At 44.3% G+C, this 288,358-nt stretch overlaps 3 protein-coding genes, 1 long non-coding RNA gene and 1 other non-coding gene across 9 annotated transcripts in view; 3 read left to right on the top strand and 2 right to left on the bottom strand.

Moving 5' to 3' along the window:
- Positions 1-38,582: 38,582 nt before the first annotated feature.
- On the top strand, positions 38,583-110,249 carry ACTN2 (actinin alpha 2). Of its 3 annotated transcripts, none has more exons than XM_042961193.1 (21): positions 38,583-38,757; positions 67,281-67,395; positions 68,321-68,440; positions 69,233-69,319; positions 73,097-73,184; positions 74,941-75,019; positions 78,855-78,936; positions 81,994-82,079; positions 84,959-85,051; positions 86,814-87,044; positions 89,779-89,926; positions 91,664-91,814; positions 95,242-95,350; positions 97,023-97,163; positions 99,362-99,544; positions 101,352-101,486; positions 102,621-102,800; positions 103,442-103,588; positions 107,023-107,088; positions 108,198-108,356; positions 110,020-110,249. In XM_042961193.1, the coding sequence occupies exons 1-21, from the start codon at positions 38,632-38,634 to the stop codon at positions 110,176-110,178; spliced, it is 2,685 nt and encodes an 894-aa protein (XP_042817127.1). In that variant the 5' UTR covers positions 38,583-38,631; the 3' UTR covers positions 110,179-110,249. The 3 variants fall into 3 exon arrangements, with proteins under 3 accessions (XP_042817127.1, XP_042817125.1, XP_042817126.1); XM_042961191.1 differs by lacking the exon at positions 81,994-82,079 and adding an exon at positions 83,219-83,304 and having other exon boundaries at positions 38,584-38,757; XM_042961192.1 differs by lacking the exons at positions 38,583-38,757; positions 67,281-67,395; positions 68,321-68,440; ... (1 more) ...; positions 74,941-75,019; positions 81,994-82,079 and adding an exon at positions 83,219-83,304 and having other exon boundaries at positions 73,126-73,184.
- An 18,668-nt stretch (positions 110,250-128,917) lies between these two features.
- LOC122231746 (translation initiation factor IF-2-like) lies at positions 128,918-131,576 on the bottom strand. Its single transcript, XM_042960055.1, has 2 exons — positions 131,133-131,576; positions 128,918-129,040 (listed from the first exon to the last, which is right to left on the bottom strand). Exons 1-2 carry the CDS (start codon positions 131,574-131,576, stop codon positions 128,999-129,001), a joined length of 486 nt encoding a protein of 161 aa, XP_042815989.1. The 3' UTR covers positions 128,918-128,998.
- Positions 131,147-262,289, top strand: MTR (5-methyltetrahydrofolate-homocysteine methyltransferase). Of its 3 annotated transcripts, none has more exons than XM_042961189.1 (34): positions 131,147-131,608; positions 134,723-134,934; positions 138,697-138,786; positions 141,253-141,322; positions 143,074-143,166; positions 144,598-144,704; positions 146,930-146,989; positions 147,738-147,832; positions 159,292-159,392; positions 160,468-160,529; positions 162,453-162,520; positions 165,384-165,463; positions 168,169-168,281; positions 171,681-171,821; positions 174,330-174,515; positions 186,454-186,633; positions 189,000-189,116; positions 189,395-189,535; positions 195,093-195,182; positions 196,259-196,411; positions 198,415-198,522; positions 199,603-199,703; positions 208,174-208,241; positions 208,823-208,943; positions 216,107-216,188; positions 221,310-221,408; positions 222,469-222,544; positions 225,535-225,690; positions 226,952-227,148; positions 229,516-229,716; positions 230,332-230,524; positions 231,805-231,917; positions 232,364-232,446; positions 261,742-262,289. In XM_042961189.1, the coding sequence occupies exons 1-34, from the start codon at positions 131,575-131,577 to the stop codon at positions 261,818-261,820; spliced, it is 3,870 nt and encodes a 1,289-aa protein (XP_042817123.1). In that variant the 5' UTR covers positions 131,147-131,574; the 3' UTR covers positions 261,821-262,289. The 3 variants fall into 3 exon arrangements, with proteins under 3 accessions (XP_042817123.1, XP_042817122.1, XP_042817124.1); XM_042961188.1 differs by having other exon boundaries at positions 134,720-134,934; XM_042961190.1 differs by lacking the exon at positions 261,742-262,289 and having other exon boundaries at positions 134,720-134,934; positions 232,364-235,927.
- LOC122232219 lies at positions 152,410-152,516 on the bottom strand. The gene has a single exon (XR_006209563.1). It is a non-coding gene; the product is annotated as a U6 spliceosomal RNA (small nuclear RNA).
- A 20,785-nt stretch (positions 262,290-283,074) lies between the features above and the next one.
- The window catches only part of LOC122231913, a 16,141-nt gene continuing 10,857 nt past the window's right edge, over positions 283,075-288,358 (top strand). The window contains exons 1-2 of the long non-coding RNA XR_006209207.1: positions 283,075-283,227; positions 283,777-283,889. This is a non-coding gene — a long non-coding RNA (uncharacterized LOC122231913). The remainder of the gene's footprint in view (positions 283,228-283,776; positions 283,890-288,358) is intronic.

Below are 288,358 nucleotides of genomic sequence, written 5' to 3'. Positions count from 1 at the left end.
GAATTTTAGCTAAGAGGGAGCGCCTGGGTGGCTCAGTCAGTTCAGCATCTGACTCTTGGTTTTGGCCCAGGTCATGATCTCACGGCCTCATGGGTTTGAACCCCACATCAGGCTCTGTGCCAGCAGCACGGAGCCTGCTTGGGATTGTTTCTCTCTTTGCTCCTCCCCCACTCGTGCTGTCTCTTATAATAAGAATAATATAATATATATAATATAATATATAATAATATATATAGTATAAATATAATAATAATATAATAAACTTTAAAAAAAGAACCATTTATATAAAAAAAAATCTGGCCACCCTATGAACAAATGACTGTGGATGGTGATGATGGTAAAGAACATTCTTCATGCTGCACTTTATACGGCTCCTTTTTTCACTCTCCCTTCCTTTTGCAATGTTGCAGCCAGATTTTTTTACGTTTGTTTATGAAAACAACAAAACCATTCATTAGTGGTTTCTTTCACACAAAAACACAGAATTGCAATTTTCATTTCAACTCCAGCAGTCTGTTAGGATGAGATAATCATCTCCTGAAAAGCTGTATGCAAAATATTGTTTTTCTCCTTTTGGCTCGGCTCACAGAGACAAGGGCAGAGTCTGGTTGGCACAGGGATGACACGGAAAACAGACTCAACATTCTTCCGGCAGCCTCTGCTAACCCTCTGGGTCTGAATGTAAGAGCAGGTTAAAATCAGCAGGTGACACCACGAGACAGCAATCTGGTTACCTGATACTTTAAACATCATTATAATGAGTTGCATAAGGAAGGCGTGTTTTCAGATATGAATTCTCGTTGCTATCAAAGAGAGTAAGAAGTTAAAACTTTTTTCTAGTTCCTAAGAACCAGTGAAGATGGGATCCACCACCTTCATGTGATTTGAGGGTTTAGATTATTCTTGTCTCAATTCTTTTGAAAACAGGAGACATTGCCTTAATTTGATGTGAACACAGCTAACTTTCCTCTGCCTCCCAAATGACAACACAAATTCAGCTTGCAACTTTCCTAACATATTCAACCTTTCCTCGGGGAGAACCGGAAGACAGCATTTGCTTTTATTCTCTCAGGAGCTATACACAAGCCAGGTCCTCTGTTTTTTCTCACCCTGTCCTCATTCTCAAATACACTGTCCACCTGTGGGAACAGGCATTAGGCACAATTTGTGAGAAGTCTCCCTTTGGGCCGTCTTCTGTATACAGAGGCTTATCTTTGAGTTTCAAAGCTGTTGCAGCATAAGAACCTTTTTTTTTTTTTTAAACGTTTATTCACGTTTTGAGAGACAGAGAGAGACAGAGCACAAGCAGAGAGGGGGAGAGAGAGGGAGACACAGAATCTGACGCAGGCTGCAGGCTCCAAGCTGTCAGCACAGAGCCCGACACAGAGCTCAATCCCACAAACCATGAGATCAGGACCTGGGCCCGCTGGAGTCGGACGCTCAACCGACTGAGCCACCCAGGTGCCCCTGCTGCAGCATAAGAACCTTTAATGGAAGAAATGCATTGGGTTCTGACTCAGAGGAGACAAAACTGTTACAGGACAGGAGGAGTCAAAATTGTAACTCGTGGCCAGATTTCCCTTTCTGGAGTCTGTATATCTTTGGTACAAGTGATGCTGTTAATGCCCCGTATGCTTAGACATCTTTTGAAAAGCACAAAACTTCAGAGGTGACTGGTGTATTCAACTATCCCTGTGCTGTAGAATAAAAGCCAACTCTTGGATGGAACCAAAGTAATATCTTGTTGGCTTGGATGATACATCTTACCCAAGTGCAGACGTACTGATATAAATTTTTAATCCTCTTATGACTTGGTTTGATTGAATTTTGATTCTGGCTTCTATTTTTGGTCACCTTCTTTTGGAAAGTGTCTTACATTCTCCACAAATATCGTGTAGAGCCCACCTCCTGAAGTGGCTCTCAGTCTATGCTCCTGCCAAAGCCCTGTTGCTCCCCATGCTGAATTTAGGTGTTCTGCAGGAACACTCAAAGAGTAGTGACTATTTTTTAACTTTAAGAAAATGATAATTTAATGGACAGAATTGTCTAACTTTTTAGGTTTTTTAAAATAATTTTCTTTAAATTTGAGAACTTGGTGGGGGTCCCAACTGGCTCGGTTGGTGGAGCATACAACTCTTGATCTTGGGGTTGTGGGTTTGAGCCCCAGGCTGGGTGTGGAGATTGGTTAAAAATAAAATCTTAAAAAAAACAACAACTGAAGAACTTGGGTTGACCAGGGGCGCCTGGGTGGCTCAGTCAGTTAAGCGTCTGACTCTTGATTTCAGCTCAGGTCATGAGTTCGAGCCCTGCATTGGACTCTGTGCTGATAGCTTGGAGCCTGCTTGGGATTCTCTTCCTCCTCTCTCTCTGCCCCTCCCCTGTGTGTACATGGGCTCACACTCGTGTGCTCTCTCTGAAAATAAATAAACATTTTAAAAAACTTGGGTTGACCAAAACGAAAATGAATAAAAATTTATCAAATAAAAATAAGAAACTATATGCTAAGATAGGTTTCTGTTTGCCTTTGTTGTATATATATTGTTATAATTTTATATTGCACTTGTTAAATAAAATTATCTTTCCTTTTTGTTCAATTGCCTTGGTTTTGATAAGGGGATTAAATGTAACAGTAGGTACTAAGGCCTACACGGTACAGTTCCCAAAAATTGTGTGTTGTGGGGCACCTGAGGGGCTCAGTTGGTTGAGCATCCGACTTCGGCTCATTATTGCAGTTCATGAGTTCGAGCCCTGCATCATGCCAGTGCTATAGGGCTGGGTAAAAGGTTGCGGTTAATTAGGCAAACAATGGAAACCACAGAAAAGTTTTTTTTTTAATTTTTTTTTTCAACGTTTTTTTATTTATTTTTGGGACAGAGAGAGACATAGCATGAACGGGGATGGGGCAGAGAGAGAGGGAGACACAGAATCGGAAACAGGCTCCAGTCTCCAAGCCATCAGCCCAGAGCCTGACGCGGGGCTCGAACTCACGGACCGCGAGATCGTGACCTGGCTGAAGTCGGACGCTTAACCGACTGTGCCACCCAGGCGCCCCAGAAAAGTTTTGAAGGGAGGAAGTGATATCTTTGGTGCTGCTCTTTGGGAAAGTCAGTTGGGTGGGGTTGTTCGTTCTCCACAGGAAGTGGGTAGGATCCCACAATCATCCCGGGAGGAAGTAATGATTAACAATGATTCTATGTTCCTTTGAGTCCTTATTCCACAACCATACAAAGGTCAATATGCGGTAATATTAATTCTCGGCAATGATCTGTAGATGTCACCCCCAAAGAGAGAGTAGCTAAAAGACTTATCTGTCAAAATCTCCGAGAGCCCAGATCCTTAGAGGGGGCCTGTATCTAAAGGCTGGCTAAGTTGTGCAAACACAGAACCGAGGAGGGTCATTTACTTCAGGGCACCACGAGTTGGTGTGCTCGTGGGGGACATTTCCTGGTCTATGGCTGCAAAGTGTCCTAAGAAGATCTCTTTTCTAAATCAAAAGTCTCCCTGTATACAAACACTGGGGCCCTGGGTACACGTCCCTCAGAGGAAAACAAGGTTGAATTGCTCAGTATTGTTTTGAGTGCCTTAGATGAGAGTCCCATGTTTGAGCCCATGTTAGATGAGAGCTAACTAGTTCCTTCCTTTCTAGTCTGCCAACATCTCACGCTTCCACTAACCCCTCACTAAAACCGGTGTCTCCACATTGGCCGGCCGTATCACTCCATTCTCAGTGCGTGTCCACAAGTCCCCTGGCTACCGCTTTGAAACCGAGAATCTTCCTCAGACGGTCTGATACAATCTTAATTCAGGCCATGGCTCTTTCAGCCTCCCATTCTTTTTGTCTTCTTGGCCAAACTTGGCCAGGTTGTGTGTTTCTAATTAGGGAAATGCCAGGCGTCCCGGGGAAGCAAAATAAATGGATTTTGGGCTTTATACTGCCCTCCACTGCCGACGTGCACAAGGATGGGACCACATAAAACCCGTGTACTATTATCAGCTCTGACCGAAGGAAAACAAGTCAAGAGGTATGTCAGTGTAGGAAATCCCATCCTAAAAAAAGAAGTGGGTGTCTTCATTTTGCTTCCCTAGCTCTGACTCTGCTCTGCTAACGGTTGGCTTAGTTGTGTTGTTGGTCTCACTTGGGTGAACTTTTTTAAGTTAGGCTCCTAAAGGATCTCTCCTCTTATGGGTACGATCGTGTGGCCGTCCGGTCTCAGAGACAGGCTGGGAAGGCAGCGCTCTGCGTGCTACGATTCAAAGGGCAAAGTCTTCTCTTCTCAAAAAATATGTATACTTAGTAATATTGCTTTCTCCCTGGAGGTATTATTTTGACATGCAGACATTCCTGCTTGAGCCTATTAAAGTATTCCTGCCTGGGGCAGTGAGGAGAGCCCACTGGGTGTGCAGAGGAGAGGGAGCAGAAGAATGGGGAGAAGTCCTAACAGAAGGTGAATGACACAGGACCTCTCACCCTGCCCGGTTCTGGACAAGCCTGACGGCTTACCTGCTGGACTCTCCTGGTGGATTAGCAGACCGGCAAAATGCCTGTAACTAAAAGAATAATTTCTAAATAAGCCCGTTTCACTGGGTGTAGAACCAGCTTAAAGGTTCTTAGTAGTTTTTAAGGTGGCTTTCCAAAATGAGCCTTGCTCATCCATCCACAGTTTATTTGTAAAACCCAAACTATGAACAGGACCGGCTACATAATTTAGGGGACCTAATGTAAAATGGAAATGCAGGGTCTCTTGTTCAAAAACGAAGAAATTCAAGTGGTTGGTGACAGCAGGGCGCTAACCAAGCACGAGACCCTTCGGAGGGAAGGGTGGCCTGTGGGTCTGCACAGATGCCCTGGAAACGGCCAGATTACCGGTAAGCTTTATCCACCAACTCTCCTTCCTCCAGGGTTTTCTCAGCTACCACCAGCTAGTGGTTCTCAGCTGTGTGAGGTCCCTTGGGGACCAGCATCAGCAACACCTGGGAACGTGTTAGAAATGCCCAATCTTGGACCCCAATCTGTGTTTGAGCAGCCCCTGCAGCCGATTCTGTCTCTCGCACAAGTTTGAAAACCACCGCCACGTTTTGGGTGGCAGTGGCCGAAATGGCCAATTTTGGAACGGAACCTGTCTTAGGGGTCATGTGGCCTAACTATCTCACAGTTTGAGGGCAGTAAGGGCAGGGTGAAGCAGAGTGAGGCCTAGAGTTCACGTGTTCCTCCGTGGAATAATTTACAGAGCACCAAGTGGTCTATTTCACTAATTACTCATAGTCACCTTCCCAGTAAAGACAGCTCATATCCCAATTTTAACGATGAGGAAATCAAAATGCCAAAAGTGTTCAATGAGTCGACAAGTGGAGCTGGGATTAAAACCCAGAGCTCTTAAATCCCCCATCCGTGGCCTTTTACTTGGCCTTCAGGTAATGTGATCCAGCTGACAGGTGAGTTAAGCTGCTTTCCACCCTCTCATAGCATCAAAACCCAGCAAGAACCAGCACAGTGTGTGATCGGCCCAGGAAATGTTCAGTTCAAAGTGGTTCAGTCTGGTATAACGACAAAGACTGATGTTTTTAAGAAGCTGGTATTCCTGAGACACAGCGTATGGACTCACGGATCTCAGCACCGTCACAGAACTGAGGCTCGTAGGTTACTACCCTTGTCTAAGCAGCCAGCCTGAGGGTGGATTGTGGCCAAAGTCCTCCGCAATCGAAGGTTCTTTGGGAGACCTATAACACACTCTTCTGTATAGTCAGGCCTGCCCCTTGCATTCCTGTCATTAAGTCACTTTCAAAGCCTTGGCCCCAGCTTATCATTTTTTCCATTCTTAGGCCAAGGCTATTTGTAGTTTCCCCACCTGTCACCATGTGTGTTAGGCTGCAAAGGGCAAGGGCAGCTTCATTAATAGCATGGTACCAGCTGAAGCTCCCTTAGAGCACCATGCTTTCTCTGAATGTTCCATCCGAGGGACCTTTCTGAATCTTCACAGCTTTTTAGCTGTGCACCTTCACTGGGGTTGGGTACTACGTATTGAACTGGACACATACTAAGTTAGTTTCTTTTAGGGCCTGACTTATTCCGCAGTTGTAAGTGTGGAATCTTACAAATTGCATAATGTGCTCATGGTAAAGAAGTCACTGCACGGGTCCAAACACTACGGATGTTTTAAAAGGATTCCTGTAGGAAAAATACCCATGGAAGGAAATCAGGAGAACCTGCGGAATAGAAAGAGGAAAATCTAATTCTCAGAGTGCCATTTATAATGTAAAATAGAGAACAGTCAACAGTGCAGTAATTAAAACAGGCATTTGCAGAGAGTAATGCTAATAATAATACCCAGATTGTGTCATAGACCTACATGTAAAACGCAAAAGTGTGAAACTGCTTCAAGATAACAAGAGAAAGTCTAGGTGACCTTGGGTTTGGTGATAAGTTTTTATTATTTTTTTTATTATTATTTTTTTAACGTTTATTTATTTTTGAGACAGAGAGAGAGCATGAACGGGGAGGGTCAGAGAGAGGGAGACACAGAATCCGAAACAGGCTCCAGGCTCTGAGCCGTCAGCACAGAGCCCGACGCGGGGCTTGAACTCACGAACCGCGAGACCATGACCTGAGCCGAAGTCGGCCGCCTAACGGACTGAGCCACCCAGGCGCCCCAAGTGATAAGTTTTTAGGTATGACACCAAAAAGTACAATCTGTGAAAAGAAAAAAAAATAATAAACAGGACTTCATTCAAATCAAAAGAATTTCTACCCTGTGAAAGATACTATATAAAGATAATGAAAAGACAAGCCACAGACTGGGAGAAAATATTTACAAAAGACACGTCTGACCAAAGACTGTTATCCAAAATATACAAAGAACTCTTACAACTCGATGATAAGAAACAACCCAATTAAAAATGAGCAAAATATCTGAATAGACGCTTGAAGAAAGAAGAGACGCATGTAGCAAATAAGCATGCAGAAAGATGTTTTACATCACAGGACGTTAGGGAATTGCAAATTAAAATACCAATGAGATACCACTGCGTATCCTTCAGCGTATCCCTTAGCATGGCTAAAACCCAAAGCACTGACAACACCAAGTGCTAATGAGGATATGGAACAACACGAACTCTCCTTACAATTGAGGAATGTCTTACAAAACTAAAAGCGTTCTTACTATATGATCCCACAACAGTGTTTGGTATTTACTCAAATGATTTGAAAGTTTATGTATACACGAAAACTTGCGTATGAATGTCTATAGCAGTTTTATTTGTATTTGCCAAAACTTGGAGGTAAACCAGATGTCCTTTGGTTGGTGAATGGAGAAACAAATGGCCGACATCCAGGCAACGGAAGGAATATTATTTGGTGCTAAAAAGAAAGGAGCTCTCTGGGGAGCTTGGGTGGCTCAGTCAGTTAAGCGTCTGACTCTTGATTTCAGTTCAGGTCATGATTTTGCAGTTCATGGGATTGAGCCTGTGTTGAGCTCTGCTCTGAGCCTGCTTGGGATTTTCTCTCTCTCTCTCTCCCTTTGCCCCTTCCCCACTCATGTTCCCTCTCTCACAATAAATAAATAAACATTACAAAAAAAGAAATGCACTGGGGCTCCCGGGTGTCTCAGTCGGTTAAGCGTCCAACTTCAGCTCAGGTCATGATCTCACGGTTCATGAGTTCGAGCCCTGCATCAGGCTCTGTGCTGACAGCTCAAAGCCTGGAGCCTGCTTCGGATTCTGTGTGTGTGTGTGTGTCTCTCTCTGCCCCTCCCTGGCTCATGCTCTGCCTCTCTCTCTCTCTCTCTCTCTAAGATAGATCAACATTAAAAAAATAATAAAAAAATGCACTATCAAGTTATGAAAAGACGTAGAGAAACCTTTTTTGTTGTTGTTTAAGTAGGCTCGACGCCCAGTGTGGAGCCCAACATGGAAATTCAACTCACGACCCTGAGATCAAGACCTAAGTGGAGATCAAGAGTCAGACGCTTAAACTGAGCCACCCAGATGCTGTGATGTGGAGAGAAATCTTAAATGCATATTGCTTAGTGAAAGGAGCCAATCTGAAAAGTCTGTATACCGTATGACTCTGGCTATATGACATTCTGGAAAAGGCAAAACTATTAGGACAATAAAAAGGTCAGTGTTCGACAGGGGATTGTGGAGAGAGAGGGATGAATTGGTGGAGCACAGGGCATTTTTAGGACAGTGAAACTATTCGGTATGACACTGTAATGATGACTACATATCATTATACATCTGTCAAAACTGATAGAATATACACCGCCAAGTGTGAACCCTAATGTAAATTATGGATTTTAGTCAATAATAATGTCTTAACATTGGTGCACCAATTATAGCAAATGAACCACACCAATACAAGATGTTAATAAAAGGGGTGATTGGGAGAAGATATTTGCAAATGACATATCTGATAAAGGGTTAGTACCCAAAATATATAAAGAATGATGCAACTCAATATCCAGAACACAAATAATCCAATTACAAAATCCAATTACAAAATTACAGAGGACATGGATGGACATTTCTCCAAAGAAGACATCCAGATGGCCAACAGACACATGAAAAGATGCTCAACGTCACCGATCGTCAGGGAAATACAAATCAAAACCACAATGAGATATCACCTCACATCTGTCAGAATGGCTAAAATCAACAACACAAGAAACAAGTATTGGCAAGGATGTGGAGAAAAAGGAGCCCTCACACACTGTCGGTAGGAATGCAAACTGGTGCAGCCACTGTGGAAAACGGTCTGGAGTTTCCTCAAAAACTTAAAAATAGAACTACCCTATGATCCAGTAATCGCATTACTGGATATTTACCCCCAAAATACAAAGACACTAATTCAAAAGGATACACGCACTCCTATGTTTATTGCAGAATTATTTATGAAAGCCAACTTATGGAATCAGCCCAAGTGTCCACTGATTGAATGGATAAAGAAGATATGATATATATATATATAATGGAATATTACTCAGTCATAAAAAAGAATGAAATCCATGCAGCAACATGGATGGAGCTAGAGCGTATAATTCTAAGTGAAATAAGTCAGAGAAAGACAAGTACCATATGATTTCACTTACATGTGGATTTTAAGAAACAAAACATGGGAGCAAAGGGAAAAAAAAAGAGAAAAAGAGACAAGTTCTCTCAACTACAGAGAACAGACTGATGGTTACCGGAGGGGTTAGGGTGGGGCGGTGGGGGAAACAGGGATGGGGATTAAAGAGTACACTTACCATGCTGAAAAAATAAAATAAAGTGATCAAAACAAATAACCAGGGTAACTGTTAGGGGCTTAGGTGAGGGAGTTGATGGGAACTCTCTGTGCTTTCATCTCAATGTTTCTGTAAACCTAGAACTGCTCAAAAATAAGTCTGTTAATTAAAGAGTGCGTAGGGGTGCCTGGGTGGCTCTGTCGGTTAAGCGTCCAACTCTTCCTTTTGGCTCAGGTCATGATCTCACAGTTCATGAGTCTGACCTCAGGGTCGGGCTCTGTGCTGACAGCGTGGAGCCTGCTCGGTCGGGATTCTCTCTCTCCCTCTCTCTCTCTCTGCCCCTCCCCCGTTCACTCTCTCTGTCTCTCTCAAAATAAATAAACTTAAAAAATTTTTTAAAGTATGTAAGCTTACAGTAGAATAAAGGATTAACTAAGCTTGAAACTCCTACCTGCACGTTTCTTGTTATGTGGAATATACATTTTCCTTATTGTTTAAGCAACTTCTAGTCGAATTTTCTATTATTTGCAGCTGAAAGTGTCCTGACATAAAATAGCTCTTTGTTTGTTTTTTGGTGGTAGTGTTTCTCAGAATCACACCATTGCCTCACTCTGTATCACTTTAACACATGCATTTTCAGTGAAGAGGTGGAAAGAAGTGTACTCTTTTTATGTAGAAAGCAGAGACACACATATAATAAACAGATACACAGATTATCTCTGGCATTTCAATGTCATTGGGGGACAAAAAAGGCTAAAAAAGATTCTAGGTGAGGGGAATGAAAATATGGTTGAGAATCACTGCTTTCGCATAAAAGATCTGAAATTTAGGCAACAGAGTGAGGTACTGAAAAGAACATTTAATTTGTATCAGAAGACCAGCTACATGATCTTAGTTTCAAAGTCACCTAAAACCCGGTTACCAGAGGGGAGGTGGGTGGGTGAAATTGGTGAAGGCAATTAAAACTACACGGTTCAGGTCAGGCATCCGACTCTTGGTTTCGGCTCATGTCAGGATCTCTTGGTTGGTGGGATGGAGCCCAACGTCAGGCTCTGAGCTGGTGTCGAGGAGCCTGGGCAGGATTCTCTCTCTCCCTCTCTCCCCCCCTCCCCTGCTCATGCTCTCTCTCTGGTCTTAAAAATAAAAGACTACACTTATCGTGATGAGCGCTAATGTGTAGAATTGTGGAATCACGATAGTGTATGCCTGGATCTAGAATAACACTGTGCATTAATTATACTGAAATTGAAAAATTAAAACAATTTACGTAAATAAATAAAGTCACCTAAACCCTTTGGCCACAAAAATTTGGGGATTGTATTGTTGATTGTTGATCTCTAAAGGTGTATTCAAGTCCTACTAGTCTGAGATTTTATTTTATTAAAAAAATTTTTTTTACATTTATTTACCTTTGAGAGAGACAGAGCACACGTGGCAGAGGGGCAGAGAGAGAAGGAGACACAGAATCCGAAGCAGGCTCCAGGCTTCTAGCTGTCAGCACAGAGCCCCACGCGGGGCCCAAACTCACAAACTGTGAGATCATGACCTGAGCCCAAGTCGGATGCCCAACCGACTGAGCCACCCAGGTGCCCCTGAAATTTTTTTTTTTTTAATCTTACAAACATCAACTTTTCTAGCATCCAAATACAGTGCCTTTGAAAGTGATCACAGGGGCAACAACACCATTTACCTTTATAGTGAAAGAAACAATATAAAAATTAAACAATGTTGCCCACAATGGAAGTGCTAGCTGCCATCAGCTTTCTGTGCATAGGGGCCCTTCAAGACCATGCACTGGAAAACTCAATTCATCTCGCTGACAACGATAAAGTTTTGAGAGCCTAATTCAACTGGTCCCAAGTGTGATAAATGCGTGACAGGGCATTTGGGGTACTTTTGGTTGGCTGTTGCCAGGGAATGTGACAACTTGTCTCTCTCTCTCCATCTCCAACCCCCCTCTCCCACCGGAAATACACACATAGAGACATAGTCATGCACACAGCAGTTTTCGTCAACTAATACATACCTGGACATTGTAATTGTAACGGAGGTGGACAGAAGAGGCTGTGGTTGGGGAGGGAGCATGGAAAAAAATAAAAGGAAAGGATGAATTGGCTGTTTAAAAACTGGGGCAGGTGAAGGGGTCTTGAGCAAAAGTGTGAAGTCTTGAAGTTGAAAGATCTCGCTAAGAAAGGTCTCCAAATGCAAGCAGAGCTAAGTGGTGTTCCAGATGTGACAGCTGGTGAGAAAGCCCATCTCCTGTCTTCTGCACAGACTCGAATAGTACCCAGACATCCCAGGTCCTGGAGGTGTTGGGGCTCCTAAGTTGGTGCCCTACTGTCGGGCAATCACTGAAGGTGTATCCAGGGTCCTTCCATAAGACAAGAGGCAGAGGAAGGCGAGGTCTGGCACTGCGGGGAAGTGAAGAGAACAAATTGCTTTGTGACTACCTGAGGATCACCTCCTCCCCAAAGTTTTCTAAAAATAAGTGTGGGAGTCTTCCAGTGGGCCCAAGATGCTGTTGTTATGCACATGGTGCTGTTGAACTAGTCAGTGTCTGGGTTAAGAATGACATCCTGTTTGGGGCGCCTGGGTGGCGCAGTCGGTTAAGCGTCCGACTTCAGCCAGGTCACGATCTCGCGGTCCGTGAGTTCGAGCCCCGCGTCAGGCTCTGGGCTGACAGCTTGGAGCCTGGAGCCTCTTTCCGATTCTGTGTCTCCCTCTCTCTCTGCCCCTCCCCCGTTCATGCTCTGTCTCTCTCTGTCCCAAAAATAAATAAAAAAAACGTTGAAAAAAAAAATTAAAAAAAAAAAAAAAAAAAAAAAAAAGAATGACATCCTGTTTGGGGCACCTGGGAGGCTCAGTCAATAAAGCATCCACCTCTTAATTTGGGCTCAGGTCATGATCTCTTGTTTCAGCTCACGTCACGATCTCACGGTTTCTTGAGTTCGAGCCCTGATTCCAGCTTGGCACACTGACTACCTGGAACCTGCTTGGGATTCTCCCTCTGTCTCTGCCCCTGCCCAGCTCATGCTCTCTCTGTCTCTCTCAAAATAAATAAAAAAGAGAGAGAGAGAGAGCATGAGCAGGAGAAGAGCAAAAAGAGAGGGAGAGAGAGAATCTCAAGCAGACCTGTGATCGCAGTGGGGCTGGATCCCATGACCCCGGGTCATAACCCAAGCGGAAATCAAGAGTTGGGTGCTTAACCAACTAAGACACCCAAGTGCCCCTTTTTAAGTTTTAATGCAATGAAAATATATCCTGCAGAAATGCTAACTGCTCATTATCTTGTATTACCACAGTCTCCTTTGTAAATAAAATTAATAAAGCAGAGGTCTGGGGAAGAAAATTGGATTAATATTTCTGGGACCTTCTCATCTGTAACAATGATCTCCAATTTCCTCTAAGCTCTAACCATACCAAGCTTCCATAATTCTATGACTTAATTCGACAGGGCTATTTGCAAAACAGGAAGGTTGGATGGCTCATGAAGCAAAAATGAAATGGAAATTTTCATTTCCTATTTTATCACTTTGAGTCAGGCTCAGCTGTAGTTGTAAGTGTCTCAACGATCTGGAAGCAGAATCTTCTAGAAATGAGGTCCCATTATGAAGGGGCGAGTTTGTCTCCTGTTCCATTCGTAGTACTTTTGCCCTACCTGGGCAGAACTTCTGAGCCCTCTCACACCTCCCCACCCATCCTCCCTGGGCTGATGCCCTTGCCCCCTATACTGGTGACTCCAAGAGTCATCGTCCAAGGACCACGCCCACGAGCCAACGTGCATCTGTGCACTTCAACTCCCTGGTTCCTCCTCCTTAGTGGAGACCCCTCCCAACCCACCCCTTGCCTGTGTGCTCTGATTCCACCCCAGCAACCCCTGCCAGAGACCCTTCCCCGTTTCCCATTCCTCCCTGGAATCATCACTCTTGCTCCTGGATTCTTTCCCTCAACATTCAGATTTGCCTTCATATGTTCTATTTTTCTGCTTCCTTCCCTTTTTTCTCATCTCTTTATGGATAAAGTTTTTTTTTCCCTCAATCCAATTTTTCCCCTTTACTACTTGAAAGTTATTTCAAGTATTGTATTTCTACTTTTTATGGTAACTACAGGCGAATTACCACATGATATATAAGGTAACAGCTTCTAAAGTTATACGACATCCCTATCTTCCCACTGGACCGCACAAGGAACATGTCACCTTTTCCTAACGTACACATTATTGTTGCCACGTCTTTACCTTCCAACTTGACTTTTTTTTTTAATGGTGGTAAAATATACATGACATAAAATGTACCATTTTAACCATTTTTAAATGTATGGTTCAGAGGCATTAAGTCCATTCACATCGCTGTACAGCTGTCACCACCACCCATCTCCAGGACCTTTCCATCTTGCAAAATTAAACTCTATACCCCTTAAACACTAACTCCTCATTGCTTCCTCCCCCCAGACCCTGGCAACCACCATTCTATTTTCTGTCTCTGTGAATTTGAACCTGCTAGGTACTTCATATAAGTGGAATTATACAGTATTTGTTCTTTTTTTTTTTTTTAACGTTTATTCATTTTTGAGAGATGGAGAGACACAGAGGGTGAGTGGGGGAGGGGCAGTGAGTGAGGGAGACACAGAATCCAAAGCAGGCTCAGCTGTGCTGAGCTGTCAGCACAGAGCCTGACGCAGGGTTCAAACTTGTGAACCACAAGATCATGACCTGAGCTGAAGTCAAACGATTCACCAGCTGAGCCACCCAGGCGCCCCCTACGGTCTTTGTTCTTTGTGTCTGGTTTATTAGCATAATGTCCTCAAGGTAACCTATGTTGTAGTATGTGTCACAAGTTCTTTCCATCTTAAGGATGAATAATATCCCTTCCTTTTTAAAGGATTAATAATATTATAACTAATTAATTATATAATCGATTAATAATACAATGAATATGTGTCACATTTTGCCTCTTCATTCATCCATGAATGGACACCTTGGGTTGCTTCCGTCTTTTGGCTATTGTGAATCACATTGCTATAACATAGGTATAATGAATCCCTTTGAGTCCCTGCTTTCAATTATTTGGGGTAGATGCTAAATCATATGGCAATTCTATGTTGCTGGCTGATACGGTCATTCTATAGTTAACTTTTTGAAGAACACCATACTGTTTGCCACAGCAGCTGAGCCCTTTTATATTTCCATCAGCAGTACTCAAGGGTTCCAGTTTCCCCAACGTTCGCCAACATTTGTTATCGTCTGTGTGTGTTTTGTTCGGTTTTTGGTTTTGGGTTTTTTTCGTTCGTTTCTTTTTGCTTTGTGTTTGGTTTTTGTTTTTGTTTTTGTTTTGTGTAGGAACCATCCTAATGGGTAAAGGGTGGCAGATTTGGTTTCCTTTTAATCAACATGACGTTTCCACGTTCAAAGTGTGTAAATTGTTAATGATAGGAAAATGTGGTCAATACCAAAGTCCCCATTTGAGTCTGAAACTTTTCCAGATACGTGGCTGTGTGTTCGTGTGGGCAGTTCAAGTACTCTGGCACTGAGTTCTCTTGTGACATTGTGGCTTTGTAAGATCAGGTGGCTTTTGGGTTATAAAGGGAAAATGAAATAGCGTTCCAGTTTTGTGCTTTTTTTAGGGCAGAGGCTGGCAAACGTTTTCTGGGAAGGTCTGGATAGTAAACACTGTTTGGTTTTGTTGGCTACGTATATGGTATCTGTTGCAACTACTTAACTTACTGTACTTACAATAATATATTTGTTAGTAGACTTTGTACAAACAGTGTTCCATTGTCCGCACATTTTATTTTGACTTTTTAACCATCAAGACATTGCTATTTTTGTTGGTAGTTTGTTTTTAAGATTACCTATGTATTTGCCGCTTTTGGGGGTGTGTTTTCTTGCTTCTCGGACCTTCTGGCTGAATTTCCTTTCTTTTCCATTTTTTAGAATATCCTTCAGAAAGGGTCTATTGATGACAGAACCTCTTAGATTTTTGCTTTCCCTTAAATGTCTTCAATTGACTTTAGTTGTTCAAAACCAGTTTTGTTGAAGATGATTCATGTTGAGGATGATGTTCTTATAACAATTTAAAGTGTCACGGGTTCAATGCTTTACCGCACTTTTCTACTGTCTTCTGGCTTCTGTTGTTGCTGTTGAGAAGTACATGTGAACCTAACTGTTGCTTCTTTGTGGTAATCTGTCTGGGTTTTCTAACTGCCTTCTCTTAAGATCTTTCTTTCTTTTTGGTGATCTAGAGTTTAACCATGTGTCTACATTATTTCTTTTCTTTATTATACTCTCTTGCTTGAGAGTCAATAAATTTCCAGAATCTGAAGAACGGAATCTTTCATCAGTCAGGACAATCTTAAGTCATTATTTCTTTGAATATTGCCTTCTTCCCATTCTGTGCTTTGTCCTCCTACAAGTCCCAAGGGTAATACTTGGATTGTCTCGGGGCACCTGGGTGGTTCAGTGGGTTAAGCATCTGATTTCAGCTCAGGTCATGATCCCACAGCCTTTGAGTTCGAACCCTGTGTCGTGTCGGGCTCTGTGTTGACAGCTCAGAGCCTGGAGCCTGTTTCTGACTCTGTGTCTCCCTCGCTCTCTGCCCCTCCCCTGCTCACACGCTGTCTCTGTCTCTCTCTCAAAAATCAATAAACATCAAAAAAAATACTTAGACTGCCTCATGTTATCCTCCATATTTTAAAACTTTCTTTCATATTTTCTAGCTCTTTCTCTCTGTGTTGCATTCTGGATCTTTTTCCTTTCCCCCCCACCCCCCCACATCAGTCTCTGGTTATTCACTTTCATTTCAAAATATCTGTATTAGTTTTCTCTTTCTGCCATAGCAAAATACCACAAATTTAGTGGCTTCAAACAAGTACAAATGTATGATTTCACTCATCAGTAGTCAGAAAGCCATTGACTATGGCTGTTTTCCCCTTGCCCATCTCCCACAAGACTGAAATCTGTGTCGTCAGGAGTGTGTTCCTTTCTGGAGACTCCAGAGGAGAATCTCTTTCCAGCTTATTCACATTATTGGTAGAACCGAGCTCCATGTGGCTGTAGGACTGAGATTCCCACTTCCTTTCTGGCTGGTAATCAGGGATTGTTCTCACCTTCTAGAAACTTCCTCAGTCTTTGGCTCGTAGCTCCCCTGTTCTGTCTTCAAAGCTAAGAGGGTCGAGTGTCTCTGACACTAATGCCTCCCATGTCTCTCTCCTGCTGCATCTGTCTCTGACCGCAGCTGGGGAAAGTCCTGCGCTGTTCAAGGCTCAGTATGACACTGGGCCCACCCAGATAATCCTTAATAATCTCGTCTCAAGATCCATATCCTTAATTCCACCTGCAAAGTCCCTTTTGCCGTGTAACATAACATATCCATAGGTTCTAAGGATTAAGAAATAGACATTTGGGGGAGGATATTATTTGGCTTATCACAGTATATTCCTAGCTGTGTCTAACCTGCTATTTAACTCTTTTGGGTTTTAATTTCTAATTATTATATGGCTTTTTTTAAAAGTTTTACTTTGGTTAATTATTTTAAAAAATTTAAAAATATTTATTCATTTTTGAGAGACAGAAAGAGACAGAGTGTGAGTGGGGGAGGGGCAGAGAGAGAAGGAGACACAGAATCCGAAGCAGGCTCCAGGCTCTGAGCTGTCAGCACAGAGCCTGACGCGGGGCTGGAGCCCATGAATTGTGAGATCATGACCTGAGCCGAGGTCAGACGCTCAATCGACTGAGCCACCCAGGCGTCCCTATTTAATTATTTTAGAATAGTCTTGTTTTTATAGTCCCTTGCATCTTCCTTATGTTTTTAATTCTCTTTTATTTCTTTCAACATATTAAGCACATTTTATTTTATATCCTGACTTTGACAATTCCAGTACCTTAAATGTTAGTGAGTCTGATTTTGATACCTTATAAAATATTTTTGTGAGTCCTTTCTTCTGTCTTACTTCCTTACGTGTTTTGTGAATTTTGAACAGGAGCTTACATTCTTGTGGGTTTAATTGGTGGGGAGTTTTTGACACCATTTTTTCAGGTGTGTGATCTCCCAGACAGTGTTTGGGTTTACCGCTACCAGGAACGCTAGCCATTGATGACCATTTTTTGGTTTCGTTTCATTTAAAAACTTTATTGAAGCACAATTAACATATCATAATGTACACAACTTTAAAATGTATCACTTGAGGGGGCTCCTGGGTGACTCAGTCAGTTAAGTGTCCAACTCTTGGTTTCGGCTCAGGTCACGGGCTCATAGTTCATGAGTTTGAGCCCCACATCCGGCTCTGTGCTGACATTGCAGAGCCTGCTTGGGATTCTCTCTCTTTCCCTCTCTCTGCCCCTCCTGTACTCTCTCTCTATATGTTTCAAAATAAATAGATAAACTTAAAGAAAAACTCATAAAATGTATAATTTGATAAAATTGCATATGCATATACCTGTAAAGCCATCACCACAATTAACAAAATCAGGGGCGTCTGGGTGGCTCAATCGGTTAAGCGTTTGACTTCGGCTCCCATCACGATCTCACGGCTTGTGAATTCGAGCCCCGTGTTGGACTCTGTGCTGACAGCTGGGAGCCTGGAGCCTGTATCTCCCTCTCTCTGCTCCTTCCCTGCTCATGGTCTATCTCTCTCTGTCTCTCAAAAATGAATAAATGTTAAAGAAAGAAAGAGAAGAAAAGAAAATAAAATGAACATACCTGTCACCCCCCAAAGTTTTCGGGTGCTGCTTTGTAATGTCTCATTTCCACCCTTTTCCATCCCCCAGGCAAACACAGATCTGCTTTCTGTAACCACAGTTTGCATTTCCTAGAATTTGCTATAGATGGAAATCATGCAGTATGTACTCTTTAGTGCCTGGCTTCTTCCTCTTGGCATAATTATTTTGAGATTTAGCCATATCATTTTGTGTGGATCATGTGTTCATCCCTTTATTTACTGAAAAATATCTTTTTTGTTGTATTAGTTTCCTGGGACTTCTGTAACAAACTGCCACTAAATGGCTCTGAACAACAGAAGTGTATTCCCTTGTGGTTCTGGGGACCAAACGTCTGAAGTCTGGCAAGACAACGCCTGCAGGGCTCTGGGGGAGAAATTGTCCCCTGCCTTTGCGAGCTTCTGGTGGCTGTCTACATTCCTTCCCTTGTGACTGCCTCCCTACCATTGCTGCCTCTGGGTCACATGACCTCTGCCCCTCGGCTGCTTCCTTTCTCCTCTGCAGGTGGCTCTTATTAGGTCACTTCTCATGGTATTTAAGGCTCATCTGAATAAACCAAGATTGTCTCTTAGCTTCAAACATCCTTAACTTAATCCTACATACAAAGACCCTTTTTCCAAATCAGGTAAACATCATTCCAGGCATCAGGAATGTCTTTGGGGGGCAATTTTTTCAGCCTATCACAGCCTACATGGATCATGATGATTTTATCCATTCACCTGTTGATGGATGCTTGGTGTATTTTCAGTTGGGGCTGTAACAAATATGGAAATTCGTGCATACATCTTTGTATGGACATATGCTTTCTTGTCTCTTGGGTGGGTATCTAAGAGTGGATTGATTGGAACATATGGTAGGCATACGTTTCACTTCTTAAGAAACTGTCAAACCATTTTTCATCAGCTGTGTATAAGTTCCAGTTTTTCTGCTTCCTGTCCAACACTTGGTATATTAAGTCTTTTTTAATTTTAGCCACTCAAGTAGGTAGGTAATGTTATCTCATGGTGGTTTTAATGTGCATCTCTCTAATAACTGTTGATGTTTGTGCATCTTTTCTGTGATTATTTTCAACCCCTAGGCTTTCATTGATGAAGGGTCTTTCCAATATATTGTCCACTTTTTTTTTTAACGTTTATTTATTTTTGAGACAGAGAGAGACAGAGCATGAACGGGGGAGGGTCAGAGAGAGGGAGACACAGAATCCGAAACAGGCTCCAGGCTCTGAGCTGTCAGCACAGGGCCCGACGCGGGGCTCGAACCCACGGACCGCGAGATCATGACCTGAGCCGAAGTCGGCCGCCCAACCGACTGAGCCACCCAGGCGCCCCTATTGTCCACTTTTTAATTGTATTGGCTCTTCTCTTATTATTGAGTTTTGGAACATTTTTATATATTCTAAATTTTTTAATGTTTGTTTTTGAGAGAGACAGAGAGAGAAGGAGAGCAGGGGAGGGGCAGAGAGAGAGGGAGACACAGAATCCGAAGCAGGCTCCAGGCTCCTGTCAGCACAGAGCCTGACGCGGGGCTCAAACTCACAAACCACGAGATCATGACCTGAGCCAAAGTTGGACGCTTAACTGACTGAGCCACCCAGGCACCTGTTATATATTCTAGATATAGTTATTTCACTAAATACTATTTGCAAATATTTTCCCTCAGAGTGCTGCTTGTCTTTTTATTCCCTTCACAGTGTCTTTTCACAGGCAGAATTTCCTAATTTTGATGAAACCCAATTTATCCATTTTTTTCTCTTTTGTGGGTAATGTGTTTGGTATTATATCTGAGAAACCTTTGTCTAACCAAAGGGCAGATTGTCTCCTAGGTTTTCTTCCAGAACCTCTACCCTTCTGTGTTTTACATTTAGGTCTATAATCCATTTTGAGTTAATTTCTGTGTAATGACATAAGGGATGGGTCAAAGTTTATTGTTTCATGTTGTTTAGTTTTAAACTTTCCTTTGCTTATTTTTCATATGATTATTTGTTCCATCACCATGTTTTGAGAAGACTATGTTTTCTCCATTGCATACCTTTGCAACGGTCAAAAATTAGCTGCTCATCGGGGCACCTGAGGGGCTCAGTCGGTTGAGTGTCCTACTTCGGCTCAGGTCGTGATCTCACGGTTCGTGGGTTCGAGCCCTGTGTCGGGTTCTGTGCTGACAGCTCAGCGCCTGGAGCCTGCCTCGGATTCTATGTCTCCCTCTCTCCCTGCCCTCCCCCACTTGCACTCTGTCTCTCTCTGTCTCTCAAAAAATGAATAAACGTTAAAAAAAAATTAGTTGCTCATATATATAGGGGTCTATTTTGGGGGACTTTCTACCTTGTCCCATTGAACTATTTGTCTCTTATTATGTCAATATTACATTGTTTCGTTGTTTGGTTGTATAAAAATTCTGGAAACTAGGTAGTGCTTGCTCTCTGACTTTGTTCTTCAATTTTGTTTTGGCCACTGCAGATTCTTTACATTTTTACATAACTTTTGAAATCAGTTTTCCCATTTTTACAAAAAGCCTGCTATGATTTTTGACTGGGATTGCACTGAATCTATAAACCAGTCTGGGGAGAAAGTACAGCTTAACAACATTGAGTTTTCTGAGCTATAAGCACAGGTCAGTATATCACTCCTTTTATTTATGTGTTTTAAAATAAACTTTTATAATTTTCAGTGTATAGGCCTTCTATATCTTTTGTCATATGTATCCCTAAGTAGTGCATGCTTTTTGATGCTATTATTAATGCCATTATTTTTAAATTACGCTTTCTGATTGTACACAGATGGTATATAGAAATATAATAGATTTTCGTACATCAGTCTTACATCCTACAACTTTATAAAACGCATTGGTAGAATTTACCAGTTAAGCCATCTGGGTCTGGGGTTTTCTTTGTGGAAAAGTTTTCAACTACAATCTCGATTTCTTCAATCAGGCTATTTAGGACACTTATTTTTTGTTGAGTGAGATTTAGTGAATTATGTCTTTCAAGGAAGCCATCCATTTTACCTAAGTTGATGACATTTAGGCGGGGGCATACAGTTGTTCATGATATTCCTTTATTATTGTGAGATAATATAAAATACATGTATTGGTCTCTCCCTCTAGCTCCTGGCACAGAGCTCCTGAATCCCTTGCAATTTCCTACGTGATTAGAACATTAGAAGTATAGCTAGTTCTAATATTTGCCTTTGAACCCATCCCTGACACACGCCTTTTAAAAGCCCTGTAAATTCCTGGGGCGCCTGGGTGGCTCAGTCAGTTGAGCGTCTGACTTCGGCTTGGGTCCTGATCTTGTGGTTTGTGAGTTTCAGCCCCACATCAGGCTCTATCTCCCTCTCTCTGACCCTCCCCGGCTCATGCTGTCCCTCTCTCTCTCTCTCACACACACACACACACACACACACACTATCTCTCTGTCTCTCTCTCTCTCTCTCTCTCTCTCTCTCTCGTACAGGTATGTGCACGCTCTCAAAAATAAATAAACATTAAAAAAACACAGGATTTTCAGGAGGATGTGATTTACCTGTGGGGGAAGCGAAGGGGAAAAAAATAATTACCAACAGAGAGGGAAGGAGGCAAACTATAAGAGACTCTTAAATACACAGAACAAACTGAGGGTTGATGGAGGGGGAGAGAGGAAAATGGGTGATGGGCATTGAGGAGGGCACTTGTTGGGATGAGCAACTGGGTGCTGTAAGGAAGCAATGAATCATGGAATCTACCCCCAAAACCAAGAGCACAGTGTATATACTATATATTAGCCAACTTGACAATAAATTATACCAAAAGAAAGAAAAAAAGAAAGAAAGAAAGAAAGAAAGAAAGAAAGAAAAAGAAAGAAAAGGAAAGGGGCTCCTGGGTGGCTCAGTCGGTTGAGTGTTCAACTTAGGCTCAGGTCATGATCTCGTGGTTCGTGAGTTTGAGTCCTGCATCAGACTCTGTGCTGACAGTTCAGAGCCTGGAGCCTGCTTCAGATTCTGTGTCTCCCTCGCTCTCTACCCCTTCCCCACTCTCTCTCTCAAAAATAAAATAAAACAGAAAAATTTTTAAAAAAGCTTAGAATTTCAGCCTCACCCTCCATCCTCCAGAGAGAGAAGGGGCATTAGAAATGGAGTTAATAATTAATCATGCTTATGTCAGGAGGCCTCCAAAAAATCCCAGTAGTTCAGGATTCAGAGAGCTTCTAGGTTAGCAAGCACATCCACGCCAGAGGGTGATGCACCCCAACTCCATGGAGGGTCCTCTGCTTGGGACCCTCCCAGACCTCCCCCATGTATCTCTTCATTTGGCTGTTCATCTGTATCCTCTATTATATCCTTTAACATATTTTATAATATCCTAAGTGTTTCCCCGAGTTCTGTGAGTCACTCTAGCAAATTAATCAAACCCATAGAGGGGGTCATTGAAACCTCCAATCAATAACTGGTTGGTCAGAAACACAGGTGACAACCCAGGTTTGCAACTAGCATCTGAAGTTAAGTCTATGGGATGGGGGCAGTCTTGTGGTGCTGAGACCTTAACTGTGTGATCTGATACTGTCTCCAGATAGATAGTGTCAGAATTGAGCTCAGTCAGAGGACACCCAGCTGGTGTTGAAGACTTGCTTATTGTTGAGAAAGCCCCGCACACAACTGGTGACCCGAAGTGTCAAAAGTGAAGTGTTGTGTGTGAGAGGAACACACAGGAAAGAAAGACACAGTCTGGAAGACCTGGCTTTTTCCCTTAGGAAATCTTTTTTTAAATTTTCTGTTTCAATTTCTGTTTAATGTCTGTTTTTAATTTCTATTTAATATTTTCAGAATCTGGTATTTGAGACTTGGAAAATGGATGTGAAAATGTTGATACTCTGGTTACTTTATTGTTGTGAGCAATAAAGTCCTTTATCTCTGATCCAGTGGTCTCATGTCTTCTGCCAGCATCCATGAAACTGAAGCAAGGCCAGATCATTGACTTGCAAATAGGGTAAAAATCTGCCATTTTTTACTTCCTGACATCCGTCCTTTACTTTTAACCTTTTTGTGACTTTGCATTCAAGGTGAATTTCTTCCATCTTTAACAAAATGCAAGGGGAATCTATGGAATGAGAGACAATATTTTCAAATCATGTAACTGATAAGGGATTAATATCTTAAATATATAAAGAGCTCATACAACTCTACAGCCAAGAAAAAAATTTTTTTGATTAAAAAATGAGCAGAAGAGAGACATTTTCCCAAAGATATATAGATAGCCAATGGGTCCATGGAAAGGTGCTCAACATCATCATCAGGGAAATGCAAATCAAAACCACAGCAAGATGTCACCTCACGCCTGTCAGAATGGCTCGTATCAGAAAGACAAGAAATAGCAAGTTTTGGCAAGAATGTGGAGAAAAGGCAATGCTTGTGCACTCTTGGTGGGAATGTAAATTGGTGCAGCCACTATGGAAAAACAGTATGAGGCTTCTCAAAGAATTAGAAATAGAATTACCACGTGAGCCAGTAATTCATTTGCTGATTGTATGGCCCTTTGGAACGTCAACTTTTCAAGGAAGACTCTTGCATTTGACTTTCTCTACCAGTGTCTCCTAGCCTTTGTCTTCTGTGCTTTGCGCCCTGCGCGTATGTCCATGAGATCCCGCTCTTTTCTTCTGTTTTTAGCAAATGTCCTCAGGGCGAAATTTGGCTTTGGATGTTAGTATTACTTCTCATAGCTCCTACTTTGAATTAGTTTGGCCTTCTGGGCATGTTTTACTTTATTGCCAGTTCATCCCTGTGTGTGCAGAGATGTTTTTAAATATTTCATCCAGTCTACTAATTGAGTTACGTGATTGAATTTCTTTCAATACCCTGCCCTATTAGAAAAACTTCACCATTTCACAGAAGGGAGAGTGAGGTGGATGGAAGAGGGCTTCCATCGTCTCATAAACTTCACTAGACAGGTAATTACCTCTCTCTATAAACAAAACCCATCCTGTCAACTTCTCAAAAGTACCTGTTCTATTACCAATGGAGTCAGGATGATCCCCTTTCTTAAAAGTTGCCTCTCTATGGTACTAAACATTTATAAACATTTTTTTTTTTGCATATAGTATGTCATTTGCTTTTTATAATACTCCAGTACTCCTGGTAAAATATGTGAGGCGGAGATTATTCATATCTTACAGCTAGGGAGGCGGAGGCTTGGAGAATAGTTTGTCCAGCATCACACAAGGAATAAGCGATAATGCCGAATTCTGAATTCTCAAATGCTGGTAATGTGAGATGTGACTTCGATCCTTACAGGAAGTAATTTGTGCAAATATGTCTCCAACTTATTTACTTATTTTTAGTTTAAACGCATTACCTGGTTGCTATAGTTGAAAGGTTTATGATCAATACTATAGCACAGAATGTGCAAACACAGTGTTTCTCCAACTTTATTGCGCACACATGCCTGTTAATCCTGTTAAAATGCAGATTCTGATTTGTGAGTTCTAGTCTGCCTATGGTTCAGCCTGAGGCTCTGCTGTGTAAGAAGTCCCCAGGTGAGGTGCGGCTACAGGTCCAGGAAGAACCGGCCATTCTTGGAGTAGCAGGGGTTCGGCAATGTTTGCAAAAGAACAGAAGTTACAGCATGAGGGGCAGGAAAGAGTGGTTACAATGTCCTGGGCTAGCAACCGGGTAACGTTGCCTCTGAGCTTGAAAGAAAAGCTTGGCTGCTCTATGCGTGTCCCTCCCACCCTTGTGTCCACCCATCATTGGCCCATGAGTGAGGCGGCAGCTCCCTCCTGGCCTGATGATAGGGCACATTGCATATGCAAGTGCAATGAAAACACCTACATCAACACAACCAACCAAACAACCAACAAGAAAGCACTTGCAGGATGCTAGAATTTGAAGTGACCATCGAGATTTTATAACCCAGGTTTTTTGTTTTCTGTATGTATTGAAATCTAGCTCAGAGAGGTAACGAAAGCTGCCTGCAGCACCATAGCACAGCCGGGACCCGGGTCAGCTTGCTCTAATTCCAGTTTGTCTCTGCCATAGCACACCGCTTCTCCAGGCGGCAGCGATGGTTAGAGTGGGAGCAGGCCCCTTAATTTCTCGGCCTCAGTATCCTCATCTGTGAAGTGCGAGAGCTAGACCTGATCTCTAGAGTCCACTATCTCTAATTCTCTGAAAGTCGTGTCTCCTTTATTTCCCATATTAGAAGAGAAGAAGAAATGGGTCCCCCTCCTTTAGACCAAAGGCAATTAACCCAAGCACATAGTGGTGTTTAAAATAAAATTTCAAGTGGGAATGTACTCTTTCTGCTCTTAGAAGCGAGTTTCTGATTCTAAGACTCTATCAAGTGAGAAAATTGCATTGCCTTTTGCCTCATGGCACTGTCTTATTTTCAGCTGAGCTGCCTTAAGGACTAAATTACAGGAGGGACTTGGAACCTAGCTTATCTCTGTGACTGAGAAAACAACAAAAACTCATCATCCTGTCCCTTTATTATCATCCAATCCCCCAGGAGGGAACTTTAATAGCTCCTCAGTTGTGGTCTTTCTAGATCTTCTCCACTGCCTGGCTTTTTATTTTGTTCAGACTCTCAGGGTCCATTATGAGGGATTGGGAAAGAGATACAGTGTAATGGGTCCTTAAAAAGATGCATTTGAAGATTTCTTTCTGATAAAGGAAATAAAAATTCCTAGGGACTTTATGATTTTTTGAGAAAGCAAGCATATTTTGTATGAACATTCAGAAAAAACAAATTGCATTACTCAACACCCCATACAAAATAAAGAAAATGACAATAGAACAAGAAAATTTCAGGCTTTCTGCCAAAGAAAAGCAACCAGCCTTTTAGTATATTCAGTAGATCCATAGAACCTGATTAAATGCAGACTAACAATAACTATTTTTTGAATCTCTGCTGGTAAAGGTTGGTCCCACCACTAGGCTGTGTCCCGAGCATGGGACCTCACCTCTGCAAACACGCTTGAGCAGGACATTAGCAACGAAGCCTCCCAAGTCTTTCCTGACCAGACCTCTCTCCGGTGTTCCAGATCACAAGCTTGAGTCTGACTATTGGACATGTCTTAAGATGAATTCACCATCTTCCCCGCTCCTTCCCCATACCCGCCCCTGTCCTTCCTCTGTTGTCTCAAGGAATAGTACATATACCCACTGACCAAATCAGGAACTAGGAAGGAATCTACATTCCTTTCTCTCTCTTCCTCTGTCTCCACTTAATCCATTAAAATATCTTCTTCTACTTTCCAAATGTCTCCCAGAGCCATCCCGATTGTCACTGTCCCGGCTGCCCCTTGGCTGCTGGAATGATTTTTCTAACAGGATGATCCAGTTATGATCCCCTGGGCAAAATCTCCAGGGGGTCCTCCTGACTTACAGAACAAATCTGCACTGTCCAGTGTGGTACAGAAGACGCCACCTCAGGTTTGGACCAGCCCATGTGCCCACGTGTCCAGTTGTATTTCCTGCTCTGCCCCACACTGTCACCGCACATCAGATTCTCATGCTCAGGGCTGTCTACCGGGGCTCCATACCTTTGCCGGCGTTGTTCTCTCTTCCTAACCACCGACCTCAGCTTCTATACCTGGGAAACTCCTGCTCATCTTTCACACCTTAGCTCAAACCCAGCCTCCTTTGAAAAGTCTGCCTCGTCTCACCTGAATCCTGTCTTCCCGTACACCTGCATGTTTGCATATATTTCCACTACAACTATTGAATTATTGTACTGCAGCCCTTCTGTTGTGTGATTCTCTCCCCTGCAGTCTGTGAGCCCCTTGGAAGATAGCAATTTGTGTTGTTCTTGGTATCACCAGCACGTACCATGGTCCTTGGTACTTAGAACAGACTCAAAAAATAGTTGCTGAATAAAGAAGTGAACTTTTTGACCTGCCTTGTCCAAATTGTTTGGCTAAGCCAGAGGTGATTCATAGACAATTTCTGTCTTGTTATACTGGAGTATTCTTAAATTGGAGTGGCCCAGGGAGGTGGGTCATCCAAGAACAAGAGTTGAACCTCCTTTCCCCAAGCACATGTTTGGCAAATTCTTTTGCCTTGGGTTTCCTTATGCTCTCTTGACGAGAATCACTAGACTAAATTCAAGAATCGCATCAGAGGATATTTGACCAACCTGGATCAGAATCAACCAGCTAAAATGAGATAGACTCAAAGGGCTAAGAAGTTTGAAATCGGGCAGATATATATTTGAATCTTAACTGCAGTATTTACTACCTGTGCACTGATTTACTCATTGATTTGACAATCATTCCTTTTAATGGTCTACTACGTGCCAGAGGTTGTCCTAGATCCTGGGAATAATGAAGTCTGATATTAGTGACGCACTTTGCATGTGCCTAGCATGCCCTTGACATGTGGTCAATATTATCAGTACATTCCTTTACTAGTTTTGACATCTAAAATTCAGACACTGGCACCCTAAGAAAAATGAAAAATATGTCAACATGGCATTTAAATGTGGTATTTAGTATGGTGCTAAATACATACAGTTTTTGAGGAATTATTCCGTCACCCAAGTTCCATCAAAATTATAAAACATGCAAAAGTCTTGGCTCACCTCTTTCACTTCCTCCTTGTTCCCTTCTAGCACAGTGCTCTGCCCTTTATCTCACATCCTACATTCCCACCCGCCATAGCATTCTCATTTTCCAGATGTTTAAATTAAATCAGACTACCTAGAGCTTAATCTCAAATTCACCAAATCCATCTTGAACGTTGCCTGAATAAAATAAATGGGTGTTTGCGAACAGTCCATCAACCCTGTATATCATCCAGCGTCCCAGCCCCCACGGGAGAATGCCCTCCTGGGGCTAACCTGGATTGAGTGATTCTGAGGGGCAAGTCTGGCCAGGAGAGGGTCTCTTCCTTAGAGATTCAGATTTGCCAAAATGGAGAGTAGGGGAAGTGGAGTCAGATGGAAGGCAGGGAGTCCAAAGGCATTGCCCAAACAAGGGCAAGGAACTGAGGCAGATACCAAGGGCTGGAGAAATAATCCAGGGTGTGAAGGAGCCGTGGACTTGAGTCTAGTGCCTGGTGGACTGAGCAAATGGGATGTGACCTCCAGGAATGCATGAGACAGGGCTGCTGCTGCCCCGGTGCTTTCTGAGCTGTGATGTGAAGGTAATCTGCAGAAACAACATCTACATCCTAAATGGTCCTCCAGTTAGTGGACTATTTGGGACATACATTTTTGAGCAGATGGAATTCTGATGTTCCTTGCCTTCTGAAATTTCAGGAGGACACATATCCTTCCCCTCTCTACCCTTCCTACATACACACCAAGACTGATGGTCAAGAGGTTAAATAAACATTATTGAGACAGTGCTGCCTCTAGGAAGAATGATCTGCCTGAAAGATACACAGAGGTATACGAGATATAGTCTATGGCCGTACCACCCTCAATGCACCAATCTTGTCTGACATGCAAGATACAGTGTTACAGTATTAAAAAAAAGTTGCATACAGTTCATGTAGCTTAATCCTATCTTAAGTTTTTAAAAAATAATACTCATGTTGTGTGAATACACATACAAAACTCTGAAAAGGTTCCACACGAATCTGTCAACGCTAATTGTTCGTAGGGTTAGGGAAAAGCATTCCATTTATAAATGTACATTTATAAAAAACAAACAAAGTGAAATACCCCAAAGCACTGTTGAATAGCTGGGTCTGCACCCCACCCCCCTGTCCTTTTTCACTTCCGTGGGGGACTCCGAACCTTGGGCAACTCAAGAAAGCTGTAAACATCATCATCAACAGAAAAGAGGATGTGGGCTGATGCACTAACAAATGTGGAAAATGCCAAGGTTTCCTGTCGTTCTACGTCTGTTCTTAACAATAAGTAACAATAATTGTATTGGATTTTATCTTGTGTAATTTTACCCACACGGCTTTCTGGTTCTGTGAGAAAAAGACCTAGGTGTCTTAACTGACGGTAAGTTCAATAGAAACCAGCTGTAGGCGGACAAAAAAAATCAAATGCAAAATTAAGCTGGATTAATGGATGTGATGTTTGGTTCTCGATGGTGTATTGTTCTCTGAGCTGGTGAGAGCACAGCTCGAGCAATACAAGCTATCATTTATTATAAATGTAACATGTGCCCATGGTAAAAAACAAATAGTTCAAAATTCTATGAAACAAATAGTTGAAGTTCCCGCATCTTTCCACCCCCTACCTATTCCCCACGGTTCTCTGATAGGAACAGTTTGGAGTGTTTTCTTCTAAATGCAAAACATTTTATAGACATATATAATTTTCCTCCACAAAAGCCATCACTTTTGAAAATTGCCTTTCGTTTCTAAATCACAGACATCAAAATTGAGAGATTCAGCCTCCTACACACGGACATGTGTCCATGTCTAAAGGGTAGATTCACAAAAATACAATTTCTGGGTCAAAGGGTATATTTATAATTTTTGATAAGTGCTAATAAATCCTTTCCAAAACGGTTGCATGGAATTCACATTTTAGAAACCTGTACACACACACACACACACACACACACACACGAGTGTGTTCAGAAAAACAATTAAGAGGGTAATATGACATCGCTGTTGAATGTATGGGTTTTGTAATAATCCACTTCATGTTTGAGCTGTGTGACCTTGAACGAGTTCTACAACCTACAATCATAGCCCCTTTCCTCCTGGGTGGATGAGCAGATTTAATGGACACTTTCTATAACAAGATTACCACAGTGTCTATCGCATCAGGAGCCCTTAATAGATACTATTAATGTGGGAAAATCTGGAAAACAAGTGTCACTAGATAATGGAAACAAACTTTCTGTGTATTGCTTATTGTCTTAAAATATTTGAAATGTGATCATGTAGAATCAGATTAGACATCTCTACAGCTCCAGAAGACAGGGCTACTAATGGGTAGAGGCGACCTCACTTTTCCCAAAAATAAGATGAGTTCAGGGGCCCATAGATTATTCCATTTGGTGGGCCTATGTAAGAAAAAAGAACACAAAATTATGAACGCAAAATTTGGTACAAAGTCTTTGAAAGGCCATACAAGCAAAGATCTCTGAAATTTAAGATTCAGTGAATCTACTTTTCGATAAGTCACTTTTGAGGTGGTGAGTCTTCCGCGACTAGAAAATTATTTTCCAGTCATACCAGCCATCCCATAGGTCTAGAAATAAGGCAGGTAAGCAAGTCAAAATTTTTTTCTTTATGGTATTCTCCAGTTGATTCCTATAGTGGGCGGGAGCTGGAGTAGCTAACATCGAATAGATCTGAAATTCCTCAGTTTCTATGAATCTAGAAGTTATTACCCTATATAAAAATGGCCTAAATATATGTATTCAGAAAAAGAAAGAACAAGTAATTCACAATGTTAGTTACTATCGTATACAATCAGTATGAAATCAGAGTTAAGTTTTTTTGGGGAAGCAAGGATTGTGTGATTGCAGTGAAACAGGAGATTGGAAAGGGGACTGGGCAGGCCCAAGAAAAGATGACAGGAGGAGACAATGGAAGGAGGAAACCAGGAAGGGAGGAAATGAGTAAGGTTGGAATATCATTGGCAGGCTATTTGGATTCTTAAAGAGAACGTGATTCTTGAGCCATGGGATTTTTCGTTAGCTTGAGGCAAGAGAATGGCTGGTGAGAGTTAAGGCAGTTGACCTCAGAGAAGCCTTGATGAGGAGCCTGTGAGAATGGAGACATGCCTTCTCACTGTGGTTCTGTCGCTGGTTAGTTGATCTCAACCAGATCCCAAGAGTGCCTGGTAGTGTTTAACAGCAGTCCTGGGTTCAACTTCTGTTTCTGACAACTGTTAGTGATACCATTTTGGCCAAGTCACTTAATTTCTCTAAGCCACAGGTTTTCCCTCTGTGAAAGGGGATAGTTATACTTACTTTGGACATAGGTTTTTGTGAGATTTAAATTAGGTAGCATCTGAAACATTCTCCATAGTTCCTGACACAAAGCAATTAATATATGTTGACTGTATTTATCGATTTTTTAAAAATTATGGACATCTACCATATACTGTTTTTTTTTTAATCAGGTGTAATTGGTATTCCAAATAGTATAAGATAAGTCCTCTAGGAGTGTATAATCCAGTGAGTAAAATTATATATTATTATTTGCCATTCAAAGCAGTATTTGTTAGTTACATATCTAAAGGTTATTTAGAATGCAGAGGTGACTCACTTCAGGCTTCAACTAGCAGGCGTTGTGTTAGAGGAGAAGGCATTTTAGATGAGTCTCCCAAAAGGGGCAGAATTTTAAAATTGAAACTTGTAAGATATATTGAAAGAACTACCATTGATAGATACCAAACCAGTACAAATTATTGAGGCAACAGGGAAATACACAGTTAATTTTAATTGTAATTTTTTAAAGTTTATTTATTTTGAGAGAGAGTGAGAGACTGCAAACAGGGAGGGGCAGAGAGAGAGCGAGAGAGAATCCCAAGCAGGCTCTGCGCTGACATCTCAGAACCAATGTGGGGCTCAGTATCACGAACTGTGAGATCATGACCTGAGCCGAAATCAAGCGTTGGGTGCCTAACTGACTGAGGCACCCAGGCGCCCCCAGAAAGTTTTCTTATGCCCTTTGTAAGCCTCCCTCCTCACCCTAGCTTGCATTTTCTGGAATTTTATATCAGTTGAATGGCTGATCTATATGTAGGCATATGTTTAATTTTTTAAGAAACTATCAAACTGTTTTCCAAACTGGTTGTATCATTTGATATTCCCACTGACAACATAGGAGAACTCTAATTCTTCCATGTTCTTGCCAGCACTTGACATGTTCAGACTTCTTAATTTTAGATATTTTTATGGGTGAAGTGGTATCTCATCATGCTGTGTGTGTGTGTGTGTGTGTGTGTGTGTGTGTGTTTTAAGTAGGCTTCACACACAGTGTGGAGCCCAATGTGGGGCTTGAACTCATGACCCTGAGATGAAGACCTGAGCTGAGATCAAGAGTTGGATGCTTAACCAACTGAGCCACCAGGTGCCCCATCACGGTTTTAATTTGCATCTTTCTAGTGACCACTGATGTCGAGCATTCTTTCATGTGCTTGGTTGCCTTTAGTATTTGATGAATTATCTGTTCAAGTCTTTTGTCCATCTTTTCACCGAGTTGATCATTTTCTTACTGTCGCACTGAGTTGTTAATATACTTTTGGATATAAGTTTTGATTCAATATATGATTTGCAAATGCTTTTACTATTTTTCCATACTACTGAGTTCAATTTCCTAATATTTTGTTGAGGATTTTTGCATCTGTGTTAATTAGGGAAATTGGACTGTAGTTTTCTTTCTTTTTTTCTTGTTTTGTTTTTGTTTGTTTGTTTTGAATTGGTTTGTTTTGCCTGGATTTGGTACCAAGATAATTCTGGCTTCATAAATGAATTCATAAAATGAAATGTTCCTCTCTCTTCCATTTTCTGGAAGAGATTGTGTAGGATTGGAGTTATTTCATTTTTAAATTTTGTTAGTATTGTCCAATAAAGCCAGCGAGGCCTGGAGATTTCTGAAGATGATTTATTTTTTGCACATTGATCTTATATCCTGCAGCACTGATAAATTCATTTATTAGTCTAGTGGCTTTTTTGAAGAACCCACTGAATTTTCTACATATTTATTCTGTAATAATTATTATTATAGAACTTATTCTACACTGATATAATAATCCTATAATAATAATGATTTATTATAGAAATAAAATAAAGAGTTTTATTTCTTCTTTCCTAATTTGGATGACTGTTTTTCTTCTTGACTGATCACCCTGGCTAGAATTGGTAGTACAATATTAAAAAAAAATTTTTTTTAACGTTTATTTATTATTGAGAGACAGAGCATGAGCATGGAAGGGGCAGAGAGAGGGGGAGACCCAGAATCTGAAGCAGGCTCCAGGCTCTGAGCCTGTCAGCACAGAGCCTGATGTGGGGCTTGAACCCACAGACTGTGAGATTGTGACCTGAGCTGAAGTCAGACGCTTAACCGACTGAGCCACCCAGGAGCCCTGCTAGTACAATATTGAATAGAAGTTGTGATATCAGATACACCTGTTACGGTCCTGACTCGTTTTTGTTTTTAAGGAGAAAGCATTCAAGTTTTTAATAGTAAATTTGATGTTAGCTATAGTTTTTCTGTTCTTTTTTTTTATATGCCCTTAATTAGCTTCAGGAAGTTTCTTTATAATCTATTTTGCTAGAGCTTTATCAGTAATGGATGTTGGATTTTGTCAAATGCTTTTTCGTATCTATTGAGATAATCATGTGGTTCCCCTTTTTGAGTCTGTTAAGATGGCAATAAATCTGTTTTTATAATCCAGCAATTCCACTTCTGGGTATTTATCTAAAGAAAATGAAAGCACCGACTTGAAAAGATATGTGCACCCTTGTGTTCATTGCAGCATTATTTCCAACAGCCAAGATACAGAAGCTACCTAAGTGTTTACTATAGATAAATGGACAAAGAAGATGTGATACATATATTTTTAACAATGGAATATTATTCAGCCATGAGAAAGAATGGAATCTTTCCATTTATGAGAACATGGATGGACCTAGTGGTATTATGCTAAGTGAAATAAATCAGACAGAGAAAGATACATACCATATGATTTCACTTACATGTGGAATCTAAAATCCAAGCAAATGAACAAACAAAACAGAAACAGAGTCATAAATATAGAGAACAAATGGGTGGTTGCCAGAATGGAAGGGGGTAGCATATACGTCAAATAGGTGTAGAGGATTAAGAGGTATAAACTTCAGTTTTCAAATAAACAAGTCACAGGATATAAAGTATATAGTCAATAATATTGTAATAATTTGGTATGTTGACAGATGATCAACTAGACTTAGCATGATGATCATTTCACAATGTATATAAACGTTGAATCACAATGTGGTACCCCTGAAACTAATATAATATAGTCTGTCAACTACACTTCAATGAAAACAATAAAAATTGATTGATTTTTGAATATTCAAACCAATCCTGAATTCCTGGAATAAATCCCACTTGATCATAATGGATCCAATTTGCTAAAATTTTGTTGAGAGTTTTTGCATTTATTTTCATGACAGATACTGATCCATTGCTTCCTTATACTATTTTTATCTACCTTTGGTAGCAGACTAATACTGGTCTCATAGCATGAGTCGGAAAGCAGTCCTTTCTCTTTAGTTTCCTGGTTGTATATAACTGGAATTCTTTCTTAAATGTTTGATAAAATTTACCACAGAAGGCATGTTGCCCTTAAGAGATTTTATGTGTGTTTGGGGTGGAGTGGGTGGGAGAAGTTTTAAACTACCAATTGAGTTTCTTTAATAGATGCACGGCTATTCAGAATTTTTATTTCTTCTTGAGTGAGCTTTGATAGTTTGTGTCATTAAAGGAATTTTTTGATTTCATCTAAGCTATTGAATTTATTGGCATATAGTTGTTAGTAATATTCACATATTATTCTTTTAATATCTACAGAATCTGTAATGATGTCACCTCTTTCATTCCTGATATAGATAATTTGCATTCTTTTTTTTTCTTTTACAATCAGTGTGGCTTTAAGTGTATCAATTTTATTGATGTCTTTTGGTTTCGGTGTAGGCTTACTGATTTTATTAATTTTCCTATACTGGGTTTCTGTTTTACATGTTTTCTCAATTTCTGCTTTGATCTTTATTATTTCCTTCTTTTGTTTACTTTGGGTTTACTCTGCTTTTTTTTTTTTTTTCCTAGTTTTTTAAGGTGGAAGCTTGAGGTCATTAACGTAAGATAGTTCTTTTCTTTCTTTTAAATTTTTAAAATGTTTTATTTATTTTTGAGACAGAGAGAGACAGAGCATGAGCAGGAGAGGGGCAGAGAGAGAGGGAGACACAGAATCTGAAGCAGGCTCCAGGCTCTGAGCTCTCAGCACAGAGCCCGATGCAGGGCTCGAACTCACGGACCGTGAGATCATGACCTGAGCCAAAGTTGGACGGTTAACCAACTGAGCCACCCAGGCACCCCAGATAATTCTTTTCTAATATAAGCACTTAGGACTACTAATTTTCCCTTAAGGACTGTTTCAGTGGCACCCCCAAACTTCTGATCTATTGTGTTTTCATTTTCATTTAGTTAAAAAAATACTTTCTAATATCTCTTTTCATTTCTCTTTTGATTTTTTGGGTTACCTAGATGTTACTTAATTTCCAAATATCTGGGGATTTTCTAGAGATCTTTTGGTTACCCACGTCTAATTTAATTCTATTGTGGTCTGAAAGCATACTTTGTAAAACTTGTATCCTTTTAAATTCATTGAGAGTTGTTTTATGGCCATGAATATGATCAATCTCACTGCTCATGCTGGTTTTCCATAATCCCCAAGTTTCACAGGTGTAGCCGGTTCACACAGTGGGTTTCATTAGAAGAGAGGAACACTGAACTTGGGGATTCATGACTTTTATGGCAAGAAGCAGCAAGACTGCTCTTTGTTTATGGGTAGACATTACCTCATCTGTCAAGGTTGCCCATTGCAAATACAACCTCGAGAAATGGCCTCGATAAACTGCTGCCAGGGTCCTGCAATTTTGGCATACCTGCAAGAATATGTAGGCATCCTCAGGACCACGGTGGATCACCCCTCCAACGATGTCACTGAAGCTCTTTTCGTTCTTTTGGATTATTTTTTTTCTCTCTGTATTTTGGATAGTTTCTATTTCCATGCTTTCAAATTCACTAATCTTTTCTTTTGCAGTGTCTAATCTGCACTAAATCCCGCAGTGTATTCTCCATCTCAGATATTGTAGTCTTCATGTCTAAAAGTTTCACTTAGGTCTTTTAAAAATGTCTTCCATGTTTCTATTTAACTTTAAATTTTTTAAAAATGTTTGTTTCTTTTTGAAGGAAAGAGAGAGACAGAGCATGAGCAGGGGAGGGGCAGAGAGAGAGAGGAAGACACGGAATCGCAAGCAGGCTCCAGGCTCTGAGCTGTCAGCACAGAGCCCAACATGGGGCTCGAACTCACAAGCCACCCAGGTGCCCCTATTTAACTTCTTGAATATACAGAACATAGTAGTAATAACTGTTTTAATGTCCTTGTCTGGTACCTAATTTGTGTGTCAGCCCTGGGTCAGTTTTGATTGATTGTTATTCTCATTATCATGGATGATGTTTTTCTCTCTCTTTCACCTGAGGGAATCTTTGATTGCTTGCCAGATTGTGGTTTTTACATTGTTGGGTGCTGGATATTTTTGTATTCCTATAAATCTTCCTGAGCTTTTGTTCTGCGATGTAGTTCAGTTACTTGGAAACAGTTCAGTCACTTGGTAACAGTTTATCCTTTTGGGTCTTGCTTTTGTGACTTTTATGACTGTTTGATGATTTGCTAGTCTGGGTTAGAGTCATGCTCATTCTAGGAGTAGCCAAGGAATAATTAGTTCCACAGTACTGAGACAAGTCATTCCCAAGTACTCTACTCCGCTCCACTGCTCTGTGAATTATGAGTCTCTGCCGTCCGGTGGTTGGAGCAGACACCCGCCTGGCCCTGTGTGAATGCTGCGCAGTCTTCCCCTTACTCCTCTGAGATGGCTGTCTCAGTATATCATTTAGTGTAGGGGTAATTTCCCCCCACTTCTGAATACTCCATCTGATGCCCCGTGAATTGTGAGGTTTTCCACTCTGGCTAAGGAAAACAGGAACCACTCAGGCCCTTTATGAATTCCAAGGACCATTGCTTCCGGGTCTTTTGGCTGCTTCCTTCCTTGGCCTCGGGTATTTTTCTCCCATGTATTTATTGATTAGACTAGAGGGACAGTCTCTGGAAATCTCCAGGGTTCTCTCTCTTTGCAGCTCTCTCCTCTTCTGTAATTGGGTCTTGCAAAATCTAGCCACCTTGGTCTCTCTGAACTCCCAGCCTAGGGAGACCATTGAACTACGCGTGGGTCCCCTTTTATTGTATTGCACCTTAGAATCTACCTCTAGGCAATAAACTGGGGAAATCATAGTTTTCATGTTTTTTTTTTTTTTATTTCCTTCCATCATCCTCCTTCTTTGCCTGATGACCAACGTCTTGAAAATCTTTGTTTCATAGATATTTTTTCCCTTGATTTTGGTTGTTTCAGGACGGATGGAAAATCTGGCTTTTATTCCATCTCATCTGGAATCTGAGGTCCCCCAGTTAATTTTTTTAAGACTAAGATGACAGTTTTTATCATTGTCGATACAGTTTCTAATTGTTAAAGTTTAGTGACAAACTTGTTCAGAGAGTATGACTTTAATGCAAAATATAAGCTTAAAATCTTAAGTTTAAATCCAGGCAAATTAGTGCAGTCACTGTTTCCAAGAGTGCTTATTCCTTCAACAAATATTTGAGCACCTACTAAGTAGTAGACATCCTTCTAGTTGCTGGTAATTCCGGCTGTGAACAAGGCAAAATTTCTGCTCTCATGGAGTTCATGTTCTTTCTAGTGAGTATGTTTCACAAAATGTTAATGCAGCATATATGCTAATTTGTCAAAGTCGTTTTGCAAAAAGCTCAAAATAATAAAAGTAAGTGATGTAAAAATTCTGAGGAACAATGATAAATCTGAGCATAGTTTCAGCTTGAAACATGTGAAGAAATTAAAAGCTTTTGAATCACGAACAGCCATGGAGCATCTGTGGGCAACTTTTATTCAATTTGGACATGAACTTCAGAAGGCACGTTTCCTGCCTATCAGCTCACATCTAGTATCCCAGTGTCTGGATTACAGGAAGCGCTTAATAAATATTCGATGAAAAAAATTTCAACCTGCTTGTCCCAAAGGACCTCACCTCGGTTCCTCCAGGGCATAACCGATAGGGAACAGCTAACCAGAACCACAGGAATGGAAAGGCTTATGTGCAACATATCAAGGCGAGTTTTAAGTGCAACATGAAGCTGGCTGCTTGTCCTCCATTGTCAGTTCTTTTAAATTTATGACTGGCAGGTGAGAGCTGATCCTTCCCGCCTTTGGTTCGGTTCCTGACATTTTAACACGGTTGATCCAAGTCCCCTGCCTTGATTTCCCCCAGGTGAGGGCGGGTAGAAGAAAACGAGGGGATTCTGTAGCTTTTAAACTTTACTTTTCAGGCGTGTATGTGCGTGTTATCTATGGAAATAGGTGGAAAACGTGAATATGCAAATGATATCTGGAAAACTTGGAGGCGTTGGAGGTGGTCAGGGATCCCGACCATGGGTGCCCCCTGCCCGGGCCCGCGTACACCCACCCCTCCTCCCCTCCGCCCCGTAACCGGCTCGGGCGCCCGCAACCGAGCCCGCCGCGAGGCAGAAGGGTAAGTGGGAGGCGTGGGCTGGTGCATGCAGGCTCCGCTCGCGGCCAAGGAGGTTTGCTGCAGCCGGGCGATCGGGGACCCCCAGCCGCCCCGCGTCCCAGCCCGCCAGCACGTGCTCGGCGCAGCGGGGGCGGGGGCAGAGGCGGGGGCGGGCGGAGGGCGGGGCGGGGGGCGCGGCCCGGCGGCCACGTGACGGGCGGCGCGGGTATTAAGCGGCGCGGCAGCTGCTCGCGGCTCGAGCTGGTGCTTCGCCCGCGACCCAGCGTCTAGGCGTGCCGCCCCGAGAGGAGCCGCGCGAAGGTCACCCCGCGCCCGCCAGTCCGCCGCCCGCGCCTCTGCCGAGCTCCGCGCGCCCGCCGGCCCCGCCGCGTCTCCGCCCGCCCGCCCGTCCGTCAGTCCGTCCGTCAGTCCGTGCGCGCCCCGCCGCAGCCCCGGCCCCCCGAGCGCCATGAACCAGATAGAGCCCGGCGTGCAGTACAACTACGTCTACGAAGATGACGAGTACATGATCCAGGAGGAGGAGTGGGACCGCGACCTGCTCCTCGACCCGGCCTGGGAGAAGCAGCAGAGGAAGGTCAGCAAGGGCCCCGTGCCCGCCGTCTGCGGGCTCGGCCCGCGCGTCTGTGTGTCCCGGTCCCCCCGCGGGCTCGCCCACTGCGTGCACCTGCGAGTGGGCGCGCGGTGGAGGTGTTGTGTTGTCCCGTGTCATCGTAGCCCGCGTGCCCCGTGAGGAAGGAGAACACGTCCAGGGACGGGCACGAACCCGGGCGCCCTGCGTGTGTGCGCGCGCGCGCGTGTGCGTGTGTGTCTGTGCGCGCGCGTGTGTAAGTAACTGAAGAGTCACAAAACGAAAAACGTTAAAGGGGGAACAGTGTGTGTGTTTCTGGTTTAACCAGTGTCAGACCAGAACCTGAAAGTCTCAGGTCGGTCTGCTCCTGACCCCTGGCGTCTGTGACCTTCGCCGCAAGAGTTATACTAACCTGCACCACTGTGTTCACTTGCCCCCAGCCCATCTCTCCTCAAATAAAAATGTCAAGTGAACATCAGCGTCAATGGGATAGTCACAGGGCTGCCCGAAGAGTAGATTTGCAAATCATTTCTTAAGTGTTTGGGGCTCCTAAGAGAGGGATGCTGTATGGACACTAGACATTCACCAATGAAGTAATAATTATTTCACGCTCTATTTGTGGTTCATTGAGGTAAGCACACAGGGACGAGGGAGTCAGCCAACTCTGAAAGCTCCCTGCCCAACTTGGTTGGCGCTCTGGGGGCCCAGTGGAATATTCCACTATTTCAGGGTTTCTTCTTGATCCCCTTGGCTGGAACACGTAGAGAATGTTCACCAGGAGGCTAAACCCACCTCCTGTTTGACTGGGCACAGAGCCTGGTGGGGTCAGGCATGCCATCGCAGACCTGCGAACCCAACTTTATGATGACAGTGTCATGACAAAAGCAAAGTGCCCTACACTCCCGCCTCCCCTATTTTTCTGGGGGTGGAGCAAAGTGGATTTCCCTTCTAAGGACCTGCTTTGACGTGAAGAACCTCTGTTGACCATATGCGTGCAGAGGAAATGTAGCTGCCACTGTGAGTGAGTGTGCCATATTACTTGGTGAATTAGTGTACGACCGTGGGAAACACGTACATCTGTACTTTCTCTCCCAGTGAGCAGTGTTAGCGAAGGATCTCTCCTGGAAGGATCTCTCCCTATTTGGATACTTGTCAAATAGCCAAGCATTGTTTTTATATCAAGATTCCTCTTTGGTTGTCTACCCTCTCTGGTAAAATACATTTACTGTTACTACTTTAAACCTCAAATTTGGCTACATTTCACCCTCCACGTTAGTTTCCTAACTATCTTCCACTATCCCCACTTTCTTGGAAACCAGAGAATTGGAAGTGATAAATATAAAGGAAAATAAAATTTCAAATCTTCTACAATTTTTAAATGACATTGTGAGGGAAAACACATGGATTATGAACGTGTCATCTGGACTAGGTGATGCGTGGTCAAACAGAAGTTCAAAAGTGACTTTAATTTTTAGCATGAGTGTTTCTCTTTAAAAAATTTCCAAAAAGTTTTGATTGGTACATTTTCATGGTCATGTTTTTTTTTTTTTTTTGTATGGGAAACAGTAAATAGCTAAGGAATTGGGCAGATAGTCTGCCCATCATTTTTAGGAATAATAGTCTGATCACAGTGGTTTCTGCTTTTGTTTTTTAGCTTTGGATAGAGCTGATGTCAGTTTCCAAAAGCCACGTTGACATATATCTCCTGTCATATTTTTTTTAATGCATTCACAATATTTTTTGATATAATGGCATTGTTGTAATTTTTGTTTTAAGTTTGGGATACCTGCATGAATATAATATGATAATTGGATAGCCCTTGACATACATTATTATACTTCCTGATCCCGATTCAAAAGAATGCTAAGTTTAAAGTGAGAATTTATTTTTATTTTTATTTTTAAGCTAAATCTGAGCTCACACACAGATCTTGCGGGTGTGAGTGGGGAATCCACTGCATTAGGACACAGGTCTGAACAGATCCAGAAGAGAACTCTGTTTCTACTTTTGGTATAGAACCTACTCAGGTCAATAAAATAATATCGAGCTGTGAGCTCAGTGTAGCCAGAGCAGTGGCCTCTATTTATGTCGTATGAGACAAACTGTTGGAACAGGACAAGGGTAAAATGCCATTGTTTCTATTGTGGGCTACCTTCTCCACACTTGCCATTTCAGTGATATGCTGGGTATGAGATCTGTCAACAGATGCTGGTAACACACGATGACGTCTGTGGCGTTATAATGGATGCGGTGCCTAATTATATCCACGGTTCAGAGAGTCTCATGGGCTGTGGTAATCCTTGCTCCCTGGTGTGGAATTCTTTGGTACAGAAGGACTTAACAAAAGTAGAGTGCTTGTTTCTTTCTTTCTTTCTTTTTTTTTTTTTTTTGATGATTTTTACAAATTTTGGTAAGAAACATAAAATTGACCATCTTAAGCATGTTTCAGTGTGCAGTTCATCGGAGTTAAGAATATCCACATTGTTGTGTTATGCAACCAATCTTCTGAACTCTTTTCATCTTCCAAGACTAAACTCTGGATACCCATTAAAGAATAAGTTTGCATTCTCCCCTCTCCCCAGCCCCTGGCAACCACTGGTCTACTTTCTGTCTCTAAGAATTTAACTCCGCTAGGGACCTCATATAGGTAGAATCATAACGGTATTTGTCCTTTTGAGTCTGGCTCATTTCACTTAGCATAATGTTCACAAGGTTCACCCGTGTTACGGGCTGTGTCAGAATTTCCTTCCTTTTTAAGGCTGACTGATATTCCGCTATATGTATCTTCCACGTTTTGTTTATTTATCCGCAGGTGGACACTTGGACTGCTTTTGTCTATTGTGAATAATGCTGGTATAAACATGGGTGTACAAATACCTTTTCATGACCCTGCTTTCAATTTTGCTGGTTTTATACCCAGAAATGAAATTTCTGGACCATGTGGTAGTTCCATTTTCAATTTTTTTGAGGAAGTGTAGTGTTTTTTCCAAAAAGAGGCAATTCAGAAGACACTGAATTTAGCATAAGTATGTGCAGGCATTTCGAAGGGCTCCCTTTCTCTTTCAGGGGTGTTTAGTAACAGGGGTAGGGATATACATATTCATGTAAGTTAGGCTGTCTTCAGTGGACTTTTGAAACTCCTAGAGCTTTGGTATTTAGAAGCAAGCTTCTCTTGGAACCAAGGAACACATTCAACCTTCAGTTCAACGGAAGCCTAATCAGGAGGTGACTTGTGAGAACAGCAATGCTGAATATGTGTGCTATCTCTGTGAGCTTGGGGCACTGTCCTTCACTCTGGGAGCCTCGCACAGGCCTTTTAAGGAAATGACTATGTGTTTTGAAGTATAAAGGGTCCCTACATCCTTAATTTGTTTATGGCTAGAGGACGGATAAACTTTTGTACCAGTCGTTGGGAGAATAAGAGAGTGGTTCATTTATTCTGTATTCGGAACTCTCACTGGTTTTAATCATTCTGGAGAGAAAGTCAAGTTGTTTTGCATGTCTGTCATTTAGAGGGTCCGATTCACCGTTCACCCTGGAGCAAGTCTGCCATCCAGGCCAAAGTGTCGCCGTGTCAGCTCAGGCAGCATGGATGGACACGTGTGGGAGCAGCTGCCCACAGGGTCCAGGTTAAACAGAGAGCCCAGGGGCCTGAGAGTTCTGTGTTCTGAGGAGAGCAGCTGCTGGTTAAGGGCACAAGGTGAAGCTGTTCCCTGCTGCATGTTGCAGTCTGCCTCTGCCTGAATATTTCCCTGGAGAAAAGGCACTGTGTGTTCCAACAAGGTGAACGGTTGATGAAACGCTTGTGAACTTTCTCAGATTGATGAGACCTAGAGGAATCCCGGCGCTCCCTGGTACTCTCTGACTGCGATCAAGTCCCTAAACCTTCAAGTTTCTGTTTCTTTATCTAGAAAATAAAGATTATGTGGGACCTTTCTCACCTCGTCATGCTTTTCAAGATCCAGTGGTTAAATCAGTTTACGTTGAAGGGGCTTTAGACACTATACATGTTCAAATGTTATTACCTTCATGTGGCAAATATTTGTTTTAGCAACTGGTGTAATGGTGGTTAGCTGTGCAGTAGGTCTGCACTTGGACTGCTGGGGGACAACAGAGCACAGATTTGTTCCTTAGTGACTTTGCTGTACTTTTGTTTTTTTTATTGCGGAGAAATAGATATAAAATTTACCATTTTAACCATTAAAATTTTTTTTAGTGTTTATTTTTGAGAAAGGGAGACAGAAAGAGACAGAGCACACACGGGGGAGGAGCAGAGAGAGAGAGAGAGATAGAGAGAGAGAGACAGAATCCAAAGCAGGCTCCAGGCTCTGAGCTGTCAGCACAGAGCCTGACATGGGGCTCGAACTCACGAACCATGAGGTCACGACCTGAGCTAAAGTTGGTCACTTAACTGACTAAGCGACTCAGGCGCCCCTTAACCATTTTTAGGGGTACGATTCAGTGACATTAATACATTCACATGGCCATGCAGCCATCATCCCCATCCATCTGAACTTTTCCATCATCCCAAACTGAAACTCTGTGCCCACTAAACACTAACTTCCCATCATCCCCCTCCCCTGATATACATTTTTTTTAAGTTTATTCGTTTATTTTGAGAGAGAATGAGGGTGTAAGGGAGGGGCAAAGAGAGAGGGAGCCAAAGAATCCGAAGCAGGCTCCAGGCTCTGAGCTGTCAGCACAGAGCCTGACTCGGGGCTCGAACTCACAGACCACGAGATCATGACCTGAGCCAAAGTCGGACGCTTAACCAACTGAGCCACCCAGGCGCCCCTTGGTGTACTTTTAAAAAGAGTGGATTTACACACTTGAACTTAGAAAATAAGATGTTGTTTAACATTAAGTGCCAGCGCTCGTTGTGTAAAGAACAAAAATTATGGGTGGTCAAATCAGGAAAGTCATCGTGGGTGAGAATAATGAGGAAGTAGCTTTGTAAAGGAGTAGGACTTGGGCCAGGCCATAATTTAAGTAGTAACTAAATATCAGCTGAGTGGCCAGTCACCCTTTCGTGCTATGAAAGCACCCTCATCCTTTTATTTCCTGGACCCCCCTCACCACCCTCTGACAAAGGGCTAAGGGAACAAGCTTAGAGAGTGAGAGCCTGAAAGGAGAAAGTGGCCAATGTGGCCAGCCTAGGACACCCAGCTCCATATTCTTGGATGCGTCTGCTGCTTCTGATGTGCTTGAGGGAGCAGGAAGAGACAGGCTTAGCTAAAGCTCAGGATGCAGGTTGAACTTCAGAGAGAAGAGAGAGAGGGCCAGCTTACAGGGGACCCAGGCTGCAGGTGATGGAGTCCAAGGGGCCGTGCTTGAAGAAGCCGACTGTTTGCAGAATGAATCGGATGCAGGAGGACCTGAGGCCAGGAGACCCAGGCAGAAGCCTGAGATGGGACCCGCAGGGTAGAGTGGCCAGGTTTAGATCTAGGGGCTGGTAGGAGAAATGGTGAGGAAGGCATCAATTTGAGAGTGGTCAGGAGGGATTATAAAAGTATTAAATGGCCCTGTGCTGTTCCACGGGAGGCTGCTGTATAAATCCAGTTAAGCAGACATGATCCCGCCGTCAGAGCTCCTGGACTGGAAAGTCAAGACCATGGTATTGACAAGGAACAAGCAAACTGATGAGGAGAATCGGTTTACCTGCCAGGAGATAGAAAGTGGCATATTTACAGGACATGTCATCCAGGGCAGGGGGGTGAGCTCCGGGGCTGTGGGACAAGTCATGTGTTCCCGAGGCCATCCATCACTTGAAGGGAGGGCTGGAGTTCTAAGGGGCCCCTGATGTCCAGAGAAGGATGCCGATGGGTAGGTGTGGAAAGGCAGAATCTAGTATGAGCACCAACACACCTCTGACCCCGGAGGGACGGTTGTTCTAAATACACACTTGGTTCGAGTGGTAAGGCAGAAAAGTCACTTTTTGTCTTCAGACCCTCCCCGAGACGCTGGGGCCCCACGCCTTCAGCCAAGTTCACCAGGGAAGAAACTTGAACTCAAAAGAAGATTCTACAAGGGTGTGGGAGGACGGATATAATTCTTAGCTGGGAAACTTAATGAACGTGGCTTCAGAAAGCTGTCAGAAAGCTGCAGTCAGTGGCTGCAGCTGGGAGACACCTACAGAAAAGGCACAGTCCCCGAGTGGGCGGGGGAGCCACCATGATGAGCAGAGGAGTCGGTACGGAATACGTTGGAGGACAGTCAGAATTGTACCGCTGTTTCCCTGGGAACGGTACTAATTCTTCCAGAAAGAACAGAGAGCAAAGATTAGGGGGAGCGTTTGCTAACTGCTGTGCTAGACAAATTCCAAAGGAAGGAAAATCTTGAGCGCAAGGGATTGGTCTTTCCAAAGAAGTCTGGGGGGAACATTTTCTACACAAACGCACATCTGGGGGCACGCACCTGTCCCCCTCCCTGCAATTTTCCAGATCGGAAACGTTCTTTGCTTTTTTGGTTTTTTTTTACCTGCAGCCCTACCGAAGAGCAAAATCTAAACGGACCACGGGCACGGTCTTTCTTTCTTTCATTCGTTGGACATTTTTCGTGTCCAGGGATAGAGAATTGAGTTGACACCACCTTAGGCCTTAAGGAACTTACAGCCCAGTTCAAGAGACAGAAAGGTCAGTGCGAAGCGCACAGGAAGGACACCCCATTCCACTAGGCTGGTGAAAGAAAGGAGAGAATATTTCCCGAATGTCCCACCTGGGTGGTTTCCTGTCGCGGTGAATGGAAACATCTTCCTCCGTGTCACCCAAGCGGGATTCTGGGAGTTATCCTTGGTGCCTCCCTCCCTGTCAACTCTGGTGGAGCCCATCTGCTGAAGTCCTCTGGACCCTGCCCCTTCCTCCTGTTATATACGTTAAGGTCTTCAGAGCTTCTGTGTTTCCTGCCTGGATTAGGGTGGTGGCCTCCTGTGCTGTCACCCTCCCATAGCTCATGCTTCTCTGCAGGCTTTTCTCCATGATCCTGGCAGGAATGATCTTTATAGAACACAAGCCTGGTCATGGTATTTCCTGCTTAAAGTTCCTCTGTGTTTTTTTTTAATTGCCATCAGGAGAGAATTTGGACCCCATGCAGTGGTTTGTGAGGCCAGGTCTCACCTAGCCTCTGTCTACTATTCCATTTCTTCCCCACAGGTTCAAGGTCCAACCCCACAGAGTGGTATTCACCCCTTTGCCTTATGCCCAGCCCCTACGTCCTCTGCTCATTCTGGAGTTCCTCCTCCATCAGGCCCCTCCTCCAGGAGGCTAGCCTTCCAGAACATGGGTCACCTGGTAGTGTTTTGGTCTCCCTCTGAGGGCTGTGGGCAGACACTCTCTGGTTCCCGGAGCCTTGCACTGAGCCTGCTCAGACTCTGAACTCATTTGTGGAATGAAAAAAGTTATGAGTTCTATTTCCAAAAGGCATTTAGTACAATTAAAAATTTTAAGTGTAATAATTAACAACCTAGTTTTGCAGTCTTTATAACTCCTTGAGCTATATATGTATTAACTCCAAATCATGCTTACTGTCTAGTGCTTTTAAAAAATATTTTCTTGGAGCACCTGGGTGACTTAGTTAAGCATCCGACTTCGGCTCAGGTCATGATCTCACAGTTCATGAGTTCAAGCCCTGCATGGGGCTCTGTGCTGACAGCTCAGAGCCTGGAGCCTCCTTCAGATTCTGTGTCTCCCTCTCTCCTTCTGCCCCTCCCCCGTTCGTGCTCTGTCTCTCAAAAATAAATGTTAAAAAAAAATTTTTCTTAAAGTGTTTTTCTCAAGTCCTCAACATGATGGAGTTGTCTGACTTAATCCTTAGTCTAAGATTGAGCCTTCAAAGACAAGCTGCTTAATTTAAAAATAATTGGAATTTAGAGATTTTTGGAATTAAACTTTCATACATGCAGATTTATTTAAATTATAATGTGTCACCATCTTAATGAACAAAGTTTCTGGTAACCTAAATTTGATTTGAAATGACCAGTTTTATTTTCCAGATTGAAAATCTTTACCCACTTAATAAAGAAAATTACAAATTCACTTATGATTCAGATAAGTATAATTTAAATGTGTGTTTTTGTGGTAAAACCAATTTTTTTGGAAAATGTGCTGTACTTCCCAGTAGAACTGGATAAGAGAGAATAGACATGGGTGATTCTGAAGAATATATGTGTCCTGGAAAGGGCAGGCCAAGTTCAAGACTAAGACGTTAGCATGACTTTGGTTTGTCTTGCTTTGTTTGTTTCTTTTTGCTAGCAGGTAAATTTGTTAGTTATAACCCCCAGGAATCGTTATACATTATAAATAGATTCTTAATAGTATCTGTGACAACCTTTTCATTAAAAGGCATGCTGTCTTGGAAAAATCTCCTTTTTTAGTGATCGTGAGGACCAAATGGACAAAGAAGTGAATATACACTTATTTGGGGCAAATGAGACCTATACTGAATATGAACCTGTGATTGAGTCTTACATAGACAATTATAATTGAGACTGGCCAACCAAGAAACCCTACCTTTTACAGTCATAAGGAATCTTTAAGTTATTTCATGATAGTCAAATAAGATGTGAAAGTAATATTTATTTATTAAAGTTTATTTATTTATTTTGAGAGAGTGAGAGAGAGCATGAGAGAGGGAGAGAGAGAATCCCAAGCAGCCTCCAGGCTGTCAGCACAGAGCTTGACACGGGGCTCGATCTCATGAACCATGAGATCATGACCTGAGCCAAGAGTTGGACGTTTAACCTACTGAGCCACTGCTCCATGAAAATAATTATTTAGAAGTTATGTAATGTCATTGCTCTTTATTAGAATTTTGAGGTATTTTACACGTATTAGGATGAACGTATGAAATTCTCAATATTGACCACTTCGACTTCCAAAAATTGCAATTTCTTCTGTTCAACCCAGTAAAACTATGTTACCACTATGTCCTGTTGTATTTGAGATCCTTGACCAATACCATGCAATAACCAAACCATAAAACTGAATTCTAATCATTTCTAGCCTTATCTCTAATGCCTTTGGTGTTCATTTAGGGAAGTAAAGGGATCGTTGGGTTTCATCGAAGGTAAAAATGGGAGCTTTGGATCAAGAGCTTGATATTCAATGGAAATATCAAGGAGAAAGGTCAAGCCTGGAGGTTTAGGTGTAGCAGTTATCTGCTCATAGGCAATGGTTGAAACTATAGGGAGGGGAACATGAGAGAAATCCAGAGAAGACAAGAGGACTCTAGATGGGGGATACCTGGGTGGCTCAATCGGTTAAGTATCCGACTTTAGCTCAGGTCACGATCTCATGGTTTGTGGGTTTCAGCCCCGCTTTGGGCTCTGTGCTGATAGCTCAGAGCCTGGAGCCTGCTTTGGATTCTGTGTCTCCCTCTCTCTCTGCCCCTCCCCACCCGACTCACACTCTGTCTTTCTCTCTCTCAAAAAATAAATAAACATTAAAAAAAAAAAAAGGGCTCTAGAGGAAGCAGTGTCATTGCCTGCACCTGGGAGCATTGCTCCTCTGCATGAAGATGGGGACACATCAGAGGACTTGGAACAACTCGAACTGTCACAACGTCTTTGATTTTCTTCCTGGAGAAATCTCACCTTGGTATTCCAATGGAGCTTCGCCAGTCTGAATGTGGCATTTGAATTGATTTAGTTGCTGGAAGAGAAACGCAGGGATTTGGCACCGTGGGATGGGATATCTTTTAGCCGATGAGCTGAGTTATGCTTTCAAAGGAGGTGAAAAGCTGTAAGAAATTATTTATGGTGATGTGCTCAGGTCTGTGGCATGAAACGCTTACTGCAGTTGAAATGGCCAGTGGTAGGCTTTCCTGAGGAAGACTATACTAAAATGTCACGAGGATTGCTGAAGACAGTAGAATTTGTTTCATCTTCTACTAAATGTAGAATTTAACCCCCAGATAGGTTTCCTTTTTTTCTATGTTATCATTTATATAATTAAGGGAGTAGAATGAATTGTTGCCCTCATTTAGATATTTGGTCTTGAGGATTTTAGAAAATATTATTAGTATTTGGGGTTGGGAGAGTATTGGTCAAGAAAATGATGACAGATGTATTCAGAATTGTAATCAGTTTAGAGGTCACCCACAGAGGATAATATTTTTCTATTTTGAAACAAACACACTTTTGAGAGGAGGCAGGGGTGAGAGGGTGAGCGTCAGATTGGGCTGGGATGTGGGGAGAGATTTGTTGGAAAAAGGCAAGGCATGCATTTTACATTTTGCAAACTGTGTAATTTCTATCCTATTATTGGAAATTTATGAAATAGGAAGTGGCTGATTATTTTATTGCATACTTTGATCTATTCTGTTAAATTTTGAAACAAGAATATTTACAAGAAAAATTTGTTTTCAGTATAACACCAAAACAAAAAGAATTCCAAGACAGTAAAAGTGATACTTTAGTATGTGAAAGATTAAGAAAAAGGGTGGGGAAGGGATTTGGTCTGTTATCCTTAGTATCCCAAACTATGCACTGTGCAGGGCAGAGCAGTTATTTATTGAGAATTACTAGGCACTGTTTTAACCATAGATATTATTTTATTAAATCTTCACAACAACCTTGAGAATGGAGTATTATTATTCTCCTTTTTTTCAGCCAGGTTAAGTGACTTGTCCAAGGGTTGTTGAGGGTGGGGAAGTGTAGCCAGAAAACACACACAGAATTCTAGATTACAAAGATACAGTTCTGTCTCACAATGAGAGCTTTATCAAATGCAGAGATGCTGCTATTTTATGGCATATTCTGGTCCACCAGGGATGGAGCTGAGTTTTAGAGCCATGCTGCTTAACTCTGAAGGCTGTGCTTTGAACTACTAATCGTTTTCTGGGGTTTTTCAATTGCTTTGTACTCAGACTTATCACCTACAACTCTGAGTAGAATTCTGGGATTCTGTATTCCTAATTTCTCACTTACCAATAACCTGTTGCCTTTGTGGAAGGCTGTGTGTGCCTGTGAATTTTTCGTTCCACAATGTGTTCAACTGGGAGTGTCTGATGAAATGAGAGAACTGAGTTTTAGGGCATGGTAAATACTGTCATTCAAGGGTCTTTCTCCAGGTCAGGCTGTGTAGCAGTTGCTTCGTCCAACAGAGGTACCTACAGGAGGAGAAAAGGCACCACAGGGAAAGCTAACAAAACCCTCTCAGATGGAGTTTAGTAGGACACGCCATTAAGGGCATCCCTTTGGAGTTAACTGCTGGTCTGACTCAGTTCCAAAAGAAGCCAGAGTTCATGATGCCTAAGAACTCGAGTCAGCTCTCTTTTGGAACCAGCCAACGAGACTCCAGGAGGCAAGAGCACAGATCAGTTCTCCCCGTGCAGGCGTGCTGTCTTAGTGCAGGAACGCTCCCTAAGATTTGGGTCCCACAAAGATTCAGCATAAACACTGTGACGTCGCAGTGCCAAGGACTCTCTTTATATTAAAAAAAAATTGCTGGGGCTCCTGGGTGGCTCAGTTGGTTAAGCATCTGACTCTTGGTTTAGGCTCAGGTCATTATCTCAGTTTGAGTTTGAGCCCTGTATTGGGCTCTATGCTGACAGTGGGGAGCCTGCTTGGGATTCTCTCCTCTCTTTGCCCCTTCCTGGCTTGTTCTCTCTCTCTCTCAAAAAAAAAAAAAAAAAAAAAAAAAAAGATTAATTTAAAAAAAATTAAAAGAATTCTTTTCTTTAACTTCACATTATGGAAAGTTTCAAACATACACAAAAGCAGGGAGAATGCAGAACATAGTGAATCCTTCTGAACCCAACTGCCAACTGGCCAAGGAAAACCTGTTTCGTGGATAGGGGATGTCTGATTCTTCCCCCCCCCCCCCCCAGCTTTATGGAGGTGTAATTGGTTGACAGATAAAAATTATAGATATTTAAAGTGTACAGGATGTTTTGATATATGCATACATTGTGAAATGGTTACCAGGGATGTCCACCTCTAAAAGGGAAACAGTTTTTATGCTCAACAAGTGTTTTATTCCGTAAAAAATTTTTGAAAGATTCAGCACAAAGCAGAACTTTGAAGGAGGCCATTTGTCACCTGCCCCCTTTAATCTTTTTTTTTTTTAAGTTTATTTATTTTGAGGGACAGAGAGAGTGAGGGGGAGCGGGGCAGAGAGAGAGGAAGACAGAGAATCCCAAGCAGGCTTCGCACTTTTCAGCATGGAGACTGATGTGGGGTTTGAACCCATGAACCGTGAGATCATGGCCTGAACCGAAACCAAGTTGGACACTTAACCGACTGCGCCACCCAGACGCCCCTCACCTTCTTCCTTTAAATGAAAGATTCCCAAGACCTGCCTTTCCAGACATCACCCGCATTTTAAAGGTAACCTTTCTAGGATGATAATCCCGTTGTCTAATTCCAGGAAGAACCCTCAGCATAGATTTCAGGCTGACAAGAGGAGAGGCTGGCATGGTGTGAGGCGTTTTGGGCAGAGGCAAAGCCTCTTAGCATCCTGTAAATGTGAATGGTTCACTGCTACGAGTTTGTGCCCGTGTGTCTGTGCTGATAGGGTGTGTGCTGTGTGTAAGGAGTCTCTCTCGCCTCCTGCTGCAAACTGATCTGATAAAGTGACCCTATAACCTCTTGCAGGGTTATTGGTCTAGTTCCCTCTTAGTTCGTATGACCTCTGCTTTCAGCGCGTTGGACGGTGAGCTTGGATCAGAGACAGGAGGTGGGGAAGGTGTCTGAGGATGCTGAATTTGATACATCTGTGTCTTTATTTCCTCCACCACCCCCAGAGTACAGCCGGAGGAAGGAGAGAAGAGACATTTAAAGGGTTCTTGGGGAAAGGTTATTTTTAGGGGCAGTCTTGCCAAGACTGCTTCCGGGGATTTTATTTAGACCTAGATCAGGCCCTTGCCTGCTTACATGTGTGCATATCTAGGGGAGTCCTGGAAGTGGGGGGGGGGGGGAGGGTGGCCGCATGCATGCCAAGTCCCAGGCTACCTCACTCTGTGCAAAAACTCACTTTTATTTATTTTATATCCCCCCCAGCTTTACTGAGATATAATTAACATAACATGGGAATGCAAGCTGGTGCAGCCACTCTGGAAAACAGTATGGAGGTTCCTCAAAAAATTAAAAATAGAACTACCCTATGACCCAACAATTGCACTACTAGGTATTTATCCAAGGGATACAGGTGTGCTGTTTCGAAGGGACACATGCACCCCCATGTTTATAGCAGCACTATCGACAATAGCCAAAGTATGGAAGGAGCCCAAATGTCCATCAATGGATGAATGGATAAAGAAGATGTGGTATATATATACAATGGAGTATTACTCAGCAATCAAAAAGAACGAAATCTTGCCATTTGCAACTATGTGGATGGAACTGGAGGGTATTATGCTAAGTGAAATTAGTCAGAGAAAGACAAAAATCATATGACTTCACTCATATGAGGACTTTAAGAGAAAACAGATGAACATAAGGGAAGGGAGGCAAAAATAATATAAAAACAGGCAGGGGGACAAAACAGAAGAGACTCCTATAAATATGGAGAACAAACTGAGGGTTACTGGAGGGGGATGGGCTAAATGGGTAAGGGGCACTAAGGAATCTACTCCTGAAATTGTTGCACTGTATGCTAACTAATTTGGATGTAAATTTAAAAAAATAACAAATAAAATTAAAATAAATACAGTACAACTTTAAAAAACATAACACTGTATAAATTTAAGGTGTATGACGTGGTGTTCATTTCTCAGGGCCTCTGTTCTTCAGGAAGGGATATGACGAAAAGGCGGAGTGAGAGGTAGGAAGCCCACATCCAAGTCTGCCCAGAAAGGACCCACTGGGGGCTGTAGCAATAACCGCGTTTCCTCGGACTCTCAGAAGCGGTCCAGGCTAGATGCAGACTCTGTGGTCCCTGTGTTCCGAGGACATACACATAGCAACCTCAGAACATTAAAATAATGTTGAGACCCAAGTAATGTATATATAGGATAGCAATGCCTTTTCTCAAAATACGGGCCTATTTCTGAACTTTAAAAAATGCAGATATTGGCGAAGTGAGATTTCTTACGTTTTGAACAGATTTAAATACCAGAGTCTAGTAATTTCCAAATCTTTTAATTCATGTATCTTTTAGAAGGCCAAGCCTTGCAGAGAGCCATGGGGGTGGAGCCCTGTGTGTGGAGGGACACGGGGCCACCGACCCCCCACGGTGGGTCAGGCTCCCCTCTGAAATGCATGCCACCATGTGCTTTTGGTATTTGATATGTTATCTTTATGGTTTCATCAATACTGTGTAGATTCACACTTCAGACAGTTTGATATTAATATGTGCTGTGCTTTAAGAATGCTTATTTTGCGAGTCTGAAAAACGAAGGGTCACACGTTATTTAAATAGGTAGCACGGTCACCAAAGTCAAATTCTATCTAGCTTTGTTCTTCAGACAATTTAAGTTTTATGTATTTATATTTATATTTGAAAACATATATATATATATATATATGTATATATATATATATATATATATGTAAACTCTGGGAGTGCAGCAATGATAATAAGTACATTTACTGTGTGATAAAATCATGCTTACTGTAAAAATTCCCCGTGTTTCTATAATCAGACACAGGTGGGGCTGTCACTGGTGGAGTCCTTTAAGGACTTGGTAAGGAGGCCGGAAAAATCCTGTCAGAAATACCTGGTGTGTGACAGTGGGTTGTATTGCTGTAACTGGCATCTGGGTAACTGGATATTATGGACTCCAAAGGATTTCTGTTCTGCGATCCTAGAACTTGGACAGTGTGTACCTTCTCCATTAGGGTTTTGAAATGTGATGTCGAAATAGGGATTTTAATGTGAAACTTGAAAAAAAAATCCTGGAGGAGCCCTCCATTGGCTAACTTCAGAAATCTGGGGTTGCTTAATTATATCCAATTTAGGTCGTTTTTCTTTTTCAGGGAGAAATATGGAGGATTAATGAAGTAAAGCTAGCTTAACGTAATTACAGATAACCAGGATGAAGACCAAAGAATCTAGGCTAACACGTTGTGTATACTTCCCCGAGTTACTTTTTTAAGATACATTTCTGCATAAGTCATACACGTTCCCTACAGAAAATATGGATAAGAAAATTTTAAAAGTCACAATCTAGAGAAAACTGGTGTTAACATTTTGCCATATCGTCTACTAGAACACTTTATGCTATAGTATGGAAGCATATGTTTATGAATTTTGTATCATAGTATGTGATTGTCTGAAATGGCTCACGATACGAAGGCTTCATCGTATATTTTTGTGAACACTGTCCACTCAGCATGAGCCCTAGGCAAGAACTTTTTGAAGGAGGAAATCGGAGCCTGGTTCCCTCAGGACGGAGTGAGCAGGAACTTTGGAAATGGCCGGCTCCCCTGTTTTTACCCCTTCTGCTAACCAGAGGTTTCCCCGTGTGGAGAGAAATCCTGTAGACGTACCTGATGGGGACTATTTCTGGTTTAGGATTGCGCTCTGGCCCAAAACACCAATGCAGAGCATGTGGTGTCTTACGGAGAGCTGTTTCGTTCTAAATGAGCGCTGTAATCCCTTATGAGGCAGCCATTTATTTGGGTCCCTGAAAGTAGTAACATTATGGTGAACTGTTTCTTCAGTTCCCCGGATGGGCTGAGGACGGAAACATCAGTTTGCTTTTCTAAAGAAAAGCCTTGCATTCATCCTCAGGAACAGAATAATAAAAGTATAATAAATGTTGCTGTTGCCTAAAACCAAGCAACAGTTGGGTTTTGCCCTGTCACTGAGCCACATCTTGCACATAATTACCCAGGCTGCAAGGGAACAAGTTATTTTGGGAAGCATAGCTCAGGATCAATCATATGTAAGGCTGTTTGTTGGGAGCTGTAGATGCTTGCTTACCAGAAAGTCCTCAAAGGAATTCTCCACATAGCTCATGCCAGCTTGGGGGAGGCAGGTGTGACCCCAGAGAACTCCCAGCCAGTGGCTAAGTCAGGCTCCTGGCCCGGGAATTGCTCTGTCTTGGCTGACCAGGCACCTGAGAGCTTTCCTGTGGTTCTTTGAGCTTACCCCCACCTCCTTTATTTAAAAAACAAAAAACCTTTTAGAGCAAGAATGACTGAGACTTTGATATTGAAGATACTTGATCTGATTAGTTTAACATATGCTTCCAGCCCTCGAATAGTTTGGGTAGAATCTGCGTATTTCTAACCTCTGCCTTTTTCCATTCAACAGTTACAACGGGGGAGTTTCACCAAGATCATTTACTAACGGTCCTTTAGAAGAGCTAGGGGTTTTTTTAAGTAAAAGGTTTTAAAAATAAGTTTTATAAATTTTTATATAAAAATTTTGTTTCCAAAAAATTCAAAACAATTTTTTTTTGGTTTCAAAACACGGGGAATCGGTGGAGCAGAGACGTGTCTGATGTTCTTGCTTGTTACTTTACGTACTTTGCCGATAATAGGAATTTAGAGATGAGTAAGTGGAGCTGAGAAATGAAAATCAAGAGCATGAGTAATAAAGACTCCTGTAAGTGGTGATAAAATGTTTGTGGGAAATTTTCTTGAGCAGGGAGGAAATTAACAGATGGAAATACTTTAGCTTCTAGATAAATGTAAGATCTTTATGAAACAGGGAAACGTGCTAAATAATTCAACCCAAATTTAGTATTATTTATGGTGATTCGTATGAGAGGGAACATGGGGACACGTATTAGACTTTAAATGGAGGCTTTGACACAGAAGAGGAATCCAGTAAGCTGAGACTTAGGACAGTTGTCATTTTCACAGGGCAAGGGAAGCATACCGTCACTTAAGATCAGCAAATGATAGACTTCGATTCCGCAGATCATTCTTGTCTCCACTGAAATCAATAACATTTTGATCGGAATAACGAATATTTTAGCGTGTTTGAGGGTTGACCTGTCTTTAGAAAAGGGACCCTAAAGCCTGAAGTATGAAAAGACAATTCTTAAGTAAAGGTAAAAAGCGTGAGTCTCACACAAACATAGAAGTGAATGCATGTTAAAGATGTTATTTAACTCATTAAAGAAAAATGAACAGGAGTTAACGAGCAGTTCAAGAGAAAATCCAAAGAAGAGGCACATTTATAGGTTAGGAATAGCGAGATGAACGTCCACAGGGCAGGAGACGTTTTTCTATGGGAGGAAGGAGGATGGTCCCTGTACAGAACAGAATGCCTTTCTTGTCTATAGGCAAGAATGATTTGATTGCTCTCCTTTATCTATGATTTAGGAGTTGGACAATAGCATAGGAGGGGTGCTGTAGACAAGGCACAGGTTTCCTATTGAAGCCTAGACTTTTCCCGATACAAAGTAGCCTGATTAGCTGTCCTTACCCCTTTCCAAATTCGTAACTTTAATCTGTCCCGTCCTTTTCTGGAAGTTGTGGAGGAGAGTCCACATACTGGAGAGGCCATTCCTCAAGCCGGAATCAGTCTGGGCTAGATTTGGTTTTGTGAAAAAACCTAAAAACCATTTTTTTGTTCCTGTTAGCAGCCTTAGGGCTTTACAGAACCTTTCTTTCTGTATTCTGAACAGCCCAGGACCTAAATGGAAGTCAGTCTTAGGAGCCTGGTGACTGAAGCCCAAAATGCACGGTTCAGAATTTCTGATGAAAACCAGACATGGGTGGAACTATCTTTCCAAGTGCTGGGAGAGCCATCTTTAACCTACCCACTTAAAGGATCATCCATTAGCCTGATTCTATTTTCGGATACCCTCAGCCATGAGGTTGTCTTTTATTTTTTTACAAGGGTTTTTTTTTTTTTTCCCTTCTTTTTTTGGCAAGGTTACAGAGTCTCTTTTAACATTTAAGGATTCCGTAATGAAGTTTGACACGATAATTTTTTAAAAACCTGGAACTTGAACAGATAACAGATTTTAAACTCCTCAGTCTTTTTTATTTTCTCAGCAAAAAAAAAAAAAAAAAAAAAAAAAAAAAAAAATCTGACTGCTTTCGTCTTTACTAATTGTCCCAGAAAGTCTGGCAAATGAGATCCTATTGAGCAAATACTGAGTGTTAGCATGCTCCAGGCACCTGTCAGGAGCACAGAGCAAAGACCCCCCACTTATAAGTGTATCACTTACACCAGCATTTTATTTTATTTTAATTTTTTTAATATAATTTATTGTCCAGATGGCTAGTATACAGTGTATACAGTTGCTCTTGGTTTTGGGGGTAGATTCCCTTGATTCATCACTTACATACGACACCCAGTGCTCCTCCCAACAAGTGCCCTCCTCAATGCCCATCCCCCATTTTCCCCTCTCCCCCGACCCCCCATCAACCCTCAGTCTGATCTCTGTATTTAAGAGTCCCTTACCGTTTGCCTCCCTCCCTCTCTGTTTGTAACTATTTTTTTTACGTGGTGTCCCACGTCAGGTATTTCTGACAGTATTTTTTCTGCTTTCCCACCAGGTCCTTTAAGGACTCTGATAGTGACAGCCCCCCTTGAGTTGTTCGTAGGCTACCCTACCCCCCAATTTGAGATTGCCAGACATCCTAACTTTGGGTAGAAGAGACCCCCGAACGCTGCTTGCTGACAGAATTTGGGGGGGAGGCAGTGAATCATCAGTGGAAAAAGACTTCTTCTTTTTTCCCCACTTACTGTGTCTTTGAGTAATTAAATTTGTATTTCTGAGTATCCCTGGGATTCAAGTTAAAAACAGTATTTTGGGGACACCTGGGTGGCTCAGTCGGTTAAGCGCCTGACTCTTGATATCAGCTCAGGTCATGATCTTATGGTTGGTGAGTTCCAGCCCTGAGTCAGGCACAGAACCTTCTTGGGATTCTCTCTCCCTTTCTCTCTCTGCCCCTCCCCTGCTTGCTCTTTCTCTCTCTCAAAATAAATAAACATTAAAAAAAAAAGCAGTGTTTGGTACTGTTGAGCTTCCAGCTTATTTATGACTGGAATTGTCACCATTTCAAGTGTTGAAAATTCAAATAAGTGCTAGTCCTCTCTGTGTGAATCCAGGTATGCCTGCTGGGTGTTGGGTTCTGTGGGTGATACAGAGGTGAGTAAGACAGGATTACTGTGGTCGTTTTGGTGTCGGCTTGCAGGCATATGAAAGTCTGAGAAATCAGTGTGTGTCTGCCATTTGCAATGGGATGAAATGGGATTTGCCTTTTTTTTTTTTTTTTAGAGGGAAAGTGACTCATCTTTATTTCAAGGATTTGCCTTTTTATAAGAGTTAATTTTTAAAAACTTTTTAAATGTTTATTTACTTTTGAGAGAGGAGCAGGCAGAGGCAGGGAGAGAGGGAGACACAGAATCCGAAACAGCCTCCAGGTCCGAGCTGTCAGCACAGAGCCCGACGTGGGGCTTGAACTCGTGAACAGTGAGATTGTGACCTGAGCCAAAGTCGGACACTCCACCGACTGAGCCACCCAGGTGCCCCTTACAAGACTTAAATTTTAAGGCTCTTTATACTTAGTGTATTTGGAACCAAGTCCTGATGCAAATGTATCCCTTTATATTAATTGTCTCTTGGGAATACATTAAAAAAAAATTACACAGGCATAATATTTTTTCCTGCTATCAGCCAGAATTAATGTTCTGAACACCTTGTGCCTTGAGGAAGTGAAGAGATGCTAACGATGTTCTTTGTTCTCTGACCAGTGGTGTGAGTACTTGTGGAAAATCCGGAAAAGATGAAGAAGACCTGGCATCTTTCCGGCTTCTTGGATCCCAGACCTTCTTGCCTCCCTTTTCTGTCTGTATTACTGCAACAGTTTATGAACTGTGCTAAGCAACAGCTTGTTTATGCTTAGTTATTGGAGGTGGAATATCTCTTATGCTCAAGTAGACTGAGATCGTGACTGTAGGCTGTCTGTTTTTCTATGCGATGGTTTAATTCCCTTTTAAATTAAACCCCAAAGCACCTCAGCTCTCTCTGAATTATTGCCATCACTGAGTGCTGTTCTTTTGTGTTTCTACATTTGTGACATATTTTGCGTTCTCTTTAATTCATCACGCATCACAGTCAACTCGTTGAATTAGGTCAACGGTGCATTCCTTAGGGGAAGAAACACGCCACAGGAGAGAGGAGCCGGCTTGCCCACACCAGATGCTGAGCCGGTCACAGAGCTAGGCTTCAGATTTTAGGGCTGCTGTTCTTCAGCGACTGCTGACCTGAGCTGTTGCACGCTGTGTTACCTAGCAGGATCTTGGAGCTGTAAGCCGAGGGCTGCCCACTGTGTGCTTAGGTCCCTGGTTAACATTAGGGCTCCGTCTTGCAATTGGTTGTCGCACAGGCAGGATCCTTACAAGTAAGCCTTTAATGCTTACATACTTCTTTCTCTGGTTACATTTTTTTGTAATGTTGTGTGAGTATGATGTTGTGTGGCAACCTTGAAGGTTTGGTATTTTTTTCAAGATCAGATGATTATGCTGACCAGTCAATATTGTGAGTGACTTCTGGGTCCACAGCACTTCCTTAAATGTTTTCCAAGATGGTTATGTGTCTGAATATTTAAATGTAAGGCTATGTTGCTGATTTCTGATGTGATTCTGGAGTGGCCCATCGTATGGATCGCCCAGCGCGTGTCCTCACGTGGTGTGTGGACTGGAATCTCTCTCTCGGCTGAGGGGACGGTGAAGCTTTGTGGTGAACCAGAACGTTCTGCCTCTGCAAGCCACAAGGGGCAGGAATTTCTGCCCTCTCTGTCAGTGGGCTCCCTGCTCTTTGTGAGGGCACTGTCTCCTTTTTAAACACTAAAGCTGAAATCACGTTTACTCCAGAGGAACAGCTCTGACCTCCTCTCCTGCATTAACCGGAGATTTTATAAATCTGTGCAGCTTTCTAGATGCTCCCCACCCCTTACTTTTCAAATATTAACACACACACACACACACACACACACACACACACACACACAGGAAAGTGATTAGAAGAAATCTTGGCAAATTGGGAGTCTATGGAGTGGAAAAGAACACACCATTAAAGTGATTATTGTAAATAGAAAAATAAATGGAGCATTTTTAGAAAAATCAACTTAAACCACAGAGTGGTTTCTGGTAGGCGTACATGAGAGTGTGTTCAGAACCAGTGCAGTAGGTAACGTTGGCTGACCGGCTTTCACAGTTCTTCTCCTCCTGATAATTTTTTCAGCAATTTCATAGAGTTGATCGTGACAATTATCCCGTGTTTTTGTAGCTGGGAAAGTGTCAGGGCATGAAGGACAAACAGTTACATGGAGTCAGAGTCAGAAATAGAATCTGAGTTCTGAGCCATGACTGCAGGCTGGGCCGGGCTTGACCTCCGCCTCTCCTGGGGCCCGCTGCCCCCGCTTACCTGGGGCCGGTTCGTCCCACCCCACAGGATGCGGGCCAGGGTGGACACGGCGAGCCTCCCGGTGTCTCCACTCGCTGGGGAAAGCAAGCTATCGGCAATCTCAAAGTCACAGAGCGCTTTGACAATGCCCCAAACTGATTTGGATCTGACAACAGTACTGTTTCATAATTGGTGGGCTTGAAAGCTAAGACCTTTCTACCCCCTGAGCCTCATGCTGTGGGCCTCTGCCCAAATGTCCCAGCCCTCAGCGGGCCCTGTTCTGTTTCATTCAGAAAAATCCCGTAAGCTTTTCTGAGTACCCATTTCAGGAAATGTGACCTGAAATGAGTATTTTATGGCATTATCATCAGTTAAAGCTAGTTTAACAAGCATGAAAGAAATGTATAGGTGTTGTCTTGCCACATTTTTGTTTAGTAAATTGAACAGTTAGTCTTACAAGAGGCAGGCCACACCTAGAACCAAATTGCTGAAAGAATTAATAACTAACTGATAGCATGAAATAGATTGCTATGCAGACAACCGTGTCAGACTCAAGGTGGATTTTTTTTTTTTTTTTGGTCCTTATCTGGGTAATAATCTCTTCCAGGTAGAGATATGAACTTGTGTTATGTCAATGACCATAGTTATTACACATCTCGATTAAAAGACCTTCTTCCCTTTTTCTCTGTGGAAAAGTCTAAAATATAGGTGTTTATGTCTATAGGCTTAATTCATTGAAAAAGAAACCAAATGCAAATGTATAGCCTTTAGTAACACAGGCTTATCTCAGCATTTCATGTAGTACTTTTTTTTGTCATTTAGCACAGTGTGCTGATTGGCATAGAATTCATCTTTGAGAAAGACAGTGGTCAGTATTATAGTTCTTGTGGACTTAAACTAGGGGCTTTGCCGGTACATTCTTCATGAAGAAGGAGTGGCCTCGCCCACCGCTGAATGAGACCGACAGTTCTTGGTAACAGCTACTCCTGGGAAACTCCTTCAACAGATATTGTTCTCAGCCACCATGTTTCAGGGGTTAAAGAACATTTTCTGTGCCTCTTGATTACGTTTAGGAATATAACAGAGGAGGGACTGCTGATAGTTTGAATATCCTTCAGGCTTTCTGTGTGAAAACCTCCTCCTACAAGCCATGGGAACACAGCCTTCACCTCTGGGCCCTTCTCCTTTGCACCGTGTTTCTGAAGAGTTTTTATGCCATGGCCAGGGCAGGCCTGTATTCAGGAAGATCAGTCTGTGCCCCCAGGACTGCCCATCCTGGCCGGTGCCTCACAGGTGGTGATTCCTTCTCTTTTGGGAAGAGATGCTGATATTTGCTTCTGTTGTCTCAGGAATATACATGTCGAGACAGTGCTTTCCACTGCCTTCCCGCCTTTTCCTTTTGTTTTCATGTGAGCTTCTTTGGAAGGTGGTAAGGACTTCAAATACTATCAGCCTTTCCTTTCTGGAGATACGGATCTTCCTTGACTTCTGATGGGGTCACATTTGGATAAACCCATTGTAAGTTGAAAATACCGTAAGTCAAAAATGCATTCTCTACAGCTAACTTCCTGAACATCATAGCTCAGCCCAGCTGACTTTCAGCGTGCTCGGAACACTTCTCCTAGCCTGCGGTTGAGCAAGAGCTTCTAACACCACGCCTGTTTTATAACAGAGTGTTGACTGTCATGTAGTTGGATACCGTACCAAAAGTGAGCGACAGAAGGGCCATGTATACGGGTGCAGAATGTTAGTAAGTGTATCAGTTGTTTACCCTCGTGGTCCTGTGGCTGGCAAGGAGCTGCTGTCCCTGACCAGCGTCACAAGAGAGGACCCTACCACATAGCACAAGCCTGGGAAAAGCTACAGATCCAAAATTCCAAGTATGGTTTCTACGGAATGCGAATGGCTTTTATGCCGATAGGAAGTCAAAAATTAGAAGTTGGACCATCGTAAGTCAGGAACATCTGTAGATGGTTCTGTGGTTTCCTGTCTGGTTATCTTTGGATGGCCCTGAAAGTTTTTTTTCACATGCTTGTCTTTGAGCTGCAGAAAGCATTGGTACTTACCGCTAGGTGTAGAGGCGTGGGGAATGAACTGTTCTCCAGGAGGGAGGTAGAGGAAGCAGGAGAGGAGGTTGGAGAACCTCACCTGTGACTGAGCAGTTTCTGGGTTGAGCTGTGACCTGTGGAGACTGTGGCCTGTTTCCTTGTTGGACTCTGTCTAGTTCATAGAGCATCGTTTTTCCTAAGAAAGGACATCTGGCTTGGTAGTCTGGTTTGACCCAAGGAGCCTGCCTCAAAAACCGTGTGGACCTACCCTCATTCCACACTAGTCCTCCAAGATTTAGTTCCCACAGACTTTAAAGATGTGCGTTGCTATCAACCAGCAAGACAAGCCACAAAGAAGCCTTCAGGGAAAATGTATGGGGGTTTGCTCTGGCTGTTGTTGCTCTGTCTCCTCCATAATTAGCAGGCTTTTCCGAGAAACCGAGGACGATTGGAAATGCATTAAGAACGGTCTCTATAGACCGTGGTAATTAAAACTGTAAATAGAATGAAAATGAAACGTTCTAACAAAGCTTAAAATTCCTTTTCAGAGTGCACTGGCCTCTTTGCCAGCTATTATCTCAGAGCTGTTGGGGTCCTTTCTTCACATTCCAATTGGTTAGTTACCTTTATTGGCTCCTTGGAATGCTCATTAAAGATAGGGACCCTTCATTAGACTTAACTAAATAAATTGACCTTTTAGATTAGATTCATTCTCTGGATTTGCACAAAGGAATAATTACCTCTGGGAAATTACCTTCCCTGTTATGTATACCTATAAAAAGGTAGGATCAAACAGACCTCCACGGCGTTGCATAGCGGGGTCAGGAAGCTTGCACGGATTTCATGAGCAGCTTTGGGGTTCTATCCGGGAGTGTTTCTGATACTCTTATTATGAAAGGACTTAAATCATGTGGTAACAGGATAAGGTAATTTTCATCAGCAGTAGTTGCTCATTTTAAGTTGAATCTGAACAAAAAGAACTCGATAAATATTTTAGGTCATGATATTTTTTGCCTGTCAATTCAGTTTTTAAAAAGCATGACCTACAACAGACACATGAAAAGATGCTCAATGTCACGCCTCATCAGGGAAATACAAATCAAAGCCACACTGAGATACCACCTCACATTGGTCAGAGTGGCTAAAATGAACAAATCAGGAGACTGTAGATGCTGGCGAGGATGTGGAGAAACGGGAACCCTCTTGTACTCTTGGTGGGAATGCAAACTGGTGCAGCCGCTGTGGAAAACAGTGTGGAGGTTCCTCAAAAAATTAAAACCAGATCTACCCTACAACCCAGCAATAGCACTACTAGGAATTTATCCAAAGGATAGAGGAGTGCGGACGCATAGGGGCACATGTACCCCACTGTTTATAGCAGCACTTTCAACAATAGCCAAATCATGGAAAGAGCCCAAATGTCCATCGATGGATGAATGGATAAAGATGTGGTTTATATGTACAATGGACTACTATTTGGCAATGAGAAAGAATGAATTCCTGCCATTTGCAACAACATAGATATGGAACTGGAGGGTATTATGCTAAGTGAAGTAAGTCAGTCAGAGAAAGACAGATGTCCTATGTTTTCACTCATATGTGGAATTTGAGAAACTTAACTGAAGACCATAGGAGAAGGAAAGGGGAAAAATAGTGTCAAACAGAGAGGGAGGGAAACCATAAGAGACTTTTAAATACAGAGATCAGACTGAGGGTTGATGGGGGTGTGGGGAAAGGGGAAAATGGGTGATGAGGATTGAGGAGGGCACTTGCTGGGAGGAGCACTAGGTGCTGTATTAAGCAATGAATCACGAGAATGTACCCCCAAAACCAAGAGCACACTGTATACACTGTATGTTAGCCAATTTGACAAAATATCATATTAAAAAAAATCATGGCCTGTTTTCTTGTGCCTGTCCCAACAGGTTAGATATATGATTAATCTCAGTATTGTGAGTTAAAAAAAAAACAAAAACAAAACCAAAACCCAAACCATGTTTAAAGTAGTTTTTCTTGCTGAAAATGGGGCCTGGGATGTGTTCTACTGAAGGATAACTGTCTGGAAAGAGCTTAACTGTCCATCCACAGGGAGCTAGTTACATAAAGTATCGTATATGCACTACAGGGAAATACTATGTAGTCATGAAAAGGAATGATCTGTACTGATGCAGAATGACCCCTAGGTTATATTTTTTAAGTGGGTAAAAAAAAAAAAATCCAGGTAGAGAACAATGCGTATACTCTGATTTGTATTAAAGGGACAAAAAACGATGTGTGTATCTGTCTCTCTATCTGTCAAAGATCATTGAGGAGATACACAAACGAATGTGTGTGTTCCCTCTGGGGAAGAAAGCTGGGTGGTTGGGAGTAGGAAGAAAGGGATGCTTTTCACTTCATACCCTTTTGTACCACTTGAATTTTTTTTTTAAGTTTTTGTATTTATTTTGAAAGAGAGAGAGCAGGTGCACATGCGCAAGTGAGGGAGGGGCAGAGAAGGAGAGGGAGAGGGAAAATCCCAAGCAGGCTCTGCACAGACAGCACAGAGCCCGATGCAGGGCTTGAACCCACGAACCGTGAGATCATGACCTGAGCCAAAGTTGGATGCTTGACCGACTGAGCCACCCAGGTGCCCCTACGTGAAGTTTGAACCAAGGAAATTCATTACTTATTCAAAAAGTAAATAGATAGGGGTGCCAGGGTGGCTCAGTTGGTTAAGTGTCCGACTTGGGCTCAAGTCATGATCTCATGGTTTGTGAGTTTGCATCCTGCATCAGGCTCTGAGCCTGCTTCGGATTCTGTCTCCCTCTCTCTCTGCCCCTCCCCCAACTCATGCTCTGTATCTCTCTCTCTCTCTCTCAAAAATAAATAAACTTAAAATAAAAAATAAATCGCTTCTCGGCCTTTTGGCTAAGATCAAGTGTAAAAAAAGAAGTAAATAGATAAACTAATATTGAAATAAATAAATGATGGACTCTTTGTAACAATCTTAGTTTCAAACACCAAAGTTGGGTTATCTAGAGTAACTCTGTCCCATAGAGCTTTCCATGATGCTGGAAATGTTCCGTATGGGCACCATCCAGCTCAGTAGCCACCAGCCACATGTGGCTTTTGAGCACTTGAAAAGGGGCTGTGCCCAGCAAGAAGTTGCTGTGGCTGAGGTCAGAGAGATTGTTGCCTGTTTTCCCCTCTAGGGTTTTGATGGCTTCCTGTCTCACATTTAGGTCTTTCATCCATCTTGGGTTTATTTTTGTCTGTGATGTAAGAAAGTGGTCTAGTTTCATTCTTCTGCTGCCTGTTGCTGTCCAGTTCTCCCAGCACCATTTGCTAAAGAGATGGTCTTTTTTTCTATTGGATACTCTTTCCTGCTTTGTCAAAGATTAGTAACCAAGAGCACACTGTATACACTGTATGTTAGCTAACTTGACAATAAATTCTGTTTTAAAAAATAAGAGAGAAGTGGCTTGTGCAACTGAGGAACTAAAATTTTAATTTCCTTTGATTTTTATTAATTCACACTTAAATAGCTACACATGGCTAGTGGCTGCCCCATCGACTGGGGATAGATCTAGAGTATATGTTTTCAAGTTGTTCTTCTGTTTAAAGCTGACTAAAGTTTAGATGTGTTTTGGGAGACCTCATTATTACTGTAGGCTCTCCGAGTAAAATGAATTCTTCTAAGTCCAAGAAAACGCCTACATTTTTGCCCTTGAACTTAATGCCATCACATATTTGTTGAAAAAAGTGACAATCAGATTTTTAAATCTTCTTTATTACTCAGGAAAATCATTTTTATGGAAACTATGTCTTTTTGTGGCGTTGCATGAAAGCTGTTTATTTTTTAGGTATTCATTTTTTCATCTAGAACACAGACCCTATCTGCGTGTCTCCCCACAGAGTAACGTGCCGGGCATTTTGTTCTTGAGCCCCACAGCTGTTGTGAGACAAGGGGACAGTTTGCATTCTTAGCCAGCAGCTGCCAGAAGCACTTCTAAAATGGTTTTGGCAGGAAATCGTGCACAAGTGGAAGCCAAGTTAAATGCGGCTTGAAAAATAAACAGAATGACTTTGGATGTCACTTCATATATAGTCCATCTTTCCACTGAAGATTGTCTTTGTAATTTGTTAACCTGACTAGGCTGTATCTAATGGTCTTTGAAATGCAGGGTCTAGCTCAGGGCCTGAAATATGCCAGCCAGTAGGAAGTTATTCTTACTATTACTGTTATCATTATTTTTAATGACTGACTCTACTGCAAATCTGTTTAATTAATTTAGTTACTGGCTTAACATTGTTGTGCATTCAGGATAAACTAGATGTAGGTAATTAGTGGTTATGGGTCCCCTCCTCTCTTCTCCTTTCTGCGACACAATACCGCCCACCCTCTGCTCTAAAGTAAGACATTATGAACATTCCTGAAACATTATTTATTCATCCGTTCTGCAAGCAAGCTTATTTTTGTTGTATGCAGGGAATAAGCACACTCTAATGTAGTCTGTATTTCCTACAAAGTAAGAGGTTTTCGGAAGGCATAGGTGTGAACATGGTACCTTTTTTTAAAGTCCATTTATTTTGAGAGAAAGAGCACAAGTGGGAGAGGGGCAGAGAGAGAGAGAGAAAATCCCAGGCAGGTTCCATGCTGTCAGTGTAGAGCCAGACACAGGGTTCGATCCCATAAAATGTGAGATCATGATCTGAGCTGAGATTAAGAGTCGGATGCTCATCCTCCTGAGCCACCCCAATGCCCCTGATCATGGTACCTGTTTTGTTTTTTTTTTCTATGTTTATTTTTGAGAAAGAGACAGAGTGAGCAGGGAAGAGGCAGAGAGAGAGAGGGAGACACAGAATCTGAAGCAGGCTCCAGGCTCTGAGCTGTCAGCACAGAGCCCGACACAGGGCTCGAACTGACCAACCGTGAGATCATGACCTGAGCTGAAGTCGGATGCTTAACCAGCTGAGCCACGCTGGCAGCCCTGAATGTGGTACCGTTTTAAACAGAAGGCACAAATTCCTCAGGCTGGCATATCAAATAAATGATTTTCTTTTGTCCCTAAAGGGGAAACTAACAAAATCTTACTTTAGTCTTTCAAGTCATTCTTTCCACCAAATTCTCCCCAGAGGAGTTCCAGCTTCTTAGACTCCCAGAGTGCATACGATGTCAAGTGTTGTCTGCATGGAGGGGGGCTGACCGCTGATGGGTCTGTGCCCAGCAGTGTCTGGTTCTCGTTGCAGACCTTCACGGCCTGGTGTAATTCCCACCTAAGGAAAGCTGGCACCCAGATTGAGAACATCGAGGAGGACTTCAGGAATGGCCTTAAACTCATGCTGCTTTTGGAAGTCATCTCAGGTTGGTCCTGGATATTGCATAGCCGTCCTACCCGAATCCCGTGCATCCGCGTGTGAGCGCTAGATATGCGTCTAGTTAGAGATGACTGTATCAGAAATTCCCTTTGAACCTGGCTGGGCAAGAACATGGTATTATTAGCAAAGAAAACCTTTCCAAAGAGCAGTCTGCCTGGACTTCTTTTTCTGCCCTGAAAAAGGAGTAAATTCTGCTTAAAACTGACTAATTAGAATCATGTTTGTACCACCCACCTCGAAACAAAATAAAAGAAAAAAAGTGACGTTTATGTGACTACCCGCCAAGCTGCCCTCTCTACTCTTAGCCCAGCTAGCGCATCTCCCAAATGTTGTCGTTCATGCAGCCAGCCGCTGTATGTGTTGGCGTAACTCGGAAAACATGAGCTCAAATCCCAGAGGGGTTGTGTTTTGCCCTGAATTTCAGTTGGCTGGATTAGAGTTTGGATGAGAGGAGGGATCACCCTTGAAGAAGTGTGACTGGGAGGGCGATGGCAAGTCTGCCCCGATCCATATATCTTCATAATCAGGTGTCTCAGCCCTGGCAGCCACCGCGGTGATTTGGACTAGGCTCTCCTGACTTCCTCTAATAGCTAGTCGGCGGCTCCAGACGCTCCCAGGATACCAACCAGCTTTTCTCCGTTCTCCTTTGTAAGTTGGCTCGTATGGGGACCAAACTGGAGTCTCCCGGCAGATCTGAAAAGCATATGGCTCCACATCAGTCCATTGGTCTTGAAAGTTTTTTTGGTCTGTGTTCCTCTACACTGTGATTTACAGAAGCCAGAGACCCATCAGAAATAGTCCGATACCGTGCTTTCCATTTAAGGAAGCACCGACTCTGAATGTTGGCATCTTTGTTCCACGTCAAGGAATTAGCTTCTCTGTGCCTACGCTATTCTTTTTTCATCTGACAGGGGAAAGGCTGCCGAAACCTGACCGAGGAAAAATGCGATTCCACAAAATTGCTAATGTCAACAAAGCCTTGGATTACATAGCCAGCAAAGGCGTGAAACTGGTGTCCATCGGGGCTGAAGGTAAATGAGGTGTGAGAAGAATAACCTTGGCTGCCACACTGATCTCACAGTGGGGGGCAGGTGTGCCTGCTGCCAGGTGAATTCTTCCCTCCCTCCCTTCTGTTGCTTGTGTCTGCTTCACGTCAGGCTCTCTGGTAGGCTCTGGTGTCTAGAGATGAGAATGAAAGGTAGCATGAATGGGAGACCAGGCTCCGAGATTATGCATAAAGACGAGAGTCAAATATAATGCTGTCTTCTTCAGACCGATTATCGGCATGAGAAAGACCTTAACCTTCCCAGTCACTCTTAAAAAGAACTAATTAATAGGAGGAAAGTGACCTCTTCATTCTCTGGGATATTGGGAACCCTGGAGAGTTTGGTAGGAGCTGAGACGCCCCTGCTTCTTAGTTTACACAACTGAATCCTGTGAACCTGCCACCTGGGGACCACTGGAAGGATCGGGGTCTGAAGAACAGCCTGTGTTCTGTGTATCTGATGACTTAGAACCCTAGCCCATCTAGTCTTTACACTTTGGAAACTCTTGGGTTGTTTTTGGTGATTATGCATTCGCAAGATTTGTGCTTATGATTAACTCAGAATTCATTTAATCTAGAGACATTTGGTTATGAATACTGTATTTATAACTAGACACGCTGCCACACTTACAAAAACATCAACTGGTCTTTCTGCGTATGGATGTAGTTTCCGATAGCTCGGAAGTCAAAGCTTAGGGGGAGCGTACAAGTTATAGAAGTTTATGCACCGGTTATGTTATCATGACGCTAATTTGTTGTTGTGTTTTCTCACCTAAAGAAATTGTGGATGGCAACGTGAAAATGACGCTGGGTATGATCTGGACCATCATCCTTCGCTTTGCTATTCAGGATATTTCAGTTGAAGGTAAGAGACGTGGTTGAAGATCTGATGGTAATAAGATACTTGGAGTGATTGTGTAAATTGAGTTCGTAAAGTCAAATTTGAATAGGGCTTTTAAACTGGAAGTGCCATTTACATGATTTAAGGAAAGATATGGGAGTTGGGTTTTCACAGGTTTTATATTTGTATGGGAAAAGACCCCAGCAATACTGTTTCATTCATGGGGGTGGAGTCATTTGGGGAAAAGATGAGCACGTGTTCAGAACAGAAGTTGCTTTTTAAAATGAGCATTTTTTTGAGCTTCTAATTGCTTATTATACTAGTAGGTTCACAACTAGAACAGTGCTGTTAAGACTTAAAGCTGAAACACTTTTTTTCAGGTGCAAAAAAACAGTTGAAATCTGAGTTCATTCATTCACCCTCTCTCCTTCCCTCCCTTCCTCCCTTCCTCCCTTCCTCCTTTCACTGTCTGTTTCTGTCTTTCTGTCCCTCTTTCTGTCTTTCTGTTAACAAAATCTCTATTGTTATTGTATCTTTCGGCCCAACAACTGTTCTGTCACTATAATAGAATCGTAATCCTTGGCGTTCCACCGAAGATGAAAATCTTTAGTCTTTTACGCCCACTGTACTCCTAAATATTTTGATGAATTCAGCACTGTTGAAAAGTGTCAAATTGACATTCTCAAAATTAGAAGTTGGCCTGTTTAGGCTTCACATCACAAAATGTATAGCCGCAGAACATATTTAAATAAGGCGGTGTGAATTGTCCAGCCAGTCAGCATCCTGTCATTTGTCACCTGACAGGTAACCAGGTACCTGCATGGTGAGGGGGGCGTTGTTTATAATTCTGCCCAGGATGGAGTCCCTGTTGACGCTGGTTTTTCAGATGACGTCAGTTGCTAATCAACCAATAAACACTAAAAAACCACTAATTTATCTACTGCTGGACCAGATGGCATGAAGCCTATGGTATTTACCCTTAAGGAGTTTCTTACCCACTTAGATTATTCTCGTCTGGCACTGAAGTCCCACTTGTGTCATCTAAAAATCCAAGTAAGATATGATGTATTAAAATCTCAATAATTCAGGCTCAGAAATGACAGCCAGCTTGAATTAATAAACAGCCTGAATTTGAAAACTTCTATAAATGTACTTTTATTCAAGCACATTTCTTTCATTCCGGCGAAAATAACAAAATGCTTCTTAAAAGTTCTCACTGTATTAAGAGGCGGTAACTCGTAATAACTTTACCAATTTTATGTACTTCCAGATATAGATATTTAAACGGTTAAACCCACCTTAAAGAACAAATATGAATTTTTTGGTTTTACTATTTTAAAAATGTTTACTTATTTTGAGAGAGAGAGTGTGTGAGCAGGGGAAGAATAGAGAGAGAGTGAGAGAGAGAGAGAGAGAGAGAGAGAGAGAGTGAGTGAGTCAGTCCCAAGCAGGCTGCATGCTCAGTGCAGAGCCCAGTGTGGGACTTCATCTAACTAGGAGATTGTGACCTGAGCTGAAATCAAGAGTCAGACACTTAACTGACTGAGCCACCCAGGTGCCCCTATTTTTATTTATTTTTATTTTCTTTTACTTTTTTAATGCTTGTTTGTTTTTAAGAGAGAGACGGCACATGAGCAGGGGAGGGGCAACGAGAGACAGAGACACAGAATCCGAAGCAGGCTCCAGTCTCTGAGCTGTGAGATCATAACCTGAGCTGAAGTCGGATACTTAACCGACTAAGCCACCCAGGTGCCCCAGTGACTGGCAAATTTAAATTTCCATAGCAGTTGTGAGATTTTATTCATCTACTTTACCTCTGTTTGCCTTGCTAGCCTGTTTCATTTAAACTTTGTAATGTACAGTACGTTATTTCCTCCTGACGTACTTTTTCTTTTTAGTTCTATTGGCCAGGACCACTAGATAGGGAGTTTCATCCTTCAGCATCTGTACCAATTAATATTTGAATGAGGTCTTAGAACTTTCAGTTGCTTTTCCAAACAAGAATTTTCTAGAGAAGAGATGTGAACAGGAATCATTCAAGTTATTCCATAGCACATGAAATTTTGGGAGTGTGTTTATTTAAACTGGGTTATAGGTCAAAAGGAAGTCAGAACTAGAATGGATAATTTAAATAAATAATTACGGAATACTTATTTTGATATTAAAAAAAAATAAACTTCAAGCTCTAACTGAAATGGGAGGCCAAGTTCCAGAGTTAGTCAAGAGTCCATGTGTTTACAGGGGTTTTCTAAACTGTTAACACTTAAATACAGACAGAATCCTAGATTTTAGGAGCGGGTTTGAGGAACTGTTTGGATATATGTAACTTTGGGTTCTCCAAGAAGCAAGTGCCAGGTGGGTATTAGATGCTGTCTTAGTCTGCCCAAAAACACCATAGACTGAGTGGCTTGAACAGCAGAACTTTATTTTCTCATGGTTGTGGAAGCTAGAAGTCCAAGATGAGGGTGCCACTGTGGTCAGTTTTTGATAAGGACCTTCATTTTGGCTTGTAGGTGACCACCGTCTTGCTATGTCCTGTATCTCTTCTTATAAGGGTGCTAATCCCATCATGGGAGCCTCACCCTCATGACCTTATCTAACCCTAATTGCCTCCCAAAGGCTCCCTATCTAAATAAGGTCAGGGCTTTAACATCAGAATTTTAGGGGGATAGAAACATTCAGTCCAGAACAGACATGCAGGAGATTTGGGGGAGGGGGGGTGGAGGGGAATGCCTGTGAAGAACAGGAAATGGCCAGTGCGCTTGGCCAACACCCATGCTGGAGAAGGGAAGGGAAGGCTTGGGGGAGAAAAGTCTTACCTGCAATGTGGTCCTTAGGTCTGTTCACAGGCTGGCGGGGAGCCCTTATGCCTCAGTTGCTCTTAGAGGAGCCCCACATGCACAGGATGGCCCAGTTCTAGGGCCCCTCCCTCGCTCAGTCTTTGGCTGGAGCAGCTGAGGAAGTACGGCCTCTGGGGAGTGAAGGGTGGATTCAGAGTGCCACCTGGGACCTCTGTGAGCTGCCCTGTGCTCCCAGCAGCAGGACATCGGAGCCGCACACCTTCATGGCTACCACACGGGGGTGGTGTCGTTTCCACTTGGTCAGAACTCAGGTGGCCAAACCTGAAATGCACTAATGAAAGCCTTTCAGTATTATAACAATCACTGGGTAAGGGAGTAAATCTGAGACACTGTGGCCTCTAGTGAATTCCATTTACCCAGGATTCCAAATGGTAAGTGAATTGAATGACAGGTTAGTGAAGTCATAAACTACACACAGATTTTAAAGTTTCCTTTAAAAATGGTAAATTGCCCAAATCCCTGAAGTCTGGTTGTTTGATACTTATGGTATCATAACTGGCAGTTGCTCCTGCATTGTCCTTTTCAGGTCTCTCTTTTTATTGTTTGAAGTTTATTGTATTTATTTTGAGAGAGGGAATGAGGGAGGGGCAGAGAGGGAGAGAGAATCCCAAGCAGGCCCCACGCTGTCAGCATGGAGTCCAACGCAGGGCTCGAACTCATGAACCGTGAGATCATGACTTGAGCCAAAAATCAAGAGCCAGATGCTTGACTGACTGAGCCACCCAGGTGCCCCTCCTCCGCAAGTCTCTTAAGTGTCATCACAAGGCAGTCCCTGGGCACAGGGTTCTGGCTCCCGCCCTTCTACAGAGACCACGGGAAGAGAGGATGTGTTTGATGGTTGGCCCCCCCAGGACGTCTCCTTTTAGAAAGTGACTGGGAGTTGGGTGCATTAAGTAGTGAGTATTTCCACGCGGACACTTTTTCCTGGCTGTCATTACAGAAACCTCTGCCAAAGAAGGTCTCCTGCTTTGGTGTCAAAGGAAAACCGCTCCTTATAGAAATGTGAACATTCAGAACTTCCACACCAGGTAAGCAGCCAGGGCCCTGGGTTCTTACATTCTTACTGGGATCCTTAGATGGCAGGGAAGACAGTGGTTCCTTATACTGGTGTCTTCCTGCTCCTGTCTGAGCCATGTTTTATGTATATAGAGGAACCGAGGCCGTAGAATCTCTAATGCTTAAGATCTCTCTGGGGGTGGGTGGGGGTGTCTGATTAAGGCTTGAGGCGCTGGTAGAACAGCTTGGTATTGATAAGTGAATACCTTGCAGCACCTGAATGGGGCTTCACAGTTTGGGGGTGTAGGACTGCACCTCACCGTTGCCTTCACCTGGTGTTGGGAGGAGGTAGAAGGCGGGGCTTCTCGGTGAGAAGGCCTCGGAGGCAAAATGCGTGTTCCCACAATGGATCGTCTGCACACCGATGCCTCCCTGTGTACGACGGGGAAAGACGCTTCATCGGCCAACTTCGTATGCTGGGATTCGAGAGAAGTAGAACACTCACATTTGCAGAATGACAGGAACCTGGATAAATGAAAGCTAAATGCCATTCGAGAGCACGGTTTTTCACGTGCTTCAGTATTCTACCTCATGCAGGTCTTCTGTCATTGCTATCTGTGGGTAGACGAGCTGTCTGTATTGTCGCCCTTTATACCGTGGGTTACCTATGAATATAAACGAGTCCCCAGCCACTGTGGGTAATCAGAGAAATGAAGGGTGAGGATGAGCCACAGGGGAAAATCGGGGAGGTTCTGCTGGGGAGACAAGTATCAGTAGAGTGTCTACCAAGTGTCAGGCACCGAGCCTTGAGGGGCAGAGGTGGGAAAGAGGACTTCCTGTCCCTGTAACACGCAGTCTGGAGGGCATGAGGAGCCACCAAGGGCTGAGACCTTCTGCCAGCATAGAAGTCAACCAGTTCCAGACTTGCTTCTCATTGACCTTCTTGCTTTCCTCCTTGGGCCCAAGATTGGCCCAGGCAACTTCAGCTGTGTTGCCCCTGGGGCTTTCCTCCTGCCCTGCCTCCCCTTCCTTCCCTGGAGGAACAGAACTCCAGCTCCCAGCCCTCAGTGAACCCCTGGTCATCGCTGGGAGGCTCACAGCCCTAGGTCGTCTGAAGAACGGTTAGCGCAGGTGTCTCTGGGGAATCAGACCGGAAGCCCAGGCCCTCCTTGCTAAGTCCCTCAGGTGCTCGCTTGTCTTTGCCTTTTTAAAAACATGTAAAGAACCTTATGAGGAAAGACATGGGAGTACCTGGGAGCTCATGGTGACTTTTCAAGTATACTAAGAATCTTGGAGAGAAGTATGTCGTGGACGTTTCGGGGTAGATGTCCTCGTGTGTGTTTATTGGGTAGAGCCTGGCACTTGGATCCACACGGGAGACTTGGAGGAGAGAGGGAGGAGGGGTTTAGGATGGAGGGCACTGAACCGGGAGGAGAGCAAGACACAGTAGAGGGGCGTCTTCCTTCTCGTCACTGCCGGGTCTCCCAGCCCAGAACCAGAGTGGGCTGGCGGGACGGGGAAGAGTCCTGGGCCCGAAGCTGTAAATGAAGAAGAACCGAGGACGCTAGAAACACCCCAGAAAGAAGACTGGTGTTCAAGGAAGGGACCACAGTATACTGGGTTGGGTAGGGAGGGAGGTACATGGGGCCTTTGGTGCATTAAGTCAGACAGAAGGGCGTTAGGGGCCATGCGTCCCAAATTTCGGGGCTCCATCTGACCCAGGGCAGACCCTTGCTGCTGCTTTTTCTCCATTAACACGTGTTCCTGTTCTTCCTGACCATCGTGCAGCTGGAAAGACGGCCTTGGACTCTGTGCGCTCATCCACAGACACCGGCCCGACCTCATTGACTACTCAAAGCTTAACAAGGTCATTCTGGGGACCTGGCATGCAGCGTCCCCCCGCCCTGCCCCTCAGCATGTTGTCCTGAAATGAGCACATCAGCACTGAACTCACACGAACACCCAGGCTGCCACCGGCATCGTGTCCCCAGCTAGCCTTGCACGTAGTGCAAGTGGGAAGGGGAGCCAGGAAAATCCTTTTATTAGCGATTAACTAATTATCAATATTAAATAATGAAGATGGGACAAGACCCAGAGCCACATCAGCCTTTTGGCCCAAATTAAGATATGTTCGTCCATTTGGCTTGATTTACTCTGAAGGTTTCTAGAGATGTGTCTCAGAGATTGTACGCTCCCAGATTGTAAATATGAGAAGAGAAACATCTATGGTTTGGGGTAAAGAAAGGGTCAAATTCCCTACGCCTTCCTTTCAAATTCCCTTTACCTTTCCTGCAGGGTTGAGCTGCAGGCATTCTCACTCAGAATTGATTAATTTCTCACACAAGGGACCTTCCATAATCATCTTGCCATTGACAGAAGGTATCAGCCGTAGCCTCGGAAAAGGGTTTCTGTCGTTCAGTTTTGCTCTCTTTAGAAACTTCAGCTGAGGAAATTTTAATTCTCTGTTTAAGCTTAAGCTTCAGTTCGCTTAAGTTTCCATTAGCGTCAGAATCCTTTCTTTAACAGTGGTTTAAAAGCGTGAATCTGTGACGGAGAAAAGAATGCCAGGCCCCTTCTAAACCTTGCAGTTAGGTAGTCCTGCTGCCCTAGACTTAACGACATGTGAAGATCGAGGGCTAGAGGCGTTGCCTGCCCTGAAGATGTTCCCCCAAGCGATGGTAACGGCCCAGTTCCTCCCGGTTGCTGGTGTGCTTCGTGGCCTTCCTGTTGAGTCACGTGTTTTGCTGTGGAACTGTTGCTGCTGCATGCTGCCCTCACCTGTGTGGTGCGCACGGTCATGGGAAGAGTGTCCTGGCTTTTGCCACCTTCTTATTACTTTTTTGCAATTATTATTATTTTAATGGTTGTTTTTGTTGTTGTTTGTTTAAAAAAAATTTTTTTTTAACATTTATTTATTTTTGAGACACAGAGAGACAGAGCATGAACGGGGGAGGGGCAGAGAGAGGGAGACACAGAATCCAAAACAGGCTCCAGGCTCTGAGCGGTCAGCACAGAGCCCGATGCGGGGCTTGAACTCACAGACCGCGAGATCATGACCTGAGCTGAAGTCGGACGCTTAACCGACTGAGCCACCTAGGTGTCCCTAATGGTTGTTTATTTTTGAGAGAAAGAGGGCGCCTGCAGGGGAGGGGCAGAGAGAGAGGGAGACACAGAGTCCGAAGTAGGGTCTAGGCTCCGAGCTGCCAGCACAGAGCCCGATGTGGGGCTTAAAGTCACGGACCGTGAGATCATGACCTGAGCCGGAGTCCGACACTTAACTGACTGAGCCGCTCAGGTGCCCCTGGCACCTTTTTAGCTGTCACCTGCTCACTGCCTCCCTCCCGGCCTGTCTCCGATGACAGTGAGCTACTCCTGAGAAATTTACTTGTACCGTAACGGAAGGTTGCCTGAGCGCCTCAGCTTTTCAAACACATTCTCTTATTCTGGAGTTATTTTGAAAAGTTTCAGACTTGGAGATAGTGTGTATTTTTTTCAGTGAATCTCTATCTTGTTTGCAAAATGAAGAGATTGTTCTAGATCGAACGAGTTTCATTAGCAGTTTACGGTGGTCGATTTTTATTACCAATGGTCCACAGACCTGTGGTAATTTGCCATGTCTGATGAGTGAAAAATGATAGCAATTAACAGTAGCAGTTACTACTTACACAGCTCTAGATTAGAGTCGGTTATAAATAAATACGTATATTTATTATACACATACGTATGTATTAATATGTAGGTTGCACATGCATAGATATCACACGTACATATATTCATACATGTACTAATACGTATATTGTGTATATGTATTATTTTGTGTATGTTACATATACATGCATAATCATTCAGTACAATGCACAGTAAAATATAATGCACTGATGAAGTAGGTACTGTTATTATCCCAGTTTTATAGATGAAGGAAGTAATGGAATTCAGAAATCTGCCCAAGGTCACACGGCCAGTAGCTGAGCCAAGAAAATACTTAACTGCCACATTTTCTCTCTCTCAATCACAGTATAAATGAGGTAGTTTTCACAGAGTCGCAGAATCATTGTTGTAATTTTTTTGAGAGCGAAAGAGAGAGAGTGTGCAAGTGAGTGAGGGGCAGAGAGAGAAGTGGGGCTTACAGGATGTATGACTTGATCTCACGAACTGTGAGATCAGGACCTGAGCTGATGTCAGGTGGTTAATGGCTGAGCCACCAAGGCGCCCCATTATTCTATTTTTAATACTGAAATTTTTCTTACGTGTTTAAAACAAAAAGAAAGATACTTTTACTCAGCGATTTGGCTTTATAAATAGATGCATAAAATACACAGGTAAGACTCACTTGATGATAAGGCTGCTTTTAATGAAATGATGATATGCTTTGTTAAAACATTTACTGGAAAAAATGTTTTGCCTGAAATGTATACTCTGTGGGGCCAGGAAGCTTACTTGGGTTTCTTTGCTGAGCCTTGTGAATGTGGTTTTGAAGGCTGCCCTTCTAAAACCACTTCAGCATATGAAACTCATTCTGCTCCTGTAAACCATCGCAGTTTCTAAAATATTTAAATGGCTTTGATGTTAAAATTCATTCAAGCGATCCCAGGACTAACACTACTTTTCAGTTTGATTTTCTATCTTACCTACCCCCATCCCATTTAAGGTTCCTAATAATCTCTTAAGTGGATCAAAACAAGAAGGGTTAAATAAGTCTTTAAATTTTTCTATGTTTTGGATATACACCTCTGGTTAAATTTATTTTGTTATGTTATAAATTAACACACACACACACACGCACACACACACACACACATAATTTAACCAATCTTACTGTGAAGGTAAATGTAATCTTAAGAACAAAAATTTCTTCACAATTTTCATAATTTTAGTCTTTAGCTTCCCAGAAGCATACTTTTTTTTTCAAATGTTTTAATGTCTGTTTATTTTGGTTATTTATTTCGAGGCACAAAGAGCATGAGTGGGGGAGGGGGGCAGAGAGAGAGGGAGACAAAGAATCCAAAGCAGGCTCCAGGCTCTGAGCTGTCAGCACAGAGCCCAACACGGAGCTCCAACCCACGGACCATGAGCTCATGACCTGAGCCGAAGTAGGACACTTAAGCGACTAGGCCACCCAGGTGCCCCTAGAAGCATAATTTTTGCTCTTGGTAGCCATCTTGGTAGCCGTCTTGCTCAAGGGTAGCCACCCTTGATTCTTTAGGGATCCAGATATTTCACCGGCTACCATGTTTTGTCCTCTTTACCCCTCAGCTTTCTTACATCTAAAACAAAGGTGTTAGACATTCTCCATTGATGCCCCTCCAGATCTGGAAAATGTACGTTTCGTGATTTCTTCTGGAATCATTTAAATGTTGTTATCAGTAGAGTTGAAAATAAGCTTGGAGGTCTTCAGGCTTTTTCCGGTCCAGGAGAGAATATCTGTCAACTTTTCTGTCTACAAAGCAGTTGGCCTCTTCATTTGGCTCACATCTTATGATTTGCAGTGTGCATGGCTCGTGTGGCTTTCGCATCACTTTTGGTTTTTCTCTAAATGTTTTGAGGGATTGGGAAAAGATAAGAAGGAATATTACTTACACTCTCATGGTTATGTGGTGGGCATGAGAGAGTCTCCTCTGAAAAGTAAGGTATGTAAAAAACATTACTCGTAACCCCTGTCCAAAAGATACTTTCAAAAACTGGCTATGCTGTGTTTCACACAGGATGACCCAATAGGAAATATTAACCTGGCCATGGAAATTGCAGAGAAACACCTGGATATTCCCAAAATGCTGGATGCTGAAGGTAAGAGGAAAATTGTGTTTACCGACTCGTATAAAATCCATGGACTGTGCATGCTATGGCCACGTGTGGGGGTTTGTAAAACTTTATAGCCAAGTTACATCCGGAGTACTTAAGAATCCGAGGAAGTTTCTGTCCTTGGCCACAGGAGGGTTAAGGGAATTTTCCTTGTACCTGGCTCTTGAATTCTTTTTAAAAATCCTGCTCAAAACCACGTAGCAAAACTATAGTGAAAATAATTTGATAAAAGGTTCAGCTTTGGCAAAGAAAAGGCGGAATGCTTTGCTTTGTGATTTGCTTTGTGATTTTTATTTTTGTAACAACACATCGTTATTTCTCTTAACAACGGAGACAAGTTTAGCAAAGAAATCTTGTGAAGTGTCAGGACTTCACAAGGGAAAAAAAATCCTTCCAGCCAGAAGAAGTTACAGAATCGAAATACACAATACTGAATGTTCAGCCATCAGTGTGCCTCTCAAGCTTCCACGTTTCATTTTGGGTCTAGATTACATTTAGTTAGATCTGAAAGAAGCTAACTTTCTCAGCATTTTTCAGCTGAGCACCATTCATTCTGGGGACTGGTTTCCAGTAACTTCTGTGCTCTCTGCATGTGATGAATTTGTGTGCGTTGTACCTACGGCACACCATTGAAAGGACAGATATGTGGAGACCATCCATTCAATTCACTTGTTTGCGATTCTCTTCTCACTCAACAGACGTGTATCGAGTGCCCACTGTGTGCAGGACCCTGCTAGGTCCTACAGGAGATCACGAGGTGTGGAAGGCAGGGTCCTACCCTCAAGGAACTTCTATTACTATGTTTGTTGTTGATACTATTCTTCCCTGATGGTCCATTTCTTCCCCTAACTGACATGGTTGGGGGAAAGCAAAGAACTTGATTAGAGGCAATTGTCAATCTTCTGATCCTCCTTATTTTTGGCGATTGCATTTTGAATTATAAACTAGGTGGCTTGAAACAACGCAAATGTATTCTTTCATGGTTCTGTAGGCTATGAGTCTGGAATCGAGCTGTCGGCAGCCTCGTGCTTCTTGCAAAATCTGGAGAAGAGGTTTCTTCCTTCCTCTTCCAGCTTCAAGAAGCCCCAGGCATTCCTTGGCTTATGGTATCATCCATCACTCCAACCTCTGACTTTGTCCTTACATGACCACCTTCTGTCCCTGTCTGTCTCTCCATCTCTTTCCCTCTTCTTATAAGGACACCAGTCATATTGGGTTAAGGATCTTCCCTACCCCAGCATGACCTCATCTTAACTTGAGTATATTAGTGAAGGTCTACTTACAAACAAGGTCACATTCTCAGGTACTGGGGGCGGGAGTTAGGACTTCAGCATATCTTTTTGAGGGACACAGTGCAACTCAAAACACTGATCTTTGAAGTAGGGTTCTAATTTTACCCACTTATTTGAGCATTTAAAGAAATGTTTATTCATTTAGAGAGAAAGAGTGTGTGTGTGCGTGAATGGGAAGGAGAGAGAGAGAGAGAGAGAAAGAGAGAGAGAGAATCTCAAGCAGGTTCCATGCTCAGTGCAGAGCCTGACACAGGGCTCAATCTCACGAACCTCAAGATCATGACCTGAGCCAAAATCAAGAGTCAGATGCTCAGCCGACTGAGCTACCCAGGCGCCCTTTAATTTAATCATTTTATCAAACACCCACATTATTGGGTGTTAACACTTGAATATACTCCTCCGAATCTGTGTACGGTTTTCAAAAGCTCTTTAGAGAGAGAAAGTAATAAAATAATGAAGTAGCAATGGAGAACAGTTGCTTTTCCTTTTTGTCTGTCTGTCCTCTCTAAGCCAAGTTTACATTTGTGCGATATCTCCTTGGACCTTTCCATAGAGTAAATAACTACCCAGAGTTTACCCACTTGAGTTAATAGCTAGAATACTAAAGGGAGGAAAAAACAGGAGACACTTAGCTAATTAATGCCTCCTTAATACACTGCAGTTGAGGGTGAGTTCAGGGTCACCATCATTATTCCTCTGGCATGCTGACATGCTTCTTAGTCAGTAGGTTTTCCCCCTTAGTTTCTGAGCCCTGGTCTGAGCGTGTATCCCTCCTATGTATCCTTCCAGGCCAGTGAGATGTCCTGGTACGCCTTCATTTCCTCTTCCCTTGTGACACATCTTAGTCTATGCCTTTTCTTTTCTTTTCCTTTCAAATGGTTCAGAAAAAGGCTTACATACTATATTATTTTGTTTGTAATTTCTCACAGGAATCTTCTGGCAGTGTCGTGAACTTGACTGCCTTGAGTGTGGGGCATGTTGTGATATGACTGCCCAACAGGTCCCGGGCTATGTGACCGACCCTTTGTCCTTGCTACCTGCACTCAGACTTCTCATCACCACAGCACTGTATTAGCATGTCCCTGTTTTGGCCACAGCACGTGCTGGCCACCTCCTCTCAGAACGTCCACCCCTCTGGTGAAGGCTTGCCTTCCCGCCTGCTGCTGCTGACCTCACTTCCTGTCATTTGTGTTGGTCTCCGGACCGTATGTGGGGATTTTCCAGTGGCTACTTGGGTCTCTCTCCCATGAACAGGTTACCTGTAATAAACACTGGGGAAACTTTTCTGATCTTACCCGTCTTCCCTGCTTTTAAAACATTCTGGAAGTTGTTTCCCTATTTTCCTCAACAAACCTTTCCTTAAGGTGAGCACCAGGCTTCGATTCGTGGGTGCGTATGTTCTGTGTGGATCTTGGTTGACCATGGGGCCCTCCTTGCGTACCGCGGTAGAGAGTCTCTGGGAATGTGCCGTTGTGTGCATTCTGTGGAATCCTGGCGTTCTGATTCCGGCTGTGGATGTGACTTCCTTGCCAGTCTAGGGGTCTTCTGCACTAGCCGTGTTCTTCTCTTTGGCAATTCTCAGAAGTATACAGAGAGTAACGACTTCTTTGATTAGAGCCAAAGTTTTGACAACATAAGTGTGTGGGGGTGAGGGGGGAAGATTCATTGCTTTGGCTTCTCTGAGGCCGCACTTGGCAAAGCCTGTGGGTACTAGAACATCCGAGTAGTTAACCTTCTTTTCTCCACACAGATTTAGTATACACTGCCAGACCCGATGAGAGAGCCATAATGACTTATGTTTCCTGTTACTATCATGCTTTTGCTGGTGCACAGAAGGTGAGGATGTAAAACATGAGTCGCCACTCACCCTTCACCTTCTGTGTCTTAATTTTTGTTTTTTTTCCCAATCATTTTTCTCTTTCCCCCTCTCCTCTGAGTAAGGAGACCTGTCTGGTTCTGAGAAGGCAGTCATTTGTCTTTTTCAGTCTAGTTTTCTTTGCAACTTCCTTTCTGTCCATGCAGTAGTATGCTGTTCGTGTTTGTTTTCCAGAAGATTCCATACTGTTACACAACCCCCCGCATCCTTTCTATTAATACCCTCTGAAAACCCAATGACTAGGTTTTCACTCTTAGGGAATTACAAGGTATCTTTTTTTTTTTTTTCTTCAACTTCGTTTTGTCCAGTGACGGAACGGAGTTTACAGGTAAAAAGCAATTCAGGAAAAAAAAAAAAAAATGGTGTTGCCAAGGTGAAGGAAGAAAGGATGTGTGTTCACACGGTTCTGTTTTCTCTCTTCCTGTTGGTTATTTCGGCAGCTAATGCAAACGGTAGCACGAGTCACAATAAGTACAAGCCGTGTATATCCTTCTCTTTAGATGTTTTGTTACCCATGGTGATTTCTGTAAATGGCAAGGTAAGTACGCGCAGAAGGCATTAAAAGCCATGCCCTCTCCGGTGAACATCCTCCTTACAGGATCCAGAAAGCCAGCAGTTACAAAGGTGGGGTGGGAAGGTGGCAGGAGAGATGGGGCCTCGGAGCGCTGCCCGGATTCACAGCATCTTGCGAGGTCACGTGCGTCGCTCAGAGCAAAAGCGGCAGATGACCCGATGTGGTCAAAAGATGAGCGGACGTGGGCCTCCCACGTCATTAGGAAGTGATAGCAAGCCCTGAGGTGCAGCACCCAGTCCCCCCCCCAGTTAATGCCTCAGCTGTACTTTTACAAGCTCATCACGGGGCAGGGGAGGAAGAAAGGCCCTCCGTTGGATTGTTTTAAAGCTATGCCGGTCCAAGTCGTTCTGTTCACAAACCACGTCAGGGCTGGAGAGCCTTCCTGAGCGCCGGCACTGTGGGCCCGAGAAACACACAGAAAATGGATCAGTGTAAACCAATTTGTTCTTCCCTTTGTTCACCCTGGTTTCTACTCTTCATCTGTGTGTGTGTTTGTTCTCTGTGTTATTTTTTCCCTCCCTTCAGACATTGTGAACACTCCCAAGCCCGATGAAAGAGCTATCATGACATACGTTTCCTGCTTCTACCATGCGTTTGCGGGCGCGGAGCAGGTATTCAACACGTGTCGATCTGGGCTGCTGTTCTGCATCGGTTTTAGTTGTGTGTGTGTGTGTGCGTGTGTGTGTGTATGCGCGTGCGCCTACCTGGGCGTGCATTTGTACGCTTTACATCTTACCCTGGAATCCTTCTAAGTGTTCTGTAATGACCTAATATGGCAAGTTCCAAACTGGGAATTGTTTTTGGTAATAGCTTTAACTTTAGACAGTTCCTGAAGGTTTTTTTTTAATTTTTTTTATCTTTCCTCCTTTTTTAAAAAAAATTTTTTTTTTATCGTTTATTCAATTTTGAGAGACAGAGACAGAGTGCAAGCTGAGGGAGGGGCAGACAGAGAGGGAGACACAGAATCTGAAGCAGGCTCCAGGCTCCCAGCTGTCAGCACAGAGCCTGATGCACGGCTCGAACCCACGGACCGTGAGATCACAACCTGAGCCGAAGTCAGACGCTTAACCGACTGACCTACCCAGGCGCTCCTATCTTTCCTTCCTTCTAAGCTCCTGCTTTTATTTCATTAGTAAATTGTGGGAAACATTTGTGCTTTAGGAAAAAACAGGTGCCTTGAAAATGGCGCCACGTTCATTGAACAGTGAAGGGGACATTTGTTGAGGAGAGACGAGCACCTTGCTGGTGTCCCTTATTCTCCTCTGCCTAGAGACTGCCTTCACTGCTCAGTGATTGGTTCTGACATCCTTCAAGACTAATCTTAATTGAAATAGCAAAAGGATAGTAAGGTTAAAACCTCAGAAAAATCCACATTTCTTAAGACACACGTTGTGGGTGATGGTCCCTCAGCTACCTCCATATGCACCTGTCTCTTGCCCCTTCACCTGTCTCTGCTTGGAGAAAAACCGATGGATTGGGGTGACAACATAGTATTGTTTTCTGTGATTTCTTTATGACTGTCACCAGCACATGATGCTAACTGCAGATGGGCCCTATGGCGGGCTTTAGAGGCAAGGCTTCGGGACAGGTTGGGGGGCCGGGGGGGCAACTTGGCTCTTCTTGATTCATCACATGGTCGTGGTTCGGGGCACTTTGCCACTCCTGGCCCAAGTGCCCCTCCACAAAGTGATGGCCGAGAATTATGTACACCTCAACCACTTCTCCTGTACGTTAAACAAATCTCGCTCTGTGGAAGGATCCCACCTAGCAAGATCCACATATTTATTTTAGGACAAGAGGTCTTCTGTTAATTCGGTGCAATGCCAATATATATTCAGGAGCCAGTTATTTTTTGCTTTGATTTCCAAAGGCTGATGGTATTTAGAGAGTTCTCACCCCACTGTCAGGAGGTCAGTAGAGTACTCGGGTGGACATTCAGGGATGGGAGAATTTGGCTTCCTTGACCCATTTATTTCCGTCACTAACTTGCTTGCTGTTTTACGAAGCTTCTGTTTTAGACTAATGGTATCTCCCCGTTACTCCCCACAGTACATTCAGCCTGCCGTGTAAGTCTGTGTAACAAAAGGTGTGAAACGATCCATAGTGTTGAACAGCCATACCCTCAGCCTTACTCCACCCTAACTTTGAATCTGCACTGTTTACAGCACGCCATCTCCTCATCCCCTCTCCTGCCCTCTCACGCTCTGTTCTGTGCATGCGCCTCCCTGTCACAGAGCTGTCCTGTTTACCTATTGTGTTTTACAGGCCGAGACAGCAGCTAACAGGATATGTAAGGTTCTTGCTGTGAATCAAGAGAATGAGAGGCTGATGGAAGAATATGAGAGGCTAGCAAGTGAGGTAAAGGAAGCGGGTGACCGGCAGTCCTGTCCATTCCCACCCAGAGGGTGAGGCACGGAGGGTGAACCCCGACCGTCAGTGTTGCCTTTCTTTGCATTTTTCATCTCAGATGGAATCAAAAGTAGGGAGCTACACTCGATCTCAGAGGTGGTTCGTCTCGTAACAACCTACTTACTGGCCCAAAAGCAATCCTGATGGGCTTCCCAGCCACCCCGAGGCATAGAGGTCGTTTGTGTGTTTTAAGAAGGGGGGGTGTGTGATGCCATTCTCAGCTCTGCGCCCCCAGGGTCGGACGCCCCCAGACGACTCACTTGCATTACTTGTTTTTTCTCCCTGCTTCATTGGTTACTGACCTCACATAGGGTACCCTGTGTTATTCAGAAGCCCTGCTCTGCACAGTGACCGAGCATCATAGGAACTGTTGTGAGACGAGGCTCAGCCTTGTGTTGTCTATGAAAACCTAGAGGGAAATGTGGGGGAGACAGGGCCCTCCATCCAACGTGCTTGCACATGAGTTTCCATGATGCCTCCTGCAGCTCTTCAGCCAGATTCTCGGTTACAAAAGCACTTTCCACATCGTTCTTCTTTCTGTTCTGATTTTGGCCGAAGTAGCAACTTGCACAGCCTCGTCCTGCCGCGACATGGCTTCTCCCATACAAGGGATGGGCTGAGTGCCGTGCACGGCCTCGTACCCCTCTGGCTTGATCTCCGTGACAGTGACGCATTATCGCAGACCAAATAATTTTCGCTCTGACTGAATTTAGCTGATACGTGGTCCGTCCTGGCAAAAGTGTCGGGATCCTGGGAAGCAGTCTTCCAAAGGAGTGTTCATGGTAATCCCGCCGGATGGTGCCGAGTTTCTATTTCCATCCTGCCGCGATGGGAAAATTCAGTTTGTCAGCAGTGTTTAACCCCAGCAGCCCACTTCAGGCACCACCAGGATCAAAGGACAGATACTCCTCAGCAATTACATCCTTCCTTTTCTCCCCTGGTCCTTTGTTTATCCTCCTCAGACCCTTAGACTGCCGGTGTATCACCGTTTTAACTAGCTTTCATTCTCACCTGCTGTCATTTTCTGAGTAATAAATGCAAATTATTAGTGGCCTTTCAGCTTGTCAGCAATTTAAGAGAAGGGGGTATATAATTTCATCCTTAGAAATTCACTACCATTTTCACTTCGACTATGTGGATTTCCTTGAAAGCTAGATAACAAATCAAAATATACATTGGTGGGGAGTCGGTCCCAGATTGACAGTACATTTCTCTGGTGAATAGCTTCATTAGATTTGAGCTTGTTTAAAAGAGAGTTACATTTTTAAGCCAAACCCAAGTCTTTGCTGATTTTCCATTTCACCCTGTCAGGTTTTTGTTTTTCATTTGAAAGCTCCATCCAGCATTTGTCTGCTAATGTCCGGTCCCCGAATTTCCTGTTAATGTCCCATTTTTGTGAAAACATGACTCGTGCTGACTCTAAGTTTCCGACCTGTGTGTGGCATCGTTGGGGTGATTGCCAGTGGCCATGGTGGGAGGGACATCGAAGTTTTCATTCATGCCACTGTGCATTGGGGTGCCGTTTTATTTTCTCCTCTCGGTCAGGAGTCACTGTATTCATACTCTGTAATTTTAGGAACGTTAGGTGAATCCGTGCCAATTGTTAGGTGCTTCTGTTTTTTTGGTTTTGTTGTTTTTGGTTTTGGTTTTGTTTTTTAACGGGGGGCAGTTTGCTGGTGTTTTCAGCAGCGTTTCTGTGTTTTGGGAGCAGCTGTTGGAATGGATTCGTCGCACGATCCCCTGGCTGGAGAACCGGACCCCTGAGAAGGCCATGCATGCCATGCAGCAGAAGCTGGAGGACTTCCGGGACTATCGGCGCAAGCACAAGCCGCCCAAGGTGCAGGAGAAGTGCCAGCTGGAGATCAACTTCAACACGCTGCAGACCAAGCTTCGGATCAGCAACCGGCCCGCCTTCATGCCCTCCGAGGGCAAGATGGTGTCGGTGAGTGCCGGGCCGGGTTCCCCCTTTTGTTCAGGGAGCCTGTTCTCTGATGGGCCGCCCACAAGGCCGCCTTGACTTCTCCAGTCCTTGCAGCTACCAGATACAACTTTGGCCCCGTAACCCCTTCCTTCCAGATGTCTCCTCCTCACCAGCATGCAGGTCTCTACCCCTCACTGCTCCGGGTGCGGGGCCTTGCCAAGAGCAGCCTCTACCGCCCTCCTCCCCTCCCTGCCCTCCTGCGACCTGGTCTTGTCTTCCCAGGCCTCCTAGCATCTACATCTCGTTCCCTCTCTTCCCTGTTCTTACGACCCGGGCACCTTCCCGGGGCTGGTGCTACATGCGTATCCCTCCCTGCACCTTGGCTTCCCGGCTCCGCTGACTCACTCACACCAGCACACGGGGGACTGGAAAATCCCAGACGCCACCGCCTTCGCTGCCTCCCTGTGGCCCAGGCCTACCCTCGGCTCCCCTCGCAGCAGGCAATCCAGAGGGAGCTGTCAGTGGCAGCCCTTCTCACCTCCTCGCTGCTTCTTTACTCCTTCTGCCCTTCACCACGCGGCCACCTGGCGTGTCCCCTCCTGAGACCGTTCCTGTGCAGCTCAGCGGCATCCGTGGTGACATTCTGGTTGTCACTTTTATTTTCATACTCTCTGCTGCTTTGACCCCATTAACCACACCTCCTCCTCGACACTCTTTCCGCCCTGTTTCCTTCCCACTCCATCCAGGGCTCGGCTCAGAGCTTGGCCGCCTCCTGCCCCCTGCCCCGGAGTCCATGGGAGGACATCTCTCGGGGGTGGGGCTGACGCTCTTCTCCACCTCCGTACTCCCACGCGATCTCCCCCTCAGCACCTGAACGCCGTTGCCTCCCAAGCTGTCCATCTCGAGCTTTGATTCCTCCCCGACATCCAGGTTCACGTACCCACGTGGACGTCTCAGAGCATTTTCAAAGCTGACCTGTCCCCGAGCCCCTCTGTGGCATGCTGTCTTAGCAGATGGCATCACGACCCCCCGAGTTACTGATGCCCCAAACCCTGGCCTCATCCTGGACTCTTCCTGTCTGTCACCTTCTCGCAGGCAGTTGTTCAGCAGTCCCACCGGCTCTGATCCAGATTCCAGATTGTATCTTGTCTGTGCCCTGGCCTGCACAGCCATGCTGTCTGCTAAGCCACCTCTCTCCCTTCTAGGGCCCCCCGTGGTCCTCCTCTCCCTGGCCCCTAACATTCACTTTCGGCACAGCAGCTGCTGGGCTCTTTTCAGAATGTAAACCAGGATGTGTCTCTACTTAAAACCCTCCAGTGACTTCCTAGAATATTTCAACTAAGGTCCAGATTATGTTATATATATTATATTATTATCTGGACTAAGGTCCAGATTATATTATATAATATATAAGCCTAGATTATAGGATCCCATGTGATCTGACTCCCTTCCCACCCAGCTGATCCCCACTCCATGTTGTGTCACGTGCCCTTGGTGCTGTTCCCTGCACACAGGGCCATCCCCGCTTCAGGCATCAGTGCTGACTCCCACCTCTTCATGTGACTGGCTTTTTCTGTCATTGAGGTCTTGGCTAAAATGCCACCTCCTTGGATGTGTCTTCTCCAAGTGACCTACCTGAAGGAACACCGCCCCCCCCCACTAGTCTCTCAGCATCACTCGACCCCATTTTGTTTTTTACCTCACAGCCGATCACTTGTTTAATTATAGTTGTCCCTTGAACAACACAAGTTTGAACCAAACCGATCACATGGATTTTTTTTCTAGTAAATACAGGACAGTACTGTAAATGTAGTTTCTTTTTGATTTTTTTCTTTTTTTTAATGTTTATTTTTGAGAGAGAGAGAGAAAGAGAGCACACACAAGTGGGGGAGGGAAGAGAGAGCAGGAGACACAAAATCTGAAGCAGGCTCCAAGTTCTGAGCTGTCGACACCGAGCCCTACATGGGGCTTGAACTCACGAACCATGAGATCTTTACCTGAGCCAAAGTCGGAAGCCTAACCGACGGAGCCACCCAGGTGTCCCTCCTTTTGATTTTCTTATAACATTTTCTTTAGTGTGCTCTATGGTAAGAATATGGTATATAACCCATATGACATACAAAATATGTGTTAATCAGCCATTGATGTTACCAATAGGCCTTTGGTCAACAGTAGGCTATTGTTGGTTAAGTTTTGGGGAAGTCGAAGTTTATCCGTTGGTTTTCACCTGTGCAGGAGGTCGGTGCTCCTGTGTTGTTGTTCAAGGGTTAACTGCACTCACTTATTCTTTCCTTCCCGACAATCACGAAAGCTACTTGGGGCAGGGAACTTCACAGGTGTCGCTTACTCTTGTACAAAAGTTTCTCCCTAGTGCCCGGCACGTGTGTGTTGTCCAGGAAATGATTGTTGGTGGCTGGCTGGCTGATGGAGCACAGTCACTGAGTAGTAGTCAATTTGAATCGAGTCACCCCGCAGCTTCATGTTTTTCTAGCCAGAAAATTCAAGCCCTGTAAGCCTCTGTCCACATCTGGACGAGTGTCGGGCATTTACTGGCTGATACGAACAACCATATGGGTTGTAAAAGGCCCTGGGGAGAACGAAGACGTTGAAAAGCCAAAGCAGTTGAACAGTTAGTTATTTGGGGATAGGGAGGGCGGGTAGCAAGGAGAAGAAAACGCTGTCAGACTCGTAGCAGAGGGGATTTTATAGAGGAGCCCAGAACGTAACCTGCGTTTTCATCCTCGAATGCCCCCAGGATATCGCCGGCGCCTGGCAGAGGCTGGAGCAGGCGGAGAAGGGCTACGAGGAATGGCTCCTCAACGAGATTCGGAGGCTGGAACGCGTGGAGCACCTGGCGGAGAAGTTCAAGCAGAAGGCTTCGACGCACGAAACGTGGGCTTATGGCAAGTACACTAGCCTGGGGTTGGGTTTGTCAACACCGGACAGGGCCACACTGTGCGGTCTCTGCTAACCCTGTCCCTAATGCCAGTGACCCTGTGGGCAGGTGTCCTCACCTCGCCCCACCCTGCTGTCCCAGTACTAAATTTCTTCGGGAGGTGGGCGTGAAGGCGTATTTTCTAGTTGAGCAGATAATGTACTTTTTCACAAAATGGCACTCAAAAATGCATTCTTCCCACGCTTCCTTATGTAAGTCCTGGCCTCCTTCTGTCTTCCCCCACTTTCTTTCTGTTTGATCCATAAGTATCTGTTTATTCCCTGTCGGTCAGACAGCCCTGGCCCAGATACTGGCTCCTGCCACAAAGCAACATAATTTCCCATTTAGAAGATCTGCTTGGAAGGAGGAATGCCAGGGATCGTTTTCTATAGTCTTAGCTTCCTGATTTCACTGGATTCATCTATTTTCAGCCCTTGCAAATCTTTCCACAGCCATGACACCATGATCATAATTTTGCTGAGGTAGAGGAACAAAACCTTCTCCCCATAATCTGTTTGGAGAAAGGTCAGGGAGGTTCCCCTCACCCTTTGGTTCCTTTTGCTTTAGTGTTGTTTGACGGTTGATGTCGCACAGCACGGTGGTTGGAGGCGTGGGCCTGGAGGCAGGGAGGTGGGAGTCCCAGCTCAGACACTTCCCAGCTGTGAGCTTTGGATGAGCTCCCGACCTATCAGTGCCTCAGTGTCCTCTTCAAAGTGGAAGGGCAATGATACCTCCAACACAGGCCTTTGATTTAATGACGATTTAATGAGTCCACATTATAAAGTATTTAAATCGGTATCTGGCGCCTAGTAAGTGCTATGTTGTCACCGTTAAATATATGAACATTTGCTTTCCGTTTGTAGCTGTATAGAATTAAATTTGTTAAAAAGTTTTTGCCTTATTTATTTATTTTGAGAGAGACAGAGACAGCGTGCGTGGAGAAGGGGCACAGAGAGAGGGAGAGAGAGAATCCCAAGCAGGCTCTGTGCTGTCGGCACAGAGCCCGATGTGGGGGGCTCGAACTCATGACACTGCAAGATCATGACCTGAGCTGAAACCAGGAGTCGGATGCTTAATTGACTGAGCCACCCAGGCGCCCCTGGAATTAAATTCTTAAAGGTCATCAACTGGGGAATAAATGTGGGTCCGGTTATAACCGCAGCAGTTGCTTGACTTAAGAAATACTTGTGGGGAAATAGGTGGAGGTTCAAAGAGAAAAGCTTCTCATACTATTAGGAAGGAAACCACAGGTTATATTTAACCAGAGAAAATGAGGCTCTTAAGCATAAAGAAGTGGGGTCAAGGTTGAACCCGAGGGTGGGCCAGTAGAGTACGAGTGTGTCCAACTATCCCAGGTAACGCTTGCGCGCTAATCATCGCTAACTTAACCGAGCGTCACGATGCACAATCAGTTACTTGTTACTCAGGGTTATGGAGAATGTGGACCTGTTAGTGTGGACTCCACATGCTTCCCCTCTCTATGTGTAGACATGAGCTTTTAGAACACAGAGGGGCTCGGGCAGCAGCATTAGCACAGCTACAGCCTGGAAACCGATTGAAACATCACCTCTGTGTCTTCAGTCCCGTCATTCTCGGTCCTTCTCTTGGTTCTTTGGAGTCCTAAGGATCGCCGAGAACTTTGCAGGTGCAAGGAAGCCGATGCGTGACATCAGAGTAGTCATATCCCCTTATGCAACCTTTGCAGGCAAAGAGCAGATCTTGCTGCAGAAGGACTACGAGTCGGCCACGCTGACCGAGGTCCGGGCCATGCTGCGGAAACACGAGGCGTTCGAGAGCGACCTGGCGGCGCACCAGGACCGGGTGGAGCAGATAGCGGCCATCGCGCAGGAGCTCAAGTACGTGCTGTGCGTGCTGTGCGTGCTGTGCGTAGGCGCGCTGCTCGCGTGCAGCGGTGCCGCTCCGCTGGCGCCGGGGCCGGGGGCGCGCTGGGAGGGTTCCACCAACAGCTTCTTCCCCCGGGGGGCGGCCAGGGCGGGTGAGGCTGGCCCTCCCTTCCTTCCTGGTGCTCAGTTTAGGGGCAACGAAGCTGGAGGCCCTGCCTTACCTCGGAGGAGGAGACATGATGGCCCCGCTTTTTCTTTGTCGACACATACGTGCTTTCTCATTTCCCTGCTTTCTGTTTTATGGGAGGGACCCAGCCTGATTTAAGTCTCGAGGCCCACTTGCTCCCGGGTGCAGCGTCTGTCTGTGGCCGCCCTCTGGGGGAGGCCCCTTCCTGTAGTCTTTCTAAGCCTTTTTGGGTTTTAATTTTTTTTTTTTTAAGTTTATTTTCAGAAAGACAGAGACAGTGTAAGTGGGTGAGGGGCAGAGAGAGGGGGAGAAAGAGAGAGAATCCCAAGCGGGCTCCCCACTGTCAGCACAGAGCCCCCATATGGGGCTTGAACTCATTGACCATGAGATCATGACCTGAGCTGAAGTCAAGAGTCAGACACTTAACCGACTGAGCCACCCAGGTGCCCCGAGGGGGGGAGGGTCTTTAAAGAAGTCTTAGAAAGGGGCACTTCTGTGGCTCCGTGAGTTGAGCCTCCAACTCTTGATTTCGGGTCAGGTCATGATCTCGCGGTTTGTGAGTTGGAGCCCTGATTTGGCCTCTACGCTGCCAGTGCAGAGCCTGCTTGGGATTCTCGCTCTGTCCTCTCTCTGCCCTTCCCCACTCACGTGTTTTCTCTCTCTCTCTCTCAAGAATAAACTTGAAAAACAAAAAAGTAAATACACTAACTCTCTTGATTAATAAAATATTTCATTCCCTACTCCCGTCCCACTGATACAGCTGCAGAAGTTTGAGTGCCTAAAATCACATAATAACTGTCACAAAACAATTTTTAAAAACATATGATAAACATTTACTGCATTACATTTTTATGACTTCCGTGTTCCTCACAACTCGTTAATTACCAGCGATGGCCTCTTTTAAGAGTAACCTACTGTTTTTTTAGCCTTGGTAAATAAACTCTTAATTATTTGCGATCTTCATAATCCAATTTGTACACTGTATTTGTGGTCTTGACGTGATCTTCTCATGGTTCTTGAAGACTGGGTGTTTGGCTGCTTGTTAACAATTACAATTAAAATAAGGGATGAAAGGAACTCAAGCTATTTAATGCCCTTTAACCACTCCTGTGAGTAATTTGGAATGCTTTTAAGTGTTGCCCATAACATTTAAGTAGTAATTTTGTATCATCATTCCTGGTATCCCCAGTGACTGTTTCTTCACATGGTCAAAAGAGGCAGCAGGTATAAAATTTAAATCTGCATTCTTCTTTTTTTTTGTTAATTTTTTTAAAAGTTTACTTTTGAGAGAGAGAGAGAAGAGTGCAAGTGGGAAGGGGCAGAGAGAAAGGGAGACAGAGGATCCAAAGCAGGCTCCGCACTGACATTGGAGAACCCGATGCGGGGCTTGAACTCATGAACCGTGAGATCATAACCTGAGCCCAAGTGAGACACTTAACAGACTGAACCATCCAGGTGCCCTCGTGTTCATTTTAATGTATTGCTTCTTTGTCCTTTTTACCTTTCCTAAAATAATAAAGTGTTTGTGCAGCCCTCAAAGTGTGCACAGTTATGCAAACCCCTCACTCCTTGAGAGCAGGTATGTATGGAACTCTTACGAATGAATTAGAAAAAGGAGAAATGTATATACCTCTAAAGGTAATTATGGAGAAGTGAGCATTGGTGTCTCCATCATGGGGTCTGTAGGATTCAATGTTTCGGTTTTTGTTCTCAAAGCCTTTATTCTCTTTAATATTTGCACTTTGAAGAGCCATAGCCTTTTCACTTTGTATTCAAGGCTGTGCAAATTGGTGGTGCATTTTGGGGTTTTTTGGGTTATAGCAAAGAACACAAGAAGTTAAGTCTGTCTCAGACTGGTGATGTGTATGTGTATGTAAAAGGCTGCTTGTAAGAGCTGGACAAGCTTTACCCACTGAAAAGAACACTCAGATCACAACCACATGCATTCAGTGGCAGAGGCAATAACATTCAATAAGGACAAGTTAATATTATTTAAGAGGAAAAGAAAAGCACAGGGTGAACAACCATTGCCTTAAGCTAAGGTCAAAGAAGAAATAAACAAGCTTAAGTCTCAGGGAAATGAATTTGGCTGGAGGGGAGGGATTTTCCTTAAAGCTGTCTTATCTTGGACTGTTCATGACAGAGGAGTCCGCCAAAGGTGTCTTTAAACCTCTGTGAATCAAATTTTTATCTTAACTGAAAGGGTGATTACATTTTATACATCATTCCAACTTTTTATCCCCAGCAATACTAGGTTAACCTTCTAGTTTGAAATTTGTTTTAATGCTAAGTTCAGGGGCGCCTGGGTGGCTCAGTTGTTTAAGTGTCCAGCTTTGGCTCAGGTCATGATCTTGCGGTTCGTGGGTTCAAGCCCCGTGTTGGGCTCTGTGCTGACAGCTCAGAGCCTGGAGCCTACTTACGATTCTGTGTCTCCCTCTCTCTCTGCCCCTCTGCTCACACACTATCTCCCCCTCCTCTGTCTCCCCCTCCTCTGCTCACACACACACTCTCTCTCTCTTTCTTTCTCTCAAAAAACCAAAAAACATTAATCCTAAGTTCAAATTACTTCACCTTACAAAGGAGAGGGGGTTGGTGAGGAAGAATAGTTATTTAGCAAGAAGTCATTTTGTTCTTACTGTCACACCAGTGGCATTAGACAATTCAGAACTTTTGCTTGGAAGAGGAAGGGCTGTGTTCTGCTGGTTTTTCAAAGTCCTTGCAATGCTAGATAAAGTCACAGTGCCCCTTCTGGACTCAGTGCTCCATCCCAGCCGCAAGGCCTGTGCCCTTTGAGGGGAGCCAAGGACACAATGGGGTGCAAGCCGATACCTCCCTCCCCCTTGACTCACTTTGGTGTTCCAGTCACTGTGGCTTCAGGCGGCCCACAGGACTGTCCTCCAGGTCAGATGGTTGGCTTCATTTACAGGTACATCGCTACTTAAAAATAATACTCTGGGGGCCTGGCCAAGAAAACCAAGGGAGAATGGAGTTAGCTGGGGACACTGAGAAGACAGCATTTCTGTCTATTCAGAAAACTGTTTGACCAGCAAGAGTTTTACTAATTTTTCTTGTAGTCCGTCGAAGAGTAATGATCCTGTTTGCAGTGGTGGCAGTTAATAAAACCCCAAAATACCCTGCCATTTTTCTATCAGATCTTTGATATTTAAAAAAAAAAAATCTGTTTATTTTGAGCCCATGTCCATTTTCCTGATAGCATCAGGGAAAGTTAATCTTTCTTTTCACTTCTAACAGTGAACTGGACTACCATGATGCTGTGAATGTCAATGATCGGTGCCAGAAAATCTGTGACCAGTGGGACAGATTGGGAACGCTTACTCAGAAGAGGAGAGAAGCCTTGGAGGTGAAGCCTGTTGACATGAAATCTTTTCTTAGAAGCTCTTAAGTTCCTGTTTTTGTTTTTCTGTGGTGTGATGTGTGTAAAACACAACAGGTTGTCTCATGAAAGGAGCCACCACAGAGAATATGAAAAATAGGAGAAAGTGGGAAATGTATAGTTGGTGGTTTTGTACTGTATTTATCCGAACAGCAGTGAAGCGTGCTTTTTTTTTCCCCCGGGGAGCCATACTTTCTATTTCCAGTGAAGCATTGGTTGTTTTTGTTTTTTGTTTTTTCAGTGAAGCATACTTTTGAAATAAAAAGAAAAATCCAGGGGTAGTAAGATTATGGTATAAATCCATTTTGTATCAGGTAGTGATTATAGTGAATTTACAAAGGGCCTTCTCTAAAGAGTAAATTGAGCTGTGATGGAGTCAGGGAATCAGGAAGAACTTCACTTGCAGGTGGGCAAAGGGAAAATGGCAACAAATGTTGGAGGATAAAGGGAAATGAAACAGATCCAGGATGAACTTGGCCTTATTCAAGTAGAAGAGTTGGATAAGCAACAGGAAGTGGCTGGTAGGTGGCTGTGCCCCGTTGTCTCTCCCCATGGAACACGCACACGTACGCTGCAAAGGAAGGAAGCAGTGACCAGTTTTCTGAGTCTGATGAAACTTTTATTTTATTATTATTTTTTTAACATTTTTTAATGTTTAGTTTTGACTGACAGAGCATGAGTGAGGGAGGGGCAGAGAGAGAGGGAGACACAGAACCCAAAGCAGGCTCCAGGCTCTGAGCTGCCAGCACAGAGCCCGATGCGGGGCTCGAACCCATGAACTGTGAGATCATGACCTGAGCCAAAGTCAGATGCTCAACCGACTGAGCCACCCAGGCGCCCCTGATGAAAATTTTATAATATGTGATATCAAGCTTCCTAGATGCCAAATGGCTGTTAGCATATCCATCTAAAGAAAGGAAGGTTGAGAGAAGAAGCACCAGGCAAACAGAGACCCCTCCAAGATTTTAGGGCAGGAGGAAAAAATGAATAACTATGGGACATCTCTAGATAGGGCATGCTTGTTTTCCCTGTCTGCCCCCATCATCTCTGTCAGATGAAACAGTTACAGTGTTCTCTGTGGCTCGAAGCCAGGTGCTTCCCCGTGCCCAGAAGGGCAAAGAAGATCTCTGTATTAAATCCCGAATGAAGATTTGAGGACATTAAATTGTAGTTCTTCTGTCGTCTTCACTTAGGCAGGTGACTTCTGGGAAAGGCGTGCATCTTCTCTGCACACCGTTGTGTATAAAATGAGGAAGATGCCCTGGATGTTCTGGTTAACATCGTTAGGGAATCAGATCTAACCTTAAAGGTACTGCTTTAGCTGAAAGCAAGTTACTATATCCCCCATGCGGATTCTCAGTTTTCAAAAAAAGTAGCACTTAGCAGAGCATTCTTTCAAAACAAGGCTGCGCTGGCTGTTACTCAATCCTTTTTTGATTTGGAAGGCACTTCAGAGACCTGCAGGGCTCAGTCTCCTCATTGGACGTTGGCTAATCTTTGGGACGCACGAGCTAGTGGTGAGAGCGTGTTGCGATGAACACGATGTCAGAGGAGAGTTTATTGTCCTGGAATGCACGTTTGTGTCTTCGGAGAACAGTTTATCAATCTAGGATAACACTCCTATTTCACTGATCTCCAGAGAACTGAGAAATTGCTAGAAACCATCGATCAGCTTCACCTGGAGTTTGCCAAGAGAGCTGCCCCTTTCAACAACTGGATGGAAGGAGCTATGGAGGATCTGCAGGACATGTTTATTGTGCACAGCATCGAGGAGATCCAGGTAACCGAACCCCCCCTCCCCCGAACCCCCGGACTCCTGCCGTACTAGAAATGAACTGCAATTTTTAAAAACTTAGAATTCTTTTTTGTTTCGTTGCTTCTTCTTGCTTCTTTTGTTTTTGTTTTTTGTTGTTTGTTTTTGTTTGTTTTTGTTTATTTTTTTCCCCTGAGGAAAATGTTAACTAGGAAGCCAAAATTACCCCTTGATCTTTAGCTTAAAAATGGGTATACTGCTATTGGCTGCAGCTAAATTCATATCAATCAGACAATGGTGAATACATCTAAAAGGGCCTGTTTTTAAAACATACTGTGGAATCATCGAGCAAAATAGACCTATACGCTCTTGGGAGGTATCCACGGAAAGTTGTGAGTTTATTGGCTGCTGCGTTAAGTACTTTCTTAATTTTTTTTTTTAACATTTATGTATTTTTGAGACAGAGAGAGAGAAAGAGTGTGAGCCGGAGAGGGGCAGAGAGAGAGGGAGACACAGAATCCGAAGCAGGCTCCAGGCTCTGAGCTGTCAGCACAGAGCCCGACGCAGGGCTCGAACTCACAGACTGCGAGATCATGACCTGAGCTGAAGTCAGACACTTAACCGACTGAGCCACCCAGTCGCCCCAAGTACTTTGCAAATATATCCACACGACTCTTTATTAAGATCTATATACTTTTGCTGGGTCATAAAGCAAAAGAAACCATGAAGCAGCACCTCCTGTCTCCCACAGACCAAAATGTTCTGCTTCTGATTTCTTCTGGAACTTCAAAGTTTGTAAATAAGACTTTTCAGGAGTCACGTGAGGGAGGAGAGTTACTCTCAAATAGCCAGGACCCAGTTTGTTGAGAGACCAGTGTACCATGAACTTGATGTACAATGGAATAGAAAGGGAAATACTTTCAAATTCTTCTTTCTGTAAAATAGTCATCAAAAAGAATCCAAATATAAAGAATGCTAAAGGTTGGGATTTGGACCCACCTCTCCCTGCTCAGGAGCGTTCTAGAGTGTTCTATTTGCACCTGGGTGGAGGGGGAAAGAAATTACTTTGTTGAACATTGCGTTTTTTGCATGAGCTCTGAAGCAGAGGTTAGCAACCCGAAATCCTTTATTTTTGGAATAAGTGAGATTTCTAAGTGTCGTGGAAGCTCTACCTGATGCATGAAGCAGTTTCTGTGTTTAGTGAAAGGTCACTCTATATTGCAGCGCCTGAAGCGACCGTTAGCATGGCAGACTGTGGTTTCCATGGCACCTACAGACACCAGAACCAAGGGGCTGAGGTCTTACACCTTAGGGCCAGAGGAGAGGCTTTTTTTTTTTTCTTTATTTTGAAAGAGAGACAGTGTGAGTGGGAGAGGGGCAGAGAGAGAGGGAGAGAGAGAATCCCAAGCAGGCTCCACACTGTCAGCGCAGAGCCTGATGCGGGGCTCGAATGCATGAAACCGAGAGATCGTGACCTGAGCTGAAACCAAGAGCTGGGTACTCAACTGGCTGAGCCACCCAGGCATCCCCATGGAGGTTTTTAAAGACGTAGAGGAACAAATTGGTTTTTGCCGCCTTTTCTTTTCGAGAGATGTATTTCCTGGTGGTCTTTAAATAGAAAGACAGCAAATGTTATGTTCTCTTGTTGGACTGCAGAGGTTAGGAAGGGCAGTTAAGTTCTGTTTGTCAGTGGAGGGTAAGACCTAAATAGTAGCTGGGGAAGCGGAAGTGATGGTTCAGCTGGTTGAGCATCCCACTTCAGCTCAGGTCATGATCTCTTGGTTTGTGAGTTCGAGCCCCACTTTGGGCTCTGTGCTGACAGCTCAGAGCCTGGAGCCTGCTTCAGATTCTGTATCTCCCTTTCTCTCTACCCCTTTCCCACTCATATTCTGTCTGTCTCTCTCTCAAAAATAAATAGACATTCAATAAAATAAAAAATTGTGAACGCAAACATGATTTTTGTTTAAAAAGAAAATGATGGGTTTTTTTTTTTTTTTTTTTTGAAGACTTTGGATTACTAGCCATCACTTCATCATCCTGGTGTCCTTTTTCCATTTCTGAGGAACTCCTGTGCACAAAATAGCATCTTTGAAACATCCAGAATTTGTTTCCCCGCAGAGATTCCTGCAATTAAAAAAGGCATTTGCACGTGTGCAGAAGGGAACGTCGCAGCCTATAACATTCGCGCTGTCATAACGTTTTCCCCACTTTCGTCTCTGGGTTAGAGTCTGATCACTGCCCACGAGCAGTTCAAGGCCACGCTGCCCGAGGCAGATGGTGAGCGGCAGTCCATCATGGCCATCCAGAACGAGGTGGAGAAAGTGATCCAGAGCTACAGCATCAGAATCAGTTCCAGCAATCCCTACAGCACTGTGACCGTGGATGAGCTCCGGGCCAAGTGGGACAAGGTGGGTGACTGAGGACCGGCTGTGGGGCAGGGTGGGCACTCCTGAAGCCGAGGCTGAGGGGAGAGGTAAAAACTTGGGGAACCAGAGTGACTGATTTGCATCACGATTGGGGTTTTCCTTTGCCCCGAATGTCACAGATGTGTTTGAAGGTAAACTGAGGCATAGTAAAAATTTAAGAGTTTATTTGAGCCAAAATCGATTCGAATCCTGCAAACATCCCATCCGGCAGCTACAAAGGAGCTCTGGGAGCTGTACGAAGTGAAAGACTTTTGTGGGCAGAGGGGGAGCGGGAACAAGGAAATTATACTAGGCGAAAAAAGCTGGTTGGTTATTGCAAGGTTACTTTCCTTCAGGGGATGGTGGGGGTCTGTCTGTCAGCCGATGACCTAACTAGTGCGGATCAGGTGATTGGCCAGTTTAAGATTCCATTCCTGGGCAACCTGAAACTGTAATTGAGTTCTCCAGTTGGTGACATGAGGCTTAGCCTAAGTAACTCCATTTTGGGCTAGTTGTCTTGTTTCTAGCAGATGAAGTAAGTTAAACTCTTAAATGCCACTCGGCAGTCTTGGGTTTGTAAGGAAAGAAAGCAGAAATGTTTTTCTTTAAGGAAAATCTTACAAAATGTTGGCAAAATCAGTACAGGCCAGGATGCTAATACCATAAGGGAAACCATTTTTAAAACCCCAGCTGGAAATTGGGTGCACTCGAGCTTGCCTACCGTAAGAACTTCATTAAAGAATTTTTAGAATGTGGGGTAGACATTTCCCAAATGTGTGTGAAATTTTAAATGCAGAAAAATTGCTCAGAAAACTAGGGAGGGAAAGTATTCCTGCTAACTTGCAGCCCTTTAGATTTTGGGAAACTGTCCACGGATTTAATTATAGTCCAAATGGGATCATTTGAGCCTTTTTGTCTTACTCTTAAGAAAGATTTATTTCCACGGTTTAAACGATAGCCCAGCTATCTGTGTGTGCCACCACGTGGCCTCCAAGGAATAAGTCCACCTAGTGGATCGGAGGTGGCCTCGTACAGAAACATGCGTACGACAATTGTGTAGTTGTCAACAGTGCAAAAGAGGAGAAAAACAGGTACGGCAAGGAGAGCGTTTATCTGGGAGACGGGGACTGACTTCAAATTTAGCTGCAGCCTTCTGACAGCCGACATGGAAAGGGAAACATGTTGAGCTAAGTAGTTCCCCTGAAGAGAAGGGAAATCTGTCATTTCTTCAAGTGGGGCAAACATTTCTCCCAGCGCGAAGTTAAAAAGCAAATTGGACACGTGGATTTTTGTGAAAGGGACATTATGAATGGTAACGTCTGTGGCAGCAGTTTTGCAGAAGACCCAAAAAAGACTTCTGAGGTAGCTCCTTTGTGGATTCACAGAGAACTCACGTTATATGAGAATGTCTGTGATTTCTACCGTGATCAAGTCACAGTACTGCTAAATACTACTGTGGATTTGCTGCCCACATTCGTAATCGAAGGAAACACTAACTTTCAATTAGAGGTAGTGAAAATAAAGATGTCCGCTTTCCCTCAGTCAAGTTCACAAATCCTCTGCAGGGAGCCCCTGCCTGGAGGAATGTCCGTGTCCCTAATGCAGATGCATCCAGGTTTTCAGCAGGCACTGGGGGGGGGGGGCCATCAGGACTAGACTGAGCTCTCCCTTTGGTTCCTGTAGTGGGGGCCCCCACTCCCCCCGCCCTCTCTGTTTCCACCCCTCCGCTCTGGACTCCCAGCACATATCTCGGTCACTCCTGTTGGAAGAAAGCTGGTGTCTTATCCCTGTTGCCCTTGGTCCCTGACAGGTGAAGCAGCTTGTGCCCATCCGGGATCAGTCCCTGCAGGAGGAGCTGGCCCGTCAGCATGCCAATGAGCGTCTGCGGCGCCAGTTTGCTGCCCAGGCCAATGCCATCGGGCCGTGGATCCAGAACAAGATGGAGGTAGTGTGGCGCCCTTCACAGAGAGCTTTTCCCCAGCCTCAAAATTAGTCCCTGAGTTGACCCAACGATGACACCTCTTCTGCTCCCGGTTGCTCCCCTCAATCTGGGAGGGCCCTTCCTGTCATGCTGGGCTTTGCTCTTTTGGGCTCCTGATGAGCTTTTGTGGCCTGTGGACACTGGTGCGGTGTGTGGGGGCACGCTAACGGGGACCGGGCTGTTCATGCTGCCATCCGTTCATTGTGTCATTAAAAAGGATGACGGGGCTCTTTCTCAGTGCTTAGCTTCTGTGGGACCTAGATTTTAAACCATCCATCCCTAAGGAGGACATGTGAAGAGTCACAAAGATTGCGTTTGCAAGGGCACCTGGGTGGCTCAGTCGGTTAAGTGTCCAACTCTTGGTTCGGACAGATCACGATCACACGGTTTCATGGGTTCGAGCCCTGCCTTGGGAGCCTGCTTGGGATTCTCTCTCACTCCCTCTCTACCTGCCCCTTCCCGACTCATGCTACCTCTGTCTCTCTCAAAATAAATAAACTTAAATTTTTTTTTTTTTTTAAATAAAGCAGATATTTTGCATTTTCAGAACATTTAAGGAAAAGTGATCTTTGAATGACACTGATTTCTGGGTTCATTTTATCCCTGAGAATAGCCAAGAGACATATATTGCCCTTCTTGTGTTTCTCCCAACCTCCTATGGTGGTAAATTGTTACCTTCTTTCTTAAAGGGAGAACATATAAAACTATAAGAAATTCTTTTGACTCTCCAGTGGTCTTCCATCTGTCCACAGCTCGTTTCATGAAGAACATCACACCGCCGCCTCCAGAACAGGGCAGCGCTGACCCAGGCAGGCTTCCGTCTTTAGTGGAAGGAGGCTGAGAAAACGCTCACCCCTCTTCCTGCTTTGCTCTTTCGGCTCTCGGTTGATTTTTCCCCACCCTGTAGATGAATCATAACCAGAGCTGCTTTCACACTGTGGTCCTGCCCCGTTTCCCACCCCACCTGAGAAAATCCCGTGACTCTGGCTGCAGCTGAATGCCAGCATGGCATCTGCAGCAGCATCAGGAACTGGGACTCCCACACGGTCGTCGTAGAGGCCCACTCACCCGTTTCTTCCCTCCTCTTGCCTCCGTCAGGAGATTGCCCGGAGCTCCATCCAGATCACAGGAGCCCTGGAAGACCAGATGAACCAGCTGAAGCAGTATGAGCACAACATCATCAACTACAAGAACAACATCGACAAGCTAGAGGGAGACCATCAGCTCATCCAGGAGGCCCTGGTCTTTGACAACAAGCACACCAATTACACCATGGAGGTACAGCGGCCACACAGGCGGGGGTCGCTGTGGCTTTTAGTCGTGACCATCTCACCTTCTCTTGGGGTGTTTCCCCCTCACCCACAGTTGTCTGTGTCTGTTCCTGTGAAGTTCTGCACGGTGGAAGTTAGGGATCTTCAGGCCTTCCCCATCACTATATGTGAAAAAGCTTTGTGAACTAGATCAAGCACTATAAAATTGTTGGTTTCCATGGTCACCACCACCATCACCATCATCATCATCATGACAATGAATCCAGTGCACTGCTTTGAAAGCCAAAACAAATGGTTAACATTGCTACCAGTTTGGCCCAATTTCCTGTCCTTGGAGTGAGCAGGTGCAATCCAGGGCCCTTCCTGCTATTTGGTAAATGGAAAGATATTTGTAATGACAAATAGACTCTGTATTGTATGTTTTGTTTACGAAGTGCCAGTCACCACCGTTAGAACCCCCACTCTCACTTCTGAGCACTTCCTACTACAGAGTCTTAGGAAGAGTGAAAAATTAGAATGGAATAATGAAAGAGTTTGGTAAGCCCTACTTACTTTCCTTTGAGTCTGCTCTCTGGCTATGAAAATGAGGAGGCAAGATTGATGTGCTGATAAGACCCAGGGCTGATCATTTCCTTTTTGCTTTGGTAGCACATTCGTGTTGGGTGGGAGGTGCTGCTGACGACCATCGCCAGAACCATCAATGAAGTGGAGACCCAGATCCTGACGAGAGACGCGAAAGGCATCACCCAAGAGCAGATGAATGAGTTCAGGGCTTCCTTCAACCACTTTGACAGGGTACGTCTACCTCTCCCTGTAGTTACTCGAAAAGCAATACTGGGGACATTAAAAAGTGCATTTGAACTAATATTCGTGCTATGAGTTTAAGTGTTAATGCCCAATAGATATTACAGGGAAACCGGATAATTAATGCCAAATGAAAACAGCCACCAAAGATGAAGTGCTAGGCTCTGATGTTGTTCAAGGTGATTCAGAGTCAAGGTTCACATGTGGCTTTATGCAGACCACCTGACGGATGCCTTTGTAGTTGATGGCAAAGCTAGATTTGTTCCAAGCAAAAGTGCATCCTTGATGAGATGTGGTTGTTTGACTTAGATCTTTTCTAAAGACTCAAAGACAACATTCTGAGATGCTTTTCCTAAGTAACTACTTAGATAAAGCGCCTAATGAAAACTTAACCTACCATTTTGACACATAAAACTTAATTTGTTTGCTTGTTTTAATTTTTTTTAATTAATAAAACTGACTCACGACATGTTTTAAGGAAAATGCACCAACAGAATGATGATCATTTGCATGGTACAGGCATATAAATAGTTAAGTGCTGTTTCTAAAATATTACCTGGTATTTTATTTGAATAATAGCGAGTAAAACCAATTATAATTTTTTAAGGTTTATCCATTTATTTAGAGAGAGAGAGAGAAAGTGTGGGTCAGGGAGGAACAGAGAGACAGAGGGAGAGAGAGAGAGAGTGAATGCATGTGGGGACGGGACAGAGAGAGAAGGAGAGAGAAAGGATCCCAAGCAGGCTCTGTGCTGTCAGCATGGACATTGACAGTGGCTGGAATCCACGAACCGTGAGATCATGACTTGAGTGAAAAGTCTGACGCTTAGGTGACGGAGCCACCCAGGAGCCCTTAAAACCAAGTCTTTGTAAGAAAATTCCCAGTTTTCTTATCGTAATGGCTAAAAGAGACTTCTAAGACCACCTTTCATTTGGTAAAAATCCCGTAAAAAGGGATATCCCAGTACTCTGAACAGGACTCTGTGTATGCTTTACAGTTTTCAGTAGATGGTTCTTAAAAATGCCTCTGGGCTGTGCACTTGTCAAAGAGTTCAGACTGTAGACCTGTGATCGGGGCCTGAGGCACAATAAAGAGTGAAATACAGAGAGGAGTACAGAAGTTAGCATGTTGTGAGCGCTGCTTTATTGCGTAGGAACATGTTCCACTGCTGACCCGATCCATACATTCAAGTCCACGTCAGGGATCGCTGTCCCCGCACAAACCCAGCCGGGCTCCTTGGAGGACCTCTCTCCCTCACTGGGGCCGCCTCACAGGAAAAAGCACATTTATTTGAATCCAAGATAACGAGATGGTCTTTTGCAACTGAAGTCCAAAGGAGGGCAACACAGGATGTGCCAAGTTTTTTTTCTTTTAAGGTTTATTTGTTTTTGAGAGAGAGAGAGAGAGAGAGAGAGAGACAGCATGAGCAGGGGAGGGGCAGAGAGAGAGAGGCTCCAGGCTCTGAGCTGTCAGCACACAGCCCGTCGCGGAGCTGGAACTCCCAAACGGCAAGATGGCGACCCGAGTGAAGACCTAACCGACTGAGCCACACAGGCGCCCCAGGACCTGCCAAGTTCAAAAGTTCGTGTCAATGTTAAGAAGCGTATGTCCTGGGGGGAACGACGTTTGCTTGAACTTAGTGGGGAGAGCTGTCGGGAATGTGGATCCACTTTGCCGCGTCCTCTCATTGAACAGTAAGGGTTAGGAATGGCAGAGGACCCAGCGGATGTGCCCTGAGGGAATTCTTGCTGGGCTTTCAGAGCACAGACGTAACCTGATCGTGGCTGTGTTTCAGAAAAAACGTGCCTGGCTGCAGTGGCTACGATGGACTGGACTGGACTGGACGGTAGGGGGCGGGCAGTGGAGGCACAGACCGGAGGCTCTTGGAGAAGGGAGAGGAGAGGAACGGGAGTTCCTGGGCGGGGGCATAGCAGAGGTACAAGTGAGGACAAGAGGGCAGAGCTGAGATTCGCTGAGACAGAAATCGGGGAGAACGTAACCACAGGATTGGGGGGCGGAGGAGAGAGAGAGATTACAAACAACATGGATATTCCAAGCCTTGAGGGCATGAGAACAGGAGTGCCGTGCAAGTGGAGTGAGCATTGTGTGAAGAGGTGCCCTGGCCAGCTGGCAACCCGGTTAGGGCTCAGGGCTGAGCCCTGCAGGGGTCCCCACGTGCTGGTGTTTGTGGCAGCACAGCCTGGAGAGCAGGAAGAGGGAAGGGCCCAGACTGTGGGGAATTAACTGTGTGTGAAGGAGGCAGAGGAACCAGGGAAAGAGAAGTAAGGAAAGTCAGCCTGAAATAAGTGTCAGTGAGGTAGGAAAGCATGTTCCCGGGAGGGCAGGTCAGTGACTGAGCCCCAGGCACAGGCATGAGAACAGACATGTGCAGTTTCCATTCATAGGAAAACAACTTGCCATTCGCTTCTGGGACGGGCCATTTCATGGGCAAGTGAAAATGTCAAAAAATAACCTTAAAGGTGTTTTCTTATTTTTAAGTTCATACTGATGCTGAGCCTTAGCTGTCTCCTCAATACTTGCAAGAAAATCTTCAGCACGGCACGCACTTCCTATCACACCCAGGGCTTTGTGGGGACACCTGGGTATCTGTAGAGTTGAGGGCAGTGTTTGTCCTGACCCGGCCTTTCCTCGGCTGTGACAGCCGTCGTCCCTTTGGGCCTTCTTGCACGCTGCTCTGGGCAGACGCCCACTGCATTTCCGAGCATGGCTGTCTGATGCGTGGGAGGGCCGCTCCATCCTGGCCCACGAGCCGGAGAGTGATTTGGGGGTCGCTGTGCCATTGTGGGAGTCCTAGGAATGCTGGTGTCTTCCGGGAGCTTCATAAAGAGGACCGCCTGGGGCCATGAGAGCGTGATAATTTCTCTGGACCATTAGTGATCTGTCATCAGTAGGTGGCAGTAGTTAGTTCTGACCGGGCCATTCTCTTGGCACTAGGTGGTTTTTTTCCTGCTGCTTTCTTGCAAGTGTAATCTCTTTTAATTTTTGTCTGGTGGTTAGCCCCCTTTCCACTTTTTTCCTTTTTTTTTTTTTAAGTTTATTTATTTTGAGACAGAGAGAATGAGCAGGGTGGGGGGACAGAGAGAGAGAGGGGGACAGAGGATCCGAAGCAAGCTGACCAGAGAGAGCCCGACACGGGGCTCGAACTCCCCCAACCGTGAGATCATGACCTGGGCCGAAGTCGGACACTCAGCCAACTGAGCCACCCAGGCATTGCCCTCCTTTTTCCTTTTTAAGAAACTATTTTGTAACATCCCCGTGTTAGCCCCATCCCCTGATAAATAGAGTGACCTTTACAGTCTCTTCGGCAGGGCTCAACATGGCCCTTCTCTTACTGGATTCTTACTGGATTCTTACTTGATCCGTCCCTAACGTTCAGCTTCTCTGTTCATTTTCTTTGTTGGCAGAGGAAGAATGGCCTGATGGATCATGAAGATTTCCGAGCCTGCTTGATTTCCATGGGTTATGATTTGGTAAGACAGAAGTGAAAATTTTACTAAGATTTGATAGTTTATTGACTTTGGACTTCTAGGAGGTGACTCACTTAAATTAGGATGGCACACTTGGGATCAGTGCACTTTCATCGTATAGGATATTTTTGAAGGCTTGCCTGCTACTATATAGAAAGAATTTCACAGAGCCAGAATATGTGTGTTTATTCAGGAATTGGTCAGATTTTTATTTTCTAATAAAAGAAGAGAACATGAAGTTTTCTGATGATTTTTTTTTTATTCTTTAAAGTTTTTTTTTTGAAGTTTATTTATTTGAGGTGGGGGGGGGGAGTTGAAGGAGAGCATGAGCAGGGGAGGGGCAGAGAGAGAGGGAGATAGGGAATCCCAAGCAGGCTCCACACTGTCAACACAGAGCCCAGCGTGGGGCTGGATCTCATGAACCGTTAGAAGGAGGTGAGATGGAGACCTGAGCTGAAATCAAGAGTCGGATGCTTAACCGACTGAGCCACCCAGGCACCCCTTCTGATCATTTGTTAACAGCCATGTTGAGATGTAATTCATATACTGTACAGTTTATCCTTTATAAAGTGTATACACTTGAATGATATTTAGTAGCCTGATGATTTTCAAAGTGCTTTTCCCACTAATATCTTAGAAGGTAAAAACTTTTTTAGTAATAAATCAGCTAAGAAAATCTTACATTTACAGTATACCCCGGCTTCTCTATTACCCATCAATGTGGATTTTGAACCTGAGCTACTTTGGTTCTTCTCAGACCCTTACAATAAAAATCATGAGAGCCACGTTCTGAACTGCCTTCCATTTAGCAATGTTACTCTTGTTGATTGATTGGAGTCCGAGAAAAGGCCCATCTCTCTTTCTCTCTGAAGTCCTCTTCCGGAAATATGTTAAGGCCTGAAGGCTACATGGGTCAGAGGGAGGAAGGAATTCTGACCTTCAGCAGCTTCTGGCTTGATGCTACAGCAACTTGTAACATCATTTCATGGCAATAAACTTAAGTCGCTATTTAAATTTTCAGACGCTAAGGAATTTGCATGTCGGGAGGTAAAAAGGCCTCATTGAGGGTTGTGTCCCGTTGAATTACATGTTTCTTTGCAACCTTGCCTCAGGGCGAAGCTGAATTTGCCCGCATCATGACCCTGGTGGATCCCAATGGACAGGGCACCGTCACCTTCCAGTCCTTCATCGACTTCATGACTAGAGAGACGGCGGACACGGACACAGCCGAGCAGGTCATTGCCTCCTTCCGGATCCTGGCTTCTGATAAGGTCTGCAGTGACAGATTTCCTTCTGCTTTTGTGGTAGTCGGGTGCATTGATCTGGTAAAACAAGAAACAGCGTTGCCAAGTAAAAACCATTTTGATATTTTGTACCACATCAGCATTGAAATCAAAAAGCAGCAAGTAAACCTAACGATGGCAAACACAGAACAGAGAAAACACAGACATTCTGTTCCTGGCACTTTGTGTGGGCCTCACAGTGAATTTGACAGAAGGAACCAAGTGCATATTTTGTAGAGTTTTTTTCTGTGCTTCACTGGTTAAATGCCATTTTACATTCTGGGTCAGTAGATGCCACACAAATCAGATACCGTGGAACCGGGAACCTTTTCTTAAGGATCAGTGACCTCAACTTTGTGCCCAACCACGGGAGCAAAGTTAAATATAGCCATTCGGTCATTTAAAATATTGGCAGGCTTTTCATTACGTGTGGGCTAGAAATGAAGTAGGAGTTTAATTGCATGTTCAAGATTTTTGAATCTCATTCCCCAAACAATAACATCTCAGTATGTATAAATTCAATGTGGGACATGATTCTTTTATTCTGTGTTCTGGCTGAGAGGGAAGAGGAATTTAGGGTGTTAAAACATCAGCATGGCCATGCTTATTACCTTAAAACATCAGATAAGTTAAACTATCCTAAAAACAATAATGTTTATTTTAAAATTCATCCTGTTCTCATGAGAGTGGGGGTAGAGGGAGAGGAGGTAATAAAGCAAAGCTCATCTAATGCACCCACCCCATAAGAAAACTACTATAAGTTATAGTGTATTTGCTATTTATTTTTTTGACTCTCACCAACCAGTCTGGTTTTTAAAATTTTTTTTTAATGTTTATTTATTTTTGAGAGAGAGAGATAGTGTGAGCAGGGGAGGGGCAGACAGAGAGGGACACACAGAATCCGAAGCAGGCTCTAGGCTCCAAGCTGTCAGCATAGAACCCAATGCGGGGCTTGAACTCACGAACTGTGGGATCACAACCTGAGCTGAAGTCAGACACTTAACCAATTGAGCCACCCAGCTGCCCCCAGCCAGTCTGTTTTACTAGAATTATGCTGTTTCCTGTTGGACATTTGACATTTACCCCAAAAAAAAAAAGAAAAAAAAAAAAGAAAAAAAAATCCATTGCTAATGTTAATTTTATTTTGCTTTAGAAAGAGGTTTTCTCCAGTGGCACAGTTAGCTTTATAATAAACTGAGTAGGAAAATGACTCCATTTCCTAAAAACACAATCACATACGTTAAAAAAAAGAAAACGTTGATCACGTTAAGTAACCATCCCTATATTCTCATCAGTGTATGATATAAACCAACTGTCCCTTTATCTTTCCAGTGTGAATCTTAGGCTGTAGTATTTTCCCCTTGCATTATGGCTCATTTTGAGGAATACTGGTGATAGTCCTCCCTCTGCCTTTATGAAGCATATTACGATTTCCTGCTCTGGCCACAAGACAAATCACCTTGCACATACGCTCTTAGGAGTGAAACGCAGCCTTCCGTCCATTGTCCGCTACCGCCCCTGTTAGACCCCCGACTTCGATCCTTTGTTTAAATCCAACAGATGCAGGCGATGTGTAAGTATCAACGCCGCTGACATTCCTGTGTTTTCTGCCACTGATCTTAACCGACACTTGTGTGTGTTTTTTTTCCAGCCGTACATCCTGGCAGAAGAGCTCCGTCGAGAGCTGCCACCAGATCAGGCCCAGTACTGCATCAAGAGGATGCCCGCCTACTCCGGGCCGGGCAGCGTGCCCGGCGCCCTGGATTACACCGCGTTCTCCTCCGCCCTGTATGGGGAGAGTGATCTGTGATGCTGGGGCCCTGTAACCACTGATCCCATCAGAACGCAATAAAAGCCGAAGTCACAGTTGGTTTCTTGGAACCTTTGACAAGCTTTATTAAGTTAAGAGAGAGAGAAAGAAACACTTTGCAGCTCAGTGATTGGCAGCAGTGTAACTTGGCTGAGATTAAGTTTCTACAGTGTATGAGGTAGCGTGCTTTGTAAGTAGGTTTCTTTATTTCTGGATTTTTAGGTAAATACAAGGAGATAGCAGGTTTTTCTTGTTTTCTTTGATAAAGCAAATTACTTGTGTAGTATGAAATTAGGAGGCCCCCGGGACAGAAGGAAAGTAAAAAACGGGAAATTACAAGATAACCCAGGATTCAAGATCGGGGGGGAACAAAAATCACAAATTAGGTAAACATTTGATACTTTAAAAAATATTCTTCATATTTAATGTGTTTACGTCATTATCCCTAGGGGAATATATTTGGGCTATTAGCGTTTTACTTTACTGCTCATCCAAAGATTAGGTATATTTGAATTTAATACTGTCCAGGGAACAAAAACGACCCGAAAGATCTCTAGTACTGAAAACTTTTTAAGTAGAGATTATAGTCAGTTCTTCATTATTTAGGATTATGTAGTCAATTAGTGGGTCTCAATGCCTTACAATCGTCCAAACTAGGGACCTCCTCAGGAAATACGAGAGTCAGTTTAATTGCCAGAGAGGAAGAAAAAAAAGCACTAGATAAAATGAGTTTTTAAGGATTATTTATTGAGTCCAGGTTTCTGTGCTTTTTCTAGAGCTTGTGAGTACAGGTCCTCCATCCGTAAGTGCTCGGTTTTTAAACAAGTGTCTGTGGTAGCAGTTCATAACCGGGGACAGGTCAGAGACTGGAACCCTTCCAGCTCTCCAGGCCGAACTGCCTTATGCCTCTGGTTTTACGACCTGGGAAGAAGGAGTTCTTAGGAAAAAGTAGGAAAGGCCTAAGTCTCAACAGGGGCAGAGGTAAGTTCTTGCATTGCAGAAGCTTTACGTATCTTGGGGTAAATGCATTCTGCGCAGCAGGTGTTTCCGTGAGCCCGTGGTGTGCATCCACCGCCGAGATTAGATGTTACATCCTAACGGGTTGGGAGTCTGGCACCGTCTGCATCTGAAGCCTCCTCACAGAGGACACCCCATGTGTGCCCAGCACCGCCTTGGTTTTGTCAATGTTCATCCATTTTTCTGCTTGCGCTGCGGTATGCTGTCACTCCCCCTCTGCTCCTTCCATCTTGTTGATAGCTTCTAGAGAATAAAGCAGGAATTCTTTTTGTATCTCGGTCCTCAACGATCAGGAAATGAATTATAAACAAGCAACAACAGTTGCAAACAGCAGTTAAAGTGTTACTAGAAAAGCAGTAATGTGCTCATTACCTACAGTCTGTTTCCTCAGATTTTTATAGACTTCCATCAACAGAAACATGGTATTTTCCATTCATAACTGTCTGGTAACTTAACACTTTTACGGCATTGGCCCATTTAGAACCTTCAGCCTTTATAAATTTAATTGGATGGGCTTCGTTTTCGTAGGTAGCTGGTAGTTTGCAAATTCCTGAAATATCTGAGTCCATGAGTTAAATGCCAGACACCTTTGGGGTTGTGTTTAAGTGAACTCTGAGTCCCTATTTTACTTCAACCAGGTGCTATATTCCAGCCATAAACATTACGGAAAAACTGGGGAGGCGTTTTGCCTTCAAGGCTACTAGGGATTTGTGGTGTTTTAGGATGGGAATAGGTAGCTCATCTACCTAAAATTTTAATTTCTTTATAACATTCAGGCAAGAGAATGGATCAGCACTGTATGCAAAGAAAGAAAGAAAAGAAATAAACTCTGAAAAACACTCACTAAACATATTTATACTCTTCATTTCGGAAGTTATTTTTATTCCTGAAGCTGAATTATCAATTAAACTTCATTTGGAAAAGGAAAAGAAAAGAATTCCTGTTTTTTATCACTCCAAACAATAACCGGTTTCTTTGGTTGACCACAAATTTCATCACTTAAAATCTCCATCATATTTTAAAACTCTTGTTTGAGTTCGTATTTGTCTGCCTTGAAGAGTCAGAGATGGGCTTTTTGGGTAGAGGGTGAATTTGAGATGAGGAATTTAAGGTTGACCCAGTTAGAGATGAGTGGACCAGGAAACTAAATGGATTAGGAAGGAGTTTTTACCTAGCAGCTCACTTTCAGAAAGCTAATAGGTATTTTTAAAATGTGTGGATATCCAGCTTTCACCCCAGAGTTTCAAGAAGGTCCAGGTTAAGACCTGGACATCCTTATGTTTTTAAAAGCTCCTTGGAGGATTCTCATAATTAATTGAAAACCACTGGATTAGGGGTAAAGGAAAGGATTGTTAGAATTAAAAAGTCTAAAAAAATAAAGAACCTCTTAGTGGAAAGGTAAACAGTAGGACAAATATAAATGGCCAAACTCCGGCAAGGTCTGGTTGCTGACCTAGAAATGCCTGGCAATGACTTCGTTTTAGATGGATTCATTGGGCTTGGGATTCTCTCCTACTGTGTACCTGACTCATGTAGGTTCATGAAATACGCTGGAGATGACCTCCCTACAGCTCTTAAGTGAAAGGACACAAATCTAAATGATACAAAGTTAGAGACTTGAACTTTAAGGCGAATCTAAATGATACAAAGTTAGAGACTTGAACTTTAAGGCGAAGTTGCCAGTTGTTAACAAGCTGACAAAAGTTCACCCATAGTTTCTCTGGATTATTTGACAGGAAGACACTGTGTCCTTGAGCTTTCTTTAATACCCAGGGGCCTGTGCAGTGATGATACTGTCCTGTGTGGGGCATTTTCATGTTCTATACAGAATCAGCATCGAAGGAGACAGGTTTTATTTCCCTTTTACATTTATTAACAACTCAATACTTAAGGAACTGACAGACCATCATTCATTTCAAACCGGGAGCTGGAGGCGGTTGTGATTTGTCAGTGGGGATCTCTGGCCAAGGATTCCCCAGGGCCTTAAAGTCTTTCTGAAGTTATCCCCACAGCAGTGCAGACATCCCCACTGATAAACATATGAGGGGAAGAAATGCCTGGGGGTCCACCAAGGTACACGTTGCAAATCCTTTTTCATGGCCAGGAAACCACAGTGGCAAATACACCGATAAAAAGTCACGGTGCGTCCTTGCATGACGAGCTACCAGAGATGGAGAAGGATTTGCTATAGAAACAGTAGTTGTTAAGAGAGAGACTTTGTGAATACTTGGTATGAACGATGAAATGGGATTATGGTCAGCATTTAAGTGTATAATTTCAAAATCACCTGGGTGCCCAGTGGCCAAAACCAAGCATGCCAGCCCTCATCAAAATTACCTCCCCGCTCAGGGGCGTACCGTCTGCTCCAGGCCCCTTCCTGGTGCTCAGAGCCCTTGTGCTGCCTTAAAATTCAAAGGTCCTGTCCATGCAGCATCGCTGGGGACATTTCCTTCCCCTGACCTGTTTTTTCCTCAACATGTCCCACTCCTGTGTCTCAGCTCCAGATGTATGTGAGGTTCACCAAGAATGCTTTTTTTTTAAATAACTGATGCCGGATCCCACCCTAGACCGCCCAGATCAGAGTTCTGATGGCGGTGGAGGTGGGAGAATCCAGTCCTCTGTACCACTGTTTCCCCTCGATCCATCTAATGTATGTATGCTTGAGGCTGAGAACCACTGCTTTCTCTGTGCCTCAGGACTCTGTGCTCTGCTCGGGTGATTGTCGCCAATGGGATAGGCAAACAAATACAGGGAAATCGATGCGTTAATGTCCGTGAGTGCCCGTAGGGAACCAGCCTTCCCTCTGGCCACTGTTCCCACAGGCACCTCATACCCACCCATCCCTGAGCAGTGTTATTTCCAAAACCTCAACGATTCTAACAATTGGGTCAAGCGTCTCAGAGGTTGGGGAGGGTCTTTGCTCTTCTCCAGGTGGGGCAAATCCAATCATCCTTCCGGGTCTCTCTCCTCCTTTGTGAGGTGTTCCCTAGGCTCGCCCAGTCTTCACAGCCTTAATCTCCTCTACATCCGGAGCTTATTCCTGCTCCTGCTTTGAGTCTGTCACATAGTGCCCTGGGGTAGTGCTGTGCTGAGGTCACCGAAGGGCAGGGACTTGTCTTCCCCGTGCAACCTTTAGCACAGGACCCGGCACAGGGCAGGTAGTAAGCACTGAATGAACAGTTTTGCATGGTTTCGTGAGTTTCCGTGTTGGTGAATAGCATGCACAGGAATGAGAAAAAGTGGAACTAATCAGGCCGATGGCTGGCCGGAGAGGGGCAGGAAAGAACTCAAACTGATCAGTGACTTCGAGTAGCAGCCTTCCAGCACAAGTCCCTGTGCGCGTGAAGATTCCAAGTACTTCGTGGACATGGGCGCCTTTAATGCATTTCTGGATCTTCCGCTTCCCAGATGTCCTCTTTCCTGATATCACAGGGTCTCCTTTGTCACTTTTGCTTGTAGAACTCTCCTTCTCCCACTTCTCAAAAGGAAAGCGCACCCCTCACCTATTCGAATTCTAAGGTGCACCGACCTAAGGTGTAAAAATCTCCAGGGCTCCAAACAACGGGATCATTTGAACCATTATTTGGGTGTGCTTAGTCGAGTTGCCATACTCCCAGCTGTAAAACTTTTTACCTCTTCTTGTCTTAGTCATTGCTCTGCTGAAGGTGAACTGGGGCTTCAGGCATAGAACGCGCTGGCCCTCGTGGGGACTTTCTGAAATCAGATACGTATATCATAAAGTATGGGCAGTACCAGTAATGCTGATTTTCACTTACTGACCTCCCCTTTTCCATTCCTCAGTTATTGCCAAAAGAATGAATTACTCATGAGGGAGACTGGAGATGGAAAATCAGAGCATCAGTAAGAAAGATTAACCATCTAAATGGCACTTTTTGGGGTCCTGTATTTAAAACACAAGCAATTCTTTTCAGCTACTCTCTAGACCAGTCCTTAGAATGAGCTCGCTGGTTTAGAAAAACACCACCCAACAACCAAAGCAGCACAGGTCAGTACAGGAGAGCTTTCTGACTTTTCATATTTCACCAGGCAAAATCTGTGGTAAATTTTTACGTGGCTTCTTTGAGATCTGGTATGCATGACACAAGAAGCTATTTAAGACATATTTATCCAGGCATCTAAAATATTCCAGTTACAGTCCTGAACTTAATTCATCTTATAAAATGTTTAATATATACTATTTCATGTTAGAAAAAAAAAATCCATTTATACTAGATATGAGACCAATTGACTTTTACCAGTCTATATTTACTCTCATTAATCACTTTGAAAAAGTTTGATCAGTGTGTCTAACAAAATTAATGGAATTACTTAATTTTATACGTGATTTGTATTTATTTCCAAACACCAGAGTTCGGTATACATATGCGCACACGTGTGCCAAAGGAGTAACATTCCTTTCAGCATCCCCTCTGCTTTATGAATAACTTAAGACTGTAGCTGCATATTATATTGCATAAGTAAATGAGAAAAATTTACAGAATAAAAATGTTCTACTACATTGCTGTTCTACAACAGCATTTTAATCTTGACTTAACTGCTCTTACAAGATTTGTTGCATCATTTATCTCTTGGTAGTTTTTATTCTATTCCTCAAAATATGTTAACAGTTTATTTGACTTGAAAAATAAAGTCACATTTTTTTTTTTTTAATGATAGAAAGGAAGACTCATTGAGTTAACTGTTTAGCGTGATTTTGGCAATTAGGTTGCATGGGAGACATTTTCCATTTTTTTAATTATCTAAATCTGCAGCTCCAGTGTTTTGATGAAAATATAATTAAAGCAGGTAGTAATAGAAATGCATTTTTTACAAAAGATTATTGGCAAAGGTGTGTTAAAATAAACAAGTTCCCCCAACACTTCCTGAGTGTAATGGACTGAACAAGGAGTCCTGAGGAAAGAGACAGCAGGCATTAACCAACAGTCGGTTGTTAAGTCCGAGGGGTGGAACAGCCACAGCTTAGAAGACATCTGGGTCCTTGTTTGACAGATCTGTGCCTGTGACATGGGCTCCTCACCTCAAGACTGCCATGGAAGGAGACACTTGGATAGTTGACCCTTGAACATACGGGTTTGAACTGCATGGATCCATTTACATGCAGGGTGTTTATATATATATATATATGAGATATATATATATATATATGTATATATGAGATATATATATATATGAGATATATATATATATATGAGATATATATATGAGATATATATATACGAGATATATATAGATATATATATGAGATATATATATGAGATATATATAGATATATATATATATGCAGAACTGAGCAGAACTAGAAATGTATTTTCCTTATGATTTTCTTAATAACACCTTATTTTCTCTGACTTACTTTATTGTAAGAATACAGTATATAATGCATATAACATACAGATGCGTGTTAATAGACAGTTATCAGTAAAATTCCAGTCAGCAGTTAGCTACTAGTAGTTAAGTTTGCAGGGAATCAAAAGTTATATGTGGACTCTTAGCTGCGAGGGGGGTTGGCACTCTTAACCGCCACGTTGTGGCGGGTCAACTGTGTATGCTTTAAGCCACTATATTTAGTGTCTCTGTTTTAGCAGCCTAGCCTTACCCCAAATAATAACATTATGAACTTTTAAAAAAATATTTACTGGGGAGAGCACAAGCAGGGGAGGGGCAAAGAGAGGGGGACAGAGGATGGGAAGTGGGCTTTGGGCTGACAGGCTGACAACAGCAAGCCCAATGTGGGGCTCAGGAGATCATGACCTGAGCTCGAGTCACATGCTCAACTGACTGAGCCACCCAGATGCCCCAATAACATTATGAACTTTGACAGCTTCCTGACCTGGTTGCACACCTGTGTTAAATATAGCTGTATATATACTATAATAGTATACACACATATACTATATTAATATACTTAGTAATATCTTTCATATTATAGTATCTTAGATTGTCCTAAACACTTCCACTTTTTTTTCCTGTCAACTCATTTTTATAGACGTTTCATAATCGAAGATAGTGACATTTTGTACCAAACTCAACACATCTATTCATTCATTCAATCCATTCATTCATTCATTTGCAACCACTGCGTATAATTTAATTTGAAGCACAATTTTCAGACACTCTTTGTTTTCATATGCTTTAGTCCTCTGTTTTATATACAGTTTCACCATTCAGCACCCCTCTGACTCTTTGCCATCAGAGTGAATGTCAGCAATTTTGCCGTAACAGAATACTTCTATCTCCGGGGGTAAGGTTCTTTGTCTTCTTCCTGTCCCCACTCATCCATTTCTTCTCTTTAAAATAATTTCTGTCCTCTTTTGAGAACATCGTTTGATCAACAGAGACCACGTGATATGGCTCTTGAAGGAGAAGCATGTTAAATGTCTTACCTTCCACCTGGACCTTCCATTATGACATCACTTTCTTACAAGGAGATTCACAGATGTCATCAGGGGGGAAAGGCTCCTGCTCAGCCTTGCCCCCCGCCTTGCCATTTTATGTCTCTGGTCCCTGATCACCACAGCGTTTGGGATGCTGGTTATATGGGGCTGTCAAACCACGTACAACTTGGCTGGCCACTCCTGATGCCCTCTTGCTACTGCAGTGCTTCTGAGCCCAAGAAATCAACCACAGGGTGTTAAGGCTAATGCCTGTTCCCTCCTTATACTGCAGTGGGCCTCCAGGGTCTGGGGTCCCCACAGCAGTACCAGACTCAGCTCTCTCCCCCTTCCAGCTGAGGGGTCTGTTCTAGGATTCCTCCAGAAGCTCACGCGCTGAATGAGTCTACATGCCCGAATCTCCCAGTGGGCAGTTCTGTGTGCACCAAGTTGTTGCTATGGAATTAAACTTGTATTGCCTCTTCTTCCTATATCCCACGGCCCCCAAATGGTTATAAAACTAGTCGTTCATCGCCTCACTTACTTTTGATAATCACGGAAAGCTGTGGGGTAGCGTCTTGAGAGGCAGCTGGGGTTTGTGAGGCCGAGCAAACCTGACTGCAGGCCGCAGGCATATCCCCTTAGCTGTGCCGGCCCTGTTGTCAACTCTACCTTGTCTGCCATAACTATTAAAATATAGGATCTCCTGGGGCGCCTGGGTGGCTCAGTTAAGTGTACAACTTCAGCTCAGGTCACGATCTCACGGTTCATGGGTTCGAGCCCCACGTTGGGCTCTGTGCTGACAGCTCAGAGCCTGGAGCCTGCTTCAGATTCTGTGTGTGTGTGTCTCTCTCTCTGTCCCTCCTCCACTCATGCTCTCTCTCTCTCTCTCTCTCAAGAATAAAAATTTTTAAAAATTAAAAAAGTAAGGAATGTCCTATCACATTCCCTCCTGAGAAACATATTTTGGGAAATACCGACTTAAACATATAAACAGGATTTCAGGAAATTATGGCCCAGCGATAATCTCATCCAGATTCCTTCCTTTGATAGAAATGAGGCTCAGAGAAGAAATGTGATAGCCACGATCACAGCTCCTCACAGCATTCCCCTTGAATTCACTATGATCCTCATTCTACAGAAAACTGAGACCACCTTGGCTAAGTGACTATGATCACCCAGCCAGCAGAGTTGGGACTTCCAGAACTGTTCTTACCTGTTACCCTAAGATGAATTTTGAAGGTAGGCAATTCTAAGTCTTATTCTAATACCACACATAGGCCACATTCCATTTCCTTCCACGGTGTAGACTGTAGGAGCCATTCTTCAATATATCAAAAATCGACACTTTTCCCCTTAGGGGCTGGGTGTCTGAATCAACCCAATTCTGTTCTATACATGAAATGTTCCATCCCGAATGGTTCAGGAGAAAATAAGATATTAAATGGAGATATGCATAAAATTTGCAAAACCAAATGAATCCCCAGCCTGCTGGAGTATTTATTTAAGCAATAAACATATAAGAAGTGACTATTTGTTTGCTTCAGATGTGTGAAAGCCCTGAAGACTCCGGATTTAAACGTCAAACACTGAATTTACATTTAAGATTTATATTTATGTCCTAACATATGTACTCATTCAATATTATGATGAGGTTAGAAATGAAACAGGTTATTATAGTCTGCAGACCAGGGACAAACCAAATCTTTCATTAAAAGGCCAGTATCCTATGAGATCAACTGAATTAGAAATTCTTTATTCCCGGGGCACCTGGGTGGCTCTGTCGGTTAAGCGCCCGACTTGGGCTCAGGTCACGATCTCACGGTTCATGGGTTCGAGCCCCACATCAGGTTCTCTGCTGTCCGCACGGAGCCTGCTTTGGATCCTCTGTCCCCCTCTTTCTCTGCCCTTCCCTTGTTCGTGCTCTCTCTCTCTCAAAAATAAAATAAACATTAAAAAAAATTTTTTTAAAGAAATTCTTTATTCCCAGCAGACTGCAAGTTCTTCAAAGACAATCATTCCAAGATCCGCTGACAGTAAAATGAGGACTATTTTGAAAAGGCTGTTGTTAAGAGTCCAAGTGTAAGACAAGGGCCTGGCCTAAGGCAGAGGCAGAAGAACAGAGGCACCTCCGCTGAGCCTTCCAATCCTAATTCGAAACCACTCAGTTTAGGGTCCCTGCCTAGTTTTATCTTTTTTACCTAACATGACATAATGAAGCACAATGAAGGGAAAACAAAACAAAACAAAATAAAACAAAACATGATCATCTGAATTGATACAGAAAAAGAATACCATAGGGGTGGTGCCTGGATGGCTCAGTCAGTTGAGCATCCGGCTCCCGATTTCAGCTCAGGTCATGATATCATGGTTCCTGAGTTTGAGCCCCACATCAGGCTCTGTGCTGATAATGCGGAGCCTGCTTAGGACTCTCTCTCCCCTCTCTCTCTGTCCCTATTCCGCTTACATGCCCTCTCTCTCTCAAAATAGATAAACTTAAAAAAAATTAAAAGAAAAAGAAAAAATATGGTAACATTCAACACCCTTCCATGATAAAAATGCTCAATAAACTATAAATAGTAGGTACTCCCTCAAGATGATAAAGACCACACGAAATACAGAAACACAAAAAAACCTCACAGCTAACATCACATTCAATGGTGAAAGGCTGAAAGCTTTTTCTCCAAGATCAGGAACAAGGCAAAGATGCCTGCTTTCACCACTTCTATTCAACAGAGTACTGGAAATTCTAGCCAGAGCAATTAGGCAAGAATAACAAGTAAAAGACATCTACACTGGAAAGAAAGTAAAAGGGTCTCCATTCATAGATGATACGATCTTATATATAGAAAACCCTAAAGAATTCACACACAAAAAATTTAGATCCAATAAATGAATACAGTGAGGATTCAAATATAAAATCAACACTCCCGAATCAGTTGTATTTCTATACATTTGCGGTGAACAATCTAACAAGGAACTAGTGAAATGATTTCATTTACGATAGCATTAAGCAGAACAAAATACTTAGGAATAGACTGAATCAAGGAGGTTAAAGACTTGCACACTGAAAACTACAAGACATTTCCGTGAGTTGAAGAAGACCTAAATAAATGGAAAGATATCCCACATCCGTGAACTGGAATATTGTTAAATGTCAATACTCCCCAAAGCAATGTACAGATTCAATGCAATCTGTATTAAAATCCCAATGGCATTTTTACAGAAACAGAAAAACTCACCCTAAAATTCATATGAGATCTCAAGGAATGTCAAATAGCCAAACTATCTGAAGAAAAAAAGAACAAAGTTGAAAGATTCACACTTCTTCATTTCAAAACTTACTGCAAAGCTAAACAGTGTGGTACTGGCATAAGGAGAGACATATAGGCCAATGGAATAAACTGCAGAACCCAAGAATAAACCCTGACATGTATGGTCAATTGATTTTTGACAAGGGTGCCAAGACCATTCAATAGGGAAAGAACAGTCTTTTCAACAAATGGTGGTGGGAAAATTTGGATTCCACATGCAAAAAATAAATTTGGACCCTTATGTTACACCATATGCAAACATTAACTCAAAATGAATGAGAGACCTAATCTTAACTACAACTACAAAAATCTTGGAAGAAAACATAGGGAACGTAGTGGGAAATGTTTATGACATTAGATTTAGCAATGATTTAGTGGGTATGACACCAAGAGCACAGTTCACAAAATGAAAAAATAGATGAATTGGACTTCAACGAAACTAAGGGCTTTTGTGCCTCAAGGGACACCATCAAGAGAGTGAAAAGACACCCCACAGAATGTAAGAAAATCTTCACAAATCGTGTATCTGAAAAGGGGTTGGTATCTAGAATACATAAATAACTCCAATACAACAACAAAAAATAAACGACCCAATTCAAAAATAGACAAAGGATTTAAGCAGATATTCCTCCACACAAGATATACAATGGCCAATAAACACAGGAAAGTTGCTCGACATCACTAATCATTAGGGAAATGCAAATCGAAACTGCAAAGAGATATCATGTCATTCCTATTGAGATACCTTTTATCAGGAAAATGAAAAAGTGACAAGTGTTGGCAAAGATGCAGAGAAATTGGAAGGCTTGCACGTTGCTGGTCGGAATGTAAAACACTACAGTCACTACAGAAAATAGCTGAGCAGTTCCTCAAGAAGCAATACGTAGAATTACCAAATGACCCAGCAATTCCAGGTCCTAAGTTTATACACAAAGGATTGAAAGCAGGGGCCGGAGCAAATCCTCGTATGCCAATGTTCATTGTAGCATTATTCACAACGGCTAAAAGGTGGAAACAATCCGAGGGTCCATGAATGAATGAATAGGTAAACAGTATGTGGTATATTCGTACGATGGAATACTATTCAGCCTTAAAAAGGAATGAAGCTCTGATGTATGCTACACACGAGTGAACCTACACACGAGTGAACCATGAAAACATCATGCTGAGATAACTCATGTACAAAAGGACAAATGTTATATAATTCCAATTCTGTGAGGTACCTAAAGTAGTCAAATTCATAGAGACAGAAAGTAGATTATAGGTTACCAGGGACTGGGATGAGGAGGATTGGGGAGTGTAGGGCTTAATTGTTACAAAGTTGCTATTTGGGGTGGTGAAAAAGTTTTGGAAATGGATGATGGGGATGGTTGCACAATACTGTGATTGTAATGAATGCCACTAAATTATATACTTAAAAAAGGTTAAAATGGCAAATGTATGTTATATATTATACCACAATTTAAAAAATTAATAATGTGGGACACCTGGGTGGCTCAGTGAGTTAAACGTTTGACTTTAGCTCAGGTCATGATCTCATGGTTCATGGGTTTGAGCCCCACGTCGGGCTCTGTGCTGACAGCTCGAAGCTCGGACCCTGGAGCCTGCTTCGGATTCTGTGTCTTCCTCTCTCTCTGCCCCTCCCCCGCCCCATGCTCTGTCTGTCTGTCTCTCTCTCTCCCTCTTTCTTTCAAAAATAAAAAAAAACATTAAAACATTTAAAAAAATTTAATAATGTAATACACCAAAACCCATTGAATTGTACACCTTAGATAAGTGAATTGCATGGTATGTGAATTATATCTCAGTAGAGCTGTTAGAAAGAAAGACAACACAGCAAACAATTTTGAGGGGAAAAAGCTGTGATTCAAGAATTTCACAGGCGATCAGTCAGTTGTTCAAGCATATGAGCAGTAGAAAGACAAGTTACATATGGCAGAGCTTATAACATCTATGATCTATGTGTCCTTCAAACAATTACTTGCGACCAAGGAATACCCTTTCCAAAGAAGCTGTCTTGGGCCTCTTTTAGAAGAGCCCTATCCCATCCACGAAGGCTCTACTCTCATAACCTAAGCACCTTCCAAAGGCCCCACATCCCACCACCATCACATTGGGCATTAGAATTTCAACATACGAATTCGTGTGAGGTGTAGGCATGGCGTAAACATTCATTTTTTTTAAATGTTTTATTTATTTTTGAGAGAGACAGAGACAGAATGCGAGTGGGTTAGGGGCGAAAGAGAGGGAGACACAGAATTCGAAGCAGGCTCCAGGCTGTGAGCTGTTAGCACAGAGCCTGACACGGGGCTTGAACTCACAGACCGTGAGATCATGACCTGAGCCGAAGTCGGACGCTCAACCGACTGAGCCACCCAGGTGCCCCATAAACTTTCAGCCCATAAGCACCAATTTTTTACATTGTAGTCCAAACCCTTTCCTTCCTTGAATCCTTCTCAGTTCTTTATATTTTGAATGAACTTCCTCCTTTTCTCTGGTTGGTAGCTTTTCATTTGTACTTCCCTTATTCAATTTCTGCTTTGTCTTCCTCATTTATTATCTCTCTTTGATCTTTGGGGTAGAAATCCTGTTTTGAACATCTCCGCATCCCCCCCAAAGCACCTGACACATTACTTATCTAGTTCAGGTAGTTAATTAGTACTTGTTTTATTGACTTTCTAAAGCTCTGATGTCAATATTTTTAAATTTTATTTGAGAGAGAGAAGAGAAAAAAAACCTCAAGCAGGCTCCATACTGAGCCCCCGAGGCGGGACTCGAACCCAAGACCCTGGGATCATAATCTGAGACGAAATCAAGAGTTGGATGCTCAACCGACTGAGCCACCCAGGTACCCTTCTGATGTCAATATATCAATTACACATTTTGATAATCTGAATAATGCCATGGGTTTCAATTTACTTGAAATTAAATTAGTCCCTAATAAAAACATGCCAAGATTTAACATACTACAGAATTAACCCTGCACTGTAAATTAATAGTGTTTGACCAATGGAATAAGTAATTGGTGATTAAATATTTACTTGAAGAAAAACATACATTATGTAACTTTAATGTCTTCAGGCAATATTGCATTTTTGAGAGCTATCCAAATTAATGGCTTTAATAAGGACTTTATATCAAGGTCCTTAATACCAACCGGCCATCCAAGTGTAAAAGGTATGTCAGATATTATTAGAAGTGCTTGATACTTACACATGGGTATTCTTAATGGTATACCGGTATATTTATGTCCCACTTTAAGTAGAAAGAGCTTACATGTCCCAGTATGGTTGTCTGTCCCCGGAGAGGAACTAGCTGGCCACCCAGGCAACAGCCAGATGACTCTGAAGGCTAGTGGTCTCAAACCCTGATAGCCTGAGGCACGGATCTCCTACTAGTATAGAAACCCGCTACACCAGAAACGGTTAAAGATCCCATTCGCAAGTCGGACATTCCTGAGTCCCTTCTCTGTGCCTCCGTTCCTAAGCAATATTCAGCTTCACCCAGTGCCCACATTTTCTGAGGAACACAGTGTTTCTTTACCAGGGTTGGTACCTTTCATTGAATTACAGTCAGCTTGATCTGGGGATTATTTTGCTTTATTTAATATTAACCTTGTGAGATTTATCTTACCATTGGAAAACGAAAGAATCGCATCTCCAATTTTAGAGAATGATTACAACTTTTAAGTATATCCTTGTAAAAACAAAACAAACAAACTCCTCTCTCTTTTATAGTCTGCTGTGAAATTTGAGCTAGCAGTGTTTATGTGATAAGATCTGAAAAATGGTGACGGCCATATGTCTCCAGTAATTTATTCTTTTTAAAAAAGATTTTATGTTTTATATATTTTTATTTTTAATATTTAGTTATTTCTGAGAGAGAGAGAGAGAGAGTGTGTGTGTGTGTGCACACGCGTGTGCACAAGTGGGGGAGGGGCAGAGAGAAAGGGAGACACAGAATCGGAAGCAGGTTCCAGGTTCTGGGCTGGCAGCACAGAGCCCGACATGGGGCTCAAACTCACGAACCGTGAGATCATGACCTGAGCCGAAGTCGGACCCTTAACCGACTGACCCACCCAGATGCCCCTTAAGGTTTTATTTTTATGTAATCTCTACACCCAATGTGAGGCTCAAACCTACAACCCTGAGATCAAGAATCGCATGCTCTACCGGCTGAGCCAGCCAGGCGCTCCCCAGTAATTTCTTCTTGCAAACATTTATTCACTTGCCACTGTGTGCCAATAATTAGACGTTGCTGTAGACGTAGTTGAGACCAAGCCAGAAAAAGTCTGTACATGAGTAAGACTTTCTTAAACGGAATAAAAGACTAATTAAATACGCAAGGCAAAAGGACAGGCAGAGTAGTAGGCAAGTGCCTGACCTCCCAGACCTCAGGAAGGTCTTGTACTCACACCCTGGGGAGGCCGTATGTTGAACGTCCTCTGAACGTGAAATTTTTGTCTCGCCCCGAATATCTCCCATTGAAAACGTAGCATAGTAAAATTCCAGGGTTTCAGGAATATGAATGGCATTTATTTAACTACTAAGAAAGCAGCAATGTTTTGTAAACTCATGCTATATTGTAAACGAGGGCCAGGGATTCTGTGTAACAGCTGACATTACCAGCGATTCGGGATGTCCAGTTTTCTGGGGGAGAGGGCTCTTGCATGAACTGCTCAAAGGAAAGTCTTAGCTGAGTGCTGAAACCAGTTTTCCAGGTTTGAGGACCAGCTGCCAAGTACTGAAAATGTGACCTTGGGTTTAACTCTTCTCGCTTTCTTTTCCTTTTCGTTTAGGTTAATCAGTAAAGAGAGCAGGTGCAGAAAGAACAAAGAAATCTGTTAACTGGTTGTGATCAACTACGTGTAAACAGGACTGCAGTCTCATCAGCCAACTTTTCTTTCCCTTGTTTTTTTTCATCCTAAAACAAGGATAATAAGAGCACCACGGCACTAATCTTGCTTTATAATGATATAATTGATTATCATTTTTCCTACATTCTAGGCTGCAGGACCTGGGTCTGTCTCATTATTTTAGCTCCAGTGTCTGGCCAGTGTCAATAAATATTTGCTAACCAAAAGAACAAATAAAATGCCAACAATTCATAGGATTTAAACAGATTTTTAAATGCCATACACCAAGAGTTCTTATTTTTTTTTAATATCTCTGAATTATGTCCCAAATACCGTAGCAATTCTACATTTCACCCTGATTATCTTACTTGGAACTTGCCTCCCTGCCGCCCAGGCAAAGCCAGAAAACGATGTTTTAAATCATTCCTATTTTATTTTTAATTTTTTTAATGTTTATTTTTGAGACAGAGAGAGACAGATAGAATGTAAGCCAGGGAGGGGCAGAGAGAGAGGGGGAGTCACAGAATCCAAAGGAGGCTCCAAGCTCTGAGCTGTCAGCACAGAGCCTGATGAAGGGCTTGAACTCACGAACCGTAAGATCATGACCTGAGCCAAAGTTGGATGCTCAACCAACTGAACCACCCAGATGCCCCCACCCCCACCCCATCCCTATTTGAAAATTTGCCCATTAAAGGAAACCAAAACCAAAATACTAACTTGGCTTAGATTGCTGAAATCCAAAAAAAAAAAAAAAAAATTTTTTTTTAATGTTTTTTTTGAGGGAGAGACGGAAACAGAGTGCAAGCAGGGGAGGGGCAGAGAGGGAGGGAGACACAGAATCTGAAGCAGGCTCCAGTCTCTGAGCTGTCAGCGCAGAGCCCCATGCGGGACTCAAATCCATGAACCAGGAGATCATGACCTGAGCTGAAGTCAGATGCTCAACCGACTGAGCCACACAGGGGCCTCTAGATTGTTGAAATTTTTAAGCACTGAATCTTAACCAGTTTCCTTTTGTAGTTATGAAAAAACAATTTGTTCTGGGGTGCCTGGGTAGCTCAGACAGTTAAGCATCTGACTCTGGGTTTGGGCTCAGGTCATGATCTCACCGTTTGTGAGTTTGAGCCCAAGTCAGGCTTGTGCCGACAGCTCAGAGCCTGCTTGGAATTCTGTCTCCCTCTCGCTCTCTGCCCTCGCCCACTCTCTCTCTATCTCATCAAAAAACTTGATGTTTATTTATTTTTGAGAGAGAGAGAGCACAAGCAGGGGAAGGGCAGAGAGAGAGGGAGGCACAGAATCTGAAGCAGGCTCCAGGCTCTGAGTTGTCAGCACAGAGCCTGACTCAGGGCTTGAACCCCAGGAACCGTGAGATCATGACCTGAGCTGAAGTCAGACACCCAACCGACTAAGCCACCCAGGCATCCCTGAAGTTATTTTACCGTCATCAATAGCCCTGAGGAGGCCTCGCTTTTCTCCTGCACTGAGAGAATTACCATCTCTCTCTAGGACTTGGCACCTGGGGAAATCAGTTGGCTCAATCTCTGCCTCCTGCTCCACTGACTGCAAAAACAGCCTTAATTATCCAAGGCAGTTCACCCTTGACCTGCCTAATTATGCTAGCACCTGTATGCAGACATCACTTAACTAAAATGCAAACCATGGGCTTGATCTAGTAACATTGCTAAGACTAGCTCTCGGGTGTTGAACTCTTCAGTTCTTATGAGCAAACTCTTATTTTAATCGTCATGCTTATAAAATAGGATTCATATATTTGTTCCTTTTAGAGAGGCAGAAATTACGGAAAAAGGAAGTACCAAGAGCTCACACAACTAGAGAGCAGTAGAGAGGGGGCCCCAGCAGCCTGACACCAGCATCCGACACTGTAAGTTATGGGTTAGACAAAACTTAATTCCAAACACTGAAAATATCATCATTCAGAAGACAGAGAGGAGAACATTTATAAATTTAATTGCAAGGATATTTAAAACTTTTTAAGAAAACCCAAAGCGGGGGGGGGGGGGGGTGTTGCTCTAAATCTGCTTTGAGTTGGATTTTTGGTTTTGGGTTTTTTGGGAGCTGTTGGTTTGTTTTGATTTGGTTTGATTTTGCCTATGAGTACCAATATTTTTGTTTAATAAACAGGACTGTGGTATTTAATCTACTTAAGATGATGAGCTGAGAGCTAAACTTTTAGCTAACTGCTAAACTTTTACTTTTATCAATGAGATAGAAGGGAAAGTGACCTGATAAACGCTTTGTAAAGTCTTATCTTTGAATTCTAGAAATTTCTTTTTTTTTTTTTTTAACATTTATTCATTTTCGAGAGTGAGAGAGACAGAGCATGAGGGGGTGAGGGACAGAGAGAGAGGGAGACACAGAATCCGAAGCAGGCTCCAGGCTCTGAGCTGTCAGCACAGGGCCTGACGTGGGGCCTGAACTCATGGACTGTGAGATCATGACCTGAGCTGAAGTCAGATGCTTAACCGACTGAGCCACCCAGGTGCCCCTGAATTCTAGAAATTTCTATTCTAGACATGAAGCGGAATCAGAAGTAATATTTATTTATTTTTTATTTATTTATCTTATTTTTTCTTACCTTATTCACAGTTTCCAATTTATGATGAAAGAAAGAGGGAGTAGTACCTAGTCTTGATCAGCTGTCCTAGCCAGTCAGAGAGAAGTGGGTGCTCTCAGAGCACGCCAGAAATAATTTTTAAACTGAAAAGTTAATTAAGAATAAATTCTTGGGGCGCCTGGGCGGCTCAGTCGGTTAAGCATCCAACTTCGGCTCAGGTCATGATCTTGCAGTTTGTGAGTTCGAGCCCTGCGTCAGGCTCTATGCTGATGCCTCGGAGCCTGGTGCCTGTTTCAGAGTCTGTGTCTCCCCCTCTCTCTGCCCCTCCCCTGCTCATGCTCTGTCTCTCAATAATAAATAAATGTTAAAAAATTTTTTAAAAACCTAAAAAAAACCCTTCAGGTTTCGTTTATATTCTTTTTTACTTCCCTGTACTTGATGACAAGACTGTATATCATAGACTCGGTAAATTCAGCTCAATTAGTGCAATCCGTGTCAGTAATCAAAGTGCTTGTTGACCTCTGTGCCTCTGAGGATGGGTCAAAATCTTGAGATTACGAAAGGATTTGAGGGAGGGAGGACAAAGTCAGGGATCTTCTGGGGAAAGCCGATGATCACCTTGACCACACCCCAGGGCAAGCAATACCTTGTTCCAGAACTGGCTCTCAGTTTACAGTCCCAGGACTCTCGACTGGCAGGACACCAATGCAATCTAATGGGGTTGACATACACAATCAAGCCCATAGAATAACGTATAAAGCTGGAATACAGTTTACCCCTGGTGTACGGTGAGATTTGGATATATAGCTTCACCAGTCAGAACTTCTTTCTCTGTAAGACAAACCCACTGGGAAAGAAGCCCAAAATTACCAAGGGGAAGTTTGGAGCCTTACCTCTACATAATGGGTATGATGGATGAGCTTAATGAGAGTCGGGGTGAAGATGGGGGGTGGGCTAGCAGACTATCATCAGAATAAGACAATAGGTTCTTTTCTACGGAGACAGAGAAATTGAGGCTTTGCCTTGGTGTTCTCACCTCATCTAAAGATGTATTTGTATCAGTTTCTTAGGCTTGCTCTAACAAAGTACCACACAATGGGGGGGGGGGGCGGTTAAAACAACAAAACTGTATTGTGTGACCGTCCTGGAAACTACAAGTCTAAAACCAAGGTATCAGCAGGCTATGCCAACCTCTGCTTTTGCTGTCACATGCTGTTTTTTCTCTTGTGTGTTTCTCTCGTCTTCTAATAAGGACACCAGTCACATTGGGCTAAGTGTCCCTTCCACTTGGACCTCATCTTAACTTGCCATATGTGCACCAAGCCTATTTCCAAGTAAGTTCATATTCTGAAGTGTTAGCGTTTAGAGGACTTGAACACTTGTGTTGGGGGACACAGGTCAACCCCTGACGGTATCCTTGGAACTTTTCTTTACGTTGTGTGAGTTTCTGTACTAGTAATTCACTGCCCCTTTAGTCTAATTTGTTACCCCTTTAAGACTAAGAGAACACTGGATCTGGTCAGTTTTAGCTGACAAAGCAAGTATCTGACGACTTGTTAAAAATACACACTTGATACACAATTCCTGCAATTTCTGCTAAGACAGAGGATACTAAGTAACTAGGTACCTAAAAGATTATTTTTCAAGGGACTCATCAACAAACTGTGACACGGGGAATAATTTAAAACTAGCCCTTACAATCTTAACAAGATCTTCAGCTGTTCAGGGCCATCCTATCCCGCCCACACTCTCCTTTGTTCCCTTCACTCCCCACCCCCTCCGATTTTCCCATCTCCAAGTGTGACCATTGTTGGTGAAGATGCTATACACATTATTATAATTTTTACATTTAAAAAACTGAGGTATAATTACACACAGTAAAATGAGAAGGGCAGAAAATTTGTACTTAAAAAAAAAAGCTTTGTGACCGTCACAATTTGGTCTCAATTTTATTTTTCTAGATTCATTTGCTTTCCTCCCATCTACCAGGCTGATCCTTACAGAGCCGTCCTTTATTTTCAAATTCTCTCAAGTACTGTGTTCCACCCAGGGAGTTTGTCCCATCAGGAATGGCCTTACCTGGCACACACTTCTTACTCTTCAAGACTCAGTTCCTTGAAGCTTCGCCCCAACACCTTTAGAATACTGCAGCTCTTTTGTATCCATACGTGGTTCTCTTTTTTTCCTGCGAGTTGCTTCTCCATCTCTCCAAGATGGAAGCATTTCTTTGCATGCTCAATGCATGATACATAATAAATGCTCAATAAAATTTCATTGTCAATAAGTGACAATTAACATGCCTATACGTACTTTACAGATTTCACAGCGTGTTCACACTATCTCATTTTCTCCCTACTACAACCTTATAAAATAGCAAAACCTATCATTTCATGCTTAGAGAGTGTAGAGTGGTGTTGCCTCATATTAATTATTTTGCCCAGCGCCAGTCAGTAGCAAAACGTGACTGGTACTTCGTCTTCTGACTCCACGTTCCTGTCTCTTGACACCAAAACACGTTGAAAACCATCGTCAACTTCGCACTACGACCTAAACTTGGAGAGGTCACTCTGGCCGCACTTCTGGATATGGGGCTTGGAGATGAGCAAAGCCTCCTCTGGGCTCTATCTAAACACTGACCGCCTGGGATCCTGAACTACATCTCCCAGAGAACCCTGGGGAGAACCCTCAGGTGATTGGTTCAAACAGATCAGCCAATACAGCCGTGACGTGCCCGTACAGACCAATCACAGGCTGGAAGGGGCGGGACCTCCCACGCAGAGGCTAGATTGAGCGGAGAAACTAACTGCGTTGTAATGTGTCCCAAAGCCCAAGGCGGCTGAGAGCTTTGGTCCCGCGTCTCGGACGCCACGTTGTCCTCCTCTTCGGTTTCGGTCCGCGCCTTGCCCGCGACCCGGCCTCGGGCCGCCCGTATCTGGCCGCCAGCCCCGCGCGGAGGACAAGCCGGGTGACCGCGAAGAAAGCACGTGCTCGAGCGTTGTAGCGGCCGAGGGCGCGCGTATCATCCCCGCGCCGCGCCCAGGTCCTGCGGGGGCACCTCCCGCGCGGCGTGCGGTGCGCGCAAGGCCCGGGGCGGGGCGGGCTCCGGGGCCCTTGGCGCTCCCAGCGACTCGGGCCTCCGAGGCAGGCTCCCGGGCGCTGGCTGGCGTCGCTCTTGGCCGTCTCCTGTGCAGAGCGCGACTTCCCGGCTTTGCCGCTGGCCTGAGGAGGAGGAGGAGACTCGGCGGCATGTCACCCGCGCTGCCAGAGCTGACGCCTTCCGGTAACGTTGCCACCCGGTCCCAGCGGTTCAGTTGTTTATTGACTCCTGCTATGGGCTCCTAATCCCTAGGGTGATTCTCCTCCCCAATTGGAGACGCGCGACCAGGTTTCCCCGCGGGCGGGCGGCACCTTTGAACCTGCGGAGCAGCCCTGAGGTCCCACGTTGTTCCGCTTGGTTCCTTCCGCACCTGTACCCCTCGCTCCCCAGACAGACCATCAGCAGCCGCGAAGCACCGCCCTGTCCCCGCGTCCTGTCCCTGAAACACGCTGTTAATGTCAAAGTAACGAAACTTTTGCAGCTTGGTGCACCATATTCCAGCAGGGCGCTTTGGAAGTTTTGCATGAGTTAACGTTCTTAGTCAGTACTTTTTGAGCATGTGCTCATCCAAAGGAAGTCCACGTGCTGAGACAGATAGCAAACCCAGAGAACTATTTGAAACTGCAGCGAACGTTTCTTTTCCGCATCAGGGTTAGAGCAAACTCCAGCGTGCACAGAATTATCACTGTGTAAAAGCAGATAGAAGGTCGTGATGGGAAGTAGTAATCGCAGCTGATGGTGATGCCGGGGGCTCTGAGATTAATTTTGAGAAAAAAACTAGCTCAAGAACTGAAAATAATTTCAGCTTTATAATGAGCTCTGGGTCTCTAAGGTCGTCCCTGGTTAAAATTTGTGGTCAAATCTACCCATGAAAACATGTGAGCCATGAGGTAGGCAATGTAGCAAGAAGAGAACCAGTGATGAGGATAGAACAGTAGCTGCCTGTGGCAGAAAGAGGGTGTTCATCTTGGGCAGGGGTGAATACTGAAGTCCTAACTCAGAAGGAAATTTACACAGATGAGCTAGTGAGCCTGTAGACTCTGGGGTTCTGATGTGGGTGTTGAAACCAGTGGAAATGTAACTGAGAAACATTTTGTCACTGATGATATCAAATAAGATGTACAGAGGCCTATGTTACAGCTCTTTAATATCTCTGCTTCATGACTTTTTTTTATTAAATTTTTTTTAACGTTTATTTATATTTGAAGGAGAGAGAGACAGAGTGTGAGTCGGAGAAGGGCAGAGAGAGAGGAGACACAGAATCCAAAGCAGGCTCCAGGCTCTGAGCTGTCAGCACAGAGTCTGACCCCCAGGGCTCGAAATCAACACGAGAGCATAACCTGAGCCATAACCTGAGCCGAAGTTGGACGCCCAACTGACTGAACCACCCAGGCGCCCCTCTGCTTCATGACTTCTTACTTTTCCCTTCCCATTTAATTAAAAAAGGAAATACGTGATTTCCCTTTCATCTAAATGTATCAACAGCAGAAGGCCTCAGCTAAATGGGGGAAGTGCAAAAACTCGATATTTGTTTCCACTGTGAGAGATGTTGGGGAGAATGTGCCCTGTTAAGAACCTGACTAGTCAGGAGTAAAATGTACAGGATGTTCTGTGCATAATGAACCGAACGCAGATAAGCACGAGTGTATTTTGGTTATTGTTGTTCTTCAGGGAAGATCTCAATGACCGTTTACCCTTGCAAGGGAAAGGAGAATTCTTAAAGTGACTTTTAACTCTTACGAGAAGGTTCTGGAAGGCAAGGTGATTAGAAGCCAGTGAAAGATAATCCTCTACTGGAAAAGCATGAGGATTACAAAAGATAAGAACAGTGAACACTTAAACCGGCAAATCTGGGAGGAAGACCTCTTCAGGTTCTCTCCAGAATGGCTGTCTGTGTTCCAGCAAGCATACTTGAGGGTTCAGATTTTCTTTGACGTTATCCAGTCTTATAATTATTGCTCATCTATTGAGTGTAAATAAGTATCATCTTTTTTTTTTTTTAATGTTTGTTTACTTTTGAGAGAGAGAGAAAGAAAGAGACAGAGAGTGAGCAGGAGATGGGCAGAGAGAGAGGGAGACACAGAATCCAAAGCAGGCTCCAGGCTCTGAGCTGTCAGCACAGAGCTGGACGTGGGGCTCGAACCCACGAACTGTGAGATCATGACCTGAGCCAAAGTCGGACACCCAACTGACTGAGCCACCCAGGCACCCCTAAGCTTGTTTTAATTCACATCTAATCGCTAATAAGCTTGAGCATTTCTTCAGTAGTTGTTGAGTATTATTTTATCCTTCCTTGACTTGACTATTCACATCTTTGTCAGAGTTCCTTGTATGTTATAGATGTTAGTCCCTTTCAGTTTTAGACATTGCCGAACCTTCCTCCAATCTGTAATCTGTTATTTTTGTCTATGGTGACTTTCATTTAATAAGAATCCTTAGTTTTTATGGAATCAAATTCATCATTTTTAAAAATATTATAGGTTGGGCTTTTGAGCCTGAAGTCATTCCCCATTCTAAGTAATGAAGATATCCTATATTTTATTTTTCCTTATGCGAATATAGTTTTATGGTAGACTATTTAGTGGGCCAAGTAAACTCTACTTTTTCAAAGTTAATTCAGCTTTTTTTCTGGGCTTTTAGTTTTCCACATAAATTATGGAATATGTCAAATTTCTCATAGAAAATCATGTTTTGTTTAGTTAAAAAAAAACTTTGATCTCTTGCATATATGAAGGCTGCTTTAACAAGATCTCAGGGTTTGTATATGTGGGGGCAAGGTTGTTTTATGGTAAATAGTAAACTGTCTTAAAGACCAAGAACAGTTTGTGTATTTCTGGATTAAAAAGTGAATACAGTAGGGACCCCCGTGGAAGAACGCTTAGATTTTTTATGAAGATGGGAGGAGGAGTAGAGGCACACTCCGTGGTCAGATCTGCAGTGAGTGAGTGGAGAAGTGCTCCCTCCCTAGGTGGAGAGAGAAGGAAAATGGAGTGAGCCAAGCCGTAAGAGGGTTTTGAGGCAGAGGCGGGTGAATTTTGGAGCTCCCAACAGAAGACTTCTTTGGGCAGGATTAGGTAGAATCCCCTACAGAGGGAAAAGGACTTGAAGCTAAAAGTAAGCAGGTTTGGGACAGTAGATACGGGACATGTTGAGGGCAGCCAGGAAAAGATGAACCAGGGAGGAGGCTCAACAGGGAATTTTCAGGGACTCCTGTAAGTGTAGTTCTTAGAAACCTCCTCTCCCTGTCTTTTTCCCCTTTCAGTTTTGAAAGTCACATTTTCCCTTTCTTTAAAGCAGGTGTGAAGAAAACCCTGCGGGATGAGATCGAAGCCCTTCTGCGGGAGAGGATTATGGTGCTGGATGGAGGGATGGGCACCATGATCCAGCGGCATAAGCTAAGTGAAGAAGACTTCCGAGGTCACGAATTTAAAGATCATGCCAGGCCACTGAAAGGCAACAATGACATTTTAAGTGTAACTCAACCCAATGTCATTTACCAAATCCATAAGGTCAAGTATCCCCAGGGTCTTCTGTGTTCATTTGATTATTCTGTAAGTCGTTTCGCGTACGGAGGGCAGACCACTGTCCCCAGTGTCTGGAGGGGACAGAAGAAAGAGGTGGTTTGTTCACCAAAAAGGCTTGTTGGACATCAAATAAAGGTCATGCGCTGTGATGAGCATTCAGGATAAGGAGTTCAGAAAGGTAGTTTTTCTGCCTTCGAGGCATTTAAAGTCCAGTGAGAAACCACAAAGATCTTGGACAAATTGGGGGGTTCACATATGCTATCCTACTTAAGTCACCACAACAGCCCTGATGAAGTAAAATCAAAGGTGGTTATTCTTATTTTGTAGATTTGGAAGTTGAGCCTGACAGAGGTTAAGGAACTTATCTGACATTAGGGAGCCTCCCTGACTTGAAATCCCATCCCCTTTCATTCCATTTTTCTGTGTCCAATAAAAATGGTTAGTCAACATAAAGAGATCAGGAGGAGGTAACTGGGTACGATACATTTTTATAACATAATTAAACACAGAACGAAATTGTTTTATAGATTATCATAGGAATTACACAGAACTGTGACTAGAAGAGGTATTAAGATGATCAAATCTGTTTTCCTGGTCTGGATTCAGTTACAAGGACAAAGCGTATTTACCAGTTAAGCGAGAGAGTGTTATTTTCTGGAGAGGGGCATTGTTATAGGTGTTTCAAGCTCTTCTTAAAAAAAAAAAAAAAATGTCTAAACAAGTGATTAAGTGTTCCAGTGAGTATGGAAGGGATCATTTTATTGTGTGGTCAAGACTTTTTTCTAGGTAAGGTGAAGGATAGCATTCATTTGAAGAAAATGCCTTTCCTTTGCTCATAATGGGAATTCTAGGTACCAGAAGATTTAGAATTGGTCCTTGAAAAGGTGTTGGTTCTGCAGGAAGAATGGTACCTAAGTTTTTCTGCTTGGCCTTGAGACTGTGTAGTTAAATCCTGTTAACTACAGGAATGCCCTCATGGGTATGAATTGCTTGTTAGGGTTACAAATACAGTTCTTATAATGCAACTGATAAGATCATATGAACTACCATGCCATGTAGCTTCGTCATATTGTTCGTGTGGATTATCATTAGATTATCATTAGATTATCAGCTTCTATAGGACAGGAATTGATGCCTGTTTTTCACTGCCAAATCCCTACTACCTAGAGCATCTCACACGTAGTAAGTACTCAGTAAATATTTGTAAAAGAAAGAATCCTTGCCGTCTGTATTAGGTAGGCATCTAGATAGAACTACAAGGTACCCACAATAGGCACATGAAGCAAAAATGGCTGTAAATACAATAAAGTGTAGGTGGGTGTCCCATTTCTGGGGGTGCATTTTCTAGCTAGAGTTCTTCGAGTGCAGAGAACCTACCACGTTCTTGGATGAAGAAAGGAAACACTGGGTTGTTTTCACACTTGGCTGTTTCTAGTGGCGTTAGTGACCACGGATCAGATCCCCTGATGGCTAATTTTAATGGAATGTCTCGGTTATGTTTGTAGTGTAGGTGCCCGACACGGAAGCTTCTGTGATTGTAATGCAAGTGCCTGACATGAAGCTTTTGGCTGCCAAGATACCCATTTCAAAGACATCCATCTCATATTTAACGTACTACAGCTACCGACTAAACACTTAGATAAGAAGCCAGGCTGTTCCCACCCATGAAGTTCTGCTTTTAGAGAGTCCTGGGTGACCCGGACAGCCAGCTATTTGACCCCATTTTTCCCCTTTCCACAGCCTGATTCCCACTCATGTCTTAAATTCGGCAATAAAGAGTGAAACTGCGAAACCCCAGGCTCCCCATCCCTATAGCCCGGAAGAGGCAGAACCCCATGCCTGTGCTCCCCCCCCGCCCCATGTGCCCCTCACCCCTTGCAATGTGGCCCTGGGCATGCCTGTACCTTCCAGGACTTGGGAGTAATAATACCTTTTTCTCCCCAAAGTGCCCTGTGGTTGTTGCTGAGATGTGTTTTGCGGTTATAAGAACCACAATGGGTGATGTGGCCACAACTTAGGTTCTGCCCAGGGAAAGTTTGTGGGAGCTGGCCACGAGGACTACCCTGCCTTAAATATCACTGTCACAAAACAGAATTCAACACCTCTGTTAGCCTCTCCAAATGCTCTCCTTAAAGTCCTCCTTTAGTCTTGACAGCTTTCTCCAGGAGAAGAGTGAGGAGCAGGGACATTACGCAGCTTGCCCCTGATCACATGATTTCTGCCTAGGGCCCTTGAGTGGGATTCTGAGCCAGGAAAAAAGGTGTAGAGAGAGGATGAAGAGCCAGAAGAAACAATTGTAAAGACAATACATGTTTATTGCTTAAAAAAAGAAGTAGCTAGATAAATAGAAAACCATAAAAGAGAAAATCAAACCAGGACATATCAACACCAATAAATAACTACTCACATATTTTAATTTATATTTAATTTTTTTTTATACTGGGGTTTTAAATGGGATTATATTGGGATTACTTTATACTGTCTTAGAATTTGGGTTTTTTTTTATCTGTATACATGAGCATTAAATATTCTTAAACATGGTTTAAGAACTTCATAATATATTCTGTGTATATGTTATTAATAAATTTATTCCTAGGCATTAATGTTGTTTCCAATTTTTCTTGCTCTTTTTTTGAAAAATTAAATATAATTTGCTCTTATAAAAAAACGAAACCCATAGGTAAGAATAAATTTGCTTTGACCACTACTCCAGATTTCCATTTTTTTCTCCTGACCTAACCACTTACATTAGTTGGTGTGTGTCTTTCCGGATCACTTTGTTATGCATTTATATGTATGTATATGTGTGTGTACATACATGTATGTGTATGCATACATATTGGTAGAAAATTCATACTGCTTGTGTACGTGTATGTTTTAAACTTCATGATGTCATACTTTACACATCAGTCAATTTTGGTTTCTACTCAGCGATACTTTTTGGAGATTTTTCCATGTCGGTATATGCAGATACACACAATGTTTTTTAGCTGCCACCAAGCATGTTATAAAGTGGATTAATTCCAGCTTATTTAGTTTTTCCCAACTGGTGGATATTTAGGATGTTTGTAACTTATAAATAGGTAAATCTTGGTTTTCATTTCCTAGCTGTTCTGCAAACAGTGTTTATCAGTTTGGGAAGGGTTGTGTTTAACTCAGTACTTGGAAGTCAGGGGAGCTGAGAGATTCCCAAGTGTTCATCAGATTGAGGTTGACAAGGTGTTGTCCAAAGAGTGAAGTGCGGAAGGTAGGTTGAGGACAGGTTGATGCTGAGACCCTCAGGCTTCTGCAAGAGTGTAGCTCTGGCTCAGAGGGACCCGGAAACTGGGGTGGAGACAGCTCCCGGCAGAACTGGGCTCTCATAGTGCGGTTGTCAGTGGGAGCCAGCTTGTGCTCAGGCCGGAGAGTGCTGTTCGGGCCAGAACTCGATGCTTGTGTTATCACGCAGCCACTGTGTAGAGTTAGATTCTAGTACTTTCCAGCGAGGAAACCGGAGTCTAAGGAACTTGATTCAGCTCATACAACTTAGCATGTGAACTGTCAGTTCAGGGTCTGAGTTTGTTTAGAGCACATTCCTTTCTGTGACATCCTTATGTCTTTTTGTACCTCTAGCCTCTGGTGTAGTGCCGGCCGCTTAGTAAGTGGTCCCGGGGTGTCTGGTGGTGGTGCCAGTGGAAAGTCCTATTTGCTGCTGGGGGACAGGGGTTCTCAAACTCACAGCATTGACATCACTGTCTCCTGTTGCAGGATTACTTGCTGGCTGGAGCGGATATCATTGAAACAAACACTTTCAGCAGCACTAATGTCGCCCAAGCCGACTACGGCCTCGAACACTTGGTAAGAACTCCATTGTGCCTCAAGTCTGAGACATTTCTGCGCGTTTGCTGCCTTGGTGGTAGTTGCTAGTGAGAAAACCACCAGAAGCGCGGAGTCCAGCCAGTGCCCAGATGCCTACTTTTCGTGGTCAGACTTGGAAAACAGTTTGAATCTCTTCTGCTTCTGAACATGGCAGACCGTTCATTTTGTAACTGGTTTCTTTCATGGGCACGTAATCAAATAAAAATGATACTTATAGTGGCTGCTGATAACGGCATAATGATTGGCTGTGTGTGCAGTTTGGGGAGGCCTTTTCATGTACTGGGTGGCAGATTTGATTTTCTTTTTTTTTAGTTGTGGGGAAGCACACGTAACCTAAAATTGACGATCTTAGCCATTTTGAGCGTACAGTTCGGTGACGTTAAGTACGTTCATGGTGCGCAGGCATCACACCTCCCATCTCTAGACTCTGGTCATCTTGTGGAGCTGAAACTCCGTAACCATTAAACAGTAACTCCCCATTCTCCTGCCACCCCCCTACATCCCGGAAACCACCACTGTACTTTCTTTATGAATTTGACTCCTCTAGGTGCGTGACGTGAGTAGAATCAAAGTGTTTGTCCTTTTACAACTGGCTTATTTCACTCAGTATAATGTTTTCCAAGTTCACTCAGGCCGTAGCCTATGTCAGAATTTCCTTCCTTTTTAAGGCCAGATCATGCTCCATATTGTGTGTTCGTTCATTTGTTGGGGACACTTGGGTTGATCCCACCTTTCAGTTATTGTGAACAATGCTGCTACTACGTACCCACGATCTCCTTGCTTCCCTGCTTTTGTTTCCTGAGATTCTGTACGCAGAAGGGGAATTGCTTGCTTCATACGGTAATTGTGTGTCTCATTTTTTGAGAAACCACCATGCTGTTTCCCACAGTGGCTGCACCATTTTGTATTCCCACCTACAGTGCACGAGGGTTCTGAGTTTTCTACGGCTCTGTCGACACTTGTTCGCTTCTGTTTTTGGGGTTTTTGAGTTTTGTTTTATGAAAGTAGCCATCCTCATGGGTGTGGGGTGGAGATCTGGTTTCTTTCTTTAATCAACATGATGCCCCTTTTCCAAATTTTATAAAATGTGGATGATGGGAATATGTAGTAGATGCTGCCGTTCCCATTTTTGTGTGGGATTTTTCCAGACACATTCCTCTGTTTTCATGCAGGAAGTCCTGGTGCTCCAATACTGATTTTTCTCATGATGTTTTGTGAGATCTTGTGTCTTTTGGGTTATCAAGGGAAAATGATGAGTTTCGTGTGATTATTGGGCAGGAGTTGGCAAACTTTTTCTGTAAAGGGCCAGTTAAGTAGATATTTTAGGCTTCGTTGGTCACATACAGCAACTCCTCAACTCTGCCATTATAGTGCAAAGGCAGCAATAGACAACATGCAAATGAATGAGCTTGACTGTATTCTGGTAACATTTTATTTATAAAACAGTCTCAGGCTAGATTTGCCGCGGGGGCTATAGTTTGCCACCCCGTATTTTAGGATATTCTGGCTTCTTAATTACTAACTCTGCGGATACATGACACATAGGATCTTAGAAGGGATCCTGAAGACCACAAGTCTAGGACTTTCTTTTTTTTTTTTTTTTTTTTTTTTTTTTTTTAAATTTTTTTTTTTTTTTTTTTTTTTAACATTTTTATTTAGTTTTTGAGACAGGAAGAGACAGAGCATGAACAGGGGAGGGTCAGAGAGAGGGAGACACAGAATCTGAAACAGGCTCCAGGCTCAGCCGTCAGCACAGAGCCCGACGCGGGGCTCGAACTCACGGACTGTGAGATCGTGACCTGAGCTGAAGTCGGAGGCTTAACCGACTGAGCCACCCAGGCGCCCCAAGTCTAGGACTTTCTAACCTGTGAAGCGGTGTCTGTGAACCCCTTTGAGGAGGCCTATAAACTTCTTTAAATTGAGGTTTGTGCATACTTTTTATTTCCCAGTGAGAGGGTTCATGGCCCTTTACGAAATTCTAAAGAGGTTAGTGATCTGTAGAAAGTTGGGAACCATTGAGTTCAGCCACCATCCAGTGAAGGAAGTCACGGCCGGAGACACTGCAAAAGGAGCGGGCCACACAATCGGTCCTCCAGCCCAGGCCTCCTGTCTTTTCCCATCACCATGCTTTTTGCTGATTCGCAGAGTATGTAACTGCATCAGCTTACTCTTTGACATACCACATGTCCAGGCATTGCCCTTTTTATCATTTAGCTCACAGTTTAGGGGAAGAAGCTAAAACCAGGTCTCAAAGACTCTTGTCTTTCCTGCTGTCCTCACAGCTGGGGCAGCTGATAGGTCTTCTTGGCTGAGATTTCATTCAGAGCTTCTGTTAATTCCCTCTGTACTTCCTTACTGAATAAAACTGGGTTTTTGAAGGTCAGGAGTTCTTACTCGTACAGGAGGAAAAGAAGAGCGAGCTGACGTTTGCGTTTGATCTGCTAGGCCTACCGGATGAACAAGTGTTCTGCGGCGGTGGCCAGGAAAGCGGCCGAGGAGGTGTCTCTCCAGACAGGTAAGGAACATCATCCTCCCAGGTTCACGGAGATGCTTCCTTTGAGATTCTGAGTTACAAGGCTCTGTCTTCATGGCCCTTTTCCCCCTGTGACCATCGGCCTGCTGGCCACGCCGCAGACGCTGCTTTGTACTTGTGTGTAAGTTACTCTCTGCCCTTCCCTAAGAAGCCGCTCAGTGTTTCTCTGGATTTATTCCATGCCCATGGGCTCAGGCTTGACGCTGTGTTTGCTTTACTGGGGGTTACAGCTTACCTTTGTAGCTAGGACTGTAGCTTCCTTGCGTATGTGCAGCTAAAACAAGTTTTCTCCCTTTGGAAGCACGTCATTAGGTAGTTAAGGTGACAGCTGACTGGTTATCATGGTTAACATTAAGATACCTGATCTTAACCCTTTAAAGCTACCTCATCCCCATGATTGGCTTATTTAGGTAAAGAGATACTGCCTTTTGAGCATTTTCTGCCTCATACCACTGATGTCCTTAAAGGCTTTGTGCCGCACACCCAGGAGTGTGGCATTAGATTTAGTCTTGCTGGGACTTGAAAGTGGCTCCCTGAAATAACTAACCTTCTGGCTGGCTGCCATTCACATGACTTGGGCGCCAGCTGGTGGGGAGGCTTTGAGGGAGGGAGAGGAATACAAGAAATATGTGGAGCCCCTAAAGATTTGGAAATGTAAGATTATTGCCAACAGGAGAAAATGTAAAGCAGAATTGTTAGGAAGTTAGACACAGCATACTAATGAAGACTGAAGCAGTTCATGGGAGCTCTGCTTCTGAGAGATAATGCTTAAATCCAGGGGCACGCACAGACTGTCAGCCCGACAGGGTCGCAGGTCAGAAAATGTTAAACACGCTGAAGCGGGGAAAGAGAAGGACCTTTTTCTTATGTCCTCATTATTGTTCAGCTTTGGGAAAGGTAACCTGTTCAAAGATTGGGTTATCAACTAGTCAGTGGTCTTCTCCAGTTAAATGATACAGCATAACCCAGGTTACTGAGTGGTTACTGTCACCAAAGGCAAGGGGCAGTGCACCCCTTCCTCGGGCTTCTGTCATGACATGTAAATGGACATAACATTGGAGGCTCTTTAAGAAGCACCTGGACTCTAGCCTGGAGGAAAAGTTATTAAAGGATTATTAAGAGTGATTAAGATTTGATCTCTCATACTTTAATTTAGGCTTTATAATTGTTAATCCTGGCTTAATATCCTCCCACAGTGACAGGCCTGTAGCCCAATGCTGGAGAGCATTTCAAGTGGAATGTTTCCATGAGGAGCTCTCACAGATTCTGTGTCAAGTTCAGGACCTTTGAGATTTCTTAAGAATAAGGGGAGATGATTTATCCAAACACGGCTGTGGTGATAGAAGAGGGGTTACTCACTGAAACACTTTGAAGTCAGATATGCAAGGATTCAGAGTCTTTTGGGTTGGCTTGGCAACAATACGTGCACATCCCCTATGGTTCATCGTTTTCCTGGTGGGGGCCGCGATAACCAAACGAGTGTTTGCAGTAAAATCTATGAATTGTCTCACTAAGTGCGATAAAGACTATAAATAGCCTCTTGTGGTTCAGGAGAGGTCACATCATGTTTTGTCGTCAAATGAATTAAGAACAAAATTTGTGCTTTTGTCTTGTAGAGTTGTAGATAAGGGGTTATAGACGTGTGTTGGAGGGAAAAATCTTAGCGCCTGTCGATTCACAACACAAAGTTCAGCCTATTTAGAGATTTTACGCTTGTTTTTCTTTTCCCAAAGGAATCAAGAGGTTTGTGGCAGGAGCCCTGGGTCCAACTAATAAGACCCTCTCTGTGTCCCCATCTGTGGAAAAACCAGATTACAGGAACATTAGTGAGTATTTCTGGTATATAATCTTTGACCTGCCAGTATCTGTGTTTCAGTGATCCTAAAATCTGTAAAATGGGACGAGTAACAGGATCTTCCTCAGACTTAATTGACGTAAAGGGCTTATAATGGTCCCTGGAATGTAGTTAACCTCTAAACAAAGAGTTAGCTCTTGTTTTTATTACTGTCATCATCATCATTATTATTGTTATTGAGTTTGTTTTCAAATGTACATGGTATTGTGTTGGTGCTTCTTTATCTGCTGAGGAAATAAAAACAATCAAAAAAAAAAAAAAAGCTTTACACGGAACAGTTGGGTAAGTATGGACACCAGGCCTTGGTCTGTTACAGAATAACTCACTCAATGTCCATCTCATGTCAGAAAGCAACCCAAACCATATAAACATACTAGCACGGTCGACATTATAAATTAGTGTATATAAACACTTACATTGAGATTTTATGAAAAATCTGCAGATCTAGGTCAATTTCTTAAACATCAAGACAATAAAAAAACAAAAAGAATGAAACTTAGCTGAATAATACTGATACTCTGTATGGTAAAGAGTTTTGTATAGATGACAAGTTCAGGCAAGTATGGTTTGTAGGTTTTTGGTTCTAGAACTTTCCATGTAGTGATACCATACTTCTTCACCAGGGATTGCTCTCTCATACTGGGCTTATGCCTGGTGATGCCCTCTTTGGTCTAACATGACAGCAAGGGGCTGAGTTCTCCTTTCTCTTGTGCTGTATACAGCAAGCATAAAGGTACTGTTGAGGTTTCTCTCTGGAATATCCAAGCTTCTTTCTTGTTTGGTTGGGAGGTGAATGGGGAGAGGGATGACCTCTCAGACAGACATGGACAACTCAAGATGTTTCTAACAGAAATCTTATGCAGCAGTGATTGAGCACTTTGGTTACAGGCTGAACTTGCCCTTCAGGCAGGTTTCCTCTCTGGCAGAGTTGGTGTCAGAGGGCAGGAGTGAAGTCCACGGGACTGTGGCCTCTCACCAAGGCAAGTGTGAGGGAACGGGACGAGGCCTGCGATGTTCCCACGTCAGTGTGATATGTTCCTGTAGCTGTCCCTCACACTCATCCCTTAACTGACTGATTAAAACCACCTCTGGAATGAATGATCCGCTCTAAAGATGTTGGAAATAAGGTACGGGGCTCAAGAGACCATATGCCTGCCTCCTCACTCACTCATTCTCGGCTCGTAGGCGGTGTTTAGTAGGAGCAACTGTGTTCGGTTTACAGGTGTAATTTCCACCACGGCCCTATTCCTTTATTTGGTTTCTCACAAAAGGTGATGTTGTCCTTAAATTAAGCATCATAAACCAACAATAGTTAGTTGACGGCGCAGGCCTGAACTCATGTCCTGGCCACCGAGAGGATTTTGATGACTGAGTCCTGGATGTGATTTATTCTTTTTTGCAGCATTTGACGAGCTTGTTGAAGCATACAAAGAGCAGGCCCAGGGGCTCCTGGACGGTGGGGTTGATATCTTACTCATTGAAACTATTTTTGACACTGCGAACGCCAAGGTGAGTTAAGGGAGATGAGAGGGACGGTGAGTGGGGTGGGGCTGTGATGATCGCCCAGCGTGGCGAGAAGACCGTCACAGCAATTGTCAAAGTTAGATAAAAGTCTTCTGTTCCATTCTGTTCTTGAACATTTCTAATTGCGGCCAGTGGAATGAGAAAAATTTCAAAAGGTTATCTTTTGAAGTTTCAAAAAAATTTTTTTTAATTATGAAAGTAAATATTTATAGGTACAGCTACTAGGTACATGTATGCAGATGTAGTAAATACACACACATGGTTCTAAATGTGAAAGATATGTAAAAATATGGAGTGAAAAGCAATGTCCTTCCTTCTCCTATTCCCTGGGATGCAGGTCTTTCCTGGATAGCCACTGTTAACCAGTGTGGGGGCCTGGTAGAGATGCTGTGCAGGTGTAGAAAGTGTGATAACATCCTTTAGATTATCGAGGGACTGGTTTCCCCCGTGATGCATCTGGAATTTTTTTTTTGATAAAGTTTTTTGAGATTTATTTATTTCGTTAGGAGGGAGAGCGAGTGTGTGTGTGCATGAGCAGGGGAGGGGTAGAGAGAGAGAGAGAATGTGGAGCCCGATGCGGGACTTGATCTCACGACTGAGATCCTGACCTAAGCTGAAATCAAGAGTCAGATGCTCAGCCGAAATCAAGAGTCAGTGAGATGCTGGCTGAGTCACCCAGGCACCTCTGGAATTTATTTTGGGGCAAGGAATGTGGTAGAGATGTACCTAGTAGTCTTTTTCTCTAAGGTGTACCTAGTTTTTTCTTAACATCATCTATTAAATAACCTATTAGTTCCCAGTGATACGAATCCTGTGGAATGTCACCCAGACCATCCTAAATTCAGAAGTGCATCTGGGTAGAATCTGTTCCAGTAATCTGTCAGATGTCACACTCCCATCCTGCTATTTTCTGTACATTATCATTAAAATATGTCTGAGTGACTGGTAGGCTTTTATTCACCTCCTTCCCAGAACCTCTGTTTTTCCCTCAGAATTTTCCTGGCTATTCTTACACATATATTTTCCATGAGATCTTTAGGATCAACTTGCCTAGTTCTGAAAAAAAAAAAAAAAAAAGAAATTCTCACATTGTCGATTTAGTAACCTTTTATGCCAGAGAACCTCACCATCACAGTGAAGATCTACATTGAGTACACGTTGCATTCTGATTTCCGAAAATTGTGAAAATGTAAACCTCTTAGAATCAAGAGATGTAATGATGAAAAGAAGGAGAAGATCAGTTCCCTGGAACTTAATAAAACATGGGCGTGTACACAGTAACTTGGGATTTGTACCTTTACAGCACATTCCAAGCTCACATTCTTTTGTGGTGATGCACACTGTTAGTTTCTGTACCTACTGTGGATATTTGAGGGTGTGGAAGGTGGAGGCGTTCTTACTTATGTATTTAATTCTGTAATTAAAAAAAATTTAATGTTTATTTTTGAGAAAGAGAAAACGAACAAGTGGGGGAGGGGCAGAGAGAGAGGGAGACACACAATCTGAAGCAGGCTCCCGGCTCTGAGCTGTCAGCACAGAGCTCAACGCAGGGCTTGAACTCATGAACCATGAGATCATGACCTGGGCCAAAGTCATATGCTCAACCAACCAAGCCACCCAAGTGTCCCTCACAGATTGTATTTTTAAACCAGTGATTTTCAAATATTTTTTTTTAACTTAATTTTTTTAATGTTTTATTTATTTTTGTGAGAGAGACAGACAGACAGAGCATGAGCAGGGGAGGGGCAGAGAGAGAGGGAGACACAGAATCCGAAGCAGGCTTCAGGCTCTGAGCGGTCAGCACAGAGCCCGATGCGGGGCTCGAACTCACAAACCATGAGATCATGACCTGAGCCGAAGTTGGACACTTAACCGACTGAGCCACCCGAGCACCCCCGTTCTTCTTTATTTTTAATTTTGATTAGGAGAAGGAAGAGAGCGTAGCTCTTAAGCTCCTCTTTGGAGGGAATATTTGTTCCTAGGTAAACTCTGAGACAGCATTTGCTTTGTTTTAATGTGTACAGTGTTATACTTGGGAAACGTGTGTCGGGACTGCACCTTGCAGGGCGGACATGCTTCTTCCCCAGAGATTGTGATGTTTATCTTACCTAGCAGGGTTTTGGAAAAGGGAGACGTCTGATGAGCCAGTTAGACTGACCGGGGACACAGTCTCTCAGAAATAAAGATGTTCTTCTTTTTACCCCCAACAGGCAGCCTTGTTCGCACTCCAGCAACTTTTTGAAGAGGAGTATTCCCCCCGACCTATCTTTGTAAGTTCTAAAATTTGCATGATGTATCGTGCCTTTTATTAATACTGTCATCTCGAGGGTAGGGTTTTGCCTTTCCTTGCCCAGAACAACTGTCTTTAGTGTCTTTTAGCCTCCTCTGTTCACCTTCCTCCTACTACCCGCTCTAGACCAGTAGCAGGCCAAGCTCTGGAAATGCTAAGAAAATGAACCTAGAAGTGGTTGGCAGAAGCAGACCATTCCAAGGAAGCATGGCCGAATCGGTCCCCTGGAGTCCAGGGCTTAGGGACTCCTCCTGATAGGGGTCCCGGAGGAGTGGACTTGCATGCTGACTGACAGGGCCAGTGCTGACGACCCCAGCCTGCGAGTAGGCAGACCCACGGGAGAGGCCGAAGGCTGATGGTGGGAAAAGAATAGGATGAAATCAAGGGGTGTTGGACGAACCAGCTATGTGTCAGCCAGGACAGCCAGAGGTCTCTGGGAAGGCCTTCTGCTGTGGGACCGGATGTGTGAACTCAGAAGCTTTGTTGGTCACTGGGTTTGCCTCAGTGACTTTCCCTGTTTTTTTGTTTTTATGGCTTACCGGCTCCTCCCCACAGTCACTTTACCCACGTCCTTTCTGACCACGATGGTAAGTGATTCCTTTTGTTAGAGCTCCACGGTTCCCTTCCTCGTAAGAGAACAAAGTCAACGTGCTCATTTTATTTCACGTTTGTGACCGTATTCTTAATTTGAGCCTCTGTCGTTGACGGAGTTTACTTTGTTAATTCAGATTTCAGGGACAATTATCGATAAAAGTGGGCGAACTCTTTCTGGACAGACGGGAGAGGCATTTGTCATCAGTGTGTCTCATGCAGACCCACTCTGGTAAGTGCTCATTCTTTCCTTGACCCCATTCCTTTTAGGGCTATCTTTTTGGATGGCTACAAAATGGGGCCTGGGAGGGGACTGGTCCTGCGTATTTCCACTGAAAAGCTTGCATGGGACGTTGGCTTTCTGGGAAGTGCATTCAGACTTTTCCGAAGGGCGTCAGAAGACCACTGTCAGAATGGGTCAGTTGGAGGGGCTGGGCTCGTACCTCCTGGATCGGGCAGATGGCTGCCTGTTTGGCTGTAAGCGTGCCCCTCACAGTTTCAGGCTGCGCTTGGCGCAGAGTCCTAATTCTGCAAAACTATTACCAGCGCTAATAGTGCTAATAGGTAAAACTATTACCAACTATTACGTTGGTAGGACAGGGCTTTGCAAGGTGTTTTCTCCCCCCGGCTTAGGGAGCAAACGGAAGCAGTTCAGTGTGGGATCAGATGGCAATTCTCTAGCTCAGATTTTTATCTTTAAATAAAGATTAACCTGGCTTTTACGTTCTATTTTAAACTATCTCCCTATTTTTCTGATCAAAATATTTTAAATTACATACCACAAGTGAAATGGAACCTCCCAGAATATATACTCTTTTCACCTGTGCCTTTTTTTCACACACGCCCTGTTCTTCCTGCCTGGAAGCTGTGCCTGCCCCCTTCTCTCTCTCCCTCTCCCTCTCCCTCTCCCTCTCCCTCTCCCTCTCCCTCTCCCTCTCCCTCTCCCTCTCCCTCTCCCTCTCCCTCTCCCTCTCCCTCTCCCTCCCTCCCTCCCTCTCCCCTCTCCCCCTCTCCCCCCTCTCCCCCTCTCCCCCTCTCCCCCCCCCCCCCCCCCCCCCCCCGACTCTGCTGACTCCTTGTTAGCCTTTCCCTCTCTGATTAGCTCAGGTTGATGTTTTCAGAGCACTCTGTTTACTTTTATTATCGTCTCTGCCATAAAAATAATAGTAATAGACATTTATTGAGAGTTTTCTGTTTTAAGTGCTTTCTGTGAGTTATTTCTTTTAATTCTAGCAGCACCACCTGGAGGCAGGCACTGCTGTTTGTGTCCCCATTTTAATGAGACTGGAATAGAGACTCAGAGGCTGTAAGTCAGTAGGTGATCTAGGGATAGGAGCAGCTCTTAGCGACTGTGCTTCCACATTTCATCAATTATTTTCTTGTTTTATTCATGTTTTAATGTTTCTAATTTCATGACACGTCTTACAGTTGAGTTAATGTGGTAGTGTGATTTCTTAAAAGCTGCTATTAATTTAGAGTGCATTGTTATACAGTTGATTGGGACTGATAGTTAAGAAAGTAACTGTATCGAACTTGACTGTGATTGATTGAACAGCTCATGAGCTTTTCCAGAGCAATCTCTTAATCATCTGCACATCTCTAATGCTTAATAGAGTCCTTGGTGTGTAGAATGGATGCAGTAAATGTTCAACCGAAAAACTGAAGGATAGGAAAATGTAGGGGTCTCTGAAGACAAACTTTACCTAGTTTACTTTTGAATTTTTTTGTCTTTCCTTAAATATTTAAAAACTTTTTTTTTTTAAATGTTCATATATTTTTGAGGGAGCGAGCGAGCAGGGGAGGGGCAGAGAGAGAGGCAAACAGAGAATCGAAGCAAGCTCTGAGCTGTCAGCACAGAGCCCGACGCAGGGCTCAAACTCGCAAACCGTGAGATCATGACCTGAGCAGAAGTCGGACGCTCAGCCAGCAAGCCACCCAAGTGCCCCTGTATTTCCTCAGATATTTTTGAGTATTATTCTATTGCTCTTTTCCCCATCTCCTTTACTCTTAATCATGATCTGGTCGCATCCCTCGATACGTAGGTGAAACCCCTACAAGTTGGCCCAGGTGTCTTCTTGGTCTTTGTTCTGCTGACCGTTCTCAGAGGACACCCTTAGAGGGTGTTCTCCCTGCCGCTGCCTCACCTGCAGAAATCCAAGGAGGATATTTTTATGGAGTTTCGAAAATACATATTTGTCTTCCTTCAGCAAACATGCAGTTAATTCTGACTTTCAACCCACTCAGCGGTTACTTTTTTTTTTTCCATTGTTATCCTATAATTCTTTCTGTGTCTTCAACGTCCATCTATAGCCCACTCACAGAATAGATCTGGTCTCCAATTTGTTATGAATCGTACGGACCGAAGGGGCGGATGGACAGATAGAAAGCAGCCCAGGAATTGGAGAGTTTTATCAGATCCCGTTTGTATTGTTCTGGGTTTGGAATTCTGAGTGGTACCCAGCAGTTTGCTTTCTGGTTCAGGACTAAGAGTTGATCTCAGTATTGAGGAGGCTGGTTGACAAATCTGTGAGAATTTTTAAAATACACATACCTATACCTGTGTGTATATAAGCAGATAGTATGTAATAAGGTGACTTTAAGAAACCGTTGCTTGCTGATTTTGGTCATCACAAACTGTACATGTGTTAACAAAGTACAGTGGGACAGTGTCTTTGTATCATTATTACTATTATTATTAATTCAGCGAGCATTAATGGAAACCCTGTGCCCCTGAATACAGGCAAATGTGAAACAGCCTACAGTAGGAGAAATTCGTAAATAAATGAAAATATAAAATGTCAACTGCTCTACAAAAGTATGAACAAAAGTCTTGCATGGGTTGGAGTGATGGTGTTCTCGTGGGATTCAAGGATGGCTTTGTAGAGAAGGTGACGTTGGAACTCATTTTTATTTTTATTTATTTTTTAATTTTTTAATGTTTTTTAATTTATTTTTGAGAGACAGAGAGAGACAGAGTGTGAGCAGGGGAGGGGCAGAGAGAGAGAGAAAGACACAGAATCTGAAGAGGCTCCAGGCTCTGAGCTGTCAGCACAGAGCCCAACGTAGGGCTCAAACTCACGAGCCGGGAGATCATGACCTGAGCCGAAGTCAGATGCTTAACCGACTGAGCCACTCAGGCGCCTCTGAAACTAATTTTTAAAACCTGGGTCAGAGTTGGCCTGGCAGAGGCATATGGAAGTATCAGAATGAGCAAATAGCAATATAAAGACTATTTTTCTGAAACGTTTTCATGTATCTTATTTTACTTTAACGTTACTGGGACCCAGATTGCTAGTTCGGCATAACTTTCTCATGCAGCAAATGAGGAACTGGAGCCACCTAACTATTGAAGAGAGGAGTTGGGATTGGAATGAAGTTTAGAAAAAGTCCAAGGTCCTTTCTTTTTATTTATTTATTTTTTAAAGTTTATTTATTTGTTTTGAGAGAGAGAGTGCACAGTGGTGGAGGGGCAGAGAGAGAGAGAGAGGAGAGAGAATCCTAAGCAGACTCCATGTCCAGTGCAGAGCCCAACGAGGGGCTTGATCTCATGATCAGGAGAACATGACCTGAGCCAAAATCAAGATTTGGACATTTAACTGACTGAGCCACCCAGGCGCCCCAGGCTGGGGTCCTTTCTAATGATAATGTGGTGATGTAAAACCTTTTAGTTTATTACCTGGTGTTGAGTGTGGATGACGTAGCATAAGATTAAAAATAGATTAAGAGTGTTCCAGGTAGAGCTGGTAAACTGGGAAAACTGAATAGATGTGTTCAAGGGTTGTGACTTAGCCGTGCGTAGGACCTAGCAATCTTTTTTTTTTTTTTTTTTTGAGGTACAGTTGACTTAAGATATTATATTAGTTTCAGGTGGATAACATAGTGGTTTGACATTTGTGTACATTGTAAAACGATCACCACAGTAAATCCACCATGCGAAGTTGACACGATACTACCGACCGTATTCCCCAAGCCTTGCATTTCCATCCCAGTGACTTATTCTTTTATAGCTGGAAGTTTGTGCTCTTCGATCTCCTGCACCCAAGTCACTGCCCCCCCCCCCCAAGCCCCTCCCTTTTGGCAACTATCAGTCTGTTCTCTGCATTTGTGAGTCTGGGTTTTGTTTGGTTCGGTTTTTAAATTCTGTGTGTAAGCCAAATCATGTAATATTTGTCTTTGTCTGACTTATTTCACTTAGCATGATACCCCCAAGATCCATCCACACTGCTACAAATGGCAAGATTTCATTCTTTTTTATGGCTGAATAATATTCGTGTGTGTGTGTGTGTGTGTGTGTGTGTGACATCTATCCATTCATCCATTGACGGACACTTTAGTTGTTTTCATATCTTGGCAATAGTAAATAATGTTGCAATGAACATAGAGATACATACATTTTTTTTGAATGAGTGTTTTTATTTTCTTTGGATAGATACCTGGTAGTAGAACTGCTGGATCATAGGGTCTAGTTTTAACTTTTTGAGGAACTTCCATGCTGTTTTCCACAGTGGCTGAACCAGTTTATACTCCCACCAACAGTGCACAAGGGTTTCCCTTTCTCCACATCCTTGACAACACTTGTTATCTCTTGTCTTTTTGATATTGTCCATTCTGATTGGTGTGAGGTGGTATCTATTTGTGGGTTTGATTCGTATTTCCCTGATGATGAGTCAGTCGTGTTGAGCATCTTTTCATGTGTCTGTTGGTTATCTGGATGTCTTCTTTGGAAAAGTATTCAGATTTTCCCATCTTCTAATTGGACGTCTTTCGTTGTATTATTGAGTTGTATGAGTTCTTTATATATTTTGTATATTAACCCCTTATCAGATAGATAATTTGCTCATTATCCTTGCTCAGGGGCCATGCTAATGTTCTCTGTATCATTCCAGTTTTAGTATATGTGCTGCCAAAGTGAGCACCAGGTATACGATTTACAGGTACCTTCTCCCGTTCTGTAGGTGCCTTTTTGTTGTGTTGATGGTTTCCTTCACTGTGCGGAAGCTTTACAGTCCGATGTAGTCTCAATTGTTTACTTTCTTTTTTTGTTTCCCTTGACTTTTCAATCTGATCCAAAAACAAACAAACAAACAAAAAACACCGCTAAGTACTCCATTGTGTATATAAACCACAATTTCTTTATTCATTCATCAGTTAATGGACATTTAGGCTCTTTCCATAATTTGGCTGTTGTTGAGAGTGCTGCTGTAAACATTGGGGTACAAGTGCCCCTATGCATCAGTACTCCTGTATCCCTTGGGTAAATTCCTAGCAGTGCTATTGTTGGGTCATAGGGTAGATGTATTCTTAATTTTTTGAGGAACCTCCACACTGTTTTCCAGAGTGGCTGCACCAATTTGCATTCCCACCAACAGTGCAAGAGGGTTCCTGTTTCTCCACATCCTCGCCAGCATCTATAGTTTCCTGATTTGTTCATTTTGGCCACTCTGACTGGCGTGAGGTGATATCTGAGTGTGTTTTTGACACAATGGAGTACTACGTGGCAATGAGAAAGAATGAAATATGGCCCTTTGTAGCAACATGGATGGAACTGGAGAGTGTGATGCTAAGTGAAATAAGCCATACAGAGAAAGACAGATACCATATGGTTTCACTCTTATGTGGATCCTGAGAAACTTAACAGAAACCCCTGGGGGAGGAGAAGGGGAAAAAAAAAAAGAGGTTAGAGTGGAAGAGAGCCAAAGCATAAGAGACTCTTAAAAACTGAGAACAAACTGAGGGTTGATGGGGGGTGGGAGGGAGGGGAGGATGGGTGATGGGTATTGAGGAGGGCACCTTTTGGGATGAGCACTGGGTGTTGTATGGAAACCAATTTGACAATAAACTTTATATAGTGAAAAAATAAACAACAAAACAAAACACCACTAAGTTTGATGTCAAGGAGCTTACTGCCTGTGTTTTCTTTCAGGAGTTTTATGGTTTCAGGTCTTACATGCAAGTCTTTTTTTTTTTTTAATGTTTATTTTATTTATTTTGAGAGATAGAGAGTGTGTGTGAGCAGGGGAAGGACAGAGAGAGAGAGAGGAAAGAGAGAATCCCAAACAGGCTTTGCACTGTCAGCACAGAGCCTGATGCGGAGCTCAATCTCACAAACCATGAGATCATGACCTGAGCCAAAATTGAGAGTGGGATGCTTAAATAACTAACTGAGCCACCCAGACACCCCTTACATGCAAGTCTTTAATCCATTTTTATTGATTTTTGTGTATGGTATAAGAAAGTGGTTCAAGGTCATTCTTTTGCTTGTGGCTGTCCAGTTTTCCCAACACAATATATTGAAGAGACTGTTCTTCTCTTGGATACTGAGAACAAACTGAGGGTTGTTGGGGGGTGGGGGAGAGGGGAAAGTGGGTGATGGGCATGGAGGAGGGCACCTGCTGGGATGAGCACTGAGTGTTGTATGGAAACCAATTTGACAGTAAATTATGTTAAAAAAAAAAAAAAAAAGAAGAAGAGACTGTCCTTTCCCAAGTGCATATTCTTGCCCCTTTTGTTGTAAATTAATTTACCATATATGCATGGGTTTATTTTTTTCCATTGATTTTTTCCATTGATTTGTTTCTATGCCAACACCATACTGTTTTGATTACTCTAAGTTTGTAGTATAATTTGAAATCAGGGCATGTGATATCTCTGGGTTCGTATTTCTTTCTCAAGATTGCTTTGACTTCTGAGGGTCTTTGGTGGCTCCATACCAATTTTAGAATTATTTGTTAGTTCTATGATGAATGCCATTGGAATGTTGATAGGGATTGCCCTGAATCTGTAGATTACTTTGGGTACTGTGGACATTTTAACAATATTCTTTCATTTCATGAGCATGGATATTTTTCCATTTCTCTGTGTCATCTTCAGTTTTTTTCATCAGCATCTTAACAGTGTTCAATGTACAGTTCTTTCACCCTCTTGGTTAAATTTATTCCTAGGTATTTTATTTTTTGATGTAATGTGTGGGATGGTTTTCTTAATTTCTCTTTCCAATAGTTTTAGTGTATAGAAATGCAACATATTTTTTATATTAATTTTGTATCCTGCAACTTTACTTAATTAATTTATTCTAGCAGTTTTTGGGGGGGAGTCCTTAGAGTTTTCTACATATAGTATCCTATCATCTGCAAATAGTGAGTTTTACTTCTTTCCAATTTGGATGCTTTTTATTTCTTTTTGCCTAGTTGCTGTGGCTAAGACTTCTGATACTGTGTTGAATAAAAGTGGAGAGAGTGGGCGTCCTTGTCTTGTTCCTGATCTTAAGGAAAAGCTTTAGCTTTTCACCGTTGAGAATGCTGTTAGCTATAGGTTTGCTGTATATGGTTTTTATAATGTTGAGGTATGTTCCCTCTGTACTCACTTTGTTGAGAGTTTTTATCGTCAGTGGATGTTGAATTTTGTCAGTTGCTTTATCTGTTGAGATCATAGGATTTTTATTTTTCATTCTGTGCATGTGGTATATTCCATTGGCTGACTTGCAGATGTTAGACCATCCTTGCATCCCAGGGATAAATCCCACTTGATCGTGGTGTGTGATCCTTTTAATGTAGTGCTGAATTCTGTTTGCTAATATTTTGTTAAGGATTTTTGCATCTTTGTTCGTCAGGGATATTGGCCTGTCATTTTCTTTTTTGGGCGTGTCCTTGCCTGGTTTTGGGTATCAGGGTAATACCTCGTAAAGTAAGTTTAGAAGCATTTCCTTCTCTTCAATTTTTTGGAAGAGTTTGAAAAGGATAGATATTAAATCTTCTTTGGATATTTTGGTAGAATTTACTAGTGAGGCCTTCTGGTCCTGGACTTTTATGCTTCAGTCTCCAAACTAGTACAATAATTGGTCTGTTGAGATCTTCTATTCCTTCGTGATTCAGTCTTGGAAGATTGTAAGTTTCTGGGAATTTATCCATTTCTTGTAGGTTCAATTTACTGGCATATAATTGTTCATAATAGTCTCTTATGACTTTTTTGTATTTCTTTGTTATCACTCGTAACTTCTCTGCTCTCACTTCTGATTTATTTGTCTTCTCCTTTTTTCTTAGGGAGTTTAGCTAAAGTTTTGTCAATTGCATTTATCTTTTTAAAAAACCAGCTCTTCGTTCCATTCATCTTTTCTATTTGTCTTTTTAGCCTCTATTTCATTTATTTTTACTCTGAACTTTATTATTCCCTTCCTTTTGCTAACTTTGGGCTTCGATTATTCTTCTTATTCTAGTTCCTCTGGTGTAAAGTTAAATTACTCATTTGAGATTTCTCTTGTTTTTTTGAGGTTGACCTCTGTTGCTCTGAACTTTCCTCTTACAACTGCTTTAGCTGCATCCCAGAGATGTTGGTGTGTCATATTTCTCTTTTCATTTGTCTCTGTGTAGCTTTTTAATTTCTCCTTTGATTTCTTCTATGACACAGTAGTTGTTCAGTAACATGTTTAATCTTCACATATTTGTAGTTTTTCCAGTTTTCTTCCTGTAATTGATTTCTAGTTTTATATCATTGTGGTTGGAAAAGACGCTTGACACGATTTCAGTCTTCAATTTTTTGAGACTCATTTTGTAGCCTGACATGTGTTCTAGAGGATGTTCCATGTACACTTGAGAAGAACCTGTTTTCTGCTTTTGGGTGGAATGTTCTGTATATATCATTGTTAAGTCCATTGGTCTCATGTATCATATCAAGGCCTCCTTATGGATTTTTGTCTGGATGATCATTATTGATGGAAGTGGTATGTTATAGTCCTGTATTGTTGTATTGCTGTCAATTTCTCCCTTTAGGTCTGTCAATAATTGTTTTATGTTTTTTGTTGCTTCTGTGCTGGGTGCATATGTATTTATTATTGAATTTTAAGATTTTGTTGTCTTTTAATTACCATTCCTTTATCTGATATGTGTTTTGCAAATACTTTCTCCCAGTCCGTGGCTTGTCTTCCCATGATAGTGTCCTCTGCTGAGCAGAAGTTGTTAATTGTAGTAAAGTCTAGCTTGCTAGTTTTTTCTTTCATTGATCCTCCTTTCAGTGTTGCCAAACTGACAACCACCTAGTCTTCTGTGTTATCTTTTTTTCTTTCTTTCAAGTTTTAATTTAAATTCCAGTTAGTTAACATACAGTGTAATATTAGTTTCAGGCTGTGTTATCTTCATATATATCTTTATATCTTTAATAGTTTTGTAGTTTACATTTAACTGTGATCCATTTTGAGTTAATTTTGGTGAAAGTTGTAAGGTCTGTGTGTCCTTGAATTCTTTCAAATATGGATGTCCCATCTTTCCAGGATCATTTGTTGAAAAGGAAGTCCTTTCTCCATTGGTTTGCCTTTGCTCCTTCATCAAAGATCAGTTGGCTGTATTTGTGTGGTTCTTTCTCTGGACTCTCTTTTTCATTCCATTGATCTATTTGTCTCTTCTTTCACCGATACCATTGATTACCTTCGCTTGTAGTGAGTCTTGAAGCCAGGTAGTGTCAGTCCTTCCATTTTTCTTCTAATTCAGTATTGCACTAGTTATTCTGGGTTGTTCACCTGTCCATGTGAACTTCAGAATCAGTTGATTTGTAAAATAACTGGCTGGGATTTTCATTGGGATTGTGTGAATGAATATATAAATTATATTATAAATAGGGAAGAATTGGTATTTTAACAATACTGAGTCTTCCTATTCATGTACATGGAATATCTCTCCACGTATTTAGATTTGCTTTGATCTCTTTATTCCGAGGTTTGTAGTTTTCCTCATGTAGATCTTGTACATATTTTGTTAGAATTACACCCAGGTATTTCATTTGTTTTCGTGCTGACGTAAATGGTGTTGTGTTTTTAATTTCTTTTTTTTTTTATGTTTATCTTTATTTTTGAGACAGAGAGAGACAGAGCATGAGCAGGGGAGAGGCAGAGAGAGAGGGAGACAGAATCAGAAGCAGGCTCCGGGCTCTGAGCTGTCAGCACAGAGCCCGATGCGGGGCTTGAACTCGTCAACTACGAGATCATGACCTAAGCCGAAGTCAGACGCTCAACCGACTGAGCCACCCAGGCACCCCGTGTTTTTAATTTCTAATATCAGTTGCTCATTCCTGGTATATAGATAAACAGTTGAATTTTGTATATTAACCTTATATTTTGTGACCTTGCTGTATATAATTGTGTACTGATTCCAGGAGTTTTTAGTTGATTCTTGTGATTTTCTACGTCGACAATCTTATTTTTGAACAAAGACAGACTTACGTCTTCCTTCCCAGTCTGTATACATTTAATTTCCTTCTCTTTTTGCATTAGCTACGACTTGCAGTACAATGTTGAGTAGGAGATGAAAATGGACATCCTTTGTTTTGTTCCTGATACTAGGGGGATATTAGTTTTACATCATTAAGTATGATGTTAGCTATAGGTCTTTTATAAATGTTCTTTATCAAGTTGAGGAAGTTTCCCTCTGTTCTTAGTTTCCTGAGAGTTTTTATCATGAATGGGTATCGTGTGTGTGTTAAATAAACTTTTTTCAGGGGGCGGTAATTTCAGATTTGTAGAAAAGTTGCAAAGATAGCAGAGAGAATTTCTATATACTCTGCATCTAGTTTTCCTGAATGTTACTATCTTACATAGCTATGGTCCTTTGGTCAAAAGTAAGAATAGTATTGCTATTAACTAAACTCCAGACTTTATTCAGCTTTCAAGTGTTTCCACTAATGCCCCCTTTTCTGCCTTAAGATCTAATCTAGTATATACCGCATTGCACTTAGGAATCATAGCAAAAGAAAAAAAAAGTGAAATATGAAAAACTAAAAGATCTCCTAGACTAGTAGCTTCATAGTTAATTTCTGAATTCCTGAAGGCCTTAGGGGCCCCGGCTGAGAGTGGGATTGGTGGGATTACTTGTTAGAGCAGCTCTGCTTAGATCTGTGTTATTTGAATCCACAGTAAGTTTCATTTGCAAAACGAAACTTCATTTTATAGTAAAGAAATTAGCTTAATTTATAAGAGGACAAATTATAAGTCCAAGGTCACCTTGCAAGTCGGTTATAGAACAAAGACTAATCAATCTTGGTCTTCTACACTCCCACAGTGGCTTCTATGTGTCATTAATGTGCCTTCTACCTCCATAATTGTCCTTTTTCTTTCTCTCATGTGTTGATTTCAGATCAGATGTTTATTAGCAGTGGTAGTTTGTAGGCATTTCTACTTCACAGGATACCATTAACCAAACCATGAACTTATTCGAGGAGATATCCGAGGCAGGGTCCTTTAGCTGTAACATCACCTGACGTGGGAGACATAGACAGAAACATTCAGTGCTTCTGGGGACTTTGGTGAAATGGCTTTGTTTATATCTGAATGGAGGTGCTAAAGCTGAAGTGGAGATTTATTATCTGCTTGGTTTTAGATATGGTCCTTTCTTTATTGTGACTTTTTCTTTAAAAAAAAAATTTTTTTTTAACGTTTATTTATTTTTGAGACAGAGAGAGACAGAGCATGAACAGGGGAGGGGCAGAGAGAGAGAGAGGGAGACACGGAATCGGAAGCAGGCTCCAGGCTCCGAGCCATCAGCCCAGAGCCTGACGCGGGGCTCGAACTCACGGACCATGAGATCATGACCTGAGTCGAAGTCGGACGCTTAACCGACTGAGCCACCCAGGCGCCCCTATTGTGACTTTTTCTATATGAAAATATTTTGTATGCAAGATGATGCTCCTAATATCTTTTTGTTTTTACAGCATTGGATTAAACTGTGCTCTGGGTGCAGCTGAAATGAGACCTTTTATTGAAACAATTGGAAAATGTACAACAGCCTATGTCCTCTGTTACCCCAATGCAGGTGTGTATTTCTAGGGAGTTGCACCTGAGGAAATCCAAATACACAAGACAGGGGTAGGTAGGGTTAAAAGAGTTTATTTTGCAGGTCTTGGTATATAGTTGACATTCAGTGGGAATCTTCTAAATGAAAATACAGTGGGTCTAGACCACTATTTCCCTCTAGACTTGAAGGAATAGTTTGACTCATCCTGAAAGCCTCGGAATTGGACAGAACTTTGGGGGATGAATCCCAGTACATAGCCGAGCAGAGCCTTGCTTTTGGTGACAGTGCTGGCCGAGTGAATGTGGCCAAAGAGAGGAGTGCAAGAAAGAGGAGAGGGAGCCCTCCTGTCCATTCCGCTGTATTAACAACCTGTGTGTTAAATTATTCCTTTCTAAAAGGTAGCTCTTCTATGTTACTATATGTAAGAAATTTTAAGATATTTATAGGCAGTTTTCAAACTATCCAATTAGAAACTGGTAACCCATTTTGGATTAACCAGATTTCCTGGTGAATGTTTTTGAGCATTTGCTTAGCTCCTTAGGGGTAAACATCATTTTCCAGCTTTCTTTCCCAAAATACATACATTTTAATGCTTAATAAATTTTCTTTCCCACCAGAAGAAGAAAACTAGAAGGGGATAATAAATAAAACAGGAAATTGGTTAATTAGATGCTAAAGTTTTACTTGGAAAAATTTATTTGAGAGGTGATTAGTTGTGTTTTGCTTGTTTTGTTTTTAATTTTATAGCCGGTGCTCTCATCAATTCAGAGGATATGTAGTACTCTCCTAACCCCCGCCCCCAAGCAGCTAGCTGACGAGATTGAGTTTCCTTCATGGGAAGGGGCTGGGGGTGGTGACTCTTCTTTCAGATGGAAGAGAAATAGTCTCTGTTTATTTGCCTCTGTGGTTTTTTGGGGGGTGGGGGTGTGATACCTCTTCATTTACTGTGTTCATTATTAAGAATTATAGTTTGATTTTGCAAGCAATCATCATATAATTATAAACTTTTCTCACTTTTAAACCCAAAGCCTTCGCCAACATTAGTCTACGCGTCAAGGCGATTTTCAATAATGCTTGTAATCTGCTTTCCTAGGTCTTCCCAACACTTTCGGTGACTACGATGAAACTCCACACATGATGGCCGTGCAACTAAAGGTTAACCATTCTCTTTCCCTTCAGTTTTTAAGAGATAGAGAAATGAAATCTTAGATTTAGAGTATCTAGAGAATATTTAGAAAACTTAAAATTTTCTGCTAAAGCAATCCCGGTGTATGTATAACAAAAGCTGAACTACTCTGGGTGCCTGGGTGGTTCATTCTGTTAAGTGTCCGACTCTTGATTTTGGCTCAGGTCATGATCTCACAGTTCATGGGATTGAGCCCTGCATTGGGCTCTGTGCTGACAGCATGGGACCTGCTTGGGATTCTCTGTCTCCCTCTCTCTCTCGCCCCGCCCCTGCTCTCTCTCTCTTTAAAAAAAAATTTGTTTTTTAATTTTTATTTCTTTTTGAGAGAGAGAGAGCATGAGCTGTCAGCACAGAGCCCACGTGGGGCTCAAACTCACAAACCACAAGACCATGACCTGAGCCGAAGTCGGACACTTAACCGACTGAGCCACCCAGGCGCCCCTCTCTCTCTCAAAATAAATAAACATTAAAAACAAACAAACAAAAAAATGGCTTAACTACTCTGAATTAAGGTGGTGGAGGCAGAGGGAGGGGCTTGATGACAGCATTTTTCTTCCCATCAGGCACTGGTGTCTGTTGCAAAATTCCCAGTCAGGTCCAACCCGAACTCATTGAAACTAGGCTGTTCTCTGCAAGGCCCTCACGTGGTGGCTCCCCTCCCCCACTTTGCCTCAAGCATACTGTTGGGGAGCGTTAATGTCTTCTTGCTCCCTGTTGTCACAAGGATACCTTCTTGCCCGCATACCTCCCACCTTTGAATCCCAGGTCTTAGGACCGTACCACCCACTAACTCCTGGGTCTCTTTTCCTCATTCCTTGAAGTTTTAGCTTCTGACTCATTAACATTATCTCCTAAATGATTTCTGACTTAATTCTTGAGACTTCAAGACCTTTCTAGATGATCTTTCCAGTTCTCCGACATCTCAGTTCCTTGACTTCCTGTTTAAGTTCCTGTCCTTCCCTAACTAGCGTGTGGTTAAATTCTACACCACACTGTCCAGTATGCAGCCACTGCTGTGTGCCGAGAGCTTGAGATGTGACTGAGGAGCTGAATTTTTAATTCTTTAAAATTTTAAATTAATTAAAAAAAAATTTTTTTTTTAATGTTAATTTTTATTTTTGAGACAGAGAGAGACAGAGCATGAACAGGGGAGGGGCAGAGAGAGAGGGAGACACAGAATTGGAAGCAGGCTCCAGGCTCCGAGCCATCAGCCCAGAGCCCGACATGGGGCTCGAACTCACGGACTGCGAGATCGTGACCTGAGCTGAAGTCGGACGCTTAACCGACTGAGCCACCCAGGCGCCCCTAATTAAAAAATTTTTAAATGTTGATTCATTTTTGAGAGAGAGACAGAGCACAAGTGGGGGAGGGGCAGAGAGAGAGAGGGAGACACAGAACGCGAAGCAGGCTCCAGGCTCCGAGCTGTCAGCACAGAGCCTGACGTGGGGCTCGGACTCCCCAACTGTGAGATCGTGACCTGAGCCAAAGTCGGATGCTTAACCGACTGAGCCACCCAGGCACCCCCATAAAATTTTATATTAATGTAAATGTAAAAGCTGGTTTGTACTTCATGTGTTATTTGATGTGCTATCCAGCTCATCATGTGATTCCGCTCAGTATATAGGTAAAAAAAAGGTCTTTATTATGTCCAAGTAGGCAAATGATTACATCATCACATTTTAAATGGTACAAAGGATTTCATAGTTATCTGAGCTATGTTCCCTGCTTTAAACCTATCTAAGGCATGTGAAAGCTTTGTATCTTGGATTATGTTTAGCCCTCTTTTTAGTGAAACATTCATTTATGAAATGTAGATCTCTTTTCTGCTGAAGTGGTGGTGGTGAATTTCGAATTCAGACGGACTCTGAAACTGTTTCTTTTCCTAAATGCAGGCCTTTGCTGTGGATGGCTTGGTCAATATAGTTGGTGGGTGCTGTGGTACGACACCAGATCATATCAGGTGGTAATCATTTCTAAGTATTTTACCTTTTGTTGTGGGATGAATTGTGTCCCCACCCCCCAAAATTCGTATGTTGAAGTCCCAACCTCCCAGTTCCTTTGAAGTGACTGTATTTGGAGATAGGATCTTCAAAGAGACGATTCAGGTGAAATGAGATCATATGGGTTGGCCCTAATCCAACATAACTGGTGTCTTTGTAAGAAGAGATGAGGACACAGTCGCACAGAGGAAGGGACCCTGTGAACACATAGGGAGAGGAAGACATCTGCGAGCCAGAGAGGCGACCAGCTCTGCCAACACCTTCTTCTCAGACTTCTAGCTTCTAGAACTTCGAGAAAAAAATTTCTGCCGTTTCAGCTACTCAGTCTTGTGGTATTTCATTATGGCAGCCCCGCAAACTAAGATACCTTTATACTGTGACAAATTCCAAAAACAAAGGAAGATTAATAAAATGAATCCCCATGTGCCTGTGACAGAGTTTCCATAATTTTCAGTATTTTGCTTTTCTTTCTTTTTTTTTATCTATTTCCCAATTTTTTCCCCTGAGAACATTGTAAAGCAAATTCCATCACGATATTCTATCCATAAATACCTGACTAATATTCGGAAAGTCAAGGAAGGACAGCTCATATTTTCTGTGGGCAAACACACATCCCCATTAGTTCTCTCATGGAAGGAAAAGACGACAAGACAACCAAGCTCCTTGAGGTCAAGAGAAGTCGCCCGGTCATTGGCCTAACCCGTGTTGTTGAGCGAGCATCTGAGGGACAGGGTGTGAAGGAGAGCATGTGTTCAAGTCCTTGCCAGTGTGTGGCTTAAAGAGGCTTGCAATTCAGTGAGATAGGATACAGTTTAGGACTGTTTGTAACTTGCTTTTTCCCTAGAGTGACGGTCGGTTTTGAGCCAGTCATCCCACTGTGCTGAGTCTGTGCACATGATATGTCCACTGTTCTGATGTATCTAACATTTCACTGTTTTTGTTGGCTTCTGTGATAGACTCTGTTAATAGCCTATATAATTTTTATTTTTATTTATTTATTTGTTTTTAATGTTTGTATTTATTTTTGAGATAGAGTGAGACAGAGCATTGAGCAGGGGAGGGGCAGAGAAAGAGGGAGACCCAGAATCCGAAGCGGGCTCCAGGCTCAGAGCTGTTAGCACAGAGCCTGACGCGGGGCTCGAACACTCAACCATGAGATCATGACCTGAGGCGAAGTCAGATGCTCATCCTACTGAGCAACCCAGGCACCGCAAGAGCCTATGTAATTTTTTTTTTAATGTTTTTATTTATTTTTGAGACAGAGAGAGACCGAGCATGAGCAGGGGACAGGCAGAGAGAGAGGGAGGCACAGAATCTGAAGCAGGCTCCAGGCTCTGAGCTGTCAGCATAGAGCCCAACACGGGGCTTGAACCACGAACTGTGAGATGACCTGAGCCGAAGTCGGACGCTTAACTGCTTGACTGACTGAGCCACCCAGGCGCCCCAAGCCTATGTAATTTTTAAAACATCTTTTAAATAATATCTAAAAGCTATCAGTAGTTGAATATAGTATATCTTTCGGTCTCCTTTTGTTTTTAAGGTTATCCTCTCCTTTTTAAAAAGAGTTGTTTTGTTTTTATTTATTTATTTTTTAAAGTTTTATTTAGAGAGCATGAACAGGGGAGGGGCAGAGAGAGGGGGGGAAATAGAGAATCCCAAGCAGGCTCCACACTGTCAGCGTGGAGCCTGATGTGGGGCTCAAACTCATGAACTGTGAGATCATGACCTGAGCCAAAGACAGATGCTCAACCGACGGAGTCACCCAGGCACCCCTAAAGAGAGTTGTTTTAAAAATACCTGTGGGGTGGGCTGCCTGGAAGGCTCAGTCAGTTAAGCGTCCAACTTCAGCTTAGGTCAGGATCTCACAGTCTGTGAGTTTGAACCTCACATCAGGCTCTGTGCTGACAGCTAGGAACCTGGAGCCTGTTTCAGATTCTGTGTCTCCCTCTGTCTCTGCCCCGTTCGCACTATGTCTCTGTCTCTCTCTCAAAAATAACATTAAAAAAAAATACCTGTGTGATTGTGTGTATATACATGTAGGCATATATGTTTCTATCTCTGTCTACTCACCTGTGTGTGTGTGTGTGTGTGTGTGTGTGTGTGTGTGCACGCACATCCTCTCCTGCTGCTTCTTCTGGGGCATCTGCATACTAATCTAGGTCAGCAGAGTGAGCATTTCATACAGGTCCTGATAAATTTAGTGGAGTAGACTGATTTTTCCAAGTTGATCTAAGACATGATTTACTACAGCCAGTAAGGTTAAGAAGTGTGTGCACAATCAAAGCAAATTTTTGAGAGTAATTATTTTTGGGGTTTTAAGTGATTTATTACTATATGCCCTCCCTACTGTGTGCCTATGCTTGGAGAAAACAGACCTAAAACACAGGCCTGCACTCGTGGCACCCCGTCTGCTGTGTGCTCCTCTTCTACGAGGAAGCCTTTTTTCTGTCAAACTACTAGGAAGCAAGCACATGGTTCATGGAGGGAAGGACACCTATGGGTTTGGGAAAGAAAGGAGGGGATTTGCTGTTGGCATTTGCATAAACCATCCCATCCATCTCTCAGTTTGTATCTCTGAGCGCAGAAGCTGGTACAGTCAGTGCCCAGCAGACTGGGCAGGTAGAGAAAAGTTCAAGTTTATACGTTCATTTTGGGCCTTGCTGAGAAAACTAAAAGGCGTAGCTGCTGCCGCACGTTTGGAATTAGGTACATAATTATGTGCATAATTATGTTAAATAGACTTAATTTCATAGCTGGAAATTAGCTTAATTCAATTTATTTTCTTCTGAATTAATGGATGTAGTGTTTTGTCTTTTAACTCAGGGAAATTGCTGAAGCTGTGAAAAACTGTAAGCCTAGAGTTCCACCTGCCACTGTTTTTGAACAGCATATGTTACTCTCTGGTAAGTGGTAGAGACACGATTGTTAGGATTTCAGAAACCACTTGTGGGTTAATTCCGTACGTTTATTCCGAGCGGTGGTGATACGTGTGCCAAGTAACTTGCTTCTTAGGTCAAGAGGCGTGCGTGTTTTCTGGCATTTAAGTGGCTTCTAGTGGAGAGTAGAGGTGGGAAATGTGCAGAAGGCACAGGTGGTTTGCCCAGGTCGGGGGGTCTCTGCTCAGAATTAGAACTCACACAGTCGCGGCTCTGTTACGCACCGCTTTGAAAACACGCTCTCGGCCACAGGCTAACCATTTGAATCGTCGGATTTGCCGTTAGTTATTGGAAGTTCCAAACCTCCACAAACAGTGGTTTGTAATGACGGCAGCCTCTTCCTAGGAAATCGTTTGCTTCTATGATATTCTTGCCATGATCCTGCATTTGCTGTGTGTTCAGGACTTTACAAAGAGGTGTAGTTACTGTTCTGTTGGGTGCTCATCAGTCCTGTAAGGTGGGCAGCCTCCCTTTTCTGGAATGAGTTTTGATGTTCAAATAAGGAACATCAGTAAAGTAGTCCATTATGCCGACTATTAGAGAAATAACTTTAAGTTTTATATTTTCTCCACAATACTAAAATGACATATTCTTAGATGGTATTTTTAAGCAACAACAACAAAAATGTGTGTGTGTATATATATTTATAGATATACAGCTATATGTATACAATAACAGATTCTTAGAGAATCTGCAAATAGTGCACGTGGGAAATTATGCACCCTAATAGCTTAGAATTTAACATTTCTCAAAATTGAAATATGTGTGTTCCTTATGTTCCTCTAAGGAAGTTGAAATAAAATCTAAGGACAGCAAAAGCAGCACCTCCTTTTCTCAGTCAGAACGTATTTCATAGAATTCATCCCAGTGAGTGAGTGTGAAGTTGGGTTAAAAACCCTCTGCAGTCTTCCTGGCTTTCTGTTCATTTTCCAGAAGCCGGAGAGCAAGCCTAGAGGGAGTGGGATTTAGGGGGTGATGGCACACCCCTTACCCCCGAACGTGGCTTCTGCCAGGGAGAGGTGTGGTAGGGTAGTTGATTTCATCCTTAGATCTTAAGACTACTGATTTTTGCCAAGATTAAAACAAGAGAACCTTTTAGATAGGACTTTTAAAAAGAATTTATGTGGAAGAATCAAAGAAGCCTCTTCTTCCAATTTGAATTTCCAGTGCTATTTCTAAATTGCTTTTAAAAATCACCTTCAATCAGATTTTAAAAGAATGACATTCAACACACTCCTTTAAATCGTTCTCTTATAGATTGCAGACGTAAGGAAAATGTAGCTTTTATGTCAGATACCTCACATTGATAATAGTTGAGAAGCACTTTGCATACAATGCTTGTAGGGCGGTGGCGCAGGGTCCCCCTCAGCACGTAAATGTTGGCACCCCTGTTTGCCTGCCCTGCGAACCTTGGCGTCTGCCTCCGGATCAGGGGTACCCCGAGGTTCACGTGGAGAGTCACTACCAGTGGGAAGAAATCATAAGACAGAACTGGGAAGGGTTGTCTCCCCAGTCTGTTAACCAGTCTGGAAGACCTTCATAATTACTCATCTTGTATTCATTATTTTCCTCTCCCCGATATCTTGTTCCTTTTCAACCAGTGCTTTGGCAAAGGATGCAAAAGCCATTTTCTCTCATTAACAACACCAGCGATGACTGCAGATGCTAATTTTATGCTTATCAGTATTATCTAGTCTCGTTTTTACAATATTGCTATGAAATGTATGAAAAAAGTGTGAAAAAACATCCTTTTATGTCTCTCTTTTATACAATCAGAGGCCACAAAAGAAGCGGCCCTGGTCTGTGTGCTGAAATAGCTGGACGGGGCTTGGAACCCGGGGCTGGCCGTCCCCAGATCCTGCCAGACCCTGTCTCCTCGTGCTTTAAATATCATTAGAACAGAAACAGATAACAGCGTTTTCTGTAGTGATAACTTTGCACCGCCTGTTGCTTTTTACCTCGGTTAATGTGTTCCTAATTGTAAAGCTGGTATTTGCCCCTAACGTGGCCCGTACCAGGGGAGATGTTACGTCCCCTTGGCAAATAAGGCAAGAGGTGCAGACAGCCCGAGTTGCGTTTCCCAGAGTCCGCTCACGAGTGGAGGGTGTGCCGTGGCGACTCCGGTCTCCCAGGGCTCATCCTGGGTCCTTCCTGGTGACCCAGTCCGACCTTGCTGGTCCCGGGCTCTTGGCCTCTGGGTCAAAGACAGCAGGTAGAGTTCTGAGCACGCTGCCGGGGGGATGAAGGAAGCTTGCCCCGGCTGGCTTCCCGCTGATCTCCAAGTGGCCAGCTGCGAGCAATCCTTTGGCTCCTGACCTCCCGGCCTTGGCCCCACACTCTTGGTGAAATAGGGGTATGATGATAATTTTTCCTTGTTTATCAAAGCTGGTATGATGCAGTTCCTTAGAAAAATTTTGAACTGAAAAGCCCTGAAATACTTCTTTTGAGAGTTGTGGTTGTAAGTGCAGCCGTAACATACAGCTTTGTCATGTTTAAAGATTTCTGGGGGAAGAAGGCCGTGGTCCTTCCTCACCCCCCGCGTTAGGCGTCCTGTGTAGCCAGGTGCGCTGTGCCGCTAAAACTTTTCTTTCTCATGAAAGCGCTTGTTTTCTGTCTGTCTCGTATCATCATGTGAATTTCCAGAAAGTTCTCAAAATGCTTCTCCTTTTAAGGTCTAGAGCCCTTCAGGATCGGACCGTACACCAACTTTGTTAACATTGGAGAGCGCTGTAACGTGGCAGGATCCAGGAGGTTTGCTAAACTCATCATGGCAGGAAACTATGAAGTGAGCATCTTAGTAAGACCCTTGAGGCAACTGCCATGTCGTCGGCTAGACGGCCTGTCAGTGAAACCCCTCTGCCTCTGAGAGAGTGATTTGCAGCGCGGTGGGGACTGTGAGGAGAACGGTCATGCGTGTTGGCAGCGGGCCGGGCAGCTGGGAGGGGAGGCTTCGGGAGACCGAAGCCGTTCTTACTAACGTTGGTCCAAAAGAACCTCCCTGGGGATGTGAAGTGGGGTGAGATGGGAGGGATCCGCGTTCCGACCTTTTCTGTTAATTGTGAGATAAATTTAAAAATTTGAGGGTACTCTTCATTTTGGCCTCTCACAAATCCTTCTAGGGAAAGAGGAAGCCGAGAAAATTCCTGTCCACTTCCTCATGACCGCATCAACCAAGTGACTCGTAGTGTTTCTGATTCTGCTGGCTCTGGACTGACACAGACAAGCAAACAGAAAAGAAGGACGAGGCCCCTGTCTTGGAAAGTTTACGTGATAGTTTAGCCACAGTATTTTCAGGCTCAGTCACCCTGCGCGTAAGCAAAATCTGATCCCAAAAGTGCCTCCCCTAAGCATCTGGATAGATTTTTTTTTTCCTTATTAAAATCAGAAGTTAAAATTGGAGGAGTTTAGTCTGATTTATCTTATCATCAGCTGTCACCGAGGTTTTGCTTTAGGAAGTAGGTCTTCCAGACACCAGTATCAAACCGGACTTAGTTTTACTCACCGAGAAAGGGCCCGTCTGCCATCCTTTGCGGCCCTCCAGCCGAGCCTCTTAGCCGGTTCCTGGCCATCGTGTCAGTCTTTTTCCCTGTGCTGCTCGCTGCCACTGTGTGCTTCTGTCACCCCAGGCCAGAAGCTGCCACAGGGTGACATTTTTTTGCAGATGGGATAAAATCCAAACTCCTTAGGCAACTCTTCAGTTCTCTCCATGCAGGCACCAGACCTCCCTCATATCCTGGTCTGTCATTCGAATATTCCAGGAGGCTTGCTTCTGCCCTGCCCCTCCCTCCCCCATGCCGTGCCTTTTTTTTTTACATGTCTCTTCCCCTCTAAAATCCTCATGAGCCTTTGTGGTTCTACGGCGTTCCATGTTTCTATTTATGTTTTGATTCTTAGGGTCATTCTGTAGCGTCCCTTTCAGCCCTCAGATTTGACAGATTTGACACTGAGAACAGAGGGTATTTTAAGAAGATGCAAGCAGATGGGGGTAACAGTGTCTAGCATTTAGGGGCGCCTGGGTGCCCCAGTCGCTTAAGTCTGACTTCAGCTCAGGTCATGATCTCACGGTTCGTGAGTTCGAGCCCCGCATCGGGCTCTGTGCTGACAGCTCAGAACCTGGAGCCTGCTTCGGATTCTGTGTCTCCCTCTCTCTCTGCCCCTCCCCCGCTTGTGCGCACTTTCTCTGTCTCTCAAAAATAAACAAACATTAAAAAAATTTTTTGTTTTAGTAAGGTCTTACTATGGGCCAGTCGTGGTGCTCAGCACTTTACGTCACTGTTGAACCCACACAGACCTGTGAGATGGGTATTATTATTATCCCCATCTTACCGATGGGCCTTTGGGGCAAGTTAAACTACTTGCCTGTTGTTTTCCGTCAAGTAAGTGATAGACCCCCAGTGTTCTCTGCTGTCTCTGCCTAGAGTCCACAGGACGAGGAGGCGGTGGAGGCTGGAATGGGATCAGTAGGGGTGACTCCTTATTTGATTCTAATTTCCCTTGAAGTAACGATCCCTCAAGGCTTGGCGGTTTGCTGGGAAGAGCACTGGCCTAAAAGAAACCCCAGTGCTGAGTGTTGCTCACCTTGTACACATGACTTCATCGTAGTGAGCCCGTGTGGGAGGCTCGGACCTCCACGCTCTCACTCCGTGACTCTTCTGGAATAGAGAGGCGGGGTGTTGGCATCTCTGCTGTCCGACTCTCTTGATCGCCAGTCTTGCCAGGTTGCCCCGTCTCCTCTCTGCTTCCCCCAGTCTGTCCCCCAGGGGCCAGCCGAAGACTCTCCCTCTCGGGTGGCTTCCTCCATTTCAGTTCGCAGAGACCTGGCCCTTCCCTGCTGCTCGGGCAGCCTTGGCGCTGGACTCACCCCGAGTGGGGCAGCACTGCCAGCTGTTCTGTGGGCCGGTGTCGTCCGCCCCCGGCCAGGTGCGAGCCCTTCCAGGATAGGGATGGGGACGCGTGCTGGAAAACACTTTTTGGTTTTGATTATGAATTTTGTTGTCGTCTTTTTCCCGTGTAACCTTGGGTCATCACGAATGGTCTTTCCTCGGGCAATGCCAGAGGCTCCCATGTCTGCTCTATCATAGTGATGCCTTGACAGTTTCTATGTGGCTTGCTTAAGCCAGGGAAAAATTAGGACAACATCAGAAGCTACCGTTGATTTTATCCTTACTTATTTTATTACGTTATGAAGTGGACTGTGAAGACCCAAAATAAACTCTGTTTTATCAATTAGCATTTATAGAACGTGTATATTTTGCCCAGCATTGTTCAGAGGAGAGCAGGAAAGCAGGACCTTTCTAGAGTCCTAAACACTTAACGCTCTATTTTGAGGAATAAGCTGATACTCCTGAAATCACGAGGACAGGATGATGTCGTAAACCATGCCATAATGATCACAGCTGTCACAGAAGTTGGGAGGCGGCAGAGCGTTGTGGAATAAGCAGTGTTTCCCACCTGAAGGATGTTCTCTGGAACACTGATCCTACAAGATATTCCTTAAATGGTCGTAAATGGGAAATGCTGCGTATTATATCCTGTTCTTGGATATTTGCAGTGCATAATAGTGTATTACAGGATTTGAAAAACCTTCCAGTATAAAAATCTGCTGAGTTTTATTTAACTCCTATTTCATGTAACTCTTACCAATAGGCGGCAACATGCTTTGCATGTCTTGGCAAACACTGAAGAGCAACAGAAGTTTTGGATGGTTTCTCTGAGGACTTCTTTTGGAGGAGATGGGGCTTGAGCTGGGTCCTCAACAGTATAGAAGGGAAGGAGATTGTATTTCAAGCAGGGGGACGATGTGACCTGTGACTCGGAAGTGGAAAAGACGTGGCTGGGTGAAGGGAACCAGGAGGGGAGGAATGGGGGAGTTCAGTTAGGTAAGAAGACGGGGCCAGGTCACGGCAGGCCTGGGACACCAGGCTGGGGAGTGTAGCTTCTCTATGGCAGGAAAAACAGCACCTTGGTGGATTCCGAGTGATGAAATTATGTGATGGAGGAGATGTTAGAGAAGGGTCAGTCATCCGTCTGTGATGATTGGTGGGAGGAGAGCGGGCCCAGGGTTGGGGTGGCTGGCCAGTCTAGTCTGATTTGGAAGGACTGCCGGGAAGGTAGGGATGACTTTGCCTGCCTTCTCTCGGGTCGCCCTCTCCTAATGCTGCCTCCTCTGGCATTCTTTCCTCAGGAAGCTCTGAGCATTGCCAAAGTGCAGGTGGAAATGGGAGCCCAGGTGTTGGATATCAACATGGATGATGGGATGCTGGATGGTACAAGTGCAATGACCAGATTTTGCAACTTTATTGCTTCTGAGCCTGACATTGCCAAGGTTGTACAAAATGTTTATTCCCCAAGGGAGTTCACCTGCCCTCACTCTGTCACTCATTTAACCTTGTCATTTGTCCCATGGGTCTGTCCTCTCATACACTGGTTTTCTGGTTTCTTACGGTGAACACCCAACAGTTTCTGATTGTCAGTTTCTCCTTTAATGGCAGCCTTTTGATATAAACCAGAGAGAGCTGTGACTTCAGCTCGGCTGTTTCCAAGGCTTCTGGAATTGCTCACAAGAATTGAGTTTCCTCTGATATCGGGATGGCCTAGGAACCTGCTTACCATGTCTCTGAAGGATGCAATTACCCGCTTTTACCAAGTCATGGGTTCCATTTCTAACACAGGGGCGCTCAGCCAGTTCTTCTTTATTGCAGGAAGAAGAGACCCATTTGGGCTTATCAGAGTAAACAAAATTATAAAACAAGATTAAATTGAAGCATTCTATGTGAGCTTTTACATTTGTTCTTTAAAAGATGAAAGTTAATTGTGTCCAGTTTAAAAAATATTTTTTAGATGGATTCTAAAATCTTTAAACATTTTACTTCATTTTCTACCATTGAATTTGTGGTGAGAAGTGATTTGTGAAGTTCTTCTTAAAGGAAACTTCCTAGTGCTTTGAGGGACGAGGCTGTCTGCTTTTCATTAGGCCCATGGCAAACGCTTAAGTTAGACATCTTGTGGTAAGCAGTGAATTACATCGACCCGTCTTTCATTTGTGTCTTAAAACTCCTCAGTAAAAAGCCCTGTCACTCCTCTGGGAGTAAATATTTTGAGAATTTAAGGTGCGGAGAAACCAAATGACTTGTTCCGAGTCCATCAGAATGAGAGGGGGAGCAGCTTTTTATCTGCTGAGCGGTGGGAAGGGGGCTCTACTGGGGTCGGAAGACTCTCCTCACGGTCCCAGGCAAGTCTGCTGACTGTTGACCCGAGTTTCTTTCCGCTGCTTTGTCTGACTCGTGAATCGTGAACATAGGAGTGCCTCAACAAGGACCAGCCTTAAGTAACCGAAGACCTTATGAATTACTGTTCTGATTGGTCCAGTAATTTTGTCTTGATCTCTCCTGGTTTTGACCTCCTACCACAATTTACTTGAGACCAAATTATGAACGACTGGAGTCGAGCATAAAAACGTGTGACTAGCCCATATTACCAGCACAGCCGGGACACCAAACTCAGCCAGCGGTTTAGAAAGTGGGCCTGGTATCGTCACTGGTGCCTGACCCCTTTCCTAGCAAACCTGTCACTGCCAGTGTGGTGAGAAAGAGCAGAGTCGATGGCTCCCTCGTTCCGTCATGCTCTGCTTTGGAAGAGTGGCCTACGGACGAGCCGACTGCCCTGGGAACCTTCCCTGCATTCTCCCGCCCTGCTCTCTCTCTGCCCTAGGTGCCCTTGGGAGGCGAGGTGCCTCCGAGACATGCTGCTCACCTGCCCCCACGTTACCCACACTTCATGGCACTGTGTGTCTAGTCGTTTATCTTAACAAGCTTGGGGAAGCCCGGGAGCCTCCTGCTCCATCAGTGCCCCCCAGTCTAGCACGGGGCCTGACGTGGGCGTCACTTTAAGTAATGGAGCTTAGATCAGCTGCCCTCTTTCATTTCTTTGCTTGAAGCTAGTCCTGCCTTGGAGCCCTTACTTACTTTTACTTTTCCTGGAACAGAGGCACGAATGCACAGAGACTGTTAAAAATGAACCCGTTCTCATCTGTGCGTTCCAGTTTTGTCTTTTATTTTAGTTATATGCTTTTATTAAATATTACATCTTTTCCTTTCTAATAGTAAAACGCTTCTACTTCTAGAACTCTTCTAAACACCCCCGCCCCCAGTCAGGAAATTGATTTTCTTTTCTTTCTCTTTTTAAAAAAAATTTTAATGTTTATTTATTTGTGAGAATGAGTCAGGGTGTAAGCATGGGAGGGGGCGGAGAGAGAGGGAGACACAGAATCCGAAGCAGGCTCCAGGCTCTGAACTGTCAGTGCAGAGCCCGATGTGGGGCTCAGACTCAAGGACCATAAGATCATGACCTGAACTGAAGTCAGATGCTTAACCGACTGAGCCACCCGGGCACCCCAAGAACTTGATTTTCTAAAGGGAAGATTGAATTTGAATAACTTGGCTGGAAGGCTGTTCCCAGGGGTGTACAAGGCTGAGCATTAACCCCAGAGTCAGATCAGGGATTTTCTGAATCCTGTTGGAGATTTAGTTTAGGCACTCGAAAGCGTAACCTGGAAATGAAGCCGGTGAGCTGACCTCAGTGGTTTCATTCCAGTGTTTAGTCGTGATCTTTGATTTATAAATTCCTGGTTTCTACGTGGGGTCTCTTGTAAGACTGGAGTCACTCCCAAGTATTTTGGGCATTAAGAACGACTACCTTAAAATCCTCTTTCTGCCACACTACTATTATTTGTTGTTTTCCTAAATAAGAAATAAGGAATATTTGGGAGCCCTTGGGTGGGAGTTTGTAGTGACTTGTAATTTTTCTGTGACTTTTCTTGCCCTTCTGATCTCAGGTGCCCTTGTGCATCGACTCCTCCAATTTTGCTGTGATTGAAGCTGGGCTGAAATGCTGCCAAGGGAAGTGCATTGTCAATAGCATTAGTCTGAAGGAGGGCGAGGGCGACTTCCTGGAGAAGGCTAGAAAGATTAAGAAGTTTGGAGCTGCTGTGGTGGTCATGGCGTTTGATGAAGAAGGGCAGGTGAGTGAGGACTTTGGACTGAGCTCCATCGCGTTACACGGGCTAGACCAGGCAGCGGAAGACAGTAGAGTCCAGAACACCATAAGTACCATGTGGGTGTGCACGGGTGGATACACAAGTCATGCACGTGTACAGATACTCGTCGCTACAAGTAGGAAAATCTGATATATTCTGAAGTCTTTGTATCAGTTGAGGAAGGTATTATTCAGTGAATGCTATTAGACCGACTGGCTGTGCGTTTGGAAGAAAATAAAGTAGAGCCCTGTTTCCCACCGTATCCTAAAACGCAGCCTACGTCAGTGAACGATCTTAACGGAAAAAACAAAATTCTGAGGAGTATATGGGCAATTACCCATCTAAACTTGGGAAGCCAGGAGGAAAATTAATAGAGGTATCCGCCTGAAAATGTTTAAGTTTCTGGGGTGAAGGACATGGTATCATCTGCAACATGAGTGGTAGCAGCGGGTTAACATCGCCAACATGCAACGTTTCTGTAAATTGGAAAATAAAACACCCAAATCAAGCCAAAAGAAGTCTAGACAAAGGAAGTGAATAAGCAGTTTATAGAAAAAGAAAAGCAAAGAGCTAATAAATCTAGGAGAAGATACTATAGTTTGTAGTGATTAAGGAAATAAAAAATGAAGCATTAATAGGATATTTATTTTTTTAACCAAAGAGAAAAATCTCTTTTGCACTCTTCTGGATTATTTGAATTTTTCTCCTAGTGAAAACATATCTTTTGGACAAAATCAGTAACACTTTAGTCACAAACAATTTTACTCTAAAACTACAAAAAGCAGAGAAAGGAAAGAAAAAGGACATATAATTCCACTACTCGTCAGTCATACAGAATAAGAAGTCAGTATGTCCCGATCTGAAACCACGCCTACCCTCCAGTTAACTGGCGTTTTTTTCCTCAGCTTATACAGGCATACATGTATCCACATAAGTCTTGTTTTATTAAATAAAACCGGGATCATGCTGTCAAATGGCTCCTCTCGTCACGTCCCTGCCACGGTATCAGGGAGGGGCAGTGGGAAGCTTGAAACATAATGTCAAGCGAGCGAAGGGTGTGCAGTGATTATGTTGTATTGATGCCTTATACCTCACGTGACTTTTAGAACCATTTTTGTGTGTCTTCAGTATTTTTTAAAAACAATGAAAAAAAAATTCCATCCCTTGTGAGTCAGCCCCCACCACCCCCCGACCCCAGGAATCTCATAATAGGTTGATACGTAAAGGTACGTGTTCAAGCTCCTCGTGGTGTTATGGTAGCAGAAACTGGCAAAGAGTCTGACAGTCCATGAGTAGCGGATGCCGCACAGAGCACTGCGTACCGGCTAAACGGGATGAGGTGTGGAACCAGGTCCACAATATATCGAAAAATGGGGAAAAAAGGCAGCATGATCCCGGTTTTATTTAATAAAACAAGACTTATGTGGATACATGTGTGTCTGTATAAGCTGAGGGAAAAAAACGCCAGTTAACTGGAGGGTAGGCGTGGTTTCAGATCGGGACATACTGACTTCTTATTTTGTATGACTGACGAGTAGTGCAATTATATGTCCTTTTTCTTTCCTTTCTCTGCTTTTTGTAGTTTTAGAGTAAAATTGTTTGTGACTGAAGTGTTACCGATGTTGTCCAAAAGATATGTTTTCACTAGGAGAAAAATTCAAATAATCCAGAAGAGTGCAAAAGAGATGATTTTGGTAATGGACATGTATTGAACCTTGACTCCTACCAAGCAGGCACGCTACGCACGTTAAATCAGCTTTTTGCCCCAGCATAGAAGTGTTGGCTATGTTTTATTATTTTTTTCGTATTCCACGTGAGGAAACCAAAGAGCTTGCGTCCCTGTTGTCACACAGGTGGCTGGTGCTAGGATTTGAGCCCGGATCTGGTGTCATTCACCGGCGTCTTTGCTAAGTGGTCGGGTGAAAGAACCCAGGGTAAGGCTATCCGGGGAAGAGTTGGCTGTTTTAGAAAAAGCCACCTCAGAAAGTCCTTCTGAAGAGGAAACACATTAAAAACCTGAACTAAACGAGAAAGCCGTGGGACCATTTAGGAAAAGAGGAGAAGTTCTCGAGAATTAAACATTTTATGTAAGTGAATTTACACCTGCCGTTCTGGAACCTTCCCCCGACTCGGCAGAGTATCGGCATCTTCCTGTCTTGGTAAATATGAGTTATAACTCCGTCTCTCATGGTTGCGTTAGATTCCAGGATTGTGTGTTTTCCTTAGTCTGATATTGAATGACATTACAGTTGTTTCTAATTTTTTAGTGAAAGGAACATGGCCGGCAAATTCCCGAATTCATTCAGCTATTTCCTCTGGGAAATGGTTGTCCTCGGATGTGCGGGTGTTTAACATTTGGACACGTACCGTTAAGTCCTCCTTCTGCAAAGTTGTTATCCAGGCCTCTTCCCCTGCCAGTTCAGTGTGGTGAGACCTTCTGGCATTGTTTTTATTTTTACCTAAGATGTCTATGTAGGTAGTTACAGAGGCAACTACCGCTGTGTGGGTTTTTCTAAAACCCAGAAGCCTCCAGCCCTCTAGCCCCCCAGCGGCAACCATGTCTGCTTTTATCTGATACTCACAGCAGTTCCCTCCTTGTCTTCGAATCCCAGTTTTAGGTATTATTTATTGCCTCTCTATAGTGGGGATGAGTTTGGCGTTTTTACTATCCTCTGTACCCCCACTTCACACATCTTTACTTGTATCCCCCCCATCCTCCCACTACGGTTAATTTTAGTTGTGACTATTTTCGGTGCTCACGTCACTAAGCAACGTACAAGCCCAGACATGTGGTCGTATGCGACAGTTCCTTTTCTTTCCTGCACCCTGTTTGCTTTCTGTGAAATCAGTACTTTCCGTCTGCTTTGTTTCTCATACAGTTTATTTTCAAGATATCCTCTAGTTGTGTAAATTTCCAGTATCCAGTGTATCCAAACACAGTCAGAAGATGGTCATTTAAATTTCTTGAGGAATGCTGTCTTCAGGTCTTCTGACACAGTCTGGGAAGGTCGTAGTCTGACTGGCAGCTGGCCCTGTGAAGCGTCCCTCGCCGTCCTCCTGGGTATTCCTCTTACTCCTCCCTTAGATTTTTAGATCTCCTAATTGCCTCATTCTTTTTTTTTTTTTAATTAAGACATTTTTTAATGTTTATTTATTTTTGAGAGAGAGTGTGAGCAGGAGAGGGGCAGAGAAAGAGGGAGACACAGAATCCAAAGCAGGCTCCAGGCACAGAGCTGTAAGGACAGAGCCTGATGCGGGGCTCGAACTCACAGACTGGGAGATCATGACCTGAGCCGAAGTTGGACACTCAACCGACTGAGCCACCTGGGTGCCCCTGCCTCATTCTTGGTTTGAGCTCTCCTGTGGTGAAGTGCATTCTCTGTCACCTTCCTAAGAAAGAAAACATGGCGGTAAAATTTTTTGAACCCTACGTGTCTGAAAATGGCTGTATTCTACTTTTATACTAATCGACAGTTGGAAGGGGGTATAGGATAGAGGCTTGGAATTCTTTCCCCTTTGCTTTGAAAACATGGTCTTCTGGTTTCCACTAGGGCTGTTCTAACCCTTCGTTCTTTATTGTGAAACCTATTTATTTTCCTACTTTCTGGATGCTTCTCGGATCTTCTCTGTCCATGGTGTTCTGAAATCTCTTGATGATGAGCCATCTCTCATGAGGTACACTCAGTGGTCTCTTTTGATTTGGGAAACTTGAGGCCACAGTTGCAGCAGGTTTTCTTGAATGTTTTTATGTTCTCTTTTCGCACATGTGGTATTCAGATATTGCATGTTTTGGAAAGGTTGCCTAATTTTCTTTTCTTTCCTGTTTTTTTCAGCCCTAGCATTTTGCTGTGCTCAGTGTGAGATTTCTACACCTGTATTTATTCTCCAGACTCTCTATCGAGTCTTATTTCTAGGAGCTCTTTCTCTTTTTGTTATCTAAGTGTTCTGTAAGAAATTGGTATAGAAATCTGTTATTAGTTGATGGAGGCAGATACTGGCTTTAATTCTTTCAAGTGCATCTTGAGCCCCTGGTGTGTGCCAGGCCCTAGGAAGATAGGGCATAAATGTGCAATGTGCATTTTTAGGGTGCACAGGGAGTAAGAAATAAAAACACAGGTCACACACACACCGGTCAACATAAACATGTTGGATGTACAGTACTTGGGAATAATTTGTACATAGGTGGGATTTAAAGCAGGACGACTGTCTCCAAAGGAATGACTGTAGAGCAGAGGTCCCAGGACCAAGTGCATCTTGGAGCTGCAGTGCTCAGGGCCGGGGAGAGGAGGAGACCCCATGAGAAGAGTTCGAGGAGGAGCAGCCCGTTTGGTAGGAGAGGAACCAGAAGACGGGTTTCACTGGGAAGCCAAGTGAAGAACAAGCAAGAAGGGCCCGATGAGCTATTTTAAAGAGCTGTGGTTAGATCAAGTAGGATGAGACAAAGAATTTATCACTGGATTTAGAACTGGGGTAGTTGATGATCTTGCTGTACTGTTTCCAAGGAGATGAAAGCTTAATTGGAGTGGGTTCAAGAGAGAATAGGAGAATTGGAGGCAGCAGGTGTAAACAACCTTTTTTGAAGAGTTTTGCTTTAAAGGGGAACAGAGGAATAGCGTGGAAACCAGAGATGGGTAGGGGGTTAAGAAAGGGCGCGCGTGCGTGTGTGTGTGTGTAGACAGATGATGTGACGATATGTGTTTGCAAGCCGATGGGATTGATCTGGTAGAGAAAGAGGAATTAATGCACCAGGGAAAGTGGGTGTTTGCTAGCTCTGTGACCTTGTAAGTGGGGAGGGCCGGCAATCAGTGTGCAGGTTGGGGGGGGGGGGGCAGTGTGCTCACACTGCGGGAGCGAAGTTGGAAGTGTGCAGATCCAGAGGCATGCTAGGCGGTGTTCCGGGGGAGTCTGTAACTGCTTGTTTTCTCAGTGAAGCAGGCAGCAAGGTCAGCTCAGAATGGGAATGCAGTGTCGTGTGCTTTGCCAGCAGTGCGTCTGTGTGTAGCCAGTCTGTGTGTAGCCGGCAGCCTCCATGGAGAAGGGGTCTCTGCCGGGGCTTTTAAAAACCATGCACAGCCCTGGACTCCCCACTTTTGGTTCCTGGCTCGTGTGGTCTGGGGTGAGACCTGGGCTAAGTAATTTTTTTTAAATTTTAAATTCCAGTATAGTTAACATACAGCGTTACATTCGTGTTAGATGTACCATGTAGGGATTTGGCAATTCCGTACATCACCCTGTGCGCCTCGCCTCGAGTGCCCTCCTTAATCCCCATCACCTCTTTCACCCGTCTCCCCACCCACCTCCCTTCTGGTAACTGTCGGCGTGTTCCCTGTAGTTAACAAGAGTCTATTTCTTGCCTAGCCTGTCCCTTTCTTGTTTTCGTTCCTTGGCTCATTTGTTTTGTTTCTTAAATCTGGCTTCAGGAATTTTGAGGCCTTAGAGGTGATGTGTATACTGTGATTGGAAACCAGCAGCGTGTATCTCGGTCCTCGGAGCAACCACCTGGGGGTAGCTGTCCTCCCATGTTAGAGTGAGTCAAGGTCAGATGGTTAGGACGTGCTGGAGGTAGTTCGGATCCCTGATCTGCCAGTTTGAATACTGATGCGTGTTTCCAAGTCCTGTGTAACTTACCCCATGCTTTGTCCGTTCGCATTGCACAGTGTCCGGTCTGGTCTGAGAACGAGCTTTCCCAATGTAGATTTGAATGTGACTAGAAGTAAAAAGCAAGTGTAGGGAAAGAATCGTTTTAACCTAGTTACGAAAGAATGCAGATTAGAGCGATATTAAGGTAATGTTTTATCTGTACTAAGTCGGTGAAAGTAAACTTAAAAATGATCAAGGCCTGTGCTGGTACAGCAGTAGAAACAGAAAGCTTATTCATCCTAGAGCCTAGTATCAGGCTGGGACGGTCCTTTTGAAAGATGCCGTAATACCTGCCAAGACATATAAAAACGTTCATACCCTTTGAGCTAATGATCTCATTTCTGGGAAATTATCCCAATAAAAGAATTCGACAGCATTAAGAACACTATATACGCAAAGATTTTTCACCAGCTTTATTGAAGAAAAAGACACCTAAATGCCCAGCTGGAGAGAAATTGTTAGCTTAGATTACATCATTCTGTTGGGATATTATTCAGAGTATTCAAATATTAATTACGAAGACTATGGCAGGGTGACAGTGCTTATAAAATGTAAATAAAAAACATAAAACCAAAAATTATTTAGACACTGTATACATGACAACGTAAAAACTACATTTAATAAAGATCAGAAGAAAATGCTGTAAAGGAAAATAATTGTTACTATAAGACAGTAGAACTAAAGATTCCTTTTAAATACTGCTTTCCCTATTTAAAAATAATTTTTCTGTATGATTATAGACATATATGTTTACTGAAGAATTATAAGAAATTACAAAGAACAAAACAAAAAAAATTCACGTATTTGCAAAGCTCAGAAGCCAACAATACAGATATTTTGGTTATTGTAAAGGCATGTCTTCTGTCAGTGAATTCTCCTCACACTCTTGGGTGTAGAAACAGTTAAGAACCAAGATTTGCTTTGCTTGGATGACATGGTTGCTTCTAAGGAGAAAGCCTTTCTCTTAAACATTTGTTTTTGAGAGAGAGAGAGAGAGAGGGAGAGGGAGAGGCAGAGAGAGGGGGGAGACAGAATCCCAAGCAGGCTCTGCACCATCAGCGCAGAGCCCGACGCGGGGCTCGAACCCCCGTGAGATCATGACCTGAGCTGAAATCAAGAGTTGACGCTTAACCAACTGAGCCACCCAGACGCCCCGAAAGCCTCTCTCTTAAATGGAAAAACTGTTGGAACTGAACAGAAGGGGGAACTCACGCCTGCTTTTGTTGCAGTATCTGGCTGCCGTCTTCGGTTTATGTTTGTGATTCATGTTGCACTGAAAACTGCGAGGTCAAGGTCGGATGTGGCTGAGGGGGCTCTGGCCCTGAGACTTCTGGAGTAAAAGGCAAATAAGGAAGTGTTTCTTTGTCTTTTGCTGATGTTCATAGTTTTGATTGCCTGTTATTTTAACTCCTTTATCCTTGAAATTTCTATGGGAAAATAATGTTATTACTACTACTAGATTTAATTTTCCTTTTCTAATTGAAATGATTATTTTGATAGAATAATTTTTGATAATGTGAGGTTTCTTAGAAATATAATTATCACCTAAAAGGATGGGCTTATATCATTTTTGTTTGCACGTGTGCAAACTAATTTCAAAGGATCAGTATCCTATAAATGCATCCGTTATATTCACATTTTCCTCTGTTAAATGATTTGAAGATAATTTTCCAACTTATGGAGAAATAAAGCCCCATTGGGATATTGATTAAAATTTAACCCTAACCTAGAGTATGATGATATCTTAGCAATATTCCTAGTTGTCATTTAGGAGCATAGGATGTCTTTCCAGTTATTATTAATGAGGTTTTATAGTTTTTCTTAAATAGAGAATTTCGGGAACCTTCCTAGGTGTTTTGTGTCACTTTGTTGTTGTGGTTGGCTTATTTTTTCCTTTCGTAAATATTTCTCCTTTGGTAATGATCTTTTAGATTTTTATTTCATGACAGCTTCTCTGTTGAATTTAGATAAATTGATACCGTTTTTCAGTTGAATGTCTTGTATTTTCCAGGAAGCTATGCACCATGGTATCGTAAATGGTTCTAGGAAAGGGAAGTAATAGTTCTCAGTTTTCCCTTTATTTTTACCTTGCTGAAGGTAGTTGACCCACGCCTAGGAGCTCATTCTCAACGTTTTCTCCTCTGATCCTCTCCAAGCTTTGTTAACATCCTACAAGTATTTCTGCATTTCAGAGGCCTCCTATTCAGTGGCTATGGAGAGGTCACCACTGCCCAGTTAAGCTTACGTGATTGGATATTTCTGTTCTTGGGCCTTTCCTTCTCAGGTGGACTATAGGTCTGAAGTCCTTGCAAAGACTTTTCCAGATTGCTTTCGGAGGCGGGAGTTCATGACAGGGATGTGAGGAACAGAAGGCCTCCACGCCTCTCTTGGTCCCCAGGCCTCCACGGAGCCTGGGACACTCGTTACCTCACAGGAATAACAGCACAGCTGGGGGACCTCCAGCTCAGGCTCTGGCTTCCCAGCGCGCCTGGCTTTCCTCTTTGTGATGGAGAAGATTTGAATGGGGTCGCTTGGCCCTAGCTAGGAAATGGTGCTGCTTCACCTGGGCCTTAGCATTGGCCTTGCAGAGTACGGTTTTCCAGCACGCGGCTTCTATCTGTAGTTTCTGGAGAAAAAGCCACGGGCAGGCGTTGGATCATGATCATGACTACACAAATGAGTCTGGCCTCTGATTTCCTCATCTGCTGTGTCCCCAGTGGTCACATCTGAGACCCTGTCCTCCCTAGTGTTAGCATACTGTGGAGATTGTCTCTGTGTCTCATTGCCCTGTCTCCCGTCTTGTCCATTTCCCCCTCAAAGTCTGAGTCCCTGGCATCCAGATTTTCTGCCTTGCGCATGAGCTGTGCCAGGGGCACCCCTCCCTTCCTTCAGGCGAGGGGTGAACCAGGGGCCCTCCAGGTTGGCCTTGCATTTCCAGCGACCCCAGTGCACTCCTCCACCGTGGGCAGGGTCTCCACCGTCTTCACCCCTGGCCTTCACTTCTGCCCTCGTGATGCTGGGTTTCCTAACATCTGCCCGTGGCTGCCTGTGTCCGTCCGCACATTTGCCACCATGGAGAATCCACTCAGAAGGCTTCTGAACTAAGCCCACGCCCTCTGTGGTTTTGGAAAGCCAGAGTGTTTTTCCTTGTAAACTTCTTTCTTCAGGTTTCTTCCTTCTGACTCATCGGTGCCCTGCTGATGGTGGCACCCATGTCCCTATCACTTCTGGCTTGGATTTCATGGCAGCGGGATGGGCCTCCTGCTCATTCTTAACTAAAGCATCTGCCTACTGATGGCTGTCCGGCTTTCTGCAGCCTAAGAGTAAATCGGGTAGATGGCGAGATCATAAATGGCCTTTATTCCTTCCTTCTTGACCCTGAGATTTGTGGACTCATCCCTGAGGTTTTCTCATCGCTTGACCTGAAAAGGTGCCGCCTCACTGATCCAGGACCCCAGCTTGGCTTTACGGGAGAATCGCCAGGGGCTCCTAAAGATATCGTTGCTTAGCTCTCTTCTCAAGGTCCTGATCTAACCGGTCTAGGGGGAGGTCCAGGTATTAGAAAACACACAAGGAGCCCCACAGATGACAGTGTGTGACCAGAGTGTAGAACCCTTGTGAACAGAGGGAGGCTCCCGTTCTCTTCTTTCCCTGGACCTCTCTTCTGGATCCTGTGAGATCCTCTGGCATGACTGTAGCTTGCTAGCGTGTTTATCTCCTAACCCTGGTTGAGGAACATGACAGAAAAAATCCTGGCGAATCTAACGTGATATGACCTGCTTCCTGCAAAGGTCTGCACACCGAGCCTCTGTTCATTCTTAGATTCATTTGTTTATTCAACGGCCGGGAGTTGAGTGTCTGTTAATGTGACGGGACTATTCCAGGTGCTACAGGAACAGTTTGACAAGGATGTATCCTTACGGGGCTGAGAGTTGGTGATTCTGTTCTGGCCCGAATAACGAATTCCTGCCCTGTGAGGACCCTCCTGCTTGTTCCGTGGGCAACGCTGCCTCCTGGCACACGGCTGGGCTTCCCTGCTCGCCTGCGCACGACACCCTAAGCCTTCCACACTTGGCCGCGTGTCATTCGTGGCTCAGAGAAGTGAGCAGGACCTGGATCTCTTGACCTACCAATCAAACTAGGCTGTAAGAGACACTGGCAGTGCTGGTAGCCCCAGGCCCCTCTGCCTCCTCTTTTAAGGAGCTTGGCTGGGCCATGAACCTAGAAGCTAGAACCCTTATTGGGCTCACTGGTGAAGGGTGAACCAAAGTCCAAGACTAAAGCCAGCCCTGGACGACCTGCTCCTGACTGCTTTCTCCAGGCCTACATCTTGGCCTTAACCTTGTCACTCTAACTGAAGGAGTAAGTTGTTGAAGAAATTCATTTAGGGAAGAAGAGAGCTTGCCACCTTCCCTAAAGCCTGGAGCGGTGGGGCCACAGAGCCCACTCCTGTCTCCCTTTCCCTTGGCCCTTGGTCCTGCTGAGTCATGGGGGCACTGAACCAGCTGAGGTGACACCTAACCCCACCAGCTGCAGGACGCCGGGAGAGATTGGAAACCAAAGGGAACAGTTGAAAGAATACCAAAGTAGGCAAGCTATTGAAAGCCTGGATCTAAGGGTGAGTTCTTTGTGTAATTCCCGACCGTGCCTTTTCTGGGGGGTGGGGTCTCTCTGAGTGGCCCTCATCTGTGTGCTCACCTGGAGAGCTTGCTCTCTGGAGGTCAGGACACTTAGTGCCCACGTCTAGGCAAGGGCGCCCTCCCTCAAAATAGCTTGTAGACTCAACACGTAGTTCAGTGGTGTTGGCCATTTGTCAGTAACATTTTGCACACAGAATTGTGTGTGGCTTATTTTTTTGGATTGTCATGATAGCAAGTGTTCAGTTTTTCTTCAGAGCAGATTTGATTTTTTATGCAAGAAATCACCTGGGTGAGCCACCTGGGTGGCTCAGTCAGTTGAACATCCGACTCTTGTTTTGGCTCAGGTCACGATCTCACTGTTTGTGGGTTTGAGCCCTGCCTTGGGCTGTGTGCTGAAAGTGTGGAGCCTGCTTGGGATTCTCTCTCTTCCTCCCTCTCTCCCTCCCTCCCTCTCTCCCTCTCTCCCTCTCTCCCTCTCTCCCTCTTTCCCTCTCTCCCTCTCTCCCTCTTTCCCTCTCTCCCTCTCTGCCCCTCCCCCACTCACACTGTCTCTCAAAAATAAATATTTTAAAAAAATATTTAAAATAACTCAGAATGTAATTTGTTGAATAAGCCCTGTGTTGAGGCTGTAAATTTGGTCTGAAGATAGTCTCCATCACAAAGTTCAGAAGGGCTTTGAGTAAAAGTGTTGATTCAGTAAACAGTATTGAGCACATACTTTGGCAGGCACAGTTCTAGGCACAGGGGATACAGCAGGACTGGTGTTCTGGCTCAACAAGTTAATAAATAATAAAACATAAGAATAATAAGTTGCCAAATAAATGCCATTTCTAGAAAGAGGTGCCACGAGGGGGATGGGATGGGGGAAACAGGCAGGGTGGCTGAGGGGACGGTAAGGAAGGCCAAACTGGAAAGAGCTGTCTGGGCTGGGACGTGTGTGATGCGAAGCACAGAGCCATGTCCCTGTGTGTCCCCGGCAGTGGCAGCAGTGCATTTCGCTCTAACGTAGAAGCTTGGCAGGTGTCCAGACCATCAGAGGAGCAGGGGGAAGAGTAGAGTAGATGAGAGCAAACGTTAGGAAATAAACCCGGAGACGTGAGCCCTGGCTGTAAGGCTTGAGGGGCAGCAGCTGGGAGTTTTGAGTCTTGCTGGAATCTGTTCCTTGCTTTCTAGTGTCACCGTTCTGAAGAGTAATATGGATTCTATTTACATTTATGATTTAAGGCACACGTTAATTAGCCAGTGCATGGGGGGTGGGGAAGAAGGTGGGGATTCTTGCATCTTTGTGGAGTATTGGAGCAGGAAAATGCCAGAAACCCTTCAGAAGTGTTGCCTGGGTGATGAGTTAAGGTGCTGCAGGCAGATCTCGACAGGAGGGACGCTGACTCGTTAATTTGTTCCTCAGTAGCGTTTGAGTTTTTACCGTGTGTGTGTATTTTTTAAGAAGCTTATTTATTAATATACCACATGTGTGTGTGTGAGATTTTATTTTCACGGACTCAGTGTAGCTGTTGTGCTGGCGACAGTCTGTAAAACCCAAGCATTGGTACCCGAGTGCCTTCGACAAGTGAAATGTGCTTCTGCTTTCATAGATAACACTTCATTTTTCTATCTCAAATTACGTCTTTTCCTCCCTTCCCCAGGCGACAGAAACGGATGCCAAAATCAGAGTGTGCATCCGGGCCTACCATCTACTTGTGAAAAAACTGGGCTTTAATCCAAATGACATCATCTTTGACCCTAATATCCTCACGATTGGTACTGGGATGGAAGAACATAACCTGTATGCTGTTAATTTTATCCACGCCACAAAAATCATTAAAGTAAGTATGGATGTTTTCTCTTTCCTCCCCAAGACATCCCTCACATTTATCCCATGGCTCCAGTGAGTAGTTGGAGCTACATGATCATTGGCTGGGAATGTCGACATTTTACTCTCAGGTAGTAAATTGGTTTTCGGAAATTTAGGGGCCTTTTTTATTTTTCACGTATGTGTTTTACACTATGGAGTATAACATACATACTGGAGAAAATACATAAAAGGTACAGAGTGTAATAAATAAATATGAATCACGTAGTAGTTTTTACATAGGTCATGAAATAGAACGTGCCTAGTGCTCCCATGAGTCTCCCTTCAGATTACGCTCTCATTCTGAATTCTGTGATGTAACCATCATCCTGAATTTTATGATACCACTTTGTTGCTTTTCTTTAGAATTTTATCGCTTATGTACAGTCTGTATTTGCAAATTCACCCACTTGGTAAAATTTATTCGTGACCCCAGAATCAGTACTCATGGTACTTTTGCAGTCGTTCACGGACATGCCCGTGTGCAGAGAGGTGAAAAATTCAAGCGGCCCCACCTACACGTTCCCAGATGAGGTCAACAAGGACATACTCTCCTGCTTTTCTCAGCTATCATCCTGCAAACAAGCGTCCATTTCGTGGTCTATTTAAGTGCCATGTTTTTCACATTTTTGAGCATTTTCTTGGTAACTTCTTTCCCTGTTTCAATGGCCCCCAAGTATAGTGCTGCCGTGGCATCTAATGTGCCTGAGTGTGGGAAGGCTGGACATGCCTTGCAGAGAAAATACTTGCATTAGGTAAGCTTTGTTTAGATGGGACTTGTAGTGCTGTTGGCTGTGAGCTCAGTGTTAGTGAATCAATACTGTACGTTAAACAAGATGTCTTTACACAAACACACGTAAGACAAGTTTATATATTGATGAGTAGATGAAAATTGTGTGACCAGAGGTTCACGCGAACAGAACTCTACTTTTCCCTCGGAGCAGTGATTCCGATATTCCTGGATTCATTGTTCACGGTGACTTTATGGAACAAAACTACCACAAATAACCAACTGTGTACCCAGTGCTTTGCCTAGTTTTGAGCTTAATATAAGATCTTGGGGCCCCTGGGTGTCTCAGTTGGTTAAGTGTCTGACTCTCGATTTCGGCTCAGCTGACAATCTCATAGTTTGTGAGATTGAGCAAGGAGCCTGCTTGGGATTCTCTCCTTCTCTCTCTCTCTCTCTCTCTCTGTCTCTCCCTAGCTTGCACACATGCTCTCTCTCAAAAAATAAACTTTAGGGGAACCTGGGTGGCTCAGTCAGTTAAGTGTCTGACTTTGGCTCAGGTCACGATCTATCTCACAGTTCATTGAGTTCAAGCCCTACATTGGGCTATGTGCTGACAGCACGGAGCCTGGAGCCTGCTTCGAGTTCTGTGTCTCTTCCTCTCTGTCTGCCCCTCCCCCGTCCCTTCTCACATTCTGTCTCCCCCCCCCCCAAAAGTAAATAAACATTAAAAAAAAAAACCTTTAAATAGAATCTTAAGATTTGTATGTCTCTTTTCCTTACCCAGACTTACTTAAAAGATTCATCTATGTTGTCATTATACTTTGTTCATTTTTATTGATGTATAATATCGTATTGTGTAACTGTTCCACAATCAACTGTTCTGCTGTTGATAGACATTTGGTTTGTTTCCAGTTTTTGGACCATATAAGCAGTGCTGCTGTGAACATTCTTGTACGTGTAACTTGGGTGCACGTGCATGAGTTTCTTTATAGCATACACCCAGAAGTGGGGTGCTTGGGCCACAGCAGTAGATAAGGTGAGCTGTCTCCCTAAGTGCTTGAGCTGGTGTGTACTTTGACCAACGTAAGGAGGGGTTCCTATTGTTCCACATGCATGCTCATGCTTGATATTGTCATCACGTGTGCTGGGAGCCTCGGTTTCACGTTGTGGTATAATCAGCCAAGTTTATGGTGAACTAGGGAGTTGGTTGATTTAGGCTACAGAAGCCTTCGAGTGAATGACCGACTACTCTCTCTCTGTGTTTTCCATCTCTGATTCTTTCTTTTCTCTGTGATTTATTCGGCAAGTATTTTATGGCACACTCACCATGTACTGTGGCCCCGTCCGGCTCCCTGTAGAGATGAAGTGGATACAGCAGAATCTTTTATCTTCCCATAGGGGATTAGAGCGTAGGAGGAAAGACCGTCTATGAAAGAGCTCCCGCGACGTCGTGGTAGGGCAAGTTGAGTCTACGTCTGGCTCCAAGAAGCCCTGAATGACTTCGAACTTCACGTTTTTTACTTTCCGCTCTCGTATATGTAGCTTGAGGAATGTGATTGCTACTTTTGGCAAAATAGGGTAATCTGTTCACCTTTAAAATTTTTTGCTAGGAAACATTACCTGGAGCCAGAGTAAGTGGAGGTCTCTCCAACTTGTCCTTCTCCTTCCGCGGAATGGAAGCCATTCGAGAAGCAATGCATGGGGTTTTCCTTTACCATGCCATCAAGGTACAGTACAACACCTGTTTGCACTTGGAGCCAGTTTTTAATCGGGACAGGGGTTTGCAGATGTGGGGACAGACTCACGCAGCTGGCCTGCTGCAGCTTCTGTGGCTAACGTTTTATCTGTGCTTTATGCATCGTCCGTGGCTGCTTTCACGGTACAGTAGCAGAGCTGAGTAGTTGTGACGGACACCGTGGTCTCAAATACTTTCTACAGAAAACGTTTGCTGACCTCTGAATTTCCCTGGAAATTCTCATTTTTTTTTTCTTTGTATTGCCCTTAGTTTGGTATGGACATGGGGATAGTGAATGCCGGAAGCCTCCCTGTCTATGATGATATCCATAAGGAGCTCCTCCAGCTCTGTGAAGATCTCATCTGGAATAAAGACCCCGAGGCCACTGAGAAGCTCTTACGCTATGCGCAGGTAGAGAGAAAAGTGTTCTGACAGGTGGCTTTTCCTGTCTGAACTCGTCACTCAGGTTCATTAGACCATCGTAGACTAGAAGCAAGTGTCTAATCCAGTCTTTGGATCACTTAATTTCTACAGAGAGTTCCAGAGAAGGTGTCTTAGTTAAGGGTAAGGAAGCAGAAGCAGGCCATACCCAGCCTGCTTCAGTGGTCTGAGTTTAGGCTTCTGTACATTTATTTTAAAACATGCAATTAGGGGCACATGGGTGGCTCAGTCAGTTGAGTGCCCGGCTCTTTCTGCTCAGGTCATGATCCCAGGGTCGTGGGATCGAGCCCTGCATCAGACTCTGCACTGAGCTTGGATTGTGCTTGAGCTTCTCTCTCTCTCTCTCTCTCTCTCTTTCTTTCTTTTTCACTCTCTCTCTGTCCCTCTCCTATTTGTGCTCTGTCTCTAAAAAAATTTTTTTTTAATTTTTTTTAAATGGTGTATTTGTAAAAAAAGTAAATAAAAGGTAAAATTAGTTTTTTCTCATACCAAAGTCACACATGTTAATTCTAGAAAATTTACAAAATACAGATAAACAAAAGAAGAAAATAAAAATCAGAATCCTACCATCCAAAGTTAACCACTGTTGAGATTTTCTTATAACTTTCTAGTCACGTTTCCATTTTATGAGATATTTTTCTTCCTTGTAATTTAAATTAGCTATTTTGGATTTTCCTGTGCGGCTGTGTTATTTCCGGGTTCCCACTGTGGCGTGTTTATGTCTGTGTGCCTGTTGATACTAGGGTCTGGTCCACCTGTGGCAGCGTTCTGCATTTGAGGGCTTGTGGTCTGTTCACCTCTGATCTATAGACATGAGAATAATTACAGTGAGTCTGAAAATCGGTTCCTTGTTTCCCCTTCTTATGTGTCAGGCAGTCCTGGGTACATTAAGTGTGTATCATGGGTGTGGCTTCCTACTGTTCTGTCTAAATAAGATGAGATCTTTACCTCAAAAAAACTTTCTCATTTATTTCTGAAAGTGAAGGCAAAGGAGGACGTTATTGTCACGTTGTGAAGGCGGTAGAGTGCTCTCGTGGATGTTGTCTCCCTCGTTAACGTTTTCCGTGTTAAAATCTGAATTTAACTCTGGCAGAGATGCTCACTTTCCGCTTCCGTCGAAGAGTGAGTACTAGAGAGCTCTGGAGGAAGGCTAGGAAGGTTCAGGGTTAACTGCCTCCTTGTCAGCTTACAGGTGACAAGATTTAAGTTTCTGAAATTGCTGTGGGCTCAGTGAAGCTCACGGAGTTCAGACTGTGTGCCAGTGAGCTCCTCCTTCCCGTCCCTTAAACACATTTCCGATTTCTCTTGTGGGCCAAGGCCAGGATGGATCCGGTCTTGATTACCGCAAATATAATCAAGTTGTGCTTCTCACCTCATTGCATACGAAACAGTCTCTGGATCGCCCCCACCCCCCCTTTCCAGAACTGTTTCTGCTCATCTAGACAGAGTGCTTAGCCCTTGAATAGTCTTCAGACATCAAGAACCTGAGTGTGGAACGCTATTCAATTTTCTCCCGAGCCTGTCTTCCGCTGAGTGGGGAGACCTGTCCGTTAGTAACTCGGGGTTCCGGTGAAGCCAAAAGGGCATCCGAGTTTCTATAACTATGAAGTTATACCAGAGTGTTCTCACCCACACAGTGATGTGCTGTTTCAGTTTTTCCTCCACTGTCCAGATGAGCCAGCTCTCACGGAGGAAAGGTGGGAATCCTTGTGTGTAAGGCTGTTCTCATTTAAGGTTTTGTTGACTTTGTAGGTGAGGTCAGTCCTTCTTTTCCATCTGTGTTTTAGAGTTTGCTTACAGATTTTTGTTTCTGTGTATCCTGCTGAGCTGTGAAGGGGTTTTGCCCCTGGGGCACAGCCAAACTGAGGGAGATCTTAACAGCAGTTGCAAGAGCTTAACAATCCATCATATAAGAAATTTCCTCCCTCTTAATGTAGCCACAAGGACTTACCACAAGCCATCGACCCGTCTGTCGAGTAGGCTGTCTACCTTCAAGGTGACTTCTGTTACCATTAAGGGAATTAATAACCAAAACAGGTATACTTTAGTAAGTCCCACGAGTTGCCAGCTCTGTAGCGATTTCTCAGGATGTACCAAGTGCAGATGGAGCATAAAAAGCAGTGATATTAAGGGGCAAGTAAAGGTTGAAGATTTTTTTTCTTTGTAAGAAAAGGATTATCTCTTCTTGTTATTAAACGATGCAGTCTGCACCCAAGTCCCTGTGTGATACCTTGTTGAACAGGTGGAAAGCATCTTCTCTCTGATCTCGCTAAGCTCTCTAATCCCACTTTGGGGGAGTTAATGGGTTTGTTGAAAAATAATTCTTTTAATCGGGTGCAGACTGACCTGTGATGAATAAATTATTGTTGGTAACGACATCTGGAGATGGCATGGTACCATGTGATCTTTGAGCACTTTCCTTACCAAGCAGTACCCTAATGGAGGTCATGAGCCCTTTGGGCTGGAAGGATCTCTGTTCTGAACACAGTCGTTCCTGAATGACCTTGGATTGTGAGACTGTTCTTGATACTTTTCTGTGAAACAGGTTATCTGATCCTTCATCTAGCCTTCATCTTCCTCGTTGCCATTGGAGGTCGCCTTCTTCTCTGTCTTCCTCTGGAGCAGTTTACTCCCCTTGATTCCAGAAACGAAGCAGCAATCACCGTGAGGACCCCGTGACACAGAAGCTTCCCTAGAGCAGTAGATATGGATACAAGGAGCAGCCAGATGGACATGACAGTTGATTGGTCGCTTTACTTGGTAGCTTTGTATTTGCTGAGCTTCCACAGTGGGTCTTGTGTGTGTTTCACCCGTGAGGCATTCTGTGTTTCGCTCGTGGTGAACATCCTGTTGAGCAACTAGTTGGAGAGCAAGGTGGACTCCGCGTGCCATGTTGTGCTTCTGAAATAGCCACCCTCCAGTGTCCCTCTTGCTCGAAGCACTGATTTTCTGCAGCACGTTCATTGGGTGGCGTAGTTTTCATTCGCTGCAGCCGCCAACACTTTGGTGAAATCCTCACTGGCCTTCCCTGTGTCCTCATTGGCCGCTGTTTGTAATCACGTTCCGTCTGGACCCCTCCCCACCACGTAAGTGCTGCACACCGTGGGGTTTCTGTGGACACACCAGGTCCTTGTTCCAAGAGTGTTTGCAACACTGCCCTGTTTTCACTCCTCCAAGTCCACCCCGCAGGCAGGCATTGTCTGATGGCTCATAGAGCAAATGGGGTGTTCTGTGTCAGGTGACATGAATGTGAGCTTTAGCAGGGCTTTTTCTTTTCTCGTTCTGTTTCTTTCTGCAGTGCCACACAGCTCTGGTTTTGTGGGCTTTGCCATCGTCGTGGCTGGACAGTGTGACTGCGTATGCCTCTGCCACATTTTCTGAGCACCCCTACCCTGCAGTTCTGGGGTTCTCCCAGGTCCTTCCATCTCTGCTTACACATGGTCTGTCGCTTAATGTCTTTGTGTTTGTCTTCTTCCTTCCTGTTACCGGCGTTGTAGTCCAGGCCTTTATCCCGGACTGTTAAAACCTCCCCCTTCTGGGCTTCTCTTAAAAATACTGCTTCGTAAAAAAAAAAAAAAAAAAAAAAAAAATACTGCTTCGTTATTCTGCAGCTTCGGAACTTTGAATTTTGTCCTGCGCCCCCACCCCTTGCCCCCGCCCCACAGTTGCCTGTGAGGTTAAATCCAGGCTCCATCACATGGATTTCTGGTGCTCCGTGACTTGGCCTCTACTGTCCTGTAAAACACCGCTGCAGAAAATCTGGTTTTGTTCAGCATTAAACCACTCAGCCAGTATTTACTGAACTCTTGTTCTGTGCTGTGTACCTCACTGAGCCTGGAGGATCCAAGTAGTAAGAGAGATGTGCTCTGCGGTTGAGTGAGACGCACAGAAAGGCACAGCACAGGTGTAATCCAGCGCGGTGAGCGCGGGACGCCGTGAGAACGCACAGGAGGGACACTGAACCTGAAGGCGCACAGGTGGTCGGGGAAAGCCTCCCGAAGCCGAGGGTCAGGGGAGGCCTGGAAGCTAGAGAGGAGCGAGCCGGCGGGCGAGGATTTGGTGTTGGAGTGCGGTGCTGGTGGTCCCCCGGGGAGGGGCATTTGCATGTAGCGGGTGGGGGGCTGGCCCATAGGTGGGTGCTGAGTGAATGCGTGTCAGGTGAATGACTGTGAAGGCCCAGGGGCAAGGGAGACGATGGGGAGTGTGAGGAGCTGCAGCGTTTGGGTAGCTGGGCTCGCTGGGCCGGCGGGGCAGAAGACGCAGCCGATGCGGTCAGGGGGAGAAAGCCAGATTGGCGCGTGGCACGGCCCGGAGCGGAGCCGTGGCCAGAGGTCCTTGGCCTAGAAAGGGAATATATCCCTGGAAGAATAGGACACCTACGGTGAATTTTTTCACGGGGGTGGGGGGGAGGTGGGGAGCGGGGAGGGGTGCTTCGTGATTTGCATTTTGGACAGGCCCCTCTGGTTCCAGTGCAGAAGGTGCACTGGGGTCGGGGCGGCTGTGGGCTGCAGAGACCAGCTCACGGCTCGGACCTTGGAAGCGCGGAAGCACGGCGGGGAGAAATTTAAAAAAAAATTTTTTTAAATTATTATTTCTGAGACAGGGCATGAGTGGGGGAGGGGCAGAGAGACAGGGAGATCGAGAATCTGAGGCAGGCTCCAGGCTCCGAGCCGTCAGCACAGAGCCCGACGCGTGGCTTGAACTCATGAACCGTGAGATCACGACCCGAGCCGAAGTCGGTCGCTCAACCGACTGAGCCACCCAGGCACCCGGCGGGGAGAAATTTTGAGGGCTCGGTGAGTGACCGAAAGAGAGGAAGGGATGAATGTTCACAAATGTACTTAGATTTTTGGTTTGGGCAAGTGATGCCACCACTTGAGATGGGGAAACAGATAAGGCCATGCAATTCACCTCATGGACCATGGTCATCGCACTTTTTGTCCCTTTGCTGAATCTGTCCGTTTCCTCAAAGTCTCTCTGCCCCCGGGTTTGTGGTGACGACTCATTCCTCGAAACCCTGGGTCCGGTTTGTAGCACGTAGTTGTCTGGATCATCTACTCACCCAGCCCCTGGCACGTGCTTTCTCGGCTGGCTCCCCTTCTGCCTCCTTACGATGTGGCGGGGTCCTTGAGAGCGTGGCCGTGTCTTGCACCCCTTGGGTGTGCCCGCGTCCTGGGTGCCGTGTGACTCGGCACATGACGGCCTCTCCGCACGTGTTTGTGGGTAGTGATGCTCCACGTGGAGGCCTTCGGAGGCCCAGCACGTGTGGGAACAGCTTCTCTTTCTGCCTGGCCATACTTCATTTGAAATTGCTCTCTTAGGAAAGGAGGAACGGGGAGCCTCATTTTATCACAGGCTTAAATCCTAAAACACCTCTCCTTGTCTCTGTCCTTCCCTCAAACATTAATTGAGATCTTAATTCATGCTGGACACTCAACTAGGCACCAGCAATATAAAAATAGGATAAGCCATAGTTTTCTGCTGTGAGGGCTTGTTGCACCCACTCTCTGTCCTAATTTCAACTCAGACTCATGGCAAAGGAGGGAAGAAAGTCGTCCAGACTGACGAGTGGAGGAATGGCCCCATTGAAGAACGCCTCGAGTATGCCCTTGTGAAGGTGAGCTGTGGGAGCACGGGGTGAGTGAGAACAGGCTGGCTGGTGGAGCCTCGAGGTGGTTGCTGGAGGGGAGATTCCCTAGAACACTCCTGAGCAGTTTGGACACTGTCCCCCCCCCCCACCCCCCCTCACCCCCCCACGGAGCACAGTTGGCGGTGTCTAGAGGTAGTTTAGGTCGTCACAGTAGGGGGTGGGAGGTGTCCCTGGCATCCAGTGGCGGGGGATCCCGTAAACCTCCTGTAGTGCACAGGACGGGCCCGCGTGACAGAGAATCATTCAGCCCAGAATGTCCGTACTGCCAAGGTCGGGAAACGCTGTTCTAGACCAAGTTGCCGTCATTCGATCCACGAGCAAGTCCTGGATCTTCTGCTGATAATTTGGACTTCAGACAACATAAGCTCTTGGCTTCGGTGTCCTCATTTGTGGTCCGGAGAACTTGCGAGTTCTCTTTTTGGCTCTCGAATTTAACTTTCAACCTCTTGAAACTTTTTTGAGATGCACATATTTCAGGTTGAGGAATCACTGAGCCACATTTAAGGGACCTTGAACTGGGGACACCGAGGATTAAGGCTTGATCAGTGAAGGCTGGGTGAGTCAGCGGAGGCTTTGTGGGTTTGGACTTCGCCTAAGGGTCCTGCCCACTGTCATTCCTCCCCAGCCCCAGAACTTTACCTTGACAACACACACTGCTTCCACAGGAGGTCGTTAGTAACGCATACTCTGCTAAACGTTCAGGTGGGACACAGTGTATTTTATGATGAATTTGGACTTTACTCACAGTATTCCTTCTTTCACTTCTGCATACTTTTAGGGAGTGCTTACCTTGTATCAGTAAAGCCAGCTGAGCACTTTACGTAGGTTATTTCATTTAATTCTCAAAACTGACCGCATGAGGCAGGTACTGTGTGACAGTTTAGGAAACTGAGGCTTGATAAATTGCTGAGATTAGTGAGCCAGGATTTGAACCCGCGTACTCTAATTCCAAACCCTGTACTCGTAAGCATTTCTATGATTCATTCTTTATTGACTGGCCTTAGGCCAATTTTTAATGTGATTTTTATCCTTTTTTTAAATAGGGTATCGAAAAACATATTATTGAGGATACTGAAGAAGCCAGGTTAAACCAGGAAAAATATCCCCGGCCTCTGAATATAATCGAAGGGCCTCTCATGAACGGCATGAAAGTTGTCGGTGACCTTTTTGGAGCTGGAAAAATGTTTCTGCCTCAGGTTGGCAAAAGATGGGGGGTGGTTTTCACAATTGAAAGAAAAAGACTTTGTCTTTTAGTAAATAGTAAGTTCGGGTAGATTTCTCAAGTTTGGAGTTTGACAAGAGCTCGTGGGCACTGAGATGTGGTCATTCTTTCTGTAAATGTCCTACGAGTGACGTCCGGGAGGTCCGTCTTCAGGGCGATGTGCAGGTTAGAGGTTAGAGGTCATCTGGAAATCCTTTGCTTTGTGAGGAGGAAGTGCCACCTCATCTTACTCCCAGCACCTGTGTGCTCTTCCCCCAAATTAAAATAAAACCCCTGCTTCGTGTAAAGTTAATAACGTTAGCATTTGATTTGACCAGCCAGTATTCATTTTGAAGGATGCGTTTAGAATAGTGATAAACATTAAATTTTATGTTTCGAGAAAACCAGAACTCTTATTTTGATCTATAGGAGCTACTAACCATATCAGTTAACAAAACGTCTGTGGGGCCATCAGGGTCGGGGCTGCGAGGCATACGGAACAAGGCCCTGTTTTGGTTTTTCTGATTACTCTTCCTGTATTTAACTAAATGCCCACTTTCTTTCATAATATTCACCCTTTCTCTAACAGCTTTTTTTGTCGTATGATTAACATACAGTGAAGTGCATGTTTGTGGAGGAGACGGTGTGAAAAGTGTTCACACGTATGCACCAGCCAAACTACCACCACGCACGAGACGAGGAACGATTTGTGGTCCTGTCTTCATCTCCTCCAGCCTGTGACAGTTCCTCAGCCTTTGTTTTTCGTGACGTTGACTTACTTTTAACTTTGCATTCTTGAGGTGACATTAGACAGACACACTGCAAACATACCTTGAAAAATGGCTTGTATATCCCTCCCCCAGCTTCTTCCCCAAAGGTAAACATTTTTCCTTGACCTGAGTGCAGTTAACAGCGGTGTAATGCTGTTAAAATAAAGACCTTGCTCAGATTTAACCAGATTTTTTTTAATGTTTGTTTATTTTTGAGAGAGAGAGAGGAGGCAGAGCATGAGCTGGGGAGGGGCAGACAAAGAGAGGGAGACACAGAATCCAGAGCAGGCTCCAGGCTCCAGGCTCCAGGCTCCGGGCTCCGGGCTCCGAGCTGTCAGCACAGAGCCCGACGCGGGGCTCCAACCCACCAACCTCGAGATCGTGACCTGAGCTGAAGTCGGATGCTTAACCGGCTGAACCACCCAGCTGCCCCAGATTTCACCAGTTTTCCCACTACTGTTTTCTTTTTATTCCAGGCTCCCACACTGCTCTTATCCTGGTCTCTGTGACAGCTCCTCAGTCTTTCCTTATGACCTTGATTTTTGAAGAGTGCAGCGGAGTGTTTACATAGCTGCCACTCAGTTTGGGTTTGTCTGATGTTTGCTCGTTTTTGGCAAGCATAAGGGTGATGCTGTGCCCTTCTCAGTGGATCCTATGAGGAGGCCAAGAATGTTGCTGTGTCTCATTACTGGTTATATTAACCTTGCTCATTTGGCTAATGGTGTCTGCTGGGTTTCTGCTCTGAGGATTCACTTGGAGACGGTGCATCGTACTCCCACCCATGAATAGTAGCATACGTTGATGGATTCTGTAAAAGGCCCCGTTCTTGCTTCAGCAGAAGCCTTAATTATAAGTGAATTGTAGTGCTGGGGAGCAAGACGGGAAGGCTGAGAAGGGGCTCTGGTGAGTGGAAAAGGGCGCACAGAACTTGGAGAAGTGGTGGGCGGCCTTCTAGGCTGAGAAACAGTAGTGTGCAGAGGGGTTCAGAGGACAGGAATCGCAGCACGGGGGTCCTAGCCTTGTTTTCCTTCTGTGCCTCATTCATTGTCTTTCTCCACGAGGAACTCATTCCTCATCCTGTCTGCTGTCAAAAGTGGACTCCGGTGTGGCTGACCCGAGGCCAAAGCTTGCGTTCTTCATTTATGCTAAATTAAGAGGCTACGAGGGGACAGTAGCAACCATTCAGGGGTTTTGGTAAAAGATGCCGGACTCTGTGTATTTTTCCTAGGTTATAAAGTCAGCTCGAGTCATGAAGAAGGCCGTTGGCCACCTTATTCCTTTCATGGAAAAAGAAAGAGAAGAAAATAAAACGCATGCTGGCATAGAAGAAGAGGAGGCAAGTCATTTGTCCAGGCCGGTGGGCCCTGGGAGGAATTGGCCTCAGAGACGGTTACTGGGTTGGGGTAGGGACCACGGGGCTTGGCTGTGCCTGTCACTGATTGATAAAAGAGCGGTGATCTCTTTTACCAGATATCAGAATACCCTGGGATTTTCCTGTGAATGTGGCTCTCTGAATTTTTAATATGAGCGTAGTTTTTCAAACCGAGCCCGTGATTTCGAAACAAAACCACTTTGTTTATCTGTTGACCGTTCACAAGGCTCCTACTATGTGCCAGATGCTGTGCTAGACACTGTAGCTGTAGAGATCGGTCCCTCCCCTTGAGGTAACTATGAGTCAGGTTTGGCTTTGGAAAACCTCTTCACTGATTTTTCTCTGTATACTGGTAATGTCCTTGGCACTGCTTCCGGATCTAATTTAAATCTTGTTGGCTGTGCCTCCAGAGTCATTCATGAAGCTTTGACCTTGTTCAGCTCCCCGAGAAGCTCAGCCAGCTTTGGCCCGTGGGATTCTGAATCCTTAAATTGGTGTGAGCTTGTGAATGGCTCCGACAGACCTCCCACTTGCCTTGTGTGCCTTTTCCTTTTCTTTTTAAAAATTAACTAATTAATTGAGGAAGGGGTTGCTGTCAGGGCTTACGACAATGGTATTGAAGAAACAAAAGATAATTAAATGCTGTTGAGATGGTGGTTCAGATTCTGATGAGGCTTCTCCCTCTGTTCCCCGCCTCTCCCTTTCCTGCTCACAATAAATATTTCTCAGACAGTGTTTTTGCAGTTTAAGATCTGTCGTTCAGCTATGGGACCGTGTTGGATTCGAACTTAAACTGTTCTTCAAGGTGATGGAACCCATGCTTGAAGTTCCCTGAGCTCCCCTGCTAGGCAGGCTGCCTTGGAAGTGCTCGGGGGCACAGCTTTGTACTTGCAGAGCATGTGATGTGGGTTCTGGGTCAGTCTCTGAGGTTGTCTTTGTTGTATTAGAGTGCTTTCTGTGGCAACACTTGTCTGCTTCTAGAGATTTAAGTTGATCTGTTCTAAGTGACCACAGCAGTGCTCAGCTGCTTGGTTTGCTCCCCAGGACCCCTACCAGGGCACCATCGTGTTGGCCACCGTGAAAGGGGACGTGCACGACATAGGCAAGAACATAGTTGGCGTTGTCCTTGGCTGCAATAATTTCAGGTGAGTCAAGACCCACCTCTCTCATCCCCTTTCTTATTCAAAAATTAAAGCATTTGCAGCAATGATTCTGTATTGTTTGGGAGGGGTAGGGTCCAGCCGTGGATGTTGGAGGTTTTTTTAAATTTCTGTTTCCTGACTGTGTTTTCGCACTTCCACATTGAACACACCTTTTCAAATGAAATAAACGAGTAAGTTTGTCACCTGTTAATCTGGTTGAAAAGGACAAAAGGAACAGTAAAAACTATTCACGCTGGGTCAGAATAACCAAGAGGCTTCTTGAGAATTGACCTTGGGCCAGAGGCTCTAATTACTAGAACACTGGGCTCCTGCCTGCAGCCAGTGGCCTAGAGCGTGTTCTGTTTTTCTCCTCAGTAAACGATGGCAGTCTCAGAGCGGAGATCTTAGAGCTGAGACTTTGGCTAAATGGGGTTTTATAAGAAGGCTTTGACTGTACAATTCTCTCCTTCCTCTGCTTAGAACAGGACTGTGCATGCCTCTTGGAAATGATGAAGCTAGATTTTGGAATGTACAGAAGTAAAATCTCTTGCTGATGTGTCTCTTTATAGTGGATACATATTCAGCACTAAGTTATTTCCATGTGAGAGCTGATGACCTATAGTAAGTGTATGTTTTGCTCAGATTTCAACATATTCTTTATGATCCAAAGCCTAGTACAACTAATGCCTTCTCCGGTCCATGTCCAACCACTGTCCCTGTGCGTCATGGACTTCCTTCCAACGTACTCTGTCCTCTCTGAAGAAGAGAGCCAGGCCTGTGGTGCAGCCGTGGCCCCTCACTGGTCTCTCCGGCTGTCCCGTGACAGTTACCCTTCCAGCCCCTCCCTCCTTTCTACTTGGTTAACCATCTCTGTATTCGAGGCCAATTTAATGCAACCAAGAAGCCCTCAGGAAGGCTGGAGGCAAGGAACGAGAACGGTATCAGGATGACTTTTGCCTCTTTCTTCACAGACATTTCTGTTTTCTGCCCACTCGCTGTCAGAACACTTAGTACCCTCTCCCAGTCTTGCAAATGAGGAATTTTGGGATGTATTTATTCTTTTTTAAAAGGTAAATACATCGGAGGTTGTTGTCATGAGATTTCAACTATAGAGTAAGTATTTGGATAAGGGGTTTCCTTCCTGAAATCTACAAGATACCTCTGCTCTGGTCTCACCTTTTCAAACCTGATGTCGTTGGTTTCTGTTTGCATTCATCATAATTAGTCAGCACTGAATTCAGCTTACAAATGTTTATAGATCGTCTGCTATAGACCACACATTGCACTAGAGACACCAGAATGATTTAGTTGACTTCTCTCAAGAAACTCAAGAAATTTACTGTTTAGGAGGCTAAATAGCCAGGTACCTGTACAGTTGTGATCGTGGTCCAGAAACTGTTGAAAAAAAGCAGCTTGTAGGTAAACTTCTTAAAGCAATTCTTGAGATATTATTGTCGTGAGTTTATAATTTTTTATTTTCAGAAAATGGGTAAGTAGCCAAAAGAATCACACTAGGAATGTTTTTTCCTCCAGTTAAAGACGTTCTAAGAGGCCGGGGAGAACTGTGGCATTTCTCCAGGGTGCTGCTCCAGCTGAATGTCAGCATCTGTGAAACCTGCTTATTAAACCCGAGGCTTTCCTCCAGCACATCCAGTTCCTCTGTCCTGTGCATTGAAGGGGTGCTTGTCTTTGCTCATAAGTCTAACTGGAGAAACATCTTCTAGTGAAACTGTAATTATCCCTTTTATAAAAACATGAGTGAACGTACAAACCTTTTCTATCACGACAGACGCCCTCTTGGGTCTTGTGCCTCTTAACACGTGGCCCCCTGATCAGTTTCATTTTATGGTGTTAGCTAGTAGGCAAGTGCCCGCCCCCCCCCCCCCGAGCCTCCAGGTTCTAGGCTGGATCTGGAGTGAACCACGCAGCTAGTGAGTGAGTCTAGCAAACCATCCAGAACCAAATCTTAAGGCAGCTTTCTAGTTCCAGGCTCTTTGTCATCGATGCAGAAAATCTCATAAGGTGGTAAGGATTTTTTTCTTTTTGAAGGAAAAAGAAGTCAAGAGGACTGAAGATGATAGTTCTGTCCAGACAGAGAACATTTTTATGGGGATGATGCATTAGATTCTGTGATCTAGTAGAACATGTAAATTTGAGAATTTGAATAGACCTAAGGGATAGATCCACCAAGAGACCACTAATACCTAACATTTGGTTACCACTTCACAAATGAGCTAGTGTTTTTACATCACTGATTTTTCTGTTTTCTGTCTTTTCCTGATGGTTTTCTTTTCCTTTCTTTTCTTTCTTCCTTCCTTCCTTCTTATGATTTTGATCCTGTGCTGCCCGCTTCAGTTATTGTCTTTCTCATTTTACAGATGAGGAAACTGAGGCTTAGAGAAGTTCAGGAGTTTCTTCATGGTCACACAGCCAGCAAGTGGCAAGCCATGTACTCAGGGCTTCTGATTCCAAAAGGGAGGACTCTGCTCTCAGTTTATCTTCCACTATTGATTATAAAGTTAAACAACTTTAACTGTAATGTTTAATGTTAACATTCTAGTTAAATTCCTCTTAAGTAATATAAAGTATTTAAAAATGTTTTTTGATCAGATAGTACCTGAAAATGGATTTTAAATATGCTCCTTAATAATTTTTATATAAAAAGAAAATGTGGGAGCCCCTGGGTGGCTCATTCGGTTGAGCGTCTGACTCTTGATTTCGGCTCAGGTCATGATCTCACGATTTGTGGGTTCAAGCCCTGCATCGGGCTCTGCGCTGACAGCATGGAGCCTGCCTGGGATTCTGTCTCTCCCTCTCTCTTTGCCCCTCCCTGCTTGTGCTCCCTCTTTCAAAATAAACAAACATTTAAAAAAAATGCACACTGGTAAAGCACAGGTAAACGCACACTGTAAACACAGTTAATGCACATTGTTTGTGTAAGAAAAAGTAGGATATGTCAGCAGAAAATTTAAAATTAGATATCCTATATTTGGGTGCCTGGATCGCTCAGTTGGTTAAGTGTCCAACTTCGGCTCAGGTCATGATCTCATGGTTCCTGACTTTGAGCCTCACGTTGGGCTCTGTGCTAGCTGTGTTAGCACAGGTCAGAGCCTGGAGCCTGCTTTGGATTCTGTGTGTCCCCCCTCCCCCCACCCCGCCCCTCCCCTGCTTGTGCACTGTCTCACTCCCGTCTCTCAAAAATAAATAAATATTAAAAAAAAATTAAATATAAAATAAAATTAGATACCCTATATCTAGTACTTTAAAAATATGGATCTGGTGAAGAAGATAATAATAACAGAGGCCTGTTTATATTTAACCAGTTGTTGCTAATCTGAGTAAAAATTAAGCAATATACAGATGGCTATAAATGAAATACTTTCAAACTGAATAATATTAGAGTGTTTAGCTGAGTGAGAAAAATGACTAAGTCAAGGGCAGACTAGTCCAGTCCTATGCTCCACACATGCTCACTGGATAATTATTCAGAGATTTTCAAGCTGATATGTATATATAGGGGTGGGGGGTGTTACACAGTTTTCCTGGTTTATTGAGATGTAATTGACCTAAAACATGGTATAAGTTTAAGGTGTACAACGTATTGGTTTGGTACACTTACATACTGCAGTGTGATTACCGCCATAGTGTTAGCCAACAGCACTTTCACTTCATATAGTTACCGTTTCTTTTTTTACGGTGACAGCATTTCATGCACATCCTGGCCAACACTTGTTACCACGCGGCTTTCTGATAACAGCCATTCTAACACGTTTGAGGTGTTTCTCATTTTGGGTTTGATTGGCATTTCCCCGATGATGAGTGATGCTGAGCGTCTTCTGATCTACGTTGTTGGTCCTTCAGATGTCTTCTTTGGAAAAACAGCTATTCGGTTCCTCTGCCCAACTTGTTATATTTGAAAGGGAGACTTTCCAGAATTTGTCTCATTCGTTGTTTTAAAAAAGGAGAAATGGAAACAGACACTGTCAGCACCGCTTAAGCACAGATTGGAGACTTTGGCTGGGGACTGCAGAGTGGTTGGGTGCTTCCATCTAGTGGTAGTGTGTGTGAATTGCAGGATCAGAGACAAATGTCATCTTCAGTTCTCTTCAAGAGACAGCAAATGTGAAGCATTTGATGATGGATGCAGGTGCGTGGCTTTGATTTTCCTTTTTAATTTTTGTAGAGAGTAAAAGGGACTTCTTATCTATTATAATATCGTATGTATTCTCATCTAGTATCGGATGCCTTTGCTAAAGCATCGAGTGCAGCTTACATTTTTTTTTTCTGAATTAAAAGCCCAAAGTAAATGCTTGTGTTTATTTTTATTTTATTTTTTTTAACGTTTATTTATTTTTGAGACAGAGAGAGACAGAGCATGAACGGGGGAGGGTCAGAGAGAGGGAGACACAGAATCTGAAACAGCCTCCAGGCTCCGAGCTGTCAGCACAGAGCCCGACGCGGGGCTTGAACTCACGGACCGTGAGATCATGACCTGAGCCGAAGTCGGCCGCTCAACCGACTGAGCCACCCAGGCGCCCCTAAATGCTTGTGTTTAAAGCTCTCTTATAAACACTTTAGAAAGAGGATTCCTAAAATCAGCATTTTCCCATAACATTAATTTTTTATTCTCTGTAGTCTCTCCTGTGGCATAATATAAGAATGTGGATTAGAAGAGGCCTGTGGACATGGGCACATGGCTCCAATTGAAGAAACCAGGGGAAACCAGGGGGAATGGAGATGTATGTGGGGGAAACAGGAAGTTGCAGTAAAGCAGAGGGACAGTGGAAAGGCATGGCGGGAAGAATGGCCGAAGCCATAGAAGCCCCTCCCCCAACGCTTCAGGTCATTTCCTTCAGCTGAAGTTCCCCAGGGCCAGCTGGTTCATTATTCTGGACCTTTAGTGCCAGTCTCTGTGTAGACTACCCTCTTTTTTCCTTCATTGAGCTAATACCTACTTACTTTTTTCAAGATTCAGCCCAGGTATCCCCCCTCCTCGGATGCTTCTAATGGTCATCAGTTTAGGTGACAGCACTCCACGAATGTCACACCATATGCATATTCCGAACCTGCCAATACTTTCTCAGCCCAGATGTGTGGGGAACATCCCTTTTCCCTTGAGGGTGGGGATGGGGCGGCCTCTGTCTGGGCTTGCTTGTCCCTGATGGTGAGCAACCACCTCCATGCATCTCAGGGCTGTAAGTATTACTCTCTGTGCCTGGAAGGTCAGGAAGTACGCCCCCACTGAATGATTTGTTTGACTGTTTCCCAGTATTTTTTTTTTTTTTTTTTTTAACGTTTATTTATTTTTGAGACAGAGAGAGACAGAGCATGAACAGGGGAGGGGCAGAGAGAGAGGGAGACACAGAATCTGAAACAGGCTCCAGGCTCTGAGCTGTCAGCACAGAGCCCGACGAGGGGCTCGAACTCACGGACCGTGAGATCATGACCTGAGCCGAAGTCGGATGCTTAACCGACCGAGCCACCCAGGCGCCCCATGTTTCCCAGTATTCTTAAGACAGGCTAATAAATTGGAAGTTGAACTTGTGTCCCAGTCGCCTAGCCCACTGTTTTCAGAACTCTTCTTTCCTCACTCGTCATGGGTTTTCTCTCTTTTGCTGATTTTTTCTTCTCTGTGCGACCCCCAAATAGGGGAGTGCTCCAGGGCTCAGGCTTTGGACCTCTTCTCTGTCCTGCCACCCACAGTGGTGCTTCTTAGACTGTCATGTGCCTTCCCCTCCCCTGGGAGTCTTGTTAAAAGACCCGATGAAAGTAGATCTGGACCCAAGGCTTTGAGTTTCCAGGGGGCGCATCCAGGCCAACAAGGCCCGGGACGGCCTTATCTCATCCAGTCTCGTGACTTTCTAACACCTTGGTGCCAGGTGCCAGGTTCTGTCTCCAGCATGGACCCCTCACCAGAACTCCAGACTCACGTATCCAGTCGGCTACCTGAGAGCTCCATTTGGATATCTAAAGAAATCTCAAACCTGGTATTTTGAAAATTGCACTAGTTGCCCCCCTTAAGATGCCCTCTCTGACCTCTGTGCCTTCAGTTTCCCCCTTTCCACATTTCTGTCCAGCCACAAGGTCTCCTCAATGTCCTCAAACAAAGCAAGCATGTGTAAGATGTTCCCGAAGGACACACTGCTTAAAACAAGAAAAAGGAATGAGAGGAAGTTGATTCTCGCCATCAGACTGATGATTTGTAATTGAATTTTGAAAATACCATATGACGTCGAACACAGCTTTGAAATGTATGCCGTCTTGTCTCGATTTAAAAAGCAATACGCTATTGTACTTAATTTTGTATGCAACAGTCTATATTTAGTCCTAGTTTAACAAAAGGTGTAGTCACCAGCCTTTCCTAATTTGCTAAAAACAAAAACGTGGCGTCATCTCACTGTTGTTAGGACCTGCCGTCCCACATCAGTAAAACGCACAGCGTTTACTCTCTGCTGGGTTAGTGCCGACAAAGCTGAGCGTAGTTATCGTTGATTTGAAATTGTCTTGCTTTTTACTGGGGATTCATATGGGCCAGTTTTTTCTTTTCTTTTCTTTTCAAGTAATAATGGGAGCAAGAAAGAAAGTGAGTATAAAAAGATACATAGCGAGAAGCAAGACTCCTTCCTGTCAGGCATCCCCTCTGACCAGATGATGGTGTGTCCAGTAGTAGTTCGTTGATTTCCTTTTTTTTTTTTTTTAATTACTTTGCCTGTTTTATTTAAAAAAAATTTTTTTTAAATGTTTGTTTATTTTTGAGGGAGACAGAGTGCAAGCAAGGGAGGGGCAGAGAGAGAGGGTGACACAGGATCTGAAGCAGGCTCCAGGCTCTGAGCTGTCGGCACAGAGCCCGACACAGGGCTCGAACTCACGGACCGTGAGATCATGACCTGAGCTGAAGTCAGATGCTTAACCAACTGAGCCATCCAGGTGCCCCCAATTATTTTGCCTATTTTAATTGTTGACATTATGAAAGAGGTGAAAATCATGCTGTGAAATGCATACTCATGATGAAATTAAATTGTGAAAATGACCACCGTGATGGGTGCTTTCTAAATCTCGAGTAGAGGAGTCGTACATGGAATGTTGTCCAGGGTGGGAATCCTCTTGAGTTCAGAAAGCACCTCCTCTATCAATTGGAGCCCCTCCAGTCTTACTGTGTTCCCACAAAGCGGGCCCCTGCACTTCTGCTCCGTGCCCGCCCTCCATCTTGGATGTGACCCTCAAGCCCTCGGGTCAGCTTTTCCTTTGAGTCTCTTACCCTGTCTCCCTCAGTGATTTGCTCCCTGGTTCTGTCTCCCTCTCCCGTGACTCAGTAACCAGATTCTCATATTGTCCGCTTTCCGTGAGCAGGAACCGACCTTCCTGATGATCCTTCACATTGGCTTCCAGCTAGTCTCTCCTGTTCAGTAGGTGTTTACTGAGTGAACTTTCCCAACGTTTTTATTGGCCTCAGTGGCCAAGAGAATGGGTTATGGTGTCAGATCGTGGTTCTTGTCCCAAATCTACTGCTAATTGGTTGTGTGGACAAAGTTGCTTAATGTCTCTGGGCCCTTCTTCAGTAAAATGGAGCCCATGGTGGTACTTGCATCCTGGAGCCGCTTTGAAGGTAAAATGGGATTGATTGTGCAAAAAGCTCAGCGTGGGGGAGACGGCCCACGTGTCCACTGACAGGCGAGCGAATAGGCAGAACGTGTGTGTCCGTTGTGCTAAGTGCAATAAGCCAGATATAAGGACCAATGATGTATGAGTCCACTAACACAGATGTCTAGAGTTGGCAGATTCACAGGGACCACTGGGAATGGGGAACTGTTGCCAGATGATTAGAGTTGCTATTTGGGGAGATGACCGGGTATTGTGATGGTTGCACAGCACTGTGACTGACTCTGATTAGGGCCACTGAATTTTAAACTTAATCGTTAGAAGGGCACATGGTATTTTATGTATTTTACTAGAGCTTAAAAAAAATAATAACGTAGGGGTACCTGGGTGGCTCAGTTGGTTAAGCATCTGACTCTTGATCTCGGCTCAGGTCATGATCTCACAGTTCATGAGTTCAAACTCTGCATTGGGTTCTGTGCTGATGGTGTGGAGCCTGCTTGGGATTCTGTCTCCTTCTCTGTGCCCCTCACCAGCTTGTTGTCTTTCTCTCTCTCTCTCTCTCTCTGTCTCTCTCTCTGTCTCTCTCTCAACATAAATAAACTTAAAAAACTAATGTAGTATGCCAAAAATCACTGAATCATGTATTTTGAATGGGTCAGTTTTATGCTGTATGAATTCTATGTCAATAAAGCTGCTTTAAAAATCTTAGCCTAGCACCCGGCATGTGGTAAGTACCTAATAAATGGTAGTTGTAGTTGTCCTTAGTGAGTCACTGTGATTCCAATTTACATTAGAGGGGTATTTGATGGCTAAGTAAGGCTTTGTCTCTCTTGGGTTCTCCCCAACTTTCTCACATCTCATTTCTGTACCGCAGAGTTATTGATTTAGGGGTCATGACTCCCTGCGACAAGATACTGAAGGCTGCTGTTGAGCACAAAGCAGGTACTGTGCCTCAGACTTCTGGGCCCTCCGAGTGTCCTTTCCCCTGTGTCTGTCAGTAAGTGGTGATGCCCCAGCCTATCCAACAGGTGCCAGCTCCTGTGGGGGGTGGGGGACTGCTTTCATTGTCATTGATGGTGGGGGTCGAATCAGTGAATAGGTGACTTTGAAACTCCTTGCAGCTTGGAAGATGGGGAATGAAACAGGCTTCTTATTACAGGGTTGCATTAGATATTTTCCTCCACATCTCATCGTCTCATCGTTTTTAATGTTTTTTCAGACACCGTGACACGTCCAAGTCTGGGAAATCATGAACAATGTATTTTATTTGCATGGCTTCCCCCAGCTGTGGAAAGTACACTGTTGTAACTTTAAGTTACAAATCCCATTTATTATGTAAAGCAAACAAATGGTAAATCGAAACTCCCCAGTCAGGAAAGATGTCTTACAATTAGAAATGGGGAGTCGATGTTAGTTAGGTCTCACGGTCTTTATTACAGAGTTGCTAAAATGAGTCTTCCATACTTCTCTGCTTTTGTCTCATCTTCATTCTCACTGTCCTTTCTTCTTTTTTGAAATACTAGATATAATAGGCCTGTCAGGACTCATCACTCCTTCCCTGGATGAAATGATTTTTGTTGCCAAGGAAATGGAGAGGTTGGCTATAAAGATTCCGTTGTTGATTGGAGGGGCGACCACATCGAGGTAAGTCATGCTAATGAGCTCCTTGCTGTCCTTTAAATTCACTTAAATGCCAGTGTTTACAAACAGTGATGAAACCTAGGTTGTTTTTTATTCTGCTTAGCTCATCGGCTCCTTGTTCTAGAAGCTCCCGAGCTTTCAGTCTTCGCTTGGACAAGAGCCTGGGCCAGGACACTTCTGCAGCAGGCTGTAGGAAACTTCCTCTGTGATCTCCCCGCCCTTTGCCTTTTTTGGGATTCCTTTGGCTTGTCATTGTCTTTTCCTTAATCCTCTCCCCTCCCATTCAGTTCCTGAGATTTCTGTTCAACTCTCCTCTTGAAATCAAGCCAGGTGGAGAAGGTGTATTTTTTGGCACAAAGACATTTCTTGAACTTTAGCCCACTCTCTGTCTTGAAGCAGGTGTCTGATTGAGTAATTACAGGTTCCCTTGAAGAAACTCCAACCTGGAAATAGTTGAGGCAGAAGGCCAGCCTAGCAAGAACGAATCAGAGAATCACCTTGGGAAGTTGTTTCCGAAAGGGGGAACCTTTTGAGAACCTTTGGATTAAACAGTTTAGAGAGGAGAAAGTTCTAAGTTGGTCACATGGCCATTACAGAGTTTGTCAGATTTTTTCCTGAGGGTCATGATCATAATGATGTTTGGGGGGAAATATGTTAATTATGGGCACTGTTAGACTTTTTATGACATGTTCTTTATGCCCCATACTGTTTACTTTGGCAGGGAATAATGCCCAGGGGGAACACTGAACTTGATCCTACACTAGAAATGACTGTGCACTAAGCCGGGTTTTCCAGAAAAACAGAATCTGTAGGTTGTGTATATATATTTTCTTTATGTAGATTTTATATATCACTTTGTATTATATTATTAATATAATACGTACACAGAGAGATGTATTTTAAGAAATTGGCTCATGCGATCGGGGGGCCTGGGAAGACTGACATCTGCAGGGAAGGTCAGAGGGCTGGATTCCAGGCAAGAGCAGATGTTGCAGTCTTGATTCCAAAGGCTATATGGAGGCAGAATTCCTTCTTTCTCAGAGGACGTGAGTCTTTCCTCTTAAGGTCTTCAATTGATTGGACGAGGCCCACCCACATTATGGAGCATAATCTGCTTCACTCAAAGTTTGCTGACTTTTTTTTTTAAGTCTATTTTTATTTATTTTGAAATAAGTAAGTGGGGGAGAGGCAGAGAGAAAGGGTGAGAGAGAAAGAATCCCAAGCAGGCTCTGCACTGTCAGCACAGAGCCTGATGTGGGGCTTGAACCCACAAACTGTGAGATCATGATTTGAGCCAAAACCAAGAGTCAGACACTTAACTGACTGAGCCACCCAGGCACCCCAAAGCCTGCTGGTTTAAATGTTAATCACATCTAAAAATTATCTTTACAGAAGCATCTAGATTGGTGTATGACCAAAAACTAGATCATGTGTCCTGGCCAAATTGACACATAAAATTAACCATCATCCCATTTATAATCTGAATGGATTATTTTCACAAATAGTAACAGTGTTATATGTCATTTATTCACTAAGTACTTTTCATGCTTGAAGGACTCAATAAGGTGGCTGTTGTCGCTCACCTTGGAAAGCTGAGTTTGTTTTTCCACCAAGGACTTACCCACTAGGATATGTGGCAGATTATTCTGCAGGGATGTGACCAACCGTTGATAGCTGGAGTTTCAATGAGCATAGTCTTGGGTAATTGATTATTTTAACGTGAATATTCATTAGCTTAGTAAAAAGAATGATAAGAGAACTTACAGACCTTTATGAGCATGAAATACTTTTGGGATCATGGTTGTAAAACAATAAATAAATATTTAAAGAAGCAGATGTAACGAAACATATTATGAGCTAGGTAAATGTGATGTGCAAATTGGAACATTACAAAATAGTCCATTCTGTTATATCTCTTACCAAGTAAAAGCCACCAGATTAAAGAGGTTTAAAAAAAAAAAAATATCCAGAGGCAACATAACTACTTTCCTAAGATCCATCATAAGCAGAATTAGCCATCAGTGCCTCCTCACAGTTATAAGCTGGGATATCAAGTTAGAATTCATCAGATTGGAAGTCACCCACTGTCTCTCTGTGCGGTTGCAGAATTTCTGTTCTCGGGGTCTGGGGAAGGGCGCTGGGACAGCTGGGTCCCCTGACCTGCCAGAGTTCCTTCTTCTCTTTATGAGCTCTGCCTTCTCTGGTTCTGTTCTCTTCCATGCCTGTTGCTGTTTCCGGGAAATTACTTGGAAAATAAAAGCTAGTGGCAGTCCTTCCAGATAACCATTCCCTTCTCCATTGCGGTGCCAGAAACGCCTGTGCCGAATAGATTTCCTGTGCAATCTCTCAGAGCCTTGGTGTAACCCTCCCCTCTTCTGACTCCGTTCTAAAGTAGTGACAGTGGGTGAGGCCTCACTTAACGGTGCTTAGCCAGGCCCTCATATTTGAGTAAGCCCTTTGACTGAAATGTAGCAGGCATACAGAAAAGTGCACAAATCACAGATACACAACTTGATGAACGTTTACAGAAATGAACCCCCGGTAACACTGCACTCTGGGAACTTTGCTGGGTGCCCCCACCCAGTCATCCTTTACGACAGGAGTAACCACTGCCCTGTCACCGTAGGTTGGTTCTGCCCGCATGTCGGCTTCATATAAATGGAGTCCTGTGGCATGTCCTCTTTTGTGCCCAGCTTATTTTGCGCAGTGTTCTACCTGGGAGGCCCAAACCAGCGGTTGCAGTGGTTGCTGTTCCGTTGTGGTGCAATATTCCGTCGTATAATACACGGTGGCTTAGTCATCCGTGTGACTGTTGGCGGGTATTGGCTTTTTCCAGTTTGGGGCTGTTTGGAAGAATGCCACTTGCTGGGTCATACGCACATGATCATTGGCGTTAGACATTGCTGGGTAGTTTTCCAAAGTGATCGTATTAATTTACGTTCCCACCGGCAATTATGAGAGTTGCAGTTATTCCACACCTTTTTCAATTTTATCCATTTTAGTAGGTATGTAATAACATCTTGGTATGGTTTTCCTTTGTATTTTCTTGCTGATCAATGATGCTGAGTACCTTTTCATGTGTATGTTGACTGTTAATGCTTTTTAAGTCTTTTTTTTTTTTTTAATTGGGTATTCTGCCTCTTTTCTTACTGACTTGTACATGTTTTTTGTTTATATTGGACGCAAGCCCTTTATTAGAAATATACGTTGCAAGTAGATTCTTCCATTATGGCTTGCCTTTTGCTATCTTAGTTGTATTTTTAAATAACAAAGTTTTTAATTTTCATGAAGTCTGATTTATCAGTCTCTTCCTTTACAGTTAGTGCTTTTTGCATCTGTGTAAGATGCCGTCTGCTCCTGGGAGAGTCAGCTTTGCTAGAAGGCATTCAGAGTTTGAATGTCTTAGAAGCCCTCTGAGAGCCCTTATTATTGCCTCCTGTAGACCTGTTGAGAGCTCAGCAGTGTTCCATTTTTTTCCTTTGCTAACTGTTCTTTGAGCGGATGGCAGCTCAGGACTTCCAAGTTGTCACGAAAGAAGATAAGGAGGTATAACTCCGTGGCTCTTCCAGATCTCAGGGGCCTGTGGTGGCATGATAGAATTAGAATTGTACTCCCAAGACATTCACAGTGAGCCTTAAGGCTGTCTGATGGATCCTTGGAGAAGCCGAAAGGACTGTACCGATTAGGGGTCATGTGGGCACGCAAATAGGCCCAGAGTTCCCTTTTGAACCCGTAGCTGTAAGAGAACGGAAAACCGAATATTCTCCTGTCTGTAATGCGTATGGTTTCGTGTCACAAACTGGAATTGACTTTAATGGCCATCTGGCCCTGTTAGCTACATACCTTCTCAAAGACACAAGTGTGGCAGTTAGCTTTTCTAAGTGGTTTAGAGTCAATAACTGCAAAGTGTCTTTTTCAGTTATTTGTTGTGAGTAATGGAGAATTCAGAAGGAATTCAGTGCCCAGAAATAGAGGTAATTTTCCGAACTTAAATATTTTTTAATTGTTAGGAGGGAAGATGCTGAATGATGTAACTGTAGTGTTTTCCTCTTTGAGTTGGCTGCAGGGAAGTTCAAAGCTCAGGCCTGGGTGTAGGATTTCAGGGACCCGACTTCTGCCTCTGACCCACTGCTCAGTGCTCGTGCCTTTATTTCCTCTCTCGTTTTTCTCACCAAATTCTAAGGTTTTATTTCTTATTTGTGTGTGTGTGTGTGTGTGTGTGTGTGTGTGTGTGTGTGTGTGTGTGTGATGCTGCATTTAGGTAAAACATTTTAATTCTGGAAGGATAAGGCATGAAATAAATGCTTGGAGTACTTGTTCTTTTTCAGTGCTTTTCAAAAAGACCTTCTAAAGTTAACCCTGTCATGCCCATTTGGCAAGTATGAGAGGCGACTAACTGGGTCCCCGGCATTGGTGAGTGACTTAGCAGAGCCAGATTTGAGACTGAGCCTCAGGGGGCTAGCCCCGTGTTGTTGGTTTGTAGGAAGGCAGAAGGGATTCCAACATTATATATCTTTTCAGACTTCAGACAGAAGTCTGCCTCCAACTGGAGAGGGCTGCATAAATGGAAGCTTAGGAGAAAGTGGAATCAATATCATACCGTTTTATAAGGAAACCAAAAGTACTCTTGATGGCCAAGCAAGCACAGATTTAATGGCTGCCCTCATTTGGCTTTGTCATTTTTTTATGCTGGAAAGCAACACTGTGCTTTTATGTGGTGGTGGTGGTAGTGTTTTTAAAAAGTGGAACCCATCAGTTTCTTCTTGGTACCCTTGTCCAGAGATCACCAGTGCGAGAATGGCCGGAATTGCACAGAGAACGCTTGGATGCTTAATAAATATTAATTATGTTGACTTGAAGGTTTAAAACTGTACTGGTTCTCTTTAAGAGAAATGTCAACTAAGTCACATTAGGCTTAGTGTTTCCTAGAGGAACTCCATGCAGAATATACATTGAGGTACATTTGTGTGCTTGAAGAACTGACCACCTAAAGAAGAGGAAGCAAACATAGTCTCACTTATATTCTGTTGTCAAACTGGAAGCAGTTTCTTCTTTAAAATTTCCTGGGGCGCCTGGGTGGCTCAGTCAGTTGAGCATCTGACTTCAGCGCAGGTCATGATCTTGCGGTTTGTAGGTTCGATCCCTACATCGGGCTCTGTGCTGACAGCTCAGAGCTTGGAGCCTGTTTCAGATTCCGTGTCTCCCTCTCTCTGCCCATCTCCTGCTTGCATGTGTGCTCTCTCTCTCTCAAAAATAAACATTAAAAAACAATTTTTTTTTTAATTAAAAAAACAAAAGTATTCCTACTATTTGAAAATCTTCCCCTGGGGTGCCTGGGCGGCTCAGTAGGTTAAGCGTCCGACTTCGTCTCAGGTCCGTGAGTTCGAGCCCCGCATCGGGCTCTAGGCTGACAGCTCAGAGCCTGGAGCCTGTTTCAGATTCTGTGTCTCCCTCTCTCCCTGACCCTCCCCCGTTAATGCTCTGTCTCTCTTTGTCTCAAAAATAAATAAACGTTAAAAAAAAAAAATAACTTAAAAAAAAGAAAATCTTCTCTTTGTAGAATACCAAAGATATTTTCAAATCTTTGGTCCCTGGGCACGCAGCGGACACAAAACACATCCTTGGGACGCAGTGGAGTTGGCGTGGCTGCTTCAGGACCACGGTCTGGTTCTCCCTGCTGCTCTGCGCCCCAGCGCCCGACTCTGGAAGAGTCTCTTGCACTCAGTGGCTTAAGCCTGCACTTCCATTCGATGGCTCACTTCCTGTGACTTCCGGCTTCTGTCCCCTGCTTCCTGTCCGTGTGTGGAGATACTTGCACAAAGGGGACAGGTGAAATGTCAGTCTTGTCTGTCTCACCGCACATGAATTTTTAGTCATCCCTCAGAAGTCTATTAAAAACGCACACATACCTCAGGCTTCTCATATCCTCTTGGTTTTAAAAATTTCCTCAGTAGTCCACGCTTACTATTAGAACATGTCAGACACTTCAGAGGAACGTAAAGTAAAATTTATTCTCTCCCTTCCCGTCCTCCGTCCCACCTCCAGCCGCTGTGTAACCAGTGTTGACACCTGAGGTGTATCTGGTTTTTGCTAAATGTACGGAAACTCCTGTGTAAGGTTGGAGGGTTAGGGCGGGTTGAGGGTGGTAGTGTGGTTTTTAAAACACAAACGTACTGTTTGGTATTTTGTTGTTTCCCCACATGGTAGCATAGTCTGGACATCTTCCCAAACGAAATGCATTTGGGCCAAGGGGGAGAACGTGAAAGCATCTGACGCGGGGAGGAGCTGCCTTGGGGGCGAACGTGGGTCCAGCAGAGACCGGCAAGGACGGCCCCCTCCCTGCCCGTCCTGGGGGATGTACGGCTGCCGCCCTTGGACGCGGCACTGCGGCCTGTGCTCAGGGCCCTGGTTTAACCGCAGTCGGGAGGGCACGCGGGTCCATCCTCAACCCTCACGTAGTGGGCCGTGTTCTGTGAGTAAAGAGCGGGTGTGTACCCTGTGCGGTAAGACTGAGTCCCCAGAGACGGCTTGCCGCGTACTTCAGTCAGGTCGTCTCAAGGACTGAAGCGTGTTCCTCACCGCTGATGTTCCCGAGTCTGGCAGGAGGGGTTTGGGGCCGAGCCGACGTTAGTAGAAGACTGTTGCTGCTTATGCCTCTCGGTTCCTTCGTGCCAAATTTATTCAGGGTCCGGGGCCCCTTATTACAAGTGCGAGGTGGGGTCGGGGCTGAGGAGCGTGGCCGGTGCGTCCTGGGCCCACCGCCTTGGGTCTGGTTTCTCGGGCGCCCTGGCTGCCACCCCAGCTCATTTGGGGGAGGAAACGCAGTCTGACCTGTATGGCAGCCAAGGGCAGTCACCTGGGCTGGTGAGCTCCCTTGGTTCAGGCAGGCCGCTAATGAGTGCGGCGTCACGGTCTCATTCCCGAGGGCAGAGAGCTGAGGGCAGCGTCTTCCTCGTTTTGTCAGATTTCTCGTAGCCTGAGCCGACAGACCCCTGTCTTCTCCCCTTGGATTCCCCATCTTAGGGTGGGGAGGAAGTCAGTCTTGTTTTACGAGGGACACGTGAAGTTCGTGTGGAAACACGTTGTCTCTGATGGTTCCAGACAGGGGTCATGTGGGAGCTGTCAGCACTGATGGATATGTTTTTCTTCCTGACCCCTCTTTTTAGAACCCACACGGCAGTTAAAATAGCTCCAAGATACAGCGCGCCTGTCATCCACGTCCTGGACGCGTCCAAGAGTGTGGTGGTGGTAAGTGTGGGGCCTTCCGTTATTTCCGCTATGTAAGGAGAGGAGAAAAGATTGTGTTCTGAATAAGGGGTATTTCCCAAGATGATCTTTTATTTTTGTCCAGTTCTACTAAAATATGTGAAAGAATGTGCGAGGGCTTGTTAGGATGGTGTCGCTGTGGTCGTCTGCATTGCTGGAGGGGAGCCAGGTGAGTGTGTCCTGTGCTTTCAGAGACCGCGTCTGAGTCACCGAGAAGCCCTGCCAGGATCCCTGTGACCTCGACACCAACCCAGAGGGAGAGAGATTTCAGCCACTTACATATATTTACAAGTGTGAGCATATATTGTCTTAACTCCATGCCAAGGCTAGAAGGAATGTGGAATCTTTTAAATGACCTGTTTCCAGGTAGACATTTAATCTGGAATGGGCCGGTTGACCCTACCCAAAGAGAGAAGAACGTTCTCTAGATGTTCACCATCCAGAATAATAGATTCTTTTTCTCGGTGAATGTAATAAACCACTTTCCTGAGTGGTCTTTTAGGTTTTTCTCTGTCACTGAAGCCTAATGTCCTCTCTCGTTACGTGTTTCGTTATTTTCATTGACTAAGAGGACATCATAGCTGGAGGGAATCTGAACGACCATGTGGTCCAGTGGTTTCCAAGTTCGTTTTAGTGACAGAAAGCTTGTCTTCCAGTGATGTCTTACTTGGAAGCTCAGTACAGTATGAGTTAGAGCAGCCCCTCCTATCCGTCACCCCACACCTAGTTCTTGAAAGAGCACAATTTGAAAATTGCTAATCTGTGGGGGCGCCTGGGTTGGTTGAGTATGTGACTCGATTTCAGCTCAGGTCATGATCTCACAGTTTGAACTCGAGCCCCACATCAGGCTCTGTGCTGACAGTGTGGAGCCTGCTTGGGATTCTCTCTCTGCCCCTCCCCCACTCATGCTGTCTCTGTCTCTCTCATGTAAATAAATAAAAACTTAAAAAAACACAACAGACCAAACCTGCTGATCTAGTCCAGCCTTCACATTTGTAGGTGAGGAGGGTTACCAAGGAGGGTCTGGCGATTTGTGAAACTATCAGGTGACATGGTGCAGCCCGAAGCTCGGGTGGCCACATTGCCTGAACCGTTTTCCAAAGACATCCTTCCAGATCTATGAATTTATTTATATGGAGGTTGTACAATAATTGCTAACTTTATTAAAAATTGATAGTGTGCCAGACACTGTGGTGAGTGCTTTACATGGATTTGTAATTTAATCTCCATGAAGCAGATACTCTCATTAACCATGTTTAGAGTAGAGGAAACAGGCACAGAGAGGTTAGCACCTCTCTTGAGGCCACACGTCTATCAAGCGGTAGGGTAGGGCGTGAAGGCCGGTGGTCTTACTCTCTGCTGCACGAAATGTGCTCCCATTAATGTTCAGTGATTCTTATTAAAAAGGATACAATCATTGGCTCCAAGGTGGCTGAGTCAGTTGAGCATCCAGCCTTTTTTTTTTTTTTAAGAAAATTATTATTGTTTAGTTTCTATTTTTAAATTGTTATAAACTTTAATTATTTAATAATTAGCGTGAATAATTTTATATTCATGCATCCTCCTCTGTGAACTGTCAAATCTTGCTGACCTCCTTATGAATATTTATAAACACTCTATATACTTGACTATGTACTTTTAATACTGTATGCTTCTTTTGTAGAAAGAGTTTTCTTTTTCTTTTTCTTTTTTTTTTCTGTTTTGAATTTACATCCAAACTAGTTAGCATATAGTGCAACAATGATTTCAGGATTAGATTCCTTAATGCCGCTTACCCAATTAGCCCATCCCCTCCCACAACCCCTCCAGGAACCCTCTGTTTGTTCTCCATATTTAAGAGTCTCTTATGTTTTGTCCCTCTCCCTGTTTTTATAATATTTTTCTTCCCTTCCCTTATGTTCATCTGTTCTGGAGCATCCAACTCTTGATTTCGGCTCAGGTCGTGATCTCAGGGTCGTGGGATTCAGCCCCATGTTGGGCTCTGAGCTGGGCCTGGAATAAGATATATTCTCTCTCACTCTCTTGCTTTCTCTCTCCCCTCCTTCCCGCTGCCCCTCCTCTGCTTGCACTTTCTGTCTCTCAAAAAAGAAAAAAAAAGATACGGTTAAATCAGACTGGAATCATAAAGTCACATTTTTATTTACTCTTGACGTAAACTGATGTGTAAATAAAGTAGGTGTCTCCAAGTTAGTTTCAGGACAGTTTTTGTATTTTATATTTGAATTGTGCTTCCTAAGGAGCTCGTATGGAGTTCATAGTTGACTAACCAGTGGACCTCTTTTTAAGGCTTGTTGCTATTTTCAAATGCTAATGAATGACTGAACGTTTCTCATATGGAGACCAGGCCCTTGGCCCTCTTCAAGTACATGGTGCTAGCATTGCATCGGGAGAGGACTTTGGCTGGGAGGAACCAGCCTCTGGATTCCATTTTGAGCTCCCTCCTTCGCCGTCTAGAAGAGCTAAGCAGTAAGGGCCGAGCGGAGAGCCAGAAGATGAGCACGGGCACTGGTGCTCCTTATGGGTCCGTCCAGCTGGACCGCCAGCAGTGGTTAGTGCTTCTTGGGTCCAGAGAAGTGGCCGCCTTCTGAAATTACTCAGACATAAGTCCAACAGTACGTTGTTTGGGTTGTTGCTAGTGACGCTTTTCAGGATCAGTGGTACAGTTTGTTTAGGCCGATTTTTGGTTCCGTGTCTTCGGGCTCGGCTGCGAGACGCGTGCCAGCGGCCTGTGCTCTGGGTCACTGGCGCAGGTGTTTGAAAGAGTCCCAAACATGGCAACGACCTGGTAGTTGGAGCTTTAGACCTCGGGATGCCCCTGCTTTCTTACCTTTCTTCTTTTTTTTTTTTTTTTTAATTTATTTTTGAGAGAGTGCAAGCGGGGGAGGGGCAGAGAGAGGGGGGCCGAGGATCCGAAGGGGGCTGTGCCGCAGTGAACCCGATGTGGGGCTTGAACCCACACACCGTGAGATCATGACCTGAGCCAAAGTCAGACGCTCAACCGATTGAGCCACCCAGGTGCCCCTTCTTTCCTTTTAAGTAAACGAGGTGCCAGTATTTAGTTCTTTCTAAATTATAAAATATATTTTCAACTTATTCCCTCTCATTCACTGCTATTGTCACCAAGAACAAAGAATAAAAGGAGGAAGAGAGAAGCTGTGCTGTGTCCAAATGGTTGGCATGAAGACGCGTGACTGGGCTGTGGTTTTATGGTGGAAAGATCATGAAGATTAGCCTGTATAATTGACCACGGACTTGTTTCCATCAAGCAAGTCAGACTGGGCATGGAGGGACTGGCTTGTCACTTTGGCTCTGGGAACAGGGGGCCCCCCAGGGAGTGTTCCGTCTTCCCAATAGTCGCTGTGGCAGCGTATGGTTAAGTTCTTTGGATGTTTAGAAAAGCAGGCTTTTGCCTTCTCAGAGTCTAAAACCTAGCAGAATGCAATATTTTAAACAGTATTTTAAGACACTGGTTGCATGTACTTTGGGGAGCTGTGGAGTAGGCATCCCTTTGCTGTTTTCATTGAGCTCTGCTGGTTTTCCTAAACGGGGACTCCATTGAGCCGAGGTTAATGTAAGGCTGGGAGGTACCCTGTGGTGTGAACACCATTCAGGAGCCTGTTTTTAGGCTCACCGCAAGGGTCTTTTCTCATTAGGTTCCTTAAGAAAGTGGTCTGGCTTTGTACTAACTCTTCGGGGATCGGATTGCTGGTAGAGATGCTTAGAAAAGTCACACAGAATCATAGACACTTAAAGCCGGTGGGCCCTTGAGCCATCGTCCGGCCTGCCCTGCTCAGTTTCACGTCATGGTTCTCGGCTTCCCTGCCCTCGTGTGTGTGTGTGTGTGTGTGTGTGTGTGTGTGTGTGTGTGTGTGTGTTGGGGGGGGAGGGGAGGGGGCTGAATCCAGCTGGAGGCGCAGGGGTGGGGCGGTGCCTCGTCGTGAAGTGATCGTGATCAGAAGCAGCCATTTCTTGTTTTTGAGCTTTGGTTTTGGCTCTCCTTCCACCAACTTGATAATGCTGGTCACAAATAATATTTCGCAGATCCTAGCTTTACAGTTTACCGAGTAGCCTCGTATTTGTCAGGTGACGGGTTTCTGTTCTTTTCTTAGCCAGTCATAGTTGACTGTGAAGATTAGCCTCATTCCTTCAGCAAGAGTTTAGTGAGGAGGCGCCCTGCACGTGCCAGGCACAGAACTAGAAACCAGGGACACGGAGTGGTTAAGGCGCAGCCCTGCCCTCAAAGGGTTTGTCCTCTAGTGAGGCAAGGAGGTACGTAGACAGGTACTAAAAGCCTGAGGTAAATGCAGTGATGAAGACGTGAACCGGGTATCTTTGAAACACTGAAGAGAGGCGCCTAACTAGTGTGTTGTGTCGGTCCCCAAGACCACGCTCCCCTTCAGTGATTTGCCAGAAGGACTCACAGAACTCAGAAACACTGTTATAATCATGGCGGATGGCCACGAGTTAGCAAAGGATGTAAAGGGTGGAATCCAAGCAGGACCAGGCACCAGCTTCCTGGTGTCCTCTCCTAGCGGAGTCACGTGGCCAGTGCTTAATTCTTCCACCAGTGATGAGTGACACCGTGTACGGGGGGCATTGCCAACCAGGGAGGCTCTCTTGAGCCTTAGTGTCCAGGGCTTCTGTTGGGAGTCAGTCACGTAGGAGTGCTTTAATGACCTGACTGACCTTAGTTACCAGAACCTTAGTTACTCCAGAGGTCAGACGGATACAACATGAATAAGGGGGCCCCCTTCGTCCCTAGTCACGTTGTTAGCATAGACCATCCAGGGTGGCCCAGGGCTCCATGTAGACGAAGTGTCTCATCAGGCAGGACATTTCAAGGGCTTAGAGCTTCTCTCTCAGGAACCATGAAGGGCTTTCTTTCGAATGTGTGAGATTTGGACATCCTAGGTCCACTGAGGCAGCTCTTAACTGCACACCCCGGCAGGAGTTCATGAAGCTGGTGAAGGGGATGGAGAGGGGATGACGTTGACAAGGGAAGCTTCCTGAAGGAGGTGTCGCCAGCACTGACCAGTGTTGTCCATATTTTATTTATCTCCTTTTGCTCCTCTGTGTTCTTGAACTTTGATCTTGCATTTTCAGTGCTCTCAGCTATTAGATGAGAATCTCAAGGATGAATATTTTGAGGAGATCTTAGAAGAATATGAAGAGATCAGACAGGACCATTACGAGTCTCTCAGGGTAAGTGACAAATACCTGCTAGTTTGGGTATTAAACCGATCCTGCATTTTTTTTTAAAATGTGACTTCATTGTTTAAAGGAGGGCAACAGGTTTAGCATCATTTTAGAGAAGCCCTGTTTTCATGTTCAAATCAGAATTCTCTGGTGTCGAAGTTCCTGATAACTTGGGGTTATACTAAAACTAATTTCATTTATTCCACCAAACATTTCTTGGGTACACAGTAGGTGTTAGGTGCTGTGCTAGACAGCAGAGCTATGAGAATGAATAAAACATATGCAGCGGGAGAACGGGAACTGAAGCAGCGTATAGAAAGTGACTCCCACGGATCCTTGTTCTTGAAATAATGGAAGAAAATGACATTAGAGGGGACCGTTGTCCGCCTCTCTCCCTGACTGCCCAGCACGGACTGTGCAGAGCAGTGTCTCAACAGCTGCCCTTCTCTAGATAAGCTTCAGGGGTTCCTTGGAAAGGAGGCATAATCACTCTTTAGAAGTCACTGGAATATTTCTTCCTGGTTCATCTGCCTGTTGGGCCTTGTGCGTAGAGGGGTGCATTTGGGGGGTGGCGAGGCAAGCGAAACGAGACAACAAACAGCAGGAAGAAAAGAGGTGTTTGTGAGATGGTGACCGGCCCAAGATACTGTGGCTGGCGTTCCGCCTCTTAGGTTTGCTCACAGTTGAAAATTTCTTAGTTTTGCCCTCCGGTCCAGGGGGCGGTCAACGGCAGGCCAGATAAGCCTGGCCTCAGGTATTCTAGAAGCACCGGCAGGACACCGCTCTGAGAAGGGCACAGGTCAGCTTTGTATCCACCTATCAATATTTAATGGATATTTATTGAATCTTTACTCTCCATTGTTCTGGTGCTGATGTGAAGCCCTCGCATTGGGTGGAAAAGGAAGAACTTTTCAGGATATGAATTTTCATTAATGAAAGCATTTGTGGGTTTTTTTTTTCCTTTTCCTTTTTTAAATAAAACATGTACTAGCTTTTCAGACCTACTTTCATAGTAGCAGCTGAAAAACTAAGAGTCTCTGACTAAATAACTTCTCTTTTTTCATAGGAGAGAAGATACTTAACCTTAAGTCAGGCTAGAAAAAACGGTTTCCATATGGACTGGCTGTCGGAGGCTCCTCCAGGTCTGTTTGACTGTCAGTGGGAGAAAGGCTGTGGGTGATAATGTGACTGGAGAGACGTTTGCATTTAGCTGGCTGGGAACCAGGCAGCTGGAGATGCTTTATCGTGTCTGATAATGGTGATGAAGGACATTGATGATTGAAAATGAAAGGAAACAGGTACCATTTATGGAGGACCAAACTATGTCCTGAGACCGCTTGGAGTGTCTGAGTGCGTGACACAACCCCGTAGTGAATGTGCTGTTATCCCCGCTTAAATGTGAAAACCCCGAATTTCGGGTAAGAGCCCGAAAGGTTATTGGGTTCTATCCCTGGTCTGCCCCTTCTAACCCACACTCCCTCCTCTGTGCCGTGCTCAATTTCCACCCCCCACCCCCCCAAGCCTGACGCAGGTTCTGGGTGGTATAGTCACTGAGTGGCCTGGGTCACAGGCCAGGCCCCAGGACCGATGTGTAGTTCTGAGGTTGAAGATGCCCTCACACCGAACAGACCTTTAGAACATTGCGGCAAAGCCGGAGCTCCTGTTTCTTGTTCGCTCTCTCCCATTGTCTCTCTGCATGCTTCCCTCTTTTTGTTTCTTTTATTTGTTTTTTTTCCCCTTATTTCTAGCCAGCTCTCTTGCCTGATAGAGGTGTTCACGAGGGAGTAAAATATGGAGGATGTTTGACACGCTCAGAGAGGCATGAGATACACACGCACAGCCCAGACAGGGTGAACAGGGGTTGTATTCATTGAATCTGTATCTCCAAGGTAATACCTCAGGTCCGCTCTCCTTGCTCACAACATCTGTGTTCTGCGGCTCCTTGGCTGACTTGAGAGCATTAAATTGGAAATGTAGGTGAGCTCGGTTCTGATTTCAGTCCTGCTGAGCCCGCTGTGGTTTAGTAGGAGGAATGCCACGTCAGGAGTCGGGAGGCCTGGTTCTCACCCCACTTTGCCTCCCGGCTGCAAATCACTGACCTTGAGCATCCTGCATCCATGTTCGACCTCTTCTGATGTGTAAGAAGGAGTCACCCTGTGAAAGGTTGTAAGGATAAGAAAAGATAAACCTTCGAAAAATGTAAATAACTATATAGTCTATTATTTTCTCTTTACCTTTCACTGTGAAATTGGAAAAGTCTCATAAGGGAAGTCCATTTTAACCAAGTCAGACATCCAGACACAGTTCAGTGGGGACATTCCTCTGAAGGCCCACGGTGCCAGGCAGCAGTCGAACGGCCACTTGTCCCCAGTGCGGGGCCTCTGCGAGGCTCTGGACCTGCTGCTTGAGAAGATCGAGGCACTGACGTACAGCCCTCAGAAATGTTTTTGAGGACACCCCAGTCTTAGACTAGTTGCAGGAAGTCAGGAAAGGGAGACAGAGGGGTTCTCTCAAGGTCGTTGGCGGTAAAATTCAAGACTGACATCCCTCAGTGACTGTGACAGGGCATTTCTCCCTGCCTTTCTAGGCAAGAGGAGACATTCATCAGGAGGAAATCTGTAGTTTCTTTTGTCTGTCAAACGAAGCAACATACTGGAATATGATGAAGAAGTGATTATTCTCAATAGTAAAAACACGACCAGGAACAAAGAGAAAGAGCTACTGCGAACATGTGTGAAAAGATAGCGATTTCCAGGCAAGACTAAGCAGCAGCTCGCTCTTTTCCTGTACTGCTGCCTCACGTCCGCCTCTTACCATCTGACGAGACAAAAGTGCTCTTGGGACTTCGGTCCCAAGCACCTGAGATGGGCAGGATGGTGTAAGTTCTCTGACCCTATTTACAGACCAGGAAACTGAGGGCCAGGAAGCTCGTGTGTGGGCATCACTTCCGACTCCGGCCCGACCCCGCTGACCCCGCTGCAGGCAGGGTGCCGGTGTGCTGCTCTTCTTCATTCCTCATCATTATTTTTTTTTTTTTTTCAATATATGAAGTTTATTGTCAAATTGGTTTCCATACAACACCCAGTGCTCATCCCAAAAGGTGCCCTCCTCAAAACCCATCACCCACCCTCCCCTCCCTCCCACCCCCCATCAACCCTCGGTTTGTTCTCAGTTTTTAAGAGTCTCTTATGCTTTGGCTCTCTCCCACTCTGACCTCTTTTTTTTTTTTTTTTTTTTTTCCCCTTCCCCACCCCCTGGGTTTCTGTTAAGTTTCTCAGGATCCTCATCATTAGTTAACTCGGGTCCTGTTTTACACTCACGGGGTGTGAAGCACAATATGTCGAACGTCCACGAATACCGCCAGCCACCTCAGAAATAACCTGGTGCCCATTTTAAAAACAAAGCAATGCCGGGGCGCCTGGGCGGCTCAGTTGGTTAAGCGTCAACTCTTGATTTCAGCTCAGGTCATGGTCTCACGGTTCATGGGTTCGAGCCCCACGTGGGGCTCTGCACTGACCGTGCGGAGCCTGCTTCGGATCCTCTGTCTCCCTCTCTCTCTGCCTCTCCCCTGCTCGTGCACTCTCTCTATTTCTCAAAAATGAACATTAAAAAAAACCAGTACATAAGTGGTTGAAGCTGCTTGTGTGCCCCTCCCTCCCCCGTACAATCCCGAATTTGATGCCTTGTTTCTGTGCATGTCCTTACACTTTGCCCATATACACATGTATCAGTGGGAAGTAGAGATTGCTGATTCTTGTTTTCACACTTCTGGTAAGTGGTTTACCTTATGTGTCTCTCTACAGTGGTATTTACTTTAGTATTGTCTCCGTCTGTACAAGTGAAGAGAAACCCAAGTCTTTTCTCTTTGACCAAAGGGCAGAGGGAAGAATTTTTAAGGGCCGGTGTAGACAGCTGTCTGGGAAGGGTAGTTTTATTTAAGATTGACTGCAAAATTTACAGTTCCCTTCCTTGTAAAGCAGCTCCTGTGGGTGACTGCGGGGAGAGAGAGTGTGGGGCCCCCGGAGCAGTACAGAGCTGGCCCGGGAGGCATGGCACAGACCCCTGCCGTGCGTGTTAGGCGCTTATCCCCAGGCTGCGGCATCCGTGTGACATGACTACTTCACTTTTACAGTGAAGCCCACGTTTCTTGGGACTCGGGTCTTTGAAGACTACGATCTGTGGAAGCTGGTGGCCTACATCGACTGGAAGCCTTTCTTTGATGTCTGGCAGCTCCGTGGCAAGTACCCGAATCGGAACTTTCCCAAGATATTTAAGGACAAAACTGTAGGTTCGTTCAGCAGACCCTTCCTTTCTGCACGGATACTCGAGACACAGTGTTGGGACTTTGAAGGGGAGAACAGGCGGAGAGCCGAGAGTTCAGATGCTGTGGGAGATGGTTTCTCGTTGTGGTCTAACATGTGAGGTGTCGTTTACCTCTTCGGTGGCTTGAAGCTGCTAGATGGGTCTTTATGGACTGTAGTTGGCATTTCATTTATCTCTTCTTTAATAAGCCAGGCTCTTTGTTGGGCACCGGGAATAAACATACCGCTGCCTTCTGGGATGTGGCCAGTAGCTGGCATAGCCGACGGCGATGGGCGGTTCCCACGTGGCATGCCGAGCTCCTGCCGTGGGGCTGAGCCCAGGGCTTCTGTGGACCCAAGATGAGACAGACCTCAGACTGGGAGGTCAGGGGAGGCTTCCTGGGGGAGTTGGTGTTTGAACTGCTTTTGGAAGAGCACATGGGAGTTACTGAGGCTGGGACTGGGGATGTGAGACAGCACCGGAGAAGAGGACGTCCCAGGCAGAGGAGACAGCACAGAAAGTCACAGTCACAGGTGCCCATTTGGGGAAATGCCAGGAGTCCCTTGCACCTGGAGCGCTGGTCAGGGGACGGGATTTGGGGCGATCAGCAAGAGAAGTGGGGGTGAGTGGAGTTGTAGCCCCACCCCTAGAACCTGCCCCCAAAGGCCTGGGTTCACGGTGCCAAGCCAGTCAAAGGATCAGGAAAGAGCCCGATGAGAGGAAGGTGGCAGGTGGCCTGCTGGAAGTGTGGGGTCAGGGCAGTCCCTACTGTACGGGGGACAACCTCTGGGAGGCCCCTGAGCTGGGGCCACCCGTGTGCGGTGCTGAAGCCACTTAAGAGGGCCTGGGCCACACTTGCCTCTGCAACCTCTCCCACATCCCCAGAGGCCCCTGGGAGGTCGGTGGGGTGATGGGCACACGAGCAAGGTCGGCGAGGAAGGGTCTGGCCTGCCCTGTCTGGCGACTGTGCTGGGAGCCACACATTAGGCTCTCTGCCTCTTGCCGCCTGGAGGCATGTCAGTGGTTTGTGCTGGGGAGACGGGCGGGGCATGTGGTCAGCAGGAGCCACCAGCCCCCAGCCGCTCCCCTTAAGTCGTGCTGCTCACAGGCACCAGTGCAGTATTTGAGGGGAAAGGAGGGTGACCAGAGACGATGGCTCAGGAGGGGTGGTGGCTTGAGGAAGAAGTGGTTTTCGCTGACAATCATTGGCACTTTTAGGTGAATTCTTAACGGTGTTTTCCTAATAGGTGAAGAGGCCAGAAAAGTCTATGATGATGCCCAAACCATGCTGACGGCGCTGATTGGTCAAAAGAAGCTCCGAGCCAGGGGCGTGGTTGGGTTCTGGCCAGCGCAAAGCGTGGGAGACGACATCCACCTGTACGCGGAGGGTGCGGAGCCCCAGGCTGCAGAGCCCATCGCCACCTTCCACGGGCTCAGGCAGCAGGTACGGAGCCGCACTGACCACCCCGCTGCTGCTGCTTTGGTGGAAGCACTGAAAAAGCGTAAATAAGAATTAAATAAGTCTGAGCTTTGTGCAAATGACAGGGCTGCCCCAGCTCCCCCCCAAATGACCATGCACAGGCCCGAGGCCAAGGCGTTTGTGAGGACGATGGAGAGAAGCAGCCAGTGTGGGTGGAGAGGCTGGCCCCTTGGGCACCGGCGGGACTCATGGGTGAGGAATGCCGCCGTTGCCTCGGTCGTCACACACAGACGCACCTCTTGTTCCCAAACCTGGGTTTGCAGGCATGCGTGTTATTTAAAACAGGCTGGGGGCTCCCTTTCTGAAGGGGAAGACAGGTGGGGACAAACATTTGCTGCATGTCTGGGCGGTGCCAGGTGCTCTAGAGGTGCTGAACGGACCATCGTGTTTCACATCCACACGGCCTTGCTGCGGGCAGTCCACATCTCCATCCTGCAGGGGCAGGAACGGAGGCCGATGGGATGGAACTAAGTGCTTAGCATCCGGCCTGTGCGCACTGGCTTCCCTCGGCACGGCCGCCTCTCATGCTCACCCTGTGACAGTACAGACGTCCTGTGTGTGTCCCGTAGCTGCTACAAAATACAGTTGTCCCCATCCAGAATTGGAACCAGGATGCACCAGGGTCGTTAACAAAGGGTCGCGGTGAATGACCCTGTGTCACTACCGTTTCGGGTCGTTCAGAAGCAGAGCAGTGTTACTGCTTTTAATCATCACCGCGATGTGTTTCATAACGATAGTGTTTTAACGGTCACCGCATCTGAAGGGCTTCTTAAACTCGGGACGTAAAATGATGCCACGATAGGATCACCAAAGGCAGCTGTACCATTCCTGTGTGCACGGGGTGCCGACACCATAGGCCACAAGGCAGCAGGCTCCACGTTCCCGCCCCTGCTCGCTAGGGAGCTGGTCGCTTGGCTTTCTCGGGTATGATTCGGCTCGAAGGCCTCCGCCCAGTTTCTCATCCTTCAGGTCCTGCGTCCTCTGATCTCTTGTTACGTCCAACCATTCATGTCCTAACCAGGCAGGCTGTGTCAGGGCGTTTAGTGTAATGACTTCGCAATGTGCATTTAGTACCCATTCCGATAGCTCTTTCTTCCAGCACTCCGGAAGATTCTGGCTGCTCTGGGAGTCTTCAGTCTCAGTGGCTCTGGTGGCAGTCTCTTCTTAAGTGCTGTGGGGCTCTATGACCTGTCTCCCCTTGTGGGGCCAGGAAGCTTTGTGTCTCCCTCTGGCTTTTGTTAGCAGAGAATGTACAGCTGGAGAGCCACTTCTCCCCACATAGCCGTCCCCATCCCCGAGCTTGGTGACATTTCCACAGGCTGTTATCAAACACCTTCTGGCCGGCAACCGTTTAACCACTTCCTGCCCAGCGTCGGTGAAGCTGTGCCTGTTTCCAGGGCCAGCAAGCAAGTGAGCCCTGTAGCTTCTGGTGCCGCCCACCGAGTCCCTGACTGGTCCTGTGCCCTACGGCAGTCAGGGGTATACACTGAGGTGCCGGACCCCACACCTGCCGCCGTCTGACCCTGGGCTACCGGTCACGCTCTGTCTGCCTCAGCTTCCTGGCTGTGAAATGGAGCTGGTGGCATCACGTATTTCCTTCACACGGTTGTTGACAGCCTTAAATCAGTGAATTCCTGTAAAGCACCAGCCAGGAGTGTAGTGAGCACTCAGTAAATAGCAGTTTCAGGTGTTTACCTTCTCCGTAAGTATTTGTGGATTGTGAAATGTGTTTGAGACCTGATTTGTCAGTGGGGTGAGAGGCGAGACTCTCAGAAGCCGGTCCGGCTCAGTGCTCAGTTCGGTTCCAGGCTGGCCCAGGCGCGTCCTCGGCCGTCTCCTGAGCCGCTGCCACGGTGGGCGGTATGTGGCCCTTGGCTCGTGGCCGGGAGCTTGTCGAGCCGCGTCTGTCAACGTGAAGCAGAGGCTTGTACATTTGGTGGGTCCCTTTTGGATGCCGCTTCAGGGTCTAGTGTTGATCTGGAATTGGAAACACTTACGGGGAAATTTTTTCTGATATGAATGCTTGAGGTTCCAGTTTCTAGCACCGTGCCTGGAGGCACTCGGGAAATGTTTGGTCCATGTGTGAGTGAGCAGATTCAGTGGTTTCTTGACCGTATGTCATGTCCTGTCTTGCGCTTTTTCAAAATCTAATTTCATTTGTTTATTCAACAACTATTTGCCGAATACTCACTTTGTATCCTGCCCTCTTCTAAGTGCTGGGGGTGTAACCGTGAACAAGACAGACACCCCTGTTTGAAGCTTAGGGCCATCTGCAGAGACCAGACTGCTGTCCCGTGCTAATCACCCGTCTGGCCACTGGTTGCTTTTCAGGCCGAGAAGGACGCCGCCAGCGCAGACCCCTACTACTGCCTCTCAGACTTCATCGCGCCACTGCACTCGGGCGTCCGCGACTACCTGGGCCTGTTTGCCGTTGCCTGCTTCGGGGTGGAGGAGCTGAGCAGGGCCTATGAGCAGGAGTGTGACGACTACAGCAGCATCATGGTCAAGGCCCTGGGAGACCGGCTGGCCGAGGTAGCGCCACAGCGCTGGGCGGGGTGGGGAACCCCAGTTCCGTGCCGTCGTTTGGAGCCGTCCTCGGACCTGTGACCTCTTTGCTGCGGTTCTTGTCTCTCCCGAGGAGCCTGAAAGATTCAAAACCGCTTCCTGTGTCAGGGCCCCTCGCTGTCATGTTGGCATCCTCTGTGGCTTCCCCATCTTCCTGTGCGTGGTGGGGTCACCTGAGCCAAGCAGAGGTCCCCTCCTCTTCCCCTGAGGCTGACAGCGGAGGACCTGGAAGCAGTAACTGGCTTCTCCTCGTGGCCCCTGTCCGCTGTAGACCATCAGGGAAGTGTTTCAGTTCAAGGGCCTGGAGTCCTTGGACCGTTGAATATGATACGTCAGAGCCCAGGCTGAGGCCAAGGCCGGCCACAGAGCAGCCAGTGAAACGACAGGCAAGCCGAGAGCCCAGCCTGTCTGCTCTTGCCTGCTCCGTCCTGGTGGTGGTGCGGGGGGGGGGGGGGGGTGGGGGGGGGGGTGGAGGGGTGCCCCAGGGGTGCCCCGGACTCCCCTGACGGCCTCTGGGGCACCGGGGGGCACCGACGTGGGGGTCCCCCGCCTCTGCCCAAGCACGCCTCTCCCTGGCTGCAGGCCTTTGCGGAGGAGCTCCACGAGAGGGTCCGCCGGGAGCTGTGGGCCTACCACAGCCACGAGCAGCTGGACGCCGCCGACCTGCGCAGGCTGCGCTACGAGGGCATCCGCCCGGCTCCTGGCTACCCCAGCCAGCCCGACCACACCGAGAAGCTCACCATGTGGAAACTGGCCGACGTGGAGCGCTGCACGGGTACGTGCCTGGAGCTGGTGAGCGCCGTCCCTCCCCGTCAAGGACACGGGTGTGCGGTTACCCCCGTGACGCACAAATCTGGAATCACAGAACCCCATCCTTTCTCACCTCTAGCTGTGTGTCATAGTATTTTACGTCCATATCATTATGCCACAATCTTTAAACACTTTTTTTAATGTTTATTTATTTTTGAAAGACAGAGAGAGACAGAACAAGTTGGGGAGGGACAGAGAGAGAGGAGACACAGAATCCGCAGCAGGCTCCAGGCTGTCAGCACAGAGCCCGGCACGGGGCTCAAACCCGTATACTACGAGATTATGACCTGAGCTGAAGTCAGACACTCAATCGACCGAGCCACCCAGGCGCCCCGCTCCCCCATCTTCAGGTTGATCACTTTCAGTTGCTTTCTCTCCACCGAGGACATGAGAATTTAGCTCGTCATACTCCCCCGCATCCCTCCTGCCCTGTGTCCTGTCACAGGGCTGTCACTGTTGTTATCTCCAGTAGCGACCTTCGTGACCTTTAGTACCAGAGTCCACACCACCTCCTCCTCCTCCCATCGCTCACAGACTGTCTCTGGACACTGGTCTTGCATCAGGCCCAACCCGCCGCTCAGCTCTTTCCTCTCTTGGCTTTCACTCTTTATTGACACAATTCACAGTTTCAGTGGAATTAATCGGTAATCAGAAGCATGCCATCAGTGCCGATGAAGTGACAGGAACGTGGGTTTAGGTGAGGGACGGAGGCATTTGCATGTGGGTTGGCAGGAATGGCGTGGACTCCCGGAGCCATAACATATGGATTTGAGTGCTTCCCTGCCATCAGCTATCTGCTGATCTCTGGCAGAGCATTTCTTTCCCCTCTGCCGCTCTGTTCCCCGTCCGTGAGATGCATGGCTTAGAGGACGTGGACAGCCCTGGTGTTCCCCCAGAGTTCCCAGCTCCTAGGAAGCATCTCTTGTGAGTCCTGCCGTGGGCTCCTTCTCAGCGTGTGGCCGTCCAGGAGCCTGGGGTTCAGATGGAGCTTTCCTCGCGGGGTTGGGGCTCCTCGTCTGGGAGCCCAGGTGGAGGCGCAGACAGAGGCCTCTGTAGTCGATCCTGGAAGATTGATTGGGGGGGGGGGTACATCCACTTGGCAGGAATTGCCACATCTTTCATGCTGTGTCATGTGTCCCCCTGGAAGGCATGAGCTCCCTTCCATTCACGTGTTCAGCAAGAATGGCTGATAGCTTGTGCGGGGCACTGAGGCAGTGACCGTGTTTCCCACGTTGCTCTCTCTAGGCATCAGGTTAACAGAATCTTTAGCGATGACACCTGCTTCAGCAGTATCTGGCCTCTACTTCTCCAATTTGAAGTCCAAATACTTTGCAGTGGGGAAAATTTCCAAGGACCAGGTGAGTTAGCTGTTCCATTGTGTATGGCTTCCCTAGATGCCGGTCCTGTTTTAAATGGAACCGTGGAGCTGGTTTTATCTCACGTGGGAATGAGAATACTAAGGGGAGAAAGTGCGACAAAATTTACTCCAGTCAATGTCTTAAATTGTTTCAGCCCGTTACCCCGATTCTCGCCCTCCCATTTACACATAGACACCCCCACGCCCAGCACTCATACCCACAGTCCAGTCAGCCTCCAAGGACCACATACGCACTGCATGTTGTTTTCTGCCCAGAGAATAAGGCGACTCGGTGAACAGATAGATCTCCATCCCTGTTGAACTTCAGAGATTGCTATTAAGACAAGAAATGGAAGGCATTTAATGTTTCTTGGCAGATCCCGTGGAAACTTCACTTCAGAAGGTCTTATCGTTGTGGTTTGATACGCTGCTTTTAATCTTTTGCAGATTGAGGATTATGCTTTGAGGAAGAACATGTCTGTGGCTGACGTTGAGAAATGGCTGGGACCCATCTTGGGATACGATACAGAGTAACTTCTATTTAAAAATCCTTTTTTGCACTTGATCCTCACGGAAATACAATCTAGAGTGCCTTTAAAAACAACAGTAGCAACAGACACGCGGGTCTCAGGTCTCTGTCCTGTGACATTCGCTCTGCCTCAGGGTTCGGAAGATTGACTGGTGGGACCGTGTGGAGGATCAGGGCCTTCCTGTGTCCTTGGGAAACCAGGGTCTTTTCTGGGGGACCTTGACTGAGGAGCAGTAAGCCGGTGTCTCTAGCGGTGTCCCCGGTCTTTCAGGGACAAGGATAAGCTGGAGATAGAGGTCTTTTGCATTTCAAAGCAAGGCAGTTTGCTTGTTTCATTTTTACTCTGGGTTGAGAAGGCCTCTTATTTTTTTCTTTTTCTCGCTCTCTTAGAAAAGAGCCTGAAGCTTAGCTGAATAGAGAAATGTATAGAAAAATGTGACCCCGGGGCAAAGTCACACTGTGTGAAGCGGGTGTTTTAATCTGGAAGGGTGCAGCGATGAACTGACAGGGAACGGAGTGCGACCCTGTGCTCTATCAGGAAGACCCCATCTTCGAAAGTCGTGATTACGTGGGTGCAGAGTCCCCTTGGCAGGAGGCCGTTGACTAGCCGTTTGCCCCTGTGTGGCCAAATACGGTGGGTTCTCCTACCATTTCCATCTTCTAATTCCTCATTCCCTTGCCCCGAGGGGGAAGAGGAGATAGGGAGATAGCAGGGCTGCTGAGGGTCGCTAACATCTCAGAGCCGTTTTCTGGAGCGGAGCAGGCTTCCTGGCCGAGTTGTTCTGGGTGGAGTTGGATGGGTGAAGAGCATTGTGATCCCACTCAGTCTGTCTGCACTAACCCAGCTGCAGGTTCCTGCAGTGTAGACCTGGCCCCCCAGGGCTGCTTGGTGAACGGTAGCCTCTGTGGGGTTCAGGGGGTAGTGCCCCGAGCTCGGCACGCAGTGAGTCCTCCTGGAAAGGGTGGCAGATTGATGGAGGTGGAAAGACACTGGGGAGTGCGGGTGGTGATGGCGGTGCTGACTGCACGAGAGGCCCTTTCTGGGATTAGAACCCCGTTTACACTGCGGCTGGGACAGAGAGCCTGCCTCCCGGGTCCCGTGAACCTTGGTACCCATTTTCTGTGTGACGGCCACCTCCCTCGCTCTCGGGGGGTGAGCCGGCCCCGCTTCCCAGAGCAGCTCTGTCAGAAGTGCATTCAAGGACCTTAGAGGTGAAGGGGGAACCGTAGGGAACGAGACCCCCGCGCATGTGCAGCGTGCACACGCGGACGCACAGAGCTGCCCCCCTGTCAGCCGTCCCGGGCCCACGAGGCAAAAACAGCCATGGACTTTACGTGCACTTGGTCTCTTGAGTGAGCATGGGACTCAGTTTCCCCAGGCACTTAGCTGGAGGACTTACTTTCGGTTCCATAGCAGGTGTGTCATTCTTGGTACATTCTTCTGTGAGTAAGAAGACCTCCTCCGGGTAGTTGAGTGTATTTTGTCAGAGTTACAGTTGTTAAGTCTCCTGATTTCATTCGATAGTTGCCATCTCTTCCCTCAGCTGGTTATGTGGTAGAATGGCTTCCTTTTTTGTTGTTGTTGTTAAATTTATTTATTTATTTCGAGAGAGAGAGGGTGAGCGAGTGTGAGCGAGCAAGGCCAAGAGCGTGACCCAAGCTGAAAGACGCTTAACCGACTGCCCTTAGAATGGCTTCCTTAAATGTACTGTTTATATAATCCCATGACGGATGCCTTTTTTCCTAGAGACAGAAACAATTGGTGCGAGTTCGAGTGCCTGTAGGTTCGTGAAAGAATGTAAGCTACAGGTTGAAAACCCCTCCCTTCCTAAATGTCAGGCCACTTCGAAGGCAGGGAGGTGGCCGTTCTGAACTCGGGGTCTTTTCCATGTCGGTGCCTGCATGTCCAGAATCTCTTGTCACCATCAGTGGGCGTCGTCATTTCACTGAGGATCCCACCTTATTTTTCCTTCCAAAGAGGCCCTTGCTTGGAATCTTCCCCTCTCTCTGCTGCACTGAGGAGTCTGATTTGTCAGGTGGTGGTGAGAGCAGGTTTATGAAACCCCACTTCCTCCTTTGAGATGTTCCCCGACATCCTGTCTACATTTATGGCTGAGTTCACATAGAGAGTAGTCCGCCGCCTTTCTGGTTCTCTCTGGTATGCGTTCGACATATAGTGCCTCCCACCTTCTCCCCGCTTCTCTCCTGAATCCAGTGAGGTTAGGTTTTTACCTGCCTCTCCTGGCATCAGTGACCTCTCGGGTCAGACCCAGTGGCCTTCCCAGTGATTCTCATCCCTGTGGGCTTGAACAATACAGACCACTTCCTTCAACACCCTCCTTTCCCTGCTTCCCCCCCTTGACACCACTCTCTGATTCTCCTTCTGTGTCTCTGATCACTTCTCAGCCATTTTCCTAGTTTTTCTTCCTCTGCCCATTTAAACCCTGGTGTCCTCAAGGGCTGGTCATCAGCGACCTTCTTCGCCGGTATAGTTTCAGTGGACGATCTCATGGACTCAGTGTCTCCATCTAAGCTTGTCCTGCAGAGCACAGCATACATCCCACAGCCCCTTCCAGGAGGGCACGCAGACACCTCAGACCCAGAGTGTCTCACCTTCTCACAAACGGTGAGATTCAGTCATGAACAATAGTGCTGTCGCTCCAGCAAGAGCCCTCACACTCAGCCCATATCGCCTTTGGCTTACACTGTAGCAGGTGTCCGAAGAGTTAGCACACAGAAGACACCGAGCCTACTTTAGTGGGGATGGCGGTAGAGAGATATCGGGAAGGCGATGCTTAGACGAAGGCCTGATCTGGGACCCGTGGGATAAAGGTGAAGATGCAAGGTAGGAACAAGTGAAGAGCCGTCTTTGTTTGTGATCAGGAATATTAATGCAGTATAGGTATCACATCTCTCCAGATTGGTCTATAGGTTCAATGCCATTTCCAACAGAAATTACAGTAGCGGTTTTGTCACATGGGACAGGCAGATATTTAAATTTATGTGGAAAAAGCAAAGCACTCAGAATGACTGGATGCTTCTAAACGGGAAGCAGAGTTTACGAGGTAGTGAGTTTTGTCGTATGTGGTGCCGAGATGGGCATGCTGAGCAGTGCCCTAAAATACGGAGCCTGGAAAATAACCCTTGTGCGTGTTGACCTTCGAGACAAGGCGGTGGTGGCTGGGCGCATAAGAGACGGACAGGATGACTCCATCTGTGGTGCAGAGCTGTGCCTACCGTATGGAAAGAGCGAAATTTGATTTCTGCCTCATGTGTTGTCTAACAACCAATTCCAAATATATTAAGGTCTTAAATACAAAAAAAAAAAAAAAATAGCGTTTACACGAGCAAACCTTAGGGCAGGAAAGAATCCCCTGAGACATAAAGGACTAATCACAAAAGAGAAGATGATTGTATCAACTTTTTAAATTTTTTTTTTTTCAACGTTTTTTATTTATTTTTGGGACAGAGAGAGACAGAGCATGAACGGGGGAGGGGCAGAGAGAGAGGGAGACACAGAATCGGAAACAGGCTCCAGGCTCCGAGCCATCAGCCCAGAGCCCGACGCGGGGCTCGAACTCACGGACCGCGAGATCGTGACCTGGCTGAAGTCGGATGCTTAACCGACTGCGCCATCCAGGCGCCCCTTGTATCAACTTTTTAAAATAAAGACTTACATTAAGCTGATAAACCACTTAAAGTAGGGAAAAGACAAGTCCTGACTAGAGGTGTTTATAATACAATTAATTGACAAAGGATTAGCAAGCAGAATATATGGAGGGTGCCTATTTAAGAAACAAACCCAACAGAAAATTAGACGGAAAAGGCATTTCACAGAAGAGGAAGTACACATGGCTTATAAATAAGTAGAAGGATGTTCCACAGCAATGGAGATCAGGGAAATACGAATTAAGACCACAGCAAGATCCTATTTTGCATCCGTAACATTTGCAGAACTTGAGCCTGACAGGACCGGGTGCCAGAGAAGTTCTGTGAGAGCTCGCATGGTGTGAGCGCGTGAACACCTCTGCCTCCCAGAGTTGAACCCTTGCATGCCCTAGGATCTGGCTTATGGCTCGGACTGCCCCTTGGAGATCCAACAAACTCTTACCTGTCCCCGGAGGTGTGTGCAACAGTGTTCATAGTAACACCTTTGTGATAGTCAGTAACCAAAAACACCAAAACGTCCATCTGTCTGTAGGAGAATGGTTAAGTAAACTAGGTATAGTCATGCTAAAGGGTATTGTTCAGTAGTAAAAACGGGTGAACTGCAGCTGTACCTGACAATCAGAGTGAATCTCAGGAAATATTACCAAAAAAAAAAAAAAAAAAAAAAAAGCAAGCTCCAGGAGACCATATATGCTATGATGCTATTTTTATTGAGCTCAAAACCAAGCAAAACCAAAGAGTATATTGTCTAAGCATATGTAAACAGTAAAACTATGTTGTAAATGAAGAAAAAACAAAATTCAGCAGAGTAATTAACCCTGAGAGAGGGAAGCCGAGCAGATCTCAGAGGGACACATCGCTGGATGCAGGTTGTTAGTCAGATTCTGGTTCTTGGGTTGTATGGTAGTCGATGGCTGTTTGTGATATTCTTTATAATGTAACAGTTTTATATTTGTGAAATGTATTTAATGCATGTATTAAGTGTATTATAAAATAATAAAGACAAAATAATAAAAATCTGGAATGGTGACTTTTTACATAATACTGCGTATTTGTTAAAGCTGTTTTTTCAGAAAGGAAGGACCTTTCGGCCAGAGTGAACAGCCATGCAGAGGCAGGGGCGGAGGGGGCTTTATGTGCACGCAGTGGTGCCGTGGGGCAAGGGCCAGCGTGGCTTCCCATGGCGGGCTTTGGTGAACAGGTGCACGGCAGCATCATTTGCTGTGGCACAGGATGGAGGGCGGGGGAAACAAATTTGACATTGAACACAGGCACTTGGATGCGTGCCTTTGGAATTTAGGAAGACTGGCCTTAGGATTGGGAGGCTTTGGTATGGAGGTGGAGTTCAGGCTGCAATCGTGGACGGGCAGCTTGTGGAGAATGTGAGGAACCCGAGATAGGGCTGGACTCCAGGACCAGGAGCCACAGGCACAGCTGTGGCATTTTAGGGGCTGCAGGGACCATTGGGGGACTGTTGTTGGGTTGATGATTGAATGGGAGGTGAGGAAGCTCTCTGTTATTTAAAGAACATAGGGTGTTGAGTTTGATAAGCTGTTTATAGATTTTAGATACTAACCCTTTATCAGAGATGTCATTTGCAAATATCTTCTTCCATTCCATAGGCTGCCTTCTAGTTTTGTTGATTGTTTCCTTTGCTGTGTGGATGCTTTTTATTTTGATGAAGTCCCAGTAGTTTGTTTTGCTTTTTTTTTTTTTTTTTTTTTCCCCCACATGCCTTAGGAGACATACTTCTTACTAAAGAAGTTGCTCTGGGGCGCCTGGGTGGCTCGGTCAGTTAAGCGTCTGACTTCGGCTCAGGTCATGATCTCACGGTCCGTGGGTTCGAGCCCCGCGTCGGGCTCTGTGCTGACAGCTCAGAGCCTGGAGCCTGTTTCAGATTCTGTGTCTCCCTCTCTCTGACCCTCCCCCGTTCATGCTCTGTCTCTCTCTGTCTCAAAAATAAATAAACGTTAAAAAAAAAAAAAAAAAGTTGCTCTGGCCGAGGTCAAAGAGGTTGCTGCTGTGTTCTCCTCTAGGCTTTTGATGGTTTCCTGCCTCACATTTAGGTCTTTCATCCATTTTGGATTAATTTTTGCATACGGTGTGAGAAAGTGATCCAGTTTCATTCTTCTGCATGTTGCTCTCCAGTTTTCCCGGCACCACTTGTTGAAACTCAACACCCAAAAAACAAATAATCCAGCTAAGAAATGGGTAGAAGACATGCATAGACATTTTTCCAAAGAAGACCTACAGGTGGCTATAGACACATGAAAAGATGCTGAACATCACCCATCATCAGGAAAGTACAGATCAAAACCATGATGAGATACCACCTCACACCTGTCAGAATGGCTAAAATTAACAACACAAGGAACAACAGGTTTGGCAAGGATGTGGGAAAAGGGGAACCCTCTTGCACTGTTGGTGAGAATGCAAACTGGTGCAGCCACTCTGGAAAACGGTATGGAGGTTCCGCAAAAAGTTAAAAAAAAGGATTACCTATGATCCAGCAATTGCAGTACTAGGTGTTTACCCAAAGGATACAAAAATATTATTTCAGAGGGACACATGCACCCCGACGTTTATGCAGCCTTTTTAACAGTAGTCAAATTGTGGAAAGAGCCCAGATTTCCAATGACTGATGCATAGATAAAGAAGATGTGTATAATGAAATCTTGCCATTTGCAACGACATGGATGGAGCTAGAGTGTATTATGCTAAGTGAAATAAGTCAGAGAAAGGCGAGTTACCATATGATTTCACTCATGTGGAATTTAAGAAAGGAACCAGTGAACATAGGGGTAAAAAAGGCAAACCATAAAAGACACTCTTAACTACACAGAATAAACAGGGGCCTTGGGGGGGGGGATGGGCTAAATGGGGAATGGGCATTAAGGAGGACACTTATTGGGATGAGTACTGGGTGTCATATTTAAGGGATGAATCACTGAATTCTCTTGAACTAATATTACACTATATATTAACTAACTGGAATTTAAATAAAAACTTGAAACAAAAAACTACATTGGAGCAGAAGAAAGAATGGAGAGAGTATTTTGATATAGAAAAGGGCTTTCACGCCAAGGGGAAAATACAAGTTAAGAGCGTTATAGATAGTGCAGAAGTAAGAAAATACCTATCTTTTAACCTAAGTCCAGAGAGACTTCCATCTCACAGTCCCCCACATTTCAAACCTGGGAGTTGTCCCTGCCCTCTCTTTTTCTGAACCTTCACATCCAGTTGGTTGCCGTACCCTGATGATTTTACCCACTAAATAGCTCTCAGCCCCTCTCTCCTCCCCTGCCCAGGCTAAGATTCTTATTTCTCCTCTGGACTCAGAACACCAAGAGGGTATCCTGGACTCGAACAGCTGTTACCATGAGCTCTCGGAACCTTTATGTATGCCCACCTGGCCCTGTTCCCCAGATCAATATGTCCCCCTCGCCAAGGATATGTCCAAGGTCCTTACACACTTTCGATAATCATCTCCTGCATGCCCTGTAGGAGGTATCTTCTTACGTGGTCTCCTCCCCCTGACATAACCGCCCCCCCCCCACTCCATCCATGGGCTTCAGGAAAGCTTTCAACCTCCCTGCTGCAAAGCTACATGACCCCTCTTCCTTCCTGCAGTAGCAACGTGCGAATTTCCCACTGCTGTCATGGTGACAGAATAATCTATGTCCCCATTAGGCTGTGATTCTGAAAGGGCAGGTTGGAATCCTTGTTCATCTTGGTATTAGTGTGTCTCACTAGAGCTTGGTTCCTGATACGTGCTCAGTAAAGGTTGGCTTGAGTTGACGAGCAGACTCTCTCAGGGGGACAGTGTTTTGCGGGGAGAGCATTCTGTGAAGCTCCATGAGGGCGGGGGCCAAGGCTCGCTGCCTGGGCTCCAAACCCCCAGAGCCTAGCCCAGCACCGGCCGTGTGGTTCCCTACATGGAGTGTTCTAAGTGAGCAGAGGGAGAACCGTGGTGATTTTCTCTTGCTCAGAAGGAGACTGGGACATAAACGGTCTAGTACCCTCCACACCCACCTTCAGGATTTCGTCGTAGCAGAAACAGCCCTGCTGATGCTCTCTTTACTGCCCCTTGAAGATAGCACATGGGCGGCCTGCAGAAAAGTCACCTCACTTCAAGCTCACGTCATGGCCACACGTCAACTGTACGTGTTGTCCAATTACAGAACACAGGGTATATTAGAATTCCATATGTGTGTCTAAAAAAATGCTAGTATGTGCACTGAAAATACCTAGAAGGTTATACAAGAAATTCTCAAGTGGTTACTTTTGGGGAATGGGATTGGGGGGCCAGCGGGGAGGGACTCAGGGTTTGGGTATCTCTCATTCTTTCTACACGGCTTCAGTTTTATAACAAGCATCTATTGTTACCCTTTTAAAAAAAGACGAGCGTGGCAACAAAGCCAGCTTGAAATAGATGTGATTTTGAATAATCTGAAAAGTTAGGATTTTAATCAATTCAGCCCTAGACGTGGTCCCATTTCTCAACACATGGAATATCTCATTCCATTTACATACTCCCTTCAAAATGTGATTTTCAAAGATATCTTTTGCCTCATTCTTTGCTTTTAAGTATTATTACAGCCTTTTGGAGACTCATAAAACAAGTGATTTTCTGTAATTATTGCCTAGAAAAGGGTTGGATCAAATGATTTTTGAGAACCTTAAGATTAGATGTTACACGAAATGGAAGAAACAAAACCAGACAGATTGATGAATGATGTTTATCACAGTCTCTGCTTTCCATGATGCAATACATAAGTCAGCCTGCAGAATGTGAAGCTGTTGGCAGCTGAGGAAGGAACTTTGAACTTTTTACAATCCTGTTTGTTCTTTTACCCAGAGGGAAACTCAGAAGAGAGAAAAGTGACATTTCCTTCTGAATTATCTGAAGGAATTTCAATGCTCACCCATCTGTAATCACGTGGGATTGTTCATTTTATTACGGAAGACCCATGTATTTTGTGCATGTTTTCAGTGAAAACCTGGGAAATCCATTTGTCTTGGTGGATAGTGCTAAATATCATTAATGAAACATAGTTTTCCCTGATGTGATAGATTGTTTTTCAACTGTGTTGAAATGAGCACATCAAAAAAATCTGAGGAATTTCAGTGAGGGGCTCCTGGGTGATGCAGTCAGTTAAGTGTCCAACTTCAGCTCAGGTTATGAACTCGCGGTTTTTGAGTTTGAGCCCCCATTGGGCTCTGTGCTGACAGCTCAGAGCCTGGAGTCTGCTTTAGATTCCATCTCCCTCTCTCTCTGACCCTCCCCCACTCATGCTCTGTCTGTCTGTCTCTCAAAAATAAATAAACATTAAAAAAAAAAAAAAAGAATGTCAGTGGAAAATACCCGAGTGTCAGAAATGCTCAGTTATTTTTTTAAATACTGTAACTCTTTTGAGAAAAGGGAGTAGTTAGCTCCAAGTCCTGTTTCAATGGCGTGTCTCCTCTAAAACTTCTATTCAGTCATCATCGGTTTTCTCCGTGCATTGCCGTGGGCAGGCTGTAACAGATCTGCTCAAACTGCTCAGGAAGTTGAAGCTAAGTGAGAGTTTGGTCATTAGCAGAGCCAGTGTTGGTTCCTGCTTTGCAGAATCCCATTTCCCCCACAATGTGCCATCAAGTTAATTAAGTTTTGAATACAGTTAGGGATCAAATGTCAACGAGTGAATATATTCCGTCCCACCCCCAAATTGGTGAGTTATAATGGAAGGAGGTCGGTACAGTTAGAAGTTGGGTCCCTCTCAGCTTGGCATAGGGATGGGTTTGGGTACAATTCTCTTCTGTAATTAGAAAAATGATCAATAAATGGAAAATATTCATGTTTCCCACTCTGTGCCTTATTACCCACCAGACTAGATGAGTTGAGAGAAGAACCCTGTGAAAACTTACAAGCCCTCCATCTGCCTGCTATAATTGACCATCATGAAGAAAACAGTCAAAAACAAACCTTTATCAGAAAGTTGGAGGCAAGGAGGCATGGTACCTATTCTGTTTGCTGAGCTCCTCAAGGAAGAAGAGTATTTGCAATAGTTAAAGCCAGAACCAAAAATTGAGAAATTCCGTCAGGCATGTAGTGGGAATTTAAATATTTCTTGGATGGACGAAATCGTATTAAAAGCTCAAACATCAAGAAACCAGCTAGAAAGGGAGATAAATCAGAGAAAGACAAATACTGTATGATACCATTTGTATGTGGAATTAAAAACAAAGAAATGGTATGTGACATGATAAGGGTACGAGCTGAGCTACTGTGAAAATCCTACTATAATATATAAACGTATCAAGCCACACATCGTAGGTCTTAGACTTACACAGTGTTATATGTCAGTTATAGCTCAATAATAATAATCATAGCTAGGACTCCCTGGAGCTTTTCCAGACACAGGTTTGCTGCACCTGTTCAATGCAGGGAGACAATTGGGCAGAAACAAAACTGATGCATCCACCAGTGGCCTTTCCAAAATCTACTACTCAGTGATCACTGATCTCCATCACAATGAGTCACAAGTATTGCAATATTCCTGCAGTGCCTTCTGAATCATCAAAGACTTGTTAAAATTCGGCATGACTTCAGTATTAAGTACATTTTAGTGCGAATTACTATATTTGAAGGTTGGCCACCCAAGTGTGAGAAGTGTGATCCTTCTCCCTTAACCAGAATAGACTAAGAAGAATTCTTCCCCCATCATGTCAGATAACAAGAGTATCTTCTTCTGCTATCACTGTGTGGCAAAAGAGCCAAGCCTGACGTTGTTTAACCCAGAGAAAGGGTTGCTGAAGTGAAGGAGGTTCATCAGGGTGTATGAAAAGATGCAGAAGAAATGTGGTTACAGAGTGAGGGAGTGTGTCGTGACAAGGATGTCAGCACATCCCCTGGAAGCTGAAGGGGCTGGTGCGTGGCAAGGTTGAGTCATTTAGTGCCGTTGACATTGAGGAGGGAGGAAGATGCTAATTTGGGATGGTTTGTATCAGATTAGCAGAAGTAGCTGACTCTTAAGAAAGAGTAATTAATGGGTTTTGTTTAGTGAAAAGTTTATTAGCTTTGGATGCCACCTTTAAGTTTGTGCTCAGTGTGTAGGGTTGGAGCAGATGTGGAAAGGTGATATTTCTGGATGTGGGAAGCCAGGGTAAAACTTTCAAAGAGTTGGATAATGGAAGGAGCAAACATTTGTGGGCATATTTGGGAGGGGGCAGGGAAGAAGTAGGAAAGAATAATGACAGCCCAAACAATGGGGAGAGAGCACAAGGGACTTTACCCAAATATTTTCTTACCAGCATTAGACGGACAAAGCCTGCCTTCTATAGGGAAAAAAAAAAAGTGGGTGGGGCTGTGTTGCTAATCGCTTTGATGTGAATACAGTCATTTCTATCACTCCTTTCAGATAAAAATATGAAAAACTTCTATTATTTTATAGATGTGATTGGTACCTGGCTCTCAGGGCCCTGCTAAGATTTGCAGCCATTTACGTGTACTTTTTTCTTCTCTCACGAGCTCCAACAGTGCTTAAGATCTTACAGACAGGAGGTGCTGGCTGGGCAAGTGCCCTCTCTCTTGCTTTGGCTGAGATCCCCAAGAGGGGAAATGTATACGGTGAGATGACATTTATGCATTCACGCATATTCATTCAATTCATCCATTTATATGCTCATTCATGAGTTTATGTATTGGGCGAGGTCCTGTTCTGGGGCGTCGTGTACAACAGTAGCAAGTGAGTCAGACTTCCTGGGCTCGGGGAGAGTAACATTGTCTGCAGAGTTTGTAGCAGGTGGACTCCCTCCAGTACCTTGTGTCATTCGCATCTTAAACTCAGAATCTCCACTGCAGATTTAAAAGCTGGGGAGGCATCCGTCTCCTGTCTTGGTCTCAAGGGCACGGCTTGGAGGAGTATTGCACCACCCACGTAGGTTTCAGGCCTCTTTCCCAAGATTTTACTGATGCTTCTGAGTGCAACTGCTGGCCGTTAGGAAACTTTGACCGTGGGGCGCCTGGGTGGCTCAGTGGGTTGAGTCCGACTCTTGGTTTCGGCTCAGGTCGTCATCTTGCGGTTGGTGAGATCGAGCCCCGCATCGGGCTCTGCACTGACAGCTCTCTCTCTGCCCCTCGCCTGCTCATGCTCTTTCTCCCTCTCTCTAAAAAAAATAAATAAACTTAAAAAAAAAAAAAAAGGCGGGGGGAACTTTGACCTTTTGCTTTGTCCCCTTACCACCCCCAGTTTTAGACCTCATCAAGTAAGCTTGGTTGCCTTTCTAGCTTAACCCAGCTAGAAACCAGTATGCCATGTCGTGCTGTTGAAAACACGGGTGCATTCCCCGGTGACCTGGTTCTGAACATTAATGTCCTTGTTGCTATGCCAGAACCGGGCACGATAAGTGCACGTGGGCACGGCCAAGCGGCCTCCTCCTGTGTTTGAGAGGGAAGGGCCTGTGATCAGCCACGAGCACAAATGCAGCTCAGCGAATACAGATCCAAGACCAGCTGTCAGGCTTCCCTCCTCCTTATCGCACCACGGCCTCCGGGGGAACAAAAGTGCCCAGGCATCTCCCCCCAAAGATTAACAAACTGTGCTTCCCGAGAGTATTTACTGATAAACATCTGCCTTCCAAAGAGAAACCACTTATTTAACCAACTGCTCTTTAGAGATTAATGATGCAGCCTGCCTTCCTGCCGTCGCTCTCAACCACGATTCCCTTTCTTGTCCTCCTCTTTGTCTTTCCTAAAAATTTGCTTTCTGAGCCTTGGTGCAGAGGAGGTAGCAATTGCACAGTAACATAAATTTTAAAAAGCCCCTGCCTTACTTTACAACATCTTTTTGGTTCTGCCATGAAAGCATATTTATGGTGAGTAAAATCTGTAGAACCCTGGTTTATCACGCTAAACCACTCTGCCCTCAAAGATAAACGCTCTTAACCAGCAGGTCCCCTTCTGTGCTGAACGCCAACCTCAGTTCACGTGTCTTAGCCCTTCATCGGTCACTTGTGTGTGGCTCTCCCGAGATTACATACTGCTTTGTCACTGTATTTACATCACAGGCTGTATGTATTGTCTCTCCAATTAGATTGTGGGGTATTTAAAAGGACAAAACTCTCTCTTCTGCTTTCTTTGTGTGTTTGGAAACTTTGAAGAGAGCAGGTGTTTGTTAATGAATAATCCCCCCAAGATGACCAGTGGTACGAGGGGACTTGGGTTGGACTTCCTGTCTTCTCAGTGGATAGATGCGTGATGAATTATAGTGTATATTCCGTGTTGCTTCATAAATACCTCCCCCCCCCCCCCCCCCCCCCCCCCCCCCGCCAACTCATGCTTCCAACAACTACTAGCTTGGGTGACTTTGGCCAAGTTACATGACCTCTCTAAGCTGCAGCTTCTCCATCGATAAAATGACCATGATGCGAGTGCAAGAACTTGAACGTGGTACTCTCCACAAAGCATCCAGCTGTATGGGATGTGCCAGAAGGCCCTGACTGCCCATTAATCACTATCTCTGGAGAGTAGAGATCCTGTCTTCCTGCCATATTCCCAGCAAGCAGAATATGTAGAGGGACATGTTGTTCAGCACTCAAGGTCAGAGGCTCCAGGGGTGGTCAGTGTGAAGCATCTCCTTTGCAATGAAGAGTGTGTGGATGGCAGGCCTTGATCTCCTTGGAACACGGGCTGTGCCAGGAGGGAGAGGCCAGAGACCGCTGCTGGGGTAGTCGCTGCGCCATCAAAGCTGTCTGCTTGCAGATCCCAGAGCAGGCGCCTCATGCAGTAGGCTGTTCCCAGACCCCCTGGACATAAGCTGCCCCAGTGCACCTGTGTCCTGATGGCTGTCTCTGTGTCTTGTCTTAGTCTCTCTGGACCAAGACCCGCCTGTGGCTGAGCGTCTGCTGGGATGTGGTTGCACACTTAGCACAGTGCCTCACTTTAAAGAAAAGAATCTTCACTAACTGAAGAGTGGTGGTGTAGACCCTTGGGGGAGGTTTAATTTTCTCACTTTTTCACCACGCTACCAAAATAATGGATGCAACATCACATCACACATACCTCATTTACAGACAATGTGTATAAATCTAATTATGAATGCTAGTGGCCCAGGAGGAATTCAGGGAGGAGAGACCTGACTGTGGTAAGACTGGAAGATTTCCAGAAGGAGCCATAAATATTACAGACGAGCCAACTGGGTGCAAACCAAGGCCATGCTGGGAATTGAGATCTGGGTTTTGCGAAATGTCTTCTAACTGCAGCATCACATTTGTGTATATTAACCTTCCCTACAGAGGAGTTTTATTTTAATTTTGACTGGATTCATTCCTGAGCAGAGTCGTAAGTGGGCAACTTACTCTGCTTCTACATCATAGACAACGTTCGTGTTAGGGGATTGACATCTACAGATGGTTTACTCTGGTCGTCGGGAGAGTTACACGAGATTTAGCGAAATCCAACCCACAGCTGGAAAAGCACCTCCAACACACTGAGCTGTATCTGTATTTTAAAAGCCCTTTTAAAAATAAGTAGTATTCAGGGGTACCTGGTCAGTTACGCATCCAGCTTCGCTCAGGTCATGATCTCACAGTTCATAAGTTCGAGCCCTGCGTTGGGCTCTGTGCTGACAGCTCGGAGCCTGGAGCCTGCTTCAAATTCTGTGTCTCCCTCTCTCTGTGTGTGTCCCTCCCCTGTGTTTATGCATGCGCTCTCCCTCTCTCTCTCTCCTTCTCTCTCTCAAAAATTAACATTAAAAAATAGTATTTTTTTATTATAAAACTTGTTCATTGCGAAAAGCATGTTAGCTATATAAAAGTATACAGAGGAAAACGATTCATGATTCTAGAATCCACATTTAGCTACTAGTAATGTTTCATGACATTTCCTTCTGTTGTCTTTCTTCTTTCTTTCCATCCATGTGCGAGTAGGCAGAATAATGGCCCCTAAAGACAGCTGTGTTCTATGGCAAAAGGGTGGATGTTACCTTCTGTGGTGAAGGATGACATCAAATTAAGAATCTTGAAATGGGGAGATTATCCTGCATAGTCCAGTGGGGCCTAAATGCAGTCATGGGTGTCCTTAGATGAGGGAAGCAGGGAGAGATGTGATGCAGAACAAGGCAAGGTCACCAGTGAAGCAAAATGCCACTGGCCTTGAAGATGGAGAAAAGGACCGTGAGCCAAGGAATGCAGGCAGCTTCTAGAAGCTCCAGAAACCGGGAAATGGATTCTCCCCTAGAGCCTCTGGAGACAGCCCAGCACCTGACACCTTGATTTTGGCTCAGTGATACTGATGCCCGATTTCTGACCCACACAACTGTAAGAGACTATGACTGTAGATACCAAATTTATGGTAATTTGTTATAGCAATAATAGGAATGAATACACCATAAATCTTGACAGTTTTTGTTACCTGTTAACCTACTTACCACATACCTTTTTTAATGCAATTTATGTTACTATATATGTATACAAATGCGTATATAACAATAGATACAATATATATTATGTATGCTATGTGTTAATGTTTTATATATATTGTATATATTCATGTCTACATTATTTATTGTGATAAAATATATAACACACCAAATTTACCATTTAAATGTACAGCCCAATGGCATGAAGTACATTAATGTTGTTGTGCAACCACAGCCCCATCTATCTCCAGAAGTTTTTCATCTTCCACAACTGAAACTCTCTCCTCATTAAACACTAACTCCCCACTCCCCCTCCCCTGCCCGCCCCCCCCCCCCCCCCCCCCCCCCAGCCCCTGGCGGCCACTGGTCTACTTTCTGTGTTTATCGATTTGACTCCTCTAGGGGCCTCATAGATTTGTAACTCGTATGATATTCATCCATTTGTGATGGGCATTTCCCGTAATGTCTTCAAGAGTCATTCATTTTGTAGCATGTGTTAAAGTTTCCTTCCTGATTAAGGCTGGATAATATTCCACTGTACTGATAGACCACATTTTGTTTATCCGTTCATTTGTCAACAGACACTCGGGTTGCTTCCGCATTTTGGCCATTTTGAATAATGCTGCTAACAATATAGATGTACCAATATCTGTTTACATTCCTGCTTTCATTTCTTCTGGGTATATACCCAGGAATGGAATTGCTGAATCATGTGGTAATTCTGTGTCTAGTTTTGAGGAACCTCCATACTGTTTTCCACAGTGGCTGCACCAGTTTACATTGTAATCAACAGAGCACAAGATAGTTTTTCCATCTCTTTGCCAACATTTGCTATTTTCTTATTTTTTCTGTAACTGCCATCCTAATGGTGGTTTATACACATATATTTTTATATTACCTTTTTTCCACTCAGTTTTCTATCAGAGCCTTCAAAGATATTTTTGAGGCTTTATAACAATCTATTCTGTGTACTATAATTTATATAACTATTCCTCCTTGTTGAACATTACGCCGTTTCTAATTTTTTGCCATTTAGATTACAAAAGTGTGAGCCTAATTGAGCACTAAACCTTTGCTCACATCTCTGAGAAGATCCTACGAATGAATTATTCAAGGGAGCATCACATTGAAAACTATTGGTGTGTTCAACAAAATTACTTTCCAAAAGGATGTTCCGATCAGCAGACCATGAGAGTACTGAGTAACCCATTTTTAAAATGTATTTTTTTAGGTGCAGAGTATTTCTACAATACAGATTAAGACTACCTGTGGACTTGAACAATCATACTAGCAGAATCAACTTGTTTATTTGGGGGCAGAAGGCTCAGTTTTCAGTGTTGGAATGTTGAATTTAAAGACAGACCTGGTTTTCCCCTTAGAATTCTGAAGTGAGAGAAGTACCATTAAAAAAAAAAAAAAAAAAAAAAAAAAAAAAAAAAAAAAAAGGCTGTTGCTAGAAGAAAATACATAATTTGCAAGCAAGTCATAAGACCTGAGCTCTGTTCTGGCTCCGCCACTAAAAAACCACGTGACTTTGGCAAGTCATTAAAATATCTGGGTTTCGGATGGTTCATTTATGTATGAGTGGGTTCAGTCCTCACATTTCTTTAAGTATCATCTATAATTATGGGTTGTGAGCTCATATCTGGTGGAGTTTTATCTGCTGGAGTCCTTTGGGCTTCGGTTAAAGATGTGTCTCTCTAACTAGTTCTTTCTTTCAGGCATACCAAGGGTATTATCAGCCTGAAATGACTTTTTAATGTGAATCTTGCAATGTAGAAATCCCTACACAAATGTAGTGCAAATGTGTGCAAACACAGGATAGAAAAGGTCCATGGACAAACTCTCAAGGTGGTATTGATTTTGAAGACACTTAAACTTGAAGCACAGGATTAAACCAGAAAGCTCTCTTGTTACATCGCATTGCTGATAGGCCATATTCTTAATTCACGCTTTTACTGGGGACGTCAGCCTGGAGGGTCTGACTCTTGAGAACTTCTGCTCCATTTTTCTACCATGGGTCTAAGTCTTTATTTGTTTATTTTTTTGTCCTAACATGGCTATTAAAATGATAGCTGCTTGGCCATATAGGGGCCAAGGATAGTCCCCCCCGCCCACCCCCCCGCCGACCAAATGTGCCATTTCGATAAATTGATGATTTTAAATTAAGTTACTTAAGAAACAGCCGGTGCAGAAAGGACTCTAAGCCCCCTTTGTCTCCAGAAAGCAGGAAATAAATTTACCACGGAAAAGGCACTTACCCTAAAACTGAAAGGTAAAAAGACATCCTAATTACTAGAGGTAGGGAATTCAGAGTAGAGACGGCTGTACAAACAAGTCTTGTTACTTTGATTACTTCCCCTGCCCAAATTATAGGATTCCTTAGTAATTAAAGCACCTGAAATAAGTCTTCTTTGTCCTACAGTTCTTCACAGATTTATTGTCTGTCTGTCTAAAAAGTATAAAAACTGTCAGCCTCAGTCATTTCTTTAGGTCTCATGGGCTGCCATGTGCACTTAATTAATCTTTGGGTTTTTTCCTCCTGTTAATGTCTCATGTCAATTTAATTTTTAGATGAGCTGGAAAAGTCTTGAAGGATAGAGAAAAAGTCTTCCTTCCCTAACATCTGTCAAGTCCAGCAGAATTCATGAGAGCTGTCTGAACTTCTGCTTTTTGGTTTTGTTTCTGGCTTTTCCCTTAAGGATTTCCCTTACTTTCTTGCCTGTTTAGTTATATATTTATTTATTATTTTTTCTCTCTTTTTAAAAATATACGTCCAAGTCAGTTAGCATATAGTGCAGTAATGACTCAGGAGTGGAATCCAGTGATCTGCCCCCTACATATAACACCCAGTGGTCATCCCAACAAGTGTCCTCCTTAATGCCCCTTGTCCATTTAGCCCATCCCTCCCCACCCAACACCCTGGCGGCAACCCTCAGTTCTCCGTATTTAAGAGTCTCTTATGTTTTGTCCCCCTCCCTGTTTTTATATTATTTTTGCTTCCCGTCCCTTATGTTCACCTGTTTTGTATCTTAAATTTAGTTATATATTTAAAAGGATGTTTATTATATTTTGTGCAACATTTCCAGGCGGGAAGATTCTCAGTTATTGTAATCTACCTTATTGCCAGAAATCGAAGTCAGCTGTTCTATGATTCTGTGCGTATTAACCACTTTCTCCCATTTAGCTAATTTGGATATTTATCTTATTTCAACTTTATGAATTGAGTGTTGAATCCATCCATCATGAATCCATGACGCGTTGGAACAATCCTGACTCAGTTCTCTTGGAAGCGTCTTAGTGAGAGACTGCCTGAAATGCACTAAAAGAGCTGAAAGCTGAGAACTTTAACTTCGATCTGAACTCAGCATAAAGCGATGCAATTGTCCTCCCTCAGACATCTCAGCCAGTGTCACAATATTGGCCATCAAGGTCACTTTTGTTGCAGTGCTAAGCAAGCACGTGTACTGTGTTGTGAAGGAACGAATAGCGTTGTGCATCAGCAAAGTCCAGTCAGTGGTTAAACTAAGGAGACCCGAGTTTCCTCTGTGGCCGGCACTGGGGGAGGTCTGATTGCACTTTGGATTCAGTATACTCTTGGGTTTCTTAGACTCTGGGGATGGAGGCACCTCAAGAACGTAAAAGATGGTCTACTAGTCGGCCTACAGATTATTGAGCCACTAATTGGAAAAATAAAGAATAGTGACTATGTTTCTATCTAGATTCAGTGGAGTAGTTCACAGCAAACTCTATTTTTTCTCTTCCACCGATTTTCTCATTTAAGAAATGGAAATTTTATTCTGGAAAATCTCAAACTTACACAGAAGTGGAACGAATAGTGTAATGACCCCATTGTCATCATCACCCAGTGTTAGGAGCTGAATTGTGTTCCCTCCAAATTCATATGTTCGGAGACATGACTGCAGAATATGAATGTAATTGCAGAAAGGTCCTTTAAAGAAGTAAGTAAACTAAAATGAAATCATACAGGTGGGCTTTAATCCAATATGGTGGTGTCCTTATAAAAGAGGAGATTAAGACAGAGACAATTCATGCACAGAGGAGTGGCCATGTGAGGACACAGGGAGAAGGTGACCACCTGCAAGCCAAGAAAAGAGTCCTCAGAAGAAACGGAACTCGTCGACACCTTGATCTCAGACTTGTAGCCACTGGAACTATGAGGAATTAAATCTCTGAGGTTAATCCATGTTACTTAGTTATGGCCTCTCTAGCAAACTAACGTGCTCAACTTCAACAATTGTTAAAACATGGCTAATCTTTCCTTATCTAACTTCATCTAACATGGACTCCATATTGTAGCAAGTCCCAGACATTATTTCATCTGTAAATTTTTTAGTATGTACCTCTACAAGGACTCCCCCCCCCCCCCCCACAAAAACATGACCACATGGGAATGCAAACTGGTGCAGCCACTCTGGAAAACAGTATGGAGGTTCCTCAAAAAATTAAAAATAGAACTACCCTACGACCCAGCCATTGTACTGCTAGATATTTATCCAAGGGATACAGGTGTGCTGTGTTGAAGGGGCACGTGCACCCCGATGTTTATAGCAGCACTGTTGACAATAGCCGCAGTATGGAAAGAGCCCAAATGTCTATCGATGGATGAATGGGTAAAGAAGATGTGGTATATATATACAATGGAATATTACTCGGCAATCAAAAAGAATGAAATCTTGCCATTTGCAACTACGTGGATGGAACTAGAGGGTATTATGCTAAGCGAAATTAGTCATAGAAAGACAAATATATGACTTTGCTCATATGAGGACTTTAAGATAGAAAACAGATGAACATAAGGGAAGCAAAAATAATACAAAAATGGGAACAAAACAGAAGAGACTCTTAAATATAGAGAAGAAACAGAGAGTTGCTGGAGGGGTTGTGGGAGGGGAGATGGGCTAAATGGGTGAGGGGCTTAAGGAATCTACTCCTGAAATCATTGTTGCACCATGTGCTAAGTAACTCGGATGTACATTATAAAAAGTAAATAAATTATAGAGAAAAAGACCACAATACCATTATGACACCTAAAATTTAAGAATACTCTAATATCCAGTTGGTATTTACATTTTCCTGATTATCTCTTGCTATTTATATTCTTATGGTTTGTTGAATTGGGATACAAATAAGGCCCATATGTTATAATTGACTTAATGACTCTGAAATCTTTATTGATTCTCCCTCGTTTTCTTGTGTATTTTTTATTGTAATTTTCTTTGAAGAAAGGAAGATGTTTGTCTTACAGATTTTCCTTGGTCTAGATTTGGTCTTCGTCCCCATACTACTGTTCAGCGTGTTCCTCTTTTCCTTTTGTTTCATGTAAATTGTCAGAATCCCTGCGTATTTGAAGATTTTGTTTGTTGTAGTGTTGCACAACCACCGAGTGGGTAGTGTTGGGAATGTCCATCAGGAGGGATATCATGTCTGGAGTCTCTCTTTTTTGTGACGTTACCTGCCATTGATGACCAGCGTCTAGATCTTTTCATTCATTAGGAGCTACAAGAGGGTGATATTCTCATTCCGTCAGCTCATTATTTTAGCTCAAGTACTAATGCAGATAGAAACTTGTTCTCTTTAGTTATTTGGTTACAGTGCAGATAATATAGAAACAGCAAAAATAGATACTTCTTTTACCTTATTTGTCATATTTCAAATGTTTCCGGTCTCCAAAGTTGACCAATGAGGTTTGTTTGATGGCACTATGAACTAACTCATAGATACTAATGTATTTGAAATGATTTCCTCCATTTCATTTATTGTTGTATTTTACTGTTCAAATTTTCTTACCTTTGACCAGTGTGGTATTACTCATTCATTCCCGAGTCCCTGTGATAGAAGTATAGTGATCTTTAGTAGTGTCCTTGCTCTTGTGTGATCCAGGCTTATCTTTTACATCTCCTTCCCCTTAGAATCAGCCACTTCTCAAAAATCCCTTGTCCTTTTAATGGGAAATCGTGTTTAGAAACCACAGTCTTGGCTCGGGGTGCTGATTACTACTGGGTTGATGCATTGATTCTTGCTTTATTCAGTGGGAAGAGCAAGGAAATATGATTTTTAAAAGTCTTTCCATTGAAACACGACTTAGATGCAAAAATGGCACAAATCTTAAGCATGCAGCTTAGAGAATTTTTACAAATGTATACACCAGTGTAACCATTATTCAAATCCAGGCACAGTAGATCTACCAGCATCTGAGGAGCCTCCCTTTCATTCCTCCCCAGTTACTGTCACTCCCAAATGTACTCATTCTAAGTTCTAGCACCATGAATTATTTTTTGTATATAAATGGAATGCTAGTACGTGGGCTCTGCATTATATTTCTGAGGTTGAAGCATGTTGTGTGTCCTAGTAGTTTTTATTTTTCATTGATGTATGCTATTGTTTGCATATACTACAATTTGTTCTTTCTACGGGTTGGTAGACATTTGGGTTGTTTCCAGGTTTTACTGTTACAGTGAAGCTTCTGTGAACATTTTTGTGCCTGCCTTTTGGTGCGCATATGCGCTCATTTACATTGGGTATATTCCTAAGAGTAGTTAGAGGGTATTTTCAGCTTTCGTGATCGTTCCAAAAGCATTTTTCAAAGTAATTGTACCAGTTTACACCCCCACGCAGTTTATGAGTTCCAGTCGGTCCATTTAGTGGTCACTCTGGGTTGTAGGGTGACTGACTGACTGACCCTGACTTCTAGCTGCCAGTGTCATCATCTGTCTCCGCTGCAGGACTTTCTCTGAAGGCTGGGACCTGCTGCGCCCATGCAGATGGCATCCCGGAAAATACTCTAAGGTTACTGCCTGCAGGAGTCGCGCTCAACCCATAATTGACAGGAGTTGGTGTATAACCCCTCAGTTCCCTCACTCCTCAAGTAGGGTAACTCTGAGGCAAGTGTTCTACAGTGTCTTTCAGAGTTCCCATGGGATTAAGCTTCAGTTACCCCCGGTGGTAACTTGCTTGATCATGCATAATTTATTATCTGCCTTCCGTTCCCTATCTGTCTTCGTCACTTTTATTTGGGATCACATCCCAAATAAATTACCTGCCCTTGAAACCTTGTCTCAGCATCAGCCTTTGGGGGAGCTCAAATACTGGTCTTCCACATCCTTGTCACTCTCGTACTGCCAGGCCTTTAAAATTTTAGCCATTTCGTGTATGATGGTACTATGACATTGTGACTTCAATTTGCTTTTCCGTTATGACCATTGATGTTGAGAACCTTTTCATATTCATGATTTTATTTAAGATCATTTCCTCAGCACCCGTAAGTAAAGTTGTTCTTCAGTTTTCTTCTTGAAACAATCTTTATCAGAATTTTGTATCCCTGTGGCTCAGTTGGTTGAGCGTCTGACTCTTGATTTCAGCTCAGGTTGTGATCTCAGGGTTGTGGGATGGAGCCCCATGTGCTTTAGATTCTCTCTCTCTCTCTCTCTCACACACACACACCCTCTCTCTCTCTCTCTCTATCCCTTCTCCAGCTCACACACTCTCTCAACCTCTCTCTCTAAAATAAATACATTTTAAAAATCACATTAAAAAATTTTGTGTCAATATTATTCTTGCTTCATCGAACAAATTTGGTTTCTGTTCTACAATAATTTAAGTCTAATTGGGAATATTTGAACTTTGAAAGCTTGGTGGACAGACCCTGAGAAACCACCTGTGTTTGGTTTCTTTATGTTGTGTGTGTGTGCATGCATGTGTATGTGAATAACCATTTTATTTTTTCTATGATAGGTAGTCTATTAAGACTTCCTGTATTTACTGGGATCAATTTTTTCAAATTGAAAATTATCCTTTAAAAATTATCCTTTTCATCTAGTTTTTTTTTTTTTAAGTTTACTTATTTATTTTGAGAGAGAGAAAGAGCACGAACAGGAGAGGGCAGAGAGAGGTTGCAGAGAGAGAGGGAGGAGAAGGAATCCCAAACAGGCTCCACACCATCAGCATGGAGCCCGATGTGGGGCTGGAACTCACAAACTGGGAGATCATGACCTGAGCTGAAATCAAGAGACAGTTGCTGAACAGACTGAGCCACCCAGATGCCCCTCGTCTAGGTTTTAAAATTATTTGTAGAGAGTTGTGCAAAGTAGTCTCATAGGTTTTTCCTTACTTCTTTCTCTTTGTTGGTGATTCCCATTTGTCACAGATACTCTGGTATATTTATGTTCTATTACTTTTTGTCTTGATCAGCTTAGCTAGTGTTTTGCCTATTTTGTTGAGTCAGCTTTTTGATTTGTTATTTCTGTTGGTTTTCTGTTTCTTAAATCATTAAGTTTTGTTCGTATATTTCTTCTGTCTTCCACTTTCTTTGGTTTTTCTTTTTTACTTGGGTGTTTAATTCATTTTATTTTAAAATACTTACTGGTATGACATTTAATGCTCTGATAACTGCTTTAGTTTTATCCCACAGATTCTGATATATACTGTTCTTATTATTGTTATTTAAAAAGAATTTTGCTATTTAATTTTATGTTTCACCTTTTACCCAAAAATTAGTAGCATTTTTTGCTTGTGACCTAAACTCTGACTAGTATTCTTGACTATTCCATGAGCACTTGAAATGGATGTGTACCCCTTATTAGTAGAGTTGAGTTAGGTGTATATCTATAAAATCTATCTTGTTGATTGTGTTGCTTAAGTTTTCTATAGTTTTACTAATTTGTTAATCCATTTGATTGGTCTTGGACTGACAGAAGTATACTAAATTTTCCTATTATTTTATTTCTGTCATTTTTTACTTGCATCTCCTTTGTGAAAATTCTTGCCAAGCATTTGATACATATAACTAATAGTTATTATGTCTTATTACTATAAGTAGTTTTCAGGCTAATGTGGTACTGCCTGCCATAACTATAAACATACAGATTAATAGAATAGAACTGAGAGTTCAGAAATAAACCTGAACACTTACAGTCAGTTGATTTTCAAGGAGGGTGCTAAGACATTCAGTGGGGGAAAGAATAGTCTCTTTAACACACGGTACTGGGACAACTGGATATCTTCAAGCAAAACAATGAAGTTGAAAAACCCCTACCGCACACCACATGCATAAATTAACTCAAGATATATCAAAAGACTATTTTTTAAAAGACCATGTGAAAGTGTTAGAAGAGAAAAGGCATAAATCCTTACAACCTTGGATTAGGGAATGTTACTTAGACATGACATCAAAGGACAAGCACAAAAGGAAAAAAAAACAAGTAAATTTAACAAAATAAGCATTTAAAACTTTTCTGCCTTAAAGGATACCATCAAGAGAATGAAAAGACACCCCACAGAATGGGAAAATTTCTTATCAATCATAGATCTGATAAGGGAGTTGCATGTACAATGTAGAAAGACAATTACAACTCAACAATAAAAGAGCAAATAACCCGGGGTGCCTGGGTGGCTCAGTCGGTTAAGCGTCCGACTTCGGCTCACATCATTATCTTGTGGTTCGTGAGTTCAAGCCCCGTGTTGGGCTCTGTGCTGACAGCTCAGAGCCTGGAGCCTGTTTCAGATTCTGTGTCTCCCTCTCTCTCTCTCTGACCCTCCCCCGTTCATGCTCTGTCTCTCTCTGTCTCAAAAATAAATAAACGTTAAAAAAAAGCAAATAACCCAATTTAAGTGTTGGCAAAATATTTGAATAAGCAATTCTCCAACAAAGATATACACATGGGCAACAAGCACATGAAGAGATGCTCAGCATCATTAGCCATTAGAGAAATGCAAATCAAAAAGCACAATGAGATGCTACTTCATATTTACTGGGATGGCGATCCTCAAAAAGACAAATAAAATGAGACAAACTGTAAAATTCCTAGAAGAAAATATGGAAGAAAATCTGGACATTGGCCTTGCTAATGATTTCTTGGAAATGACACCAAAAACACAGGCAACAGAAGCTAAACTAGACAATTGGGACTACATCAAACTAAAAGCTTCTGCACGGCAAAGGAAACAATCAACAAAATGAAAAGGCAGGCTACAGCATGGGAGAAAGTATTTGCAAACATCTATCTGATAAAGGGTACATTTCCACAATATATAAGAAACCCCTACAACTCAATAGCAAAATAACCAACTCATTTTCAAAATGGACAAAGTACTTGAATAAACATTCCTACAAAGAAATTGAAGCATGCTACTGTAAGATTCTTGTGTTATTTGTGAAGTGACACGATATTGCTTGAAGGTGGATGGATAAAATAAGATGTGTACTGTAAACCCTAAAGTAAACGCTACCACAACAAGGAGTTATAGCCAGTAAGACAACAAAGGAGATAAAATTGAATAATAAAAAATCCTCAGTGAAAGAAAGACATAAAAAGAGTAAAAAGGGCAACAGATGGAACATACCAAAAATAATAGCTGTATGGAAGATTTAAATCAAAGCATATCAGTAATTACATTAAATATAAATTGTATAAATATCGAATTCTCATGCAGAGATTATCAGATTGGAAAAAAACAGCAATACCCAGCTGCATGCTGCCAACAAGAAACCCACTGTAAATGTGAAGAAGCAATTCAGTTAAAACCAGACCTGTGCAACCACCATTGCCATCTTTAAAGAATCTCCTCTTCATCTGATTATTATTATTATTATTATTATTATTATTATTATTATTATTTTCTTTTACGGAGAGGGCGCATGAGCAAGGGATGGGGCAGATAGAGAATCTTTTTTTTTTAATGTCTTTTTATTTTAGAGAGAGAGAGCGTGAGTGGGGTGGGGGAGCGGGGGGGAACAGAGAGAGAGGGAAACACAGAATCTGAAGCAGGCTCCAGACTCTGAGCTGTCAGCACAGAGCCCAGCGTGAGGCTTGAACTCACAAACTGTGAAATCACGACCTGAGCTGAAGTTGGACGCTTGGCCAACTGAGCCACCTAGGCACGCTGAGAGAGAATCTTAAGCAGCCTCTGTACGGAGTGTGGACTTGGGGCAATGTGGGGCTCCATCCCATGACCCTGGGATCATGACCTGAGCCAAAATCAAGAGTTGGACGCTCAACCGACCGAGCCACTCAGGCGCCCCTTCATAATCTTATTTTTAAATCTTGTACTATATGCCTCTTTATAAATCTTTTCTCAAATGAGGCGAGCTATACATGTTAAAATATTTATGAGCGATACTTAGGATGAAATATATAGCCTTAAACACTTATTTTGAAAAGGAAGAAAGGCTAAGTGTCAATATAATGAAACTGAAGAAAATAAAACAATAGGATACATCCAAAGAATGTGGAAGGAGAGAGAACATACAAAATAAGAGCAGAAATCAATAATAATTTTAAAAATTACATTAGAAATCATCAGTAAAACCAAAATTTTGTCCTCAAAAGGGGCTAATAAAGTAGTTACATCTCTGGTGAGATTAATGAAGGAAAAAATAGTAATATTAGGAAAGAAAAAAATTATGTAACTACAGATCCAACCAAAATTAAAATAAGGAATATATGAACAGGTTTATGCTGATAAATTTGGAAGCTTAGATAAGCTAGACAAGTTCATGGGAAAATATGACCTACTGAAATCGTCTCAAAACAGAAACAGAAAGCCTAAATGACCCAATATCTATAAAGAAATTGAAATAGTAGTTTTAAATTTTTCACACAAAGAAAACACCAAAACCAGAGGACTTTTACAGGTAAATTCTGACATATTTTCAAAGAACAAATCATTCTAATCTTAGAAATCTTCTTCCAGAGAATAATAAAAGATCAAATAGTCCTCAGATTTTTCTATGACCTTTGCTTAATCTTGATGGCAAAACCAGACATTCTGTTGAGCAGAAGAACCAGGCATAGAAGAACAAGGGTTTGATGATTCCATTTATATGACGTTCAGGAGTAGGCTGAAAGTAATCTCTGGTGATGGACTTGAGAGCTGTGTTGTCTATGGTGACTGGGATTGACCAGAAGAGGGTACAAGGGCAATTTCTGGAATAATATTCTGGAATAATACAAGTGGTTTTTTTGTTTTTGTTTTTTTTTTTGTTTTTGGTTTTTTTTGTTTTTGGTTTTTGGTTTTTTTTTTGTATCTTGGTTAGACTGTAGATTTATCAAACCTCGATGAATTGCACATCTAACATGCCTGCACTGCACTTCATGCAAATTGTACCTCAGGGGAGAAATGAATTTAACGAATACTGAACTCTAGTTAGTAGGCTTGCTTTTTGCAGTGGTCTGGGCTAACAGTTCTAAAACTAGTTTTATTGCCAGCAAAGGAAACAAACCATCAGCAAAATGAAAAGGCAACCTACAGAATGGGGAAAAAAATATTTGCAAACCACCTCTTTGATAAAGGGTTAAATATACAAGGAATTCATACACCTCACTAGCAAAAAACCAAACAACCCAACTTAAAAAATGGGCGACAGATCTGAAGATGTTTCCAAAGAAAACATACAGATAGAGATACATGAAAAAGTGGTCAATAACACTAACCATCAGGAAAAACAAAACAGAAGAACCACTAACCATCAGGGACATTCAGATCAAAACCACAATGAGATATCACTTCACACCTGTTAGGATGTCCATTAGCAAAAAGAGAAGAGATAGCGAACGGTGGTGAGATTGCTAAGTGACATAAGCCAGATGGAGAAAGACAAATTCTGCACGGTATCACTTATGTGTGGAGTCTTACAAAAACAAGTCAAACTCACAGAAACATAGAGTGGAATGGTGGGCAGTGGGGGTAAAGGGGAGAGGTTGATAAAAGGGCACAAACTTTCCATTATAACACGAATGAGGTCTAAGGATCTAATCTATAACATGGTGACTGTAGTTGATACTAGTGTATTGTATAATTGAAATTTGCTACAAGAGAGAACTTAACTATTCTCACCAAAAACAAACAAAAAACCTGCTAAAAAACCTAAAAAAAAAAAAAAACAACCCAAAAAGCAAATATGTGAGGTGCAGATGTGGTAATTGTGGGATTGTGGGAATTCTTTCATAACGTATACGTCTATCGAATGATCACATGTACACTTACAATATATTATAGTTCTGTCAATTATACCTCAAAAAAGCTGGAAGAAAACTCCTTTTATTAATAAAATGCATGTTTCTCCCCGCTGGAGAAAGCAGTCACAAATATGGAAAGGAGGAGAGTTTATTGCCAAAGCCAGCACTCTGGTTTCTCTTTTTCAATCTGAATTTTATTTTATTTAATTCATTTACTTATTTAATTTTTTTAATGTATGTATGTTTGTTTGTTTATTTATTTTGAGAGAGAGAGAGTACGAGCAGGGGAAGGGCAGAAAGAGAGAGAGACACACAGAATCTGAAGTAGGCTCCAGGCTCTGAGCTGTCGGCCCAGAGCCCGACACAGGGCTTGAACCCATGAACTGCAAGATCATGACCTCAGCCAAAGTCGGACACTCAACCGACTGAGCCACCCAGGCATCCCTCAATCTGAATTTTTTAAAAAATATCCCAGAATTTGGGAACATTTTGGATAAATGAAAATTCATCATAAAATCAGGAACTTGATAGTTACAACTTTTGATATGGGTTGATTGTAGCTTAGGATTATTCTAAGACCACATCTCAGATATCTGATAGATTTTGCTTTGTTTTGGCATTTCCAAAGAAAATTCCTTTTAAAAATTATATCCTGTAAAAAAAAAAAAATCCCTTCCTTTCTCTCTGCCCTTCCCCTGCTCTCTCTCTCTCTCTCTCTCAATCTCTCTCAAAAATAAACATTAAAAAAAAAAAAGAAAAAAATCTTTTGGGCAAAAAGTACAGTGGCTTTTAAAAATGCAGTTAACTGTTGAACAACAAAGGTTTGAACTGCACAGGCCCATTTATATGTGGATTTTTTTCGATTTTTCCTTATGGTTTTCTTAATAACATTGTCTTTTCTGTAGTTCAGATTAATGTGAGAATACCATATATAATCCATGTAACATACAAAATGTGTGTTGTTTATGTTATTAAGAGCATAAGCCTATGAAGAGTAGGCTATTAGTAAAGTTTCGGGAGAGTCAAAAGTTATATGACTGCACCAGGGTGGGAGTTCTGTTCCCCTAACCCCCACATTGTCCCAGTGTCGACTGTATGGGTGCAGGACACGAGGAATTTCCTGTCAAAAGTAGGCAACATCCTTGGCGAAGCCTGAGTTGTCTGGTGTTTCTACTTCAAGCCTCTTAGCTACATTTCTGGTCCTGTAGAACAAGAGCAGATTCCAGAAAAGTAATTTTTCTTCTTTTGTAGAAACTTCTTTATCTGGCAGAGAACGGTAACTCATCAAACCTGCATCAGAAAGCTACTTTTCAACTCTCAGTCAATATGACCAACATCAGGCATCCATCAAATGAAGGATTGCGAGCAATAACCTTAAAAAATCCTGCCGGGCGACTAGTTATTGATTCTGTGTTCAGCCTGATGGATGAATGCGTAAAGGCAACAAGTGACTGCAGAAAGCACAGAGCTGGCCGCCTGCCTACTCTGGCAGGCCCTCTGGCGAGGGAGCACCGTCTTTGGCTTTACCAGAAACATGGTTCTGTCGTCATGATCAATGAGAATTTGATCCTACCCGGAGTTCTGCTCTATCTCACCTTGCCTTGGAATTTTCAGAACAGCCCAGAGAACAATTTACAATAAAACTTGATTAGCTTCCCCCAGGCTGGTTGCATGGTTGAGACTGTTTGTGGGGGATGGGATTTGTGACTGAATACCAAGAAGAAAAAAAAAATCGGTATGTTAACGGTATGAAGGAGCTTGTAGGAAGGGCTTAATTTATTTTGGAGATTAAATTCATTTCAGGAACTTTAAAAGCATTGATTCATATTAAGCTAATAAATGTGCTAATTACAGTTTAATCGTTTCACCTCATTAAGCCACGACCACAAGACCTCTCATTAGTCATACCATCTTAGTGGGTGAGAATGATTTCATGTGTTTTCCAAGGACTCCTGGGGTCAGGCAGCTGGCGTATGGCTGAGCTGCCCTTGAACAGAATCAGAAAGTAAGTGATCTCTCTGACGGCATCCTTCTCCCAAAGCCCGCTTTGACGGACTGTCAATGCCCTTAGGTTTTCTGCCTTAACACGTCTGAAAGCTTTCCCTGACCAGTTGCCTTAAGAAGGATCAACGAAGGGAACTGTGCTTTATTATGGCCCTTGGAACTTGTATATGGCACTTGCAACGGTTTATTTAGGTTTCTATCCCTACCAGACTGTAACTTCTAGTCAATAAGCTTTTATTGAATACATGAATGAATGTCCAAATTTATAAAAATGACTTATAAAATTGCCTGTTTGAAAGTAAAAGTAATTAAAATTTAATGAGCTAGATGGTCCGCTCCTGCTCGGTAAAGAGTAGGTCTTATTTAATCCCGAAGGACGACACGATATCTGGCCCCAAATTGTTGCTTCTCATAAATAATAATGAAAAAGCGATAATCTCTTAACCTCAAAGCAACAAGTTCTAATGGGAGAATTCTTTTTTTTTTTTTTTTTTTTTAGTTCTTTTTAATGTTTATTTTTGAGGGAAAGACAGAGTGTGAGTGGGGGAGGGGCAGAGAGAAAGGGAGACACAGAAGCTAAAGCAGGCTTCAGGCTCCGAGCTGTCAGCACAGAGCTCCATGCAGGGCTCAAACTCATGAACCGTTGAGCTGAATTGGACGCTCAACCAGCTGAGCCACCCAGGTGCCTGTCTAATGGGAGAATTCTGATCTTGGATGAGAGCAGACTTGGATTGGCATCTCTCCAGGCGACCCTTGGAATCACGTGTCTCCTTCTGACACCCCCAAAGGGGGAGATGCTCGTGTGAACAACTCCCTTTGACTCAGACCCACCAGAACCACAGCAGACAACTGCCTGACAGTATTGAGTTGGCGGTCACTGGACGTGTTCAGGGATCATCAGCATGTGTCGAAGTTGGGGGCCAGAGTCCCTGCTTTGAGAGGATTACGTGATCCCCGAGTTTCTGTGGCTCATGAACCTAGTTACTGCATCATTCACGGAGCGACAACAGGGAACGGTCATTACCTCCTAATGAGGGCTCAGCATTACCGGGGAAGCAATGAGAATGTTTTCCAACGCCGAGTGTGAAATGCTTGTTGCTGCTAGCTGGGATGCTCCAGCCCATAAATCAATTCCTGAGTTAATTAGTCAGCGTCTGCTGAACACCTTGAAAATGGAAAGAGCCATATAACAAAAGTTATATAACAACTCTCCAGCTGCAGCCTGTTCCCCCCCAAAAAAATCTTTGGAATAACTTTGTTCTGACGATTCATCTTTGCCTGTCTCCGAAATTGTGAACAAACAGATTAAGGTAAACAATTAACAAGAAAACATTTTGAAACCTCTCCTCTGCTAGAGGATGTAATTTGGCTGAGTGTTGTATATTTACTTGAGTTGATTGAAAGAGGGAAAAGAAAAATCATCTAGCACCATATGCAAATCAGCCAGTGAAGTGTCGAGAGGGTGTGATATTTTTACAAAACAGTCCAGCTGGCTTACACTGTTGGTTTAGGGAAAAAAACGTTCTATCATTTTCATTCCTAAGTTTAAGGTTTGTTTTGGAGATGGAAGGAAACTTCACGACTTGCTCTTGTTCCTGGCTAATGCTGACATGGAAACAGTGGGACGAGGAGAGAAATGGATGGGTGACAAAGGTAAATCGAGAGACTTGTGTCTCATGGGTGAGGGAAAGAGAGTTTGGTGGTGAACAGTCCCACTTCTTCCCCCATGCCTCCCATATTCTGTGATAATGAAGCATTTTGTGTGCGGTAGAATTTAAACTCATAATGTGACTTGGTACTGTGAGGAAAAAAATAACGTCCGTCCTGGTTTAAAAATTTAGTCTTATCTGGTCATTTGGTTGTGCCCAGCTTCCCTTGACTAAAAAGGCTCAGCCTGTCAGGTATGTTTTCTCTCACTTTCCATCTCAAAGATGGTATTTGGGGACGCCTGGGTGGCTCAGTCAGTTGGGTGTGCAACTCTTGATTTTGGCTCAGGTCATGATCTCACAGTTCAGGAGTTTGAGCCCCAAGTTGGGCTCTGTGCTGGGTGTGGGGCCGCTTGGAATTCTTTCTCCTCTCTCTGCCCCTCCCCCGCCTTAGAATAAATAAACATTTTTAAACAAAAGGAAAAAATAAATGGAATGGAGTGAGGCTTACACACATCTTGCTCGCGTGGTGGGGAATTGGTGGGATGCTTAGCAGTGCTCTGATCTTCAGGGGTGACCTCTCTTGTCCATCCGGAAGCTGCTCGCCTTGCTAGGGCTTGCAGCTGAAGCTTCTGTCTGGTTGGGGCCCAGTCTAGACCAAAGCTGGGCTGTGACTCCCACTGGGCTGGGCCCCCATGGTGGCCCTGGAGAGCTACCACATCACCGCTACTGTGACCTCCTCTGGTCCTCTCCCACCCTTCAGACTCTGTCAGTCACTGGGGGTCTTGTATTTTGAAGGAGTGCAAAATACATACCCCAGGATGTGCCTCTTTGGCATAAGGATTATCTTGAGTCGGTTATTTTTAAGAAACAGCAGACATAGGAAAATCTCTAAAAAGGGAGTAGAAGTTACCATGTTGTGAGGGACATTAACATTTATAATGGAAGTCTCTGTAAAGTTGTCTTTCTCTCTCTGTCAGGCAGAAGAGAATAACTAAATCTCTGGAAACTTTTGTCAATGGAGAAGGAACTTAAATCTGCGTAACAACCATACCCTGGCCACCCTGCTTTGCCTGGTCACCTCCCATAACCTGCCTTCCTCCCCCCTAACACCTTCTTTTGTCTCTAGCTGGAGATGGTATTTAAGGTGGTGGCTTGGGCCACTTTGGGGAGTTACATGTTGTTAAACTTCTGTTTGTTTTTGTCCTGTTAATCTGTCTTATTTGGGGGTGGGTGGGTGGGTGTAGTGATGGTGTCACAGCCTCGAAACCCAGATGGGCAGAGGGAAAATTATTTTTCTTCCCCTCCAGTATACCCCATTTGAACTGAGGGAAGCTGTCAAGATGTGCCCAAAGCCTGCTCACCTGACTCTGTGACTCTGTGGCCAAGTTCACTTTGAGTGGCAGCATCCTGGGAATGGATGTACAGGGAAGCCTATTATTGTGATCTTCTTCCAGAGCCCTAGATGAGGAGAGAGGAAGACACACCTTTCCTCTTCTCTCTATGGCCCCTCAGAGTGGAAAAGAGGGATTTGTCTGTCCTCTTCTTTTGGTTACTATGTGAGTGCCCTAGGTCTGCCATAACAAAGCACCACAAAGTGGGTGGTCTAAACAATGGAAATGTATTGTCTTTCAGTTGTGGGGCTGGGAGTCTGAGATCAAGGTGTTGGTAGGGTTGGTTCTTTCTGAGAGCTGTGCGAGAAGACTCTGTCCCAGACCTCTCTCCTTGACTTGTTGATGGCCATCTTTACGTTCATAGGCATTCTGCCTGTATAGCCGTGTCCAAATTTCCCCTTTTTATAAGGACACCAGTCATGTTGGATTAGGGTCCACCCTAATGACTTCATTTCAGCTTCATTACCGCTGCAAAGACCTACCTTCAAATAAGATCACATTCTGAAGTACTGGGGTTTAGGATTTCAACATATCAATTTGAGAGGGGAACACATTTCAACGTATAGCCATATTCTGCCTCTACCATGGAGGAACCCCGGTCATGGAATTATCTCCATGAAGTGGTTGTTATGGGCAAGTGGGTTACCTCTTCTTCATTGTGTGGATGCCTCTATGACCTGAATCACTCAGGCTTGATAGTTAATATTCCAACGGAGGAGAGAAAGGTGTTTAATCTTTTATTAAAGCTGCAGCCTTATTGCAAGACTATTACTGCCTTTGTAGTTAATCCTACTTTACATGTCAGAAGCTGAGTATTAAGCTGTATTTATCTTTATACCTTTTCTGTGACATGTTTAATCTTCCCCATAAACATCCCCTCCTTCCAGTTTGTGCCTTCCCCTAGGAAAATGGATGCCCCAGACCAACTAGGACGAAGGTCATGCAATGAGAAAGGTAAAAATATCAAATATTGCTAAGTTTTAAAATATCCCCATTCCAATACATTGATGGATGAAGCCAGTAACCTTTGGAAGGAAGTTTGCCAAGCTGATTTTTAATCAAGTATTTATTGAAACCCATGGATCTTGATTGAAGAGAGAATCTGGTGTTCAGTTTGTAAATATGAAATTGGAAAAAAAATGTAATGCAGGGGAGGAATTGATTCCAGAAGCTGAAGACGTAAGCTCAACTTAAGACAAAATGTTAAAAGCAAACATAGATGGAACATGAGGTGGTTGTAAGTCTTGATCCCTTTTCTCCCCTTCCCCCTCCTTCCTTGATTTTCCTCTCCTAGCCCCTTCTCTCTCTTTAATTTGCCTTCTGCGGAGCCTGTCTGCAGGCCCTACAGCTGGGGACGGAACATTTAGTCCTGGGATTAACTGCATATGAGCTGAAAGAGCTTTTACGCATTGCTGCAGAGCTCACTAAAATTTGTGTTGCTTTTGGTTTCCGTTTTTATTTTAAAAATATTAAGTGCACCACTGGGGGCACCTGGCTGGTTGAGTCCATGGAGCGTGCGACTCTCGGTCTCAGGGTTGTGAGTTCCAACCCCACGCTGGGTGTAGAGATCACTTAAAAATAAAATCTTAAAAAAAATATAATATTTCACCATCCAGAGAAAACTGTTTCTCCTAATATCCCTTTTACTCCTATTTTAATACAACGCATTTCATTTTTCTATAACATGCTCTTGACATACCCGTATACATAAATATTTCTGTGATATTGTAAGCTTGGGCCCCACTTCTCATTCGATTTCCTATGCGACAGCATAATTGACATCATAATCACTTTTAATATTTGCATCATGTCTCAACACACTGATTTCTTCTCACTTATCATTTTTATCTGTGGCACAATTTGATAGTGTCTAGTTTGGCAGTTTAATGATGACAGCCTTCCTCGAACATCTTGGCTTTCATCCTCCCACCCCCATTGAGTTGGTGGCTTAGGACATATTCCTGGCAGTGGGATTCTGGGGTCAATAATTATAAACACTCCCCTGGCTTCTGCTAATTAATTTCATTGGGAAATGAATACTGAATTTTACAAAGAAATGGTCATGCAGACCAGCTCTCCTGAATCACGTTCATGCTATATAAACCTAGCCTTCCAAGTACATGTTTGCTAAATGTGTCAGTCTTCGTGTGAGTAGCGTGTCCTTGGCTTTGGAGAGCTACAGTATTATGCCTGAGGGCAGGATTTCTGCTCTACTTCTGCTCCCTTTCAGTCCCTGGGACATTCATTCTTAGCCGGCTGGGAACTCTGATAAATGCATCCAGCCGGATTCTGGCTGCGTGAGGTGGAGTTTGGGAGGAGAGGTGGTGTCTCTAGTGTACTCATGTCTTTTTCCAGAATATTTCTGTAGGCGGAAGGAGTAGGTAGTGTTGTCAAGGCCTGAGAAACAGGACGCAGCTGCTTCTCAGAGCTCTGTGAGGAGACGGGAGGTTCACTTGTGAGCTGCTGTCTTTCCTCTTTCAGACGAAGCCAGAGTTGAGATATCTCACTAATGGAGTTCTCTGGAGAAACAGAGGTTGCCTTTCACGCTGCAGCCTGCAGCTGACTCTTAGATACTTGCAGCAGCTGGCAGGGCTGCTGACAAACATGTCCAGAGATAGGTTTGAAAGAGAAGGGAGATAGAAATGACGCTTCTTGCCGCCCTTCCTTCCTTCCTTCCTTCCTTCCTCCCTCCCTTCCTTCCTCCCTCCCTCCCTCCCCCCCTTCTTCCTTCCTTCCTTCCTCCCTCCCTCCCCCCCACTCCCTTCTTCCTTCCTTCCTTCCTTCCTCCCTCCCTCCCTCCCTCCCTTCCATCCTCCCTCCCCGACTCCCTTCTTCCTTCCTTCCTTCCTTCCTTCCTTCCTTCCTTCCTTCCTTCCTTCCTTCCTATTTTATCTTTCTCCTTTTTTAAGCATTAAAACACTCAGAACATTTTCCTTCATGGGACGAGCCAATTCAACGCTGCACACTTAATAACAAGACACGTAGCTCCATTACAACGAGCAGTGGGAAAATTCCAGCTTTTAGGCCCCTCCCCAAAGTTGGATGCAGGCAGCTCCCCCCCCGCCCCCCCGCCCCGGCCCAGACTTTCCCAGCTGAGATGGACTGAACCCGGAAGCCGGCATGGAGCCAGCAAGTGATGAAGGCAAGTGCTTGGTCTCACAGTATGACACCTGCTTTCTAATCAGCTGTGGAAGGAGAATGCTGTTGTTCATCTTGAAGTGATAGGTGATGAGGCTGGGTCTGGCTCTATTAAAGAAGCAGCAGTGTCTTATTCCAGAAGTGCTTCCAGGTTGGATGGGCATGGCCACATCCCCCGGGTATACTATAAACCCTATGGAAATAGGCTTAGAACAGTGCACATAGGAAGCACCTGATAAAAATGAGGCACGATGGAATACTCCTCAACAATAAAAATAATAAACTGCTAATACATGCTGCCTCATGGAGAAGTCTTCAAAACATCATGCTAAGAGAAAAAAAGCCACACAGGAAAACCCACATGTTACATGAGATTTCCAAAAAACGAAAAGATATAAAGATAAAAGCCTATCAATGAGGACCTCAGGCTGGGATGGGAAGATTGAATACGAATGGCCATGACAGAACTTTTTCAGGTGTTGGCAATGTTCTAGAACTGGATGGTACTGATGTTGCACCATTCCGTACATTGATTAAGAACAATTGTAGTGCAATCCAAAAAGATATATGCATTCCTATGCTTACTGCAGCATTATTTGTAATAGCCAAGATACGGAAGCAGCCCAAGCGTCCACCAGTAGATGGATGGATAAAGAAGATGTGGTATATATACATATGTACCAATATATATATAATATATATGGAATACACACACACACACACACACACACACACACACACACACACACATACACACACAATGGAATATTATTCAGCCATAAAAAATGATATCTTGCTATTTGCAACAACATGGATGGAGCTAGAGGGGATAATGCTAAGTGAGATAAACTAGACAGAAAAAGACAAATTCTGTATGATTTCCCTTATGTGTGGAATCTAAAAACCAAAACAAACAAGCAAACAGCAAAAACAGACTCTGGAATACAGAGAACAAACTGGTGGTTGCCAGAAGGAAGGTGGGGGATGGGGAATGGGCGAAAGAGGAGAAGGGGATTGGGAAGCATAAATTTCCAGTTATAAAATAATTAGGTAACGGAGATTAAAAGTACAGCATATGGATCATAGTCAATAATAGTATAACACATGGTGACAGATGGTGACGACACTCACCGTGCTGAGCCCTGCGTAACGTATAGGCTTGATCACCATGTTGAACACCTAAAACTACTATAACATTGTATGTCGACCATACTTCAATAGTAAATTTTTAGAAATTGTAGTGTACCATTAGAATGAGTGTATTTTTATGGGATGTACATGATACTTCAATAAAGCATCACAGAAACTAAAGAGAAAAAAGCAAACTTAAAATTCTCGAAGGAACGAAGGAGGGTGTCACATCCATAAAGCTGTTGATCATGAAGTGAGGACACGTGACTTTGAAGAAAGCCTATTTGGATACCTTGAAAACAGCCCAATTTTGCAAAAGCAATGTATTTTTCTTTGGCAACACTGGAAGTCAGAGTATGGGGAAGGAATATGTATAAAGTGCCGAGGGAAAGAATGTGAGCTGTAATTCTGTCTCTGGCCAAATAATCACTTAAGAGTTGGAGTAACTGGCATTTTATGTCCTATAAGGTCTTTATAAAGTTGTCACCCATAGATTTTGTATGGTTGTATTCCAGTTAGCAGATAGGAGAGTCTAGCAGCAAGACGTGTTATACAAGGTGTAACAGTGGGAACATGTAAGTAAAGTGTACTTTTTAAAAATGTTTATGCATTTATTTTGAGAGAGAGAGTGCAAGCAAGGGGAGGGGGGCAGAGAGAGAGGGAGAGAGAGAATCCCAAGCAGGTTCCATGCTCAGCGTGGAGCCGGATGCAGGTCTCTTAATGCAGGGCTTGATCTCATGACTGTGAGACGATGATGTGAGCCAAAATCAAGAGGTGGACGCTTAACCAACCGAGTCACCCAGGCACCACTGTACTTTTGTTTCAAATTCAGCCTTATATTAGAAAGATAGACCTCAGTTTGCAGGTTATGCATGTAGTGTGTAGAGATGAAACGAGAAAAAGTGTGTTAAGGATCCTGGTTTATCCTGGGGGAGACTGTTGAACCACATAAAACTACCATCTTCTGCAAATAAGAAATGACCCAATATTGGCAATTTTACATGGTTCAACCAAATCAGTACTGATTTACCCTTTAAAAGTACCCACAAAAAGAATAGAAATGGAATAAATATTCAAATCAATAGAGGGAGAAAGGGGGTGTTTCAAAAAAAAAAAATAAGCAGGGATGTTGAAGCTGCTTTGGGTGGGAGCCATGCCTGGCTGACTTCAGGACCCCCACTTTCACCGTGGGGTGCTAGGAGCCCACCTAGTGGTCCATGCTGGATGCTGCAACTTCCTCCCTTCTGACCAGAAATGTATGAACAGTGCAGATTGAGAAGCTGATACACATTCTAGCCTCTAGGAGACCTTCTGGTTCTCAACTCTCTGCCCTCTAAGGGGTGGAAACTCAAACCCGTGTTAGGGATGAAATGGGATCTGTGGTCATGGACCCCTCCCACCCCCATACAATAGGTGGAACTTCTAGCTACAGGTGCTGAGGGACTCTCAGCCTCTGTCCTGTGCTCTCGGGTGGCTCTGTCTCACAGCCAGTGCTCTGAACAGGTAGAAACAGGCTCTGGTTTGGGAGGAGGGGGCCCTCCAGGCCCCCATCCCCAGCCCAAACAAGGAAGGCCAAATGGAGCCCAGGGTGAGGTCCAGAGAAAAGAGACCTGGGGTGCTGCTCAGGAGGCTTCTGCTCTAGACTAAAAGGGGCTCAAGCGGCTCACCCCATGTTCATTAGCTGGGGTTCTCCAGAGAGCCAGAGCCAAGGGGGGATGCAGAGGTAAGAGGGAGAGTCTGAAATTGACTGTATGGAATTGGCCTACTTGACCATGGAGGGTGGCAAGTTCCGCAGTCTACAGGCTGGAGACCCAGGGAAGCATTCATGCTTGCAGCTGAAGGCTGAAAGCCATCTGGAGGCAGAAGTTCTTCTCCTTCAGGGACCTCTTCTTTGATTGAATGACCTACCTTCATGATAGAGGGGGATCTGCTTAACTCAAAGTCTGCCCACTTAAATGTTAATCTCACCTGAAAAAAATACCTTCATAGTGACATCTACACTCATGGCTGACCAAATGTCTGGAAACCGTGGTCTAGCCGAGTTGATACATAAAATTAACCATCGCCTTAAGGTTGGGGCCAGCTCCTCCAGGGACAGGGCAGCTGGAGACTCCACGTGTTCCTTGTGACTTTGGGGCTGCAGAAGATGAGAAGATGAGATCCCATGCTTCTGAGTCCTGCTTGGGGATCCTTATGTGAATACCAAGTACACATGACTCTGCCTCCCTACTCCCTCCCTCCCTGCCTTTTCTGAAATAACATGGGAAATGTTCTCTAACCCTGTTGGTATTAGGAGGTAGTTTGGTGATGTGCAAAGTCCACAGGATTTGGAGACAGGCAGGTGGACCTGGCTTCAAATCCAAGCTCCACCATTTATCAGTCATTGTAGGGCCTTGAGTAAGTAACCAAACCTCTCAGAGAATCAGGTTCTTGAAAATAAATCGAGAAGTTCTAGTGAGATAATGTGGGTAGGCCATGGCAAATAATAGGCAATCAACAAGAACTGGCCTCCCCACTTATCTGTAAGGCAAGAATAGGGGAGCTCTCACAGGCCCAAGTGGGGGCACATCAAGATTATTTGGCTGCTTTAAAGCAAAAGATAACAAATGGAATTGTTAACTCAGGTTATATAAACACTCGTCTTTGGCAGTGAATACAATTTCTTGGATACTTTCCTTCTGATGGTCTGTGTTTCCATGGGATGTGTACATTAGACACCAAAAAGACTTTGAACGGAGACTTCCAGGTTTATAGGCAAGCTCTGCCTGGAGCTGGTAGTGTAGTCTCAGCTGAGCCATTTCACTCTTTGTGGGGACATCTGTAAAGACGGGATTGGGCCTTGGTCTTACTTTCCTTTTCAGCTGTAATATTCCATGATGCTGCATGCCAGTGTTTGTGTTCTAAGATGTACAGTAAGGTGTGCCATTTTATAGTTGGCCTCAAGCTGTGTTTAGGAGAGTTACAGTGCGATGTGACTCAGCCATGGGACTGCATAGCTTACAGGTGGAACATCAATCATTCCCAAGAGCAGATGCCTGAGTTTTAATGAATTTTGCCTCTTAGTTCTCTTTTTTTGTGTATTGGCACCCTGTTTTCTCCCTAACTACTTTTAGTCTGGACATATTCAGAGTCTAGATTCTGTTGACACAAGGTATACATTCTGAAGCCTTTAGAAATTAATTTTTCAGCTTGTTTGGAACTTCTGAATGCTAAACTGGTTTTTTTTTTTTTTTTAAATCTTGCAGAGTACTTTCCTTCCTTCCCAAAAAACCTTTTCAATTTTTTTAAAGTTTATTTATTTTGAGAGAGAGAGAGCATGAGCAGGGGAGGAGCAGAGAGAGAGAGAGAGAGGGAGAGAGAATCCAAAGCAGGCTCCACACTGTCAGTGCTGAGCCTGACGTGGGGCTCAGACTCACGAACCATGAGATCATGGTCTGAGCTGAAATCAAGAGTCAGATGTTTAACCAACTGAGCCTCCTAGGCACCCGTTAAACCTTTTTGATTTTTCATTTGAAAGCATAAATTCAAAATTATGAAGAACAGGGTATTTTCTTGGAGGGAAGATACCATGTGTCTAATCTTGTTTTCTACAAGGTTAAAATTCATGGGAATTTGTCTGAGATGTCTCTGCTTTTAAAGTAGCCAGGACTCAGCCTTGATGTCCTGTGGTTTGAGTGGGCTCCATCTGGTAGTGCCACGTTAGGGCAGGTTGTCTGAGAGAAGGATGTGTCCGTGGTTTGAAGGAGAAACTCTCCCTATGCTACTACTGCTCATGTGCTATGCTTCTAAGACACAATCCCTAGGCCACAGAATGAGAACCACAGACACTTAAATCCATGGGTAAATGAGGTGTAGACTCACACTTGGATCTATTTCTTCTTTTTTTCTATACTTTATTCCCTCCAAAAAAACACTGAGCTAGTACCCAGAACACCTGACTTCCAGTTTGTACCCTGCTTCTAACTGACTGTGTGGCCTTTAGGATGTCACTCAACTTCTCTAGACATTAGTTTCCTCATGTGTGAATTAGAGCAATGGAGTAAATTGGGAACAGCAAATACACTATGCACACATTACCAGTCACCCAACTCATGCAAGGAGCAGACATCACTAATCAATTGTAGCACTGCCAGCTACATAATGGTTAATTGATCAGCATGGAAAAGGGCATCTATGTGTTGTCCTTACATGAAATGTTATCTAAGGTCTGTGAAGGCAGTTTGTTTGAAATGTCAGAGAGTGCAATAGGTTGTCAGTGGGCCAGACTCTCATCTACCTAGAATTAGGAAAGTTGTACTTGAAGCAAGGGGGAATGGCTAAAATGACCTTCAAATTACCCAACATGTCTCTAATCCTGTAGCAATTGAACTCAACCAAGACAACATCTATTAAACATCTACTTTGATAAAACCCTCTGCAAGTGACAGTGGGGTGCAAAGACAGTTCCTGGCCTCAAAAAAGTCAACTAGAGGAAGCAGGTAGAATGGTCTAAGCATGAATAGCTTATAAGCAATGTGTGGGAAGTGTTTTCTTGCCCAGTTCTGAATGCTTTAAATACAAAATCTTGTTTAGTCCTCTCAACGACTATGAAAGGAGGTATTTTTATTATCCCTGTTTTTCAGGATGAGGAAACTGAGACCCAGCGAGATTCAGAAAACTCCCTAAAGTCACACAACTAGTTAGTAGCAAGCTGGGACTAAAACTCAGGTTCTCCCGCTCCGGAAGGGGATTCTAAGGAGATTAGGCTCATTGTTAGCAAGGGCAACATCTGCCTCAGGAGATGAGAATGATTTTAATAGGCGAGGAAGAGAGTAGGGCCTTTCAGGCTGAAGGAATGGAGCCAGCATTGGGTAGAGTCACGGAAGGGCAAGGAGAGCTCCAGGGCCAGCACTGACCACGTGCTCATGTTCTGTTTACCAACACTCCTGAGCTGATGCGAGTCCCCTGCTTGAGTGCAGGCTCAGTAATGTCGGTTCTGTGATGGCTGGTGCAATAAATTGTCAGTGCGTGCAGTGGGTGATGAGGTCGGAGGTACCACTCCTGTGGGACTAGGAAGACCCATGATTGGCTGACCTGATTTAAGGGTGATAATTCAGGCATTAATGTGATGAGGGCAAGTGGTGCAGGAGGCTGGTAGAGTTGTCTGGGTCAGAGGAAAGGAGGAGACCCCAGATAAAGAAAGTATCTGTGGGACTGAGGGAAGAGTACTGACTTTTAGGGGGAGCCAGTGAGTGTGGATGGGCAACCCGAAGACTGCTCTTCATGGTCTGGGTGATGGAGATGATGGGACACACACATACACACGTGGATGTGCACCCACACTCACACTTGTCCGTCCTGGTCTGACACTGTTGTCAAAATCATTCAATGGTTAAGTGAATTATGCTTTAGGGCAATGAGATTTGACTGCATAATATAGTGGCTCGTCAGATTCACTACATAGAAAGTGGATCCAACCAAATATGACCCTCCAGTTATTGAGTTATTGAAGCAGATAGCATGTAAAGGGAGGCAGATATGCACAAAAACAAAGCTGGAGGGTATTGCGAACCAGGTATCCCTTCCAGAAGGTGCGGACTGTTGCCTCTGATCCCAGAGTTATTGATCTCAAACAGTGCATTTCCAAAGCATTAGGGAAATATTCTGTCTGCACACACAGTCAAGGCCAGGAAGCAGTGACATGGTGCAGAGATAAAGGTGATGTGAGAAACTGTCGGAATCAACATCAGGAGCAGAGAAAACCTATGGGCCCGGCAGCTCCAGCCCAGTCACCATGACGACGTCTGGGTGCTTGTCGTGGGGAAGCTGCAACCAGGGCCTAGGAGCGGGTTCCTTGCTGGGACTGGTTTTCTCTGCCAATAACCTGATGAGGTGGTCAGATGGGCGTGACATGGATAGGAAGTTCTCGAGCCCTTACTTATCGGCTTTGACTTTGGCATCAGCCAAACTCTGGGAGCCTCCATTTCTTCATCTATGACAAGGACGTGAAGGATCGTTCCTTGTAAGTGGTGCAATTAGCACGTAGTTAGTGCTCAGGAAACATGAGCCACGGTCGTCTAACCATTAGACTCATTTAGAATTCTCCTGTGTCTACATAGATTCTGTGCTTTAGATCTCAGACGATTCCAGGCAGACTTTTTATCCATCAGATTTTGGTTTATTTACAGTCGATTCTGGCAGGAGTCTTAGAAGTCATTTACTCTAACCTCCAGAAAGAATTCAGAGTATAATGCGTGTGCTTTCATTTGTATTTCTTACGCCAAGCAAAGCCTCCCCACTGGGAGTAGATGTGTGACCCATACAGAAATCAAACCAACAGCAAGTCCCAACCAGGCGGCAGGTGGACAGTTTTCAAAGCGGCTGCTCACGGCAAGGTGGGTGGCTGTGGTAAGCACAGGGGGCTCTGTGGGGCGCAGGCCTTCTGAGTCATGGGGAGACTTTCCAGTAACATTCAGGCTGCTGTTTATTACCAGTGAGATCTGGGGCAGGAGAGGGAGGGGGTGGGAGCCAGCGGAGAGAAAAAGAGATCTTTTACTCCCCCAGCAGAAACAAGTTTGCAGCACAAACATTGAAGATGGGCCATGCCGCCTTCTCCTCCTCCTCCTCCTCCTCCTCCTCCTCCTCCTCCTCCTCCTTCTCCTCCTTCTTTTAAAGTTTCATCCATTTATTTTGACAGAGAGATAGAGCTGGGGAGGAGCAGAGAGAGAATCTCAGACTCCACATTGTCAGTGCAGAGCCCGGCGTGGAGCTCGATCCCACGACCGTGAGATCATGACCTGAGCTGAAGCCAAGAGTCAGACACTCAACCGACTGAGCCACCCAGACACCCCGAGCCATGCCTTCTTGAATTCTAGGATTTTGACAAAAATTCGCAGCAGATAGGAGCAGACGGAGCCAGAGCGATGGAGGTAATGATGAAAATTCTAGATGTAGCTTGAAGACCTTCACCTGTTAGTTAGGCTCTATTTGCTGGGCTGTTCTAATGCATCCGTCACAGCAGGTTTGGGTGTGTCCCCACTGGTGGCTGGAGGGAGCTAGCCCCGGGGTGGGCAGGCACTATGGGCCACACAGGAAGGGAGGACAGCAGCTTCCCCCCCTCTCTCTCCCTTCCTCTGTATCTGCTAGAACAGTTCATGGCTACCAGTCTCCGGCTCATTTCCCAGCAGGGCAGGGGTCCAGCCCTCACCTCGGCCTGGGTGGTTGGGTCCCTGGACTTCTTGGCCAGGTTTCGCGAGCGGCTGCTGCACAGGGTCTGAGCCCTGCTCCCAGCGGTTCCTGCTGCGATGTGGACAGAACTTTCCGGCTTCCGACCCTTGTCTTCTGAGGCATTGACTCCCTGCTGCCGCCCGTCATGTGTCTTCCCAAGCCCTTGGTGGGGCAGGCCCGGGTGTGATTGTAGGTTAGCTACCGCCCTTGGATTCACTGATGGCAGCTGTCCACCCTGTGTGACAAGGAGGCACTCCGTGTTCAGGTTGGTGCCCTCCACCCAGCACCCAGCTCTGTCTGGTTCGTCCCCCTCCTCCACTGAGAAATCCCTATCTCCTCTTCTGAATTACTGACCTGGAGCCTGAGAATTTTCTGCAGTTTATACCTTCGCTCTGTGATTTGTGGGGCCCGGCACAAAATGAAAATGTGGAGTCCCTTGTTCAAAAATTCTGAAACATTTCAGGATGGAGAAAACTGAGCAGTAAACCAAGCACGGGGCCTTTCTCAGCTCCCCGTCCACAAAGCCAGCCCTGGCCTCACTGAACGAGGTGTGACACAGCCGAGGCCAGGGGGCTCATTCAGAGCTGGTGCTGGGCCTACAAAAGGGACCTGTCCCTGTCCTGGGCAGTGGGACAGAATTGGGTCCCACACTGTGGTCGTCTGTTCTCTACCGTCGCATGTTGTATATGTGACTGTGCACTTAGGAAAACTTTATTAAATGATACACTGCTCGTTTTATAGTGGGGGGGGGCTGTCCTTAGTAAATAGCTTTTACTATCGTTGTCACTCTAAGTCCTATTTTGAAGAACCTCTTCAGGTACTGCTACAGTGAAAAGTCTAAATTGAGTGACTCTGCATGAAGTTGTACCTGAGTTTCTGTTGCAGACGGCCAGCTTGGTGAGTGGCCACCCAAATTCTCGAATAACACAGAAGGAGCTTGGCCAGATGGCTAGCAGTGACCACCTGAGGAGTTTGACCAGGTCGCTCGTGATCCTTGTATATACCTTGGATTAATCCAGACCTGGCTTTGGCAAACAAAACAAAGACAAAACAAACGGGATCATACTGACTCAGTCAGCAGATGTTCTGTTCATCTAGATAAGTCTCTCCATCAGGTGTTTCTAGGGCTTTGAGGGGGACCAAGATGCAGTTCTGGCCCCCAATCTCTATCCCAGTTGGGGTAGAGACTGCGGTGTGATACCGCTGGGTTAAGCGGTGGTTTGGCCCTGTGTTCCCGAGAAGTCCAGCTCATGCTGGCTGCGGGAGGCTGCGTAGTGGTGGGATGAGCGAGGTGCCCAGGGTGGACCGCAGCAACCCTGGGCGGCCAGAGACATTGTCTTCAGTGGGTCTCGACGGTGTCGGGTCTGAGTCTGGGCTCTGGGGTTGCTGGCCTCGAGCAACGCACGCATCTTTTCTGAGATTCTGGTTCCTCATCCACAAGATGGAGAACTCCTCTCCCTCCCACAGTTGTCAGGACGAGATGCTGACGTGAAAGCACTTTGGAGCCACGTAATCCTCCATAAATGTCAGGTGCGAGTGCTGGCATGATCTCCCCCCTCCCCGTTCTGCAGCTCTTCCTTCCAATCCGACGCACCATCCTTCCCGCGTGCTCAGCTCTCGTAATTCTTTGGGAATCTTCTCCAGACCTTTCCCTTCTTGGGAAGAACCTATTTCTCATCTCTCCTCCAAACTTGGACTAGTCGGCACAGAGTGGAGAATCAGATAAACTAATTCACATTAAGGTGTGCGTTAGTCTGCCAGTGTTGTCGGGATAGAATACCACAGACCAGGAGGCTGAAACGACAGCTACTTGTTTTCTCATGGTTACGGAGGCTGGATGTCCAAGATAAAGCTGCTGACAGGGTTAGTGTCCTCGGAGGCCCCTCTCCTTGGGGCGCAGATGGCTGCCCTCACATCCTCTTTTCTCTGTGCTCGTGTGTCCCTGGCATCTCTTGTGTGGCCACATTTCCTCCTCTCGTGAGGATGTCAGCTGGGTGGACTAAGGCCCCCCATATGATATCATTTAACCGTAATTGCCCCTCTAAAGGTCCCTTCTCGAAACACGGCCACTTTCTGAGCTTCCGGAGGTTAGAGCTTCATCATGAGAATTCTGGGAAACACTATTCAGCCCATAACAAAGCGTTAAGGATCAATGATCTCCTTCTAAAGCGCCTTGCATTGATGAAGAGGATGCCGAAGGAGGAATCATAAAGGAAGATTCTAGCATCTCATGACCAGTTGGGTGTGGTGGGGGGTGGATTTCTGGCCGCGGATTTTCTTATCACCCTTCACAGACCAATATACAGGCAGCCACCTGCTCTGTCCGTGAACACAGCTGACGCCGAGTAGATGGACCGCATTTCATTTTCTTCCTGGATCCCAGCGAAATATGCCACTCTCACCTCCCCGCCTCTAAGGAACACCAGTATTTTTTAAATAGTTCCTTGAATAGCAGCTGTTTCAGCCCTGCCTGGAGGATTGAGCCGTCAGCCTTGCCAACTGTTGAGTACTACAGGGAGAGGCGTTCTGTGACTCTGAGAAAGGAAGAACTCCAGAGTGCCCCCTGGCAGGGCACAGCCGCGAAACAGCCACTTTTCACAGTCACGAAGCCGGCCCTGCTCCAGCCGCAGCGAGTGCTAGAGAGAAATTACTCGCTGTGGTTTTGGGGGGAAGCAACAGAGGGGATTTGTTTCTTTTTTTTTCTTTTTCTTTTTTTTTTTTTTTAGCTTTCTGCAGAAACAGCAGGGTTCTTGCCGTGGGTCATTCAGAGACTCGGCGCGCTAGAATCTGGATACGTTGCTGGCAGAAAACAGCAAGCTGAGCCCAGCGGCTACCACTGTCCTTTGTAGGGGGTGTTAGGAAGTCCACCTGTTCCCCCCAAAGAGATGGGACTTCTTCACATATCTATGACTCCCCCTTTCATTATCCCCTTGCTTGTAGAAAATGGGTATGAGTGAGTGAGTGTGTGTGTGTGTGCACGCGCGTGTGCATACACAGGCACACTAACAACTGTGCCATTTGAATTCAGAGATCTGCTGGAGCTTTTAGAAACAAAATACTCAACAACTGCAAAATAATTTTATCTTGCTAATCAGAAAGGATGTCCTTAGCCCTTGTTAATGTGGGAGGAATGCCCTTTCATGGCTACATACACACACACACACACACACAGCTAATTTTATGCACTAAGAAATACATGAAATATTCTCCAGCCTCCCTGTCCTTCTTTCACAGAAAATGTGATGCTCGCTGTGGCCTCCAGGCCATCGTCATAAGCATTGCTTTCTCTAGTTTCATCCAGCTCTCAAGCTATCATCCAAAGCCTGTTGTCTGTTTCCATTTGCAGCACTCCGGCAGCCTGCTAGGGGCTGGCCCAGAATCCATAAGTAACTGTAGTCTTTGCCAGTCGGAGTCACCGGCTGAATTCCCCGGTCAGACAAGACCTGGGGAAGCTTCTCCATCTGCCTGCAGTGGGGATCGGCCCTATGCTGGCAGAATGGCGGCGGTTCAGAGAAGACTGGGGCCAGGCAGCTTTCCCCTAGGACGTGATCTGTAGTCATTTGCCAAGAAGCTTCCCTTGCCGTACTGAGCTGCAGCTGTCTGGAACAAAGGAGTGGAGACAAGGTACATTCTCGGGGATAAAGAAGGTCACCACCTTCAGCAAAGATAAATAGGGGATGAGAAAAGGTACAGAAAAGCTAAGGGGGAAGTAAGATTCCATCACCCAAGAGACAGAAAGGAAGCAAAGGTCTCCTGGTGCCTCTCGGGGATAAAGAAGGTCACCACCTTCAGCAAAGATAAATAGGGGATGAGAAAAGGTACAGAAAAGCTAAGGGGGAAGTAAGATTCCATCACCCAAGAGACAGAAAGGAAGCAAAGGTCTCCTGGTGCCTGGATTGAAATAGGAAGTAGATGGTGAGAGCAGACTGAACTAGGTCTGCATGGGCCGAGTCACACGGTGGTTGGTGACAAAGAGCCCCAGTGTTCAAGCGACAGGTTCATTTCTTGTGCGTGTGGCTTGTTGCTCGTAGATCAGCCAGAAGCTCTGTCTCTTGTGATCATCCAGGAACTGGGCCCATGGAGACTCCGTCTTGACTTCTAGGCAAGGAGACGAGAACGTGTGTTAAGTTTCTATTGAGCGCTGGGTCTTTAAGCTCCCACACCAAATAGACATGTGACACATGTGACTGTCACATGTCACTACTAAGGTGACAGCTGGCTCACACCTAACTTCCAATCCTACCATGCTTAGAAGGAGAACAGGAGGGGCATCTGGGTGGTGCAGTTGGTTACGCGTCCAACTTTGGCTCAGGTTATGATCTCGCAGTTGGTGGGTTCGAGCCCCCACGTCAGGCTCTGTGCTGTCAGCTCGGAGCCTGGAGGCCGCTTCAGATTCTGTGTCTCCTTCTCTCTATGCCCCTCCCCGACTCATGTTCTAGCTCTCAAAAATAAATAAATATTAAAAGGAGAACCAGAAATTTGGGTGAACAGCACTAATGACTACCGGAGCAAGCATCAGAGAATGAGAGAAGGACAGAGGGAGACACAGTGAGTGGGAACCAGGATCACACGCATCAGCAGAGCTGGGTGGGCTCTGGGTAGGGACATCTGCATGTATCACGGAGGGCAGAAGTCTGGCAGGCAAGTGGTGTTACCATGTTCCTACACATGGAGTCTTGAGGTCAATATAACCTTGCTCCTTTCAGCTGCTACATTGCTATGAGGGGACACACACACACACACACACACACACACACACAGCCATGAAATCTCATCAGCTGAGTAAATTCACCTTTGCCCCATTCTCTTTGTGTTTTCCACCTAGGACACCAGTTCAACTATGTCAGAACTTTTCACAATGTCCTATTTGTCTTGTCTCTTCTGTCTCTTTCTGTCTTTTTGTCTCTCTTTTGTCCCTCTATTTTTTTTCTTGCTTAGCTTCCAGTGTACCTATTTTCTTTTCTGCTGTATCTAATCTGACACTAAACCCATCCAAAGTGGTCTTGATTTCAATTGTGTTATTTTTCCACACTAGAATTTCCATTTGGCTCATCTTTTCTAGTTTTTAGTAGTAATTTCTCGTTACCCACTGAAATCTTTCATCTTGTCTTTTCTTTCTCAAACATATTTGTCATGGTTGTTTTGAAGTTTGTGTCTGTTTTATTATCTGGACCTGTTGTGAGTCTGTTTCTGTGGTCTATTTTTGTCTCCATTTTTCGTCATGTTTTATCTTTCTATGCACCAAATTCTCTTCTAATGAGTGCCAGATATTGTATATGAACATCTGCAGAGAGAATTTGAGGCTTTTAATGTTGTGATATTCTTCCAGAGAGGATGCACTTTTGCTTCTGGCAGGCATCTGGGCTACAAACACTCATAATTCCAAGTTGCCTTAATTCAATCAAGGATTTAGATTATTTGAAATTGAGCTTCAGACCCTGAGGGGGCTGGTCTGTTGGTTCACACTTATTTCAAGGGCAACTGATAGCCTAGGGTATTTTCCTGGGCTCCCCTCCCCAGCAGTCTCTGAAACCCATAGTGTCTCTGTCTCTCTCTGTCTCTTTCTGTTTCGTATTGAAGTATAGCTCGCAAAACGTTACGTTAGTTTCAGGTGTACAACATAGTGATTCGACAACTCTATAGGTTATGCTATTATGATATCATTGACTGTGTTCCCTATGCTATAACTTTTATTCCCATGACTTATTCATTCAACTGGAAGCCTGTGTCTTCCCACCCCTCTTCACCCATGTTTGCCCATCCCTCCCTAGCCCCCTCCCCTCTGCCAACCATCGATTTGTTCTCTGTCTTTGTAGGTCTGATTCTGCTTTTTGTTTGCTTTTCAGATTCCACCTATACACGCAATGATGTGTGGAGAACGCTGCTCAGGGTTGCAGGCTCTCAGCTTCCACCTGCAGAATTTACCAACGCCTCTAGGGGCAAGTGGTCCCAGATGCCAGACTCGCCCCTGGGCCTCCTTTCTTCCTTAGAACTGTGATTCCTCGCTGCTTCGGTGGCTCTCTGATGCCTCCCAATAGATGTAGTTCTGGTTGCCCCAGCCTTGCTCGCTGTTCTTGGGGGAAGAACCACTTCCAGAAGTGGAAATTTGGGAGGTGACATTTGGACCAAGACCTGAGTGAGAAAAGGCTGGCATCGTCAGGACCCGGGATCTGGGGAAGAGTGCTAAGGCCAGGAGATATCAAGAACAATAACTTGCAGTGAGTGACAACGTGGCTGTCTGTGTCCAGGGAGTAGACAGGCCATTGTGGGTGAGGATCAGTGAATGAGGAGGAGAACGGTAGGGTGAGAGGCCAGCTAGGTAGCCGGGGCCAGACCATGTGGGTGCTGGAGGTCATGGAAAGGAACACAGGCCCTTCCCTTAAAGAAGATTCAGAGGGATGTGGACACATGTGTTTGTGGAAAGGGCTCCTTCTTCTTGGAACTGCCATCGTAGAGTGGCTCATGGATTGTGTTCAGTTCCCAAACACTTGAAATAAATGATCCAGTGGTCCTACTTGTAGATCTGAAAACCAACCAGAATTCCTAAGTTTTTGGCTTATTCATAAACCAGGCAGTTTCCCTCCATCAGAGCACATTGCTAGAGAGAGCAAATGGGAATAAACTCAGAAATGCCATTCATTGGCAGATAGTAGCTGCTGGGATGCTAGGGAAATGGCCAGTTGATTGGATGTTTTTCAATCCTCCTTTTTTCTTTTCCTTCTCCCTCCTTCTTTCTCTCCATTACCTGTTGCTTCCACGCCATCCAGTGTGCCATCCAAAGTCCCCACGATGTCCAGGCCTTCCAGAAAACTCAAGCTATGCCTCCTGTTCCCTGAGCTTTATGACTCCATTTACTGATGGACCCCTCTGCCTTGGAAGGGTAAGAAATACACATTGAGTAAGTGTGTGACTGAGTGTCTAGGTAAAGCAATTCACAAAAAGGTCTAACTATACTTGACTGTCTCTGGACAGCACAGTTTACCTAAATGAACTTATTATTTCTAGATGATGTATTAGAGCTAATTTTGAGCAGGATTTCAACATAGTTTTCTTTCCTTAAGAAACCTTCCAGGGAATAGAATGCCTGTTCTCAGCCCAAAACCCCGACAAATTATCTCCGTTCCTCTCTCACTGTTTGGAAGTGGCTCGGCACCTCACGAAACTTAGGAGACAGAGGTTACTGCTTCTGGGGACACGCCTTGGTGTGGGAAGGAAGGTACTAAAACATTCAAAACTGGAAGTCATGTCTCCATAAATTCGAGGGACTCACATTGTTTTCAGTTCATAGGAACTTGAAATCAAGGACTCCGAGTCCTACTTGTAGATTGAAGATGTTTTCCTTGGTTCTGAAGTTTTGGTGTTTTCAGAAACCAGGGAGCTTAGCTACAGAACCTCCTGCAATACGTACCTGGCAGGCCAAACGTGAAAGAGAGAACCTGTGTCCTAAAGTTCCTGCTCCTGTTTAGCCGGTGACACTTAGCAGGGTCGATCTCCTTCTATATGCTTGAGGATCTTAATTTCATATGGTCATATGATTGGTCTGAATCCAGGAATGGATGGCTGCAGGAGTTTTCCACCAAAAAATATGTCTGAAAGAGTGAGGGGGGAAAAAGGACAAGAAAAACATCTCTGTTTATATTAACATTTTCTCAAATGGCATTATCTAATAACGTGTCCTTCGGGCTCATCCCACCCATAGTCAAGATTTCTGGGCCTATGAATGCATCTTGTGCAGGAAATTCCATCCATTCCATTTAAGGGGGTACAGCATGCCTTGTCATGCTCAGCTAGGTGTTTCCTGCCTCCCCTATCTGACTGATGATGTGCCCTTGATACAGCTGTGTGTGCGATCCACTGTCCTTTCTGGAAGCGCTAACTCGTTCTCACTCCAGAGTCCTTCGTAGAAGACATGTCTACTTGCTTTGTTGTTTCCTGCGACATGTCCGATGAGCTGAGCAGCGTTCTGATCATGTCATTCCAAACTTACCAGGAAGTTATCTCCATACTGAGCTCTTTGACAAGAGAATTCAGTGACAGCAGTATGCAAGAACAACAGCTCTGGGCTCCAGAAATGGCGTTGTTTTCCTTCCCCATAGCTTCAGCTCAGGCAGTTAGGCTCACAGATGGCAACACAACAGAGGGCCCTCCTGGGAACGTTCTTAAATGTGATTCTAGAATCAATACACATAGCACAGGAAGTGCCTGCAAACAAATGCCTTGCATCCATGAGGATGAGGCTCTGTTCCCCGCCTGACCTGCGTCATCGGAACATGGCCCGTCCATCTGAGCAGAGCTAGGTGAGAAGCATCTCATGGGAAGGAAGTGAGCAGTGGATGAGGCAAAGTGATTTACTTGAGGTTACTTCACAAATCAGTGCCAGATTTTCCTGAGAGAACCTAACCTCCTCTTCCCCAAGCTCAAGACACGGAAGCCTGCTGCTAGCCAGCACGAAGGGTCTGAGGGGCCAAGAATTGATTCACTGGTACATTGAGTGACTCTTTTGGGAGGGAGGTAGGGGCATCTCTCATGCCAGGAATTGAGAACACAGCTGCCGACAAGCTGATGTGGCCCCGTTGTCACAGAACTTTCATTCTATGGGGAAAGACAGACAACAAATAAAAAACGGACACACAAACAACGTTGTGATCAGTACTGCGAAGGAACCCCACAAGGTGAGGCTCGAGAGTTTCAGAGAGTGGTCAGGGAGGTGCCTCTGAGGAAGGAACATTCAGGACTCCCAAGATCAAAGGAAGAGCTGGAGCCAGCCAAGCACAGGTCAGAGAAGTAGGGGAACAGCTTGGCATGTTCCAGAAACTGTCACAATATCAGCGAGCCTGGCAGTGTGGGGAGCAAAGGGCAGAGTGGCAAAAGATGAATGGAGACAAGGGAGCTGCCAGCCTGGATTCTATAATAGGTTAGGGGCTTTGATTTTACTCTGGGCACCCACAGAGGCTAGTGAAGCTTTCCAAGCAGGAGTGGCTGGCCACAAGTTGATTGGTCCCTTTAAAAGACCATTCTGGATACATGTGGAAAACTTAGACTTTGAGGGGCCAGAGTGGCAACGGGAACTTCTTGCATCACCGAGAGATGGCGGGGGTGTGGTGGACCAGGTGGTGGGCCATGGGGTGGCGGGAGTGGGCAGAGTCTTGTTATATTTTGGGTGTAGAATTGGCAGGGCATCCAGATGGTGGGCTGTTCGGTGGGCAGGATGAGAGGATGGAGGAGCCCAGGGTGTTACCTAGATTCTTGGCATCAGCAACCGTCTGAATCGAGAGAGATAGCAGAGGCCACTCTCAAGGCGGGGAAGACGTGGGGAGGGACGGGTTTGCATCTCCTCTCCAAACGCACAGGTGAAGAAAGCTGTTGAATGTATACATTTGGCGCTGAGAGGCGTTGTCTGGGTTGAAGATAACAATCTGAGAGTCCTCGAGATATAAACGGTATTTAAGGAAATTGGAATCTACTAGACTGCCAGGGAAGAAAGTGTAGCGAGAAAGCAGACATGAACCTGCAGCACGTCAGAGTTTCAATGTCATACAGGGGAAGGGAAGCCCATGGGGTGACTAAGCATAGTCTGTTCATTTCCTGTTGTACTGTAAGCAGCACCACAGACATGGTGGAAAGGCATGTGAATGGGAGAAAATATTTGCAAGCCACAAATCTGGTAAGGGGTTCACATCCAAAATGTACAAGGACTCATACAACTCAATAGGAAAGAAAGAAAGAAAGAAAGGAAGGAAGGAAGGAAGGAAGGAAAGAAAGAAAGAAAGAAAGAGAAAAAGAAAGGAAGGAAGGAAGGAAGGAAGGAAGGAAAGAAAGAAAGAAAGAAAGAAAGAAAGAAAGAAAGAAAGAAAAAGAAAGGAAGGAAGGAAGAAAGAAGAGAGAGAGAGAGAGAGAGAGAGAGAGAGAGAAAGAAAGAAAGAAAGAAAGAAAGAAAGAAAGAGAAAGAAAGAAAGAAACACCCAAACGATCCAATTAAAAAATGAGCAGAGGAACTGAAGAGGCATTTTTCAGAAGAAAACCTACAAAGGGTCCAGGAAAAGATGCTCAACATCCATGATCGCCAGGGAAACACAGATCAAGACCACAATGAGGTATCACCTCTCACCTGTTAGCACGGCTGTCATAAAAAGGCAAGAGGCAACAAGCGTTGGCAAGGGTGTGGACGGAAGGGAACCTCGTGCGCTGGTGGTGGGAATGTGAGTTGGTGCAGCCACTCTGGAAAACAGTATGGAGGATCCTCGACAAATTAAAAATAGCACCACCATATGGTCCAGCTCTGGGATAAGCCATGTGCCAACGTGACTATGCCAGGTGGAGAGGACCTGGCGAACAGAGCCTCTGAGGTTTGAGAAACTGTAAGAAGGCCAGTATAAGTAAGGGGAATTAGAGAGAGAGAGAGAGAGAGAGAACGAGGAGATAAGGTCAAAATGAGAGGTCTGCCAGATCACAACAGGACCGAGTAGGCCATGATAACGATTTACCCAGGGTGTGATGTGAATTCCACGGGGCTTCTGAGGAGTAAAATACAACTTGTGATTTTTAAATTAAATTTTGAAATTTTGAAATGATTTCAGATTTACGGAGGAATCGTGAGGATAGTAGAGAGAATTCCCGTACGCTCTCTGCTGGTGTTCAGCCCAGCTTGCTCCTAACGTTGGGGTAATTAAGAGGCACACAGGCATCGCCATGGTATTGGGACACGGTGATCCAAGGGATAGTTTCATGGAGGACCCCACTAAGTACAGGTCAGGATTTGCAGGTAGATTCCCAAACCACCGTCACCCACTGATCCTTAGTTTGCCCAAATTCCCAACAGGAAGGGGCACATTGCTCAGCAGTGTCTACCCCACCTGCCTTTCTCAGGGACTTTGTGGTCGGAACTCTCTTCCTACACTCCAAGATGCCAAGGTTTCAGAAAAGGAAAATTTTTTCCTGAATCATCAGGATCCTCTCGTTGGTGGCGCCTTGTAAGAGGTGTTATTCTACTCCGCACTTGTCCTCTTCTGTGCCCAATGCCTCCCTGGGATTCTGGACACGATTCCTTCTTCCTTCTCTGTTTCCTCCCTTCCTCCCTTCCTCCCTTCCTCCCTCTCTCCTTCCTTCCTTCTTTCCTTCCATCTTCCCTTCCTTCCTCCCTTCCTCCCTTCCTCCCTTCCTCTCTCCCTCTCTCCCCCGCTCCTTCCTTTCTTCATTCCTGGGATTCACATGCTCATTGGGATTTTCTCTGCCATCTGCCGTTGTGGGTGAGCAGGAGTGAGCACCCACCCGGCCAGTTGTCCGGCTGCCCCACCTTGCTGGCAAACAGGGCCCATCATGGCACATTCGTGAGGAGAGGTCACGGTGACC

The sequence above is a fragment of the Panthera tigris genome, chromosome D2, assembly GCF_018350195.1.
Source record: "Panthera tigris isolate Pti1 chromosome D2, P.tigris_Pti1_mat1.1, whole genome shotgun sequence".
In the NCBI taxonomy this organism is placed as follows: Eukaryota; Metazoa; Chordata; class Mammalia; order Carnivora; family Felidae; genus Panthera; species Panthera tigris.
Note: the sequence above shows the minus strand (reverse complement) of the source record. Positions and strands in the feature narration are given on the sequence as shown.

Coding starts and splice junctions, on each gene's coding strand:
- ACTN2 (XM_042961193.1), top strand. CDS start 38,632: ATGAACCAGATAGAGCCCGGCGTGCAGTACAACTACGTCTACGAAGAT. Junction 69,320..73,096: donor TCAGGATATTTCAGTTGAAG/GTAAGAGACGTG, acceptor CTGTCATTACAG/AAACCTCTGCCAAAGAAGGT. Junction 107,089..108,197: donor TTTCCATGGGTTATGATTTG/GTAAGACAGAAG, acceptor ACCTTGCCTCAG/GGCGAAGCTGAATTTGCCCG.
- MTR (XM_042961188.1), top strand. CDS start 131,575: ATGTCACCCGCGCTGCCAGAGCTGACGCCTTCCG. Junction 131,609..134,719: donor GCCAGAGCTGACGCCTTCCG/GTAACGTTGCCA, acceptor CTTTCTTTAAAG/CAGGTGTGAAGAAAACCCTG. Junction 221,409..222,468: donor ACCATTACGAGTCTCTCAGG/GTAAGTGACAAA, acceptor CTTTTTTCATAG/GAGAGAAGATACTTAACCTT.
- LOC122231746 (XM_042960055.1), bottom strand. CDS start 131,576: ATGCCGCCGAGTCTCCTCCTCCTCCTCAGGCCAGCGGCAAAGCCGGGA. Junction 129,041..131,132: donor TTGGGACACATTACAACGCA/GTTAGTTTCTCC, acceptor CAACCCCATTAG/ATTGCATTGGTGTCCTGCCA.